General features: G+C 35.6%; 3 protein-coding genes across 3 annotated transcripts; 1 reads left to right on the top strand and 2 right to left on the bottom strand.

Moving 5' to 3' along the window:
• Positions 1-7,216: 7,216 nt before the first annotated feature.
• On the bottom strand, positions 7,217-114,345 carry LOC145688095 (protein DENND6A). Its single transcript, XM_081761829.1, has 9 exons — positions 113,890-114,345; positions 102,828-103,100; positions 81,049-81,234; positions 78,302-78,552; positions 73,575-73,765; positions 57,497-57,768; positions 53,758-53,970; positions 52,686-52,934; positions 7,217-20,753 (listed from the first exon to the last, which is right to left on the bottom strand). Exons 1-8 carry the CDS (start codon positions 114,040-114,042, stop codon positions 52,737-52,739), a joined length of 1,737 nt encoding a protein of 578 aa, XP_081617955.1. The 5' UTR covers positions 114,043-114,345; the 3' UTR covers positions 7,217-20,753; positions 52,686-52,736.
• A 32,218-nt stretch (positions 114,346-146,563) lies between these two features.
• LOC145688093 (uncharacterized) lies at positions 146,564-222,622 on the bottom strand. The gene is made up of 10 exons (XM_081761827.1): positions 221,988-222,622; positions 186,997-187,142; positions 178,218-180,098; positions 176,152-176,340; positions 170,340-170,480; positions 164,973-165,112; positions 163,228-163,367; positions 159,184-159,323; positions 156,656-156,806; positions 146,564-150,416 (listed from the first exon to the last, which is right to left on the bottom strand). The coding sequence occupies exons 1-10, from the start codon at positions 222,517-222,519 to the stop codon at positions 149,362-149,364; spliced, it is 4,515 nt and encodes a 1,504-aa protein (XP_081617953.1). The 5' UTR covers positions 222,520-222,622; the 3' UTR covers positions 146,564-149,361.
• Positions 222,623-222,640: 18 nt separating this feature from the next.
• LOC145688094 (protein SET-like) lies at positions 222,641-270,927 on the top strand. Its single transcript, XM_081761828.1, has 7 exons — positions 222,641-223,041; positions 242,965-243,077; positions 243,556-243,632; positions 252,254-252,423; positions 256,194-256,285; positions 260,050-260,207; positions 268,630-270,927. Exons 1-7 carry the CDS (start codon positions 222,772-222,774, stop codon positions 268,698-268,700), a joined length of 951 nt encoding a protein of 316 aa, XP_081617954.1. The 5' UTR covers positions 222,641-222,771; the 3' UTR covers positions 268,701-270,927.
• Positions 270,928-288,358: the final 17,431 nt, after the last annotated feature.

The following is a 288,358-nucleotide window of genomic DNA, read 5'->3' as shown; positions in this document are numbered from 1 at the left end:
TTTATATCCATCTGTTCCTCTTACGACATATGTGTTAATGAATCCGACTGGACCAAATGCTAAATACCGTGTATTTAAAAGATAATTTCAAGTGCTTCGTCCGTTTTGCTGTGAAGACAAGACACAATCTCGATGTCATCATTCTTAAATATTGAGCAAAAACGATACAAATTGCCCCTCTTCTCCTTTTAGGATCGAAATTTCTAAACACGGTCGAACACGTGCACACTCGTTTTAAATAAGGAATTTATGTATCATATTTCATCTCATAAACGTGAGAGATTCTATTTTTGGCATACATTTTAACCCCCTCTCTTCTGTTTGGATACGCATTTCAATAAAAATGGCGTAACAACCCAGTCCGAGGTAGGTGTTAACTATGTTAATAAAATTCATTTCAAACGGTTCAGCCATTTTTCGTTATGATAAACAACGTGTTTTTAATTTATATACTATGCAAATATAGGTTAATAGTATTGTTCTGTCTTGTTATTTATTTATTTAAGTTATTTATTGATATAAAATTGAGGTGTTACGTTTAATGTTTAACAATACCTAGCATTTACCATGTTATCAACCGTGAAGTAGCGAATTTTGTGTCTAATATTTATATTATATTCAATTTAATGTGTCACGCTAGTAGCAAATTAAGCATAAATACGAAAACATTGTTCATTTTCAGTTCTCAAGAGAATTTCTTTCCTGTCTTTCTATTATTTTGTCAATAGCTTACAAAACACTGGCATCAGACTTTTGCAATTATATTTTTTAACGTTTTTCCCATAAACTCCCCTGAAAATTTAACCTGAATCGACCCTTACCGGGAATCGAACCCGAGACTACAAGAACCAAAAACACTCGCGCTAGCCACTAGACTTTTTTATTTTTATTCCACGTTAATTAGTAAGCCCACGTTTCATATAGCCTCGCTGTTGAAAGTGTTACGTGAATATAGACTAGACCAAAATTAATTATTGGTGTCCATTTCAGGATCACTCAGTATTATGTTTTTAAGTGTTAGAGTGTTACAAAATCCAACACTTTTCAGTGCATTATTAAACAACTTATTTTTTTTAAAAAAGTCTTGAATGTGTATTCACGGATACAATAAGAATAAAAGTCACTATTAGAAACAAACATTTGCAGTAAAAGGAAAAGCAGAAACTATTTGTGTAATAAAAATGTATATCTTTGTCAAAATATTTGTGACTTGGTGTAATCTATATTCACGTAACATTCCTCCACTAAAAACATGCTACCGAGTGATCCTGAAATGAACACCAGTAAAAAATTTTGGTCTAGTCTATATTCACATAACAAAAGGAACAAGAAACTAAAAATCAACTTAACACTACTTTTATACCACCAATAGCAGCAAGGGGCAGACGATACTATCCCGAAAAAATGCATTTATTCCTTTGACCCGCATTGCAAAGCATCGGACAATTTGCAACATCAATTACAAAAGCTTGAAGAGAAAGAATCTTTATGGACAATAAGTTTCTTACATACAATATTCAATTATAAAATGCCTACTACTTATCTTTCTTATTTAATTTATGGGGCGCGATGGTTCACTGGTAGAGCGCTTACCTTTGGTGCATGCGGTCTCTGGTTTTATTCCGTCCAAGTAAGCTTGTGGTGGACAACATTATATCCGTGACTTTTCTCAAAGCATTTCCTTTTCCTTCCACTTTCTCATTCCACCATTTCTTATATCATTTTTCTTACTTTAATTATCTTCTCCCTTAGCCTAAAATAGCAGGATTCTAGAACACTGGTCCGTATACCAATTGAGTGGTGATGAAGAAAGCAATCAACCTGGTTAACCTGCCTTCATTCGCTATCGCTTGCTCGACATTATTATATGAATTGTGTATTGAGATTTGATAAAGAAAAGAAGCAAACTGGTTACTAATCCAAATTCTCCTCTATGTGAGGACCAGCAATCTAGAACCTTCCCGCCTAAAGGGCGTAATAGTGGGATGTTAAATATTTCATTTCATTTTCTAATTTAATTTAGCTCTTCCACATATAATAATATTTTATCTGAAATAATAAGATATTATCAAGTGCTCGCAAAGCTGGGAGCGATCTCGGAATCTACCGTAATGTGCGGTAATCTTATTAAATATGTTTCACTACTAGATCAGTTGTTGAATGTTCCATAATGCTATACTAAATTCCATAAACATTCAAGCGAAATAATTAAAATTGATGAGATTGACAATTTAAACCGCACAGTATTGCAAAGCTGGCAGTGTAAATATTTACTCCATTACGCAAACTCTGTTTCAAATATAACCATTATTATACAGTTCATTTTCATAAACTTGTTCTTATAGCAACTATATCATTTCCTATTTAAATTCAATTTATAGATAATTTTGTGTTACAAATCAGCTGATACTCATGCTATAAACTATACAATAAGTTAACATTCGATGTAAATAAATAAGAAATGTATAATGTTACAGATTCTGGAATTGCAATTTAATTCAATTTTAAACTGTATACATTTTCTATATGATTGTTTCATTTACTTTATAAAAATCCAGATTATGATTTACACTAACTGTTTTAATTAAAAATACAAGCTTATACAGGGTGCGGGGAAAGTCCCGGAACGGTCCAATATCTCGCGAAATATACAGATCAGCAAAACAAAAATAACACGTGTTAAACAGTTTTGAAAAATCTATCCAATGATACCAAACGCAACCCTCCATTCCCACACGGGGGGTAACTTTAAAATTTTAAATGGAAATCCCCATATTTTGTTGCACATTTGGATTCTTCAGAATAAGTAACAGTGATTTGACCCAAAATTGAAAACAGTGCCTTCACGTATAGCACTTGAATCGACACATAAAAAATGGAGGCGGCAAATCTTTATGAAAATGTGGCCTCTCAGTGTCGAGCTCTGGGCCATGCGGTTAGCGTACGGGACTGCGGCATGAAAGGTCATGAGTTCGATTTCCACGCAGAGTAAAATTTTCATGTGATTTTTTTTACCCACATAACGAATTCATACATTTTAACTTCCATAAAATAATGCATTTGTCCATATTTATTAATTTGCAAGAAAATACAAATGGTGACAAAATGGCTTATTTTTGTTGTAAATAACCCTACTACTAAGAACTACTTCATAAAGCTACTTTGCATAACAATTATCGATATTGTATTCCATGTAACTTCATCTTCGCACACACTGTTTTCAATTTTTGATCAAATCACTATCACTTTTTCTGGAGAATCCACATATGAAATAAGAAATAGGGGTTCCCATTTAAAATTTTAAAGTTATCCCCCGTAGTCCCCAAGGAGGTAGGGATAGGTTCTTGGATCATTGGATAGCTTCTTTAAAACTATTTAACATGTGTTATTTTTGTTTTGGTGATATTTATACTTCGCGAGATATTGGACCGTTCCGGGAATTTTTCCGCACCCTGTATACAGTATTTTATCTCTCTCTTTCGCACTCTCACTCTCTATATTACAACTGAGTGTTGCAATAGGTATCAAGAACATGAATAATTTTCATTTTGGACGTATGGTTTAAGGTTGGTATTCAGATCACAAATCTGTTCTCATTATAACGAATGTGGTATTAACGTTAATAAGGATCGTTAACGTTCCACATTTTAGTGTCTTCGTATATAGCCTAATTGATGAACATAGTGAATAAATGTGACTGAGCTTTGAAAAGTGATTGTTCATCTGGTCTTGTGTTTTTAAGCACTTCAAACTAGACATTTATATTTTAAAAAATATTTCACTATATTAAAAAAAAAAAAGCGTTCCGCACTCAGGCTCGGACTGCCACCCTTCGGTTCTAGAATTTCAACAGCATTGCTAAACCCGCTTGGTCACGCAGGCATGTTACGAAATAACGCGTTCTGATATTAGAAATAGACTCGCTCCAAGCGCAGGTTTACACTTGGAGTTTTAAATAGCCATTTTCTGTTGTTTTTTTTTTTCAGTAATTTCAACTGAAGATATTGATTGATTTCCCATATTGGAACTTCACGTGAAGTGTGAATTGTATGTTCATCTCAAAAATACATTATTTTCTGTTCCTTCAATTTTACGTATTTGTGAGTGCTTCTAATGCCTGTGCACTGTATGGAGTGAATTTCCCTCGGGATATTCTTCGCGTAGTTATCTGATAGACTAAAGTTTCATAACAATCACAGGTTTTTGCTTATAATTTTCTTATTTTGCTTTATTTTTTCACAAAAATCATAAATAATTATTCATTACTACACTACTTTGTTAAGGAAAGCACAAAGAAGCGATAATATATTAAGAAAAATGAGTTATTAATGAAAATGTGGAAGTTACAGTATTTGCGAACTCTTTTTTGCGGATGACGATACATACGACCCAGGTCCTATGCTACCACATTAAATTTTTAAATTTGGCAGTTTCCTAGATTTAAGGGATGGTCCTATGCACTCTTCCAAATTTCAGGAGGTGGGCCAAGGTACCCCTTATGAAAATCAAAGAGGGCATTGACATATAGCGTTATACCACGTGACGTCTTTCAGCCAATTAGAGAAAAGTTTCTACGAGTGACCACAGCTCAGTTGCTCAATGTACTGGTCGTCCGATGCTGTTCTTCGCCGTGATCGACCACCATATTTTCTTCGCATCGTTTTGCTTGCGGTTCGGAATGTTCCCTATGCACGTGAAACAATAATGTGGGTAATGTCAAACTCCTGACTGACACTCGTCACAATTCGTCCTTCTTCCAGTTCCCCGATGATTCTTCTCCGTGTGAATTAATCCAAATGTTGTATCCAGGCAATGTTGTCGTAACACCACCACAATGGATCTTAACAGCTCTCTGACTTACACATATCTGTCTGGTGCCATTCATTCAACTGTTGTTGGGGAAGCAGACCCATTCAGTGCTATGGTAACACTGACGTCACTCCTGCAACGTCTTGGTTCCTGTGCACATGTAGGAGACCTATGGCAACATGTTCCCAGGTTTCCATTCATTTCCAACGACTTCGTAGTATTATGTTACTTTATCTATTTCGTACGTAAGTTTCTTCACACCAGTATATGTATTTATAATAATATACAACTAACTGTAATCAGTAAATATATTTCGTATACAGCTGTGTACGCGATAAGAAATATCAAAATCTGGCATATAGTTAGAAATGACATTTTACTATTAACATGTCCTATACAAGCTATGGTAAACATGAATAAATTTTCAGGATACGCCACTGCTCTGGCAAAACAGACAAAGGAATTTGGTCCCATCTCTTCCTACTAGCTTTCAAGAAATCAGCGAGGCTGCGCGGGTAAAGATGTTGTACACGTTCTTCAACCGCAGAAATCCACTGGATTGGCATCAGGGCTCTTCACAGAAATGTCTTTAAACGGAATGACACGAATTTCTAATTGCTAATCCATTTCCTGATAAAATAAAAGAAGAAAAGAAATACATAGATGTTCTCGCGGTATGGCTGGAAACCTTGCCCGTACGGATCCTCACATAATTAGCGTCCACACTGTACAATTGTAGGATGTCAATCCTACAGATACGTATCATAATATATCCCTGAAAGTATATTGCATTCATTTTCACGTTTTTAACAAACTTGCGTATTAGCAACTTCCCACCATAACAACTACAAATCCATGTGGGAAAGTTTCCCACAAGCGGCGAACAATGTTACAGCACCCTTGACGTCACTGTCACGGTATATCAGTGTTTGAATGTGACCAACAGCAGCTTCATTCACTGTTACGACTGTTTGTCATTTGGACTCCATCAGATGATTTTCATTGTTTCCCGTAGCTCGTTCTGCAATGTGTCGCTGGAGTAGATGGAGTACACGAGCCTTACAGCTCACAGCAGTCGGAGTCGCGTACGAATGTTGTGTTCAGACTTGAAGTTCCAAACTGAATCACTGACCCATTACACGCTGAGTCAGAGAATTTCCTTGGTACGTCAATCGGCGGATCCACTGTAGCTGTCTTTTTCCGTAGAGTCCTATTTCTAGTGTTTTTGTGAGCAACAACTTTGCCACAGGCTCCTGGTTTGTGTAACGGGCCACAATAGCTTTCGTAGTGCTCACCCCAAGTGTGAAACCATTTTACCAACAGTTTCACGGCGTTCCTGATTAAGTCCAATATCGCTCAAGTTGCAATAATTTATGTTTGAAATGGAACAAACTGTAAATTTTGCATTTGAATTTATCTTTATGTTGAAAGTACTGTAAATTAACATACTGTATTAGATTGGAAAAAGATTCCTGTTTTGATTGTACTGTGATCAGGAAACCTGTAGCATGCCAAAGGTAATTCACAGAGCGGTGTGATATATACTACTTTTTCCTCCTAATCTCCATACCAATGATAATTTCAGATTCCTCCTCCCCCGCCAGTGAGGGGGGTGAAGAGTAGAAGAGTAGTACTGCGAAAATACTGGTAGCCCATATTGAAAACGATTGATATATGACCAGGCCACCCCTTGAAATCATCACTGCTACGGAGCAGCTAGAGTAAGTGAGCTTAATTGAACACTCATTGATGCTCCAGAAAATTACTTTTAATATCTACGTCACCACAAACTATTCCCTACCTTATTTAAAATTCATATCCTTCGATATAACCAGTGAATCGCGTAATTTTATTTGAAGAAAGAAAAAATGGAACAGTCCTTGAGATTTTGAAAACTCTCTATTTCCACAGTTCAGTCGAATGTTTCTATACATAAATTTGAAAAGATCTTTAAAAGAAAAGTTATTTGAAAATCTTTCTGACCTGACGAATACATTTAGTTCTTAAAACTGAAATAATGTGTAACAGTTTCACAACTTAACATTGTCTTCCTCAGACACTCAATGAAGCACGGTTATCTGAGGAAGAGAACGTTAAGTTGTTGAAACTGTTACACATTATTTCAGTTTTATGAACTAAATGTATTACTTTGATCATAAAGTTTTCTTTTTTTAAAAAAAAAAAAAAAAAAAAAAAAAAAACTGAAAAATTCCAGAGTCGTAATGGATAGTGATATAAAAGAATAAAGCATTAGTTTACTCCAATCCAGAGGTAAAGAATAACGAGATTTTACTTAGATGTCAAACATTATACATAGGTACACTCATGTCCAAAATTATTGTCGAATGTTTATAAATATGTTGTTGTAGAAATATAATTTGATAACGAATTCGCCTGGTATTTATTATAATGTTAGTATGTGGATAATCGGCAAAGATATGTATGTGGCAAATTTCATGTCAAAAGAGCATTAAATAAGAACAATAAAACGAAAATATAACTTTCTTGTCCATTTAGCAACATTTTGTTTTACTCATTCTAATTTTCGTATTTATAATTCTTTTAATATGAAATTTACCACAAGTATACATTTCCCGATTATACACATAGTATCAGTATTAAAAGTAAACTGCAAAATTATTACCAAATTATATCTTCACACGAAAACAGTTCGCACACTTATCTATCACCATATGAGATTCTGCGCTTTCGGTAAGTAATTTCAGCTGCAAATATTTTTAAGTATGGTGCTTAGTAAGCATCTTGGAACAAATTCGAACTACTCAAATTTTATTTTGAGATTAAATGTGAGTTTTAAATCTACACAATATTTGCAAGAAGCTTCTGCATATCTGGTCTGGAACTTCATTCATGGTAGGTGCACATGACGTCTTTGGATCTCACTTTAAACATTAACTTCCACCTCCAATAGCCTTTGCACTGAAAACAGATTTTATACTTCAATCAAACAAACGAACATTTTCAAATAAAATCACAGACTCCAAAATTCCAGGAGCAAACTTACGCAATATTATTAGTAATAGAATTATAAATCGGTACAAGGATCTTTTTAAATGATATATCTCTAAGGAAAAGGATATCCAGCTTTGAAATTCCTAAAGAGTATTATAAAATGATAGAATGTCGTTTATTTAACGTTATATTTAATACAAAATATTATAGTGTCTGCTGTTATCTACAGTTTTATGTACAGGTATGTAGAACCACACCATATTAAAATACCAGTGCTTTGGTAAGTAACACTATCAAACCATAAACTAGTCAGGTACAGGCTTTACTTCATGATTACCTGACACACAATATTCAAAGCGGAACCTCAAAAGAAAAGAAAATATACCTCGCACATGGTCCCATACTATGATTTAAAAAGAAGTCGCCAACATCGAACAAAGATATATTTAAAAAAAATATATATATTCAAAGTAACCAATTCTAGAATGAATTCTTCATTTCATAGTTTCAAAGAGAAACGTGTTACTTCCGACAGTCATAGCTTACAACATGCTTCACTCTTATTTTATTTACCACTATCTAAAGAAAACTAAATGCAACTAGAAGTATTATGTGGATGCTATACTTTAATTGAGCAAACTTACACATTGATATTTAGTAGCAATCAGAAGTTTTCGCCGGTATTGCGTACACTTTGAAATAAATCTTCAATCAAGACATTACTCTTAAGGATTACAAATAATAGCTAATTTTACAATAATATCACATTAATCTTCTGTGTATTATACTACATTGCTTGTTTAATTCTGATAAATCAGATATTCTATTGCTAATGCGCGGGAAAAAAAGAGATAGCTGTAAACTTGGAAGTTAGAAAATGGCGTTGTGTCTCACTTCCCAGTTTTAAAAAATGCGTTGACAGATAAGACATTCATTTCTCACCAACTATGCAACTTGTCTAGAAAGTCGCATGTTGGTGACAGATCCATTTACCAATGGTCGACCATACCATGTTGATTCAATATCCCATATACCTCCCCTTTATATATATAAAAAAGGAAAAAAAAAAAAAAAAAACTACATTAACCTACTTACTTCCGTTTTCACGCGCAGTAACAATATGGAATACGTATCATCAGTGTAACTTTTGATAAATCTAAAATTTAAAAATTGCGTAGGTTTAAGAATTTAATAATAATAATAGGTTATAACACTGAAAACCCACATAAACCCGAAACTGTAGAAATCAACCAAATGAACAAGTGAAAGAAGTGTCTTAGAAGTTCTCAAAAATGACCCCTTTAATTCGTTTTGTTTCTCAGAAAATTGAACTTTTGTAATAAATCAACAACATTCAATCGTTTACAAGACATCTTATAAATATATTCATAATGATTAGTCAAATAATCCTGGCCAAGAAAAAATGTAGGCCTCAAAAATACGTTGTAATCAGTATTTAAACGAAACAATGATTGAATTTTCAGCACGTGCAGAAGTAGGTGTTTCTGCACTACATATTTTGAGTTTCTATATTACGGAGATTATATATTTTATCATTCTTCGTACAAACTTCTATAATTTGGTTCAGAAAAAAAAATCTATGCATTGATGAAATTGTTGCTTTCAATCATTTTTAAATAGTAATCATCATATAGGTCAGACAAATTAGTCGCTCCCATTTTCTTTCCCGTTTCTGAAAACGTAAAACTAAAATATATTGGTAGATGAAAAATGAACACCTGGAAAAAGAAAAGTGGAATAGAAATCTCGTTCGCGTGGGTTATTGGTAGAGGGTTGAACATGCGATGATCAACAACGCTTCACTGTGGACGCAGTAGAAGTAAATAATTGACGTGGGAACTCTTGAGCTCGTAGCAGCAGTTACTGGTGTGTCAGTAGTGGTCGAGCATTTTCAGGACTATACTGAGTGTCAAAATTTGGAAAGAACATTAGAGACAGCCCAGGGAGAGATAGGTAATCTCAATTCGTGCAGTTAAGATTGAGCGAGAGTGCATCGTGGGACTGTGGAAGTTCGGGCAGTCATTTCTTAACTCGTAGAACGTTGCACGGAAATCGCCCACTGTTCATGAATATTAGGACTGTGGGAGGTGCACATGCCTGTCAGTCTGGTTTTCGGACTGTAGTAGCATATGGGTGCACGCCTAGAATTCCGTATAATTGACCTGCTAGTGCGGATCGCACGGAACTAAATTACAGATTAGACCTAACAGTGCACCCGGCGTGTTAGCTACAACCATTTGCAACCAGTCGATGGACAAATAATTACGATCACCAATTCCGCTGTTTCTACTTGACCTCACGCATCGCCACCATGCAGCCCGCCTTCATTGTAGTTGCGAAAGAAGAATTTTGTGGAATGGATGACGCACCATTGTGTTCAAAACCGATTCTGCCCCCGCTAATGATGATCATTTACAGGTGCAGCATTAACCAGTAGGTGGTATATTGGAATGGGAACCGAAAGCCTACAATAACCATTCGTCTCTGCTGTTCAAAAAACAGGGTAGAGTTCATCCATTTTATTGCCGTCCTGCACCATCATGAAGATCGACTCTACCAGTAGAACACTGCCTGCTTACATATTTTTCATGTTACCTATCGCGCTCTCCAAGGCGTGCGTCAACTCTTAGTATGCACGATCGCCAGACATATTCTCCATTGAGAATGTCGTACGCGACTTGTCACCTCTGGTAATACCCTTGACAAACAACACCAGGTGAAAGAAACGTGGAATGTCATTCCCCAGAATTCTCATGCATGAGTGAAGGCTTGCATTGCAGTTGGATGAGAACACATAACATGCTATCATTCTTTGACACATCCTTTGCATTATGTCTAAAGCGAATGATCATAACATACAACCTGTGAAGTGTGCGTATAAAATTTCATTAACATGGAATTATAGTTTCCTGATGCCATTTTTATTTATAATACTATTATTTATTTGAATATCCAATAAATGGTACGTTTTATGCCTTGAGGATCTGACAGTCATTAAACACGAAAATACTAGCTCTCCTACATGTACAATTTTCTTGAACAATGACAACAGAAATATGGCTATATTCAGTAACGGATTTTTTTGAAAAAAAAAAAAATATATTCTCCAGTTTTAATATGTTGAAAATAATTTAACGACCTTCAATTAATATCTACCCTATATATTACCTGAAAGATATAAAAGGGATTTTCAAATTGTTCCCTTAGTTTACATGTTACTTACATAACATAATTTTCATTTTACAGACTGTACAAAGAAACTTTACACGCTACACAGTAGTTTCACTGTGCAAAACACCCATGAAGCTATGCATTGTCTTTTCTTGAATCAAAAGTCATGACTACTCGTAATAAATTTACATTGTGTAATTTTATCCACGTCCCCAAGCCCCGTGTTGTTATCAACACAGAAAAATTCCACATCTTTCCGATAACTGACAGGAGAATGACACCGTATTTGGCTTAACACGCTATGACTAAAGCGTTTAGTTCATTTATTCACAGAAATCTGAAATGATACACTCAGAATATTTTGTTTCTATATATTGTACCTTTCCTACTGAAAAGTAATTTCTTACGTACACTGAAATAGAGTTTGACAGTTTTTTTTCTATTTGTGTTTGTCTGCTTTGTTACTTTTTCCATAGGATAATTTCAACTTGAAACAATCAACAGAAGCAATAACTTTCACAACATGAATAATCAAAAATACCTACTTATTCTTACAAATCTGTCTAACTCAAACTGCGATAGAACTGACATGTTCCAGAAATAACGTACAGTGGCTAAGTAAAGTAAAATAAATTAAATTTTGTAAGTTGCTCGTATTTAAAATTATGCTACCACCAACACACTGAAACAGCTAAATAAAAATTTTCATTACTTGAAATCTTATGACTTAAAATGCAAAGCAAGAACTTTTAACAATAATAATACATAGGATTTTGAAGTTAATAATTCTACACAATTAACTTCGTATGAATTACGAAGGGCTCAACACAAAGGCGCCTCTGAGTTTTGCTTTTCTGAGATCTCTTGGAGCTCCCTTATTATTATTAAGAACCCATATATCATCTTGTTCATTATAACTTTTGTTTTATAGTTCATTTTACCGACATATTCTCAACTAAATTCAAATGACAAATTACTTTTATATAAGACGCTTTCGTAAAAACGTCCTTAAGCGAATTTCGTAAATGACTATGCAGTTCTTTAGTAATTTGTTTCATTTTTACTAACACACACGCTTCCTATAAACCACATACTGAAACTGGTTTCTTTCAGTTACAATCATACCGAAATATTCTTGACAATATTCACACGTCTTCCAACTAAATTTAACGTTTGTAAATTGAAATCAATACCATACTAGTAATAATAATAATAAAAAAAAAGAATCGTTCATTATACTTTATCATCATCATCTTTCAATTCATGTGAACTGTCCTTAATTCATATTGATATCTTTTAAAACTCCCTTCTTTAAGTAATGTAGTAGATTATATAAACAACAAATTTTATAAAGTGGTTGGAAGAGACCTAACAATGAAACGGATGATGCCAAAAATATAAAAGCACCAACTATATAATATTTTAGATTAATACGACTATTTTTGTCTTAGAACCAACTCCTTAAAATGTCTGATAATACCGTTAATAATTATTACAACATTAATCATCTTAAATCACGTGAATCAACATACATGAGTTATTCAAACATATCAATCAGCCGTACCTTCTTCAATGATAACCGCACAAAGACAATTGTTACTTCTTTTGTTTTGTAATATAATAAACTTTAAATTATATAACCAGCAATGCTCATAGGACGTATAAGTCGGGAGATATAAGAGAATGAATAATGGCATAATAATGATAATTTCCACGAAATTCTCTCACATTTTCCTAACTATGCACGTTACGGTGCTGACAAGTAATTCAAAACCTTGGTTACAAATAACTGCTTCACAAGTTATTTTACGATAATTACAGCAAATATTAAAACAAAAAATCATTGTCGTCTTTCCTTTGGTACTAATTGCTTTGAAACTTGCGTGATTTAGTATCAATACTGTAGTTATTTTAAAATTATTTCCGTCAATCTAACTGTGGCAACAAATTCTTTAAAAGAGAAATTTTACAAATACATTCCCGGAAATTCTCTTACAGCTCTTGAACAATACGCTTCTACATATTGGCACTTAGCATTTGAAAGAAAACGTAAACTAAAAAGTAAAATAATAACTCAATGATAACATGGATCAAACTCTGTTTCCAAAGAGAATACATATATACAACAGTTGTTTTCCTTAACTTAGTACTATGGAAATACGGTCGTCTACTGCTTGTGTGTGACGAATGACGATAGAATTGTGTTCTAAAGAATTCTCTGAACGTGTTGGCTGCAGAGCATTACTCTATTTTAGTTACAAGAGTTAAAAATGTGGTTTGTGTGTGTTTTTGATCGCCATGTTTCCAATCTAGGAAAAGCAAATAATCATGAAGAATCCGTTTCAAATTATACACGAAAGAAACTGATTCCAAATTCACAACGAGGCTTATACTAACTCAACCCTACAAAAAGCACCGTGGTGAGGTAGACAGTCATTTCAAGGTGGCCATGAATCACCTACCAAAAAACATAGCGGAAGCAACCTCGTACATTAACAAATTCACATCACGTGGCTGGATGCACTTCGCATGTTGCTGGAAATAACCGCTGATGGACATGTAAGTAATTAGGAGTTGCACTGAACATTTTACCATCTGATGTTAGAAAAGGACCTGGCATGGGTGAAAATAATGTCACATCAGCTTACGAAAGTACAGTAGCGGCAGAGATAGAAATGTGCCTGCAATGTGCATGTGTTTTCTGCGACGTTATGAAAAGGAAGGTGAAATATTCCTATTGGAATTGACGGAACGTGATCTAAGTCCAACGAACCTGAATTGAAACGGCAATAAAGTGAGTGATGTCATCCGTCTTTCACACACGAAAAGAAAATGAAACAAGAACCTTTGATCATCTTGTTTCTTAAGGTTTCAAAAATAATAGACATACATTTAAATTTAGAAGCTAGCAATATCCAAGGTGGAAAACAAAAGGGAAATAGCTTGAATTTTAAAAGGGTGAAAAATTAAATGCGAAGCATCAGAATACAGGGTAGGGAAACAAAATTACGCTTTCAGTATTTTATGAGAAGCAAGCGACCCAAAACGAGCACGATGCTCCTACCCTTTGAATCTACCACTAATTGATGAAGCATGCACTTTACAGCAATTTTGCTTACATCCCACCAATGACCTCAGAACTTGGAGTATCGAATTCCACTAACGCTATCTGTGTCAGTTACACAAATACGAATAATACCTGTATGCGCAACTCCTAACTACTGCAGCACTCTCGTCTACTGCATCACTATTAATTCGCATTACTGAACTTACTACAAATTCGTGTTCTTTCGGAAAGATAGACAAAATATGACCGATTTATTTCATTCTGACAAATTGTTTTTTAAGTCGTGAAATAAAAAGGTAGTCAAATTGTTCAAACTTTCCACATACCATTGTAATATTTTATTTTTTGTTTACTTCTTTATTGTGTTACTTGCATCTTGATTAATTTTTAAATAATAATAATAATAATAATAATAATAATAATAATAATAATAATAATAATAATAATACTTTATTTATCTGCTCGCAAAATGAAAACACATTTAGGAAATCAATTATATTAGTGCCATAACCATATCACAGAGGATACTTAATAAGTAGAGTGCAATGAATATGTAGTTTCCGAAACACTGAAATAAAATCAACGTTTTGATTGGCTTTAAATATAAGACTTACAACAATCTAGGAAAAAGACAACTGTAATCTCTAGTGATGACGTTATCAACACATCAACAGACTGGTGAAATTTAGTGTTAACAATTGGAAACCTGTGAAAATTATCTCATTGAAATTCAAGTTCCATCGTGTTCTTCTGATAGTTACCGATAAGGCCCGGATTTATATGTAAAAACATTTTTTTCCTAACACGTACAAGCCCAAAACAAAGTTTATTGTTCCAATTAAGAGTCTGCAAGTGTAAATTACCAATTTTATTTCACATAAAAATACATGTTTTCTGAAAAAGATATGTAAATAAATATTTTGGACATTTTAGTAATAAATACATATTTTTAATAATTTTCCGTTATTTTATTCTAAATTTCACAACGATTTTTTTTTTACTTTCTTTCGAAAGAAATTAACATCGGGAAAAAAGTAGGCTACATAAATTTATCCATCTAATTTCTAAGCAATTTCCCACCTACAGAAACAGCGTCGTCATAAATTCTGCTTATCAACGCTGGGGTAACTTGTGCCAAACAAAGAGCTTCTGAACGAACGCTTTGTACTAAAGTGAACAAGTTAGTGTCAAATGGGGAAAAAATTTCGAAAAATTGTCAACTAGAATTGAACTTTTCAAAGAAATAAATTCCGATCTTTCACTTCCTCCAACACCCGCAATCATGCGGTGGGATACCTGGCATAATGCAATACTATGTTACGTTGAGAATTTTGAAGCATTTGTATCTGTAGTAACTAAACTAAACCCAGACGATACTTCATCCATTGAAATTGGTCAAAGTTTAGTAAGTGACAGTAACTTGGCTTTCATATCTGCCAATTTCGGTTTCTTGATTCACTCTATAAAGAAACTAGAAATTACGGGAGATTTATTGAGCACTTCAATTGAAAAAGTACGGTACGCTGAAAGAAAGCTGAACGTTCTTTCTGCTTCGAAAGCTGAAGTCGTAAGAAAAAAAATTAAGGATTTGTTTGAGAAAACCATTGACTATAAAACCTTATGTAAAATGTCTGAAGTATTGAAGGCCAAAACATAATGAAGTTGATGATATGAATATTCGTGATATGCCCCTTTTAAAATAGGCAAGGTTAATATCGTGTGATGTACAACGTTCCTTTTATCAATATAAGGCATTATTCCGTGACAATAGGCATGACTTTACGATGGGCAATTTAGAAAAGACGTTAGTTATTCACTGCAATGTCCATAGAATTTCGACATCTGATGAACAGGAGTTATTGGTGAGCACCGGCATTTATTTTTCTTACGTTGGGTGTTTTCTCATACTTTTCCTTGTTATTTTTTGTTAAATACTTTTTTTTTAATTTTTACCAATATTTTTTTCATTTTTAAGCACACAAAAAATAAATATTTTACAGATTTTTAGCACATAAAAATCCGGGCCCTAGTTACCGACTAATTGAATCGTGCTCGGTACAATAATGTTATGTATGTATGTATAAATGAAACAAACACATCACATGGAATAAAACGCACATACAAATTCCAAAATAACGATACTATCCTTAAGTATAATGCCGTAGTGCCATAGACACTACTTTATACACAAGTTTCATTATTTTACTTAATCTTATGGCCTTCTGCTGTTGGTACTTACAACTCTGAAATGTATTATTAAATACATTATCACACAATTACCTCTCACATGATCAAATCCAGTTTATATGTCTGTCAATCACGCCTTGTTTGACAAGAAACTAATATGCAAACGAACACATTATTCTGATTGCGTCAAGAAGAATTACGGTAATATAAATTCAAGAATTTTTGTTACTCACGGTAATACAAAATATTTTAATTATAAAAAATGACTGCATCGCACGACTTTAAGAAAAACAAAAGACGAACAAATATAACAGAAAATAATAATATTAATAAAAGTAACTAACTGGGTACCAGTCAATATTGAAGAGCCACATAATTCATAGTTTTATTAACGTCAAATTTTTAGACAGGTACAGTTTCAAGTACACACACAAGCGAAACTCAGATACCTGATAAATACTGGGCGATAATGTAACAATAACTAATATCATTATGACTGCAATGTATTAAAGCCAATGAAAGTTAGACTTAATATATTACAATACTGATGTTTGTTTGTTTCGCTCGGAAATAACAACAGTAATATACAACTAAATTTGAACCTTAATACGTATCAGTAAGAGTTAAAAAAAAAAAAAAAAATGTACTTCACCAAATTTATTCGATTTGAGACATTTCACGTATCATGGTAGTTAATATCGTGTTCTGAATAACTAGCCCGATCGGCCCCTTTAGTATGCATTGTCCAAAGTCCTACTGTGCATAAAGCAAGTCCCATGAATTTTTATGGAAGAATTATTGAACAATAAATACTTCAATTCTGTTGATAAACTATGTATTCTCAGAGGTAGTTGCATCTAGTTCAATCAAAGTATTATCTCATACGATATGCACGTTCTATATGTTTTCATAGAATGCAGATTATGCTAAAACCTCATGGATATGGCAAAGTACAAAGTACACCATATTTGTTGTTAAACATGGGCTTGTTTAATGCACGCCTTAGAAACAGTTCTGTAAACTTTCGAAAATAGTATATTCAATATTTATGTACAGTACTCATGTACGTTAACTACAGGACTTCAAGTCACCAAACAATCTGCCAACCGGCAATCTGAATATTATTGTTTGTTTCGTCAAGAAAGAAAGAAAAAAAACGACGCTATTAACCTTCTCCACTGTAAGATAATTTATAAGAACACACTGTAAAATCTGTAAACATTTTGTATCCTGTCAAAGTACTTTGGTATACGACAAAGAATATTTCACATTTTGTATACGACCATATTTTCTTAAGAATCCTCTACCATATAATTTCGAAGTCATTATACATTTTGTGCCACTAGTAATTACTCGAGGTGTAGCCTGATTGTATCAGGAATACTCTTTAAACCACCAAAAATATTTTAAGAGACACCGTAAATATCTCTAGAACTCATAACAGAAAAAAAAGGAAGTTAAAAACAACATAATACAAGAATCACCAAACCAGTAACGAAATGAACATGTTGATTGATTATACATTATTTTCCCAACGCTATCTTTCACAAATCAAGGAATACAATTTATATAAATGTTGCAATCTATTTCAAACAATAAAAAAAAAAAAAATTCTGCAGCATAGATTGTACTAAAAGAAAAGTTAGGTCACTCTTCTAAGTATCTACAGTCTGCGACAAATGATCCTTGTTTTGTAACATGAAACACTCATGGAATTGGTGTTTTGCTTGACTTTCTCGTTATATTTCTGGTTCAGTCTCACAAAATAATCATATGAGGATTAGATTACTCAATAATTCAGTTTAAATATATTTCGTTATAAGTATAAACAACATAAAATGCATTATATGATTCTTCCAGAAAAATACATTTAACGCAAATATACATTATGCAACAAGTATAACATAAAACAGAGGAAAATAAAAAAAAATGTACATACACATACATACATACAAAAGAAACTACTTATGTATATAAATCTGATGTACAAGTACCAGCAAAAGTACATACCTAGCCCATATATATTATTTTGTCCACAACTTCCGAGCGATTGATTGATTGGATCTTAATCTCTCTCTTTCTCCCATGGTATTATATGTGACAGAATCTATTGCTTAAAGCGGGATTCAAACAAGTATTCGTATTTCTGTTGGAAACTTTGTCTCCCACTGGAATCAAGCCCGATATCGCACGAACAGAAAGTATGCGCCTTAGTCACTTCCTTTCGCAGAAGCATGTATCTTTATAACACACAGACGAATTAAAATACAATTTTCGGTGAGAGACAGAATATTCAGCCCGTTTTCAATTGATGACTGAAAAACATAAGCTACGTAGATTTCTGCTTTTGCTAGTGAATGTACAACTCTTCAAGTCCCCATTTTATTTCTTCAACAATGATATTATTCACAGAGTTTCGCATATTTCTCTCCTTACAACAAAAATATTTTTATGAACTAATATGAAATCATTTTGTATTCTTTATACATATTTTTGGGCTCCAACTAAAGTGATGAACTCCAACTAAACTTTAGAACAGGATTAGGTTTTGATGGTGTACGGTTAAATATGAACGAAAAGAAAGAAATTTACCCAAGTAGAAATTAAAATTCAAAACAAAATTGAATTTTAAAATAATTTGGCGATCTGCATCAGATGCCAAGTCACTAACCTATACTGAATTTCTAATATGAAAGTTACTACAGGGGTTGTTACAAAAGTTCTAAGCCTAACTAAGACATACTATAACTAGATATGTAAAGCCTTTAGTACATATTTATTGAATTTTCACAAGATGTCATATCAAATTTGGTGTTAACATTTTTTTTTTTTTTTTTTACGTAAAGAATAACAGTAGAGTGAGCGACTTCATCCAACAGAGGAACTGAAGGCAAGAGGTGTTACTGATGCCTCTATAAGAGGGGTTTAACGCCACAGGATATCCATACTAACATGTTACTACATTAGGACATAATACATCAGGTGACCCTTACATCACAGTGAAGAACTGGATAGTTGAATATAGGAGAGGAAGAATCCGCATTGAAGATGACCTTCGACCAGGAAGGTTTGCTGATGCACTAACCCAAGAAAGCACTGATGAAGTCCATGAAACTGCATTCAATGATCGCCGATTGTTCTAATCGATCCTCATTCACCACATTTGCTCAATTTGGCACCTGACTTTCTTCTGTTTAATTTATGACTGCGACTTCGGATTGGTCCCCACCCACCTTATTCTCCTGATTTGATCCCTTCTATTCCCAAACCTCAAAAAGAAGTTGGAAGGTATTCATTCTAACACCAGATATGACGTCACACGTATCGTAGATGACATTCTGGATGTCTTCGACAACACTTTTTTTACAAGCTGCGTTCACGCACTTGAAACATCGATGGGCAAAGTGCTTTCAATTACTATGCTGACAAGCAACACTAGTATATTTGAACCTCAGGGTCCTCCCGCTGTCTAATGACTAGCGCGTGCACCTTAGGTCCATGTGGTCCGGAATTCGAATTATGGTAGAAGATGCAACGTATTTACGGTAGTTCGAATCCACCTCAAACCGCAGCTCCACGTATCACATAATTTCGGTGATGGAAGGATATGCTAAACTTCAATAAAAACAAATCTGAATTCTCAACTGCTCCTTTCATAGTTAGGATTAAACCTTTTGTAACTCCCCTCGTATTTCTGTTTCTCTTTCAAGATCATCCATGATGCTGTATTGCTATTGAACTTGTCTTGATCCTTGTTAAATTATGGATTTCTGAACTTCAGGTTAGTTACATACGTTTTCTTGTCCTTTGTAGTCTACCACTTGTATTCAAAACACTTTTTATTCTAATTTTACATGCGCCATGCTGGGAATCTTTTGTTCTAACTACTAACATAACATAGTGTAATTAAAATACACAGAAGTAAATAATTTGCGTTAAAATTCCTATTAAAATTAAATTATGCACAACACAGTATATGTCTTAAAAAATCACACCGGCAAATCCAAAGAAAGAAAAAAAAAAACAAATTCGTTTCTCTGAACTTTTTAGTTCGTATTCAAAAATGCAATGTTTTAAGAATGAATAATTCTTGATTCGTTGTAGTAAATACCGAGAAATTAATGCTTTTTTTTCTTTTACAAAATTTTAAAATTACAATTTGTTTCTAAAAACTGCGCTTTCAAAGCTGATTTGCCAAATTTGTATGCACACTCAAATTCGTAGATATTTCGGAGCGCTAAATCTATGCATATATAAACATCAGACTCTGATTAATGTACTTGGAATGCCATCAACCCTAATTCTTCTACGTGACTTATTTTTTTAAACTTACGTTAAAATTGTTTACACAGTCTGAAACAGGCGCTATTATTACTATCACTGAATATGCTTCTTATATCACATGTTGTAAGAGATATGTCAAATAATTATTACTCTTTTTCTTTTCTAAAGTCCAAATCTCGTTTGTGAATACTGACTGGTGAAACAGGATTTAGTAAAATCTCGCTGGAATTGTCTAGGATATCTGAAACAAAGGACAGATTCTATTATCCAACAATATAGACTTCAATCATAAGACAATAATATTATGAACTAATGTGTAAATGATCATGATTCATTAAGGCGGTTCAATACTTAGACACAAACATAACACGTAGCAATTTTCTCAGCAACAGAATCATTTTTATATACAGGGCTAGCATAAATCATTCATTCATTTTGAAAAGGCTATATTCTCAAAAATATTACACGTACACACATGAAATATATATGAAAAAGAGCCACGAACTCACCAAGTTTATACACCCTCTACAAATGTTCAATATGTGCCCCTTTGGTGACAAGACACGTCAAGACTCAGTATATTTTGTAGCATACTCAAGCTACATTCTCGACACAATACTCGAGCTCATTCCATACATTTTGTAGCATAGTCCTGTCCTGCCAATTGTATGCACTGCAGCACTGATGCGTTCTTTGAGCTCGACTAAGGATTGCGGTAGTGGGGGTACATAAACAAGGTCCTTAACGTACCCCCACAGGAAGAAGTCGCAGGGCGTTAAATCAGGAGATCTGGGAGGCCAGGGGAAAAATTCTAGGTTATTCTCACCAATACGCCCAATCCATCGATGCGGAAGCTTATCGTTTAGGTAGTCACGGACTGGGATTTGCCAATGAGGGGGTGCAGAACTCTACAAAATACAAACTTAGTGAGTTTATGGTTCTTTTCATATATCTTTCATGTGTGTACTTGTAATACTTTTGAATATATAAATTTTCAAAACGAATGAATCATTTATGCTAACCCTGTATTCTACTCTATGGCTGAAACATGTAATAATTACTTTTTTTTTTTAATTGGTACTGAGCCATAAGACCTTTTGGGAATTTAATACATTATAAGTTACAAAAATTAAGAAAGAAAAAAAAAAACGTGTCATCTTAATAAATATTTCAAAGGAAGTGCTTTAAATTTTCTCAAGTTGTTCTTTATTTAAAGATTTTCATTTAATAATTTCTGTCCACAATTACACCACAAGATAGCAAGAATTAAATTTCTTTTATGAAAAATGTCCTAAATAAATGAGTTTCCACTACTGGATACTTTTCTTAGTTATTATGTTCATTTTCCTGTATTGAACCACATTAATAATTCAGGGACTCACAAATGCATGCAAACTGACATAGCATAACAGTTGAATTTAACTTTTTCTTCTATTTGTAACATATAATTTTTAAGGATTTGAGCGAGATAACAAAGAGAATCTGCTGATTTATCAAAAATGAAGACCTCAAATATTTAGAGCATGACTTTGTAAAGTGGTTTGTATTATGAAACTGCCTTGTAATTAAACATTTCCATCACCGTATTAATTTCTCGAATTTTAATAAATAAAGTTATCACGCAGGTTTAAAATCTTAGTACATCCTGTTCACACGATCCTTGAAAGATTATTAATGTAAGCACGCATTTCAAGGATCGTAAAATTAAATATACATTCATTAAGTTGTGTTTTCATATCTTACAGATACTCTACTCAATGTGTCCACTGTTGGTCATACGACACAAAGTTATCCTATAGTACACCTCAGCCCACATTCGACTCAGTAGAGAAGGGTGTTCGTCATGATGGCAGTTGTGATGCAGGTCGCAGATCCTGGAGGATATGAGGACGATAAGTGAAAATTATGGTAGGACGATATGTAGAAATTGTGATTCACATAACAACATGAATTAAGTGTGGTGATCCTCGTGGCCAGTGTATAAATGATTGGTCATGTGCCGAGATATGTCCAATCCAACGATAACTTAATTCTTATTTTCGGTACACAAATCATCATCGTGGGAATGTGGTGGGACACAGTCTAACTGACGGATATCCCCACTATTATCATATATTGTGACGAAAGCATCAACTCAAACAAGATTAATAAGAGGACCACTGCACTAAACTTGCTCGCTTTTATTTCTTAAATTGAGTCATATCATGCTATAGTTATTACGGAAACATTTGTTTACGAAATGAACAAAATTATAAAATACGCGTTTTCCGACTATACTGAACGAAACTCATCTCACGACCAAACTGTTCCTTGTGATCTTTTAAATAAGATTAGGGTTTATATTATATTCTAGATTTGTTAATGCATTTATTTATGAATGAACACAATTTCCTGAGTCATTTTTGAGAAAATCTCTAGGGGAATATTCACCCTCAAGACTAACTATTCCTTCTTAATCTTAACAAAATATGATTTACCCCATATTTTTAGGTTTGTTAATGGAACATTTGTTTATGAAATGTGAACAGAATTGCCTGTCATTTTTGAGAAAATCGTTCAAGGAAAACTCATACCCAAGAGTAAACTATTCCTTTTAAAATTTTAATGAAAAATGATTTATAGCATATTGTAGATTTATTAATAGAATATTTTATTTATGAAATATGAACAAAATTGCTTGATTCGACTCCTTTCTGAGAAAATTATTCAAGAAAAACTTACCTCAAGGGTAACTACCTCTTCTGGATTTTTCCTAGAAAAACGGCCTTACACTATATTATGGGTTTTTAATTAAATACTGATTTATGAGAAATGAACAAAATTCTTAGCGTCATTTTCAGGAGAATCATATTTCTTGTTTTCACCCTTGAGTAGACCACTTTCATTTTTGGTGATAGGAAGAAAATTAGTAAAACCCCTCCGCAGAAACTAAAAATGAAAAACATTTGGTGGAGATACGCTCAACGATATGGCCTCTAGGGGAGTGTACATCAGGACAGACATCGAAAAATCACTTTTTCGGTATGTAGAGGCAATGAAACGTGTAAAACTGTTGAAATCTCGAGTTCGATTTTTTTACGAGATCACCACAGTTTCTTCTCTTCTATTTCAGCTAGTCTATTATACAAAAGCATACTTGAGTTTTCGTCTCGTAGTATACGAAATAACCACTGAACGAACTGAAATAATACTTACCATCATTATCAACATTTAGTCTCCCCCCCCCCCCCCACACACACACACACATACACAAGGACATTACGATATAAATTTGATTAAAATGCATATCGTGAAGAGAGAACGGAGGATTTTGGTTAATGAGAAAACTTAATATCTCACTAGCTCATCTAGGGACATGAAAACAGAAATAAACGAACCTATGTTCCAGCATTTTTGAAAATTTCCGTTTTAAAGGAAGCATTTATTTACAGGGGAAATATACAAGGTGAAAGGGAACAAGACCGAAAAAATTCGGGAGGTGATTCTATAGCTAAAAGCAAGGGAAAAAGTTCAAATAAACGTAGGTCCTACACGGCAGCGTTTTCGAGCAGCAGCCTTGCGACGTTTCGCCGGCCTCCTTCTTCTAAGTGCAATATCTGCCGAACAAATAGATATATTGACTTCGGGTCAAAAGAATGTAAAGAAAGTCATACCCTACCAAAATGATAGCATAAACAGAAAGGAGCAGAGCGAACTGCACAAGCAAACTCTCCAAAGGGAGAAGGGGAACACCAATAAGATGCAGTAGGGAACGTGAAAATAAATACGAACAAACGTAAAATGACCTGGTTATGATTAGCGTACGTACTGAATGATCCATTGGAACGTGCAAATGGGGATTCCTCACCGCAGCGTCGGTAAGAATGTATACGACAGAATACACTACGAACGAGATGGTTTGTTGGACCGACGGTAACGCAAGGACGGTATCGCTCCCGAAAATTTTGATAGGGTACGACTTCCTTTACATTCTATTGACCCGACGTCAATATCTCTATTTGTTCGGCAGATATTGCACTTAGAAGAAGGAGGTTAGCGAAACGTCGCACGGTTGCTGTTCGAAAACACCGCCGTAATGGAGCTATGTTTATTTGATTTTTTTTCTTGTTTTTACCTGTAGAATTACCTCCCAAAGATTTTCGATCTTGTTCCCTTCCATCCTGTATAAAAATGTGCGTATATATGTGAATGTTACAGCATAACTCTGCAACGTCTACAGGAATTTCAACCAAACTTGGTACATATACGACTTACAATCTGGAAAAAACAAAAAATACTGCAGGGGAAAGACACTCCAAAGGGGCATGAAGTGGATACGTATTAAAATAATCAAAAACGACCGATACTAGGGTCAAATCCAAAGTTTTTGGAATCGCTGAGCTGATTGGAATACTCCCGACTACATTTAGGCACAAATTTAAGGAAGAAGCAGAATGTCAGGCGTTCTGGAAATCAACAGGGGCAACTCCAAAGGCGTTGCTCGTTATTTATTTCACTCATTTCTTTATTTTCAAAGCGACCCTCCCCTCATTTCACTCGGCGTTACCCGGAATGGCAACGCAATATTTATTTTACTCATTCTTCTACTTTCAACGAAAGCATCGCTCTTAATGTTACTCTTTTCATGCATGTTAACTGGCCGGAAATCGACAGAGCGGCAATGCCAAAGGCGTTGTACATAATTATTTATTTCAGACGTTTCTTTACTTTTAAGGAAGGCGTGGGGACGGCAATGTCGAATGTCTTGCTCTTCGTTATTTCATTAACTTCTTTATTAAACTTTTGTCGTTACACTTTCGTTTAAATTCGTATCAAAAAGGGCAAATGGTTCAGACACTTTCCATAAACCTATTCCCACTGCGAAGAGGGGGAATTTCAGCTACTTTTTTATATAAAAGTGGAAAATATATTGTTTGTAACTGCATCACACGAAAACGACTTGAACCGTTTGAAATGAAATTATGATATAGTTATCACCTACTTTGAACTGGGTTTATTATCATGTTACTTTGATTAAACTACGTATTCTAATGACAGCTGCGGTCAACATTTATGCGAAAAATAGACTTTCTCACAATTCTGTTATGAAGATGAAATGTAGTATATGAATTAAAAAATAAATGGACTTGTGCCAGCATTTTTTGAGAATTCCCGCTTTAAGGGGGACATTTTCTATAATTTCCTTCTTGATACTGAAAGCGATGTTACCTGTTGATTGTGATCGCAACACAGGAAAACAGCTGAACAGTTTGAAAGGAACTCTTGTATATAGTTTGTAATCGTTTACTACTTCCCAGTCCTTAGGGAAAGAACGCTGAATAAGCGTAGAACTCAGTTACTTCTGGTTAACCTTAAAATTCTAGCCTGGAAGAGTAGTAAATATTACATACCTTGGTTAAGGTAGTCTCTGTTCGGGAATCTAGTACGTTAAAAAGAAAAAAAAAAAAGTCAACGAATACCCTGAGTGGTCGGATAATTGGATATTTTAATACTCGTAGTACAGAGGAAAAAAAAAAACTGTCGATGTGAATCTTAAATATGGAGAGGTAAGATTATTTTCTCTTCAAACTGGTAAATATCGTAAATGCAACGATTTAGGAAGTACATGAGATGTCAACAACCATATAAAAATACGAATACGTTGCCTGGATACTGAATACTTACTGTATCCAGAAAACTATATATATGAAAATATAGCATGAATACTTGCACGCATTAAATATGACATCAATATTATGGGTGATTAAAACACATAATATTCTATCACTATTATTTTGCCCTTTCGCGGGTATTCTCATACTTCAAATCACTTAAATACACGTATATGTACTTAACAAAGGGGAGTATAATTCAGAGGATCACTGGCTTAGGGACATTGGTGATTATCCAAGACTACGACAAATTCCACTCCTTGCCATAGTGATTTCAGTGACCCTCCAAGCGGCTTGAAAATAAGCGACTGGACTATAACAATTGTCTTAACAGCCTAACAATGATTTCACTCTACGTAGCTGTAGCCAGCGAACCATGTAGGAAACGATACAACTTCTCCGCAATAAAAAGCCACTAATCGCCATTTCAGCGCGTCTTCACTATATTATCTGTATGAAAGACAAACACTGAACATTGTTGTACTATACAGAATAGGCATACATGAAGACTGACTTAAGAGGTGGTTGTTTTGACGAACTATACGGACACATTGTTTCCTAAGAAATACAAAGTATCTTAGTGTTTCTTTTAGGCGTTATCAGTAAAACTGGAAAATCTCAGTGTTGATAGTTGCCTCCTTGAAGAAAAAATCAAGAAGTACTTCTCATGACTCAGAATCTCCATATTTCCAACCAACTTCGATGAAAAATGTAAGGAGTTTATAAATGTTTTAAGCTAACGATACACAGAACACAGTTCGGAAAAAAAAAAATGACAATTCTGAATGTGTTGTCGTTCGTTTGGCCTTTTGCCCAACTTCGCTTTGGAATTTACCTTTTTACATACATTTTTGCATGTCTTATCAACAGGTCGTTAATGATAAAATGTCTGAATAACACTTGACTGGTCTCTTGCATGGAAAGCACGTTGTTGGTTGAAAAAAAAAAAAAAAAAAACGTTTTAGCTTTTGCGTTTCTCACACAAAATGAGAAATGTTATGAACAAATAAATGCTGGTAAAAATGCATCGCAAACTTGGGTTAAGAAAAAAATCATGTAACCGTTGATCGGTTATAATAATTTGCATATTAGCATGGAATAATTTGCTAGTAGCATACTAAAGCAAATCAAGAACTCTGGCCATGAATTGTTTCAAAGTTCACTAAAACAAAGTTTCGAAAATTTTCAGTTTTGCCAAAAATTATATTTAGTAAGACTGTTTGATATGATTAACTTGAATTGTGATGTGAAATAATGAAACGAATGAAAAAAAAAATATATAAGCTCTTTCGCAGACATTTTATCAGATAAAATTGGCATAAATCTTGATAAATCATATCACTGGAGATTATTTCATTAATGAAGTAACATATGAACGAAGTGTGAGTTATTTAGTAAATGTTAAGGGCGCTATTAATTTCACGTGAAACTTGAAAGTTTATTTGTCTTTTAGAGATTCCTGGTTCCAGTTTTCTACGAAAGATTCCATTGAAAATTATCCTTTCTTCAGAAGTTGTTCCCTCGACGGAAGTTCTACGTTGATAAAATGAATCCAGTATCCTTTTGAAATGGGGATAAGGGAAATAAATTCATTGTGTGAACATTTTTTTTTTCCAACGTTGTAGGTATTTAATTCTCGGTCACTTTTGAAATTTTATTTTCGTTAAAGGACTGTGTAAGAATTTTATTAATATATATATATATATATATATATATATATATATAGGGTGTGGAAAAAGTTCCGGAACGGTCCAATATCTTGCGAAGTATAAAGACCAGCAAAACAAAAATAACACATGTTAAATAGTTTTGAAAAAGCTATCCAATGATATCAAACGCACCCCCCTACCCCCACCCACTTCGGGGGTACGGGGTTAATTTTAAAATTTTAAATGGGAACCCCTATTTCTTATTGCACATTTGGATTCTCCATAAAAAAAAGTAACAGTGATCTGACCCAAAATTGAAAACAGTGTCTTCGCAGATGGCGCTTGAATCTACACACAAAAAAAGGGGGGCGGTAAAACATGATGAAAATATGGCTTCTCAGTATCGTACTCTGTGTCCATAAGGTTAGCGTACTGGACTGCGAAATCAGAGGTCGTGTGTTCGATTCCCGCGCAGAGTAATATTTTTGTGTGTGTTTTTTATATCCAAACAATGAATTCGTACATTTTAACTTCGATAAAAATAATGTATTTGTCCATATCTATTAACTTGCAAGAAAATACAAATGGCGCCAAACATGGTTTATTTATGTTGTAAACAACCCTATGAACTCTAACCCTAATAATCCTATTACTAAGGACTACTTCATAAAGCTAGTTTGCAAATCAATTATCGAAATTTGTATTCTATGTAACTTTAAAAAAAAAAGTAATAATTGAAGCTAAAACGTATGAAATTTATTTGTGAAAATAAAAGAAAAAAAAAAGGAGTTCCTTGAACGGGGATCGAACTTAGAACCTTTGACTCCGCAAGCCAATACGCTAACCGCACAAAACCGACAATTAGAATTTTCGTAACGTTTTAGTGCACAGGCTTTTTTCGTGTGTCGATTCAAGCGCCATCTGCGAAGACACTATTTCCAATTTTGGGTCAAATCACTGTCATATTTCTGGAGAATCCAAATGTGCAATAAAAAAAAAGGAGTTCCCATTTAAAATGTTAAAGTTACCCCCGACGGGAGGGGGGATACGGGGTTGCGTTTGGTATCATTGGATAGCTTTTTCAAAACTATTTAACACGTGTTATTTTTGTTTTGCTGATCTTTATACTTCGCGAGATATTTAACCGTTTTGGGACCCCGTATATATATAAGTTTAATAGAGGGTATATTGCTTATTACTTTCAAATATACGGGGTGGCCCAAAAGTAGGTATACAGTGTCGTATTGATCGATTTACGGCATTTTATATAATTTCCTTATTGTTATCCATACAGGTTTAACTTAGGCTAGTTTATTATTTGTTTCTAATTTCTTTTCATTTACACGCTATCTTAATAAACTGTCATACTTAATCAATGCAGGGTTGTATACCTACTTTTGGGCCACCCTGTATTGTATCTTTCATTCAGTATCTTATTATTTATCTCAAATTCATTTTGAAATAATACACTTTGAATAAATGATCATATACATATGATTTTCTATGAGATTATTAAAGTTTTTATGTCCATAATTCGGTCACTTTTATTTGTTTTTTAACACCTCTTTCATTTTTTAAATAAATGTCGATATATACGTGGATATTAGAAAAATACACATAAAATTGTAACTAACTTGTATGAAATAAATATGTATTGAAATTTACGTAAGAAAATCTAAAAATTAAAATATCGACACTTTTGTTCACCCATGCTAATCCATGTTTGAATACGTAAAACAGTTTTATGCATGAATATGTGAGAGAAATACGTGAAACTGTTATGTACACATAGAAATTGCAAATCTGCGTAGTACAATAAAAAAAAGTCTTTCAAAAAAGTTGAATAACTCGAAAATTTTCAAAAAAAAAAAAAAAAATCTCTATCAGGCAAGCATTTATAAGAAGTTTATTTTCCCAATACATGGATGTAAAAATTCCAAACTTCCAATCATTTCATGTATGTAATTTGTATAATTCCTATACTTTTTAAATGTCCAGTAGGTATAAGTTAATGTAAAAGTTACCAAAATAAAATATAAATTAGTTGATACTGAAACATATTACTGAAATACATTTCGACCTGTTGACATTAAAAATGTTTTAATAATAATCATCAGACATACTATAATTCTGAAAGAGATTAAATCAATATTAAATGTATTAGAAGTTATCAAAATATATTTGTAGTAGTTGGCATTATATTACTTCTCGTCTTACAATATTGATAGTCTTGAACATGGATATACAAGGTGGCCCAAAAGTAGGTATACACCCCTGCATTGATTAAGTATAACATTCTACCATATACGTTTATTTGCTTCGACTGTTCAGAGCTTAAGAAATAAGTAAAAAAAAAAAAAAATTAAGAACAAATAATAAAGAAACTAAGTCTACCTGATGGATAACAATAAGAAATGATATAAAACACAATGAGTTGATCAATACCTACTTTTGGGCCACCCTGTATATGTCTGAAAAAATCAATTACCGGTAGTTCATAGGAACATAATGGAAATATATCATTGTCATATCAATTTTGATAATTGCTCAATAAATGAAGTTTCATATAATCGTCGTGTCGAAAATATAAACTTTCATTTGTAACATTTAAAACTGTTAACATGCTAATGCGTGAAAAAATATGCGTTACTTCGTAAAATATTCATCTTCCTGACGTAACCATGTAGGACCTAAAATGTATGCTCTACTTTGCATCAAAAATTGATTATTACACAATATTTATTATAAAAATATCCTTTAATATTCCTAATCTCCTTGGAGTACATACATATATATATATATATATATATATATATATATATATATATATATATATATATATATAGGGTGTCCCAGGAGGAAGGGGCAATATTTTGGGAAATGGTAGTATGTGTGATTCTAAGCAAAAAAGTTCATATGAACATGGGTTCTAATCTCAACGGTTTGAGACCTACAGGTTGTGAACCATTTTTAACTTTATATTGCATATTGCTCACCCTGTAGATACTCTAAAGAGGTGCAACATAGCGGATTTGAAAGGTGGTGGAATGACCTTTCCAACGTTATGCAACACGCGGCAGTGATGTCTTTGGAAAAGATGTTATTGAGGAATATTTGGGAATCAGTGTTGCAATCCAATTTCTTTAAATAACCTTTATGTTCCCAAATTTCACTCAATACCTTTTCTTCCAAAGATAACCCTGCCACATGTTGCATACCGTTAGAAAGGGTATCCATCGTCATTCAAATCTGCTATATTTCACCTCTATAGAATAATAACAGAGTAAACAATACGTAACAAAGTCAAAAATGGTTCACAACCTGTAGCTCTCAAACCGTTGAGGTTAGGACGAATGTTCATATGAACATTTTTGCTTAGAATCACCCATTCCACTACTTCCCAAAATATTGTCCCTTTCTCCTGGGGCATCCTATATACATATGATATATAATCCAACATAACATAAGAATATGTACTAAAATATCTCTTGTATTTCTTCATATAGCACGATATAAGTATTACTTCGGAGTTTCTGAGCAAACTGTACAAAAGAACACTAATGGAATATCCTTCGTGGAACTAAATATTTTTATGTATTCGTAAATATGACATCATGGCTGAAATAAAACATGCTACATGCTATTAAATCTTCAAGAAATCGAAACTACAAATGCTGAGAATATTTAATCGAGTTTCAAGTTTCCTCTGTATGGCTGGGAAATATAATAATATAGATATTAGTTGATAAATTTCAAATTAAGGTCGTAAAAGGAAACAGATTGCACCTATTCTATCTTGTCTAAAAGAGTTCGTTGTCAGAATGTCGTAATATCACTCCTAAGTTAAAATAAAATGGTTAATAAAAACTTAAATGCTGTAATTGTGCTATTCATTTCTGAAATAAATTTTAAGTACACTAAACAGATTCAAAATTCTAAGACATTCTTTCTTCGCCCGAATAAAATAAACCTAATATTTCTCTCTTCGAATGCTACAACAAAACCAATTATGGCTTTAGTTTTATAAAGTAGCATAATATTAAATACAAAATAATATAATAAAAGAAAAGTGATAATATACGAACATTTTAAAATGCATGTAACATCAATATGGTTGAATTCATATAATTTTTCAAATACTTCAAAAATTCACAATGAAATCTAAAAAATCAAAATCATCATTAGTACAATGTAAATTTTTACACAAACATATGAGTAAATGTCTTAAAACTAAACAAATTTGTTACTGATATATATATATATATATATATTTCACTTTACTGGAATAAAAAAAAATCCTTAAAGCTACATATACATTACACAAATATTTTTAGTTTCTGGAAGAAAGAAAAAAAAAAGAAAAAAAAATCCCCAAAAATTACAAATAATGTTAATAGATATGATAAAAAATTCAAAGATACACTATAAAGTGTTCAAGGTACATAGATTCATTATCTTGTTTTATAGTTATACAAAATTAGTTTTCTGTAAGGAAAATGTATTTAAGATTGAGATGATGTGGAACAATGTTGTTGAAATAACTTTTGTGCTTTCCCTTTGAAATTTGTTTCCATCAGAAAGTACAGATACGGATTATTTAAAAGTAAATGGTTGGTGAGCACAAGAAAGATATAATCCGTTTAAACTTATGCAATTCAGCTACGTAGATTGTGCCAAGATCTAACGTCCTTCCACACTGAGACGGCTGAACATGAAATCCATATATCTCCGAGTTTGTCGAATCCGGTTCCACCTCTTGCTGAAATGATAAGGTCACAGGGACGACTGCATTATATATAAAAAAGGAAAATGTCGTTGAAAATATATAAACACTTTAGGAGAATTTGTACGCGATACACAAAAATTGAAGGAAAAATCAATCTAGCTAAAATAAATATATTTACTTAGCACATAAAAATAATAAACTTCCTTCAAAACTCTGTCTGCTTCAAGGCACTGACACTTACGAAAAGTCGATATGAGTATATGATTCCAAAATCATTTCTAAAAAAATGAAGCACTGACGACAAGATAAATATATACATGTAGCCTCGACAAGTCTTAATGGAGAATCTCATTTGTCATGTTTGGTAAACGTATATCCTGAAATAAGAGTAATGTACTCAGTTAGTTCCAACAGCTGGAGTTCAAAATCTTTAAACCACTGAAATAGAAAATTATTGATTTCTGAGAATAAAATATTCAAGTTTTATTAAATTAAATTCAAAAATTTTATTCCAAAGCACATTTCTAACTGGTTATTTAAATCGTACGTAAATAAATAACGTTTAAATTTTATATTAGTCCATGAGAATTATTAAAAACCTTGAAGTCGTACAATTTTAAATTAAATTTCTATTAATGTCACTTTACTTACGAAAATATTGGGAAAAAATTATTAAACTTTACAAGAAGTTATAAAGAATGATTTATATTTATTTATTTCTCGAAGCTGAATTAATTTAAAACAATAATTTAATAATATTACTCGTAAGTTATACAATTAATATTATCAATTCAAAAATTAAATTACTGAAATATTTTCTTAAAAAATTTAGAATAGTGAGTGTAAATTAAAAAAAAAAACTCACTCTGAAGAAAAATATTATTATAAAATTATTACAATTATGATTATTATCCGGTTAAATCTCTCTTCATGGCAGAGAACCTGACACTATGCCACAAGTTTCCTTTTCTTTTATTTATAAGCGCCTACAAGTTTATTAATTATCCTTGTTTACTGACATTTTTAAGTATAAAATATTTTCAATATTTTACGTTTTACTTTTATTTATTCTAACTTTATTCTAGAATTAAGAATTGCCTTATGGCATTATTTACATTATTACTTACTTAACTTCCTACGTGACAAAACTTACATAAATCAGCTGTTTCTCGTCTTTGAACATCTAATGCTCTCAATTTACCAATAATAATAATAATAATAATAATAATAATAATAATAATAATAATAATAATAAGTAGTAGTAGTAGTAGTAGTAGTAGTAGTAGTAGTAGTAATAGTAGTAGTAGTAGTAGTAGTAGTAGTAGTAGTAGCAGCAGCAGTAGTAGTAGAAGCAGCAGCAGCAGCAGCCTAAATATTCATAACTAAAGTATCTTTTTAGAACAAGCTTCAACGTAATATTTGTCCACCTGTTACATTGGGAATAATTAATTTGATAACGTCTGCTTTCCACAAGAAGAAATCGGAATAGAAATGTAGTGTAGGATCATCTAAATAAAAAGATGGGAGATGAACAGACATGAATGAATTATTTTGAACACGATTATAATTACATGGGCGCAAGGGGGGATATTCAAAATTAACAAAAAATTGGCTACTTACCAATCAATCCTCCCTTGAAAAATTTAAAGATTTTGACGTTTCGGAACTCTCAGCTGGTTCCTTCCTCAGTGGCAAGGTAAAAAGGATTTAAACGGAAAGGAGATAAAAGGAGTAAAACCAGGAATACATACCACTATATAAACGTAACGTACAAAAAAAGAGATCCTGAGATGAAAAGAGCAGAGTGAAAAAAGAATGAACTGAATAAAAAAGTACGTGGTGTCTATGTTAGGCCACTATTGCCAGATCCAAAGTATGCATCAAAGGTAGGTACCCAAGCTCGATCAATGTTGCCAGTATCAAGGTTCAATGCAGGTTTGTATTTATGAAAAGAACGATTCTTTAATTTCCCGTTTTTTTTATTTTATTTTATTTTTTTTATTTTGCTGAACCTATTACCCTAACCTGTTTTATATTATGTGAATGTTGTTTTAGATGAAGCGCCAAACCCGACATGCCTTCTTCTTGTGACTTTTTTGATTGTCTAACATGTTCCTTCACACGCGTGTTAATATTACGTTTAGTTTGGCCAATGTATGAGGAATCACATTCGCAATGGACGCGGTAAATACCTGCCTTATTTAATGGATCGACAAAATAGCTTTTAAATCCAGTGAGATATTTTTGTAAACTTTTGGGGGAAATACTTGAAGCAGATATGTTATGCTTTGCAAGAATACGTTGAATTTTTGTTGAAAGTTGTGGGAAATAAAGAATTCCAATCCAAGTTTTTGCTTCTTTGGAAGTTACCGTTTTGGGGACTTGCAGCGATCTACGTGTTTGATTAAACCATTTTTGTAAAATACATAGCTTATAACCGTTTTCTTGTCCTATTTTATATAAAGACTGTATTTCTTCACTGAGATCTTTTATATATACAAATACATTGAGATCTTTTATATATATAAATACAGCTTTTATATAAAATAGGACAAGAAAACGGTTATAAGCTGTGTATTTTACAAAAATGGTTTAATCAAACACAGATCGCTGCAAATCCCCAAAACGGTAACTTCCAAAGAAGCAAAAACTTGGATTGGAATTCCTTATTTTCCACAACTTTCAACAAAAATTCAACGTATTTTTGCAAAGCATAACATATCTGCTTCAAGTATTCCCCCAAAAGTTTACAAAAAAAAAAAAAAAAAAAAAAAAAAAAAAAAACTCCCTGGATTTAAAAGCTATTTTGTCGATCTATTAAATAAGGCAGGTATTTACCGCGTCCATTGCGAATGTGATTCCTCATACATTGGCCAAACTAAACGTAATATTAACACGCGTGTGAAGGAACATGTTAGACAATCAAAAAAGTCACAAGAAGAAGGCATGTCGGGTTTGGCGCTTCATCTAAACCAACATTCACATAATACAAAACAGGTTAGGGTAATAGGTTCAGCAAAATAAAAAAAAAAATAAATTAAAAAAAAAACAACGGGAAATTAAAGAATCGTTCTTTATTCATAAATACAAACCTGCATTGAACCTTGATACTGGCAACATTGATCGAGCTTGGGTACCTACCTTTGATGCATACTTTGGATCTGGCAATAGTGGCCTAACATAGACACCACGTACTTTTTTATTCAGTTCATTCTTTTTTCACTCTGCTCTTTTCATCTCAGGATCTCTTTTTTTCTACGTTACTTTTATATAGTGGTATGTATTCCTGGTTTTACTCCTTTTATCTCCTTTCCGTTTAAATCCTTTTTACCTTGCCACTGAGGAAGGAACCAGCTGAGAGTTCCGAAACGTCAAAATCTTTAAATTTTTCAAGGGAGGATTGATTGGTAAGTAGACAATTTTTTTACAATTTATTTTGAACATGATTCACTTGAAGACTGGTGGGTGTACGTTTATCTTCGTTTCCGTCTAATGGAGGAAGATCTTTATTAGTTAAATGGAGTGAAATTTCCCAGTAGGTAGGAAATGTTCTGGGATTTCTGTTGCTGGGTTAGGAGAGGTTAGATTTAGATTTTGTGAAAGGTCATTAGGGAGTTACCCTTGGGCTAGGGAAATCCAAATTTTACCGATTGTTAGTGTAGGTTTCCAAATTTTAGTTCTATCCATAGAATTCTATATAATTACCTGAAAGAGAATCAATAAATTCAACAACACGGTCATCAAGGACGTTAATACAGAGTAGAGGACCTCGATATATATCGAAGAACTTTGCTATCTATTCTCGTAGTAAGTTACTCACATTTCTCTGTTTTAAGAAGACTAAATCTTCTGGAGTTACTCAACGGATATGCTGCTGGTGATTCCAACATATATATTTCTTTTCTCAATACTAACTTTTCTCCTCGCATCAACCACAAGAAGTTTATTGGACTAACCTATACTATCTTCCTCGTCAAATTCCTCTCAAATTCCGAGACTTTTTGTGATGGGGTACTTGTGAAGCAAAACTGCTTGTGTTACATTTTCGGCCCATTTTTTGTGTGATTGACTACACGAAAGCCTAAGAGTTGAAAGAAGAACTTCGCTTGATCGTTCTGTGGTATTAGCCTGCAGGTGCTACGTAGTGTAATATATTCCTGCATCTTAATCAAAAATTTCTCACTGTGAAAAACAGGAGCATTATTGGTCAACACTGCCTTAAACATTCCTAAATGAACCTTATAAACGTCGACTAAACATTTGATAACTGCGAAGTAGTAGTGGTGATTACTTCAACCATGACAAGCGCGAATCGAGCTTGATTCTTACCAACTAGATACGGTTCTAAAAAATCTAAAGCTAGTACTGCTCTTGGATGAGAATATGCGTTAGTGGACAATAAATGAACTAGTAGGTGAAGATCACTTGAATTGCAAACAATTTACACAGTCTTTATGCATTTTTTAATATCTAAGCTCAACCTTTCTCACCTGCGTGATCGAGCTGAATATGATGTCTTAATGATACGTGCTAAATTTTGGGGGATACAAATTTTCCATGAATCTGAAAAATGAAAATCCCTATGCACAAAATACTATTATTCAATTTATAATATTTAAACCAGTTTCGAGAGTTTCGTGGAAGATTCTCATATTCCTTACTTTGCAATCCAGAAATAATGGCCGCATAATCGAGATCTTCGCGCTAAAGACGACGTAATTCGTCCGATGCAATATTTGCAACATCATTCTGAAGAACTTGTAACTGATGAACACGACATGTGGATAGTTCCTTATAAAGAAATAAATGTAAAAGTGAATCGGTGTAGAATTTTGAGAGTCCTTCTGATACTGAGTTTCATAGTCTAGTTGCTGTATTTCTATGCTTCATCGTAAAAGACGTGTATTCCAAGGTTTTGCCTTAATCTAACCAGCTAAGATGCTTATGGTCCGTAATGAAAATAACATAATGACCAATCAAAAGTAGAAGCCATTTCTCAACTGCGAAAGCTAAACATTCAATCTCAGATACACTGTAGCAAGATTCTGGTGATGTTAACGTCCTAATAATAAACTGAATAACTTTCTTTTCACCATTTACGTGTTGATACAGAATCGCATTAATTCCTACCCATAAAGCATCTGAATCTATATGATAAAGTAAATTTAAATCTGGTAAGCTAAAATAACATCTTAACAAATGTCTGACTTCTTTCTCATGCTGATCTAACCATTGCCATTTTTTACCTTTCTTAAGTAATTCAAGGAGTGGTCTCATTTTTCAGAAAATTAGGTACAAAAGAGCATGATCAATTAAAAAAGACCGATCACCGATTGTAAACTTTCCAGATTGATTGGGTGTGGATGTTTCGTAACTTCTTCTATGGTCTTTGGATCTTTGTTAATACCCTGTGGAGTAATTTGATAACCTAAAAATGGTATAGAGCCTGTACAGAACAAACATTTTATAATATTAAGAGTAAGGCTATTTTCTCGAAATTTGTCTAAGTTTCGTCGAAGCAATTGAAGATATTCTTCGAAAATATCAAAGAAACAGTCGAGTTCATAAATATATCGCAAAACTTGCGCATGTAATTCAGGTGCTAATGTTTTCTGTAACATATTATTCAATACAGAACTACTATTCTTGCAGCCAAAACACTTGACATGATATTGATAATGCTGGCCTTCAAAATTGAATACAGTATATTCTTGTGACTTAGGAGTAAGCAATGCTTGGTTGTACGAACTTACCAGGAATGATTTACCTTGTATTTTTAATAATAGTTCTTTTATACCTTTAGATGGTTTGACTAAGTTCTACATACTTATTAGGTAACCTTAAACCAACACACACTCGTGGATTTCTTTCTTAGGTACAACTAAGATATGAAATATGAAATGAAATCTTTGAGTTTTGCGTCCCGCGGTTATGCCGGTTAGGCTAAAGGAGACGGTGATGATGAGTAATGAATGAAACGGTGGAATAAAGAAAGTGGGAGGAAACGGGAGAACCCCGAGAAAACCCACGCACACGGTGTTTATCCACCACAAAGTTCACGTGGCGGGGGCTGGGATCGAACCCGGGACCCCAAGCACCAGAGGTGAACGCTCTACCACTGAGCCACCGCGGCCCCACAACTAAAATATGGTTGAAATATATAGAATTACTGTGAGTGATTAAGCTTAAATCTAACAGCTTTTGAATTTCTTCCTTACCAACTGGTAAATATTTATGAGGTATAGGGTATTGTTTACGAACTAATGCTTTGTCGATTTTCACTTCCATGTCATAAATAAAATCTCTGTAGAGACCCGGATAATTAGTGAAGATATTTCTATATTGAAATAATAAACGACAAAAATAGTTTTCTAGTTGTATGTTGTAAGTTATGTGTACCGTTGACTCGTCATAAATTTGTTGATCAGTAGCTTCTTGCTTAATAAATTTACTACTCGACACCGAAAACTTTCAGTTACCGGAACCTGTCATCTTCATCGTCTGAAATTTCCTCAAAATCATATTTTTCAGACAAAAGATCTAGAAGTGATTTCAAGTTACTATGTTCTACAGAAATTTTCCCATTACTGAAATCAATATTGCTAGGTTAAGCGGTAAGTGTGTCTCAGTTAAGTGATTTGGTGACACAGACTTTCAGATTGACGGAAATATTGTCAATTTATACATTAATTAACGTATAACCTTCAACTTTTCGTTTCACAGATCCACTGAAATCTATCAAATATAGATTATCAGCTTTAAGCAGCTTAGGCGCTGTACCATCTGCACTGATGAGCTTCCATAAATCTAAACTCACTGAGGATATATCGAACCTGAATCACACAAATATTCTACTTCGATACCGCAGACTTTAATTTTATGAGACACTAGCATATATTATCCGCTTCGCTGGGTTGAAATAAATAATTTAAATGCACACTGATATTGCTCATTTTCGATCATTTTAATGTATGTCACCCCTCCTCATTCCCCAAGTGTCTGGGGCTAAAAATGGATTTAAGCGGCATCAGAAGTGTCACTATTCATCTCGGGGACCGCAAGAACTATAGATTCAACACTAATATAGGTCATTTTTGAGCATTTATATATATATATATATATATATATATATATATATATATATATATATATATATATATATATTCCCCTCCCTCATGTTGCGGGCCATGGCATCGAAAGTGCCACCGTTCATCTTAGCGACCCCAAAAAATGTGGATTCAGCACTAATATCGGTCATTTTCGATGATTTTTAAATATCTCTTCCTTCCCCTCCCCCCAAGTTGCAGGTTTGAATTTGCATTTAAAGGGGATCGAAAGTATCACTGTTCATCTAAGGGATCCAGAAAACTATATATTCGACACTGATAGTGGCCATTTTCGATCGTTTTTACATATCTCTTTCTCCCCCTCCCCCCAGTGGCGGGGCTGATTTTGAATTTAAACCGGATCGGAAATGTCACTGGTCATCTGAATGATCCCGAAAACTACGGATCAGACACTAATATTAGTCATTTTCGATCATTATTATATATAGCTCCCCCTCCTCCGTGCTGCGACACACGACATCAGAATTGTCACTGTTAACCTCAGTTACTCCTAAAACTATGGATTCGACACTAATTTTAGTCATTTTCGATAATTTTTAAATGTTTATCACCCTCTCCTACGTTGTACCCTCCCCCTCCCCAACTATCAGGTCTGAACTTTGAAACAGCATCAGAAGTGTCACTGTTTCTCTCATCGACCCCGAAAACTATGGATTCAACATTAATATCGATCATTTTTGATCATTTTTAAATTTCTCTCCCCCTCCCCTACGTTACTTTGTCAAAGTGAATAGCCTAAAGTATTTCCTGCTCCTAAACTCATGTATTTTGAAAATTTGATTGAGATCGGTCGGGTGTTTCAAAAGTGATGAAGTCACAATGGGACTATTTTTATTTTTATTTTATTTTATTTTTTTACATGTATCTCCCCCCTCCCTTAGGTTGGTTCGTGAAAGTGAAATGATAAAAAAACAACCCAAAGTCCGACCTTCATATATGTTGAAAATTTGATCGAGATTGGTTGGGTGGTTCAAAAGTTATTAGGTTTTATTTGTTTTTATTCATACGTTCCCCTCTCCTCCCCCTCCCCAAGGATCTACCGTTAAAGTGAAATTACAAAATTTTTTCCATATCAGAACCTCATGTATCTTGAAAATTTGATTGAGATCGGTCGGATAATTCAAGATTTATTAAGTTACAAAAATAGTCACTTTCAGTTTTATATAAATTGATTTTTATATATTTCCCCATCCTTTTCCTCCACTACGTTGCTCCATCAAATTTAAATCATAGAAACGATTCCACGCCTGAACCTCATCCATGTTGAAAATTTGATCAAGATCGGTCGAGTGGTTCAGAAGTTATTAAGTTTTATTTATTTTTAATATCCCCTCCCTTCAGTTCTTCCATCAAACTGAATAGTCTAAAACCAACCCAGCCTCGAACCTCATCCATGTTACAAATTTGATCGAGATTGGTCGGGCGGTTCAAGAGATTTAGAGTCACAAACATAGTGATTTTCAATTTTATATATATAGATGGAATGCAAATTTGTATTTACGAAACGATCGACACAATCAGTATCGGATTCAAAATCGCTTCTAGCTAGATCTTCCTGTTTACTTTTGCATATATAAACATGTGTGACATAATAATATTGATTTAGGTCTGTATTGGACTTTTGACATTCGGCTACCCCTTGACCCACAGAGAAGTCAGTTATCTGTTTCCGGAATTACTCTGATTATTAGACCTACGTCTATTGAATATGCTAAAGTTATCATTTCTGTTGTTCTAATGGTTACAATTTTGTGAATTATTTCAATTCTGCCTACTTTTTCTATAATTCGTTCTATTCCGCAATTCTTTATTATTATTTGGTGTTGACTGACCGCTAGTTCTGAGGGTGATTTTCCTGATTATTTATGTTTATATGGTCATGACATTCTGAGTAGGACTGTCTGCTGTTATTGTTGTGTCGGTTTCTATTGTTTGGTCTAGTATGTCCGTTCCGATTATGCTTTGACTGAGTATATTGGTATTCGCCATCTGGTTTTAATGGCAATGGAGCAAATACCAACTTAAAGTAGAAAGGTATAATCTAAGTAATTACCAAAACTTAGGATTCTCTACCTTCCGTAAACGATTATCCCATACAAACCTCCCCTTTTAAATCTTTGCTTTAGTATTTTTTTAATTAAAAAAAAAATGGTCTTTGATGGTTTATATATATATATATATATATTCCACTCTAATATTTCCGCTCTGTTATAAAACGCAATAAGTCATTTCTCACTGTGTTTTTGACTATAATCTTCATAAACTAGCTATTTTTTTAGTATATGTATATATGTATTCTGTCGTATAAATATCTCCCCGACGCTGAAGTGGGGAATACCATTTGCACGTTCCAATCGATCATTCAGTACGTACGCTAAACATAACCAGGTCATTTTAAGTTTGTACGTATTATTCGTTTTCACGTCCCCTACTGCATCTCATTTGGTGACTTCCCTTCTTTTGAGGAGTCCCCTTATGCAGTTCGCTCTGCTCCTTTCTGTTTGCGCCGTCATATTGCACTTAGAAGGAGGAGGCCGGCGAAACGCCCCATAAAATTAGTGCTTGAATCTTGCATCATAACGCTAGTGAAACAACAAAACAGAAAGAAAAGACCAACCCCAAGAGAACTATGTATATGTCTTGCGTAGCATAGTTCAGAGGTGATCGCTATATCACTTGACTACGGTAATTCATAAAATATACAAAAATTTACGAACTTCTACATGGCCTAAAGCGTTAATACACAATAACATAAATTCGGTGTCAAGGTCTTTTCAAGTTATTACTTTATACTCTTACACAACAAACTGTATCTTGGTTATAAAAATATACGCGTTGAAACTTAGTTAACAAGTACCACAACATTACCATATCCTTCATCAATACTAGCAACAAACGTTTTCTCCGCAAAATTTTTACTCTACTTGTTTTTTCCACACTGTCCCGATTAAATATGAGTTATCTGACATGTAAGTATTTTGAAAGGTCTGAACAACTCAGTGACTTCGTAAATAAAGTATGAGATGTTTATATGAAAAACTTAACTTTTCGTACTGCTGTTTCATTAAGATCTTACAGTCTCAAGTTCGAATGTAAAAGTCATGAAAACAAAAGATAATTTTTTAAAAGCGTTTTCTATCTCTGAGATCATGTGTTTTCAAACAGAACAGAATAGACTAATGGATTAATGGAATATCTGCTTCAACGTCATTGTTATGAAGAACGAAATTCTGCTGAAGTGGAATGCGAACCTCTACTCTGTAGCGGAGTTTGATTCTGCAAAACATTCGCACCGAGAGAAATCGCCACAGCTGTGACGCTACAGGGGAAGATTAACAGATTAAGGTTCCTGTGCCCTCCCCCTTGTCCGAGCACTTCGCCTTTTCGCCACCAGATGCTCACTTTTTCATTTAGCAATCACTCCTGGCACCTCTACTGGGAAGAACTGAAAGATCGTACCGCTCAGTTTGAATGTGTCCAGGATATCCACACTTGAAGTGGGCGGGGAGAGGAATCCAACAGTTTTTTTTTTTTTTTTCGTGCACCTGCAGTCAGTCAGAGTCTATTTTTACAAGCCGTGTTGTTCAGCCGCAGGGCAAAACCTCAACCATTGATGAGTAACATAAATCTTTTCTTTTTGCAGGTAGGAATAGAGATTTTGTACAAAAAACGGGAATTAGGTTGCAGAGAACGTCATTCGCATAGCGTTGACAAATTTTCTTTCGTCCGTTTATCACATGAAATTCTTTTCTTTTCTTTCTTTCTTTCTTTCTTTTTTTTCTTTTTTTTATTATTACCAGAATACGAGATAAAAATAACCTAAATGGTTCTTTGTATACAGAAAAACAAACAATACTAATATTTTCTTACATATCAGTATTATATGATTTTTTTTCTGAAGTGTATGATGCATAAAAAATGGACAGAATGAATTTGGACTTTTCTATTTGTCCCTATCCTTCTGAGTAGAGAGAATGCTGTGGCGCAACTAAAGGGCCTGCAGGGCCCGCAATATTGAGAGGCCCAGAACAGAAAGAGGCCCATTTCAGTTTCGAAGTTAAACTTTATAATGTTAAGATGTTAAAAATTATGTGATGTTCCAACTATATCACATTTTTACCTATGAAGACGGTAACACCTGAGCGATTATTTAGTAAATTAAATGCCAACAAAACTTTTCCTGACCAGCGCAAACATTATGACCACTCGCTACTTTTTGAACGAAATCATCGGGCTGAGATAAGAGCTACAAGGCATAACACCACCGCGCGCCAAACACGACAAGAATCTCACTCGATTAGTCAGTGTGGTGCTTGTGCCTTGAATAGGGAAGGACGACGATATATCAGGGTGACTAAATGCTGGGAGCTTCATTTCGGAAACAGTGCGACTTGTAGAGTTTTCGCGATCTGCCGCGATCGCGATGTATTTCAAAGATGGGAAAAGGACAGTGAAACCAGCATCGAACCAAACAACAAAAAGTGGGACGACCACACCTCATTAAAAATGTCGGATGTCGTAGACTCTCGAAGTTGGTACAGCAGAATAGACGAAAACTATAGCACAATATAATAATAATAATAATAATAATAATAATAATAATAATAATAATAATAATAATAATAATAATAATAATAATAATAATAATACTGTGCATATTTTTGCATATGAGCAAGTTGTGACTCACTAGATAGAACATAGAAAGTCAAAACTGTTCTCTGTAAATTTTACGTGACTCATGAATGTGGAAAGAGGGGGTCCGTTTAACATTTTTGCGGGTAGGTCCATTCGTCCCCTTACTTACGCTACTGAGAGAATGTAAGGTAAAATAATAACACTAATATACATATAAACTCCTGGCGCAACAGTCCCTTGTGATCTGAGTCTGCAGCGGGCTTATGTTAGTGGTAAGCACTACTACACCCAACGTTGCCGGCTGTCTAGATTGAAGTCCGCTATCTTTTAGTTTCCCAACTTTTCTCTCGATATTTGTTCAACACAGAAATGTTTGAGTGCCACACCGGGAATTAAACTCTGGACGATGCACACCGTATCACTTTCGCTAATCATTTGGTAAAATTCAGGTTAGGGTGGTACTGAATTATTTTTGGAATATGCCATTTCTCATAAGATAAAGTTTAAAAGTATTGTGACATAATTAAAAAGCTCATTATCAACCACGTATTCTTGCCTCTAATATCTCTAAAAGTTTTCGATTTATGTGTCAAAAATGGTTGAAACACTTGAAGTTAGTTTAGTAACTTGAAGAAGATAGTGCACTTATACATACATGATTAGAATTCCTCCAATTTTTATTTTTATTCTTCTTTCTCGTAAAGAAATACAAAATCATAATTTCAACCATTTTGGTACATTTTTCATAATTTGAAGCGCGAACAGCCGGTTTCTTTCCTTACGTTTTGAACTTGGGATTTATATTCTCCTTGTCACTTATCGTGAAAGTCATATAATGACATGGGTCCCAAGGCTAGAATATATTATGCGACAGAGGTAATGACAATTTTTGTCATTTCATCTCTCAAGATCTATTAAATTTGACATTTATTGAATGATATCGGTTTTATAATACGAATAAATTTTTCGCAATAAGGTGCGTATAGTAGTCGTAAGAAATGACAAAAGCTACCACTGACCTTTATAGTTTGACTTATGCTTTTTCGATCATGATATTACCCTTAAATTTTGTAAAGGACAGTATCATTTTAATTATCTTAACCTAATTTCCTAAAGCATCTCATTCGTACGCTAAAAAAAAAAAAGAAAAAGAAAAAAAGATTTCTATTTTTTATCTATAAGAATTCAGGAAATGCAAATTTATTCAAAATTCCTTTACAATTAAATTCGCCTAAACAGATATTCCTTCGAGATTTCTGTATTTTGAAAACAAATTCACGATTTCAGTTCTTTGTATTTACTTGTTTCCATGTTATATATATATATATATATATATATATATATATATATATATATATATATCAATGTTGTATGATCAGTTCCCAGAATTATTTTAGTTCCCCGGTAAATCAATTTATAACAAGCTTCAAATACTGCTACAATTTTAATGTGGTTTCAGGAGAATCTGCATATCTCATCCTTTTGTTACTCTCTATATATTCATTTACAACGTAAACAAACATCAGTGAAAGAAAGAGGCTGAGAGCTAACATGTGCTCCATGAGGAACGTTGTCATTCCTTTCACTGATATATCTAGAGAGTCTAGTGCTGCCACGAGACGAAACGAGACAAGACGAGACTTCTGGCTGTGTCGTCTCGTCTAGGAAAGATATGCCCGTCTCGTCTCGTATCGAATGGTTCTGTCTCGTCTCGTGGCAACACTAGAAAGGCTGAGGCCCACAAAAAGAGCTGTTATACCAAGTGGTTAAAATTACAACTTTTAACCAAGTATGGTTAACAGAGCACAACACACAACACGACTGCAATCTTCCAGCAACGACTGCTTAGTTTCGACTGAACCCGTAATTACTTCGATAGGAACACTTGTCAATACCGTCAGTACAGTCGAAAGACAAGATTTCCCCATTTATTCTGATATCCTTTTTTCAGAACCCCTGGCGCCACTTCAACAAATACGGAGGCCTATGTAACTTTCCCATTTAAAAAATGGTTTATCTTCGAATAACATCAAAAAAGGATAAAAAAGATAAATTTTATTGTCAAATCAGAATCTTTTCAAAACTCAGTACCGAGAAAGGCTGACACGTTTCTGTCTTGGTTCGAAACGAGAAAGATCATGAAACAATAGTTAGTTACTGATAAAATTGCCACTTCTACGCGTATTTGTACTTCTATAACAAGATTTCTATACGTAAATATCTCCACCAGCCCCCGGAATAAAATCTTCTGAAACACTGATCTCAATGAACGCTTTACATTGTATTTGAATCTGGAGCACTATCACAAAATAATTAAACTTGAATCGATTGAGAAATGGAAGTGAAAGCTGTTTGTAAGAATCATTTTTAAAAAATGCTTTAGATATTCCCTGTTCTTTGTAGGATTCGAAACATTGAATCATTTGGATCATTTGAAATAATAAAAGATGGTATACATTTCGAAGGTAAGCAAATTCAGAAACTGTGTCTGTATTTTACGAGACACGAGACGAGACATTTCACGAAACGTTTTGTATTGTATCGTGTCTCGCTTCAAAGAATCCTGTCTCGTCTCGTTACAACACTAAGAGAGTCTTACGCATTCTCTTTCCAAGAAAATGAGCTAGAAACTTGAAAAGCACATTCAGTCAATTGTTATCAATAGTTATCACAGAATATACTATGGGCATAGCCACTGATGTGTAGAAGGTGACACAGGCGGAATTTGTTTTTGGTGATTTGCAGCCGTGGGGCTCTATTATTTGGATTGGAAGCATTGGTTCAAAAATATTTTACATTTAGCATACATGTATATATATATATATATATATATATATATATATATATATATATATATATATATATATATATATATATATATATATATATATATATATATATATACGTACATACACACACATGTACATGTGTGTTACATATACTTTAATTAATGTGTGGACCTAAGGACAAGATCCCGTTCGCCCGCCCAAAAACCGCCTCTGGGAGGTGGGTTGGAAGCGCACCCCTGAAACATAGAATTATGCTAATCGTAATCTTCTGAGATAGACTACCCCCGAGGAATAAGTAAATAAATAAATAAAAATAGTTTCTTAATGTTTATCTTCCGTATACGAGTAATTGAAAAATTTTAGTGTCTCAACAATGAGAGCCGTATACAGGTGATCCGCGTTCCTGGCGGAACTTCCCTAGTTGCGGACAAAATTTCACACTATACCCTCTTTCGGCTCTCTCCCACACGGTAGTTTTAAGAATTTTTATCTATTATCTACTCCCTTGGAGTAACTGTTGCTCTGTATTTTCACGGGCTTGCAACCGTCAGAATGAATATCTTGGCTGCTTTCCCAGCTACCCATTCAGCATGCAATAGATACATGCAATAATAATTAATAATCAAATCCCACACAAACTACTCTACCCATAAAATATTTTAACATGGAAAGTTCTTTTACGCAACGTATTTCGTTTGTTTAAAATGGAATAGACCTTAAAAAAAAAAAAAAACTTTTTTTTTAAATGTTCTTCTGGAGATTCGATAGCGAGATCGCTCACATCAAAAAATGAGAGAATTAGTGCTTTGACAATCTGGTAGAAATACAACATGCCATATATACATTACTGTGATTACATTGCTATTTATTCAATGATTATTTTGCTTAGAGCTTTCTTACTCTCCAGGGTACTCTTCAAGGGTAGACAATTACTCTTCACTTATGTTGGGAAAAAATATTCAGCTTGCAAATTTATTTCGAGAATTTCTCATTCCCTAATACATGTTTATTATCTCAATTTGTACGTACAGCCGACAAACTTACACAGAATCTCAACAGAGTTCAAATGTGAGGTGTCTGCTGTGAAACACAGGTCAGTTATATGGGAGGGGCTTTTAGAGTGTAATTCTAGGAACGCTGTAGGGGTCCATCCCGCTCACCTGAGACAAAAAAGAAAAGAAAAGAAAAAAATCTGGCGGCACACAACTAATTCAAACTGGTTACAAAGCAGGCACAACAAAGTTCTGAATGAAATATGTTTATTTTTTTGCACTATTCCATTTTCCGAACAATAACATTTACCGATGACTTGTTAGTCCCTCCACCACAGCCACCATGAAAACAAATTCAATCGGAATTTGGCCAGCTCGTTTGATCACGAATAATTGTCGTTTGATCCCAACGCATAATGACGTATTACACACAATTTGGCTAGGGCTTGTGAAAACAACACGTACTATTCCCTAGATATTTAAATCTTAAATAGGTGTGCAAAGTTTGGTTAGTTTGTGGTAGAAAGTATGTAAGATAAAGTTGACTGTTTATTTAACAAAGGAGAAATCCAATGATTGTTTATTTAAAAATGGTGATATTCAACAATGAATCAAAAACAATATGTGAAATCGACACGTACAATTCCATAGATATTTCAATCTTAAATGGAAGTGCAAAGTTTGGCCAGCTTCTGGTAAAAAGTATGGCTGATAAAAATGATTGTTTATTTAACAATGGTGGCCTTCAACAATGAAACTAACAACAATATGCGGAATCCACACGTACCATTCCCTAGATATTTCAATCTTAAATGGGTGTGCAAAGTTTGGTCAGTTTCTGGTAGAAAGTACTTCAGATAAAGTTGATTGTTTACTCAACAATGGTTTCCTCTAACAATAAAACTAATAACAATATGTGAAATCGACACGTACCATTCCATAGACATCTTAATCGTAAATGAATGTGCCAAGTTTGGTTAGTTTGTGGCAGAAAGTATGGCAGGTATGGCAGGTAAGTTGTTAAATAAAAATTGTTTATTTAACAATTTAAAAATCCATCGATTGTGTATTTAACAATGGTGGTCTTCAGCAACGAAACTAACAACAATACATAAAATCGACACGTAGCATTCCCTAGATATTTAAAACTTAAATTTGTTATGCAAAATTTGATCAGTTTCTGGTAGAAGGTATGGCAGACAAAATTGATTATTTAACAATGGTAGCCTATAACAATGAAACAAACAACAATATGTGAAATCGGCAGGTACCATTCCCTAGATATCTCAGTTGTAATCCGTTGGGTGTGCCAAGTTTGGTCAGTTTGTGGTAGAAAGTGTGGCAGATAAAGTTGATTGTATATTTAACGATGGTGGCCTTCAACAATGAAACAAACAACAATAAGTGGAATCCACACGTACCATTCCCTAGATATCTCAATCTTAAATGGGTGTGCAAAGTTTCCTCACTTTCTGGTAGAAAGTACGGCAGATAAAGTTGATTGCTTACTTAACAACGGTGACCTCTAACAACGAAACTAACAACAATATGTGAAATCGGCACGAACCATTCCATTGATATTTCAATCGTAAATGAGTGTGCCAAGTTTGGTTAGTTTGTGGCAGAAAATATCACAGATAAAGTTGACTATATACTTAATAATGGAGAAATCCAACGATTGTGTATTTAACAATGGTGGCCTTCAACAATGAAACTAACAACAATATGCGGAATCCACACTTACCGTTCCCTAGATATTTCAATCTTAAATGGGTGTGCCAAGTTTGGCTAGTTTCTGGTAGAACGTGTGGCAAATAAAGTTGATTGTTAATTTAACAATGGTGGCCTCTAGCAACGAAAGTAACAACAAGTGAAATCAACACGAACCATTCCATAGATATCTCAATCGTAAATGACTGTGCCAAATCTGGTTAGTTTGTGGTAGAAAATTTGGCAGATAAAGTTGCTGTATATTTAATAATGGAGAAATCCAACGATTGTTTATTTAACAATGGTAGCCTTCAATAATGAAACTAACAATAATATGTGAAATCGACACATAGCATTCCCTAGATATTTTAACTTTAAATGGGTGTGCAAAGTTTGGTCAGTTTGTGATAGAACGTATGGCCGTTAAAGTTGATTGTTTATTTAACAATGGTGGCCTCTAACAATGAAACTAACAACAATATGTGAAATTGACAAATGCCGTTTCATAGATATCTTAATCTTAAATGAGTGCAAATTTTGGCTAGGTTGTTGTAGAAAGTGTGGCAAATAAAGTTGATTGTTCATTTAACAATGGTGGCCTCTAGCAATGAAAGTAACAACAAGTGAAATCAACACGAACCATTCTATAGATATCTCAATCGTAAATGACTGTGCCAAGTTTGGTTAGTTTGTGGTAGAAAGAGTGTAAGATAAAGTTGATTGTTTATTTAACAAAGGAGAAATCCAACGATTGTTTATTAAACAATGGTGGTCTTCAACAATGAAAGAACAACAACATGTGAAATCGACACATACCATTCCATAGATATCTCAATCGTTCATGAGTGTGCGAAGTTTAGATAGTTTGTGGTAGAAAGTATGGGAGATAAAGTTGATCGTTTATTTGACAATGTAGAAATCCAAGGATTGTGTATTTAACAATGGTAGTCCTCAACAATGAAACTAACAACAATATGACAAATCGATACATATCTTTCCCTAGATATTTCAATCTTAAATGTGTGTGCAAGGTTTGGCCAGTTTCTAGTCGGAAGTATGGCAGATAAAGTCGATTGTTTATTTAACAATGGTGGCCTCTACAATGAAACTATCAAAATAAGTGAAATCGACACGTACCTTTCCATAGATATCTCAATCGTAAATGAGTGCGCCAAATTTGATTAGTTTGTGGTAGAAAGAGTGTAAGATAAAATTGATTGTTTCTGTAACAATTTAGAAATCCAACGATTATTTAACAATGGTGGTCTTCAACAATGAAAGAACAACAATATGTGAAATCGACACATACCATTCCATGCATATCTCAATCATTCATGAGTGTGCAAGGTTTGCTTAGTTTGTGGTAGAAAGTATGGCAGATAAAGTTGATCGTTTATTTAACAATGGAGAAATACAACGAAGGTTTATATAAAAATGGTGATCTTCAACAATGAAACTAACAACAATATGAGAAAACGACACATATCTTTCCCTAGATATTTCAATCTTAAATATGTGTGCAAGGTTTGGACAGTTTCTGGTAGGAAGTATGGCAGATAAAGTTGATTGTTCATTTAACAATGGCGGCCTCTAACAATGAAAGTAACAATAATAGGTGAAATCAACACGTACCATTCCATAGATATCTCAATTGTAAATGAGTGTGCCAAGCTTGGTTAGTTTGTGATAGAAAGTAGGGCACATAAAGTTGATTGTTTATTTAACAATGGAGAAATCCAACGATTGTTTATTTAACAATGGTGGCCTCGAACAATGAAACTAACAACAATATGTGAAATCGACTGGTATCATTCAGTATATATATCTGTGCTAATCCGATGGGTGTGCCAAGTTTGGTCAGTTTGTGGTAGAAAGTGTGACAGATTAATTTGATTGTTTATTTAACAATGGTGGCCTTCAACAATGAAACTAACAACAATATGCGGAATCCACACGTACCATTCCCTAGATATTTCAATCTTAAATGGGTGTGCAAAGTTTGGTTAGTTTCTGGTAGAAAGTACTTCAGATAAAGTTGATTGTTTACTCAACAATGATGGCCTCTAACAATGAAACTAATAACAATATGTGAAATCGACACGCACCATTCCCTAGATTTTGTAACGTCCATTAACCAGATTATATTCGTTTTTGCTTAATTTCTGAATTGTTTGTTTTATTTTTGATTGTTTTAATTTTATTAGTTGTATATGTTAACATTGGTGATGGTGGCGCCATCTATTGTTTTAGACACAAACTATTTGGACGTTATGAATAACCTTAATGTTTAACTGATTTTCAATAACCGAAACATTTTTAGGCTTTTGTCAGTCTGTGTCACATTTTACGGCTGAGCAAACGGTAACTATTACTAAGAAAAATAAATTCGCAAGGAAACTGCTTAAGGACCTATTTTAAGTATAAAATCTCCATTTCCTCCTTTTCATTTGTCCAACCAGAGTTTATATGAACTATCGAGAATCGAACGTGGGATCACGCACTAATTATTTGGTTAACTACTTTCTTCATTTGCTCACTACTTGACTACTAAGCAGCACTTCTCATTTCCGTGTGCCTGGTGGGACCACAAAAACTCCAAAATCAACAACGAATATCGACCCTAAGATTTCTTACCAGAACTTAGTTGTTCACGTTCAGTAAAGTAAAAAATTTAGAAACCAATCTGAAATGAACGTGGATACTGTCAGAGGCTATACTAGCGCACATTATTAGTCATGATTCTTTAAAACATTCTAATTCGATGAAAATAACCTAGAGAAATCTGACAACTAAATCTTATTTTCGGTAGATACCAGTACTTACTGTTTGTCCCTTTTCTGATTCTTACTCAAACTTAATATTTAATTTGCCACACGAGAACACTGCATGCATACCTTAATTTTGACAAATTTCGCTCAACTTCAAAAGTATACATATATTTACTATCAGCTGGCTCTGAGAACTGTTTTGAGATCCTCTGGAAGCGTGCAAATGATGTCGTCCATGCGATGTTTCAGCTGTCGCCGAATTCCTTCCTTTAGTGGAAGGTCGTCAGCTTCACACTGCTGCAGTTTGTGTCGTATCCTAAGAACCATGTCAACTATTTCCACTTCTTGTCGTCCTTTGACCCAAACTTTCAGATCCTGAAAATCAATACATACTGTCTAACCAGTGTCATTGTAGCTGCTTGAAAGTGTTGCAAGCGTGGATAACGGATGACGGTTGGTACTTAGGAACATCTGCAGGTGAAGGTAATAGTTCCATGGGATGAGGGAAGAGAGGGATTGGAAACAGTTTCGAACATGGTACAGTGTGTGGTCTAAATAATAAATAAAAATATCGTATATACAAAAAAACAAAAAATACATTGTATACGTATCGGTTAAGTTCCAATTTTTTACTTTCTAGGTGCGAAACTTGCTGAATACAAACTGACTATTTCTTTTAAGGTATTTTCTTAACGTCACCGATCAATATTTAACTAATCGTGCTAGTTGTGTAGTTTGAAGTAGAAACATCGTCGATGTGTGGCAATAAATCCCGAAACAACTCGATTTCAAAGTACAGCCATTAACCTACAACTCTCTGTGAGCAATTAAAGAAATTGAACAAAAGGTGGAAATTAAAATAACACAGATCAAAGGGACAAATAAAAAAGAAATTGGCATGAATACATGCTATCATCACTACTCTCAGTAAGAAAATGTACTAATCACCGTATTGATGAAAATGTGAACAAAAGTTTTTGAAATTATAAAAATAGATACTTCTTATCGAGAACCCGTGGTTCAAATTGTTAGTTTAACAAAACTTATTGAGTATTCGACTGAAATGTTACGGCCTCTCAATAAATTAGTCTAATATTGGAATGTCGTAACCCAAATCAAGGATTTTTTTTTTTTTTTTTTTTTAACCTTTGCAAATATCAGCTACAACAAAGTACTTCACACACACAGAAATACTTACCGCGTCTGAGAGAGCTTCTAGTTGCAAAGCTTGTAGCTTTTGACTAACTTCCCGATAGCGCGCATTAAACCAACCACTAAAATTTGCTGAACGGAAAAATCGACGATACAATCCTACCCAATCTCCTTTAGTCCCTGAAGTCAACTGTGGGCCTGACGTTCCTAATGTTGCCAAAAAGTCATCAGGGTTGAAAGGTCGTGGAGTTGGGGCAGCCTATACACAAAAGAAATTCACATATCAGTTCATTGTGCAAAATTGTTCTGTGCACAGAACTATTATCCTCCAGAGAAGTACTTAGTACAAGGAAGAAATCCTTTCATGCAGCTCACTTTCGCCCAAATTCTATTCACGTAGTTTCTGGGAATCCTTATTGTCATGTGCAGAATCCTTTGTACACTCATTCATCACATGTGACCTTGCATTTTCGGATACTACATGCTACGTTTCTTTACATGAGGTGTGACTATCCCATTCACAATCGTTATAAACCTAATCTGGATCAAAGTTCTTTTTTCCATTTTCACATACTCTTAACCTGAACAGGATGCCGTTCATTTATCATCTGTCACCATTAGCCTAGAAGAGATTAGTCATCTCTCTTTCTTCCAAATTCTAAGTGTTCTTCTAACTTGAACGATGTACTATTACTTTTGATTGGTGACATCTTGTAAATTAATTGTTGTTCATTTTTTTCATTTAACTTTTTGATAAAATACTCGAAGGAATACTCCAGTTTCTTTGGGGGTCACCCCTGCGCTACATCCAATTATATATTAATATGTAGAATCTACGACTAAAAATAATGGACATTCCCTTTTACCAGATTTCGATCCGTCATTTTGTTCTCAATTATGGCAACTTTGACATTTTTCCGACAAATTTTCGGGTGGTCATAGCGTCGAAAGGAAGCATTTTTACAACCAGTTTGGTGTATATTTTTCGTTTTATTTTGGTGTCTATAATCACCTCCGGACGTTATTTATATCTTATCTCTCTCTCTCTCTCTTTCTTTCTTTCTTTCTTTCTTTCTTTCTTCCTCTTTCCCTCTCTCTCTCTCCCTATATATATATATATATAAAATACGGAGTGATAAAGTAACGAAATGTAGCAAGAAGATAAGCATATACTGAAGATATTAAATGGGGAGCCGCGGTGGCTCAGTGGTAGAGCGTTCGCCTCTGGTGCATGGGGTCCTTGGTTCGAATTCGATTCGAACTTAATAACGACAAGGCTAGTTTCTTAAGCTTATTTCCAATTTAGATGATTTTTACCAATTGTTAAGAAGGCAGAAATCTTAACTTTAATGGACGGCACCATCTTGACATTTCTCTGATATTACAGGGAAATCCCACTAGGATAACGAGCCTTGCTATGGTTTAACTCCCCACACAGGGTTGAGATCTGTGCGTACTAGTATCTAGAAAGACATGCATTACGCACTGCAAAGTATAACAATAACGGTCCTATCTTAGTTCTTTACAGATTTATATGATGCAATTCGACTCAAAAAAAAAAAAAAAAACACATTTATCCAATAATTTTTGTTGATATCCTTGCTGTCTCCAGCACAAGAATATAGCTAGTCTGTTCTTTTGCTACCAGGTATAACGTAACTATCCTGTTATTTTCTTTTGGTATTATGCTATCATTATGAATAAATTATAAGCCTCCATATGTTGGACATTCTTCAGCAAATTTTGAATAGCGATTGGGGCACAAATGGATCAATATACAAATCCATTTTTACACTCTTAATTCAAGCTAAGTGGGTATTTCCAGTAAGACGGCATGCGTAGTCGTTGTTTAATTATTATTATTATTAATATTAAACTATCACCGAAAATTGGCATAATAGCATGAAAAATATAGTTTAAGTATGTGAGAGAGCGGTTAACGAACACCATGATTTCTACTTTACGATTTGGTTACTGGTATGGCTATGAAACCACCGGAAAGCACACCCTCTCTGCATTTTTACACTTCAACTCAAGATAATTTTTATTATTTGGTCTAGGAATTAATTCGTGCGGGTGGACAAGAGATGGCGCAACGAACGGAGCGTCCCACAGTTCCGTGTATCCACACATGTGTTGCAAACCCCTGTCATCGCGTATCGTTCGTAGTATAGGGCAGTGGATTAAAGCGTCAACAACACCAGTTTGTAGTTAAGTGAACATGGCGCTATTTGTGCCTGATAAAGTGTTTTTGCGGGGTGTCCTGCTGCATTACTTTAACATGCAGAAAAGTGCGACTGAAAGTCATCGTATTTTGGTGGAAGTGTATGGTGACCATGCTCTAGCTGAGCGAACGTGTCATAAGTGGTTTGCACGGTTTAGAAGTGGTGATTTCGGCTTGGCAGACCAAGAGCGAGATGGACAGCCAAAAAAATTTCAAGACGAAGAATTGACAGCATTGCTCGAGCAGGATTCGTGTCAAACGCAGGAACAACTTGCAGCAGCATTAGGCGTTGATCAAACAACAGTCTCCAAACGCTTGAAAGCCATGGGAATGATTCGAAAGATGTCATATTGGGTTCCACATGAATTGAAAGACAGGGACGTTGAAAGACGAAAAACCATTTGCGAATTGCTGCTTCAACGACAGAGCAGAAAGGGGTTTCTGCATCGAATTATTACGGGTGATGAGAAGTGGATCCATTACGAGAACCCTAAACGAAAAAAGGCCTGGGTGAAACCAAGTGAACCAGGTCCATCACCACCAAAACGAGATATTCACTGTGCAAAGGTTATGCTGTGCATATGGTGGGATATGAAAGGTGTGGTGTACTATGAGCTGCTGCAACCGGGTGCAACTATGAATGGAGAACGTTATCGACGACAATTAATGCGTTTGAAGCAAGCTCTGGCCAGAACACGACCAGAATGGGAGAACAGACATGATAAACTTATTGTTCAACATGATAACGCTCGCCCACATGTCGCAAAACCGGTCAAAACCTATTTAGAAAATGTCGGATGGGAAGTTTTACCCCACCCGCCGTATTCACCAGACGTTGCTCCTTCGGACTACTACTTGTTCGATTGCATGAACAACGATTTGATTGGACAGCGGTTTACTTCTTCAGAAGATATCGAAACATGGGTCTCTGACTGGATCGCTTCCAAGGATGAGGACTTCTTTCGCCACGGAATCCGTACATTGCCTGACAGATGGGCGAAAGTGGTGGCTAGCGATGGACAATATTTTTCTTAAGGTATTTATGTATTTTGTGTTTGTACTACAGCTTCAATGTGTGCGTACCAACCGCACGAATTAATTCCTGGACCAAATATTATTATTTTTTTAAATACTAGTGTTACTATGTGAACAACTAATACGTACAGAAAATCCTAAAAGACTAAAAAACGAACAAAGCAATGGAAAGAAAGATATAAAAGAAAACTTATAGAAAAAAAACGGCTATACTGGTATAACTTTTGTAGACGATTTTTATAAATCCTACACAAATACTAGAATTTATACTTAAAAAAAAAAGTTTGACTTTGTAAAGCTCTGTATTCTTACCCATAGACGGAATTAAGTCATATAAATATGATTTTCTTTGGCCAAATTAGAACTTTATTTCAAAACAAAATATTAAAATATCTTTCTACGGGTTGCGAAAATATGACCTTCAAAACAGAGTTGGTTGACTAAGGTTCTGAACAAGATTTTTCTTAAAGCCTTAATAATTTAAAGACAGAAATAAGTGGAGTAAGGAAATTATTATGCTACTTACCTTATAGGGAGAGATATTTTTCTGTAGAGGCATTAGACTTGCCATGTACCTCTCCAGGGGTATCATGAAGCTTTGTGTTAATTCTAACAAGTGCCTTCTAAGTAATGCCGTTTGTACTTCACTAGGCCTTTTTGTTTGGATTCCCTTCAAAAGTTTCTTGAGAATTGCCTTGTCTTTATGCAGAAACGGTCTATAATATGTATAAACACCTGGCTTTGAGTCTAACATTTTAAGGTTGCCTGCCTTTTTCAATTTATGCTTTTGCGTAGACGCTAAAATAGGGACAAAAAATATTATTAGACTTTTTTTTTCTTTTACAAGATTCATAAATGACGTCAATAAGTGAAGCTCTTATATATACTGGTACACTTCAGAAAAGTTTCTTCCACACTTATTTCTCGAAGATAGTTTGAGTTGATCTAACCAATTATGAACGATGGTAGTCATTTCAGTTTGGACGGTTTTGGAGTAAAATGACTATGATCAAATCTTTGAAGAATCGTGGCCTAAAAGCTGTCCCAGACATGGCCGGACTTTGTACGTTGGTAGTGGTTATGGTGTAAATGAGTTTCGAAGAAAATGGTTATGATCAGTCACGTCTTTCATAAATGGCCCATAAACCGTCCAATATAATAAATACGATTAGCATTAGCAGATATTTTTTTCGTGATCGGATTAGTCTCAGACAGTTTAAGCTACATTGTTCAGACTTCACATATTGATACTGTTCATAGTGCAGACGAGTTTAAACCAAGATGATTATAATTAGAGACTTGACGTTAGTCAAGAGGCCAATTTCTTAATGTTACAGATATAATAAAAAAATGATTATTCTAAAATTCGTTTGGAGATTTTTGCTTAATTTGTTTTCTCTATTTTACTATGATATTGTTTAAATGTTATCTATTCTTTGCATATTATATAAAATGAGTACTTCACTGAGATAAATACTTAGATCTCTTCTTTGGAGAAAAGTTTCTGTCAGTTAAAAGGAATTTGAAAATAACAAAGAAGTAACTAGTCCAGGTCAAGATCTACCCCAATAAATAGAAACTATGCCGCCACGAGACATGTGAGCGGCTTAAATATACTCCTATTATAAGGTTTAATAGAATTCTTTTAGAATAATCGAAAACATAATTTACAAACATATCTGACAACTTAAAAAAAGGTTATGTAAAACCGCAATAAATAACTTCTGAAAGATAGTCAAAATATATAAAATTAAACGTATGTTTAAAACTTAATATATTCATAATTTCTTTCTTCTGACTGTATATAAAGTAATGAAAAACTTTGGACTGCCGTATAAAGCTGCAAGATGCAGAAGTAAAGTCGGGGCCATGGATAAGCGACTATTTTTCCTGGAAGAAGGAAGACTTTCTTCTACCCCCTGTGGCTTAGCAACCGCAAACTGCACTGGAGGTCGCGAAGGACTCAATGATGCCAGATTTCTAAACTGAATGAACTGGTTTCTTTCTGTTTTGAAGGTTTCCATTCCAGATTGTCATATGGGAACAGCAGAAGAAAAAACTTATTTTTTAGTTCAACCTAGACCCAACTTGCATTATGTTAGTATTCGAAAGTTTTCGATAAAGTGATATGTTTATTTATTGCCCATAAAAGATCTGTAGGGAAAATGAACTAACGAAGTATCTCAGTTTTTTTAAAACGGATTCTATTTTCTTCAGGATGACATTTTTTTAAAGGAAAAAAAAGTATGGAAAGGGAAAAATTTACGCACTTAAAAGGTAAATATTTGTTCTCAATTTCTGCAAGAGCCTAACTTTTGGCGCTATAGTTTACAACTAAAGGCAGGTAGTAGGGTGATTTTCCTTTCTTCCCTTTATAGTTTTCCGATTTTTGCAAGGCATAATAAAATGAATCATATGTTTGTAAATTTTGCATAATTTTTTGAAGTTTATATATATATATATATATATATATATATATATATATATATATATATATATATATATATATATATATATATATAAAGAAAAGAAAGACAGTATGTCTTACGACGTCTTCATCCACGATTGAGTAACAACACAAAAAGAAGTTTAAAAGTTAAAACTTTTTTTTGGTATTGTTCTGAAAATTAAAGAAACGAAGAGAAGGAAGTGAAAATCTTAGCTTGGAATGTTTTCTCAAAAAAATTCATTCCTTATAGAACGCTTCAATTTATTGTTGATGACCATCAATGTTTTTCACAGTTGTCAGTTGGTAAGTTTTGGTTTTCTACTTTCCCTTGAGATTTTGTTCGAAGAGATTGTACTATGCTGGTGGTGTCTACGTATTTTTTCGCTGTTTGGAAATATCTAATTTCTTTCGGCGGTACCAGATGATAAGCAACCTGGTCCTTCTGGCCAGAAAAGTCTAAGTAACAAATAAAAGAATCGTGTACTTGGAAGTGAAGCAAAGCAGAGGAAGCAAAACATGAAAGTTTCAGGGGGCTGAAGGTAGTCGAAAGGGGCTCAAACACTAGCTACTTCTAGCTAGGATCTGGTTTCGATATAAATATTGGTTAAGAAATCCGGGCGATATGTATCTTTTTTAATTAATGCTAATTATTCAACACTTATCCCCACAAAGCATTTAATTTTCTTATTACTAAGTGCAAAAATTGACGTACATTACTCTCAAAAGTCAAGGATATAAAATTACTTAAAAAAAAAAAAAAAAAAAAAAAACGAGAACATTTTCGAAAGAGAGGACAAAGATTATTTGAGAATCGAGACAAAACGAGACTTTTTCAACCTTAACAAGACGTCTCCTCTCGTGGACAACACTAGTCAAGGCTGAGTTAAATCGTTTTTCCGCGTTCCAAAACCAGTGACCTTACTTTAATCAAAGGAGATCACATATCGGAATAATATAAAATAATTCTAAACAACATTTATTTAATATCACCAGTTTATTGGCTTCAATGATGAAACCATACAGCCAGCCCACGTCACTAACCTTAGGATACGTTTTCATGTAAGATACTTGCACTCAATTGAATTACATTGATTTCAATACAAAAATAAAGTATTTACAGATATAATTCTCAACAGCTTGTTTTCAATTTTATTTTAAGTTTCGGTACTGACAGATTTATCAACCGAGTGCTAATCAAATTTGCAATTTTACTGACATTTTTCACTAATCTTTGTTTCTAATTACCTGAGGATATTTCTTTAGTAAAACTAAAATTATAATATTATAGAAATTGACCCCATTTCCCCTTCTCAGGAACAGAATTAAAAAAAAAAAAAAAAAAAGAAAATCCGAAGGTCGCGGTCTGTAATTTTTTTTAATGAGAAGTGTATGTGCTGAATTTTACGCCTTCTTAAGCGAATTCTCACATTCGGCATTTTCTAAACAAATAATCGGTAATTTGATTATTAATACAAACCCCCTCTTTTCTCCTATAGGAGCGAAGTTTTCGCAATCATTGAAACGTGTTTTCTGTTCATTTTAATGAAGAATTTATCCCTTAGTTCCATCTTCTTAACCTCAAGAATTTATGATATATTCTATTTTTGTTTTAAAAAAAAATGAACTCTCTTTGTCTCCTATAGGACATATATTTTTAAAATTGTTTTATTAGCCCTTGCCTTTTGACAAAGGAATATTCTGTACAAATCCATGTTTCTATCTATAATAGTTTGAGTAAGGTATTGATGAGTAAGTCACTTTGATATAATCTTTTTTTAATTTTTTTAAATATAATAGTGTATATATCTTTTTAAAAACTCATAAATAATTCGTGTTCAGTTTTGGTATTTTCGCCCTATTTGAATTTTGTTGGCACTCGATCATAACATTTTTCTTAGATCACTTTTTATTACACAATTCACGAGTCAATACGTTTCTACTACGGTTTTCTCAATGGCTCTCTCTAGAAGAAAGAACATATGGTGTCCAGACATTTTCAAGAAAAAAATGTGACAACCTTGTCCCTCAGCACGTGCAGAAAACACTTTTGTGGTCACTTGTGGTCATGCTTGTGGAAGGAGCTGTTTCTTACGAAGGGTATGGGTAAGGGTCGCTTAACGGTGGCCGCGACTTTACTAGGCAGGTTCTTATAGGTAAATCGCTCTTATTGACTTGAAAAGAAGTCATTGATTCCGGTCACGTGGTATGAATCTTAAATTTAGCAATTTTGGGGAACTACATTTTTTGGATGGGTTTATGGGTACTAAATATGTTCCTCGTAAAATGTGGGGGTCCTAGCTCGTTCCTTTAGATGGGTAAAAAAGATGCCAAATTTTAAACATTTCGTGTTTTTTTTTTTTTTTTTTTTTTTCATTGGTCAACTATCATAGACGTTTCTGATCCTATAAAGGGGTATCTTACTCTCATAGTTACTGAGTATCAGATACTTACCCCTGAGGTGGTCAACGTTGCTCTTTTCATGGGTGGGGTGGGCCAACCATGTAGCCTTTATGTTCTAAGATGGGGTTTATGGTCTTACAGTAAACTAATGTATGGGCTTATGGTCCTATAGAGGGGTACCTTACTCTGTTTCATAGGTATTTAGGATTAGTTACGTACCCCTGTATTTCCTATGAATGGGTAGGGTGGGCCAACTATGTACTCCTTATGTTCTAAGATGGGTGCTTATGGTCCTATGCTTATGTATGGGTGTTTATGGTCCTATGGAGAAGTGAGCCATCACTCTCTTTAGTGGGTGTCAAGGACCAGTTACGTACCACGATAGTTCCTTTGTATGGGTAGGATGGACCAATCATGTGCCTTTCATGCTCATAGTCTTATACTGATGTATGGGTGCTTATGATCCCATGGAGGGTTACCTCACTCTTTTTCATAAGTATTTAGGACCAGTTACGTATCCCTGTGGTTCCTTTGAATGGGTGAAGGTGAGCCAACTCTGTACCTCTCATGCTCTAAGATGGGTGTTTAGGGTTCTATTGGTGTTAGGCTCTATGGATTAGCATCTTACTCTCTTATGAATAATTTCCATAGAAGTATACACACACACGCATAGGAAAATAGCTCTGATTGACTTGTGACACATGACCCAGGTCACGTGACATAACGCAAATCGTTCATATTGGTTGTTATGAATTACATGACGTAGGTCATAATTATGTTGTGCAGTCTGGAGGAGGGGATCATGTGTTGAAAAGCAGCGAATGAAAAGTGATGATTCTGTGGTTCCACCGTGGGTTTCATCGTGTGACGTCATGTTTCATCAGCGTTACTGTAATTGAAGTACAACTTTAATAGGTCAAAATGGCAATTATTCCGACGGAGATCATGCTTTATCATAGCTCACGCACCTTAACGGTGTCTAGAACCCTTCTTAAATTTGAATATATGGCCTATGGAAATGACTACTTGATTCTTTTTATGAGTGGAAAGGTGCAACTGTACTAAAAATTGAGATACACCCCTCTACTTTTGGTCCTCCGTTATGCACTAGTTATCTTCTTCACACACCTTGACAGCAATTAACGAAACTCTATTCATTTTTAGACATATTATGTCACACTTATCACGTGACATCACTTCTCATTCGCTACTTTTCATTACATGTCCCCTCTTACCCTCCTTATCACGTGATATGTTGTCCTATGGCTGAATATCTTATGGGGAATAGAATGTTCTCTTTACACAGGAATCTATCACATTACATCTTTAGTACGTAAGTACAATCGTATCACAAGCTTGAACAAGTAATTATCTATCTTGAATTTTTGCATGATTTATGTTAAATTTTGTTTGATAAAAGAATTATTTGCAGTAACCTGTCGGGACATAAGCTTAAATCTTTTACATTTGGTGTTGTTTAAAAATCTACGTGACAAATCACCAAATCAAGCATATTAATCAAATCATGCCGTGACCCATTATCTTTGCACGAAAGTAACAAAAATGCAACGAAAAACCCACACATAGTTACTTGTTGATTGATCTGAAACAAGACATATCCGACAAAATACCCGATTCCGTACGAATATTTTCCCCAATGACATTAATCATTACATCTACAATCTTACAAAACATTTAAATTAGTGTGCACATTGAATTATGATTTAGTCTATCACGATGTCTCCTGGGGACGTGGTGGCTCAGTGGTAGAGCGTTCATTTCTGGTGCGTGGGTTCCCTGGTTCGATCCCCGCTCACGCCAAGTGAACTTTGTGGAGGACAAACACTGTGTAAGTGGGTTTTCTCGGGGTTTTCCCGTTTCCTCCCATTTCTTCATTCCACCATTTCATTATCACAGTCTCCTTTAGCCTAGCCGGCATAACCGTGGGACGTTAAACTTAACGATTTCATTTCATTTCATTTCACGATGTCTCCTAGAGTGAAATACGCTTATCTACGTGTCTTGCAAACGTTAAGCCACACTTACATAAAGTTATAATTTCCAATGCAGGTGCTTCACTAATACAAAATACTTGTACATATCTATCTATTAAAATGCTACAATAGCAATTAAAAGCGCCTGAGCTCCAACCTACAACTCTGGCTTTCAAATCTTTCATTTACGGTTATGTGTCATTTCACGTTTAACAGAGACAAACATTTTGAGTATTTGTACTTTAAATAGCCTAAATTAGTTAACTATATCTTTTTCATAAAGTTTATGATATAAAATTATTGTTCAAAGCCTTTGTATTTTAATAAGCCTTCTCTAAAATCAATGCATGTGAATTGTGCTTCCATCTTCCGAGTTCTTTTAAACTATGTTTATATGTTTGTGGTCAATCCTTTCGTCAATGATATCTCGGAAACTACAGGCTCTATTTAGAAAGATGACGTTTTCACTGATCGATTCGAAATTTTGTGTAGATTGTCCAGTTCTAATTGAATATTTAAAATGGCCATTATTTCTTTATTACATTTTTTAGGGTACACTGGAAGCGTTGAAATTAAAAAAAAAAAAAAACAAACTAAAGCATCATATCATATGCGTTATACATTCCAACACCACAGTGTTGTATATTGGGGTTGTATATATCTCAGGCGTTTGTTTCATGGCCAAATAATAGTGAAAAAGGAAGGATAGCCATTTCTCGAGTCTAAGATAAATCTTTATTTTTTGAGTGTTTTGCCCAATGAACACCATATATAACTGACATTATAATTAATTGGATATGTAATCTATTTGCTTATTACATACTGCATGCAAGAAGAAAGAAAACACTGGTCATACATGAATTAGAAACTCCAACCGGAAGTAAGCTCAAATCTTGCAAACGGTGCGATATATTGAGAAAAAATAATCGAAAAAATCTCCCCTTTATGATACCCCTTGCCAATTTTTCTTTTTTTTTAAATCAAGACGTCTTTCACTTGTGTCTGTAAAGGGACATATACATATGTTGTGAGGAACGAGGAGATTTATGCTCATATGTGAATGATGCGCTGTGTAGAGAGCGCAGGTTCAGCTAGTTGTTATGCCTTAAAAGGCTATGTACCGTTGACAATACTCAGAAATCAAGATTGACGCGTCGCAAGTACACGCTTCGCTACCACGTGACAGCATGAAGTCATTCGACAAGAAGAAGCAGCATGTCTGCACAACAAGGAGAATATTTACCAGAATGATTTGCACCTATTGCAGGAGGAGTGTTGTTCAGTCTACTCTTTAAACAATAATTAGCATGGAACACAATAAGAAAAGTTCACCTCAGCAACTGATTAGATGAATACATGCATTAACTAATGTGACAGAAAGGCGTGAATCCAATTGTGATCAAGAAATGCAGTTTTACTAAACAATGTAAAGGAGTGACGATGAAACGTGACACCAATTCAATAAAATAATACATAAATATCTTTATGTTATATGTAAACAAGAAGAAAAAATGAAATGAAATATTTGAGTTTTACGTCCCACTTTTATGCCGGCTAGGCTAAAAGAGACGGTGATGATGAGAAATGAATTAAATGGTGGAATGAAGAAAGTAAGAGGAAACGAGAGAACCCCGAGAAAACCCACGCACACGGTGTTTGTCCACCAAAAGTTCGCTTGGCGCGAGCTGGGATCGAACCAGGGACCCCATGGACCAGAGGTGAACGCTCTACCACTGACCCACCGCGGCCCCGTAAACAAGAAGAACCAATACCTATTTCAATTATTTCGATGAAACCTGATCAAGATATTCTGAAGGATGATTGTTTTGAGCAAGAAAAATTAGCAGCCATACCACATCGTAAGAAACAGAACTACTATTTCAACTATTAACGCAAGATGGTGCAATTACATGTGATAATAAACACACAATCTACATCAATGACCATAAACTGGAAGCGTCCAACATTTTAGAATTAATTTGTGATGTAACTCGGTTGAGAAGGCATAAAGTCCTTAAGACTGGGAATTGTTTTGTAATTAACTCGCAACATCAAACATACTTCAAGAATTAATTAGTAATCCACGAAGACTTACGTATATTTTAAATCATAGTACATAAATCTATGAACCAGTAGCGCCACTACCTCTAGAATTGTTTCCTTGAGGGGATGAAGATGATAATGCTTTAGAGGCGCGACAGACAAGAAAACGTGTCATTCCTCAATAGTGGGGTAGCATAATGATAGAATCATGCATATTGTGATAACATAAAATTTTGCACAGAGATTACTAACATAGTAACAAATAAATTTTGACGTAGACCCCAAAAATTTGACGACAATTTCCTGAATTCCAGGCGCTGGAACATCTGGAGCACTGGGGAACGGTATGTTACAGCTGGAATAGCCATTACGTGAAAACGGCTTGATCTACAGAGCCAAAGTGTCACAAATATGATTTAGTGACATTTCTTATTATTTAATTTGCATTTGCTAAATTACCTCATATTATTTCAGTTCATTCTCATATATTCAAGTATTCAACGTTATTTTGTCAGTTGGTTGAATGTGTATTTGTATGTGTGTCAATGATCAATAGTATTGTAACGATGTAGTTACAAATAGCGGCAGGGTACAAAGCTCAACTTGTATGCAAGCGGTGCTCAAATTTCAACAATACACTCACACAGACAGGTTCATGCGCACCGAAAGACCTTCGTTGCTAGGCAACGGCAGAAAAATTCTGATTGGCTGAATCCAGTCACCTTATTCTTTTAGCAGCAAGAAAAGGAAAAGAATAAGAGCAGTGTTTGTCGCTTTGTGTGTAACTTCGTGAACGTGTTCCAAAGGAAGTGGCTGTTTGTAATCTTAGCTTTTAATGAGACTTTTAAAGAAAGTTACAGTGTAAAGGTCCGTCTAAAAGGGATGTTCCAGATGTTGAGTCAACGTAGTTTTCGTCGCTGGATTTGAATGGGCAGTTTCTTGCTCTAGAAAAGGTAAAGGAAGGCTAGACATAAGTATACGAACTTAGATGCGCGGCTGTTATGGAAAACAAGGACATACGATTAATATACTCAGAATCTTTAAACATTCGGAACTATGTTAAACTCAACTGTATTATCATTATTTGTTTGTAATTACTTCAATTCAACTAGTACCATTAAAGTTTGTATTATTACTGGAACTTGACAATCTTCCTAGATTTCAACAACCTCTTCAAATTGTTGACGCAACCCTTTCCGAAGTGTACGGAGACCACTCAGTACGGAGGGAAGGAGAACTTACCAGGGAAACAAGTGTTTTGAGCTATTACTCCATAAACTATAATAATTTGTCAAATGTCTATCACACCTGAGGGAACGGTTCTCAATAGTTAAAGTGGACTAGGTGGCCCCACAAAAGGCCATTTTCCCCTTTAGGTCGGTGATAAAAGTAAGACTCAAATGCAAGAGAAATAACAAACCTTTAATTTAAATTCTATATTGTCTTAATTGCATATCATGCAGGGCCGCACGAGGGGCCCAAAATTCATTAAAAAACAAAAAAACTTATGGCGTACTTTTTCTTTGTGCTTTTTATTTGGTCACTTCATGAAGAAAATGTTACATAAAATAGTAATAAAATCAAAATTTAAATTAAGTAAACCACAGTTTCTTGCTGTAGTAATTGCATCAGTTTATAGCAGCGTTTCCCAACCTTTTTCAACTTGCGGCACATCACAGGTGTAACTTGAATTCTCGCGGCACACTCATATATTATTATTATTATTATTATTATTATTATTATTATTATTATTATTATTATTATTTGCAAATATAAAATACCATGGTATTTTTTCTGTGATTACTGATCTTCTCACAGAGATGAAAGCTCGATCATTGGTTTTCTCCTATGCTAATTCATTATGCTTATTTTTTATTCTAATTTTAAAATAGAAAACAATTGCAATGAAATATAGGACTTAGGTTTTTAAAAATACGCTTTTTTTTTTCGAAAACTTTATCCAATCTTTCACTAGGAACGAAGATCACTAAATAACGAACGAACAAACAAATGTCTTGTACTTTTAACTTTGCTGTTTTAATCAAAACCGGTGCATATTATTGCAATCACACAGCTTGCGATGCGTCGAAGTCAAAACACAGCTGCTGAACAAAGTGTTGTTCTGTCATTCACGTGCAAATGAGTGTTCTACGAACGTTCACTTGAAGCGTACGGTACAAGTGCTTCCATTTCTCGGTGTTAGTATGACTCTCAATTAAAACGTAACATAGCAGCTAACCATGGAAATGTGTACGAGCTGAAATACTGTCTGCTACACAGTAATAGATGTAGAATAATACGTATATTACAATTACAGTAACTTCTTCCATGGTAGAAATTCATAGTAATGTGAAATACAAAAATATACATTTTTTCCTATGTCTTGCAATTTGGTTGCTATAGAATTAATAATTTTGTTTCGATTTCCTCGCGGCACACCAGCGGTCCATTCGCGGCACACCGGTTGGGAAACGCTGGTTTATAGTCATATACACATACCATCGCAGGCACACAAGGCTGTGCATGGAAGGAATAGGCCAGCACATTTACACATATTAGTGCACAGAGATTTGCATCCGCAACGAACAAGTTCTTGGCAGTGCCTGGAAAGTTCTGGTAGCACAGACCATAAAGGTGTATACCCTGAATCTCTTCTTTTCCAGTCCCACTGTTCAGGATCTGGCAAATCAGGTTGTAGCGCAGACCACTGTGACCAAATATATCCTCCTTGCAAAATGACTCTTTTCACATGTTGAAGAAGTGCAGCCTCAGTGGGACGTACATTTTCTAAATGATGACATTTTTTTAGTTACAAGCATTCGACGACAGTCGTTTACATTTTTCAGGTTGCTGGTTCGATCATATAGGTACACGGTGAAACCTTGCATATCGTCTAATTTTAAAGGTGCATGTGAAAGTTCTACAAATGCAGCAGTAATTTCTATATTTGTCCGCCACGCTTCCCAAGCTGTTTTCTTTCCCCGACCTGCAAAGGCAGATACAGTATCGCATCCGGTGAATGCGTGCCAAAACAGGATGCCGTCACAGATTTCTGTCCCTAGTTTCTCTGCGTACTGGCGAATAGGAAGAAAGCGTTTATGCTTACCAACACCATACTCAACCCACAGGTGGGACAGTAGTAGTTTGGGGAAAGCATGCAAAGCCAGGACGACTACATCTGAATCTACCGTTTTGATGATAATGGATTTATGGCCTGCTTTACTGGCATGTTTGGCATGCAGAAGCAACCTCGTATTGGCCTCTTCATGCGTGCACGGTGCTAGTGGACCGTGTATATTTACGTCAAATGTACTTCATATGTCAATACCATTAGTGCAAATAACAGTTTTCTCATTGGGTATTTTAGCCTCGTTCATAGATTCTGCAATTAAGTGAAAAAGACTTTTTTGTTCTTTTCATTCTGCAAAAACAGATTCCAATTTTTTGGGATGGGAGTAGAGTTTGTAATACGAACTCGTGATGCTGACCCTCGTTTCTGTCTCTCTTCACTTTTTAAGCTATCTTGCAAGTAACGATCAAACACCAGATCTACTCTGCTCTTCTCTGAAAGAATGGATGAAATATAAGGATATACTTTCACCTGCAAGTACTCATGAAATGTTTGTGATGGTGACGGCTTCAACATATGGATGAAAGCAGAGCCGTCCAATATCATACATGTAGCAGGTGGAGGGGTAAATTGGGTATCGCCGTATTTTTAAACATGTAACTACATCCGATTTAGTTCCTTTGCGTATGAATCCATCTTCAGAAATTGACGGAGGATATCCCAGATTTTCATGAGCAAAAAAGTCGGATAGATCTCCCTGTCGACTCTGACATGCTATGAAGAGACGAGTGAAGAGAACACAGTCATTTTTTAATATGAATAGCTTACGGTGTTCAGGATTAAGTTTTTTCATTGTCTTGTGACAAAGAGCAAGGTTGTTTTGTTTAAACTGGTTGGTTCAAACAGTGATATACTGCACAGCTGCAACCGTTCCTGTTTAAAACTGTTGTTCTGATCTCTTTCAAGAGTTTCAACAATGTATACCGACTTAACTGAATCATTAAAATTTCACATTAAAATTCGCCTGTTTTCTGTGATATTTAGTCCAATCTGTTTTTATATTTTATAATCTCAAAAAAATCTAGTCAGACATTTTAACAAAAAAAGTGTAGCAGTAATTTGATACAAAATAACCTCAGAATAGTTTTCATTCCACGAAAAAAGAATTTTTTTTATATGTTATAACCAAACCTAACCAGATATATATCCACAAAATAGAACTCTAGAAGTAAATAGCCGAATGCATTCCGCAGATGTCAGGATTCACCTTTTTATTTTCAGAAAAAAAAAATCTATTCAAAAAATGACCGTAATCCAAAAAATTTAACAGCTAAGTTTTCTTTTATTCAGTATCTCACATCACGAACGCTGTTTTACCTCTAGTCGCTTAACCTCCACTTTCTAAAATCTAATCCAACCTAATGTTATCGCTTGTTAGGATCACGCCAGTAACAATGTAAATAAACCACATTTTTAGACCTTCTCATACAGATTGCAAGAAAGTTATTCAGTAGTTGAGTAGGAATTTTTATATATTCTGGTAGCTTAAGCAACGAAGATTCTTGTGATATATAAATCTTCTCTCAACTCTGTTTCTGTTAAACAAAAACTTTATCAACATTTCCTGAATATCAGCATACATCCCAATGAACAGCAGAAAGAAAGGCTGGATATTTAGTTCCACCTTTAAGCTTCTTTCACACATATGTAATACTAAAATACTTTCTTGATGATAAAATATAATTTGATTTTTCAAGACAACAACTCGTTTGTCAGATATAAATAGATTTCGTCACTGCTGCCTAAACATTTGAAACTGTACACTGGGAGGAAACACTTACATGCCTTTGTTATGCTATAATCGGTGTCAGATACAACCATTGGGTGGGTCACGTTTGCATTCCTTTTTTGCTTACAAAATGATAAAGTAAAGTGTGATGGCTGCAGCCGTTTATTCAATACTAACATGAACGGAAACCAGTAGTGTAGCGCATAACTTTAAATGCACATAGCTCCGAGACTATTGATCTCATATACACTAAAAGGATATCAGTAAAGCTGAAGGTTTTGCTAAACGATTTACAATAGCGTTATTGCGATATCTGTTAAACCAAAGCTTCCAGATGGATAAAACCATAAACAAACGCCATAGATTTTTTGTTTTTTAATAAATTTTGGGCCCCTCGTGCGGCCCTGGATGATGTTCAATTAAGACAATATAGAATTTAAATTAAAGGCTTGTTATTTCTCTTGCATTTGAGACTTACTTTGGCTCTGTAGGTCAAGCCGTTTTCACGTAATGGCTATTCCAGCGATAACATACCGTTCTCCAGTGCTCCAGATGTTCCAGCGCCTGGAATTCCAGGAAATTGGCGTCGGATTTTTGGGGTCTACGTCAGAATTTATTTGTTACTATATTAGTAGACTCTGTGCAAAATCTTATGTTCTTATCATAATATGCATGATTGTTATGAATTTTTCCTCTAATCCACTCCACTACAACGGTTAGCGTACAAGAAATTAAAAAAAAAAATCTTTAAAACATTAACTACAATTCAACACATCCAGTTGTGGACGGCAGACAATCTCTTCGCGTGTCGATAGTCAATTGGGACAATTGATGAAGCGGCCACCAGGTGGCAGCACGAACAACCAGTGCAGTCCCCACGCATCTCAGCAAGGACACTTCCTCATACTTGCGGTTCCAGTACTAGGAAGCAGCAGAGCTCCAGCAGCCGGTGCCAAGATAGAGGAGCAGTTGAAACAAGAGGCCACATGCACTCGAAGTGAATCCAAGGCAGGGGAGACCAAAGAAGATGGCCTACCAGCATACGCATTGGACAAACGTATTGTAACATTTCTTTTATCATTTAACCTGTAATCGGAGCCCTCAACTCAAAACTTTCTTTTGTAATCTCAACTCCAATAGTTTTTGTTCATATAAACTTTCTCTCATCAAAAATATTTGTTTCTTTTGCCCTAAATGATTCTTGCGATGTGTTTGACAATGCCTTTTTGCGCAATTACCTATGTGTACTGCTGAGGTAAGTGCACCCTCGTATTCATTAGAATACGACGGTCACACAGTTTCATTTTCTACTGCGAAAAAATTATGGTTAGCAACTGGAAAATCTGTACCGTTAGGAAAAATTTTACTCTGGTTAAACAGCCTACGCAACCGACCAATGCAACGCAGTCACTAGTGATTTTTTTTTTTTTTTTTTTTTATTTTGATGGAGGAAATTTAATTCTTCTTTCTTTAAAAGATTTCTACAAAAAAAAAAAAAAAGTCAATTGTTTCTAGGTATGAACACTATTCATAACTTAATCATGTCATTGAATGTTTCTGTTCATTACTTCGAGTTAGATTTTAGATTATAAGCGTCTATTTACCTGTCTATTTTCCATGTTTTCGTACCTGAATATTCGGTCTCTATGATCGACCTGTTTTGGGAAATTAGCGACTAGAAAATTGTCTAATGTATTACATGATTTCCCAAAGACTACTTGAGGTAAAATAACGAAATTTTCCGTTTTGGTAATGGTAGCATAGATAGTATAGAGGTTCTTTCCTCAAAATAGTTTACGGTACTTCAAAACATAGTGGTCGAAAAATTGTGCCATACAGTCAGTAATAGATTAAAGTAATTTTCATTTTTTCGAGACGAAATTTGTCCGAGACTGCTTTAGCCAAATTAAATAAACTTTTCACAATGGTAGCAGCAAAGCTGCATTCGCTTACCAGTTCAATTTTTAATTCCAAATGTGTACGTAAAATCTCCGATATTAATTTTATTCTTCACATTTAAAGTATTCTTCCGGAAGAAAACAGATTAAAACTTTTAATGACACAAAATATTTTCACCTTATTCAGAATTCTGAAGATATTACTGAACATATTACTATTTTTAACTCTACATGTTGGTTGCACTAAAGTATGGAACAAATGAATGAATTGATGTACAACATACTACCCTTCATGCACAACGTGCTCCACTGCTCGCTACACTTTCTTAAATGTTTCCCCGTGTTTTTATGTGTTTTATCTTGAAAATCTTTGAGTTTTACGTCCCACGGTTATGCCAGTTAGGCTAAAGGAGACGGTGATAATGCGTAATGAATGAAATGGTGGAATGAAGAAAGTGGGAGGAAACGGGAGAACCCCGAGAAAACCCACACACACGGTGTTTGTCCACCACAAAGTTCACATGGCGGGGGCTGGGATCGAATCCAGGACCCCAAGCACCAGAGGTGAACGCTCTACCACTGAGCCACCGCACCAGAGGTGAACGCTCTACCACTATTTTATCTTGAACACGAGACGATACAGAGTGGCAGTTTCAGTAGGTTTCTCTCTGAAGGTGATCTAGATTCCGGACTTTCAGAGCTTATATCTCAGTTTTCATATTCCTTCGTACATGAAAGAGATGCAAGGGCTAAAGTCAGATCAAAGTGATATTCATTTTACATATCTTTCTCCGTCAATTCAACGTGCAGAAACATGTGGAGCACGTTTCCTGTGCTGTTAGTCAGCTCTGTAGTTGTTCCAAACTTTTAAGCTACCATGTATAATGCACACACAATACATAATAGTAATACAGTGGAACATATATGCAAATTTAAGAAAAAATCATATAAGAAACCTTACCAAGGTTTGGTGAATCGCATATCTTTATAATATGAGGCCAATGTTGAAGTGTCTTTGCAAAAAATGGATTTGTAACACCTAGTATCACAGGAGGTGGTGCATGGGACTTCGTTGTGTATTCTTTGAATTCACTGTCATGGATGGTAAAAAAGGGCCGGTAGTCTGCACAATACTGAAGTGGGGCAATCATGCTGAAAAAAGAAAAAAGTATGAATCAACTGAAGCTACATTATTTACAGTTACACCGAAGTTTTCAAAATAAAAACATGGAATATGAAAAACAAAAACAAAAAAAAAAAAAAAAAAAAAACCTGCCGAAGATGTTACATTACAAGATACAAAACAAACATGGGACCAAATGCCGGCTTTCTTTATAAGAAAAAAAAAATGTTCGAAAATGTGAGGAGCTTTCGAGGAAGAACTCGTTGAATAGGTGCTGGTTATTGGCAAAATAAAATTGGAAATCTGTCACCAATTCTTTAATTCGTAAAAGGTAGCTCAGATTAATGAAATACCAATTTCTTCGCAATTGAGAAACTCTGAGGTGTAATTTATTTACTTTTATTATTTATAGACAAATGAACTTAATCAAATATCACTTTACTAATGAATCTTAAGCCACAATACACATAACCGTATCATTAACATTTAAAACTACCCCCTTCTTTAAAAGGAAGTCCTAAACAGGTAGGTCAATTTTCGTAGCCCCAACTGTCTAGTGTCTCCTAATGCGCGAGACTCCCAACACTACCATTAAGACCAGATTGCTCCATTTACCTATCTCTAGTTCAAAAGTGTCTCTGATGCTGCTTGTTGGCGCCTTTCTTCTACAGACTTTTCTTATTTTGCTTGCCATTTTCTAAGTCTCTGACTGTTGTGCTTGTGTTTGGCCTTCTTCTTTAATGCAAATATTCTTTATCATTTTCTTGTGAACCATTTCCCTTATGTTCAACTGTTTCTTTACTGTGTAAGTGTGGTTCCAACTATTATCAAATCTCTCCTATTACCGCAGACGCTGTCATTTTCTGTAGAACTATGCTTAAACCATTTGTTGCCTGTGCATCACCTTCTACTCTCACTGCAACATTACCAGGAACAGAAACTGTCCCATCCTTCTTAAAAACTTATAATAAACCCATCAAAGTATCTTTACTATTTCTAACTCAGACTGTTTGACCTTCAGTTACCAAAGGAATATTATCCTTTTCTTTACATGTAGATTATACCTTATTAGCCTTGTCTGGCAATAGTATACAAATACACGAATGTGATTTAAATGTTAAAGTAAGATGCACTGGAGTACTAGACCCACTAGACAACGGAATATGGAATAAAGTATAATTGATTTCAGATATCCATCCCCTCATCAAAGATTTGTTCACCCGATTAACTTCTTGCAGATACTTATAACAACCTTTTAACGGTTTGAACGACCCTCTCTGCCATACCGTTGCTTTGCGAATGATATAGCGGCGCAAAGAGTTATTTATTTTTTCTAATATCACAATACTAAAGCCGGTTTTGAGGAAATCGCATATTTATTAATTTTCACCCTTATCTTTAGGGGTTGGAAGAAAATTCGAACGCCCCTGGAAGATCATATAAAACTCTTAAGTTTAAAATTTAGTTGAGATACGTTGAACGGTATGTCCTCTAGGTGAGTGTAGATCAGGACGAATAGACTAACAAACATCGAAAAATCACTTTTACGGTATCTATGGGTCATGGAACGTTTAAATCTGTCGAAATTTCAAATTGGATTTTTTTTTCACCATCACCATGCTTTCTTCTCCAATCCAGTGTTCACCTTTAGAACATCTGTGATGGTTGTATTACCATTATATCAAGGAATGGAGAAACTGGTGTGTTACGAATATATAATGGTAATAAAACCGTCACACGTGTTCTAACGGTGGACACTGGATTGTCCAGGCACAACAGAAAGTTCTAGTACAATCCAAATGGTCTTGAGTGAAAGAACACTAATCAAGAGCGAGAGAGTGTATGGCTGTTCAGGGAGCGAACTGGGTAGCGTTGTGGACAATGCATCATTACGGCAAGTCGAAAGTCCCGGGTTCGAATTCCGGTCCAGTCATGCACTTTTTCACTCTGTGTATCATTGGATATGCACCTATAGAGGAATTTTCTTAATATAAAAGACTGTTGTTTTACGATTGTATAAAGCCAATCTTTTGTCACTATGCATACTCAATCCACTGCATCAAATCAATATGCATTTGCTATTTATTTCCTTTTTGAACACAGCCATTGTGTGTGTGTTTAGTCTCGGCATTTAAACATTGTTAAATTTCTAAGCTAAGAAATGAAAAATGATGAACTAAAACACGTAAACAATGAAACAGGATCGCGCTCTTAATACACGATAACAAAACGTACATACTTATTTTCAGATTGCTATTTATTCATTTGAAATTTGTCATAATAATGTTTTTATTACTTTGTATTAACTATTATTTTCTCACATTTGGGTATTTACAAAATTCTATTTTCCAGTAACGAATAATACACCGAAAGTAAACTGAATTCCCACGCCAAACAGCGAGCAGAGAACAGCTTATTCATGAGGAAAATAAAATCGTGCCCCGGAACATTATTTGACGGGTAAAAGAAGTCAATCACTACAAATTGCTAGTTTCACAATAACCGAATGCGCCTTACTGTTATTGATATACAAAAAGCTCGTTGCTTAACATTATACTTTACATTAAATTATTAGTTTAACGTAGCACAAACGAGATAGTAATTACTGAATTAATGATGTAAGAACAAAAGGAATGCGAATAGGGGAATAAATGGGAAAATCCCGAGAACCCCCCCCCCACACACACACATACACGGTGTTTATTTATTACAAAACCAATATCGCACACGTATGGTTTAAACGCAAGAACTTTGGCGCCAGAAGTGAACGCTCTACAGACTACGCTACCGAATTTATGTTTTAGTATCAACATACAAAATATTTCAAACCTGTATAACATTCGAAACATGCTCGATCATTTGGTTTAGTTTCCTTCATTCACTGTAACACGTGATAATGAACCGTCAGCAAGAAAGAACCTGTTTGCTTTCCTAGTTCCAAAATCCAAAAATTTTGGCGAAAAACTTGATAAATAACAACATATGAACATGATGCAGATTTCATTTACGATATTTCTCCCACATTAAACGTATGAAGATGTCAACATTAAAACAGGAGTTGCACAAAATGAAATTTCGTTACTTCCACAGCGTACTGGAAAAAAAATATTATTAATTTACGATAATTTGAACCACAAATTCTAACCGTCCCCTTTTCTTTCATTTCACTCCGAATTCCTAAAGAGACAGGGTTTTGGCAACTTCCAGAACAGTTTTTGTGTCCCTTCTCAAAAGCTGCATTCTAGTTAAATATTTGTATATGTTTTATAAGAAAGAATCTTGCTTTACATCACTGAACATTTCGTATTGGCATTGAAAGAGCATATAAAAATTTAGTTCAAAAAATCACTGAAGAGAGAGAAAATAAAACTTCATTTGAACTCATGTACAGTACCATAAATATTGTTCGCAAATTGTTGCATCACTTTTAATGTCAGAATAATTTTAAAATGAGAATAAAGACAAACAATATATATATATATAAATTTATGAGAGGCATCATCATTAATATATCTTTACAAATGAATAACTATTGATGGAAAATTATTATATATGTAGTTGCAAATTGCATTATAAGCACAAAGTAGAAAACACACTTTGGTATACAGCTATCCCATATTTAAAGATCAAGAGTCCGATGAAATTAGTCCAGCTATTTGCTGAATATTGCATACGCTGATGTGCAACTTTGTGTAGCCATTTTCGTAAACTCACAAGCATTTCTGACATAAAGCTCTTTGGAAATCAAAATACATTACAATGGAAACACAAAAGCTAAAATACAAGTAACCGTATTCCAAAATCCTTTCATTTGCATGGTTAGCTACCTCCGCTTAAAGCAAGACAGGAAACTCCAATAAAACTGAAACTAGTAGGAACGAAAAGGTTGAAATTATGCGAGCGTCAAAAGGGAATTTACCATTGGATCGTTGATCCAACTGTATTTTGTACATGATTCATCAATATGATAATCCCCTACACAAGCAAAAGTAAAATATAATGTGCACAACTACAGAACCTAAGTTTGTTACATATCATTAGTGGAAAACACAGAGAACTTTCTAAGTTCTAAGTTGGCAGTTAAATGCAAGCACACAATCACTTCTGAAATCATCCTAGAATTTTTATTTTAAATGTTTATAATATCTCATTCTTAGCAAATAGAAATTCCTTGACTTTTCCCGGTCATCTCAAATATCTTCACTTTTTCCGGTCATTTCAAATAGTCTGACTTTTCCCGGTTCTCATATATTCCCTGACTTTTCTCGGTTTTCCAGGTTTGTCACCGCCCTATCAGTGTATACATAACCCAAAGAAACCTCGCTAAATGGAACACACTGTACCTCTTTAACCGCGTTATGAAGTACAATCCGTCTCAAAAGTTCTCTAAGCTCCTCGTATCCCACATAAACGCTGCAAAAATCTAATTACGTTTTTTCTTTCTTTTTTTTCCAGTTTTTGTTATATTATAGAAAAATTTACATAGAGGTCACTGGATAGCCTTTATATGGATTATATTTTCAACTGTCAACGTATAAATTAAACATAACAATTTTAAAATTTACCTGACAAGAGCTTGAACCATTTCTGAACACGTTGTAGGTGATGCAGCCATTACGACGATCGGCTCAGCCGTTAGCACAAGCTCCCATAACAAATGAACGTGCGAAAGAACAGGTGCAAAGCAGCGGAAAATATTTACTTCATAGACAGAAGCTAGTACAGTTGGGATTGGAAGTACGGACTGAGTAGTTCGAGATGGCGATCCTGAGGATGGCACTGCTCCTACTTTGTTACTCTGGCTGGGAATTTGAGCCTGAAACGTCAGGAGAAACAACTATTATCAATAGTTTTCATAAGTTTTTGATTAAAAAAAAGGAAAAGAAAAGAAAAAGATAGTAATAATAATTATATTTTTTTGTTATCAGAGGTTATAAGAACTATTACTTCAACTTTCTTAATCTCTAAATCTATAAACCTGAGTTTCCTTGTCTGAGCAAAACTTTTCCATGCCATTTACTATGTTATTTATATTAATTAGTAAGAAAAAAGTCATGTAAAAAAGATGTTTTATAAGATATTTCGATCTTTCATGCATTAAAAGAACTCCTAATTCAGTATCTACCTGACTATTTTAAGTTTTGTACATTTTCAACTTACACTTTAAAACAACACTTTTATCGGCTTACGTCCATTTTCGTTAGCAAAGAAGCAGTTCACTCGCACTGCAATCTAAAGTAAGAATGGATTGATTTAACGTCCCTTTTCAGCACCAAGGCTATGTACGAATATGCCTACTGTCCAAAGTGGTATCAGAATTACCACCCGGGTTTTTATAAGGTAAGTGTCCCCACTGGGGATAGAACCAGAGACCACATGCACAGAAAGCACGCAAGTTAGCTTGTATTATTTTATGTTTCTTATTAAACAAGTGGACACTCTAGAGTAAAGCAAATCAATATTTTTAGAAAGCACCGTAAGTTCAGTTTCAGTTCTTAAACAATTTTCAAAATATCGAGTAATACAAATAACTGGAAAAGAACAGCAACGTTGTATTTACAAATTGCAAATGTAAGGAACTCACACAACCTGCGGCTATAAAGGATGAGCCATAATTGAGGAGTTTGATGCAATAAGGGCGTAAGTCTGAAACATGCAGTTGGAGAAAAACTATGTTGAAAATTTAACTAGTGTTTTTTTCTTTCATAAAACAATGTAATATGCAGCATTTTATTCCGATATTGAACTGAAATGTTACCAGGAGGCTAAACAAGCATGACAAAAGCTACAAATACGTTTGATGCAAAAAGGGTGTAAACTCGCTTACGCCCTTATTACATCAAACTCCTCAATTCAGGATGGGATTGCAAAGGTAATATTTTCCATGAGAATAAAATTAATGTGATTGTTTCTTGTGATTGCCGTGGTAGAAGTATGAGGGAAATGTTCTAATAACCACTTTCCTCTTACTTTGCAGATTGTATGAAGTAGACCTCCAACAAATGTGAGATGGAAAAATTTTTAATAGTTACGCACTGAACGAAAATTATTGAACTATGTTTTGAAAACCAGAGATCAGTTGTCTTAACGTAAAGAGCGTATCGCCCCCAGTTTCGTGTCAGGGATGCACCATCTGAATCAATGACTCATTGTTTGCTTGGATGTTTCAGAGAGCATGCTTCGGTAGTTGAATTGCCACGATTGGGGAGATCACGCTCGGTAATGCATCAATTGAGGAGCGAGTTAATCAGTCAGGGCTTCTTTTATACAGATACATTACAGCACCATAAAAGTGCCACCAAAATTTCGACAGTGACAACAGCAAAACGTATGTAAATTGCTGTTTCCAACTTAGTTTGAGAACTTTTCCTAAACACATAAGAATAATAGTCAATTTACTAACACCTATGCTAATATTTTCTTCCTCCATAGATACTGATTTAAAAACAGAAAGAAAGAAACATATAACATAAACCAGTTCTTGAGAGAGATTATTCAGAAACTTACATAAATAGTACATGACAATGTTACACGAATAAGTATTTAGAGTTTCCTTCTAGTTCCAATCAGGTGAGTGTTGAAAGGCTCGTACAGATTTATTAGATCTCCTTCCCCTTTAAAGTGTATGTTGTCTAAGAAGGTGTATTATAATCCATTAAGTGTAACGATAATAGTGGTTGACCTCCATCATCGCAAAACTTTAGCGAAATCATTATAACGAGATTCATACTTGAATTACTAAAATCACTACATATCTGGTGGGAGCGTGGAGGCTTAAAGGTAATGTGCTCACTGGTGTGAAGAGTACCTAGTTGGATTCCAAACCATGTAAATTTGGCCCGAATAACATCCATAGGCATTTCGGGGATCTCCTGTATTTTGATAGTAGCAACTCTTTCACCGTCGTTTACTTTCATCCTCACTTCTTTGGGTATAATCGTGAAATATTAAACTGGAACAAGATTTAATATCACTACCATTTTAAATATGCTACCTTATACTGTAATACAGTACAGCTACTATCCAAAGCAAAGACTCTCCGTATTAGCTTTCCGAGCAAAACACGTCGCTACACGACCATCCTCAATAAAAAACAAAAATCAGACAATACACTGTAGGAAGCGACTATGTTTCCTTTTAATGGCTCTAATTATACGCTTTATAGTTTCTGTACTCGCCAAAATGATTTGTTACCCGAAACATATCGTCGTCTTTTGTTCGGGAAAGCTACAGGTGCACTTATGTTAAGTCACACCTATGCACGTAAAAATACCTATTTCTCAATTACATATTTGAATATCCGATTTCTTACCTGAAGTACATTACCAAGAAGTGGTAAAGTTACAGTTTCCCCTGGAAATGGTGTAGGCCACTGATCAATATCATGACACGCAGCTTCAATACTAGGTTCTCCATTATCGAAATACTCTGGGGCTATGAGGGCGGTCACCTCGGTAAATAAATTTACAAATGGTAGACGAGAGATCACAACTACACTCTGAAAAAAAAAGCAATGATTAGAAAACAAATAACTTTCTAACGTTAATTAAGTAATTTCGATTATTTATCTCACAGAAAAACCGACAGTTAGAAAGTAAATCTTATACGTCAGGCAGACAAGTGCTAAAAAAAAATATATCCCTCGGTTAGATATAAGAGTTAGTCCATTTGAAGTAACCTAATTTCAGATTAAAATGTTGCTGACAAAATTTATTATTTAAAAAAAAAAAAAATGCACACAAAGTTCTAAACAAGCATTCAGTCTGAAGAATTGAATTTTTCCTGGTGACGTGATTTTAGTAACTCTTCTCGGGTTATCAATCAGGCGAAGTTACTGACATCCGACGTTTCGAATGCAAATATCGCATTCATCGTCAGGGATCGTAATGAAGAGACCGGAGACGTGAGCATGTATATATAGTGACTACTTAGGGGCAGAGCTATGAATGGGGATTTGTGACTGGCTGAGGGAAATGCTGGCTTCTGATTGGCAGTTGTTGTGACTACGTGAAATGGCTTTGTTGAATATGGGTTTTTGTTCCTGAAAAGGGTCGACCAGATAAGGATAGGGCTGAGTTGAAAAACATTGTCTCTATTGAGACTGTTCCTTTCCCGTAAGATGGTAATGGCTTCCTTTATGGTCTGTTCTCTCCCTTTATTGAGATGGACCATAACATTATTATCCCTTTTAGGATTTATGGTAACTTTTTTTTTACCATAGCGTAGTGTTGTCTTTCACAGCTTATTTGGGTCCTATAGCAGGTATTTAAGCCGGGAATTTTTATTAGTTAAGTCAAGGGTGGACCAAAGAACGCCCCAGATGCATTTTGAAACAGGATGGTCAACTTGGCGGCGCCAAGTGGGGGCGGAGAGTCGTGACTTTCTTTTTCTTCTTGAGGCAAATTAAAAAAAAAAAAAAAAAAAAAAAAATTTCATGCCCTTAGTTTCCAAAATATCAGATTGAAACTTTGGGTACGGTTTGTGTTCACCTTTGAGTTTTGAGATTCCTACGTGAAACCCGGCCCGAGCCCGAGGGACGAAATATTCAGAAAAATTTCCAGTTTTTCCCAAATTTCCGGGTTTAGTTGTATGATACGAACATGCGAGTGGTAACGTTGGAAAGGGAGCGTTATACTGAAGAAAATGGCGTTTGAACCATGACTCTAGGCCAAATAGTAATGACGCAGTAACTTTTTAGAATCTCTCTCTCTCTCTCTCTCTCTCTATATATATATATATATATATATATATATATATATATATATATATATATACAAAGTTTGAAATTTTGTACACGCATTGTGTACATAACTACGTAAAAAATTTTCAGATCCCTACGTTAACACAGACTCGGGCCAGAGGGGCGCAAAAATTAAAAAAAAATCGGAAGAACTCCCGGTTTTCCCGTTTCTGGTGTATAATACGGACAAGCGAGTAGTACAGTCCACAGAAAAAAAAACTGCAACGTGAGCATGTAAATTTATTGTGAAACTATGCCTAACAGCACAAGGAATCAACATAACGCTAGGTGGCACAAATCACGTCAGGAGAAACCTCGGCGTCCTCAACTGGACACTTATTTTGGAGCAAAAGACTTCGTCGTTTCACAATAAACTTACAAGCTCATGTTGCAGATTTTTTGTTGCGGACTGTACCTTGGAAAAAATGCTCCATTCTGAAAAGAGGTACGAACCATGATCCTACGATAAATTGTAAGCAAGCAGTAGCTGATTCTCTGAAAATCTAAAATTTACTTCAAAAAGTGGAAATCCTAGAAGGATTATACAAAAATGAAAGTGACCTTGTTTGTGACGGAATCACGGGAAAACGGCTGAACCGACTGAAATGATTTCTTACATATACTTATCACCTACCCCAATTTTTTTTTCTTTTTTTTTTAACGTTACTTTGATTAAAATGCGTATTGTAAGGGGAAATGTGACCACAATTCATGTGAAAAAAATTAATTTATCACTAATCTCTCAATCTGGGAACATTAAAACTTGGTATATAAGCTCCTCATTAAAAGTAAATGGAAACATGCCCAACTGTTTCTGAAAATTTTCGTTTTAAAGGGGGCCAAGCTTTTATATCTATAAAATGTATGTATGTTTCAGCGTAATTCTAACCATTTCCCAAACCGGATACACATATGACTTAAATATCGAAACAGATCTGTTGGGGGTAAGATCTCCAGCATCCATGGGTGAAATTGGAGGGAGTGACATCTAAAAATACTTGAAAATTACCGATGTTAGTGTGGAATCCATAGATTTTACTGTCGCTGAGATAAATATTTTCACTTTCAATGTCACAACGTTTGGGGATATCCTCATACCTCTCAACCTTAATTTATTTCCCGACCTCAAACAAAGATGAAATTTTATACAGGTAGAGAAGTCGGGTGTAAACATTATTCCATGTTATTTTCATATATTTCTATATATTTTTAACTAAGAATAATTTTTGACCATACGGGTAGTGTCTCAACTAGGGATGGCCGGATCCGGATCTCGAATCTCGGATCTGGGTCCGGATATCGGATCTGGATCCGGATCTCGAAACTCGGATCTGGATCTGAAATCAGGATCTCAGATCTTGATTCTTATCCAAACCCACATCCCACCCAAATTGTGATAAACTTTAATATCTAAAATTCGCCGAAAGTAATTTCACGAAGTCCTGACAGTGAAGAACAAAACAGAAAATTAAGAAGAATATTGATAAGTCTTTGTCTCCTTCATTCTACACTGAAGATCAAATGCTTGCCTTACCTAAAGAAAGAAAAAAAAAACTGATTTGATCCGGATGAGAGTTCGAATGTCGAATCTAGGTCCGCCCGGTTCCAGGACCGAGATGCACACCTGGGACTTGGAACATCTGAAACTAGTATACATTTGAATCCGGAATACAAAACTCGAATATTTAAAATTCCTCAAGAGACCTATTTCATTGACAGTTAAGAAAACAAACAGTTAAAACAAGTATTGACTAGTTTTTACATATACGTATTTTATCTTGCTCAGTCTGCTCAAAATATAAAATGTATACCTTACAATTAGATTTAATAATTATTTAGTAAATCACAATATGAGCACCGAGAATAAACTGTGAATTTTGGTGTCTGTTATCTAGATTTGAAATTTCGGATTCATACATAGAATCAGGCTGAAAGATAAATATTTGAGATCTGGAAACCGAAACATGTGGTAGTACCACGATCGTAGTCGTTGTAATGCGAGCGGAAGACACTTGCCCTAATTCCGCATGTACTTTGGGGAACACGAGAAACTAAAAAAAGATAAATATTCTTTTTCAGGGGCAAGTCGCGCTTTAACATGGCTTTTCATGAGTGTTGTGTTCAAATATGAAAACTGTAATGGCGACTTGTTTGAAATAAAGGCCTTTTCATTTTTAACAATCAAGTTAGGTACTTTCACATTGGGGAAAAATTAGCAAGGCGCATTCCACTGATTAGAGTGCTGGTTCTTATAAAAGCTTTCACATTGAATCGGAAGATTTCCTCATGTGGGTATCGGATTGCCACAATTCAGCTTGCTGAATGACGTAGTTTATCAGGTCGGCCAAGATTCTTTTGGACTTAGCCTGCAGACTGCTTCTGGTCTCAATTATTCCCATATAACAAGACTAGCCATATATATAGTTGGTTCGAAATTAGTTAAAATATCACTAATTGACCTTAAGGGGATAATCGCGATTTAAATATTCGTCAATCAGAAGAGATGTGAAAGTTAAGCATTAAAATAAATCCGATAATTTCGGAATGAAGAGATTTATATGCAAGCTAGCAATAAAACTCCTTATGTAACATTTTCAAAGCTAAGATTAACAGTTATTTTCTTGAAGAGGGTTTATGGCAACACAGAATATTATAAATCCCAATTATCATAAGTAGTACCTCTGACAGCCCCGCATTTCACATCACCATCGCCCTTCATCCTGACAAGTGGACAATTCACTTACCCACAGTTAGTGTTGTAAATAGAAAAAAAAAAAAACGGTTCGTATTTTTTCAGAAATGTACGTTTTTTTAGAAAAAAAAACATTGCCTCTCGTTTTTTTTCTAAATTTCGTTTTTTTTTTCAAATAGTCATTTGTAATGCATCTTACGTCTATTTAAGTATGAAATATTTTTATGTAGGTGTAATCACCGTAAAATGCAACATAAATTAAACGCTAGATACTGATACGCTACAAATATTTTACAATTTACATGAATACCATACCTATTAACAATTCGGGTTTCAGCAGTTTTCATCAATATCAACTAAGAAATAAAAGTAGAAATGGAATTTTGTTTTTTCGTGAATGCAGGCCTTTAATAAGTACGAAAATAATGTCACGAACAGTATAAAATTCCAATAATTTGACTAAAGATAAAAACTAATACTAATTTGCCTAATAGTATTTTTCTAAATGTCATATATAAATAATTTGTCGACTAGATATATATGATATGCAGAGCCGGCTCTACCACATATGCAGTGGCGTATTTACGATTTTGTTTCGGGAGAGGCTTTGCTAACTTTCGGGGGCATTTGCCTGAAAATGTGAAAATTCTGCAAGATATTTCATATACTTTACTATAGTAAGATTTCGGGGCGCTTAAGCCCGGAAGCCCCCCTAAATACGCCACTGTATATATGCAACACGTGCATTTGCGTGGAACGGCAAGCTTGGATGGTCCGACAAAGTCTGTTATAAGTATATTATTTAAATTAAATATTTCTTGTTGGAAACAGACTTCATGATGATGATAGTTACATTTACTAAGCTGACCTTTTATTTGAATACAATATTCATAAATTATGTTTAGGTTGCATTAGTTTAAGGCCACATGGACAATGCTAAAGCAAATGGTCGAATAAATCCGAGCACAAATTGCTTGATTGTTGTCAAATGCAAGAATTCAATTCTCGAATATTAGTGAATATCTGTTCCATTTAGTAAGTTATCACAGTTTTGATATGAAAGTAATCTTGTTTTTGTCAAAAGCAAGTTCCTTATCATTGAAGATAGAAACAAGTTTTAAAAAAAAAATGTTAGAAGATGTAGAAGAAAAATCAAGAAATAAATATAAAAGAGCTAGTTGCACTGGAATTGCAAACTGATACATCGAGATTGAAGCTCGATAGTGAATTCTATAAAAAGGATTACCATCTTTCCTCTGCAGGTGTGTTTGCTTTATCTTTCACTATCATAATAGATTAACATTTAAAGAAAAAAAACAGACACAACGAAATTGCATTTTTAGTAAGTATTTAAGCCTTTCTGAGCGCGACTGCACTTACCCTCACCTTTGTTGTTCATGCTGGAGTAGCATACTTAAAATGACTTCTAAGATTTGTTCTTTCTGGAGAAAGGGGGAGGCGACAAATTATGCCATTGCACGAGACGACAAATTGACTAGGACCTGAATATAGGATGACTCAATTTGAAGTAATGCAGGGTGTTTCAAAATTAATACTAGAGTTTTGAAACTTTGTAGTATCTATTACAATTAACTTACAATTATAAATATTATATCAAATGAAAGAGCAACTCAAACAGTTTTGTACGCACGCATGTACATGCGTTGTTTCTTCTGTCTGCTGTTAGAAAGAGCAAATAGCAAAGATGGAGACTAGAGAGCAGAAAGCTTTTTGTTTTAATAAAGACAGGACCTGTACAGTGCAACCGCCTGTGTGAAGAATATTAAGGAGACGCTTGCAACTACGTCTTTATTGTTTGCAGTTGCTACAGGTCTAAAGCCTACAGACTACGGTTTACGTGCCAATTTTGGAAAAAATGAAATGAAATCTTTGAGTTTTACGTCCCACGGTTATGCCGGTTAGGCTAAAGGAGACGGTGATTATGAGAAATGAATGAAATGGTGGAATGAAGAAAGTGGGAGGAAACGGGAGAACCCCGGGAAAACCCACGCACACGGTGTTTGTCCACCACAAAGTTCACTTGGTGGGGGCTGGGATCGAACCCGGGACCCCAAGCATGCCAATTTTGGAAGTGAAATATTATTGCATAACAATGAAGATTTTCTGGATCGTGTCGTCTTCAGTGATAAATCGACTTTTCACCTAAGAGCTAATGTGAACACTCATAATGTTTGCATCTGACCGTCAGCAAATCCTCAGGAGATGGTACAATTGAAACGAAACTCCCCTAAATTGAATGTGTTTTGTGCCATATGGCGGAAAGTTTATGGGCCTTTCTCGCCTATCGACTAGATGTGTGCCGTGTGACGAATGAATCTCACATTGAACACTTGTAGCAAAAACTGTTTGAGGTGCTTTTTTACTTGATGCATTGCTTATAATTGTACGTAAAATGTAATAAGTACTACGAAGACTTAAAACCCCAAAATTTATTTTGAAACACCCTACATTTCTCACCAACAGTGTTGAAACTAAGATGTAAAAAGGAGAGAAAATTTTCCTTATAAAGTTATTGTTTACAACGATATTATTATTAGTCGAGACTATAACTACAACAACAACACGAGTTAGTAGTCAAAAAATGTAATCAAATGTATACTCGGTGGCCCAGGTGGCCAAAGTGGCACACACAGGTGTGTCACTTGTTTAATCCGCTCAAGTGTGGACACTAATTAAGATATCGGGATATTATTCTTGCAAAATGTGGTTGGTTTATAGTTTATCATATTAATTTCTTTTTCTTCTGGTGTCGAATTTCTTTCTCAAATTTCACCCCAGTCAAAAATTCGAGAATTTTCTAATTTCGAATTTCTTTTACTTTTTTTTCCTGTGGCTTCCTTCGTTGTAGAAAGACATCCTTAAGACTTGCCAGGTAGATACCTCGGGTGGATACCTAACTGTTGACATAAATTGGACGGGCCTGCGCGGTGTTGTCATTTAGGAAAATTAAAATTCTCCTATATTTTGGCAAAAAATTAGAAATTTTTGTTTATAAATCCGTACCTGTACGTCCGAGTGCAAGTCAACTTACGCCAATCGAACATTTGTCCTTATTTAACAAACGAAAGTACAGATCGTTACAATGGGGTAATTAGTGGGCGCACGTAAAATTCGTATTTAGGTTCTAGCCCTTGATTTTTCTAGTTTTCCCTTACTTTTCTGTTTACCGTAATATATTTTTGGTAATTAGAAGCTTTGTTCCTTAAATATCGCCATAATACTTGTAGGATATATTAGTGATATACCAATGTTTGATTTAAGATAGTTTGCGTCTGTTTGGTAGCAGTGTTGCCAGCTACAGAATATTTTAATTCCAGATTTTAGGGGGAAATTTTGGAAAAATTATATGTTTTGTCTTTATTATTTCCCTCTTGTTGGCTATATCGGAACAAACGTACCAGTGTCTGGAAGTTTCGTCTTTGCTCTACACAATGCACTATAGAATGTTTCAATAGAAAATTAGGGGAGGTACGGTTGAGGTTTACAGTGGACCTTGTCCTCTAATTGGAAAGATAACTGTGATTTTTTTAAAGGTAGAATGAGATATTTTTAATTGACATGCTTACTTTATTAGATATCGTCACAATACTTGTAGGATATATTAGAGGGATACCAAAGCTTATTTTAAGATAGTTTGTGTGTGTCTGATAATAGTGTTGCTAACTACAACAAATTTTAATTCCAGATTTTAGGGGCGAATTTTGGGAAAAATTCCCTTTTTTATTTCTATTATTTCCTTCTTGTTGGCTACATTCGAACAAATGTACCAGTGTGTAACAGCCTCATTCTTAGCCTACACAGCATACCATAAAAAGTTTTACTAGAATAATTAGGGGAAGTACAGTTGAGGTTTATAATAAAACATGTTCTGGAAATGGTAAGAAAATGGTGAATTTCTGAGGTAGAATGAGATTTTTTTTTTTAATTTCATGCTTACTTTGTTATATATTGCCATGATACTTGTAGGATATATTCTTGGAGCACTACGGTTTATTTTCAGATATTTTTCGTCTGTCTGATGGCAGCGTTTACAGCCAAAACAATTAATTCCCGCTATTAGGTGAAAAATTCGGAAAATTTCCCTTTTCCCCTCTATTATTACCCTCTTACTGGCTACATTGAAACAAACGTACCACTACCTGAAAGCTTCCTCTTTGCCCTATAGAACGCACCATAAAAAGTTTCAATAGGATAATTAGAGAAGCTGTACCCCGGCATATTTGATTTTTGCTTCTGAAGCGTAAAAAGTGTCAACATTTCATGTGTATGACAGAATTTTTTCTTTCCCTCTTTGAATGGAAGCCAGCGACTTCAGGATTTCACTGTACCTTGTCAACACACCAAAGATTTGTTTAGGTGACTTGAACCCATATAGCAGCAGTGGTACTAGATACAAAAAAAAAAAAAAAAAAATGAAATTCGGTTAGGGATTTTTTGTAAATTTTCACCCCTACATTTCCCTCAATAATTTCCCACCCGTTGGCAACACTGTAATACAACTTACACCAAAAAATAGCCACATCCATTTTCTTAAAACAAGGCCTTAACCATGTCAATGGAATGAATAGTTTTTGAGCAATAAGTGACTAACTGGAAATGTAGGAAAACGCCAAAAATGACCTGGGGCCGAAAGGAATAATCACACAATTTTGCTCGTATAGGTTCAAAGAAACAAACGATTTGTAAGTTACGAGGGCTTCGACTCAAGTTCTGTTGATTATTTCAATAATCTGCAACATAAATCAATAAATAATAGTTGCCAGAAAAAAAAACAGACTTTTGAAAAAAAACATGAAAAAGAACGATGTTTTTTATTGAAAAAAAACTTCACAGAAAAAAAAAACCGTTTTTTTACAACACTACCCACAATGACTTTTCAGGCGTTCGAGTAACATCAATATCTCAGTTTGGGTTTGGGGATCATGCTTCGGTGAACCTTGACTATCACCATCAGCAGCTATTAGAGAATCAGAACTTATTTCTGTACTAAATAATGTGAGCAACTATAGCTTTTCGTCTATAGAAGACAGAGAGTGTATGGTATTATCGCAGGAAATATTTGATACATAAGACTTAGATTGTTAGTGTTTAAGAGCAACTTTTAAAATAATTAGTTACCTTAAAAGTGCTACCGCTTAGCCGAGAAAACCTGACTGCTATAGTCGAGTAGTCTGCGGCATTAGGCTGTGGATCGTTTGCTTTGAATGTCTTGGATTCGAATCCCGCTTCAGGCATAGGTATTTTTAACTGTCCTCGTTTACTTCTATGTCTGTGTGGTGTCATAATGGTTACAGTGTAATCCGTGCAAAGCTTTCAGTAGGTTAAATAATTTGATAAAAAGCTGTTACCTTTATATATATATATATATATATATATATACAGGCGCCTACCTTCAGTGCCCATGGTCATGGGTTCAATTTCCGGAGAGGCACTCAAAAATTTCGGTTTTGACCCAGCATCGTGAGGACAATTGAGGAGTTATCTGAAGTAAGAGGTAGCGGACTCCAGTCTAGAAAGCTGGCATTAGGGCAGGGATGCAAATAACCACTCGCGGGCGAGTATTTAATATCACACCGAAGGTAAGTAAATGATTTCTATTTTGGAATATGGGCTAGTAGCTTTTTTCCTTGGACTAGTAAAATTCTGTTGCTTATTTGCATCCCTGCGTTAGGGACTTCGGGTGTCGATGCGTTGACTAGAAATCCCCACTTTGAACGTAAGCCCGCTGGTAGGAAACAAAGGATTGTAGTGCCAAGAGTTGAGTTTGTTTTAATTAAATGCCTTCTTTATTATTAAATTTTATCCAATATTTTCATTTCATCTGGTTTGCGAAACTCAGGGCTAGCCATTTATTTTCTTTCTAATTCATGTTCATAGTTAGCATAACTAATCACTAAGGAAAAACAATCTTTTCAATAAAATTCGTCTCGCGTCTTTCGTAGCTCTAAGTTTAGTTATTTTTAGCTTTTTTTTTTTTTAAGTTGAAGGGCGTTTTATCATTTTCCCTCGTTTTCCCTATTTTTTTCTAGTTTTATCTATGTTTCTTTGCACGAACATTGCGCCTACAGACATGTGCTTAGTGTGTTCTTTTACAAAAGTGGGCCTTTTTCCTGCCACTATAGAAAGTAAGAGTGCCCTGTATCAGAGAAATATTAGTTGACATATGTAAATCAATATATCTGTGATGAAGTCATAATTACTCAGTTTTTGCATCGTACATAGTTTCCTCATCCTCATTAATCTCTTCACCCCCATTTCCTGAATTCCAGTTCTAGTATTCTTTCTTGAGCAAGGCCCATTTAATGGGAGACTGATGTCTCATGTAGGCTTCTTAACTATAACATCAGCAATAAAGAAAGTAGGATTTAATTTGCACTAATTTTCGAACATTACGTTAATTATTAGCTAAATAATAATAATACGGAGCGAACTTAGGCTAGTTGTTAGGATTCTTGCTTCGCAATTGGGTAATACCGGGTTCGAATTCGGAGACCAGCCATCCTGACTGATGATTTGCCAGGGTTGTTCCTCAGTTATACTGGACAAATGCTAGGTTAGTACCTTAATCTAAGGCTCTGGAGACCTTCCTTCCATTCTTTTTCCAATGTTGTTTTCATCTGTTGATTACTACAGTGTAAAGTGACCTCTGAGGATGTATCTGGTAGCTTCTAGTAAATAAACAATAATGACATAATATATCTTCATGAAAGGTGTGGTTAATGTAACTACAGCCTTACAGTCTCAACAGATAGATTAAGTTTTAATATCAATTTCCTGACTTTTAAATACTATTTTCATATTGTTTTAGCTTTCAATTAGTCTCATGTATGTTCCCACCGAAAATTTATCCTGAGATCACATGAACAAATGCGAATATCTTAAATATTTTTGAACACTTTAATATCAAAAACACAAAACGCTTCAATGATACGATGAATGAATATGTTTTGGTTACGTTCTGCAATGTATGATTAAAGAAACCTGGAGGGTGAAGAAAAAATAACAGAAATCTCTTTTATATTTACTCCTTCAACAAACTCCCGACCTCAGAAGGGTAATAAAGTCATACTCCCGACCATAAGTTAGGTAATAAAGTCATACAACGAACACTTATTAATAACAAATAATGTACATACACTACACAACCATATCGCTCTCCTGAAATTCTCCTGTGTATGATTAAAAATCTGCTGTTGTGCCACGCCAATCAGTCTATATTTTTTGTTGTACCTTCGAAGTGAAAGAAATTCATTATTACATTTGTTGATGGTTGGACTCTAGTGTCAGAAATACAATTAATAAAGAGTTTGTTTTGTCTAGCATTCCTGCGATTAGAAGGGCCTTATTTAAAAGATATTTCATTTGTATATGAGAAAATAGTAAAGTTTATTTTCTAAGAATAAAATAAATATTTTCAATGTGAAGCTAACATTAAGTTTTTAAGAGGAGCTAAACAGAAGAATTTGTTGCCATTTACATCAGTTTTCAGACAGTTCACTATACTCTGAAATGGGAAGAAGTCAAACTTGGAAACATTTTACTAAAGAGACTTCGACAGAAAGTGCAACATGTAAATATTGCAATCTATATTATAAAATTGAAAGTGACTCTTAATCTCTATGTTTGTGACTCTTAATCTCTATGTTTGTGACTCTTAATCTCTTGAACCGCCCGACAGATCTCGCTCAAATTTTCAACGTAGATGTGGTTCTGGCCTGGGAGTGGTTTTAGCTATTTACTTTGACGGTAGAACGGAGGGGAAGCAGGGGGACATAGAAAAAAATAAATAAAACTTAATAACTCGTGAACCACCCGACCGATCTTGATCAAATTTTCAATGTAGGTGAGCTTTGGGACTGGGATGATTCTTATCATTTGACTTTGACGGAGCAACGTCAGGGAGGGGGGAGGGGGAAATATACAAAAATCAATAAATATAAAATTAAAAGTGACTATGTTTGTGAATTAATAACTCTTGAAGCACCCGATCAATCTTAATCATATTTTCAACATATATGAAGTTCAAACCTGGGAAGATTTTTATCATTTCATTTTGACAGTATATCTTAGTGGAGGGGGAAGGGAGGAGGGGAAATATGTCAAAATGAATAAAACTTAATAACTCTTGAACCACCCGACCGATCTCGAACAAACTTTCAACATAGATAAGGTTCGGGCCGGGGATGTTTTCTCCATTTCACTTTTACAGTGCAATGAAGGGGAGGGGAAGGGGGGAGATATATATGTCAAAAAAGTAAAAATAAAAGTGTCTGTCTTTGTGACTTCATCACGCTTAAACCACCAGACCGATCTTAACCAAATTTTCAGCATAGATGAGGTTCAGATATGAGGTGGTTTTTAACTGTATAACTTAGGGGAGGGGAGGGGTAAATCTATAAAAATAAATAAAACTTAACAACTCTTGAACATCCGACCGATCTCGCTCAAACTTTCAACATAGATAAGGTTCGGGCCTGCGATGTTTTTCATCATTTCACTTTCAAGGCACAACCTAGGGGAGGGAGAGGGGAAGATATGTAAAAAAGAATAAAAATAAAAGTTCTGTCTTTGTGACTTCATCACACTTTAACCACTTGACCGATCTTAATCAGATTTTCAATATGGATCATGTTCGGGCCTGGGGTGGGTTTTATCATATCACTTTAACTGTAGAACTTAGGGGAAGGGGAGAGGATAAATCTATAAAAATAAGTGAAACTTAATAATTCTTGAGACACGATACCTATCTTGATCAATCTTTAATTATAGATAAGATTCGGGCCTGGGATGTTTTCGTTATTTCACTTTTACATTGCAACCTGGGGGAGGGGAGGGATATATATATATGTAAAAAGAATAAAAACAAAAGTGTAGGTCTTTGTGACTGCATCACGCTTAAACCGCCAAACCGATCTTTAAAAAAATTTCAATATGGATGAAGTTCGGACCTGGGGTGGTTTTTACCATATCACTTTGACGGTAGACCTTAGGGGTAGAGGAGGAGAGGGGACAGATACATAAAAAATATATAAAACCTAGTAACTCTTGAACCACCCAACCGATCTCAATCAAATTTTCAACATAGATGAGGGTCGGGCCTTGGGTGTCTTTTATCATTTCACTTTGACAAGCTAACGTAGAGGAGGGGGAGGGGTGAGATATATGAAAAAAATGACTGTCTTTGTGACTTCATCACTCTTGAACCACCCGACCGATCTCAATCAAATTTTCAACATACATGAGTTTAGGGGCAGGGATTACTTTAGGCTATTCACTTTGACGATGCAACGTAGGGGAGGGGGAGGGGAAGAAATTTTTAAAAATGATGAAAAATGACCGATTTTAGTGTTGAATCCAGTTTTCGGGGTCGATGAGAGAAACAGTGACACTTCTGATGCTGTTTCAAAGTTCAGCCCTGATGGTTGGGGAGGTGGAGGGTACAACGTAGGGGAGGGGGATAAACATTTAAAAATGATCGAAAATGACAAAAATTAGTGTCGAATCCATAGTTTTAGGAGTAACTGAGATTAACAGTGACGATTCTAATGCCGTGTGCCGCAGCACGGAGGTGGAGGAGGGGGACCTATATATAATAATGATCGAAAATGACCAATATTAGTATCTAATCCATAGTATTCGGGATCATTCAGATAAACAGTGACATTTCCGATCCAGTTTAAATACAAAATCAGCTCCGCCACTTGGGGGAGGGGGATATATATATATATATATATATATATATATATATATATATATGATCGAAAATGGCTACTATCAGTGTCGAATTTATAGTTTTCTGGGTCCCTTAGATGAACAGTGATACTTTCGACCCCGTTTAAATTCAAATTCAAACCCGCAATTTGGGGGAGGGGAGGAAGAGATATTTAAAAATCATAGGAAATGACCGTCATTAGTGCTGAATCCAGATTTTTTGGGGGTCGCTGAGATGAACGGTGATACTTCCGATGCCATGGCCCGCAACATGGGGGAGGGGGAACTATATGGTCAAAACTGACCGATTCGTGTTGAATCTATAGTTCTTGCGGATGAGGAAGGGTGACATACATTAAAATGATCGAAAATTAGCAATATCAATGTGCATTTAAATTATTTATTTCAACCTAGCGAAGCGGGTAATATATGCTAGTGTTAAAATAAAATAAAGAACAAAGGTAGAATAAACGTGTTATGGAAACATTTAAAAGCACAGCAACCTACTATATTAGTGAATCCGAAAAAAGTTTTGACGAATTTTAGATATTCAATTTTATCATCACAATTTCAGATGTAGGTTTGGGTAAGAATAAAGATCTGAGATTCGGATTTCGGATCCAGATCCAAGATTCGGAGATGCGAAATCCGAAATCCGGACCCAGGTCCGAAATCCGAATTTCGGATCCAGATCAGAGATCGGGACCCAGGTTCGAGATCCGAATTTCGGATCCGAGATCCGGATCTCATTGGGTCCGGAATATCCGGATCCGAAAATTTTTGGCCATTCCTAGTCTCAACTTTAAAATAATAAAATTAATCCTTTTTCTAAATCCACAAAACGGAAATTCTTTTGTGGGGAAAATGAAGAAATTGGTCTAAGACTATAAAAGCATAGAGCGCAATTCATTATAATGGATTATAGTGAACCACTTAGAGCACCTAAAGCTTTCTGTCTTAACCTCAAACTTTAATTTTACAGTATCAAAAAAAAAAAAAAAAAAAAAAAAATGTAATTTTTAAATCTCTTCTTCAGGTAGAGTACAGTGTGAAAAGACACCGAATCTCAGCAAGCATGTGGGAAAGAAAACAAACAAGATTCTGCAACAACCGAATACGTATTTAATTATGATTAAAAAGTTGAAAATAAAATAAAATAGAGAAGAACTTTTAAAAATATGCTGTTCTTAAAAATAAAACAAATGGTCCTACGCAGTAAAAGAAGGAATACAAATCGTAATAAAAAGTGAAAAAAAATCTGTTGTCAAGAGAATTACTTTAAAAAATCTACTTATGTATGACTAAAAAGAAAAGCATGGGGAGTGCTCCCATATATAAACAATTTATAGAATTTTCAAGACCCAAGTAATATATGCAAGTATACCTAAATTTATGTCAATAATAAAAAAGAATATTATATTACAATGATATTATGCAGTAATAAGAACGTATCTATAAACTATTTTATGTATAAAAAATAAAATGAAATTTATTAAAAAAACACTTTCCTTAAAAATAAAATATATCGTACTAAAAAGTAAAATAAATCGTACTAAAATGTACAAAATAATTATTTTGACGAAAATTACTTTTTTAAAAGTAAATTCTATTTATGCATGACTAAAAAGAACATGGTGAGCACTCTCATGTGCTTATATATTGTAAGGATTCCCATCTTTAGCGCAAGCACATGCTACCACAACCCGTGTTACTATTTACCAACACCACAAGCAGATGAGAAACTACAACCAGGAAGACACGAAACCAAAACGATGGAGCCCGAGAAGGAACGAATCACCAGGAGACGATGTATAAAAGCGGAGCCCGAAGAGGAACCAACTATGAGTTGACCGCTGATCAAATAGCCCACACCAGCTCCCGAGGTCGCCTTGGACTAGGGAATCCTAACCACACCTAAACCTCGCGAAACTGCATTGGGCTGAGGTTTCCTACAAGTATTCACCTCTCCGCAGATATTCTGGAGACTGCAATGAGCTGAAGGGGCACCGTGCAAAACACCTTTCTCCTTCATCTTGGCCGATTATAAGGAAATACACTATTAGATTATTCTTTATAAATTCAGAGTTATTTGTATTTGGATTTTGTAATAAAACTGGTGAAGGGGAAAACACCCGGACCGTTATTGACTCTACCTCAAAAGACATTACAATATAAAATATTGTGTGTTGCATAGAAAACAATCACCTAGAACTTTTTATTTATTTATTTTTACATAGCTCGAAATCTAACCTTGTACGAAGCTGTTGTTTTGATTTTCGACTTGTGGGAGGATTGTGGGTGTTCGATATATATGCATATTTCTGGTTGTTTCTAAGAACACCTTGCATGTATGCAACCAACAATGCTGGTTTGTTATGCAGACTTACACAACAGGATAGGATGAATATACGAGAATAGAATGGTTGTGGGGACATCCCTTCAAGGACATTCTTCCTCCTCTCTCTTTATATCCAGGTTTTGAATTACAACATTACAACCCGGCAACGACGAATGGTTACAGCTAGTATATTATACATTTATCGTATATGAGAACGCTTCCCATGCTTTTCTTTCTTGTTGTGCATAAATAGAATTTTTAAAGTAATTTTCTTGACAAAAGATTTTTTTAAACTTTTTATTACGATTTGTATTACCCTTTTTACTGTTTAGTGCGATTTCTCTCATTTTTACGGAAAGTATGTTTTTAAAAATGTCTTATTTATTTCATTATTTTTTTTATCAACATAGCTGGTTAACTTATGTTTGTTTAATATATCTATTTATTCTCTACTTATTTTAACAAAATTAAAATTTTGGTACATTACAGTTGTTACGTAAAAGAAGTAAATATATTCAATTGTTAACGCTAAGAATTGTATGTTGGCCTCACTTGACATTCTTGATATGTACACATTACTCAGTTAGATTTACCTCTGAAAAGTCTTTGTCAAGAAAAAAAAAAAAATTAAGAAAAAAGGAGAAGTCTTTGTTAAGAAAAAAAATAAAAAAAATAGTCTAATAATTATTTAGACTACTTATGGATCATTACTCCCTGTTTGAGGACAAAATATATCACAAATTGACGGATCACCATGCGCAACCCTTTATTTCCCATCCTTGAATCAATATGATGGCAAATTTTAAAACATGAATTGTGTACGCTGGTATCGTTGCGTCGACGATGAGCTATCAATTAATAAACATTAACATAAATCACAACTTTTGCATGATGTAACTAACTTCACAATTCTAGAATTAAGGTAAAGTTAGAACATGAACACAATATACTTAATTTTCTCCGATGTATTTATTTTACACAAAAATAATTAATTCAATACAGAATTTCAAAGGATACCTCATGCCTCAGTTTACAATATGCACATATTGTTGCTGGAATAACCAATAGATATATCTCAAAGTTTGCAGTATTTCTCAAAATCTGTAAGAATCATAGGCGACGGAAGCTCCATTCCTGAGATACTGAATTGATGAGAAGGCAGAGCGATCGGTAAATCTCGTAAAATCATGCAAGATACCGGTGTTAATTGCAACTTTTGAGATACATCTATTGGTTATTCCAACGACAATATGAGTATCATGTAGATGTAGTACTGGAAAGCATGCTAAAACTTGCTCTTGACCAAGTCGTCGTTGGAATAACCAACAGACGTATCTCAAAATTTCCGTTTTTACGTTAACACCGGAACATTATCTGATTTTACGAAATGTACTGATCTCTCCGAGAATCTATAAGACTCATAGACGAGGGAGGCTTCATTCCTGAGATATCGTGTGTTAACGAAGCTCATAATGGGCATCTTTCATTTAACAAAAATAACTAAATAAATAAATAAATAAATAAATAAATAAAATAAATAAATAATAAGTCATATACCGATATTATAAACTAAATTCCATAGCACTGAAGCCCACGAAGGTTAAAGCCAATTAGAATAAGCACGAACAATCAGATGGTACAGTTTAAGCTGTAAAGTCTCCCGCACCATTATTTCTGACTTTGTAGTTCAGAGTTCTTTGTATCTTAATGTGTCACGATGTTATATTGATACTAAAATTTCCGTGTCCCACCAAAGCGAATCGAGACACTTGAAGATACGCGTAATCCCACTTACATGGGAGCACATACTGATACTACATGCACTTACACAATGCTTTCCATTTCACGACAGAGATCAGAAACACAATAAATTCAAACCTTTAATAATTCATATACGAGAAATTGAAGAGAGAAAATTACATAGCATAATGCAATTAAGTAATGATGCAAGAATACGCAAGGCACAAACAGAAAGGAAAAACTGAAAATTTTATCCTCTCCTAGTGCGCGTGTGTATTTGCAGTGTTCGCGTAGGGCAGTAGGTGGGCAAAAATGGCGAATGACCACAGTAGAAATATTGTATGTTGAAGTCAGCGAAGACTCCTCCGATTACCTCACCTCACACGTCATCATTTCTTTTTGGGGATAACAAAAATATGTGTATGAAATGAAATGAAATCTTTAAGTTTTAAGTCCCACAGTTATGCCGGTTAGGCTAAAGGAGACGCTGATGATGAGATATGAGTGAAATGGTGGAATGAAGAAAGTGGGAGGAAACGGAAGAACCCCGAGAAAACCCACGAGCTCGGAGAAAAATGTGTGTATGTTCCATTCCTACCAAACGCCAACCAGAATTACAGCATTGTACTATTACTTCCTTTGAAATCATGGATGTCAATATGCTGTTGCATGTATAGCACCAATTATCACAAATTATCATCTGGACATCTCTAGAAGAACAAGTAGCTCCTACACTGCATGTGTATCTGTGATGTGAGATAAGCATGAACAGAGGTTTGCTATTCCTATTTTTTTTTCCGTTATAAACAGAGCATAAGTTGAGTTATTAGTATGTAAAGTTTTGTAAACCTTTTTGACCTTGCTTGTGGTTTATTTAAATATTTTATTGAGAGCTATTGGTAAGTGTATGGACGATCCTTTGAGGAGGAATTTTGTCGTTCTATCCCTATCATAATGTAGCTCAGGAGTTCACGTCTGTAAAATGGATACCTGGGAAGTAAAGGCAGATGAAGTATAATGGACTTTTAGATCCATCTTGCCCTGAATGGCGAACGCCCTTCACTTACTTTTTTTACTATATGTAAAGAAAGACACATCTATTCTTGATTTTTCTCTCATTTAGAATTCCACCCAAAAGCAAACCCTGAGAAGAATACAAAACAAAAAACACAGACGCGCTGTTACAAACGTAAGGTTAGGACATGTCTACTTATAAATTATGTAAATGTTTACTATGCATCTTTTTACTTATGTTACTTGTATGTGTTATTGATTCGTTTCTCCTTTCTCGTCTCCCTTAGCTTAATGGGTATAATCGTGGGATGTTAAAGATTTCATTTCATTTTTTTTTTCTTTTCGTTTCTCCTTTCCCCAAACCATTTTCGTAACTTGTAAACATTCTTCGAACCAGAACTAAAATCTGCATTTAAAAGTTAAGTTCGGGAAGCAAACATCGGAAGTCCTTTTACATCAGTTCAAAGTACTTCCTGGGTATAAACAATAACTAGTTACATTAACAACTCTTGATATACTGGTGCCATCATTGCTAGTCTAGTGGCTACTGTGCGTACTTTCGTGCATGAGACTGGGTTTTAATTCCCGGGGAGAGCATCGAACGCACTAGTTAGTCATATTCCACTTCAAAATGTAGCCTCCGTCTTATATAGCCTCGTTACTGATAAAAGATCTATCAACTTGAGTATACTATAGAGGAACGGGGAGGGGGTGACTTACACTCGTACGATTTTCTCAAAACCAACTACAATGACCGCTTATATTTCATCAATGAGTGTTTGATTTATAAACTTCACAAAATGAAATAATTATTTGTTTTCTATAAAATGGAACACCAAAGTGTAAATCTTTCCATTTAACGTCCCACGATTATGCCCTTTAGGTTAAGTGAGAAGGATGATTAAAGCGTATGAATGATGATGGAAGAATCAATGAAATGTGAATATGAGAAGAAACGAGAGTACATTCGAGAAAACCCACGAACACGATATTGTCTACCACAAACTTACTTGGACAGGGATCGAACCAAGGACCTCACGTACCACAGGTAAGCGCTCTACCACTGAGCTACCATGGCCTCGGGACGCCGAAGTGTTTCTTTATTGACATGACTGTATAATCAGATGTAAAAGTTCGAACTCGCTTTTTGTGTTTGTAGACACGGGCAGAGGGTGAGAGTGTGTACTAATAACCACGAAATGATCTGCTAATTTGCTAGTTAAGTTCTCAGTAATTCGACTGTATTATTTCTAGTTGTATTTCAAATTCGACAGAAGTATTTATTCAAAATTACTGGAAACGTTACCATTGCTTTATACACACCAAAAAACTAGACATAAAATTTAAAACAACAGTATTTTACGTGCAAAATAGTGGACAATTTCATACGTCCGCGAAACTTTATTTTCCTTTTTTAATAGAATATTAATCAAACTTGCATGAAACTTTGAAGTTAATTAAATTTTCTTTTTTATTACAGAGTTCTTTCAGGCTTTTGGCACATCTTTCTGAAAGAACACTAGAAACGCTATAATATCAAACTTCTAACTCGTGACATGAGGACTAAATTATTTTTTCTCCTCAGTTATTAATGTATAACCATTCTATCTTACCGACTGCAGGAAACTGTCCCTTTTACGTCTTCTTTTAACAATGTAGGACAAAATCAACACACCACAAATATTAGAAAGCAACCCGTGCAAATAAGTCACGCTGTATTGCTTTTAGCCTTTCTTCCTTAAGAATCGGAGAAAACAAATAGCTGTGACAAGTATTTCCCTGAACTGTGAAAGAAAAATATCTCTACAATAAACGAGCAAATAAAGAGAACAGAATACGATACCTAGTTTAATGATCTTACTCTCTAAAAGTAAGCGTAAAAAATAAGGAAAATTGAACCAATTCAATACATCTACACTTTACAATGGCAACTAATTTACTTTATAGAAACTAACATCTGAATCTGAACGCTTTACTGTTTAAGCCGGGCACAAATTTGAGACCTTTAATGGCATATATATACACATTACAATTAGCATTACATGCGGGTCTAAATGCCTTTGATACTGTATTGTCCAATTAGTAACGATTAATCGTGCTATCTTACCTTATTGCTCTTTGTACCATACATTTAAAGATGTTTTTCCATCGTATATATATATATATATATATATATATATATATATATATATATATATATATCATACAGGCTGTTTCGAAAGAACACCGACAACGTTTGGGAGGTGATTCCTGACACCAAGGTAAGACAAAAAGTATACTGGGTGCACAAATGCTTCCTTTCGGAGTTATAGGCTGCCGAAAACATGAAAAAATTAATTTTAAAGGTTCATAGCTCCAAAACTATGGGACCTACCGTAGTCGGGTCAATACTTCACTTAGGAACTAATATGTGCCCTATACAAATATCCAAGATTCAGTATCCTGCGGTACTTCAGCAACAATTTTTATAGAGGTAGTGGGTGAGTACTTCAAATTATATGCCCGTAGCCAAACTCCCTCTATAAAAATTGCTTCGTGAGTACCTTAGGATTCTGAGACATGTATTTTTCCATAGGGCACATATCAGTTCCTAAGTGAAGTCTTGACCCGGCTGCGGTAGGTCTCATAATTTTGGAGCTATGAACCTTTCAAGTTTATTTTTTCATGTTTTCGGCAGCCTATAACTCCAAAAGGAAGCATTTGTGCACCCAGGATGGTCTATGCTTGTAGTCTTATCTTGGTGTCAGGAATCACTTCCCAAACGTTGTCGGTGTTGTTTTGAAACCCCCTATAGCTACTCATAATAATCAGTACTTTGAATGCGTAAGAACTTACTTTCTGAAAATAACCACGTGGCAGACTTTTATCCTTTACTTGACGAAAGTACACATATCCGTAAAAATAAGCAGCATCAGCTTGCAAGTAAACAGGGCATTTCTGATTATAAAGTCGATGTTCCGCAAGCAAACCATTCGCTCCGGAAGTTTGTCTGATTCTGACGTGAAATTGAGTATCTCCCATACATCCTGAATTGGAATCTGGAAAAGCTAAGTAGCAAATATTTGATTTCTCCTGTTCTGATAGTTTCACATGGCCAGGATAAATAATCTGTAAAGTAAGAATGAATACGAAGTTTAAAAACGTGAAATTTCTAGTTATAAATATCAAAGAGAGCTAGTAAATACGTAAGTCATGAAAAGAATAACAGCGACTTAAATAGCTAACTGCTGTTCATTCTAGCTTTGGAGCTACGTATAATTTAAATAAATATTAAATCTAACCAAAACGAACACTTATATCTACTAATCCGTGTTACAGTTACGGCAGTATGTCATTGCGACCACCAAATAAAGTATCTTCTATCATTGATGAAGGCAATGAAATATTGCAGAAAATGTAACGAAGATTAGTAGGTATAAGTGTTTGTTTTGGTTAGTTTATTTTTATGTAAGTTAAATAGACACTATCTAACACAACATGTGTCTTCCAAAACTGAAGATCAAAGAGTTATATTGTTTTCACTCAACAGGAGTGCAGTTCGACAAAGTCTTTGAATTTCCCATGCTCAATTTTACAATATCCCTTCCTCCCTCCGTCTCTCTTTTGACCGCATTTGCAGGGTTGCAACGTCGTAACATCCACTATGTCTTTTCTTTCTACCCAGTACTGTGGCTAATATGAAGCAGATGTCAGACAATGTAAGAACAAGGAACTTGGTGTTGGAAACAGAAATGGAGCACTGACTTAAAAAACAGCATTAGGAACTGTTGGAAGTAAGAGTCCACGTGGATTTGACAAGCGACTGTCAATTGTTTGAAATGAGGGTTCTGGTTGGCCATTTAGTTATCGGGGGGTGCTTTCCGCAAGATCCCTCCGACGACGACTTATATAAGGCACGAGCCAACATACATAGAAGACGGCATTTTTTTATATACGAACTGCACTCCGATTGAAGAAACAAACTATACACACTACATTTATTTGGAAAATCATTTTTAAAAAATCGGCGAATGATGCTTACTTTTGAAGTAGGGCAGTCTACTTCAATTGTGCTATTAGCACGAAACTCTTAAAATATTAACCAAGTGGAGGACAGTTTTCAAGATTGTTTCTAGTATTTTCAAAATTTGAATATATACGTCATATACATTAAAATTTATGTAGACACCATTTTAGTGTATCGAAAAGATTGGAGGCTGCACCTTTTCAAATTTCGATATCTCCTACATGGTGTAATGGCTACCGCGCACATCTTCTATGCACATAGTTCCGAATTTGACTTCCAGTGGGTCAACGTTGAATGTATTAACATTTAAAAAATACGTTATGTGTCTTGATATTAAATAAAATTTAAAGACGTAAGAAATTTATGTTTCTTAAACATTACAATGGTATCATTATAAAACTAAATATGACCAGAATAAGTGTGTAAAAACTTCATAATTGTTTATATACTTTCAACTAAATAATTAATTCGGGTACATCAAATTAAGTTTGTGAAAAAGACAAGTGTATTTGGCTGACACTTATTTCACAGTAAAAACTTACTCAATCTCTTCTTCATTAATATACTTTCTTTTTTTGTTTTAAGTCCTGGCCTACTAAAACCTCTTGGAAAGCTTTCTAACAGCTGAGGAAGCAATACTTTATGAATTAGGCTTGCAAGGAAGGTATATAAGATATAGAAAATAAGATTTAGTTTGGAAAAGTCCTTCTAGAAATTTGAGTTTACAGGTTTTCAAAGTGATACGGCTGATTTTCTTTTAATGAGGTTGTACACCTATAAATAACACAAAAATTCGATCATTTTAACCGACTTCAAAGGAGATGGTTCTCAATTAATTTGCCCCATTCATATATATATTGTGGGTATGTTCACGCATAACTTTTGACATATGTTTACAGATTTTGACGTGATCACGTATAGACCGATTCCCTCATGTTTCGAAGACTGATCTGTATTATAGGAAGTTAGTGTCCTATAATCAACCTAAAATATTGGAGTAACGAAAAAATGGAAAAATTAAACGAAATAAAAAAAAACTAACCGACATTTTAAAAGATACTGAAAAACAGAAAACAATTCATTACTATTATCTATAGAAAAAAAATGTTGAAGTCTATACAAAACCAAACAAACCTCATAAAATTACCATAGACTATAGTGAGACTATAATGTAATATTATACTTTTTTTTTTTTTTTTACTTGGTACAGACTTGAATTTTTGTAATGATAATAGTAATGAATTATTTTCTAATTTTTTGCTATTTTTAAGTCTATTAACATTTTTTTTTTTTAAAGTATTTAATTAAACACTTTTGTTGTGTAAATTTCGAGTAGAAAATCTAATGTCAATTCAGTTTCGTTTATAGTTACTTACACTGTTTAACTGTGGAACATCGATGAAATTCTCTTTGAAAACCGCTACGATTTGATGAAACAAAAAATAAACATGTGCTGATAGATGCGAAAGTAGATCTTTTCTCAGTAATTATTTCAGTCATTATATGAATATTTGGCCTGTTCGAAAGTACGCCGTATGATTTTAGAACAATTGCTCTTCTTGGATCGCTTATTTAGAACTTATGAGACGCTTACCGTTAAGCCACTTCACACATTCGCATGCACTAAAAGCTAAGAAATACTATCCTTCAACTCAAGATGAAACAGAAATGTAGCGTATGTACGATTATAGTTTAGCTTCAAGCAGGCAACTCTAAGATGCAAGCAAAGAAGGCACATGTTACTCGAGAAACATCTGATACCTGCAAGCAATAACATTTCAGTTCGCCAGCCATGTTCTAGACCAGTGATCTCCAAACCGTCGATCGCAAGCTGCTAGTAGCTCGCGGAGACATTTTCGGTAGATTACGTTAACGCTCTGATTCCTCCTCTGGCTAACCTTGATTCCTCCACTGAGCTGACGCTAACGACAGGGGGTGCTGAAGACAACAACTGCTTGTTTCTCCCGCGCAAATGCCATTGTCAGTCTCTTCTCACAGTTGATTGTATACGCGTGGGGTTGTGCACGTTATGCTTTTCGTGTGTATATTGGACATTTGATAACTTGGATAGTTTGATTCCATATTTACTAGGAATGTAAGTTTATAGGAAATAAACAAATGTAACATCATTATTATTATTATTATTATTAAGTTGGTAGTTCTTTTGGTTGGTAGCTCACAGGAGGATTTAAAAACGGTACAGTAGCTCAGAAGCTTCATACATTTAGCGACCACTGTTCTAGAAGAACGAAACAAGCGTTCCTTGTGTTTGTTGATACAGAAAAGACTTCCTTCGTTGGATCGGATATTAGCGTACCTTTTCAGAATTGAGGCTGTAAGAGACGTGGCGGTATAGTTTAAGGTAAAACCTGAACGACTGTAATGCGTTTAGATTGTCAATGTTCTTGAACCGGAACCCTGTGCATCAAACGCACTCGCACTAGCCGCTAGACCAGCTGAGAGGGCAGAAAAGTCTCCATGAAAGTGCCAAAGAAAATTTGGATAGAATGGAAAGACTCAAGACGAATAAGGAACTTGTATATGAACCAACAAATAAGAATCAGAATAGAAGAAATGTCGGGGAAGGTGAAATGGGTAGGGGAGTGTTTTTTTTTTTTTTTTTTTTTTCAACTAACAGAAAAGATCATTATTGAGGAATGGTACTAAAGCGGATAACTCCTACATCAAGAAAGAAAAAAAAAAAAAAAAAAGAGATTAAGTGAGAGCCGCGGTGTAAGGAAACATCATAATTATCAGTAGGTGACCACACAACAATAACAGAATAATAATGATGATAATCCCTTTTAACGGAAATAAAATATGGAAATTATAAACTGAATGAATCAAGTCACCAAGAAAGAGAATGAAGCGCCTTTCCTATAACACAGCAAATAACAATATATACAAATATAATTGGTGATATTTATATGTACTACTTGCATACTGGCGCGTCAAGCTCCAATTAAATAATTCATAAACAATAGCGCTAGTATGCTTGTAATCAGGGGCGTCATTTCGGGAGGGCAGGAGGGGACAAATGCCCCCCCCCAAGAGTTTAAGGAATACATATACTTTAATCGATTGTCTACTAATATACTAGTACAAAACGTAAAAGTCTTATGTCGGTGGTGCTCTTGCCCCCCTCAAGCGGAGTGTGAAATGACGCCCCTGCTTGTAATACTTAGCTGTTTAGATGAAGCCTGATCAAGTTTAGTTCAGACGACGACTGCCCTATCAAACTATAAAGACGAATACTGAGAATTTCCTAATCTAACCTTAAGTAGGTGTGAGATAAGGACTTAGTGTTCAGCCAAACCGTTAGTTGTAATTTACTTGTAATATGGCTTCTTCATACAGATCATCGTGTTGCAAGAACAGAACAAATATGAAACCCAAGACGCTCGATCTATCACTCTAGAAAGAACTGCCTATGTATATGGGATATTAGACGCTAATAGAGATATATACAATAGAAAATATCCAAACTTTTGAATGAACAATGAGCTTTCTTGGAACAATGAGCTAACATACTTCTATTGCCATTGGCTTACGATGTTTCATTTAATATCCAAATTACACTTTTACCTGTTTCTTTTCTGTAAGTATCGTAACTGAATACATTAAATTTGTCCTTCTTTGTTCTCAGCACTTGACCACTTCTGCACCTCCTAAAAATCAAAAGAAATGTTTCGGTTTTACGTCCCACTCCTATGCCCTGGAAGCTTAAGGAGACGGATGGTTAATAAAAATTAATGTTTATGAAAGTGGTGGAATGAGAATGTGGGACGAAACGGAAGGACCTACAAAAAACCCACGGACATGATGTTGTTCTCCACAAACTCGCCTGACCTGGGATCAGTTGTACCAAAGGTGAATGCTCTACTGTTTTACCACTGTTCCCTCCTTCCGCCATTCTGCACTTTATGGATGAATCATCTGTATATATGCAATGTTTATACAATAAACTATTGGCCTCCAACGAAAACTATGAAACTTGAACATCACACAATAAGAAGGAAGAAAGCACCAAACGTGCTACAAAGGATGGCAGCATACTATTTGTTTCTAAGAACATATTTTCTTTACATATATATAGAAATAGATGTATGCGTGTGTGTGTATGTTCCACCATAACTCTGGAACGCCTGGCGTAATTTTAACCAAGCTTGATACACATATTACTTACAGTCTGGAAAAGAGTACTGTGGGAGTAAGACCCCCTTAGTACACCTTGGGGAGGGGGGGGGAGTGAGAGACATATAAAAATGATCGAAAATGACCGACATTAGTGTCGAATCAATAGTTTTCGGAGTCCACGAGCTGATTGGTGACAGTTTCGATGCACTTTAAGTCCAAGTTCAGTCCCAGTGAAGGTAAGACTCCCTTGTACACCTAAGTGGAGGCAGAGAGAGATACGTATCAGAATGATCGACATTTTAATGCGCCCATATTAATGTCGAATTCGTAGTTTTCGGAGTCGCTGAGATGAATAGTGACACTTCCGATGCCATTTAACCCTCGGATACCCATGATATTTTTAACTCCGGATTCCAAACAGGGGTACAGGTGTACCCAAATACAAATTTTTGCAATTAGAAACATCCTTACTTGTGGCATCGATAATATTGGTATGTTAATTTACGTTGGGTTGTGCTTTGTTAGGTTATGTTTTTTTTTTTTTTTTTTTTTTTTTGTGTGTGTGTAAGTTAGGATAAGTTTAGGTTAGGTTAGCGAAACGGAAACTTGTTTATACGCTATAGAACTGTATAAATTTCGTAATGTTTTTGCGGCAGGAAAGGTAATAATATTGCAATATGAATGCAATATTGCAACGATATATTGCAATAGGCTCTAATATTACATTAATATTCTTTATTTTGCTCTTTACAATAATAAAATACTTGAAACAAATATGGTAACACACACCCAAGGGGGTACAAATGTACCCCCCGTATAGTTTTAGCCACACAGGTAAGCAGATCACCTTAGAATACAGGGTGGTCCAAAAGTAGGTATACAGTGCCGTACTGATCGGCCCATGGCATTTTATATAATTTACTTATTATCCACACAGATATTAACTTAGTTTCTTTATTGTTTGTTCTTAATTTCTTTTCACTTATACCTGAAACTTCGAACAAACCGAAGCAAATAAATGCATGGTCTTAATAAATTAAAATGTCATACTTGATCGATGCTGATCGGTATACCTACTTTTGGGCTACTCTGTATAATTGTTATTGAGGAAATAATTTTCCTTACAGTCCGGCCTACAATGTAAAGAACGCTAGTCAACCTCGAGTGTCTGTGACATAAAATATACAGTAAAACATATGCATGGGGTACATTTGTACCCCCTTGGGTATCCAAAGGTTAAATACAAACTTCACCCCAATCAGTACTCTTGAAGGGGGTATTGGTGACAAAAATAATTGAAAATGACAGATATTAGCGTCGAATCCATAGTTTTCGGTGTCACTAAGTTGACTGGTGACAGTTTTGGTGCCCTTTAAATCCAAGGTCAGCTCTAAGTTAGTGTGAACCCTCCTAGCACTCCTAGGGGGAGGGAAGGGGAAGACATAAAAATTATCGAAGACGACCAATATTACCGTTGAATCCACAGTTTTTAGGATCGCTTTGATAAAGAGTGACACTCCAGACGCCATTTAAGTTCAACTTCATCCCCTACTAGCACCAGGAATGGAAATGGTGACATGTAAAAATAACTGAAGACGACTGGTATTAGTGTAGAATTCAGCTTTCGGAATTCGTAAGTTGACTGGTAGGAGTTCCGATGATCTTTAAGTTTAAGTTCAACCTCCAGTACGAGTAAGATTCCCTAGCACACGAAGGAAAAGTGCAAGGGATAACATGTATAATGGCAGAAAACGATGACATTAGTACCTATTTAGAGTCCTAGTATTCGGGGTCGCTGAGATGAAAAGCAGTACTTCCGATGCTGTTTAAATCCAAGTTCAGCCTTTGTATTTAAGCTAACCCCCATTAGCACCCCCTAGGGTGGTGGAAAGGGGTTGAAATGTAAAAATAATTTAAAACGACCGATATTAATGTCGAATTGATAGTTTTCGATGTCGCTGAGATTAATAATTACACTCCAGATAGCAATGACGTCCAAGTTCAGCCCCCATCGGCATGGAGTGAAAAATAAAATTTCTCAAATGACTGACATTAGTGTGGAATCTATAGTTTGGGTTCGTTAAGCTTTCAGGTTATAACCGCGATGACACTTAACCCAAAATTTAGGCGTGAACAAACATGTCAGTTAGATTCAGAATATACACCGGAAACTCCACAGGTGTTGTTTGCACATCTGTATATATTTGGATGTATGCGTATGAATGTATATTCCAGCGTATATATTTCAGAAATTAACAATGACGCCCCTAATGTCATCACCAAGTAAGTCCAAGTTCATCACCATCGGCAGAGGGGGAGGGGGTTATGTGACAAATAAAATATCAAAAAGGTCTGAGATTTGTATCGAAATCACAGTCTTCGGGACGGGAAACCGTCTAACCGGTTTCAAACGAATTTCAAATTTCAAAGCTTTTTTTTTTTTTAAGTCATATCAACTTGATTAAGGGTATATCCTGTGGGGTTAGGGTATTTCAATATTTATGCCAAAAGTAGAGTATCTTCTGTATTTTTATCATTACACTTTTATTGAAATAAATATTCTAAAGGAAAGGGGATTCAATATTTCCCATAAACCTATTCTCCACGTGCGAAGAACGGGCACTTGACCTAGTAAATTATAAAAAAGAAAAACTGGAAAAACAATTTTGCCTTCTTTTTATGATCAAAACACAATACGATGACTACTCAGACACTCCTTTTATCCTGTCTATAACGTTAGAACTCTAATTGGAGAGGGTACTTCACTTCAAGCAGTGAGTTTCTGTTCAACGAAATCGTTGCATTTGTATAATCTTGTTCCTGGTATTTAGAAAACTCAAGCAAGGAAACTTAACAGAATTATAAGCCAACCAAAGAAGGAAGAAAAAAAAAGATATGAAACATTCCATTTAAAAAAAATAGCTTAAGGGAATCACTGTTTTTACGCCTCGTAGTTTTGAATAAATCAGAAAACTATGTAGTTATGATGTATGCGGGGTCATTGTACTGATTTGATTTTTAGTTTAGCGTCCCTTTCAGCAGCGAGGCTATAAGAGACTTTAACCTACAGCTTAACGTGTAAAAAACTGAAATGAAATCTGTCAGTTTTTACGTCCCACGTTTATGTCGGCTAGGCTAAAGGAGACGGTGATGATGAGAAATGAATGAAATGGTGGAATGAAAGAAGTGGGAGGAAACGGGAGAACTCCGAAAAAACCCACGCACACGGTAGCTTAACGTGGAATCCGAACCACATGAGCTCCAGCCGGGAATCGAACAAGGGTCTCCCACACCAAAGTCCCTGTACTGAGTAGAGAAAAGAAGCACTGACAGCTTTGCGCTGTAAGAAGAAAGCTTGTTCTCTCAATTCAAACTCAATCAGCATTGAACGAGATAATACGTTATTAGAAATATAAGTATCCTAGGTTTAATATTGCCAATACGCACATTGCATCTTAATAGCGGAATTAGAAATAAACACTATTACGTAAATTCGAAACGAAACAAAAACATTTCAAATAAGAGCCCCTAAGTTTCCTTAGAATTTTCTGAAGTCTGGTCAAACAGCAGATGCATCACGAAATCAGCACAGCAGGGGCATGATTGCCAGCTTTTCTTCATTACTAAACAAAAATTGTACAATATATATAACTTATCAAAGTATCATACACTCTAGTTGTGTCTTAGAACGAATGTAACCTTCTGCCCCATGTAAGATTGTCTTGGGAACTAGTCCCACCTAAATTAAGCCTCGTGGGTGAGTAAACTTAACTTTTTAGAACATAAATGATTAACTTCTTATTACGAACGTACGCAGGAAGTGGATCCCGGGGGTCCGGAGTCCCCGAAATCCCGAATTTCTGCAAAGTCTGTTGAATTTTAAGAGTGATTTTACAAATTTTAATATACTTTATCATCATATTGAATTCGGACCCCCTTTCGAAATATATTGTTGTGTACAAGTCTGCTTCTAGTTGTTCATTGTTAATAACTTTGTGTAATAATTGAGAAATATGAAGAACTGTAAAATGAAGTGAAATCGATGGAAGTTACCAAGGTACTAGGAGATACTACGATGATGGCATAAGTTATTAAGAATGGGAAGGGGTCAGTAAGAGAAGTGAAATCTCAGGAAGATTGAAAGCATGTCAAGAATCTCTAAGAGAGTAGGAAAAGACTGTGTGTACTGATAATAAAGAGCACAATACAATTCGGGACAAGTTTGAAAGGGCTGATCCAAAATGAAGAACGAAATCACAATGGGGATGTTAATATACCACTCGAATTAATTAAGAATATGGGGACAATATCAAGGAAGAATTGTTCCGGATGGACATTAAGCAAAAGTGAAAAAAAAAAAAAAAAAAAAAGACTAGGAGCTTTCCAAATGTGAGAATGAAGAAGGGACAATGAATTGGATCGAACGGAAAACGAATGAACAGTATTAGATATAGTAAGGAGAAAAAATCAATGGGTTAACTTTACAATGCCCGCTCCAGCTGGTAAACTCACTCAGAAACGAAAAATTACACTCTATTAATTTTATGCAACACATCTGGTGCTTGGGGTTCCGGGTTCGATCCCAGCCCCGATAAGTGAACTTTGTGGTGGACGAACACCGTGTGCGTGGGTTTCCTCGGGGTTCTCCCGTTTCCTTCCACTTGCTTTATTCCACCATTTCATTCATTACTCATCATCATCGTCTCCTTTAGCCTAACGGCATAACCATGAGACGTAAAACTCAAAGATTTCATTTTTTTTTTCAATTTTATGAAAATGGGTCAAAACTTACCTAAACCTAAGCTAACCCATTCCTACCCCTACGATACTTATCCCTATCTTACTCTACTCTACCCTACCCTACTTTACTATACCCATTTAAGGCGGTTCTATTTATCGATGTCCAGCTCGAGCGTGTATTGTAAAGTACTCAAAATGAATATTCGATGTAATTTAAAAAAAAAAAAAAAAAACTGCTTGGGCGTCAGCTGAGAAAGAAACTGTATCATAAGGAACGATGGGTGAAAAAAAGAGGCTACAGCTGACGAACAGTGCTAAAACGGAAAATTCCAGACGAACAGCGAAGCTGAAGGTACATGTAATTTACTACATTTGTGGCAAGTGAGCTGCCAATGTTGGCATAAGTGATGATAAGTATTTGGATGTTTTCAAAAGCTCATTTTCCTTTCTAATTACTAAAATATTTCCTTGCACCTACCATGTTCTTTTCATTTTAAATTATCAGCTTATAAATGTAGAAAAATAATCTGAAAATCAACATCTTTAAAGGATTAGAGCCTGAACCAACAGAAATTTTAGTGGGACAAACCTTACTTTTCAATACGTCTGTACAAGGGTTTAAAGTAATCCCTATCAAAGACTGTTATTCACTAAGATATGTACTTGCTAGGTAGTATATAACTGAATCGGGCTACATGATAAAAATCATCGGTAATTCTGCAGGGTAAACACTTATGTAGGTTAAAATATTCCATTAATAAGAAATTCACACAAAACTAGGTTAGCATACTTGCAGTGCAAGCACAAATAAGCACCTTACTTAGAACTACTTACGCAATGAACTCTTTAAATCTAACACTATTATCTAAAACACAATTCATATGTCACTTTTAGAACTCAAAAAAAGTATTTTTAACTTGATTTGTAAATTATCACACAAATATAAGAGCACTTGTCAATTAATGTGGACAACAATGATACTCTTTCCCATCACTTAAAATCACGTAAGTTTACCTCTATTGCTTGTCCTAATTCCAAGTCAAAAGTCACTATGCATATACAATGCACCCAACTAGAAAATCTGTCCCAAGGTAGTACTGTTCCAACTTGAGCATTTTCTTTTTCATCACTATCTACATCTTCACCTCCTCCACGCTCAGCTGCCATCTTCTTCGGGATGTTTATAAACAGAAGAGATTTACTGTACTTCCTACTTCCTAATTATGCGTATGCTACTACTAATATATGGAGCTAATAAATAATCTATCGAAGACTTGTGCGTTATCATTTTCTGTAAAAATACTTGCATATATGGATTATGTTAATAAACAATTATTTGTTCCCATTATATTTTTCTAAGGATGAGTTTATATTGTGTTCCTCGGAAAGTAGAGCACCCTTTACCGTTACTTTCATTCTCTCGCATGGAACAGAACTGTCGGCACAGTCAACAGACGACCAACGACAACACGATTATCATGTGGCACATTCTACTTAACCAACAACTTGACCAAGTACCTCATTCCGTAATGATAAGTGTCATGGTTATTATTCTGTACGTCTTCACATAATTCTGCGTACACGAAGCAACGAAAAAAAAAAAAAAAAGAGTAATTATAACAGCTATTTCGATTCTCGTAATTTTTTCGTTATATTGACGCAATCTTATACGGAATGTGCCTGTTGGCACAACAGTAATGATTAGTTGGTGCATTATTTACGCTGCCTGGCGATCTGTAAATTTTCCGAAAGTCTTTTCGGGAAAGACCGAGTCAAATATGACGATTTTTTGTTACGGTCAATAAGATCATTCCCTAATAGTTTTAGTCAATAGCCGAAAATTTATCGGCAAAACACAAAAACAGCTATCACTCGAGAATAAAGTGCCGGATCGAAGTCGGGCAAAAGGGGATGTTCACTAGATTTCATCAATGAAAATTGGAAGTGGTACAGGGCCGGTACGAAGATGACTCCTGCGGAAACTGGAAAATTTCTGGAATATTTTATCCAAAGTTGAATGACGAGATTAAACAACAATTAAATACAATATTTCAAACAATAAAAATCATAGTACATAGTTCAAGTTAGAAGAACACTGTTACAAATCGAAATGAGAGAAACACGTGTTTGATTGTTCTGGTTTGTCTTAGTACACTGAATCACAAAAGTACCTCCCCCTTAAGCAGGGTTTGAAAAACCCCGGCCTTTTTTAAAAAAGCCCAACCCACCTGGGCTCATATGGGTTTTTTGGGTATTTTCGGGTTTAATTGTTTTTTTTCGGGTTTAATCGGTTTTTTTTTCGAAATATTTTAATGTCTTTGGGGTAAAAGTGTTAAAATGTGATTTATATTTCATGATTGTCATTGTCACAACTTGCAAAAAATTTCTACTTACTGCTGTTTTGAAAAAAATGGCCACCATTTTGAAATTTTACATTCGATCGCCGAGATAATCTATACAGCAAATTTAGCATATCTCGTGCTTTCACCGTCAAAATTTCAACTTAAAAAACTGAAAATGCTCTTCGTAGCGTGGATACTCGCTGTTTTGAAAAAATGGCCGCCATTTTGATATTTTACGTTGGTATGCCGCCAAAATCTATACAGGAAATTTAGAGTGTCTCGTGCTTGTATTCTGAAAATTTTAACTTAAAAGGCTGAAAGTTGTACCCTGCAGTGTGTGTGGTAGAGGCAGACAAACGAGTTAAGTTGATTTTGTGTTTAACGCCCCTTTCAGCAGCGAGGCTACATGACACGGGACCTACTGATTAACGTGGAATCCGAACCGCATGAGCTACCTTGGGGAAGCAAACCCGGGTTCCACACCAAAGACGCTTACACTAACCGCATAGCCATGAAGGAGCTCGGCAGACAAACGAACAAATGTAGATCAAGTCATCCAGAAGCCTGACTGATGTTCGCCAAATATGAATACCAAAAGGGGTCTATTAATTTAAAACAAAGATACAATTCATGTTGTATGAAATAAATAAATGCTTTAAAATGTCTTGTATGAAATTAACATCTTCCAGCGTAAGTAAACTTGCCATATTTTCTCCATGAGAATACGGGACACCTCAGATCCCCCCCCCTCCTCAACTTTCCAACATAATGCAATGAAGTGTAGTTTGGTTATGAACAAAAGTATAATAAGCCGCGATGGCTCGGTGGTAGAGCGTTCACCTCTAGTGAATGGGGTTCTTAGTTCGATCCCAGCTCGCGCCAAGTGAGCTTTGTGGTGGACAAACCCCTCGTGCGTGGGTTTTCTCGGGATTTTCACGATTCCTCCTACTTTCTTCATTCCGTCATTTCATTCATTTCTCATCATCGTCACCTTGAGCATAGTAGGCATAACCGTGAGACTAAAAGATTTCATTTTATTTATTTTTTTTTCAAGAATATAATAGGCGAAAGTACACTAAGCAGCAGCTACTTTTCTCTCTTCGTACCCTGCAATTAATTGTATACACTGAAGATGCCTAAAAACTTAAGATGTGCTATAAAAATGCTTTACTTTCAATATTTTTTCGCGCGTTTAGCAATATTTATTTACATGGCTGTATCTGACAAAATTACGTTCGTCAGTTTAATCTGATGAAAAGCTTATTTTTCTCCTTGTGTCGTGTGTAATTGTCAGGACCAGATTTACATTTTTCTAAGACCTGGACCAAAGCACACTACTGTGCCCCTAGCCTCTGAAAAAGATTATAATTCTTGTTAACTTATCTAATGTGTTGCTGAAGAAAAGGTTAGTAATCTTCCCTGTGTTTGTAAACGTAGAAACACTCAGTCATCTATTTTTCTTTTTCTTTTTCTTTTTTTATGTTCCGGAGAGTATTCGAGTTTCCATCAATTACAATAGAAAAAAGTAGCATTGCAGATTTCGCTCGCTATCAAGTCGAACAGGGTGGTGTTATAACTTTCTCGAAACTGACATGCAACAGCGTACTGTTCATTCACTAATTACAGGATTCTCAGCCAATGTCAGAATTTTTTGTTTTTCACTTTTCGAATAAGCTGATATTGATAGCAGAAATGGAACGAAGTTAAAATACGGGACATTTCCCTGTCCCGACTAAATTTACGGGGACGCGGGACACTCGGGCCCAAGAACGGGACATTCCCGTTTTTTACGGGACGTATGGCAGGCTTAAGCGTAAAATAAATAGTTTGGGACAGGAGGATAAAAGAAGCCGTTGTAATCACACAAGAAAAAACGAACCTTAACAGAGACACAGGATTCCAACTGAGTAAAACATGGACACCAAACATATCCCGCCATTTCAAGCACCAATCAGAAGCCGCCATTTCAACCACCAATCAGAAGAGTCCAATCATACATACATGAGTAGGGGTCTATATATATTCCATACAATCCATTGCATCATCATATTCACCTGAAGATGAGGAGGATGTCAGCCCACGAAACGTCGCAAGATATAACAGTATTTACCTGACTGCTAGCCCGAGAAGACCTGTTCTCAAAAGAGTTTTATTGTTGAAGTATTCATTTCCGATCCTTCTGCGTTTAATTCGGGAATTTTCCGAGAACTTCTTTCACGACGTGTACATCAAAACTTCCACTAGTACGGAAATTTGAACTCAGCACTTGAAATAGTAAGCGTTACATAGTCTTCGGAACCCCGAGCATTAAGCTTCTTAAATTTGACAAGAATTTTTACGCTATTGCTGCTGTTGATTCTACAGAATGCTTATTTGAAGAGTAGCAACAAATCACTAAACTAAACTGTTGTTGTTGGAAAAGCAAATTTTAGTTGAAGAACCTTTTGTTTTACATCAAAGGTAAGAGATAATACTAATAGTTTTACTAATGTATTTACATATGTACTATTAGTACTGGCACCTACGACTTTAAATCCGTCAAACGTATGAGTGTTAATGTCCCTCGGTGTCGCCAAGTCGACGAGCATACTATTCATGGAAAATATTTTCTAAAGTACAAAATTCTTTATTTTGCTTCAAATAGGCTATAAGCATAATCCATACATTAATTTGTTCTATAACTATCTCAAGCTAAGGTAAGTTTTTTAAAAAATTCATTTAGTGCATTCAGAACTTTATAAAGATCTTAATGTTGAATATTGTTGTATACCTTAACGTGGAAGCTTCTAATTCGCCCAAGAAAAGTCTAAAATTTGATAAAAATCACATACAATGTGATCACCTTAGTTGTATCAATAGTATACTAACAAATAGGTCAAAAACCCAGGTGGGTTTTAAAGTGGGTTTTTTAATGTGGGTCCAACCCGAAAAAACCCACTCGTTTTTTTTGGACTGGGCCCACTTGGGCAAACCCTGCCCCTAAATGCTCTAATTCCATTACTTGGGGTACAGGTAATTTGCAACTGTGAGAACGCCTTGACAGATGCAACTCAACTTGCACGTAACTTTCTCGGCACTGACAGCAGTTGGTAGCACTGAGTCAGGTCTTTACTCAAGGAAAATTGTGAGTAGCAGCCATGTGCAACAACGAAGTTTAAACGAGCGTTCACTCAAACGCCTTCAACATTAATCTTTCAAGTTTAAACGCGGTTCCAGGAATTTTGTTACATAATTGAATGTCGAAGTCCAGTACATCTCGTTTAAGTAAACTTCGGTCAATTTGTAAAATCGACTTTGATTGGTTGTCGTCTTTTGTCTCAAATCTTCGTTTAACAAAGTAACAAATGAAGAAAGCATACCGTGTGCCTGTCGCATTTTTGCCGATCCCAAACGTTTAGTATTCGCGCGCTATCCTGTATTTTTTTCGCATGCTATCCTAGCCAGTTTTAAATCGATCATGTTAAGTGTACAGAAAAATTTGGGCAAGTATTTAATTTCCCATTTGATATCGAGAACAGAACTCAACCAACCCCTGCTGGGCTTCTAACCCGTTCCTACTACTACTACTACTATTACTATTATTACTATTACTACTACTACTACCACTACTACTATTAATATTACTACTACTACTTTTACTATGGATCCGTATAGTAAAACTTTAAGCTTAGTTTAATAATTTAAAAAGTGTTATGAAAATTAAGAAAAATAATCGGTAAATCACTTTTTTGAGTATTATTTTCAATCTCATTTTAATGGAAAAAGTGTTATGAAAATTAAAAAAAAAAATAAAAGTAAAGCTCTCTTTGTGCCGGGTTTGAACACATGCTAAAATCAATTTTCAGCAGTAGCATAGTGCGCTAGCACTCTCGACTACGAGGAGCGACAATAAGTTATGATTACTTTCTGCTATATGTAGGTCATGACTCTTGATGTCCTATCTATATCGGCTAATAAGATCAGAGGATGCCTGAAACATTTGGGATCTGCAAATATGCGTCCGGTCTTTAGGACTTTCGAGATTGTGTGCATGAGTAGTCTAATTTCAATGATAGTAATTGTGATGGAAAAAATAATGAAACCAGGAGCAAAAAAAATTTCCGAACACAAGAAATGTACTGTCATTTCATTAGTGGAACAAATTCCAATAATACTACAGACTGACTAGGGTCAACGAAGTTTAAACCCCCAAAATCGGCCGTTCAAGCTAAAACTAAGTTTATACACCATTTGACCGAACCTTAACTTAAATTGTTGTTGGTGCAACAGACATTTTCACCGAGCTTGGTTATGACCTTCGTTCAACAGTTGAACTTCATTTGTGCACATGGCCATATATGACGCACGAAACATTTCTCCATTCTGAGATAAATCTCTGTGGTTCAGAGCGTGTTGTCCAATGAACATCATATGTTAATCTCAATATTGCTGTGTATGTAATGTATTATTTCATTATATACTGTATATTCAAAGAGATAAAAACACTGATCACACATGAATCAGAAAATGCTTGAAAGTAGACGAAAATATCAAATTTAGAACAACTGCTGGAAATAAGTATGTATATGATTGTCTCCGTTAACAGACCTTCTCCAATTCTCCTTATTCCAACATATTTTTTTCTTTCTAGGGAAGAAAAGACCTCAGGAGTGTCATTTCAGATTTTGCTTCGGGGAGCAAAATCCCCTGATATAAGTAGAATTTCGCGTTTTTCACTCATTTACTACTACTCTATTGATAAAATCTATATAAATTTCAAACTCAGGGAGGGGGGGCAAATGCCCCTCCCTGCCCCCCATAAATGACGCCCCTGGAAGACCTTGCTTGTCACACTGAGTATGCAATGAAATTGAAATTGAAACAGAAATACTTGAAAAAGTTTCAGTTTGGCCGGGGTTCGAACCCGGGTCTACAAAATAGAAGTTCAATGCGCTAAACAATCACCTACCGCACCCCTTTAACTTCCACGCAAACTAATACTAAGTTACAATCGTTTCATGGAAAAATATAAACAAGATACTAATGCTTGTGTGAGTGTCTTAATGGCTTACTCGAGATTTCTTTGTTTAACTCAAAAGCAAGTTATATAGACATTCTCAGTTAGGAAAATATAATGAAACGTTCTTCAAGTTGAGGCTACGACAAGGGTTTCAGGGATGGTCCCGATTTACCTTACATTTCTTTTTTACCATAATTTTTAATTTCCAAAGAAGAAAAGACGACAGGTATTGTATTGACATTCTTTGAATTCTATCAACACGTGTAGAAGTAGACAGTTCTATGTTTATGTTCCATAACTACTAGTTTATTTTCTTATATTCATATGAGGAATTTCTGGCAAAATAAGCCGGTGGCACTAGCCGAGTGATCTCGTGCGTTCGGTTTCTGATCATGGGACGCAATTCACTAGGGGTTCGAATTCCTCTGAAGAGCAAGGTCGGAATTTTAACTGTCCTCAGTATTTCTGTGTTCGTGTCCCTGTAGTGCTTCGAATACGTCGAAATGACATGAGGTGCCAGTGGCGAACAATACTCCGGTTGGTGCGATTTGTTTAAAAAATGTGAAAGCATGAAAATCACATTGCAGGTACCTGGGTTCAAATCCCATGGTGTCAATTATTTTTTCTGTATGGGAAGGTAACGTTTATGTAATTGGTATTGTAATTACGTTATTCCATTATTATTTTATTATTATTATTATTATTATTATTATTATTATTATTATTATTATTATTATTATTATTATTATTATTATTATTATTACCATAGAAGGAAAGAAAAATAACATAGTCGAAGGTATTCATAGGAACAGAAAAGATAAACAGTATGTCAGATGTTTCTTAGGTTTACTCATGAACGTAATAATATCATTACGTTTATGGATTTACAAATAGAATTATCATTTTATGACAAGAAGAATCGGAATAGAAATATTTTTTAGCTGATGACATTCATGCATTTTGTTTCGCCCTTCTTCTAGGTAGAAAGGTGAGATGACATCTTAAGTAGGATCATTCTCGTGACTAGAATTCGATCACTATTTGCGATTTGTGCAAAGCTAGGAACAATTCATTAGAACTCATTTATGGCCCACACTACAGCAGTAAGGACGCGTTTAGAAATTATGTATTCATCAATTCTCCAAACACGTTACGTTCCCAGACAGTTATGAATGAAGATTGATACGGATGACGTAATTTTGTGTTGTTGGAATTTCACCTGTGAAGGAAGTCATCTCAACTTTTAGACTCAAAGACATTGAATATGTTTCATGTTAGTATACATCAGAAGCATCAATATTGCAAATTATAAAAATTTTATTGATTGCCACAGCCGGAATCGAACCCGCGACCCCAACATTATGAAACTAACGCTTAAGCCACTACTCTAAGACATCACTGTTTTGGGAGAAGGAAAAAACTGAACGTGCAGTGAATTCAGTAATTACACACCTTTACGATTCCAGTGTAATAATGCTGAAACTTTTTGATTTCAGTCATGATAAAATAAAGTATTATGCAGAAAGAATAGTTCAGAGAATTCAACTTTAAATTAACAACTCATATATACGGAGGCGCTGCCGTATGCTCTCGCCTCGGACTCTGATTTTTCACGGCACGGCATTGGACAGATACTCGTATTGATTGGAATCTGGTGTTTCAGGGCACTGGATTATATTTTAAAAGCTAACTAATTTAACCCATTACCCGCCAAAACTCTTCTATCGTTGTTAATGTCATAAAATGTGTTTATTCATAACTTTTTGAGATATAAAGACGCAAAATTAGTGTTAAAATAGAAATAGCCGATATAGTTCAGGAAATACAACCCGTCCTAAATTTGGGACAATGGCAGAATACGTAAGCATTTTATATTTGCATTTCACAAACGTCCTTGAAATTGGGAAATTTATGAAATTGTTCCGAATGAATACACATTTGCACACATATTTGTTTTACATACATGTAATTCTAAATTACTTTATTGATATCCTAAAGGAGTTTGTACACTTATATTGCACTTATCTTTATGCATTTGTTAGTTCATCTCTCTGTTATGATTCCGTTTCACAATGAGAATTTCATTTTTTTATCAAATCTATGGTCCATGACACCACGTTTTGTTTCTTTCTCCATCTGATTGCTGTTCATCAAAGGGCAGGGGTCGATCTCACCACTATCTTACTTTTCTAAAAAATTTACAATTTCACCCACTGTGAGGGCAGGTTTATACAATGTCATAGTGTTCTACGAAATGCATGCTCCGTTATTTACCACCAGCATCTAATTATATCTTTAGAATTACCAATATTGGATAAGACTGAACTATAACTCACATAGGAAATAATACTAACGTAACCAGCTAATGTCCCAATTTAGGGACGCTTAAAATAAATATATGAGAAATTTAACTAAATGCATTTATGTGCATAGCAGACGATCATATTACTTTGAGATACATGTTGTCATAGAACAAACGTTATTTTATTGAAAATGCGGTACAAATATTACGCTAAAACGGAAAAAAAAGTTTGCACAGCTGAAAAATGCAAATTCGACATAACGTGGTGCCATATCTTGACCATCGTATTATTAAAAGTTTGCAAGTAACTTCTGTATCATGCAGAAGAGACTGTAAACAAATGAAAGGAAATGAAATATTTGAAGAATATCTTTCCAAACACTTTCAAAAAAATAGTAAAAAAAACGTCCCAAAAAAGGGACCATGGCTGAGAATGGGTTAACGAACCTTGCTCAATACCTTGTTTCCTATTTTTAAGTGTTTTACTCACTTTTACAGTTTTTTTCCAGTAACTCTATAAGAACAGGGACAAAAACACAGAAACATTGAGGAAAGTAAAAATCACAACCATTATTCGCGCGTTCTTCCCTTGCCTGAAGTAAAACAATAAAATATGGTTAGCATGCAATTTTTCGTCTTTCATCTTCTAAGTGTTGTCAAATCCTGAGTTGGAGTAGGATAGTGGGTCAAATAGATCGATATTCTGAGTGGGTCAGTTGGTCGTGGATCAACAGCAAGTGACCCACTGCGATCCATCACCCACCGTGACCCACTGCGACTCACCACACACCGTGACCCAACACCCACTCTGACCCAGCGACCCACTTTACTCACTCCATTCTGGACAGCCTCTTCTGAACACCATAATTTTTTCACCCTCAATCCTAACCGTAGAGACTACGAGTAAAAACACGTTTCTTTTGGGTTGCAGCTTGAGATTGTCCAAACCTTCTGGTGTATGTATTATAATAGAAGAAAATTGTCACTTTCTTGGAATTGTAGAAACAGTTGAGGTTAGGTTTATATCATGACAGTCAAGGTGGAACAAAACGAGCCCTGTGGGGCTTATAACCCGCTTCTCCTCCTCCTCCTCCTCCTCCTCCTACTACTACTACTACTACTACTACTACAACTACTACTACTACCACTTATAGTTTGGATACGTATAGAAAACTCACACGTAACCTAATAACTGTTTTGAGTATCATTTTCATCTTATTTAATGAAAAAAGTGTTTTGAACATTTAAAAAATAAAATATAAAAATAAAAACGTTTCCTCGGCCAGGGCTTGAACCCACACCAACAAGAATTATTATTACTAGCCCATTGCGCTAGTACACTCGGCCACGAAGACCGCCAGTAACAAACACTTGATGTTTGCTATATTTATGGTACGTGGCGAGAAACAGATAAATCCAACTTACTAGAACCGAGTATATAGCTCCTGTGCGTTGGGTCGAGGGTGAATTAAAAATATGTTTCTGAACACAGGTCAATTTGTCTACGTTTTACTTTCAAGGTCTCCATTTCCCTTTTTAAATTTTCTTCTGTTTACTTACCTGAGATGAGTATCTCTAAGTGAAAAAAGAACTTGAGACATTTTTGGATATTGATATTTGAACTTGTAATAATAGCTATAGGACGTATATTACTACTTGGCTTTTGAGAGACACAGCTTGTGAGTTTTAGATGAGCTAACTACTGGAAAAATGAATTTTTGAATCATTGTAATATATAAATTATTATATAAAAAAAACTGAATGTAACTATGTGTGCGTAATCATCACAGCCAAATTGCAGTCAAATGAAATGACTGTTGGTATATAGTTAGGCCTTAATCCAAATTGGGATGTTACCATACTGCTTTCATTATAATAATATTCTAAGGGATATTGAGGATCCGAATTTATGCGAAAAAATTCAATATCTCACAAGCCGTTAGACTTAGGGAGCTGAAATTCAGTATACTAAACCTTTATTGATAATGAACAGAACGTCTCTTAGCATTTTTAAAATTCTCCTTTATGTGGAGGAGCGGCACTTTCTATATATGGTGAATACTCTATAGTGGGTTAGTTTGTAAAAATAATCGAAACCGGATCGTTATTAGTTGAGGAACAAGTTAAGAAAAAATAGAGTGCCTCGCATGACATATCCGTATATGCTCACCATGCGCTTTCTCCTACTGTATAATAATTGATGATGCTTGTTTATTATATGGAGTGCTTAGAGCACAGGGCAATCAACCCTTAAAGTTGTGAGAAAAATAGATATAAAATTTGTAATGTAAGCTTCTGTACGTTGGTCTACTTACCTTGATTTCTGACTTCCAAATGTCATCTGTTTTTCCACTGAAAAGTATCGATAGTTCAACAAGGAAATAATTAGACCATGATAATTTAATTCAAATTCATCGTAAAATGCCCATGACAAACACTTTACCATTTTATATCGTAAAGGCCAGATACACCGTTATTGTAACAGAGCGGTTCTTCAGCGATTGACCGTAGAAATTCAAACTCCGATTAGTTACCTGGTTTTATTACTCTATAGTCGGTAGAGAAGAGGCCGTGAATCATCTGTCAGAGTTGATGACGATGTGATTTGATGGGTCAGTGGTTTATAGTGGGTGGTGGTTCGAAGTAGGTCATGGTGGGTCAGAGTGGGTCACGATGGGTGGTGGGTCAGTGGGTCGTGCGTCGAGTTTCATTGACCCACGCCATCTCTGGTCAAATCTGTAAAACCAAACCAAACAAAGAACAATATTAATACACAAAAGGTTTAACATCTTAGGTATACATGACATAACTATTGCATGATCCGAATAACTCTAGTATATGCACAAATCATCATTTGTCATATTTTGCCGAAATATAACATAACTTTTCCGTCAACTTGATACTTTAAATGTTATTAATATGCAAAATTCATTTATCTCATCACTTATTCACTTACCGCCTTATGCAGAGTCGTTTTGACGTATTTTTAGCTTCATACTAAAGGCATGACTACTGCAGGAAACATATGTTAGTAGAACACTTTAGTATGACACTAATCACTCATCAGAACGACTCTGAATAAGGCCCTTACTCTCTTATGATAATATAAACCTTTAGAGTACTTCCCGTAGATATAGAAAGGTGAAATGTAGTATCCAAGCTTGGTGTATCGTGCAAACAAACAAACAAAAAAAAAAACTCAGGATGATATTTCTCTTCTCCAACCCCCCTACAATTGAATGTGTTGATTTTATTCAACAAAAAGTCTTGAAATCCAATTTAAAAATTCATAAAATATAAAATATGTAGCCAAATCTCGACTTTGCATTAATATAAATAATAATAATAATAATAATAATAATAATAATAATAATAATAATAATAATAATAATAATAATAATAATAATAATAATAATAATAATAATAATAAAGGAATAACAGAATTACAATATTAATTACGTGAACAATGTCTTTCAATAAAGAAAAAATAATTGCCATGACGAGATTCCAACCCGCGTCGCTGTAATGGCAGTTTTCCATTTTAAAAAACGAAAATAACTCAGTTTCCTGACCAACCCGAGTTTCCTCGTATACAAGGCCTCTTCGACCTTTACCATATTCGGCAGGGACACGAACAAATACATATCCAGGATAGTCAAAAATTCCAAAGGCTCCCCCACCGGGAAAATAAACTAGTAGTTATGTTAGATAAACATAGCACACTATTTTTACACATGTTGATAAAATTCAAAGAATGTGAAATTAAATTATACCCTCTTTTCTTCTTTGGAAACTAGAAGGTAAAGAAGAATTGTACTGTAAATCGCGATCATCGCCGAAAACGATGACGTAGCCTTAACTTAAACAACGTTTCGTGATATGTTAAAGAAAAAAAAATCTCGAGTGTCACTGTGAAACTCATAAGGAAGGTCTAATTATACGACCATTACTATTTTGTAGTCTTACATGCTCGATTTCAACTAGCTAATAGTTTAGATGAAAGGTGAAGTGACGCAATAGCTAAGTGGTTAGCGTATTGAACTTCCATTCGGCGCACCCGGTTTCGAATCCCGGCCAGATTGAAAGTTTTCAAATGTTTCAATTTCAATGTCAGTGTGACAAGCAAGATCTTCTCTCCACCAGAAAGAAAACGATGTTGGAATGAGGAAAATTGGAGGTCTCTCAATGGAGGCAATCATTTACAAACTTATTTTCTGCAGTTCTAGATTTGATATTTTCAAGCTACTTTCAAGCATTTACTGATTCATGCGTGGTCACTATTTTAATTTCTCTAAACATACAGTATATAAAGAAATAATACATTACATACACAGCAATATCGAGATTAATATATGGTGTTCTTTTGCAAACACGATCCGAACCATAGAGATTCATCTTAGAGTGGAGATCTGTTTTCTTAGACACTTACTTTACAATTTTCCTGCATCGACACCTGCATCAGGGCTACCAACTGCAGTCAGTTTCGAGAAAAGTTACGTGTAAGTTGGGTTGCATCTGTCTAGGCGTTCTTCCCAAGTAATGGAATTAGAGCACTTTGGGGGGGGGGAGATACTTTTGTGGTTCAGTGTACGCAATAAATTATTTGAGAAAGAACTGAAATGAAGTATCCAAACAGGGGCGCCGACTCCAGATATTCTCCAGTACTAACACCCATACAAAAAAATAATTAAAAAGAAAAGAAAGAGGAACAAAAATAAAAAGGGATTTTTTTAATATTTCACTGAGTTTCTTAAATCACACCAGGGCTCGATATTTTCATAGACCGGGGAAGGAAGGATATAAATTTTGCTCTGATTTTACCAGAGATAAAAAAAATGTGAAATTTCGGCTTTGCAAAGCTGTAGAGTTTTTTTAAGTGACAAATTGAGTGAGCGTTTCCCCGTGATACTTTCTTTTTTTACACTTCTTATATCACAAAGGGTCGGCGTTCAGAATTGCGTGCTTTTAAATCCGGACCTAGAACCTTAGAAGCCTAGAACGTTCCTGATTACGCTACCATACTCCCATTCAAAAATACGTGTTTTCCACTGTGAAAAAATGAAATGAATGAAATGAAATCTGTGAGTTTTACGTCCCACGGTTATGCTAAAGGAGACGGTGATTATGAGAAATGAATGAAATGGTGGAATGATGAAAGTGGGAGGAAACGGGAGAACCCCGAGAAAACCCACGCACACGGTGTTTGTCCACCACAAAGTTCACTTGGCGGGGGCTGGGATCGAACCCGGGACCCCAAGCGCCAGAGGTGAACGCTCTACCACTGAGCCACCGCGGCCCCCACTGTGAAAAAAAAATAAGAAAACAAATCTTACAAAAAATTTTATTTTCATTCAAAAATACCTAAAACTACACTTCAGGAGGGCCAATTTCAAAATTTTCGGTGAAAGGACTCTGAACCCCCGGTAAGTCTGAATGGTATTCCATACTTAGAGATCGCCCGGTGGTGAACAGTGAGAGCACCTTTTGTGATTTTCAAAAGCCGATACCCTTGATTTAAAGTCTCACAATTATGCGTTTTAGGCTAATGGAGACGGATGATAGATGAAAGCTAATTATTGCGAAAAAACTCATAAAATGAAAGTCCAGGAGAAAACTGGAAAGCTCCGAGAAATAGTCATGGATACGATGTTTTCTACCAACTTTCATGCTCTGGGATCGAACGAGGGGGCCATCGCACCAGAAGTGTCTAATCTATCGCTCAGCCAGAGTTGGCGTGGGTCAATGAAAACTTGACCCACGACCCACTGACCCACAACCCACCATGAAATACTCTGACCCACCACCCGCTGTGACCCACTCTAACCCACCACCCACCATGAATCACTGTCATCCACTGAGACCTATTCTGACCTAATCCATCGTCATCAACTCTGACACATGAACCATGTCCTCTTCTCTACTGACTAAAGAGTTTACATTTGTAATAAAACAAGACTGTGAAATTGTCACTAATCGGAGTTTGAATTTCTACGGTCAATCGCTAAAGCACCACTGTTACAATAACGGTGGATCTGACCTTTACGATATCAAATGGTAATGTGTTTGTCAGTGAGGAAATTGAAGCACTTCGAGGTGGGGGAAATTAGTGTGTGCCTAAAATATACCTGTACTAAGAGAGTATTCTTGCAAGTGTTAATTTCTCAACGCATTCCAAAACAAACTTCTATTCGCAGGAAAATACTCCTGTACAATATGGAAAAGGTTATGATTTCTCAGTTCACGGTATTTTTTCCAAAAGGCTTGAAAGATCAGTTTTTCATAGCGTATAAAAGTGCTCGGGTACCCTCTGTGAGAGCATCTCCATAAAGTACGCTCACAATTGTAATTTCTCTAATAACTAAAGCACCACGTTAAATTTATGTTACAAATATGCATAATTGCAATTATTATGAATATTTATTCAAAGTAGTTTACCTTTTAGTTTATAAAAAGGAAAGAAGAGACTTATTAAAAAATCAGTACAAAGTTGAATAACGCAAATAAGCTATTAGTAATACAAGTATACATTTTCCATAACTCGTAATTTACCACCTTAAAACAAATCTGAAGTCAGGTTTATTTCTCTTGGCCTACATAACTTTTTCGTGGTAAATCATCCGCAGCGGAATAATGTCCATCCTTTAGCCAAGAAATAACTAGCTCGTCTACTTTGAGCTTGTCTACCGGTGGGCCATTAACATTGATGAAAAACAAGTTAGACAATGTTTGAGCACTTAGTCTATTAAAAATATCAGTTATCTGTAAATTCATAAGGGGAAATCCCCGATCGCACTCTGTCGTGGAAATTGATAATACTTCAACCCGACGTAGAAATTTCTGCATCTCCTCATCGACAATCTGCTTGTTAGACTTACGTCTGATAACGATTTTTCTCGGTCAGTTTTGAAATACTCAGCAAGAAGTATCACCTCTCTATCGCCATATAACATCTTTTAAATATCGACCATGTGAGTTGGCAATGTCGACTCATGAAGAACAGAAACTTCATCTACCACGCCTTTGATACGAAATCTTGTGCATAAATTATCAATTAAATCCTGATAAACTGATGATTTTTTTATATTTTTATAAATTTAACTTTTGTAATTGCACATGAAGGTTTGATGTCATTACCAAGTTCCCTCCCCCTAGAAGACAAAAGGAAACGAGGTTCCAGAGAAATGTTCAGTGGTGAATGGAAATTTCCCCCTTCTTCCTCTTCAATTACCAGACTGCTGTTTGTCATGGGCCAAATTACGATGAATTTAAACTAAATTATCATAGTATAATTATTTCCTTGTTGAATTATCGATACTTTTCAGTGGAAAAAGGGATGAAATTTGAAAGTCCCAAATCAAGGTAAGTAGGCCAACGTAAAGGGAAAAAAGTGTAAAATTTTCCATATAATTATGCATACAATCCAAACTTAAAATTTCCGTGTAATTAAGCTTACAGTACAAATTTTATGTCTATTTTTCTCACAACTTTATGAGTTGATTGGCCTCTGCTCTGAGCGCTCCATATAATAAACATAAGCTTGGGCAATTATTATAGTAGAAAGCAATGGATACATGAAGCAAAGCACTGTATTTTTTGTTTCTGAATTTTTCTTAACTAATATCGATCGTTTTTGATCATTTTTACAAACCAACTCACTACCAATTTTCCATATATAGAAAGTGTTTCCCCCCCTAAAGGAGAATTTTACAAAATGCTATTACACATTCTGTTTATTTTCAATAAAGAGAAAATTCACTGAATTTCAGCTCCTTAAATCTAACGGCTTCCGAGATACTCATTTTTTTTTCGCGAAAATTCGGATCCTCACTACCTCCTTAGGATATGTATTATAATGAAAGCTATATAACATCCCAGTTTGAATTAAGACCTAACTATATACCAAAAGTAATTTCATTTGACTTTGCAATTTGGCCGTGATGATGAGGCACACATCCCAGACAACACGTACGTGTACGACACATGTGACCTATCCATGCATAAGCCGTACATGTGCACATGTGCATTTGTGTGGATGATGAACACACACATAACCAGTGCATAAGCCGTACACGTGAATTTACGTCGATGAAGCACACATACATAACTCGTGTATGTACACATGTGCATTTGCGTGGGTTATGCACACGTACATAACCAGTGACTAAGTCGTGCATGTGCACATGTGCATTTGCACGGATAAAGCACACATTTATATAACCCGTGCCTAAGCCGTTACGTGCACATGTGCATTTGCGTGGATGAAGTACACGTAAAGAACCTGTGCTTAGGCCGTTATGTGCACATGTGCATTTGCATGGATGAAGCACACATTTATATAACGAGTGCTTAAGCCGTTATGTACACATGTGCATTTGCATGGATGCAGCGCACGTACGTAACCCGGGCTTAAGCCGTTATGTGCACATGTGCATTTGCATGGATGTAGCACACATTTATATAACTCGTGCTGTAGGCGTTATGTACACATGTGCATTTGCGTGGATGCAGCGCACGTACATAATCCATGCTTGAGCCGTGCATGTGCATAAGCGTCCGTTACTGCACTCGCCTTGATTTACAACAACTTATCAAAACACAGAATGGCATTATCCTCAAAACTGCAAACCCGAATCTATATCAACATATCATCTACAAAGTCGGACCAGCCATGTTCGGCACCAATGCAAAAGTCCAGTTACTACAATCTCCTGGTTTGAAAACACCACCTCCACAAACCCCTTTACTGTCTGCAGTGATTCGTGGCGTTGACCCTAGCTTCACCGAACAAGAACTGTTAGATGAACTCAAGGCTGATGATATCCATCCCAGTCGTGCTCTTCGCATCAAAAATGCAACGGGTCCTAGTTACATGGTCAGACTGCTTACTGACAACCAAACACTCATAGATGATCTTCTCCAACATGGTGTTTTTATTTGCCGTTGTCACCCTCGAGTTGAGGCATCTCGCACGCCACAACCTCTCTCTCGACGATGCGAAAACTGTCTAACCTACAACTCACATCCGACCAATCAATGCACTCTTCCATCCATATGTGCACACTGCAAAGGCCAACACAAAATCAAAAACTGCACCCTCCTTCAACAACCTCCTGTGTGCAACACCTGTAATGGCGACCATCCCACTTACTCTTATCAGTGCAAAAATAAACCGAAACCGCTGCCAGATAAACCAGAGACAGTGGTGCCGCTCCGACTACATGCAAGTGTTTCGACCGGTACTCAAACCTCTTTACTTCCACCTCCCACAGTCGAAAATGTCTTGCAGTTCATCACTCTAGTTTTACAAAATGCCTTCCCGTTTCAACGCGAAGCCATTCTGTCATATGCAACAAAAGCTGCTTATGACATCTTCCATATCCATATGGCAGCCACTTATTCCGGCCTATATTCCCATTTTCATTTCCATTCTGAATCTACACCTCATGATCACGATGGCGGGGAACAGAAATAGGATAGTAAAATTGCTCTTCTCCAATATCCTCTCGCTCAAGACTAATCGGGTATTGCTTGAAACCATGATGACCTCACTGAACGTTGATTGTCTTGCACTCAATGAAACTTTTTTGAAACCAACTGACCGGTACTACTTTCCACAATACCATTTGTTACGTAGTGATCTCCTTAATAACATTGCTCGAGGTGGAGCCGTCATTGCCATCCGACAATCCTTGCCTCGTCGTCACGTCATACCACCGTATCCTGACCAGTACTCCGAACAAGTCATCAGCACCGTCTACTTTCCAGCCCTTACTCTGACCCTGGCAACCATATACATCCGATCTACTCAACCTTTGCCATACCGCTTTCTCACTTACCTGGATGTCAACTTCAAAACATACGTAGCTCTTGCAGATCTTAATTACCACTCACGCACTTCGGCGCAGAAACAGCGTTTCCAGGACTTCCTCCATACCACGCATAGTTCTAATATTCCTCTGCCCCACCACACTCGGCCTGAGAGTGACACCACACCTGATGTGGTTATAGTCAGTAACAATCTGCTCCCCAACTCTTTTGTGGATGTCCTTAGCTCGGTTGGCAGCGATCATCTCCCAGTTCTGCTTACAATAACTCCTTCTGGCACCAAACCCAAGGAACCACCAGCATCCTCTGTGACCTACAATTTCGCCAAAGCCGACTGGGAGAAATATCGAACCTATATCTCTGAGCACCTGGCTGTTACTCGCACCGATGTCTCATCTTTAGACGACATTGACCATGTCTCCATGTCTCTTAGTGCACTCATTGTCGGCGCTACCGAACATGCAGCACCGAAACGTTCGACCCACTCACATCGCCCGAGTTTACCACCTCATGCAGTCACTCTCCTTCACCGGTCACATGCCCTTTTGACTGAATACAGGCGGACTCAAGATCCACACTTTCTCACACTGCATCGACAGTTCCAACGCATGGTCAAACAGTACCTCATAGCCCGGAAAAAACTCGACTGGCGAACCTCATGCAACGAGTTGCGCAACGAAACCAATGCCACTAAATTCTGGCACTTATTTAAGCGTCTTACTTACCAACGCCGGGGCTCCCAATATCCTATTCTTGTTGATGGCAACGTCTCTACAACGGATTCTGACAAAGCGGTCGCCTTCGCTAATCACTTTGAGGCTGTCTTCACACCTCACAGTGCTCCATTGTTTTCCCATCCATCACACCGTCATATTACCACTTTGGGTAATCCTGAGCGACCATTATTTACACCTGACATGGCCCATCAACCTGATCCGACTGATTCCTTGACAGCTCCAATCACTAGTCCTGAAATAGTCGCTATGCTTCGTAGACGCCGCAATATAGCACCTGGGGCCGACACTATCACATATAACCAAGTTCGGCAAGCCCCAACAGAATTCCATATTGTCCTCGCTGAGTTGTATACTACTATTCTCACGACTGGCCATTTTCCTACTCTCTGGAAGCTCGCAAAAATTGTAGTGTTTCTGAAACCGGACAAAGATCCAACCAACATCGGATCTTACCGCCCAATTAGTCTCACTAACGTCTTCAGCAAAACTATGGAGCGTATTGTGGTCACACACCTTCATTCTTATCTACAAACTCATCATCATCTACCCCCAACACAAGCTGGCTTCAGACCATCATTCAGCACTACGGATCAACTGCTCGAACTCTCCAGCCTCCTGGTTAACCACTTCAATAAACGACTGTCTTCTGTTCTCATCTCATTTGACGTCGAACGAGCATTCGATACTGTGTGGCATCAAGGCCTTATTTTCAAACTACTACGTACTCTTCCTTTACCGTACGTTCGCCTCATAGCAAATTTTCTCCATCAACGTTCAGCTTATATCCAAATTAACCAGGCTCAATCCCACCACTTTGTTCTTCGCGCTGGTGTACCACAAGGCTCAGTGCTCTCCCCCTTACTATACATTTTATATGTAGCAGATATGCCCCAAACTCGGCCGCCGATCCACGCACTCCAATTTGCTGACGACACCGCCTATATCGCCTTGTGTTCCTCTGTTGATCGTATTAACATCACTCTCCAACCAGCACTCGATAAGCTCGTCAGCTGGTGTCTGAAGTGGAAGCTGAAATTAAACCCCTCCAAGACCCGAATCGCATTATTCGTCCTCAACCGCAACAAATTTTGTCTAACAAGAAATCCCGAGCGTCTACATCTTACGCTTCTCGACTCACCGTTGCCCTTGTCAAACAGTGTCAAATATCTAGGCGTCATTTTTGACAATCACCTGGACTTCTACAAGCTAAGATTAGACGTCGTATAAATTTGTTGCGAAGTCTCTGCGGCACCAACTGGGGTCTCAACACCAGACTTATTCTTCATACGTACAAGGTTTTTGTCCGCCCTGCCCTTACACATGGTCATATTGCCTGGTTGTCAGCTCCACAGCACTTTTACGACAAATTACAAGTCCTGGAACGTCATGCTCTGCGGCTTGCATTCTCATTACTGCCACACACTCCTACTCAAGAGGTCTATCGCCGCACCACCATACCCACGCTCTTACCGCATCTGTATCTCCTCCGCACTCATTATATTCATCGCCGTATAGCGGAAGCACATCCTATCCTTGGTGAATTAGTAGATCAGACTCCTGCACGACCACGGCATGCCTATCCTCCAGTTGACCATCTACTCGCCTTACATGAACTTCAAGAGGCCCCTGCTACCTATAACCCACGTCGTCGAATATATCATTGCCATCCGCATATCTATAATCCGTAACCTCTGTCCTCCACATTTGGGTTTTCATCCACGCTCATGCACTTCTTCTACCGCATCTACAGATATAATAATGACTATACAACTATACTTTTAATAGCTTCCTGAACCCATCTATAAACAAAAGATTCCAACAACTCCGTTTTCACTGGCCCCAGAGAAGGCGTTACCTTCTGTGGCCCGCCGTTTCGACTGGGAATGAAATTGCAGGTTAAAAAAAAAAAACGTAAGGCTCCAAATATATAAACTCCTTTTTTCGTTGCATCTCGAATATGTTTTGACATCACCTCTGCACTACGAGGTAATTACCTGTGTCCTACATGTAAAGAAACTGAGTACTACATGTAAATCACCTCTGTCCTACATGTAAATCGAATACGAGCTACGTGTCAATCACTTGTGCAGGACGGTACATGCACATTGCACATGTACTGCGCACGTGAAGATGTTGAATAGGATCTGTAACGCATAAGTGCATAACATGTACAGGCGTGCATTTATACAGGTGAGGCACATGTTGCATCCGTGCAGTTGTACATGTACTGTACGTGCATTGTGCTGTCTGGGTTGCTGCTCCTGATTGTTGTTCTCGGCCGTTTTTCTTTCTCCCTTGGAGCAGCAGATGATGCATCTATTTCCTGAATTGACATGGTTGCCAAGAAAAGAATTACCCAGGAAATGCTACCGTTGGCCGCATTATTCTTTCTAGAACCTTTCTTAGGCATAGCGATCACACCACTGGTTGTCAGTCCATGAGTGTTTCTTGCTGTTTTCTAGCTGCTGTTCGATTGAGTAAGTTCTTGAAAGTAGATCAAATGCTTGTTTTCCCAGTTTGGATCATTAATATATCGTCGCTACGCCTCGAAGAACCGCTATGTGACATTTTGTTGAAAATGAGTTATTAGGTGCAAATAAACCTGAAAGCTGTCAGGTAAGGTCCCATAAAATGTGATAAGCGAATATTCAATTCTTTCGCCACAAAAATCAAAAAATAATAGATTAAAATTAATGGCTTCAAGTTCTCGCCGCGTACATATTGATTAACGTATACAAATCCTCTATGTGCTTATAAAAGCGCAATAGACACAAAAATATTAATATAATGTTGTTGAAGCAAGCTACAATGTCCAGTGCATAATATACGCAGAACAAATTTTATTGTATTTTTCAAGTGTCTCCGTGTATTTAGCAACATTTTAAGGGTTTGGAATCTTTTTTGCTTCTCCTGAAAAGTTGTGGTTTTAGGCATTTGCGCAGCGAGATCTATATATATACGTATATATAGTGACGGATCCAGGGGGCTACAGCCCTCACCTTGACGCTCAGGTATACACTGGATAAAACGGCAAACTATAGTTTCGCACCTCCTTTGATCATATCCTGGATCCGCCACTATCTATCATATATATATATATACAGTGAAACCTCTATAAAGCGGACACGGACAGTCTTTCTTGTCTATTATAGGTATTATTTACTAGAGATGCAAAAAAGCCGGCTTTTTTGAATCGATGGTTTTTTTCACATAAAAAGCCGGCTTTTTGGGAAAAAAAACGAGAATTTTGGAAATTTTGGCTTTTTTCAACTTCATGATTTTTCTATCTAAATAGCTTTCTTATAGTATATTCTATAGTTAGATAAAAATTCCATGACCTGAATGTGATATTTCGCTCTGAAATTCACCATCAAGATGGATGGAGCACATGTTTTACGAATTAAAGCTAACATGAAGAATGTAGTATTTGAGGGTAATTTTAGAGGCTATTTAACTTTATTTTAACTTTTGAGTTATTGACATCTTTTTTCTTCTCTAGTTTGTCATCCGTGTTTCATTTCTAAGAGCTTTTAGTACTCTAGCTTCTAGCGCAAAAGTTAAACTTGCCCGTTTTTCTATTTATCCGTCAAAGCGTACGTTTTTCAATATATCCGTCAAACCGTACTTCCACATTTCTGTTATACTGTAGCTGTGAAGTGATTTAGCAAAATTTTCCGGACACAACCTTGAATACCAATTTATACAAATATTCAGTAGCGGATTTAGAAAAGTACTTTAGGAGGGCTTTTTCTGATTGTTTCGTTTCCTAAAAAGTCCTAATTTTATTTGGGAAGTGCTTGAAGTTTATGAGTACAGGCATAACTAATATTTCGTTTCGTTTATATGTTTAGCAATAATCTTCCGGATACAACTTTAAAAATAATTTTATACTGAGAGTCAGTGGCGGATTTAGAAAAGTATTTTGGGAAGGGTTTCTTACTAATGTTTAGTTTTTTTTAAACATTCGTAATTTTTATTTGACGGGAGCTTAAAGTTTATGAGTAAAGGCATAAATAATAGATATTTCGTTTGTTGCAGACATTCCGTAACTTTGGGGAACGGGCTTCAGTCCGAAAGACCGCCCCCCTAACCTTCGCAAAACCGTCACTGCTGGTAATTAGTAATAATAACGATTTAAAAACAATAAAAAAGGAAGTCGCCCAACTCACAGTACACGCACTATTTCTACATTCACAGATGGAATGAAGAAAAGCTTTGTCAGAATGGTCGAATGCTGGTTGAATCCCGGACTTCCCGATAGAAGCGCAAAAGCTAATCACTCAGTCATGTTTGTTGTGCAGTTGTATTTAGCTTAACTTAAATATATTCCGTAGTCTTTTTTTTGTGTGTAGGGGGGGGGAGTTCCGTAATGATATGTTGAATCCCTCTTGTTAAAAATTCAGAGAACTTGAGGATTGGGTAAACTGTGATGGTGGTTCTATAAAACTTAACTGTAGAATTTCAAGAATATACAGAACCAAAAGCTCTAGATGTGCAGCCTTTAAGTGTATCATATAAATCTAAGTATTTCTCTTATGTTTTATTTTAATTTTATTTTGTTTCAAAAAGAGGGTATGGAATATTTTGAAGTAAAAATATTACATACTATTTTGCTAGTTATTTGTGTATTCTTTAAAAAAAAGTGTTTACTTTTAGGGTTGGCTGATTTACACCAACTTTTTTTTTTTAATAACTGGTTTAAACCACAAAAATAAAAAGAATGAAAAATGCGAATCGTGTGGACTTCATGGTAACGTTTCCAGATATCAAACTACCTGCAATAGTTTTATTTCCCTTTCACCTTTTAATCAAGGTGTCCCATGTTCAATTCTCGGTCGAACCACAATCCTTCTTTCATGCGTAACCCAAGTAGCGGTTCGGATGTCAGTTTAAGCGAAAGTCTTCTCCTTGATAACCTCGGTATTTCGTAAGGATGTTAAGCCTAAATATACGAAACAAACCAAATTGTATATTTCTACATGCCTAAATGCGTGTTGTTTTATAAAGAAGCCAATATTGCTTAAATATATTGATAGAAATTGGCAAAATTTATCGATTGCCTACGTAGCTTCCAACATTAGCTTGAATTGGACTTTCAATGATATCTACGTACCAGTACTAAATTTGTAATTTAATACCTCAGTTTTAGCGTACTGATTATGGTAAGTTGACCTTTAAATTTTACATGCAAAGCAATAACAGGATTTTCCCGTTATTGTCTTACATTTCAAGTAATGACGGGATTTTCCCAATGGCTAGGGCGGGAGATTCTCAACTTAAGAAATTTACTGACCGCACTTCTTTAAGCTTATGGGTTCTTCCGGCATAACCCCGCTGTTGCATAATAACATCAAGGCGAAACAAACTTAGGCTATTTCTGTGAATATGTAATATAAATACATAAAGCAAAAAATCTAAGTCAAAAAAGCCTGGTTTAAACATCCCCCAAAAAACGGGTTTTTGGCATTTTCAAAAACAACCACGGTTCTTGCCAACTCTGCTTACTTTTGTATATAGGAGGTTAAAAAATTCTTATTATATACATTGGTTAATCCTGTGGAATTCATAATGTAAATATGTTGAAGAAAAATTGTTTGAAATATTTTTTCGAAATTCATAGTTTATTTTCGATGTTTTATATTATTATCAGCATCAACCACTAATTAAATGATTTTTTGTGTTATAGAGAAGCGATACAAAGTCTGTTTTATCAATTTAAAGCAGTATTTTGAAAAAAGCCCAAAATTTCCGAAGCAAAAAAGCAAAGCAGAAAAAAACGAGTTTTTTTCCAAAAAAGCCGGTTTTTTTCCGAGCCCTTGCATCTCTATTATTTACCTCCGTATTACGGACACTTTCTCTAGAAACAAGTTGGAAAGTACAGTAAAAATACACTTTTAGTAATTTATACGTATGTCACCAAGGAAGAACATGTGGGTGTAACAACATTTTGCCTCCTCAACTGTCTGTTCAGCAACCCAGAGGAAGGGTTTCTGTTTCACAACACCCTTATATCCTTTGCTTGCATTCCACTCCCACCCAACCTGCTTCAGAAACAAGTGATTGACAGTTGCCCACTGTTTGGAATGACACACATCATTCTACTGTCCCGCTGGAATCTCTAACCAAACAGAAGACAAGTTTAGTATTTTTGACCACGGGTACGCATATTGTTTTTTTAAAAAAGTCATTGCTGGACTGCAATTAGCTCACAAATTAAAGCAACACACCGAAAACGTAGTAAGTAGCGATAAGTGTAAAGCGCAGAGAACTATAACATTTTATTCCCATGTTGTGCCTCGAATTGGATGGCGCAAGATAATGCAGGTACAGTAACATTTTGGTAATATTCATAAATACGTGATTCATGCAAAAGTATTTTTTTCTAATTGCATATTATCTTGTTTATTAATTTATATAAGAAAATATTGAAACCTCTCTAAGGTGGACACCTCTCTATAGCGGATAATTTTTGATTCCCCACGGGTGTCCGCTTTAGAGAGGTTTCACTATATATATATATATATATATATATATATATATATATGAGTTCCGCTACATCTAAGAAAGTGAAAACACGGATAATGGCCATCATCTTGTACTTTCCTCATTATCTGATCGACTGCCTCTTTTGTTTGATTATAGAATACGTTTCTGCGATACTTGTTCTTTATTCTTTCATCATAATCAACTGCAGCACTCTCGTGTTGTGTAGATAAGAATTTTCTTGGACCTCTCACGAGTTACATAAACAGATCGTTTTCTTCAATGTGGATTGGTAAACGCAAATATGTTTGAGTAAACTTCACGAACCTTTGAAGCCTTCAATTCCTCGGGAATATGTTTCCGATTCACTTGCAAAGTGCCAACAAGGGTAAGTCCGAAATAAGTATAGAGTTCTTCAGCAAATCAATGGATGAGTAGTACTTATCCGTTGTCATGTTGTGTCCAGAATTTCTTAAAAGGTTCTGCAAGTCTCTTCACGATTTCTTTAGGACCTCTAGATTCTGGGGTAGTCATCAGATTTGTCAGCGTATACTTTTATCCTCAAAACATACCTTTTGTACAGTAAGCCAACATTTTTACGAGATACTCTAAACGGGTAGCGTCGTCAGAGTATCATTTCAAATACTTATCTAAGAGCAGCGAATTTGTTTGCCTTCATATGATCATCTCTATCTTCTTTGCCATCGAATCGTATAATTGTCACCAGTACGCGGAAGCTATTTCGGCTTACTGTTGCTATATAAACACACAGTTCATCCAAAGACGACGTCTCTACTTCGTTAACTGCATATATGCCTCTCCGTTGTGGCTTTTTGTTGGTATACTATACGATGCTTTTGACGATATCTGGAGTAAAAAAAAAATTCACAAACGAATCCGAGCCATTCTCATACAATGTTCTATGTAGAGCGTAGTCTGCCTCCAGGAGGTTCAGATACATACGTCTTCCCGACTTGGCAACATATATTCTTGGAGATTTATTACTTGCAAGAACGACAATCATTATCCTCTTAATCACTTTCGTTAATTTTCACTTTCAGAAACCGAGTCATATTATTCCATGACATGATCATCCACTTCATTTACATCAGCGTCAAAAATAAGGGTCTCCTGGTGCCATAAATGTTCAATTTCCTGCTCCATCTTGTTTCTAGTCAGGATTATGTTATACACTCATTTTCTGTTTTCTGAATTCTCGTATGAAGCACTTACTTACCTTTAAAAACAGTAGCTGACTGATCACAACAATAGTAAGACTTCAATAAAAGAAGTGTTTACTGATAAAGCTATCAGTAGTGCCAACTGTGATAAATGAAAATGAACAAATAATTAGAAATAGATGGGTATCATATTGGACCAAGAGCTGCACTCTGAGCCATCCAAGGAAAAATACCGAAAAGAGCTTGAATAATTTAGCAGTATCTACATAATGAGAATTACAATTTTCCAATTAATAATTATAATTACTTTCGATATCCTTAATCAAAAGGTTTTCGAGTGTCAGGATAATACCTTCATTTGTGGCATTTTGTGCTACACTTGGTCCAGGAAGGGTTAAGGGACTTAGAAAAATTCACTCGCCCAATTATATTCCGGAAGAGTGTACGTAAGAAATCCCTTGGCCGGTAACCGCTCGCAAATATTTCGTTCTTTAATAGAGAATTAAAAGCATGTATTAAATTTTTGTATCACCATGTATGACCAAGAATATTACCTTTTCCACATTTTCAATGGAAAAAGAGGCTAGAAAGAAGTAACGAAACGGTAGAAGATTTATAGAAACATCTACACTTACACTCAAAATTCAAAGTAATTACAACATTTATTAACAAAATAAAACTACACTTTTCGTAAATCTAATAGTTTATTCTTCCAAAACAGTTTGATACGAAATTTTAAATACTCTACATGTTCTTACTGCTCAGTTACAATGGCAGTATGGTGCTGAGTGATCACTGGAAACTCAGTTTAAGTTTTACTACTGTAAACTCTCATGTTGGGTTTTGTTTTAGCCAATTAAGGAAACAAAGGTATGAAGATCTAACAACGAATGCCTGCTAGAAGGTGTAAATATGCACAATTTAGGAGTAAAATAATAGTATGAAGATTACAACGCAAATATATATAATATATATATTTATATAAATATTTTCATTCCTTAACTAATCTAAAAAGAAAATTCTTCCTTATTCCAACTTCTCTGCAGGAATGAATTTTTTTTTTTTTTTTTTTGCTTTTAGTGTCCTTTAAGAAAATATAATAAACTCTGTTTCCTTAAAGGATAATGAATTACACTCACTTTTAAAGTATTCTTAGTTGATTCCTGAACACGAAAATACGGCACTCCTAGAAACCTTGCAGTGCACGTGAGTAACACACTTCACTATCTTATCCTACACTACAAAGGACGATCGAGTAACCTGGAAATAAAAACAGCTCCAATGACCTCTTGAGAGTGTCAAGGTTATTTCAACTAATCCAAACACAAAAGGAAATGAACTATTTGCACTACGGTAAATATTACGGAAGTTTGTACCAATGCTTCTTTTTTAATAAGTAATAAGAATTATAATTGGGAACTGTATTAGAAGAATACAGAACCTACAAAACTATTTAATAACTGGGTAACCTTTGTCCAATCAATAACAATCTTTGCACTTTTGGCTTCTTTCAACACTCCTCTTGTAAAGCCAGGTCAAAGCAATTATATTCAATTTCCTAAGCACATCTCAATTATATGAGGTATTTTGTACACAATATGCATCTCATAATTTCGGTGAAACAAGTAAAAACTCATAGCCAGCCACAGAATCAACAGAACGGTATAACCCCTTCTTAGCTGGCGATTACTTAGCAAAGCAAATTTTCTGCATATCTGCCAATATTCAATGTGCATAATCTTATAAAACGTACCTCTTCTTGGAGGTTTGAAACAGTTTCTGTATATTCCAATGTATGAAATGCAGTTATTTCAACTTTTTCTCCCCAAGGACTGCCGTAACTAAATTTTTGACAAGCATTCATTCATCTGCTATAAAAACTAAGAAGTCTGAATTACCAAAACAGCAATATATCTTTAAAACACTACCAATTTAACGCACAATATATATATATATATATATATATATATATATATATATATATATTCACACACACACACACACATACACAAACAAATACACACAGAGACTTGTACTTAAAATGAAAACAAAAATTTTTTGTTGAAAGTTAATTGACGATAACTAAGAGAAAGTTATTTCTGAATATGTACTGTTTTGCATCATATTGGTTTTTGACTTATTCCATGAAATCAGTTTTGTCAGAATGAAGAAGTTCCACACAATCTCGCTCAAGAAAGCTTCGGTTTTCTTCGTGTCTTACTACACAAAAGTTGATAATGTTACTTAGCTTCTACTGAAATTCGAGGTATTATGATATTAAGTACACTTTCATCCCATAAGTAACAGCTATATACATATTATATGTTCAGGAGAAGTACTGCTGAATTTATCAGCAAGTTGTTCCGACTTCTAGATTTTCTGGGTGCTACAATGAAGTACACGATTCAACTGCCAATTGATCCTATTGTCAGTTAAGTACGCGAGTAAACATTTATTATAAGAGACATTATCTCCTTCCAAAATACAATGACTGAAAGAATAGTGTACGTTATAAACTCATATTCAGCTCTTCTGATATCAACGAAAACAGTCGAGATTTTCTAATTCTCACTTTCCTTTAAATGGTCATTTGAATAAACTGCAAGCAATAAATTACGCATTTTTTCCCGCAAATAGTTTCTAGCTTTCTCGGTGTTAAAATAACGTATATGAGGAGCTTCAGATAGGTGCAAATTAATTGTTTTAATGTGAAAATCAGTTTATGGTAGTAGATTCTCTGACAAACTTTAAACAGAATTACAAATAAATCAAAGAAATACAGTTTCAATTAAGACAAAACAGACATTCACATATCGGGTAACAATCAAATCTATGCTCAAGTATGGTTTCATATAAAGAAACAAAGTGTCGGGGAAAAATGGATAAGAAGTTAATTAATAAAAATCGACGTTCAATTTGCTCAATGGTATATTAGTCGTATCGTATTCAACCCAAGGAAAGAATGAATTTCCACATTTACCGATCCCCGTTTTTGAAGTACACTTTGTTTTATTACGCTAACGCACAGAAGCGGTTCTTTTATACAAATTTAAGTACGAACATTACTAATAAACTGTCGTTTCTATTTCTTTCTTAAAAGAAAAACTAAATACTGCCTGAAAATGCGAAGCACGGGAACCTGACCAAATTTGTTTTCCTTTCTTCTCCCCCTCAAGTCACACAAGTCACATACATCAACTATATACATACGTGCAATCACGCACACGCATTAGAACCTGACTGTCGTGTGCCGTAAGGTTTGATATTCAGACCAACAAAACTGCTTTCTTCGCATCTGAAATCGCGTACATGCTAAAATTTCATAAGGTAATTGTTTCGACATTTTTATAATTTCTTACAATGATAAATAATAAAACATCTACTTTTACAGTAGCAATAATAATAGTTTCTTTCTATAAACTTAATAAGTTTTCACTACAAATCTAACAACCACCCTTGTAAAAATATTTGGAACACTACTAATGGCTACGAGAATCAAGGCCATCCAGGTAATGTCTGATAAACTAATACAGTAAATAAATTCCATACTCAACAATGCTTTAGAACTCTTGATAGTATGATGTGCGAAGTTACACGAAGAGCAAAATCACTGAATACACATTAATAGTTCGTAATTTGGTACACGCTGACATATAGTCAATTTTGCTCTAAATCATTACTACATTATGAGATATATTAAACTAATTGTGCTCCGTCTGAGGAAATGCACTAAAGCAGATGAGAAGTGTACAATAAATAACACAATAAAACTATTTATTATAAGACTTAAAAAATATGAAAAGAAATAAACTTGATGTGATGTGATGCTTGCTAGAAGGTTAGAGCTACTTACTTTTAAACAAAGAAAATATCTATCAATTGCATTTCAAATATGATAGCAGAGGCGCACCAATTCCTTTGCTGATTGAACTAAAGCCATAATTGGTTTTCGAAATTCTAAATTGGTAATCATATAAGTAAGTAAATTTTAGAAGTAAAATAAATATATATCTTACCATCACACTGCTTGCAATGTTAATATACTATTTCCTCGTTTTGAAAGAAGAAACAAAAACAAAATTTTAATTATTTTTTAAAGGTGTCAAGCACAACAGTTCTTTCATTAAACACATTGCATGTGGAAAACCTTTATTATTTACCAAAACATGCGGGTGACGTCACACTTCTCACAAATCATTACACATTAACACAATTAATTTAATTTTTCATTGAGTCACAAAATACAAGAACAAGTCCAGATTTCAGTGTGATACAAAGAAATAACCATGTTAACCATTCATAGATTTCTAAGTCAGCGCACCCTGCAAACACTGAGCAAATAAAATGTTAAATAAATGTGAATGTGTGTACACTGTAACGTGGTCCACGAGTTATAAAGTGATTAAGAAGGCGTCTAAAGCAATAAATAAAAAAGAATTACTTGATACATATTGTGATTTTAGGTATTTTTTCAAAAAATATATTTACAAATTCGTATTACTATCACCATTACTTGTTTCCAGGATCCAAAACTTGATGCCTTCTTTTGATCTACATTAAAAACACAGTTTATTCTTAAATCAAAATAACACAAGTATAAAAACCAAACACCTGATGAATACAAAAAAACTGGGAGGGATCTCTACCAAGCTAACGAATGAAGATTGGAAGTGAATCTCGCGATCTACGTCCCTTTCCCTTCCCCCTAGTTCCAATTCAATCGCTCGAAAAATTGAAAACCGTAATGATTCACGTTACACAGGGTGGCTCACCTGAGAAGTACAAGTCTCAGTCCCAGTGCTAGACCCACAATCACACAATGTATACTTTGTGGTAGATAAATACTGTATGTAGTAGAGTACTGTGCTCCTGGGACATTTCTACATCATTTAATCAATTCTGTCATTATCATCGTTGATTTCATTACCCATTGTCTTTACACGGAAGAAAATAATATGCGATGTGAATCTGAAGATTGAATTTCAAAGTTGAGGAAAGGATAACAAATAGTTATTTACAAACTTGAGTTCCTTCCCGGGTTCGAATCCCACCTTGAACTGTAGGTCTACGTTTCACATAGCATCGGTGCTGAAACGGGATACTAAACTTCAAACAATAACAAAAATCCAGGTTCCACATCCACTGTTACTGCAACTAAACATTTTAAGATAAAGTAACACAGTTAAGATTAATCACGTAGAGGAATTTACAGTATTTTTCTTTCTTTTACCGCATCCTTTGTTGAATAATACCTTGTGCATGTTGGAGTGCACAGATAAAATATTGATTATAGATCTTAAATTTTCAGGCATTTACGTAAGAACCACTAGTAAACCATGCACTTCTAGTATGAAATTAACTGCTATGCTTGGAACTAGGGGCGATTAATCACTTTCTTGCTAAAATCCTAAGTTTCTTTTTTCTAAATTATATATATAAAATTCACTTTTCATATAAGCTATACGAAATGAAGACTGTACCAATCTGCAATGTGGTGTACAGTCCTTCATTTATTTTCCATAATCACTAGCTTCATGTTTTAAAGTTGGCTAAATTTCGCATCCTATCTGTAACTATTGCAACATTTTATTGGCGTAACTATTTCACAACCTAATGAACAAAATCAAAAAAGACAAAGAATTTCACCAATACACGAATATGGAACTAAAATGAACATACAAAATAAAATTATATACATTTTACAGGAAAATAACACACTCTCTCGCTCTCTCTCTATAATATAAATAAACTCCTTTTTAAAAATGTACAAAACTTCACTATAAAACATTTGTACAGGGGACACAACAACGCTGTTCTGATAAAAAAAAAAAAAAAAAGAAAGGTATCCTATTTCAGAATAAACATAAATATACCTTAAAATATAAACTGAAACAGAAAATATGATGTTCTAAGGATTATTATTAATGAACACTAAGAAAGAAAGTCGATGGAAGAATTGTAATTTTAATTTACAAGAATGCTGAGCACACACACATGCATATACAAAAAGGCAATAGAACTCTCAAGGAGAAATTAATTAGATTTCCAACTTGTTACATACATTGAAAACAAGAGGGGAAAGTGAAGGCTGAATACGAATATAAATAATTACAGAGACAAGAATGATACATTTACAAAGTGCCAAGTACATAAAAGAAATAAATAAAAGAACATGGCATGTCTTGACATACAGGAAACTGATTTATCTGTAATACAGACTTTAGCAGCATACTATACCAAACTTCTCTCGCAAAAATTAAATGATGTTCGTAAGCAATGTATTTACAATGATAGAGAATTTGTTTTGAAGCAAATCTGGAAATAACACGTTGTTAACTCTTCAGTGTACGTACTTTGTTGCTTTGTACATCTCTCTTACAAATTACTTTACCGTACTGAAATATGTTAACGTCCTACAACTGTATTACGCAAGAATTTGTCCAATACTTCAACCTTGTTAATCACATCAACGAACCATTATCGACTGGAGCATTAGCATTTTATATTATGGTTCAACGTGAAACAGCTCAATCCAATCGGAATTTATAGACTCCATCAGAAGGGAAGTTTAAATCCGGAAATATTCAATTTAAAGATGTCTACCAGACAAGGTTTTACACGCCTGTATATCTAAAGTGATTGAGAAGGCACTGCATTATCACCTACTGCTTCAATAAGTCTCGAAACATAGTCGAATTTGAAAATGTTAACTTCCCGTGCAGAAATCTATACTAACCGTATTTTCATTACTTCCAATTACATTTTATAGACCTATCTTCTGCATTTCAATGTACAAAAAATAATTACGACAGAAACACACAATATTGATGCAAACCTTTGATCCAAAATTTATAGAAAGGAAGGAACTATTCCACGATGAAATATTTAACAATAAACGAATTTAACACAGATTTTACTTTCTTGAAACGCAATATTGACACAGACACTAAAACACAGAACGAAACAACTTGTGTAAACAAATAGAGATGACAATAAATAAACAAACGTACTACTCTTAACATGAATCGTTAAGAATGAGTGATCTCAAATACTGTTACAACCATCACTGGAGGTAATAAAAGTAACTCAAAATGATTTTTTTTTGTTTCTTTTTCTTTTAAGTTTTACGTATAGCAAAACTGCGGGATCTTATACAAGCACATATTAGTCTATTAACTGTTCACGTCAAAATTTTGTCTTTGGCGTTGATTCAACGGAAACCGGTTAATACAACTGCAAATCAGTTTATCAGCCAATACTCTCCTTTCACCAGTAACGAAGCTATGATAAAAATTACGCCAAACCAGCTGACTAGCAATGAATATAACACACACCTACAAAAATAGTAAACTAACGGTTTTATATATATATATATATATATATATATATATATATATATATATATATTTAGAATACAGTTGATAAAGACTTAGCATAAAAATCATGATATTGATAATTCTATGTAGATCCAAATTGGTATACTAATGTCAATATCTGGTTTATTTTTAACCAGCTCCACAAACACATTTTTTACTAGTGACCTTACAAATATCAGTTAAAATTTTTAGTTTTTTGAGAAGAGAAGAATAACATCATTTTTGTTTCTAAAGCCACATTTTACTAGGATAAATACGAATTTGTTCTACCGATTCTCTCTTTCTCTCTTTTTTTTTTTTAAACCTACTTTTACTTTTCGTAATGACAAAACCCCATACGCTTTCAATATTTAGAGAAAAGTAAAAAATAATAATAATAATAAAATTACGCATACTTTCTCAATGTATGTACTTGTAAACAATAAAAAGAGCACAACTACTAAGTGAACTGTTATGTTTTGACACCTGTAAATCTCCTTGTCTGGAAAATGAAATAACAGTAAAACCAAAATTTCAGACTACACAGGCTACAACTTAGGATAACGGTGAATGAAGGACTGGTGCGCAGCTAGATAAAACAACATTCCCAACATATACCATTACTACAATTACTTGTGTACATATTTAATTCTTTTAGGAAAAAAAGCAATAATTTATCAACAAAAGTAAAATAATATTAATATCTGAGAAGAAATTGTTTAGATATAACTCAAAACAATATATACATATGTGCTATAGTATTTCTCAAAATATATATATGTAGGTATGTACTGAATGTATGTACAAAAAAATTAATTTAACTGTGCTTGTTTCGTTTTTTACGTTGCAACATTGTTATAAACAATAGGTAAAATGACGTTACATGCACAGTATTTTCCGCAATCAACTAATACTTTCGAAAGTTTTGAAGTCCTGGTAATATGGTCCCACTCACTTGGTTCTTGTATCAATTTCACGCAACAATGCAAAAAAATAAAAATGATCCACGCAAAAACTTAAATATTCCATTTTTTCTCCATGAAAAAATACGTTAAAACGAATTATCTTACAAAAAGAAACTAACTTCAATGGTTGTAGATCTTAAAACTAGAGTATCTTCGTGTCACGGACGATAGGATGTATAGTAATTGCAGTTCACCTACAGGACGATAATAGTTATAAACAGTCTTTTGGATGTTGATTCGAGAACACCACTAAGACCTAACGACTTACCAAAATCAATCTCACTTTAAGGAAATTGTTCACAGGGAATCTTCACGCTCTTCTTTCAGCCTCGTTACTGGTGTCATACTCGACATGATCTGACCCAGTATATCAACTGTAGCGGGCGGTGTTTGAATTCTTGATTGAACAGAGACTTTTGATGAATCCGATTTACTCGGACTTTCTTTCTTAATTTCAGCCACTGATGATTTCTCACTGTCTTCCTTCTCACTACTACACCATTCCTTCTTCACAATCGCTGCTGTTACCTTAGTTGCTGAATCAATTGAAGTTTCCTTTTTCACAGATATCGGTATTTTACTTGCCTCTGATGATGAACACGGTTCCACTTTAACTGGAGACTGTGTGACAATTTTGTTACTTGCATCATTGAAACTGATATGACCTTTTGTGGGGGTAGTAAAATGAGTACTCTGTTGCCTTGAATTTGCATCTCCAGTGTTTTCTCTTTTCACAGGCGAGAACTTGGAACTGTCACTTGTGCTAGATCCACCCTCTCGTTTCGGGGTTTTTTCGTGTTTCTTTTCTTTGTCATGCTTGTGTTCTTTCTTGATTCCAGCGTCTGCTGAGTCGTGGCTCTCCTTCTTTTCTTTAGCTTCACCTTCCGCTTCATCGATTTTCACCTTTTTCTCATCCTTTTTCCTATCAGGTTCGTCTCTTTCTCTTCTTTTATGACTTCCATCTTCACTCTTCTTAGAATCATTGTCTCGACTGCTTTCGGATTTGCTCATTTTCATTTTCTTTCTTTCTTTCTCCTTATCTTTTGTATCACTCTCGGATTCGTCTCTTTCTCGCTTTCGTGGTTTCTGGTCGTTCTTTGATTTTGACTCTTTATGCTCTTTCCTGTGACGGTTCTCATCTTTTGAAGCTCTCCTATCATCTTGTCTTTTCCTATCTTTGTCCTTCTTGTGTTTACCACTACGAGCTTCATCTTTGCGCTCTTTCGACAGCGAATCTTCTACTGTTTTCTCTACTGCTTTCTCCTCCTTGGGTTGCTTGGAAATTGCAGCTTCTTTCTCTTCTAAAGCGCTCAAGAGTTCTGGGTAATACTGCTTCAGACGAACATGCCAGGCTGCAAATACAAAAGGAGAAACAATTGAATGCAACCAATTTTACCTATCAAAATCCGACTATTTAGAAATACAGTTAAGTTGGTTTCTGTTCTACAGAATATACTCAACTTACAGATAAATATTTAAGTTACGTAGCAGTAATTAACATGTGGCCAACACAATGATTCCACAGACATGCACACAATTCTCCACGGAGGAAAGGGGATTAAAATGTACTCATTTTTTTTACGATTCAGTGACTGGTTGAACTGGAAGTTATAGTATCACTTTCAGCAGCAAGGATATATGAGACGGACCTACAGGTTAACTTACGATCCGAACCGTATGTACTTCCAAGGAATCGAGTTAGATTTCTAGGTAACTGAATTGGTCCATACCCGTACCAAATCAAACTAGTACACCCACTGAACAAGAGTTGGGCAAAGATGTATTTTTCTTTGTTGCTCTCACATCGAAGTAATTTAAATTACTATTCTCTCTGAAACTAAAACGCCTTAGGTGAAAATAGACCTTACACACTATTGTTCAAGGTAATGAGAAAATGTTGCAAAGATGACGATAATAAAGAAGTGTAGTGCACGCAAAATGCATTTACAGTGTATATGAAATAAATAAAATGTTGGGCGATTATCGACAATCTTGTTGCTGCTACTTCTGAGATGTAATTAAACCATAAGGGTATTTGGAAAGATATTTTTGCGTAACATAACAAATAACGAAATTAGTACCGTTTACATACTATATTACGAGGGGTGATCAGAAAATAAGGTTACAAATCCTGCAGTGAAACGTGTATATATTATTTCATACAACCAATACAGCCAACAGACAATAAATACATTAGGTTATTTTTCGGCATAGCCTCCATATCGGCTGAGGCACCTGTCGCATCGTGGGATGAATTTGAAGATTCCCTCCTGGTGAAAATTCTGTCCTTATGTGTTCACTCACGTTCTCACGAAGTGTTTCATCTCCTCGTTTGAAGCGAAGCGACGGCCTCCTAGGTGTTCAGATGCCGTAACATGATCCTTCTGTTGTAGTGAATCAGCTCTTCCACACGAGCTATGTTCATATCTTTTGATGCCGTACTGGGTCGGCTACTGCGCTCCTCGTCGGTGACGTTTTCTCTATCAGCCACAAACTTTCGACACTATTCTGCGACCTGCTGACGAGACATTACAGTCTCTTCGTAAACCTCTACCAGCTGCGGTTACATGTTTCGCCTACAGAAATCAAATACAAGTGGACTTCCAAACCAGTCGCCATTTCGACGGTACTTTGCAGCTACCTCGTTATCTCGAGAACAAAACACAATTTTACAGAAGAAAAAAAAAAGTTGAAAAAGTTGAAGATTAGTTGAAAGTCAGCGACTTTTAACTAATCTTCAACTTTTTCAGACTTTTTTTCTTTTTATGTAAAGTTTTTTTTTTCTTTTAAACATACGAGGTAGTTGTAAAGTACTGTCGATTTGTGTTTACCTACAAATAGCGCTGTAGGTAACGGGTAGCTGAAACTCTGCACAGTTGCTAACTCCACGTATGAAACTTTAGAAATATCGGACTTGTAACATTAGTTTCTGATTTTCCCTCGTACATAGTACTTTGGATTTAATTTTTACATATTCTTCAGTTAAAATACTATAAAACTCGCTTGACAGAGACGCGATCAATTCTGATCATTCAACGTTTTATTTTTGGATCATCTATACCTACTAAAACTTATTTTAACTACTATGCGGGAGCACGTTTATTGTCCTTTATTTGGAAACGCACCTACAATTGCGATAATTCCTTATCTGGATGAAGTTTACGTCGGTCTACGCTGCTTACGTGAGGCATGTTATGACTTGTGTATATTACATCGGTCGAGTGGTAGCCGTTTGTTTGTTCATTTTCATTTAATTATTTTTTTATTCTGTTCTTTGCCGCTTCTCTTGACATATCCGGCCAATTATAAGTACGAAAGACTTCTGTCCAGTTTCATACATGCAAGTGAAGAGTGTACATTAATTGTTTCTTGCATAAAAACAGTTGTTGTAAAATGTACTTCGTGTAATGCACAATCAGAGTAGAAAAGTGTCGTTTTTCTTGCTTTTCAGTATTATACACAGACATTGTACTTATTTTACCAACCAACAAACGTACATCTTTTTAGAACCCTTTGAATAACTCGAAATGTAAAAATTACAATATGTTTTGCTGCAAAATTCATTGAAATTTTGATGGACCATAATTGATTGTATGTTGAACACGAGTGTTACGGTAAGTATCAATGCCAAACAAATGTTACGTTAAAGTATTAAAAGATCTGTTCTGTTTACTTGAAGTTATGAGTCCTTTTCAGGACTGACGATGCATATACGACCACCTCGAGTTTTACGTGGGACCCGAACTACTGCAGCCCCAATGTACACTTACGAGATAGTAAAAACTACCTGCAAATTTGTGCTTGTCTTTTCTACCAAGGAAAAAGTCTACCTTTCGATCCTTTATAACATTTATCACTGCCTGTTTTAAGTAACATATTAGATCTACAAATAAGATATAAACATAGTCTGATCAAAACTCTCGGAGTTCTATCATTATACATTTAAACGTTGTTCTTTAACATAACTTTAAACTTCACACGCACAATCCCTTTACCTCAAACCTGTTAAACAACTTTAACCAGTTTTGTGTAAAGATATCTATGATACTAGTTCTTTATAAAATTAAGTTAGAAATAAGAACATTAATTTTATGATTAATTACTAAAAAAAAAAAAAAAAAAAAAAAAAAAAAAAAAAAAAAAAAAAAAAAAAAAACTTTATGTCCAAAATTTTGTTACCAGAATTAACAACGAAATAATGTCTACTAAACTTTAGCGTAAATCAATGTCAAGAAGCACTTATCAGTATTCGAAGGTTTTATGACAGGGAGGCTCAAATGAAAACCTTAAAGAGTACGATAAGAATTCCAAAAAGTTGTGCGACTGATCTGCACAGATAATCGTTTTTGTTAGAAGAATGACCAGCAGATGGCCGTCTCTGATGGTATGCACCGTGTTAGAACAGTGATCTGTGATTTTTCTTTTTTTTTAAGTGTAAGTGTTAAACAAACTGGAATTCACTGCAGGATGAAAGTACACTCCAGCGATTTTTGCGTAACCACATACCATGCCTACAAGTGAGTGTACAAGGTAACCAATAATGTTCTTGCCGTTCTAGAGCAATTATAAACAAACAGCAATGCAGTGGATACCTTTAGGTTTCGAAGCAATCTCTATCAGAATCCAACACCCTTCGTCAATGTTCCTGCAGCTGCACAATACTCTGATCACAGAACTCGGCGGTCGTAAATGAAAAGAAGTCCGTGAGTGCGTTCCGCAACTCTTCCTCATTTGCGAAGGATCTCCCACGGAGGTGTTCTCGGGGGAATGAAACAAGTGGTAATCTGTTGGCACAAGGTTCGGTGAATATGGTGCATATCAATGTCTTCCAGCCAAGCCGAAGGGTCTCCCGGGGCCTCTTTGTCACATGTGGCTTGGTATTGTTTTGTAAGGACAGTACTCCCTTACGAATCACTAATTGGTTCCTTCAGCCGCAATGCACGGTGCACCTTTGCAACTACTGAGAGTAGAGGTCAACAGTGATTGTCTGACCAGGTGAAAGCAGCTCGTAATGCACCACTTGCTGACAGTTCCACCATACGGAGAGCATAACCTTTCGTGGGTGCAGAGGTGGTCTTGAGGTGTGATGAACAGGGTCGCGTGGAGACAATCAATGTCTGATACGCATGGGAGTGTCATAGAGAACTCACCTTTCGTCATCAGCGATCAAAAATGGGTTTGTTCAGTGAACAAGGACAAACACGCTGTTACTTGTTGGTTGCCTACAATGTGTAGGGTACATACTTGCTTAACTTCTGTGACTTCTCTATACCAGGCAGGTGCAATCTGACTGTTTCAGCGGAAACGTGGAACCTTTCAGCAAGTTCATTACACGTTTGACCCTGTCCTCCTCGATGGCTGCTTTCAGGGCCTCGTATCCAACACATGTGGTCGTCCACAGCGAGATTCATCCGAAAGGCTAACATCTTCTGAACAGAATTTCTGGAACCAATGCCTGGTGGTGCGTTCGTTCACGATGTTTTCACCAAATGCCTGGTATATGCAGCGACTGGATGTGGCAGCTTACAAGCCCACTTCAACGTCATACAATAAACACATGTGAATTAGCTGCTTCGATACTTCCATTTCTCTTCGACACAGGACGAGCTATAACTGCTGTGTATGCGCAACGTGCCTGTATTACTGAAGGTCGGTGGTCAAACTAACTCCCGATCGCTTGGCAGGCACATGCGTAATTTCATTTCCTCTCTGTCAACGCATGATTAATGGCACGTCGAAACGGCAAGAACTTTTGAGTTACCGTATAGAAAGTTAAAAGTGACGTAACTTCTGTAAGCGTCCTGCGATCGTGCCATGCACACAGAATGGTAACAAATGAAGAAACTGCCACAATGGAATCTGAATTATTGCAAGAGATGAATTTTGGTTCGACTATCTACAATCTGAAACAAAGGGTGAGCAAGAAATGCCGTCACTGCTCTTCGACGAACTCCCAAAAATTCCGCACATAATCATGAACAGGAAAAATCATGCTAAACTCTCTTCTAATGTGAAAATAGGTTGATTTTGCAACATTACACGGAAAAGGGGAAACAGTGATTAGTGCTTTGTATCTAGATCTGTTTCAAGACCATCTTCACCCTTCCATCAGGAATAAACACCGAGGACTTCTGACTGGATAGGTTTTGTTGTTTCATGAGAACGTGGGACCTTATATTGCCCGTTTAACCGTATCCAGAATCTACGATATTAATTTTGAATATCTCACACACCCGCCCTACTTTCCAGATTCAGCCCCCAGTAGTTTTCATGTTTTCGGACCGCTCAAAACGGCAAGCATTTTCGAAGCGATGAAAACATGAAAACCGCGGAGTGACTACAATCCAGGGTTAGCAAAAACCATGGTTTTTATTAAAAAAAACAAAAAAAAACGTTTTTTTTTTTGGTTTAAACCAGGTTTTTTTGGTTTAAACCTGGTTTTTATGGTTTAAATAATTTGTTCTATATATTCATATCATATATGGACAGAAATAAGTTTGTTTTGCCTTGATGTTATTATGCAACAACCGGGTTATGCTGGAAGGGGTCACATAAGCTTAAAGCGGAATAAAAACCGCTCCTCGAGTTACATCCGACAGAAATTGTCCTCCATTTGAACTCGGAACCAGGACTAATTGGCCACAAATGCGATACGTCTCCCGACTCACTCACGAAGGAATCCTGATAAAAAATACGTTGCACTGATCTTTACATGCTTCTTAATATAACTGTCACGAGTCATTTCAGAAGGACAAAAAGATAAACAGTTGCACAAGTGAAACCATTACACAGAATTACATATGAACAATTTCAAAGTACTACGGAGTACGGAAGAACTAATTTAGTTCAAGTTAGTTAACAACGACTTTTATTGGTCCAAATTAAAGAAATATACCGACTTAATCTACATATCAATAAGAAAAGTGAATAAAGATACGAATTATTTGAGTCCACTTTGGCTCCGACTAATTTATACATAAATAGATACCAAAGATACTTATTTCACTAAATGTTTCTCGTGGGGTCTGTATGACCCCCCCCCCCACACACAAAAAAAGTACGCCATTATCGATGTATTTTATCAATAGTAAACACTGAAACGAAACAATATTTAGAATTTTTCTTCGATTGCAATTACATAACAATAATAACAACTACAAAAAAATCACAAAATAAACATTTATATACTTTTTTAAAAAAAGTTGCTTTTGTAGTATAACCTTTTTGAGTAATGAATGGGGAATTTAGGTCTGAATATAATACGAATAATATACGGGAGTGAAACGTGATAACTCACAAATGTGTGTTCATCAAGATTTTACAAACACTTACACTTTTGCGAACATTTTTTGATTTTTTGGTTTAAACCAGCCAACCCTGCTACAATCACAACTAAAACACAATTTTTCTCACGAGGTGTTCACGAATTTGCTAAACGCTGGAATACATGCATTGCACGTCAATCTTGACCATGTTGAAAAATGAGGTATGTTCAATTTTTCAGTAAGGTTTCCATCTGAATCATCCTTGTACATTTAAGTTGAGTAAAGCAAACGAAAGTAAAATAAAAAGATTGAGAAGTTATACCTACCGATACTTGTAACTGCAGTAACTGTGCGGAACTGGTGAATGATATTTCGTGGTAAGAAGTAAATGTCATTGTCACAGAGCTGAATTCGGGCATACCTAATACCCTCTCTACGAAGCTGGTTTAACTTTGCATCTTCCACCCATTGGACACACTACAAATAAAATAGAAAATAAAGTTAAACAATTCGCACTTTACACAAATAAACAAGCGATTGACAAAAAACATACATCCCGCTACCTCACCTTCAGGAAACTTCAATGTATTCGTAACGGTACAACCGAATTGAGTGCAACGTTAAGCATATAAATGGGGTAGTGATGTACTGAACGGAGGTAGTACTATGAACAAGATTTAAATTGTGTTCTCCACCACGATGTATTTTCAAGAGAGTATAAGATTATGAATTTAAACAATAAAGAAAGAAAAATATATATATAAAAAAATTAAACAGAAAACGTTACTCGACTTTTGCGTAAGTATTAAATATTTCTACGGCTTTAGCCTAATACCTACATTATGTATTACACGAGTCCTCTTAACTTTTATCGATCGCAACACGGAAATCTGATACCTACTAACAGGGAATAAATGAAAAAAAAAAAGGAAAAAAAAAACCCTCACTACAGTCATTGACAAACGAAAATTCGCATATTTTATATACAAACTAGCAAAAATGGCAATTCTTCACACAAGAAGAATGACACATCAAAAACATTTTAAAGATATATTATGGATCTTGTAAATATTGGATGCTTGCCGACGGAAGTTCGACACTGGGTTAAACGAAAACTCTTTACACAATCGATCTTAAATAACTTCTCAGAACATCAAGACCAAATCAGCTAGTTTTCTCGCACCGTGGAGCAATGGATTTGCCCAAATAAATACAATCGTTAGATAAAATCTTTGGCCCATTTTCATCTCCCAAGCTGCTTTTCTTCCATATGTACCCTGAAATAAGTTTTGTCAAAGTTGTGACCAAGTTAAATCGCGTTCCTTGCATCCGATATTGCAATATCCCCATTTAGTGGAAATTGTCACTGAAAATTCTCAACTACAAAAATGAATTTTCCAAAAGTCGCTTCTCCCTTTTCCTAGTCTCAAAACCTAGCCAAATAGTGTTTCCACCCCCACCCATATACATACATATATATATATATATATATATATATATATATATATATATATATATATATATATATATATATGCCTCCTTTCTATTCTCTCAGGTGATAAATGTTACAAAAAAAAATCCCGTAGCCAAAAGCCTGAGAACATTTATATAAAACTAGTTGTTCCCCCAATCCTTCGGCTCGTTTGCGAATGCCTGAGCGGTAGCGATAACTATTAATTTGACTGTGAAATATTGGAAATTAGCATGCCTGAGGCGTCCTGCGCTTCTTAAATGTTTTGGAGTTTGCATACTAGCACTCTTCACAGACTGATATGTTTTCACTTTATAGTGAGGATTGCATTTCTTATGACTGATTTTTTTTTTATTTTTTTAAAGACGAAATCAAAGGTGGCAAAACGTTCTCACTCTTTTCTTCTGCAGGGTCGAATTGTGTGCAAGCTCGTCTTATGCATACCCAGCAGCTCATGAAGCAAATCTCTGCAGTATTGTAAGTTCCTAGTCCCAAACTTTCGGTGAACGAAGGAAAAAGTGTTTTATGTTTACTTCTTTCCCCTTTAGAGAGCGAAAAGTTTCCTAAACCTCAACCTTCACAACTAAAGTCTAAGAAGAACATTTTTTTCAAATTCTTACACCTAGCAGTATCGTATGTCTAGTGAAAAAGAAGGAAGGGTTCAAGGTCCTATTACGGGCCGAAATTCGAGAAAACTCTGTCTTAGCAACAGCCTAGAGTCTAAGGGACATTTGTACAAAGTTTCAAGTTCTCAGATCCAGCTGTTTTGAATCTGTTGATGAATAAACAAGTAATTCAGTAAGTGGATTTATAGAGAGAGGGAGACGGGAAATATCTTTTTAATGTTGTCGACGACGATGTTTTGCACTCTTGAGTTTTGTCGGAAACTGATTTATGATATTGAACTCATTCTTCGGAATGGTGGAACAAAATCTGCATATTAACTAATTACCTATTTAAGGTACGAATAGGTTCTTATTAGCCAATGATAAAAATAGAGGGCATTCACTCAGCGGTTAAGGTTGTATTCGAAATCATTCCTACAAATATTACTAAATTGCTTTAATAAAACATAAAGTAAATTTATACGAGTCCACAAACAGGTTAGCAATACTGAAATCGTTTACCACATAGAAAAGAGAAGTACAAAACAGAGTGTTGTGTAAGTTACTGTATTGTACAAAGTGTTTCTGAACTCATCGAATCTAGTACGGGTGGTAAGCAATTACGGTCAATATCTTGGCGGTGTACGCATATTTACGAAACGCCTTCAACATTTCCATAAATTAAGGTAATCTATAATTATGTTTGATTACGTATTAACTTCCCATCCGTCATGGAACTCCCAAAGATTTATGCTATAATAGAAAACTAAGAACGTACCTGTGAAATAGGCGGCTCATGAAGATCTAATTGCAGCTTCTCTACTAATTCTGGAAAATCTGCAGCATAGAATGCGACGACATCTTTAGTTATTCTATTGAATTCATATGGTTGTCCTCCATGAACAGCCTTCAAAATACCTATGAATAATCCGAAGATTAAAAAAAAAAAAAAAAAAAAAAAAAAAAGTAAACGTAACTATATACACAAAAACTAAATATATAAATAACTACATTCAGAACAGTTGAAACTCTTTAATTATCATGTTTCTAAAAGTAATGTATCCAAAACCTTATAGTGACGGGAACACACAGTCACGTCGCTGAGGTCCCCATCGAACCCCATTCAATCAAACTTCCAAAGAGGCATGATCGTTGGTGCCCGTCTGGTTGGAGCTTCAGTGGTAACAGTGGGGGTATCGAAAGACACTGTCCAATGCCACGAGGGCATACACAATTCATGGGCAAACGACGTCTGCAAAGACCAACAGTGGTCAAAAGACAATCCTGTCAGATAGGGACCGGAGGGCATTAAAACGGATTGTAGCAGCTAAAAAGAAGACCACTGCAATGAAAATTACGTCTGAACTCAAATCCGGCCTACAGAACCCGGTTTCATCGAAAACAGCACGACGGGAACTTCATAAAATGAAAATTCATGGCAGGGCCGCTTTCGCCAAACCCCTGGTCACAGCAGTAAATGCGAAGAGGCGTATCCAGTGGTGCAAGGACCACAAGGCGTGGACTCATGAGCAGTGGAAACACGTAATGTGGTCCGATGAATCCACCTTCACCTTGTTTCCAACAACCGGTCATGTTTACGTATGGAGAACACCGTCGCAGATATATGATACGGACTGTCTGCTCCCAACTGTAAAGCATGGGGGTGGTTTTGTTACAGTATGGGCAGTGATATCGTAGTTTTCCGCAGGTCCCGTCATAGCCCTGCATGGAATGATGAATGCTAAGGCGTATGAGGCCATTTTGGGGGACCAGGTTCTACCCATGGCCCAAATATTGTTCCCTGATGGTGATGGCATCTACCAAGATGATTTGGCACCCTGTCACGCTGCAAAAACGGCGAAATCATGGTTTGAGGAGCATGACCAGGAGCTATCACACCTCCCCTGGGTTCCACAATCACCAGATCTGAACGCCATTGTGGTCTGGGTTAGAAAGGCGTGTTCGGTCTCATTACCCTCCACCAGCATTCCTTAAGGAACTGGAGCATGTTTTGGAGGAACAATGGTGCAAAATGCCACACACCACGATTCAGGAGCTGTATATGTCCATTCCCCGTCGGATTCAAGCTGTTTTGGACGCAAAAGGAGGCCCCATACCATAACAGGTATGAGTTTCATACTTTTGCAAACGTTTTAGATTTTTTGTCCAACCCCTATCTCTCTCTCTCTCTATCTATCTATCTATATATATGTATATATACCAAAAAAGTTAAGCCAGAAACTGACTGATTTGTATTCACGACCTTTGTCAAAAGACAGATGTGAGATATTTAGTTTAAAGTAGTAACCGGACAATTGTAGTGCATTCGATGCGCTCCCATCAGAAACAGAACCCGCAACCTGGTGCAAAAATCGCACTATTTTCTCTCTCAAAAATTCGCTCCAACCGGGACACTGGTTTTCATGGTCGTCCAATTAACCCTATTGAATACTGGACTTAATCCATTACGAGGGACACAAACACAGTAACTTCAAGAATATTTGAAAAACTGCTGATCCACTTTGTCTTTTTGTTCATTTATCATTTTCGGTCATTTTGTCTACATACGGCGTTAACTATACTACAAAAACTTCGGGGATCTTGTAGCAGGTTGGTGATAGTGACAATCCTCGTTAATATGTTTTATTGTCTCTGTTGCGGATTCTTTCTTTAGAACGAAAGAGAAATAAAAACTTGTAAACATGCGTGTGTCTCTTTTGAGTACAGAATCTCTTTTCTAATATAAAATTAAAATTCAACAACATATATATTCAGGGTATTTCATCCACAGGGGTATTAATGTAGCCAGAAAACCATCAAGGGAATGGACTAAAAATTACTATGTCAATACGAATACTCACACACTCATCTATTATATAAAAGAGAACGCACAAATCCTTTGTTAGCTCATCACGCTAATACGGCTGAACCAATTTCTTTCATTTTTGGGGGGTTATTAGGATTTGGACCCTAGATGGTTTTTATCATATCACTTTAATTTTTAATTACCAGTGTCTTGAGATAATTGACCATTCAAGTGTCCATAACGTACAAATCCTTTGTTAGTTCATCATAGGTATAAAAATAAACGTATTTATATGCAACCCGCATGACCGTGTCACTCGGCGGGTTAACATAAATGACAGGCGATATAATGTTAACATTTACTGGAATCTACTATGGTTTTTATCATATCACTTGAAAACGAAAAAGTAAAAATTATCTAAGTAACAAAGTTTATTGCGTTCCGGGGTGACCGCAGCGAAGCGGGGCGGGTTAACATAAATGACAGGCGATATAATGTTAACATTTACTGCAATCTTCTATGGTTTTTATCATATCACTTGAAAGCGAAAAAGTAAAAATTATCTAAGTAACAAAGTTTATTGCGTTCCGGGGTGACCGCAGCGAAGCGGGGTGAACGCTGCTAGTTTTGTATATATATATATGCTGAAATGTGAGTCACATGGTTGGCTACAGTGGTTAATGGGCTCTTAGGACACGAAGTTAAGTATTTTTTATTTCAGAACTCAGAAATGAGAATAGCTGGACAGAACATAATAAAAAAAAAGTCACATTCCTTTCAGTTTTCTTTTTTGTTATAAGATGTTGACATACTAATAAAATTAGTTGGCAAATAGAAGTACTACACAACTAAACTTTGGCACTACAGCTGAAGATGGTCTATGGTCGTCCAGAAAGCGCAGGTTCAACTGAATGATGCATCATCAGTGCACCGACTGATAGGCACTATTATTTTTATCTTTTTGAAACGGAGTTTACTTCCTCTTAATTTATGTAGCTTGCATTGCCTCTTAAGGTGCTGGATGTGGCTGGGTGAACTGGAAAGCTTTAGTGCTTCCACAAGGAGTAGAAACAGCGACAACACATCAAAGTCGTGTACGCTAATGCACCAGTTAACGAGAACTCAGTAATATATATGTTAAAAATAATTGAACATTAGTTATTTATTTTTAATGATCTGTACTCGCACCCACAGAAGGTAAATTTTGATACATATGCCAACCAGAAAGTTAAAAAGTATGAATAATTTAGAACCGCTATAAAACTATTTTTCTGAAATCTTGTGTAGGTTAAAAATAGAGCCAAGATTTTCGAACATGGCTGTACGTTTGTTGTTTTGTGTGTGAGGGAGAATAATGAATTACAAAAATCGACATAACACTGGGGATCACAAATAGAACACTGCATGTAAGGACCATTTATTTTCGATACTGCTAATATTAAGAAAGGAGCCAGAGCTGGGTTAGTCTGCGTACGTCACTGCAAGGAGGGTTGTCGAGTCCGGATAAATTTGGTAAAAGAGAGAGAGAGAGAGAAATGATGAATTTAGAAAAAAATCTGGTGTAAGGAAAAATTGGTGCAGGAAAATGTGATGCACTGAAAGTTTGGTGTACGAAAAATTCGCTGTACGGTAGGTTTGGCGTATATAAAACATATGCTACAAAACATTAAATTATTATGTAATACAACAGTGAATACATATACATTGCAAAATACTAAATATATTGTATGATATTGATTGCTTAGTAATGCATTATCAATACTGTCATAAAAATGAATACATCGCTTACCGTATTATCCAGTCATCATTTTTTAAAAATCACTATTTGTTTATAGTTGAATTTGCACCTAAAGAGGATTTGGTGTTATTTAAAATCGATTTATTTCCTCCAATCATCATTATAATTCAACAGTGAGAGCTGTTCTGTAACGTAGACACTGGGTTGTCCATCACTGGAAACAATTTCATTATACTGCAGTAATTTACCAAAATACAGAGAAAAAGAAATTTACTAACCTACAGCAGCAGTAGTCATACGATCCAATCCATGTCCCACGTGGTCCGCATGAGCTTTTGTTCTGTCTTCGAACATAATCTCGCGGGCTTCTGAAAGCCTTGGGAGATATTGCAGATTTCGAAGTTCGTTAATACCAGTCCTAAAATAAATAAAATATCTCTCATTAAAGACTACTGATCCACATGTAGATGCAATACGTTATTAAATCGTCTGGATACACAAATATATATATATATGCAGTATATACAATCGGCAGTCAAAAGTTCTCGGAATGCCGTTATAATCATCTATTACAATATAGGTACACATTCACTTAATCGCCTTCAAAAAAGAGTCTCCTTGAGAACACCCACACTTGTTCCACCGCTCCTGGAATTGTTGAAAACAACGCTGAAAGTCCTGCTTTGGTATGCTCCAAAGTTGAGCCGTCGCGTAGATTTGGATGTCTTTTGCGGTAGCAAAACGGCTCGCAGAAACGAACATTCGCCTCATTTACCAACCTCCCTACTCACTGGATTTAGTACCAACACATTTCTGGCCCTTACCCAACATCAAAAAGGGCACCAAAGGTAACAAGTTTGCCACGACAGAAGACATCCAAACCTACGTGACGTTTGTACTTCGCAACATATCAAAACAGGACTTTTCAACGTTGTTTCCAGCAATGGCAGGAGTGATGAAATAAGTGCGTGTGTGTGTTCTCGAGGAGGCTATTTTGAAGGCATACGAATAATGTAGTAATAAAGAGTTACAACGAAATTCCGGGAACATTTTGGCTGCCTTTCATATTATATATATATATATATAGATATGTATTAGTCTTTATAAACGGTTTCTTGAATACTACGTTTCGTCTTCATATAGACGATACTATCTAGAAGATAAGCTGTAAATAAAAGTGAATAGACATATAACTGTTTTAACATTGATTTAACACTGTTTTAACATGTGATTTAACTGTACTACCTTGAATTGCATAGTTATGGTTTGATTTATTAATCTTTAATTTCTGTTTTAGAAGTTTATCAATTAGGTAACTATTTATCCTGACATGTAGTAAGAAGCTTGGTTGTTCTATCAAGAATACAGTAATGCATTTTATCCTACATTTTACACATTTTCTTCTGTGAAACATACGGCTAAAGAGAAGAAAACATCAAGGATTCATAAGTCAACTGCAATTATCATACTGGACATGAAATCTTTAACTTAAAATAGTTGAAAGGAACAGAAACTGAACTGAAGTTCAATGCTCGTTATGAGCTATAATAGCTCAACGTTTTATGTCTCGCGCACTCTCTACAAATGAGTACATAACAGAAGTAGCAATTAAACACGTACATATGCCCTATGGTAAAAATCTCTGCTCTATAGGCTAAAAGAAAAAGCAAGCTCATAAGCGAAAACAAACGGTGATAAAACAATTAGTGGAAAACGTACTGGGAACTAAAGGGAAAACTTGCAAATGAACACAGAATTAGTTTGTATTATATATGACGTCAAGGTTATAGTACGGGCGCCATTTCATTGTCTTCACTAAGTCAAACAAGAGCGGTCCTAGTACTACTCATAAAACCAGAAAGAACAAAATGCATCACTGAGAAGTGATGAAGTCAATCTTGTACTACACACATGAGATACTACATTAGCAAGCTCTATCATGTATTGCATTCTTAATGTGTACATGAAGATACATATTACATATGAAGGCACACAAAAGAAATATTATGTGGTGTATTCTTACCGTTTTCTTTTATATGGAGATTTTGACATGTCGGCTGTAGGTATAAGCTGTTCTCCTGGACGTATCCAAAGTATGGGTCCATCATTTGATTCCTGTGGCGTTTCCATCCTGACAATTGATAACGGTCCCCACGGCATTGTCTGTAATTACATGCAACATTAACTCTCAATAAACCATTAAAATATTTTTCATAATTTTTAACTTGCATCGTAGTCTCCTACACAAACATTAATATTAATCTTCTTAAACAGAATAGGGTACATTTTAACATGGTGGGTTACTGGAATTTTGCGTATGCCAGATAAAACAGACTATAAAATTATATTATATATATAGCTTCATTTACGTATAGTATTAGTAATAATGTTTTATAACTATTCTATCAGGCCTTGTTTCCATATTTTCAAACTAAATACAACACACTGAACAAGGCTATGTGACAATATATATAAAACACCCACTCACGTAACAGTTTCAACACAGTAACTGTGTCTTCATCAGACTTCCACTCCTTCTAGGTATTTGGGAGTTGGTCGCCTCTTATATGCTTCCCGGAGATGAACTTTTAATTAGGCTCCGCCCCTTCATTGAAAAGTAACTCAAGTGTAAATTTTAGTCACATCATGAAAGTTTCGTAATATATGAAAGAAAAAAGTCACAGTAAGACACTCACCGAAAAGTGGTGGATGTATGTACACTCACGCTCATTAAATCTTGCGCGTATACTGTAGTTTACGATTTTTCGCATTTACGTAACTCCCGTTTATGGCTCAAATTGAGTGATTAGTAAGTTGAGATTATGGAAAGCATTCCTTGTGTGAAGATTTTCCCTAAAAGTATTAAAAAATTAAAGCAAAAACACAATTAAGCTCGATTGAGTAAATCCTGGCAAATCGTGCTTTGGAGAGATTTTTGTAGTAGCGAAGGGAAATTCAGAATTTCCATTAGAGATGAGTAAGGGACGGAAAGGAAGGAGAGAATTTCTCACAAACATATATTAGCTTCTGTAATTAACATTCGTAAATTAGAAAAAAAAAAAAACTGTTCTTTTGAGGCTCGAAGTGACGCGCTACTGCTAGTAAATCTGAATATATGGTAAAAACTACAAGCTCGTACTGTAAAAGTCCCTCTGGGTGAATGAGTAGAGTGAAAGACTACAAATTCTCCTAGTGTTCTGACACCGGATCGAATCGCATTTTTTCCCTTTTCTTTCTTTTTCTTTTTTTTAATTTCTCAGAATAGTAGGATACTTGTAAGATTTTCATATTAATAAGGATTGAAACAATATAATACAAAAGTGACTTTTATTAAGTTCCTAATTTAGCCTACGTATCTACTCAGAAGCACAATACTGCGGGTAACGGTATTTGTATGCTTGCTCCTTCCGCCACCTCGTTGCAACTTCGAACTCAACCAGAGAAGGAGGAAGAGTGAGTCAGAAGCGACTCACTATACAGGATCATTTACAATCTTACTATCAAAGGTGTTATACAATCAATAAGACAGAAAAGGTTGTCATTTTCAGACCAGCCGATGGCAAATTAGTGTAGTTGAGCTTTATAAATTGTCAGTATGTTAAAAAAACATACTACGCAAGGAGTGCGATCATAACCACAAGTTTAGCTACGGAGAGGATGGTGATTTTTTATTTTTTTAAATACATAAATTTTATAGGTTTAGGTGTATGAAACAAGCACTTCAAAAGTATAGCGTAAGTATGAACCAAAATTATACTATTTTAAGAGAGCCTGTAGCGTGAAATACTGACATTAACAGGCTACTACAAAATGTCGTAAGCAACATTCTTTTTCTAGCGTGAGGACATATTAACAATATTAAATTAAACTTCTTGGGTTATGGATTACAAACTCAGTCGGTGCGTATTCTTAAATATATATTTTTAAAGGTTAAGAGTATTCGCAATATGACTAATTAAATCGAAAGGAAAATACCATGTGCCTTTTTGTGGCCAAGAGGCTGAAGTGTGTTTTCACTGTTCAGATTCCCAGCAGGAGTTAATGTACTTTGATCCCAGTGTTAAGGTGTGGATATCACGACGGTGAAAATAAAGTGCTCAATGAACCCGACCAAACTAATCAGTGAAGCTAAAGATACAATGTTATCAAGGTATCGAAGATACGTTATTAATATTGGATTTGGGCGACTGAAATGTTCAACTAACATGTATCACTTCAAAAGTGAGGAAAATAAAAACCAATACCCGGTTAGGTCAGTAGTCTCAGGTTAAACAATTTAAACCTCGTCAAACTAACCATTAGACTCCTGATGGAAGAAGTATGCAAACTTCGATGCAAAGAAGTCGTTAACCGCACGTTGCACCGGTTGGATATATCAGAGTTCTTCCCTCCCAAGTAATCGAGATACCAGAAGAGGTGTGACGCCCCCATCATATGATCACATTCTATCACTTTTTTTTTCTTTTTTTTGTTAATGGACTACATGGTTCTAAGTGTTTTCAATAACAAAATTGAAGTGCTCCGGACTTGTACCAGTACTTTTTTTTAACTGGCAAGGATTAGTTCGCAAACGAATACATATTTAGTGAAACATACATTTTATATATATATATATATATATATATATATATATATATATATATATATATATATATATATATATATATATATATATATATATGCGAAAATCAAAATACAAGGTCACGTAATACTTATACGCATTAATTATAAAAAGGTCATAGATATGTCACAAACATCGACCACAGACGTACATACTTTGTGATATAGTGTGTACGTAAGTACTTCAGTTTATACTTCAATAGTCCACCTGAATGCAGCCTTGCAAACCGGACCGGGCCTTGTTTTTTTTTTTTTTTTTTTTATTTTCTTTTTCTTTCTTGAAAGAGACCTACAACTAAAATTTGTTTTCAGACAGGAATATTACTTACAAAATAAGACCATTATCATATAGTAACTAACGTAGAAAGAAATGGCGGGAACACTCTTTGGAAATGCTTTTAGCCTCACATACAATCCACCCCACCCCCCGGTTCCCCAACAGAGCAGAAATTAAAACTTTATTATTATTATTATTATTGTTAAGTTTAACGTCTCACGATCATGCAGAGGGCGATAACGGTGGAATGAAGTAATTGTGATGAAACGGGAGAGCCCAGAGAAAAGCTACGAGGGTAAATGGACACGGTATTTATCCATCACAGAGGTCACTTGGCACGGGCTGGGATGAAACCAGGGAACCCACCACCACCCCACGCTCTACCACTAAGCCACTGCGACCCATATTAAAATGTGTTGTTTTTGAATACGTTATACGTGTATGTAATTGATGGCGGGTATAATGTTTTTGCTCCTTTTTACTTGATCCAGTAAGCTACAATAATGCACTCTAAATCATGATCTTCCCACCCCGCTGTGGGCATCTGTGCTAAGGTATGTTGCAAAATGATACGAACGATCCAAACACATGACATAACTTAAGTAAGTGCACGTCACGGATGGAATACGTGATATGTAGAGATGTATAAGGAGGATATGTATACAGACCATGGATGGTTCACTCATTCCCACGGCTAGCCAAATTGAAAACAAAAAACTATCAAAACAACACGATCATGACTGTTGCAAAATGATAAGAACGCAACATAGAAGTCAGTTCTAATAGCCAATAAATGAGCCACTGCATAACACCAGCTTGAACACTCGATTAAGCATGATGTTTACCAGGCGTTTGCAGCAGAGTCACACCAATTTGATTCCATTCAGCGATGATGGCATCCTGCAACTCACGAACATTGTTGTACTCGGTACCGATGGAGATCACTGGGCGACACAATATTTCCCATAGATTTTCCATCGGGTTTTTGTCTGGGAAATTGAAAGGCCACTCAAGGACAATTACGTCTTTCTCCCGAAACCAATCCGTGATAGTTCCATCAACGTGGATAGTGACATTATCCTGTTGGAAGATCCACTCGGGAACAGCAACTTGTGAGGCAAATGGCAACAAATTGTCTGCAAGTACTGTTTGGTACGTGGCTGATGTCATACGAGATGTAGGAAATTCGAGACTTGTTGTACCATGACAACCAAAGCCCCCACACACCATTACCGACTATCCTCCTTGCTGTCGCTTAGAGAATATCTGGTCCTATTTCCCCAGATCGTGTCAATAGTATTATCAGCCACCGGGACCATCCAAATTAAAATTTCTTTTCATTTCTGAAGATGACACAACGCAAATTCTGCTTCCAGGTCACATGTATTTTGGTCCAGATCACCTGTCGTTCTTTGTGCTTCGCGGTGAGTTGTGGCTGAAGCTTGCGCCTCTTTTATCAGAGATGATTACAGCCTTTCATAGCTCTTGATAGGGTAGATTTATGTACATGAATGTTATGGTCTCGTACCAACTCTGTAAGGGATATTCCAGCACAACTTAGCTTTCGAACAACCTGCCTTTGCTATTGTGGTGTTAGTTAACGCTGCCTTCCTAATGATATCCTTACTCCATACCGCATCCCAAGTTTAAGAAAATTGTTCAGGACACAAGCACTCTGCCCAATTCGATGTGCGATTTCATTAACAGATATACCTTCTTCTTTATATGCCACTATTTGCCCCTTTTCTCACCCAGGCAATACTTTGCCACGGCCCATTATGCTTCTCTTACTCGCCACCTTACACAGACGTCCTCGCCGTAGTACATTACCTTATACGTCTATCTCTGGTCTGCTATACATTTCACCTTCTCGTCTAGCGCTCTCTATGTTCCGTAGCAGCGACCGAGCTACATGTTATTACACTAAACATGCCATCGTTCGTATCATTTTGCAACACTTCTCTTGGGATGATTTTTCATTTTTGTTTCCCTCTGTCCTCTATATGTGTCTATTTCTACAGCACCTGTTTTCGTGTAACATAAGTACAACACTGTGTCATTCACTCTCCCTTCAATTTCCCGCTTCCTTTCCTATCACATAATATGGCGATATCTGGTATCGTTCGTATCATTTTGCAACGCACCTTATATGCTATGAATCACAGTGATGGTCATGGAAGCAACTCTCGCAAAAGCTTCATAGAGTTCAGGAAGATGGTAGGAATAATCCACCTCGTTCTGGAAAACTTGTTTCATAAGCGTGGAAACAATGACTATCAGCACAAATGATACCCTTTAAGTATACATAAGTAGTAAGACTCATAAATGTGCGACACAGGAAAAAGATAAGCAAGTCATAAAACTACACATGCTCAAGTTCCATTTACTCTATAATGGATTTATAATGCATGAACTCTGTGAAACAAACTACTTAGATTGCGCTGTAGCCAAGTAATTTTGAAACTATGCGTGCATAGGAATTGTAATACTTACCAATCTTAGGAACGGGTTTTCCTCAAGTTTCGCTAAGAAATCAGGAAAATATCCTCCAACTTCTTCATGCACCGTACCCACTAAACTGATCTGATGTAAAGGTCCATACCGGACAGTTCCCTTGGCATAATTTCTACAAACCTATAGAAACAAAAGGTAAACGTGTCAGAGAAAACATTAAATAAAATTAAGAGATTACCTCTGCTAAGGTCGATCTACAAATTTTACAAAACAATTAGGCTAAAGCCAAAGAATGAGAATGAGACGTTAATAGTTACTACCGTCCAATCATTATTAATAATAATTTGGAACATAAGCAACGAGCCAGATTAAAATATATCAAACGGTATATTTATGTTGACGTGGCTAGCTTAGCTATATCAAAAACAATCAAGTTCTGACACTAAACACTTACAACCCATTATACTACATACTTCTACCAACAGACTATCAGGGTAAGACTACCAACAGACATTTTTGTTATGAAATAATAAAAGTTTGAGACATCTCTAGAGACCAATAATTTTATGACTGAAGACAAAGGATATATACGTATACATAAAACTATTAGTTTAACGTCCCACAATTTTGCCCTTTAGACTAAGGGAGACGGACGATTAAGGCAAGTGAATGATGATGGAAGAATTGGTGGAATGAGAATGTGGGTGGAAATGCGAATACCCTGAGAAAACCCACGGTCACGATGTTGTCCACCACAAACTTACTTGGACGGGGATTGAACCAAGGACCCACGTACTAAAGAAGTATCTCAACAGGTAGAAGGATTATGCATGGGTAGCCCCCTCTCCCCGTTATTGGCCAACAGAGTTACGATCCATTTGGAATGTAATATTTTGAAAGAAAGAAAGAAAAAAATTCAAACTTATTGAACATATTACAGATACGTTGGTGATTCCATTTTAGTCTACAAAACATAAAGAATCGAAGTTATCTTCAAAAACATGAAATACAATAGCCAAGTTAAGAATTCACAGACTGGTATCAACAGTTAACAAAAACGATCAATTAGGAGTTATTTCCGAATAATAATAATAATAAAAATAATAATAATTCAGAAAATTATTAAAAGTTTGGGAAAAAATCCACGATTGGACCTAGAATCGAACCTGGCCTCCAACTACCGTGCCGATGAGCTGGTCACCTCATTACTCAATCTGTTCCCTGAACAGCCATACACTCTTTCCTACTCCTGAGGTCGGTGCTCAGACACTCGGACCACATGGACAGTAAATGTGTATATAGACGAGTTGTTAAAGACATTGAGCTGTACAAGCGCAACAGGGCTTCTGGTACAGTCCATGTTGTCTGAGTGAGTGAGCACCGATCTCAGGAGTGGAAGAGTGCATTGCTCCACATTTCTAAATATTTAATATAGGTGCCTTCCATTTCAACTCAGGCAAAAATATACAAAATTGTACCATCACCATCTCAGATATTGTTGAAACTTTTTTTTATAGCAACTAGACATGTTTTTAAGAGACCCATATTTTTTTGTTTTGTCGAAAAAAAAATTCCCGCCAAGTAATGGGCCACCAAAGACTGGGAGTACAATTTATGAATTGTAGAAGACATGGAAAATTGTCAACTTCGGAGCCTCACCATTCGGCTATGGAGACAGGTAGAGTTATAATTCTTGTTGTGGTATGTACATAGGGATATAAATAATCCATATTTTATCATAGTTTGGTTTGCGCATGCGTATCTTTTTGTACATAAATTAACAAATGAACGTCAATTTATCTGAAAAGTCGAAGTTTGCGAATTTTCTTCGAGCACTTACGGTTCGAATTTTAAAATTCTGTTTTCACGGTTGGTAAGACCTCGTTACCCGCTTTCCGAAAAAAAAAATTGTATCGCTTGTGTGTGCAACCGTTTTGTCGCAAAAAATTCGAGAAATTGTAAAATTTTCAAAAACCGCCATTTTCTCGAAAACACCATCTTTTAAAATTCTGAAATTTTGTCAGATGGTTCAACTTTACATGAATAATAAACACACCAAATACCATTCTCGACCAATGCTTCATGAATTAACTGCAGCCTTTTAAAGTTAGCGAAGTTTCGTTAACTGTAATGTCACAGTGGCACTGGGAACAATAAAAGTGCAATGATTTGATGATGTTTGTGGTTCACACTCATTAAATGAAGAGTAAAAGGTTTTCTTGACTGTTTTTTTTTTTTTTTTTTTATTATTTTGATCAAGAAGGCTCTCTGAAATAGTAAAATGAGCTTCCCCCTACTCCTCCGTTTTCTTAAACCGAAATAATCTGAGGTGGAAATTACGATTACGAAACGCACAAATTTCAAGTTCACTTACTTAAAATGGTCTTCGGAAACAAAATTTCACTGATTTTTATTATTATTATTATTATTATTATTATTATTATTTTACATGGACCAATCATTTGCTTGGTTGGTGTCTTCTACGCTAATAGCATGTAACCGTGTAGGTTCTCCAATAGGTGTTGGCTCACTCACAACTCGTCCAGGAGTGGATCTAGGGGGAAGAAACTTTTTATTTATTTTATATATAAATAAAACCGATTTCAGAGTTTGGAGCTCTTAAAAGTACCTCTAAGTAGCAGTATTACCCCCCCCCTTCCAGAAGTCCGTCCTGGAACCGCCCCTGCGTAGCACATTGTCGATAGTCACAAATGCTGAAGGTCCATGTAGAATCATAAACAGCACTTCAACTTCACGTAATTCATGATTTATTCATAATATTTCTGCTACGCACCACTGGTTATCATACATATATGTATGTGACAAAAGTTCCGTTTTGCAGATTTCTTAAATCTACACTTTGAATTGCAGAAGTTCGATTTTGGGGAAAGCATGAAGTTAGTTCATGGTGGCCCGTTACTGCCATAAAAACTTCGCCATTTACCGAAAGCCAAAGATGACTTCGTTGAATACCAGTTACCGGTCGCATACTTTCCTATTTTTTTTTATTCCGAAAGTCGTCGAATTCAGTTCCAGGCAACAAAACGAGAGTAATACCCGGAGTTTGTACTTGCACTATACTCACGAATTCTTCTGCGGTTTTAGTGGGGGCGCGGTGACGCACTGGTAGAGCGTTCACCTCCAGTGCTTGGGGTCCCTGGTTCGATCCTAGCTCGCGCCGTGTGGGCTTTGTGGTGGACAAACACCGTGCTCGTAGGTTTTCTCAGGGTTATCCCGTTTCTTCCCACTGTCTGCATTCCACCATTTCATTCATTTCTCATAATCACAGTCTTCTTTAACCTAACCGGCATAACCGTGCGACGTAAAACTTAAAGATTTCATTTCATTTCTTTCTTCTGCGGTTTTAATACAGTGTATCTGTTTTTGCTTAAGGTTATGCCGCGTTGTCACATTCTTTACACCTCCCCCCTCAATACCGTCGCAGAAACCCTTGCATGGTCGGTTTCACTGCAAAACCACTGCTTTATCGGACCTGTCTGCATCTCGAAATTCTGAAAGCGATTTTTAAAGTGGGATGCAGCACCATCAGAAATCACTGACATGGTTTGGAAAATTGTAGACACTAATTTTCACGTATTCAAACGTTTTTCTATAAAATATATTTTCGCTTTTCCTCGAGTATTTTTAGAATCTTGTCTATGGCTATGAGTACATGAGCGGAATCGTGTGTTTTATCGTCGTTTATTACAACAAAACTGTCAGTTGTTTCATATTCCGGTGATAACTGAATTTCACTTTGAAGAAAAACAGTCCAGTTTTCAGCGAAGTCCACATGAAGTAAAATAGAATTTGTATCTTGAAATTTTATACGGTGCTTTTCGGTAGCAATTAATTCTCTTTGGATTTTCTTGATGTAGTCATGAATTATAATTCTTACAGTTAAACCAGCAGTGTACGATACGAAAACAGAAAGTGGCACAGTTTTTTAACGATATTCTTGTTTTCCCATATGGCATACGTAACACTTTCATTTTTTAATCAGGATCAATAATTAAAGACTCCACACTTATTCCTTCCACTCCAGGACATTCACCACACTCTTGAAGAAGACAGTTGTCATTTTCTACGGATCATACTACTAAAGGAAATAGGTCACTCATGACAGCTTCAATACAGGCTGCACCTTTGATTTGTAGCAACGCAGCAGCAGCTAACTTAAAATTTGCACAACACACACATACACACTTCCCTCGCAGGTTGCGGACTGACCCACTTTAGTCGAATACTGTAAAATTCCGAGTGACCCATTCTTATGTTCGGATTGTTCTGTTTAAAAAGTCAGTAAATTTTTTTGGAACGCGTAAGAAAACGTTTCGATTTTTTTAAAAACTTTTTGTCCTTTTTCGATCACTGTAATGACATCGCACTTAATTGAGACTTTGTCTGGAGCATTCCAAATCATCACTGAGGTAATAGTTCAGGCTTTTTGTAGATCATCAGAATTTATTGGATGGCCATTTCAAGTAAACTTGAAATTTGTGTTGGGGGCCGCAGTGGCTCAGTGGTAGAGCGTTCACCTCTGGTCTTGGGGTCCCGGGTTCAAACCCTGCTCCCCCAAGTGAACTTTGTGGTGGACAAACACCGTGTGCGTGGGTTTTCTCGGGGTTCTCCCGTTTCCTCCCACTTTCTTCATTCCACCATTTCATTCATCTCTCATCATCATCGCCTCTTTTAGCCTAACCGGCATAACCGTGGAACGTGAAACTCAAAAATTTCATTTAAAATTTGTGTTTTTCGTAATCGTAATTTCCACCTCAGATTATTTCGGTTTAAGAAAACGGAGGAGTAGGGGAGGCTCATTTTACTATTTCAGAGAGCCTTCTTGATCAAAATAATGAAAAAACAGTCAAGAAAACCTTTTATTCTTCATTTAATGAATGTGAACCACAAACATCATCAAATCATTGCACTTTTATTGTTCCCAGTGTTGCTAACTGTGACATCAAAGTTAACGAAACTTCGCTAACTTTAAAAGGCTGCAGTTAATTCATGAAGCATTGGTCGAGAATGGTATTTGGTGTGTTTATTATTCATGTAAAGTTGAACCATCTGACAAAATTTCAGAATTTTAAAAAATGGGTGTTTTCGAGAAAATGGCGCCCAAAAATGGCGGTTTTTGAAAATTTTACAATTTCTCGAATTTTTTTGCGACAAAACGGCTGCACACACAAGCGATACAATTTTTTTTTCGGAAAGCGGGCAACGAGGTCTTACCAACCGCGAAAACAGAATTTTAAAATTCGAACCGGAAGTGCTCGAAGAAAATTCGCAAACTTCGACTTTTCAGATAAATTGACGTTCATTTGTTAATGTATGTACAAAAAGATACGCATGCGCAAACCAAACTATAATAAAATATAGTTTATTTATATCCCTATGTACATACCACAACAAGAATTATAACTCTACCTGTCTCCATAGCCGAATGGTGAGGCTCCGAAGTTGACCATTTTCCATGTCTTCTACAATTCATAAATTGTACTCGCCGTGTTTGATGGCCCATTACTTGGCGGGAAATTTTTTTCGACAAAACAAAAAAATATGGGTCTCTTAAAAACATGTCTAGTTGCTATAAAAAATGTTTCAACAATATCTGAGATGGTGATGGTACATGCTCTGCCTGAATTGAAATGGAAGGCACCTATAAGTACTTTGGGGCATTACGTACAATATTTCAATTCACTTTGTTGTGAACATCCATAATAAATAAATAAATAAAAAAAAAATCGAGGAACTGACGGGATACCTAGTAAATGACTACGGTTGTTAATGACAGCAAATGTGAGAACAAATAAACGATATAGTCGTAAGGTCTATAACAGACACCTACCTGTTCCCTATACTTTGCCATGGTAGTAGTTTCGATGTCGGAATTTCTTCCAAGAACTCCATTCTTCACTGTCAATGACGGGTAAGTATCAGCCATATGATCCAGCAAGTCTGGAAGGTAACGAGCTGCATCATGTACTATTCCCATTACATGATGCGCATAGCCCCTCTCGTCTTCACCGAACACAACCTGTAATGAGTACATAGTAGTTTCTGCACATATAACAATTTACTTTCGTTCAATATTTTCAGCAATGGATATGAATTGTACACTTTGTTTTGGACTGCTTGCAGTTAAGGACTCCTTTTCATAAGCTACGTGAATCTACAGTCTAATGTACGACCCGAATTAAAAGCAAAATTTAATTTATTCAATATGATTCCACAAATAGCTCACCTTCTTCAAATTTTAATTCCTGAATAACCCTTGTACTTTTTAAGTTTCCAGCTCTCCCCGTCACTCTCTGTAGAGTGATACGATCAGGCAGTGTATTGTTAAGTTGGTGTTTTATTGTGTCAGTATTCATTTTCTAATTACATTCTCATATGTTATTTTAGCAATCAATATGAATAATACGTACTTTTTTAAAAGCATGAAAAAATTTTCAAAAAGGAGTTTCTGATCTTCAGTCGAAGTAACATTGTTGAATCTATATTATCGTCTTGTGTTTCTTGTAAGTTTCACAAAAAAGCTCGAACTTGGTTGTTCCAACCTGTTCTTTAACATATTATTACTTCATTTTTTTTATTTATCATTATCTATATGGCTCTTCAGACCACTGTACAACTGTAACATTAAGTAATATTCTTGTGCAAATGTTTGGAAGGTTTTAATGCTATACTTTATACTATACAAATTAACTATTCAATGTAAAGAATGATACAATGTATGTGTGGACTGTGAATCAAACCCGAGTCTGTGGGTTACGATGCCGATGCGCTAACCACTACGTACCAGTCCGTTTCCTACACAGCCAAACATTCTACCTTCAATTACCACTTACAGAGGAACTGATGTGATATAAAATTGGTTTCTCCATTTATCATAAATAATTTAACAGTTTGAGGTGATCTCTAGTGTAGACACTGGATACTCCAAGAATAACACTTCTGGTACATGTATAATAATAATAATAATAATAATAATAATAATAATAATAATAATAATTGTAAAAAGTATGCTTTAGCATTTTAATAACTTGAGTATCTCATTCATTTTAGTAGTGCTCGATAGAATAGAAGTTACGCAGATGCAAACGAGTTAGAAATAAAAGTGAGGGTTACATATTAATCACTTACATTGAGTATAATTAAATATGGCTTGCACTAATTTACCAATCTCTTGTTTCGTTTCAAAGAAAGTGATTATTGAGTACTGGTATCCATTTTATTAAATTAGTATAATCATAAACATTAAATTTTGAATTAACCTGAAACACAGACAATTGTGAACAAATGAGCTAGTCCTCTCATATCTCCCATGTTGGCGACAACATCGTTATGGAGTATGAATCACGCGCAACAATAAAACCTCTAAAACTTTGGACAAATGTATTACTTAGTTAAAGATCTATTATATGAATCTGAATAAAAATGGAATAATCTATGATACAAATACTTAAAAAGAAAAAAGAAAACCCGCAATACTATAAATTAAGATTTTTTAAACAACGACTTAGCACAGATGAAGGTTGAGTTATGCAAGTAATGGAAGACGTTGATTAAAAAATATAATGAATACTTGCACAACAAAAGCAACACCATGAGTTTGTATATTGTTCATGTTAGATTTGCACCTATCTATAATTCAAGAATATATAAAATCTGACCAAAGCTCAACTACCAGTATCTATTAATGTTATAATTTTATCTATTTATCATTGCTTTCATTGGGTGTATTATATGTCTGATGAAGACAATAAATTATCGAAACTACAACACACGTTATTAATATGTAGGAAGACTCTGATCGAATTTTATTTATTCTTACTGGAAAACTTTTAATGTCATTACCTGTACAAAACACTTTCAATGTATAATATATATTACTTATGTAATCCTACTCACCTTGAAAAATTCGTGAGCCAATTCGTCCATCTGTTCATTATTGAGGCAATTGATCTCGTCTTGATACATGTGTACTACAGTAGCACCGCCGTTTGGATGAGTTTCAATACGAATAAATCTACCGTACTTTAGCTGTTCAGTACCAGCCTGAACATAAGGCAACGGTCTTGGCAGTGAGTAGTGTTTAGTTTGATAGTCTATCTTCGGTCCGTGATTCAGGCATGAGGAGAGTGACGAAACATTTGAAATGTATTTATCAAGCGATTTGTCTCTCCTGCACTGAACACCTATACTTGCCTTCTTAATTTTTGATCGCCTATAACATCTCGAACAAGATCTTTTGTCTGAACTGTGGGACTGACTTCTTCTATCTTTTGACTCTGTGCTGGATTTCTTATCCTTTGAGTAAGTGTCCTCCTTCTTGTCGTCAACGCTACTGTCCTTTCTGTGTCTGTCACTATGTTCTGATGGCTTATCGCGTCTTGATTTATGATCAGAACTGCTACTTCGTGGTTTTGTACTACTGCTCGATCTCTTAGACGATCTGCTGTCACTGTGATACTTTTTGGTCTCGCATGTTGACTCTTTCACCGTGTCCTTTTTCGGTGAAGAGGACTGTCTGTTTTCCTCCTGAGATTCAGAATGACCAATTTCTTTTCTCGAAAGTAAAGCTCTTTCTCTCTCTTCAGTGGAATCACTACGGGAATGTTCCACTGAAGCACTACTAATACAGAGAGAACTGTTCTGCTTTTCATCCTTGTTATTTAACGATACAGAATCACTTGGAGTGGGGAGCTCTATATCACTAGTCTTAGGAGCACCATTCTTTTGAGAATCTACCTCATGTGTCGGAGATGACTCAAGAGTTTGTAAACTCTCTGGTTCAGGAGAGCCACTATGTTCATCTATATGGTTTAAACTTTGGGATAAATGGTCTGACAACAACAAAGGGTTGTTATCCGCATCTTTCTTTGCCACAATACTGGAGGAATCATTATCAGAAACAATTTCACAAACAATGTTCTTATCTAGATGATCACGCGCTTCAATAGAGTCTGAGCTTTGCAACGAAGTACACTTTGTTTCGTTCTTTGGTTCATCTGCAACTTGTGTCAACACGTCATTAACAGTTTTACCGTTATTTTCTACAGTATATAACGTAGTTTTCGAACTGCTGTCACTTTGATTTGGGGAGGAAGGTTTTTCATCTTCCAAAGAAGTTTCTGACTTCACATTGGATTGCTCACATCTTGCAGTTGCACTGGTTTCGAAAGAAATTGCATTTTCTCTCACTGAACTTTGTACTTCGTCCGTCTGATGACTAGTACATTCAAATGAGATGTCGCTGCTTTCACTACACATTAATTGTGAGGCTTCAATTTCAGAACGAACTTCCTCACTACCAGTTTCACATTTACTTGAGACGAGGACAGACTCTGAGGTATTTGGTTCAAGTTCTATCACCACATCCCTGTCAGAGAAAGATCTAGGGGAGGTTACACTCACTACACTTGGGTCTATATCACTATTTTCACAACTAATGCAGGTACTTTTCACTGAATGGCTGGCGTCCTCTATGCAATCGTCTGATGTAGTAAAGTTTGTGTTCACAGTATGTGTTTCGGCACACGAAAGGTCATACGACTCTGTTCTGCTATTCTGGCCAGTTCGCGAAATGTCATCGTTATCACTTACACCACCAGTTAGAACGTTTAAGTCTGATTGTTCACCTGATTCACAGGACGACACTTCATTCTTTGAATCGGCAGTAAAGTGATTATCACTGTGTACCTCCATGTCAGTAGGACAGTTCTGTGACACATCGCAGGCGATGTTATTTGCTACACACAATGGAACTTGAGTTCTTGTGTTACACGAATCCTGTTAAGGAAAAAAAAAATCATTAGTACACAGCATAAAAAAATGAATAATGAAAACTGAATAATGAATATGCATCAAAAATGTCAATGTGTGATACTATTGAAATAGTTTCACGTGCAATTATTTAATCTATATCTAAACCTGTGACTCTGTAGTTCTGGGAGACTATATGTCTTCGGAAATACCGAGGTGGGGAAAGGGATAGGAAACAGAAGAGCTGGGACCTATATGCGTGGTATTATTCGCACAATTGCTGTAATCACAAAAACAGAAAAGCTTGTCAGAAGTTGGAGCACCCAACCCTAAAGATCGAAATTATGATACCTTCACTGTAGTGCTATTGTATTTTGTTCAGTCTTGTCTTCGAGTTTTCAAATAACACTTCAATGTAAATTATCAAAAGAAATGATGGAAAACACTTACAAGTACATATCCATTTCAATGAATTGAGTTGATAGTCACATAATACATTTTTGGAAAGAGGGGTGAGAGAGAAGCAAACAGAAGCTCCATTTGTGGATATCATTTATACCACATCATACTTCCGCTTAACAAACACCATGACATTGCTATTTACCGCAAACCATATGTCGCTAGCGTTTCTAGTTTCCTCGGTACTTCAGGTGATAAAGTTACCTCATCCTCTATATTCATTTTTAGAATACTTATGTTTTTAAATAAAAGCAGGATATGTACTATACGGCTGTATAATTGAAATATTTGTGTTATTAGTGTAAGTTATTACTTTTTCCTGCTTATAAAGTTCGTCACGAAAATCCTTTCCGAAAAAGAAAATATATAAAATAATGATAAAATATCGCAAACTCTGCGTTATAATGTTACCAACGCTGATTAACCTCGATCATACTTATGCATTCTTCATTCAGGACTATTTTGATGTGGCTGTCCTAAAACATGTTAAAATTAAGCAATTTAGATCAAACTTACGTGCCGCGATGTCACACACAATATCCGAAAACGTTTGGATTCGAGTGAAGTTTATCGCCTGTTTCAGTCACAAGGCTATTATGAGACACTGAACTACAGCGTAAGAGCTTGCTTTACTAAAAATAATACAAATTTTACTATTTTTCTTTTGCTTGTTTATTCATAAGTGAAAGGAGATAATGAAATGCAACTTATACAATCATAGATAATGTTATTTTACAACATAAAATACGAACCTGAAGAATTTTCAGTGTTGCCATCCATAGAAATTACAGTGTTGCAAAAATAACAACTTCCCCAAAATCTAAGTTAAAGCAGTGACTAAAGGAACGCTGTATTTGGTTTCTATCATGCTGTTTTGGTATCCTGCGAACTACTTTTTAAATAACATTATTATTTAGTTTTAATAACTGTATGTTAAAACTATTTTGTTTATTACAAACTAAATACAACTATTATTTAAAAAGTAGTTCACAGGAAACCAAAATAACATGATACGCAATCAAATGCAGTTGAATTCGTTCCTCTAGTCGCTGCCTTAACTTAGATTTTGAGGGAATTGTTATTTTGGCAACACTGTAATTTCTATGGATGGCAACACTTAAAATTCTTCAGGTTTATATTTTCTTTAATAGAATAATATTATCTATGATTGTGGTAAGTTGCATTTCATTATCTCCTTTCCTTTATATGAATAAACAAATAAAAGAAAAATGGTAAATATTATTATTATTTTTAGTAAGGCAGGTTCTTAATGTGATCTGAACTACATGAGCTGCAATCGGGAATCAAACTCGACTCTCCCGCGCCAAAGGCACATAAGTTAACTAACCATACGGCCACAAAGGAGCCATGGAAAACGTTTCTTTTGCACATTTGGAATGATTATACCGAAATGAACTTTCTAAACAGAACTTTCCTATGAAAAGGGAACAAAGATATACCAGTATATAAAAATATCCGTGCTATAATTTGTCCAAAATTTCGAAAAATGGGCGTAACTGTAAAACCACCTCCTAAAATATTCGAAAACTAAGAAAATAGCAAAACAACTATTTGATATGTGGAAAAGATAATTTTTTAGTATTAACACGAATATTATAATCACACAATCATAAGCATATGTCCTCAACTTATTAAAAATGTAACAAAATTATTCTGACGCGAATATGTCGCTGCATGAGAAACAGAGGAACTTAACTCCATTTTCGTAGGTTTGCTGGCGAGAGGACAAAAATATTATTTTCTTAGAAAAGATGTGTTTTTAATAAGATGATAATTGAGCTATTACAACAGATGATTGACAAGAAGAACAGATGGCGTTACGTTCCATTTACATCAAGTGGGGCTTTCAAAATTATGTCCAAACATGAAGACAAAGAAAACCGCATTTTTGGAGTTACGTTCGTCTGGTTCTCATGCGACGATATAAAGAGTGGGCCATACTGATGGGACACATTTAAAATGCATTTGTGGAGCATGTTGAACACAACATTTATAACTAAATCCCGGATTTTTATGTATTCTAAAGTAGCGATATAGTACATAAATGTGTAAAAAAGTCAATGAAATATATAACAAATTTGAATATACTCGTATATTTTTCATGTTTATTGTACTTCTGTGTTGTTTTCTTATAGAAACAAATACTGTTGCATTTACTTATGTTCCAGTTACTTATTCTCGGTTGCTCTGAACAAATTTATGCAATTCTGAAAAAATATTTTAACTAACTTGCCACAGATAGTTCAAATTTTCACAAGAAACAAATTAAATTTGCTTGCAGGAAAAATGAAAATCATATTATAATAAAAAAAATCTTATGAGAAAAAGTTCTTACTTTTGTGATGCACAGTGAACTAATAAATATTTTTCCAGATGTTCAGCGGTTACGGAGAGTCGTCTGTCAATCAGGATTCTTTTATAGGCGGAAAAAGATACGTCACGGAAGATGACAGCCGCGAACTTCAACAGATGGCATTTGCCAGGGCTGTTGTTCTGAGCGACTTCTGTCTCTTCTTCCTCCAGTATCCTACATAGTCCTGAAGGTCAGGTATCCTGGATTCTTCTTCAAAACTGACTGGAACTTACGCAATCTTCATGTCTTTTTCTCCATGTACCATGTCTAGTCTCTTTTCTGCATCATCCACTATTGTCCCGGCTTCTTTCGAAGTAAGACCAGAAGTTTCCAGTTTGTGGATAGTGTTTGCAATCCACCCAAAGTTACTCGCGATGTACACTAGGGATCATTCAACACTAGGGCTGGGGAACGCATTTTGAGACTCACGCACTGCGAACTGGACTCTGCAGGATATGTGACGGCAACTGATTTTGCAGCATCAAAACTATCATTGTAAAAGTTAACAGCCTCTATCCAGGTGCCTCACCGTATAAGAACAGGTTGCGGTGATAAAGTCATATTTGGCAGCATATTTCTGTAGCACTGTACACGACCAGGGGCTTTCAGAAAAAAACCTTTCTTAATGGAAGACACAAGCTCAATTGACTACAGGGAAATTTAACCGCATCTCTTCTATCACATGATGTAATCCAAGGGCCAAACAACACCTGTGAATAAAGTTTGGGTAGAATACTTTCAAAGCATCGGCAGCTCTTAACATGTAAGCTGTAGCGTCTGAACACATCACAAGCACATTTTCTGCAGGAACAGTTTTTGGCCACAACCACTCTTCAGTCCATTACTGACGAAATGTGCAACTGTGACATGATTTGTTTTGTCCTAAACTCTTGAACAGATTAGAAATGGTCGTGACGGCGAATCAGGGTTAAGCTTTCCTACCACCTGATTGGCAATGAAACGTCCCAATAAGTCTGCAGTTTAATCCACTGCAAGTCATATGTGTGAAGTACAAATTTCAGGCCGAATATTTCTGACAGTGTCTTCATAGCGTACATCCAAATAGTTCTTGTAGATAGTAGACTCGTCAGAAATTTTTCTCTTACTGTTTTTTTTTTCTTTTTTTCCAAGAAGGATGGAAACTCTGGAACTTGCAATTTGTATAACGGTATGTTACAGCTATGAATGCACTGGGTAGATCTTTGTAAAATTCATTGCCGTATTTAGCTGTTCGTTTCATCTGGGTTAAAAGTATTTGCTTGTGGTTCGTTGTAGCTCCTTGTTTTTCCGGTGAATAGCAGTGTTCATGTGCTGTTCCAATTGCGACCTCATTGAACAGCTTATTTTCTTGTCGCATTGACGTACAACAATTTGTCGTCTGTGGTATAAGCGTCACCCATAATTATCCACGATTTCAATTTTGATATTAAAGAAGGAGCCATCGTTGAAAGCAAGAAACTGAGGACTCGATTACAAATGTACACACTAACAATACGGTCGAGAAACTGAAGTGTTTTTTCCCTTTGGTTAAGGAAAGAAGTAACGGGGTAGTAATGGTCTGTTCCTTCCCTTTATAACAAATAAACACGGTAGTACAGTGCAACGTCATCTCGTGGGCGATTGTTGCGGATTTGAAACAATGAGATAAAAATGACAGATTGTTAAATTACATTGGAATTATTGTTCCACAGATATTTTAATTGATGCATTATTTAACGAAAATTAGCGAAAAGGAGCAAAGCAACTGACTTTGTGTAAAAATATGTACAAGTAGAAGGAAAATACAGACCTTAATCCTTTGACTACCAACAGGATACATGTGTCCCACGCGAATAATTCAAACATCGTTGGTAATTTGTTTTTAGAAAATTAAAAAACATGTTGTTCTCCAATCGGGTCAGATGTAACCAGGAGAATGTGTTTAGTTTCCAAAACTGTGTACCGTGGTCAGGAATATCCCACATTAAAGGAGTCATGTATATAAAAGAATGTTCATATTTAAAAAAAAAGTCAAAGGGTTAACATATGTAAAAATATATAACGTGATTTTGATTTACGTGGCTCCTCACATCGTAATTTTCCAACATATCTGTTTTTCATCAATGTACATACAAAGGAAAAAAAAAATGTAAAAATATAAAAATCCGGGGCTTATTTATAACTATGTGAAACACTGCCAAAGGATGGGACTTTTGAATTGTGTTCAGTATTTGAAGATTACATCCCTTAGATGGGTATCACCTTGACAAGAACATCCATCCTTCAGCCCTAACAATCATGTTTAGCATAGTTTGGTGCAGCGTTTCTGCAGGGGTGGCTGCTCTCTCCCTTCGGATGCTGTCGAGTTCACTGATGGTAGTGGGCTTTGTGAAGTCCTTGTTAAGGGTTCGCCGCACACTTGTACGTAGAATATGTAGTTGACGACACATCATCCGAGCTGACTTCTTTGTACGTTAGTCCATGGCACTGGACACACGTTCAACGTTTACTGCACTACCTGAGGATCGTGGTGTCCCAAGGAACCGATTCTGTTTGTTTTACGACCTCACGAAAGCTGTGAACAGCATGCATTATATTTCGGGATGGTGCTACCCGATTCTTGAAATGTTGTTTGAAACGGTGTTGTGCTGTGATGGAGGTACCACTACTGAAACGCCTCTATGACGTACGAAATTTCAACGGCAGCCCACATCACGACGGTGGTAACACTAAAAGAAACAGGTATCAGTAACTCCCATCCTCATATTTCCTGTTAAGCCACATGAGAAACATGCATGACTTATTGCTCGCAGTATTAAAAATATAAATATATATCCTATCAATATGGCCCACCCTGTATATATACAGAGTACGTATATCGTAGGCCATAAGCGAATATTATATACTTTCGTCCTTTAACGATTTTATTCAAAGTGGCTTTTTTCCAGAGGCTTAAACATTAATATGTTAATGTATTCTAGGTTTCGTAAAAACTTTCACTATATGATTCTCCAGCCAATGATCCTTTATTCTTATACAGGTTTAAAAATTTCAACTTACACAGATATATAGTAGCTAGTAAAATTCGTAACACAGGGTAATATATATACACGGGATGTCTCAAAAGTTTCCTGACATAGGGTGATTCTGTTATTATCAGAATTAATACAAAATGTAAGGGGAAAAAACATCTCCAAATATGACATTTTCAGTCTAAAGTGAAGGAATTTTTAAAATCGGACGAGCCGTTTGGGCTGTACACTCTTTACGCGCCCAATATTAAATAAAAGTGCAACGTTGCCGTTTACCTGGATCCAGACATAAGTGAATGAAGTTACTGTCTTTTACATTAACGTGTCGATGGCCAGCCCCAATTTCAAACATGCCCCCATTCACTTCATGTTGTGGATCCACATAAATGGCAACGTCACATTTTCATTTAACATTGGGCGCATAAAGAGTGTGCAGCTCAAACGGCTGGTTCGATTTTAAAAATTCCTTCACTTTAGATTGAAAACATCATATTTGGAGACGGTTTTCCCTCTTACATTTTGTTGCAACTCTGATAATAACGAAGTTATCCTATGTCAGGGGACTTTTGAGACACCTTATATATTGCTGGCACTGTGTACACCTCACGAACAGACCATGCAGTTACTAAACTTGCTATACTGACTGATATATTTTAAAAGAAAGGTCAGTGATAAGGTAGTGAGGGCTTGGATTTCAACCGAGAATTGAAGTTAAGAAATACAAACATTATTGAGAGACGTAATTCACTCAATTCTACTGATTTTTTTAAAACAAAGAAACCATGTAAAAATTTATTAATACGGGGCATTTTAGCATGTGTCCTATCCAAGATGGAATCGTCAGTGCTTGGTTGAAGTGTAGCCTTCGTTTCCACCATTGAGGCTATATGAGACACAAAGCCGCGCCATAATACGTTCTAACTTTTCAAAGCTCCCTACTGGGAATCGAATCAGGATCATTGTACTAAAACGCGCGCGCGCTAGCCACTGGACTTGTGAGAAGGTACGTGGTTCGTGATGCTCGGTTTAATATTTGTTTACTCTCTTAGAAAGAATTTATGTTTTTCACGAAATGACTTACCTCTTCTGATGGTACGTAAGTACCTTTACTCGAAGAATCGTCACTTAGAGCACCACTTTTTGATAACTCATCTTTAGAACGATCTTTGTGCTTTTTCTTTTTATGATGTTTCTTGTGGTGATCGCCATTCAAATGTTTTGTTGGACCTAAAAATAATAAAAAGTAAGTAAATAATAAAAAATATACAATCAAACTGAAGTTTTTAATTACTTATTAACATGCTGAGCAAAGTACTCAATAGCTTAAATCCTTTATTAAGATTCGCGAACTCACATATATAAAATTTAAAAGAACGTTAAGGTTTAAAAAGCTATTAACTTAGTAACACAAGCTGGTTTGCGGAATATTCAATTAATTTGGAAGCTACGTTCTTTGCATCATAAGTAAACGAAAGTTTATTACACATTATTATAGACGTACTGACATGGAAAAACACATTCCAAACTGAACATACACTTACACTACGAAACAAGTAACTTGAAATCACTCAAGAACACATTTATAATAGTTTTATTTTACATGGTTTTGAACATTATTTTATTTTAATGAAACTGATTAGGATTTTGTGTGTGCGCGCGCACATTGGAATAATTTTGTGAAGTGAAAGAGTTTTCATATATATATTCATGTATTATAATAGAGCATTGTTGAGACCGTGAGAAACCATTCCAACAGCATATCTTAGGCTGATCTCTGCAGGTGAACGAATAGCCTGGTCAATATTAACGCATCTGCAGACGATGCCCGAATAAAAAGTGCATAATTTGAGGTAGTGATAATTACAGTTTTGAGTGAAAATGCTCTGAGTTTGAGACTACGTGCCGGGCAACAAGCTTGCGTGCACACGCACAACCGCAAATTGCCAGTTGTGCAGCCGAATTTTGTTGAGTTGATTTTAGTTTAGCGTTCAGCAGCGAGGCTATATAAAATGTGGACCTACTGAGTAACATGGAATCCGAACCACATGAGCGCCCGCCGGGAATCGAACCCGGGTCTCCCATGCCAAAGGCGCGTATGCTAACCGCTTAGCCACGAGGGAGCCCTGCAGCCGACTTTTGTATAACCACAGGTTTTCACTCATGTCTTCAACGTTCTGAACTGCACAAGAGTATGTTTTAAATTACTGTTGTTTTTTTTTCATTATAAGATTAAAGCATGTAGCTACTATAGAGAACGGAGTAATATTAAATTTACTTTGTATCAAGTATACTTTATCTGAATTTCTAAGCATATGAATTTGTTCGTGTGAAAAATTGCATTTATATGCATACGTTTCTCGTTACTTAGCATTTTTCCATTGGCGTTTGAATTGGTGTAGCCTTCCTGGCACCCGTTTATGATATCACTGTAAAAGCAGCTTGACTTTCACCCGGAATCTATTCGCCTGCGAAGAATTTCTATATATTAGGAAAGTATTATAACTTGAATTTACATGATCGAGAAGAAACTGACTATCTTTCACAAAGAGGAAAACTACTGAATGTTTGAACTTCCAGAACTTAGATATAGCGATGCTGTATTTGGAAACTCCACTATTAATACTGTATTATACTAGTCTCACTAGTTCTTCGTACCTTATTAGCAGACTGTATTAAATAGTTTATATATATATCTGATAAATCTGGTAGGTCCTCACAATTCAGTGTTCGCTAAGAGAGCTAAATTCGTTCAATGAAATGTAAACGATAACAAACGCTGATAGAATTTAATATTTCCAGATGAAAATGTTGACTTCCGACGTTTCGAATACAGACATTGCATTCATCTTCAGGGGAGATATGTGGGTATACATATAGTGACTATACAGAGGCGGTGCTATAAACGGGAGCTTGTAATTGGCTGAGGGAAACGACGGCTCGCGACTGTTTTTGTGGTTACGAGAAGTGTTTTTGTTGAACATGTTTTTTTGTTCCTGAAAAGAGCCAACAAGGTAGCATTGACTTGAAACCCATTGTCTCTATTGAGACTGTTTCTTTCACGTGAGATGGCTATCGCTTTCTTCATTATTGTATTAAAAAAAAAAAACTGTATTTCGCTACTATGGTAGTATTTGTAAAACTGACTATGTTTCAAATCTAAGTTGAACTCTGTTAGTCTGATATAGCTATTGTGTTCTTTGCATCCTTGTTCGATGGTACGTTCAGTTTCCAGCCATGATCTATCACATTCACAGAGTACGATATATTCCAGGAGTGCGCAGGTTCAAGTTGTCCTTAACTGGTTTGAGAATAATTCTTACCCATGCCTGGGAAGTATTTTGCTGAGCTTACTAGAGGTGTGGCCGATGAAAGGTAATACGGTAGTGCAGAGATAATTCTCACTGCTGACTTTTTCAGTCACTTTGTATTGGGAAGTAACAGTCTTTTTATTGCTATGTCGATATCTGCAAGACTCTAACCATTCTCTTGTAGTGTCGAACAAAGATGAGCAATCTTCCTGGTCAGTTATTGAGACTGCTGTGAGGGGCAAGGTGTTTAGAAATGCAAGATGATGTGACCTGTGATGACAGCTGCTTGCACTGAGACAAAAGTCCGTGATGTCTGTTTCCTATATACGTTGTGTTCTAATGTTCCACCAGGTCTACGTTGAATAAAATTATCAAGAAAAGGGAAGCATCCATTCTGCTTGAATTCCATGGGGGCGTATCTAAAGAAACAAGAAAGTTTAAGAACTACCGCTTCAAGAGTTTCATGTTCAAAGCATTCCATGTAGAAGTTGGTAATGGTTGTAGAGAGATAAAGACTCTACTACTCCATCTGTTTGTTCATAGTAACATCCATCATACAAAAAGGACGTGAAGATCAGGGTATGGTGAAAGGTCAATTAGTTCCAAGCTTAAGTGATTTCCTATCAGTTGCATAGTATCCATGACAGGAACTTTTGTGAATAAAGTAACTACGACGAAACTGACTAAGAAGTCGTTGGATTCACTTTGAGGTTCTTCAGGATCTTAACAAAATCAGATAATTTTTAATGTGATGTTCACAATTTTCAACTAATAGATTTGAAGTTGACGTGAGATACTTTGCAAGGCGATACGCTGGGCTCCCTATGGCGCTGACAATAGGCCTCGAAGCATACAATTCTTGTGAACTTATGGTAAATTACAGAGTCGAGGTGATTGGTTCCCCTTTGAAGACAGGCTCTTGCGCAGATCTTCAAGAAGCCCAGACTTATTCAGCAACAGGCTGGTCTTCCTCTCAACGGTTGATGTTGGATCTTCGGTTAGCTTTTTGTAGGCCGGGTTGTCTCGCAGGTCAACTATCTTTTCCTTGTAAGTTTGCGTGTCAGGTGACAGCATTGCTGTGTTTGTGTTATTACGAAGCGATTTAATATTTGTGAGTTCTGCTTTGGTTATGATGGATTTTGTAGAACGGCCCTAGAAAGGACCTGTTTGGCTTCAACTCGTATCTCGTCACTCACATTCGGTGGACGTGTCTGATGGTTTGTTTAATCGTGGATATGATCTCCTCGGTAGGATGAACTTGAGTGTTGGTGCGAAGTTGAGTCCTTTCTTAAACACAGTGGTGCTATCGTCGTTCAACTGTTTATCTGTTAATGTTACGTTAAACTATGCAATCATTTTTTCTAGACTGAAATCTCTCGGATTTACGAAGAAAATCTCTCGTAAGAAACCTATGCTGACGAAGTAAAAATAAGGCAAAACCACCGAATTTGTGCAGTTGCCTGGTGCGTGGAAAGATTATTGGAATCATTTTCGAGTGAAAAATATTTGTTCTCGTCGGAAACGACACAAATGTAAAACTGTAGAAAGAAATAGTGGGAAATTGAAAGATCTCTATGTTTTCACTACCGAAACGTTCTCATGAAGTATTATGCTATGGGAATGTTTTACGTTGCAGGATATTGGTAAAATTGATATCTGCAATGGTTCACTGAATACCGAAAACATATTGAAGTGAAAATTTGTTTCTACTATTCGAGACTACTTCTCAAGACCTAATATGGACTATTTATTTTACCAAGATGATAATGCATCTTGTAAAGCTGATAACTGGCTAGCAGAAATGAATATTTCGAGAGTGTGGTGTCCTAACTAGAAGACCTCAATTCGATAGACAATTTGCGGCATATATTGAACAGGAAACTCGAGGAAGAGATTTACAACAGAACACAGTTGATAGAAGGAATTGTGTTCACTTGGATACCACGACAATGACAAAGAGATTTGCCAATCTCTTGTTCACAGCACACCAGGATGACTTAGAGCAGTTAAGAAGAAACGAATGGGTCAAACAAAAATTGTATATAGTGTGTTGCGAACATTGTTAAATACATGTCGACAATGGTACTGATCAAATATTTCTTGTACCGGTTGCTAATTTGTTGTACGGTACCTTTGTTAATACATGCTCATTCAATGTAATCATATTCGTGACTTTTGCTGTACTAGATAATGTGAATTGTACATATAATGTCAGTTTGGAAGCTGACAAAACCTTCACAATCAGGGAAATACACCTGGTACCTATTAATTGGAAAACATCAAACAGTAAGTGGAACACCAATATACGTCCTACTATTACGTAGAAATATATACAGACAGAATGAAAATAAAAATGCTCTTACAGAAGACAATGATGTTTATTTCTTTACGGATTTTATATATACAAGTTTCCCTGTCATTATTTGAGGAAATTTTACAGCGAAAAAGAATTGTAGTTGTAAGGTAATTTAATTTGAACCAGGGTTGGCTGGTTTAAACCAAGGTGGTTTAAACCAAATAACGATAAATGTTCGTAAAAGTGGAAGGTTTGTAAAATCTTGATGAACACACATTTGTGGGTTATCACGTTTCACTCCCGTATATTATTCGTATTATATTAAGACCTAAATTCTCCATTCATTACTCAAAAAGATTATACTACAAAAGCATTTTTTTTTAAATATAAGTTTATAAATGTTTGTTTTGTGATTTTTTTGTAGTTGTTATTATTGTTATGTAATTGCAATCAAAGAAAAATTATAAATATTGTTTCGTTTCAATGTTTACAATTGATAAAATACATCGAAATGCCGTACTTTTTTTGGGGGGGGGTCATACAGACCCCACGAGAGGCATTTAGTGAAATGAGAAGCATCTTGGGTATCTATTTATGTATAAATGAGTGAGTCAAAGTGGACTCAAATAATTCGTATCTTTATTCACTTTTCTTACTGATACGCAAATTAAGTCATTGTATTTCTTTAATTTGGACCAATAAAAGTCGTTGTCAACTAACTTGAACTAAATGAGTTCTTCTGTACTCCGTAGTACTTTGAAATTGTCCATATGCAATTCTGTATAATGGTTTCACTTGTGTAACTGTTTATCTTTTTGTCCTTCTGAAATGACTCTTGACAGTTATATTAAGAAGCATGTAAAGATCATTACAACGTATTTTTATCAGGATTCCTTCGTGAGTGAGTCGGCAGACGTATCGCATTTGTGGCCAATTAGTCCTGGTTCCGAGTTCAAATGGAGGACAATTTCTCTCGGATGTAACGCGAGAAGCAGTTTTTATTCCGCTTTAAGCTTATGTGACCCCTTCCAGCATAACCCGGTTTTTGCATAATAACATCAAGGCGAGACAAACTTATTTCTGTTCATATATGATATGAATATATAGAGCAAATTATTTAAACCAAAAATCCTGGTTTAAACAAAAAAAGTTTTTTTTTGTTTTTTTTTTTTTCAATAAAAAACATGGTTTTTGCCAACCCTGATTTGAACACTGACTAGAGAAAGTTTTATGTATAGCCCTAACGATTAAGGCCTGCATACAATAAACCTGCACCAAAGAATATAACGTCGCTAATAAACCTGCACCAAGGCATATAACGTCGCTTATAAACTTCCACTGAGGACCATAAATTGCTTGTAAACTATAATTTTTATCGTATTGACAGTTTAATTTGGTGGCAGTAGTAGTAGTAAAAAAGGTAGAGCCACTATTGGATGAACATATATATGTCCAACCACCAGATAATCACTTTAATGAAGACAGCGTAGAAGACTAAATCCACATACAAATAACCTTTATAACAGTCAGTCACAAGCACCAGCCATACTACGTACAAATATACTGGTATTACAGATCTAGTACCAGAAAAAAGATGAAGACATTGAGGATGTTCTTGGTTTTACAAGATACATCGTTAACACCTACCTCAAGAAGTACAGTAGGATGACGGCCCCTAAATGCATCACCGAAACCCAAGAAGAAACGAATTCCATTCTTACTGTATAAAAAATTAATGTGTACAATAAAAATATTGCAGAACACAGAGGACACTCTAGGATAGGTAACGTTTCAGAACAACAATGGAAGCTGTATTCTCGTACTGTATTAACGAAATACAACTATACCTGTTCAATCGTTCCCACTGCCCATCTCATCATAGTAATTTATCTATTGTTTCGTGAATGTTGAGTCAAAACCCTACTCACCTGCTCCCACTGCCCCAGTGGTGGGGCATTACTTGAAAGAAAACCTCTACCAGTTCATTTTCACCCCCCTCCCATCTTTGGGTGGATCCGCCATATTGATACAAATTACCGGAAACATAATATACCTACAAAATTGTTCATGTGAAGGGTACCTGACTGTATGACATCAACATAATCGAAATTCAATCAAATTTTCAGTTCTGGGAAGTAACGGATTAAACCATTCTGTGTGAAATGCATCATTCAGTTCCACGAGAGAAGATTGGAGGCGGAAATCTGCGCTGGATTCTCGTGACTCCAAAACGGAAATGAAATCTTTGAGTTTTACGTCCCACGATTATGCCGGTTAGGCTAAGGGAGACGGTGATTATGAGAAATGAATGAAATGGTGGAATGAAGAAAGTGGGAGGAAACGGGAGAACCCCGAGAAAACCCACGCACATGGTGTTTGTCCACCACAAAGTTCACTTGGCGGAAGCAGAGTTTGAACCCGCGACCCCAAGCACCAGAGGTGAACGCTCTACCACCGAGCCACCGCGGCCCTAGACTCCAAAACGGACCACAGGTGTTCCTCAAACCACGTCTCAACAGTGTGTATAGGCTATTATCATCATGGAACATGGCGTCATTGTTTTGAAACTCTGGCCCATAGGATGCACATTGCTCCTAAAATGGCGATATAATTACGCGCAGTGATGCGGCCAGTAAGCGCTTGTACAAGAGAGAATGAAAATCAGGAAACTGTAGCCCACAGCATTACAGAGCCACCACCACATATCAAGATTGGGCGGAGACACTGAGATCATAAGCTACTTTGGGCGTCCGCTACATACTAGCACAGCCTTTTCTTCTTGCTCGTTCGACGCTCTTTTGCTATCAGCACCCGGGGCAACGGCCCTGCTCGCCCCTAGCAGCTACGGCTCAGCACTACAGTGATTACACTCTAGCATGGTCAAACACTAATGCAAGTGTAAATAGATAAACTAGTTACATATTTCCCCGAAAATACACGAAGAAACGCGATATCAATGATGAAAGGAGAAAATTTTACTGTTAGCATTCTAACAAAATGCAAATAGATCCGAAACTGTAAACCAATTAAAGAAAAAGAGAAAATAAGTTAAGAGTGGGATGGAAGAAGCAATAGCGATAAAGGTAACTTTAAATATGGACTAAATGAACCTTATGCAGTGCATTGCATAGTCGTTTCGACACATGATTAGCGTCATACTAAAGGCCTGACTACTGCAGGAAACATATGTTAGTCGAACTCTTTAGTATGGCATTAATCACGCGTCAGAACGACTCTGCATAAGGCCCAATATAATTTGAAACTGACTTTTTGTTCTATCTCAAAAACAATAATTTCGTGCACAAGCAACTATATAGTTTTTCTAATTATTTGACGTATGCTCTATGGTACATTTTTGTAAACTTCTCTGCTTTCATCACTCAATTCTTTGCCACAAATTTCCCACAATATTCTTTTCAAGTTCCTCCTTTCCCATGCTTGTTCCATGAGTACGTTGCACTACTTTTGGTGAGTAATGACGGGATGTTTCGTACATAGTTTAAAGCATCCTCTACTAATGACTTTCAATACAGAAATAATTTAAACTTAGTAATATGTACTTTTAACTTAACCTTGTCCATACAAATTGAAATGGAAATGACAGGATGGTGTTATTACCCAATATTTACTGTCCCTCGCAAATTTATCAACTGAATATTTGGTCGAACTTTGGTTACAGTCTTTTACACTGACGTCTATGACGAGGGATGTATTCCCCCAAGTATCTTCTGTAAGAGATGAAATAGATAAAGAAGAAAGTGTTACACAGAATAAGTAGAAAGGACAAACAAGTATTACACCTGTTGTTTAGTCGTAGTATATGTTGCATTGGGTACGCATACATAACCATTTTCGAGATAAAAGAGGTCATCTTCCTACTCACAATTCTATTCAATTTTAGTTCTTTAAGGTTATTATACTTTTATTCTTACTGCTTTTAAAACACGTATTTTTACGGAAGTTACAATGTATTACATACCCTAAAAGTTGAAACACATTCCCGCCATCTTTTAGTTTTCAGGTGCAAAAGAGAAAAGTAATATGTTAGTAAGAGTTTCTCCTGTAACATACTCTTGATCGCTACTACAGTTGAACAAGAATGTCAGTGGAAACAGGTTCGACATAGAAACTCCAAACAACAAAATATGGGCCTACATGATTTAGAAGTTTCAAAACGGAAACAAACATTACTGAAGTGGGGAATAAAATAACGGCATCTAATAAAGGAGCGGGCAGCATAACGGTGGTTTAACAAAAACAAGAACAGTGATTAATTTTTACAGGACGCACCACATAGATACGTTCAGAAACTATACAAAACGAAACTTAAGACCGCTACCGAAGCCGACAATGAAACAAAAAATTGGGAGCAAGATTCCACTGCAATGCAGAAATCGTTCTCCAACACTTCATCCAGCTTGGGAAACAGTATATATTCACTCGATTTACAACTTCATTTCACAGTCCATGTTTGTTATAACTGAATCAAATATATCATGATGGGCACAAATATCCTGGCCGCTGACGTCCCCATTAAACCTCGAATGAATCAAGAAACGAATGATATAAATATAACATAATTTTTTCTATATGCGTATAGTGTAATTCCAGTACAGTGCACAGGAATTTTGTGCTGAACGGGTTAAGGGACTTTCTAGAAATTTTATTCCACATTAACTTTTATCAAGTAACCGGGATCATTTCCCGCTTTCCTGTACAGAGCCTTGTGTAATTCAGTAGAACAAATACCCATCTTGACTGTATGATCTAAGATTACACTATTCAACAATTGTTCCATTTCAAACTAAATATAGAAGGCTTATCTTCTATTTGGAAGAGGAAAATACAGAAAACAAAAATTTACTGCTACTCTGTTTAAAAATTTCTGTGAATTCCAGGATATCAGGGGGATATCGCAGGATCTTTGTCTTTTCTTTCGCAACTAGGATGGTAGTAACCCAGTGAAGGAAATAGTAGCGGCTATGTATACTCCATTGGGAGCGGGGTTCTTCGACTGGTGCAGTAGACAATGCTCGTAAAATTTGGAATGTGTTCTGATTGTCAGTTGATTCGATGATACTGTTGTCAGACCCAGTGTTGGGTAAGTTGCTTCTAAAAATGAGACGCATTACAAGTTACTTTATTTTCCCTTGAAATGAAACGCGTTACTTGCCCCGGAAAAGTAACTGTTAATCTACTTCGAAAGTAATATGAATATATGAAAAAAATCTTAGGTCAATTACTTCAATTTTCCGTACTAGGTACTATTACTACCACTATTATTATTAATAATAATAATAATTATTATTATTGCACGTTCTGAATCGCTTTATGTAGATGCAAGAACAAATTCTTACTTGACAGCTATATGAACATTTTCATATAATGTAACGCTGACTAAAATACCATACTGCGTTACTTGTAGGGATGGGCCCGAACGAGTTCGAACGAATTTTCTGTGAAACGCAACTCGACTCGAAACAGACATCTTTAAGCTCGACTCGACAACTTTCCTCCAACTCGGACTCGAATTCGGGTCAAGTTTCCGGTCGAGACGAGCCAAATCCTGTGTGTAGTTTCAAGTACTCTTTTCAAGTATCCTACATAGGCAATATAAATATTATCAATAATACTACTACTACAACTTATTATTGTTATTTATTATAATAACACTGTGTATAAACATGAAAGATAGGCGGTTTGTATCTGAATACTAAGAAACTAGTTGATTGTCAACCTCGGTGGTCGTGAAGTTTAGGAGCCAAAGACATTGTTCATGAGCTTCTGAATTTGGGTTGAGGGTCTAGGTTGAGTATTCCGGCTGGAGCCAAACATTGCTAAAAGTTCTAGGGCGCTGCCCAAATATGTTCAAAACTGCTTGGCCCGAGTTTAGATTTGTCAACGACTGGAGCAGCTTGGCTCATAGCTCACTCGCTATTGAGCTGATGGTTCACCCAAGCTAGCCTGCTCGAGCCATCGGCTTAGTTGAGCCGAGCCGGATTGAGCTCAATATAAAAATATCTTCTGGTCTCGTTATCGAGACAAGACGAGATCCGAGTAGTGTCCCCTCTCGTGAGCAACACTAAAAGTATTCCATATTACTGCTTACATTTCTCATGGCTTTTGCTTTCCAGTGTAAACAGGCCATGATTTCAAAACGAGTTAAAACAAGCTGAACGAGAGAGCGAAACTCGACGTCAAGAACAGTGAATCGGCTCTGAACTCGATTCGAGAAAATTACGTTTGACTCGCTCGAAACTCGACTTGAATTTCGAGTCGAGTTTTAGCTTGACTCGTGCCCATCCCTATTCGTTAGAAAAACTGGCTATTTATTATTATTCTGCTAAACTAATTATATATAATAATAACAATGTTGTTATGTAATATTAAAAATACAGAATATAGAGAAGCATTACACTACAACTTATAAAAAGAGAACACATGAACTGGGGGTGAATCAAAACTTGACAGTAACTCTACAATCGATACATGCTTTTTAAAGCTAGTTGTTCCAAACTCTACAATCAACAGGACTCTAGGATACGCATACTGATCTGAAAGAACTCCAATATCACATACCATCAACAAACTATTTTCTAGTAATAAAGTAGGCCTGCTCATCAGAACAGAGCTTATTCATATTAACCCCTTACTGTATGTGCTTAATTATGGCACCCTAATTGTTGATATTAAATATTTCCCGCCGGGGCACTTCAGATACTTTACCTTTAAATTCTGTCCACCATCATTCTCATCTTTTAAGGGAAAGTATTGTTCCAAATGTTCGAACGGTAAAATATTTTCGTTCTTCATATACAAAAACAACACCAATCAAAGTAAAACAGACTACCGGTACAATTGTATTCGTAGTCCACTCACTGAATGTATTGATTTGGAGCTGTCAAAATCTATGATAAAATCTTCCAGGTGCTTGCAATCAGTACACGTGATTTCCCTGAGGCAATCCTCATCTTCCAAAAACAGCAAGTGGCACTATGATCTTACCTGTTTCTATGTGTGTCGGTGACTGTCGGTCACTGACATACATAGTTCATGCTTTATTGTTCCATTCTGAGAAATTCAGTTACAGGCAAGAAACATTTGTTTCCGAAAAAATATACATATATTGTAGTTAATCATCCGAAATATAACACGAAAAAAGTAACGCAAACTAGGCACGTTACTTAAAAATTTGTAACGCGTTACGGTTACTTGAAAAAAATGTAACGCGTTACTAGGAAACGTTACTTAAAAAGTAACGCGTTACTTCCGTTACGTTACTTCCCAAGACTGGTCAGACCAGATTCTGGTATAGAACAGATACACTTTCTAACAAGGAAAATTTAGGTACCTGCGAAAGTAACTGCCAAAGAACGTCTCGTTCTGATCCAAGTTTACGTTTTACGCAATAAGTGTTTGGCCCGCTGTGCACTATAGGTTAAATATTGCTTAATTAGAAGCTATAACTGCTTAAATTGAACTTTTTGTGTGTTTGTTAGTGTTTTCCCGCAAACAACATGCGGTTACAGAAATATTAATACTCCGATTTAAATACGGCTAGGTCTCTGTTCTAATAATAAACAGCAAAGTATGTACACTCATGTCCAAAATGATTGTCACGTATCTATAACTGTCTTCTTGCAAGAATATGATCTGATAATGATTTTGCAAGGTACTTTTAATACTGATACTATGTGTATAATCTGGAAATGTATATTTGTGGTAAATTTCATAGGAAAAGAATTATACATACGAAAATTAGAATGAGTAAAACAAAATCTTGTTAAAGGGACAAGAAAGTTTTATTTTCGTTTTATTGTTCTTATTTACTGCTCTTTTCACATGAAATTTGCCACATACATGTCTTTGCCGATTATACAAAAACTACCATTATAAGAAATACCGGGCGAATTAGATATCAAATTATATTCCTACAACAACATATTTATAGACATGCGACAATAATTTTGGACATGAGTGTACGTTCACGTTGGAATTAAATCCTCAGAAGTTTTAAATCGGTAAATCGCCTGCACGATAGTGACATCTATTAGCATGAATGTTTTCTGTTATTAGGAATTAGCGTAATACACTGAGACGTTTGCTTTTATAAGTCGGATATTTATAATCTTTCAACATGGGCGCTATTGTTAAATTTATAAGATTTACTCAGTACTCTGCAGACTGAATACAAATTATTGAACGCATTCAACCACGCAGGCGCCTTCATCAGTTGGGTATAAACTTACGAAGAAATGGAATTTTTCGTTTTTGAAAATACTGTTAAGATGGACATGACAATATTCACTTGAATTTCTCCCTTGTGATCTGCTCGTAGGTGTTACGGTAAGAAGATAATGTACTCGAATATATTCAGTGGTGCAATCTGTTTTCCGCTAGAACTTCTTAGTTCTGTGATGATTTACCGCCAGTTCCGAAATTTGTTCAACGCCTGTCTACCATACATACACAGTCTTCAAACACATACACACCACAATACTGTTACTTGGGCAACATCGTGTTCGTGGGTTTTCTCGGGGTATTCTTGTTTCCTTCCACTTTCTCATTCTACAGATTCTTTAATCATCATTCACTTAGTTTAATCGTAGTCCCCCTAAGGGCATAATCGTGAAACTTAAACTGAAAGATTTCGTTTCAAATTTAAATCAGGGTTCCTACTGATGCGGAAAAATCTATTTCCCTGACTACTCCCTGACCTTTCTCAGGAAATTCCCTGACTTTCATGACAAGTGTCGGATGACGTTGACACATAATTAAGGATTAAATAACGGTAAATATTTATATATGAGAACATTTATTCTGTAGAGACAAATAGTAATCAATTGCTGACAGGGTTGGGAAAACCATGAATTTTATTGAAAAAAAAAACGCTTTTTTTTTGTTTAAACCAGGTTTTTTTTTGGTTTAAATAATTTGCTCTATGTATTCATATCATATATGGACAGAAATAAGTTTGTTTCGCCTTGATGTTATTATGCAACAACCGGGTTATGCTGGAAGGGGTCACATAAGATTAAAGCAGAATAAAAATTGTCCCCCATTTGAACTCGGAACCAGGGCTAATTGGCCACAAATGCGATACGTCTGATGACTCACTCACGAAGGAATCCTAATAAAAATACGTTGTACTGATCTTTACATGCTTCTTAATATAACTGTCAAGTCATTAAAGTCCACTTTGGCTCAGACTCATTTATACATAAATAGATACCAAAGATACGTCTCATTTCACTAAATGCCTGTCGTGGAGTTTGTATGACCTCCCCCCCCCCCGCACATACACAAAAAGTACGACATTTCGATGTATTTTATCAATAGTAAACATTATTAAAATGAAACAATATTTAGAATTTTCCTTTGATTGCAGTTACATAACAATAATAATAACTACAAAAAATAAATAAAAATAAATTTTTAAAAAATCACAAAACAAACATTTATAAACTTCTCAAAAAAAAAAAATGCTTTTGTAGTATAATCTTTTTGAGTAATGAATCGGGAATTCAGGTCTGAATATAATACGAATAATATACGTGAGTGAAACGTGATAACCCACAAATGTGTGTTCATCAAGATTTTACACTTACACTTTTACGAACATTTTTCGTTTTTTTGGTTTAAACCACCTTGGTTTCAACCAGCCAACCCTGATTGCTGATACGTCCATTCCACTTACCTCCCATAAAAATCTGAGCAACGTCCTATACTGTGATAATTAGTGTACAATTAACGTTGAAATATATATATATATATATATATATATATATATATATATATATATATATATATATATAATAAAATTTCCCTGATTTCCAGTCTTTTTCCCTGACCATTAGGAACCCTGTAAATATACGTTTGGGTCAATTCATGTCAAATAGAACTTTCTGAGAAAATTTTGTTCCTTATATTTCCGATTTTTACTTAAAAATTATATATGAAAGTTTATCACAATAGAAGCACACATGTGGAACTTCTTCCACCAGTTCAGTTGCAACAACGGACACATATGGAGGGGGGGGGGGTTATAAGATGGCTGACCGGAATATTCTGATATATATATATTCAACATATTACAACATCAGAACTAATGATTCTATTGAAGTGTTCGAGATATCGTTAAAAAATACTTAAACAGGAGATTTTACTGGGCTCAAAATACTGTAAAAACACCGCCGTATTCATACCGAAAAAATAGTGAAAAACAAAAAGAGTGCCATCTTCAAAATTTTTATAATTCTGATACAGAGACATGTGTTCATAATCTATGCAAATCACACTTAATATGTGATTACTATATGTATTAATTGGCACTCTTTTCAAAAGCGAGACTTAGCACCACAAAAACTGAAACATGTTAAGATACCAAGGATGAAACAACATCCAAAAGTTAATTCAATGTAAACTTAGTTCAGGGCAAAAGGAATCAGCTTGTGCAAATTATATACGCACAAATGAGTCAACAGAAATATAAACTATGTAAATATCAGTGCCACCAATCGGTTTAGATATCCAACTGTAGTGTTTTTTCAACATATCCGGCAAGCTATCGAATTGAATAATTCACGCATATATGTATAGATCAAGCAAAATACTGCCGTTTCTCTCTTCATAGTTAGCCATATCTGTAAATTATAAATCATCGGAACTAAAAGGAAAACCCAGATGTGGATGCCTATAAGTTTGATCACATCGAACAAATAGTACTAAAAAGCAGACAATTTGATCCATGTTGAGCAACCACTTCGGTGATGAAGATCAAGGTTACGAGCTAAAGTGTTAGATTTTATATATATAACTTTTTTTTTTTTTTTTTTTTTTTAAGTACCGCATCTCAGTTTGCTACACAAAATTACGTAACTGTGATGCAAACGAAAAGTTGCATCATTAAATGCGATGCATGTATGATCATATAATAACAGAAATGAAGCTAGTTTGGAAGAAAACAGGAATATATAGGTTTTTCAGCATTTTTTCTTTTTTTTTCCCCTTATATTTTAATCTCACAATATAGATGTGATAAACCCTCCCTCAAAAACCCAACGTATGTCCTTAGACGCCTCTTTTGTCTTTAATAATAATAATAATAATAATAATAATAATAATAATAATAATAATAATAATAATAATAATACGGACTAGAATGCACACTTTTGAACACTGACGGTTGAATTGATGTTGACAAACAAACAATTAGTAACTGAACATTTTATAGCATATTGAAATAAAGCGCCTCAACAGACTTTCGAAATGAAAGCCCTCAACTTTTTCGGAAGTTATATAAGTATAGAAAACATAGGACCTTAACAGTACTCCCTTTTCTGCTCTTCTGCCGTTTAAAACTCTCGAGCTTGAAGTCCATAACTGACATATCTGCATAGTTATTTCATAGGATTGACTCAAAAATGTTATTTTTTCTTCTTCTTCTTTTTCTTTTTTTGAAATGCGAAATAAAATTATTATTCCGTTTACATATTATAACAAAATACTTTGGCTTGTGTAATATTTACCTGTACCTTGGGCAGAAAGTACTCATACATATGCACTATACTTAGTAGAATGTTCATTTCATATTAACAAAAGAAGAATGTTTTTAGTATATGTAAAATATATATTATGGGATAGTTGTTGATATGGACATGTTTTATGGTTACCTAGTCAGTGAGTTTGTGTACTTAACAGTTTAAAGAAAAGGATATTTAAGTTATATCAAATAATAAACCAGTTTAACACCATTTATAGACGTTGTCATATTTATTAAAAAGGTGAGATTAATGGTATTTACATATCGAAGCTAATTTTTACATGAAGAAGAAATACTACCACTTCGAATTTTTATTTTAGCAAACGAACCAGGTTTACGACTATCTTTTGATAAGTCGTTGTAAAAATTTTGGTTTACCTCACCCGGGACTTTGTAAATTCAGTTCCCGAAGAAGAAGAGTAAGGTTGAATTTACTTTTATACTACAGTTAATGAATACGAACTTAACCATATTGCGAAGTGGTAAAGTAATCATAAGGAAAATGGACAACGAAACAATGCAGCAGGAATCAAATATTAGTGACAGTGATGAGACTAGTGTAACACCAGGATTGACATCGGAAGATATCTTGTTAGCTTTACAGCGACAATTAATGCAGATGTCTACCGAGGTAAAGAAGCAAAATGAAGAATTAAAGCAGACCATAGAGCAAAAGTCTGACGAAGCTAACAAGCGAAATGAAGAATTAAGTAGACGAATGGAACAGAAGTTTGACGAAGCTAACAAACAAAATGAAGAATTAAGTAGACGAATGGAACAGAAGTTTGACGAAGCTAACAAACAAAATGAAGAATTAAGTAGACGAATGGAACAGAAGTTTGACGAAGCTAACCAGATCATGGAACAGAAGTTCAACGAATCTAACAAGACCATGGAACAGAAGATAGAACTGAAGTTTGACGAAGCTAACAAGCAATATGAAGAATTAAGTAGACGGATAGAACGGATAGAACAGAAATCAGATGAAACGAAACAAACAATTGTCCAGGTGGTGAACGACATATCCTCACAGTTCGAGGAAAAGTTAAAAAGGATATCCGATGAGTGTCAAGAAAAGCACAATCACCAAAATCAAGAAATTAGTGCTGTAAAAAAAGATTTAGAAGTAATAGAATCTTCCATTAAACAGCAAAAGATCCAGGTCAGCAACAACTCTAATAACATACGTGTAAATACACAGTTGTTAGCTACTATTCAAGAAGAGATTAGAACGTTACAGGCTAAAGACAACATTTACCGTAATAACTTGGGTAGTGATCGCTTTGAGTTTCCCCACTCACCAGAGATGAACTCGCCTTCGCCGGGGTCTGATCAGGATATTATACTAGAAGAAAGTTGTCCGAAGAGTACTGATGAGCGAAACATAGATGGTGTGACGACACAGCACGTCACGGATAGGAACTATCACTCAACAAGAACAAGGAATGAGAAAAAGAAGGTAAAATTAAGTGTTAAGATGAGTGAAATCCGAGCTATGAGCAAATTCAGTGGTAAGTGTAATGAGAATGCTACTTCTTTCTTAGAGAAATTCCAAGACGAATGCAATATAATGTGTATCGATCGATCACAATATATGAAATTAATACCCCATGTATTACTCCCACCTTGTTCCTTATGGTTTAAAGCGATACGTGATCACATTAGTACATATGAGGAATTCAAAGCGGCATTGATCGCAAATTATGAAAATGACTTTTTGCTGGCAAATAGAGATGCCACCCTTAGAAATCAACACTTCAATCCTCGATTGCACAAATCTGTTGTAGAGTTTGTTGTAAATGTCTACAACGAATTAAAGGTCGTTAATCCTTTGCAATCGGAATCGAGAATAATAGCATCGATTCGAAATTTGCTTCCATTTAAATTGCAACAGATCTTATTTTCCACACAGTGTATGAGTTTCAGCCATTTATTGATGCTTGTCCAATGCTACGAAACTCAATACCATGCCATGAATCCACAATCAGGAATAGGTAAAAATAAGAATAATTCAGATCATTTGGTGCCTGTTCGGAATTTAAATATTCGGAGTGTGAATAATACAGAACCTAACCTAAGCCGAGTATACTCTAGCAATCAAAATGCGCAAAATAGACAAGGTTATGTAGAGAATCCGCCTAACCTAATTAATCGTAACAATTCATATGTTAGACCATATAGTCAAAATAGATTTAAAAATCGACGTAATGTATGGCGAAATTCCAGAAATACAGCGAACTACGCGGATAGACGTAATGGAAGGACAAGAGATGGCACTTCGCATCAAGATCCAGGCATTGAAGTAATTTCTGTACAGAACAATAATACGGGACATAATCACGATTGTGCTGTACAGTGTACCTTATTGGAACCATACACGAGTATGAATTTAAACTAATCGCGGCTGATGTGGTAGGGGTTAAACCCATGTCAGCTGTAGATTCTCATGAACATTTATCTAAAAATTTAAGCGATAATTCTTACGAACATTTATCTTCCAATTTACATGTTCATGCTAATTATGAAAATGATTTTTCACATGACGTCACTGTAAATAATTATTCTGAAATAGCAATTAATAGGTGTCAGTACCAATTTATACCGGTTGTAAATCGTTGTTGGTTTGAAGATGATACTGTCAATGATGGTTTTAATATTGAAGAAAATTTTGTATTTTTAAAGTCATATAGTACAGCTAAAATACCTATTAAAGTCAATGGGTTAAGTACCGAAGCTCTACTTGATACAGGAGCAAATGCCTCTCTATTATCGTATTCATTGTGGAAAGCAATTACTAGTAATTATTCAAATCCTAAGTTACAAAAGGCTGAGAATCTTATTATAGTTGATTTTACCGGTAAACATAAAAAGAGAGTAGCAGGAATTACTCGTGTGACCATATCTATTCAAGATTTTGAAATATCAATCCCTATTCTGGTGATAAAGGATCTTAACGAGAAATTAATTATGGGTTTAGATTTATTATCCCAATTACGTGTCATGCTTGATTTTAAAAACCAAACGTTGACGATACCGGGTATACCTCAGGAAATCGTTCAGAAACTGCTTCCAAAATTAGATAATCTTGCTTGTCAATATAATGATATGTCTCCTATAGTGAATAATGTTTCTATTAGTGCAGGAAGTGATAAATTAAATGATCCACGATTGGAAGACAAACAAAATTTGGGGAATATAAAGGACGATGTATTATTTTCTGAACATGTTAAATCTCTCGAAAGCAGCCTTGATTTTGCTGATAATACAGTAATAGCCGACTTTAAGAACATCTTATATAAACATAGAAATGTCTTTTCAGAACGTCCTGGACGTTGCAAGGATTTTGTTTATTCTTTTAAAGTTAAAACAGACAAACCCATAGTAACCAAGCCCTATATAATTCCATATAGATACAGGGAGAATGTACGGCAGCAAATTGCAAATATGTTAAGAGATGGGATCATTAGGCCTTCAAGAAGCGTCCACCTTAATCCATTACATGTTGTTCCCAAGAAAAATGGTTCTCTGCGTGTGGTATTAGATTTGAGACGCACTAACAGTCACATTGATCTGGAACAAGTGAGGTATCCTCCAGTAGAAGAAATACTAGCTTCTTTACAAGGGAACACTGTATTCGGAAATCTAGATCTAGTGATGGCGTATAATCAGGTCGAGTTACATGAAGATTCAAAACCATACACAGCATTTAGTTTTGAAGGTCACTTGTACGAATACAATCGTGTAGTCTTTGGGCTTATCAATGGTAGTGCAGCATTAGCATCCTGCTTGAACAAAGTTCTAGGTCAAGACTTACGCAGCAACGTGATAACTTATGCTGATGACATCTTAATCATGGGGAAAAATCCACATGAATACCTGAAGTACTTAGATATAGTTTTAGACAGATTGGAAAGTTCGGGCCTTACTATCAATCTACAGAAATCCAAATTTCTGCAGAATTCTATAGAATTTCTTGGGTATCAAATTGATGCCTCTGGTTTACAATTCAGTCAATCTAAAGTTCAAGCCATAGAAGATCTACCTGCGCCAGTAAATGTGAAACAGACACGACAAATATTAGGACTCTTCAATTGGTTTCGCAAAGCCATCCCGCGATTCGCTGAGATAGCCCAGCCTTTATTTATGATCATAAAGAAAGGGGTACCATGGCAATGGGGTCCTATTCAAGAACACAGTTTTAATAAGTTGAAGGAGTGCGTAAAACGAAACATCCATTTGAACCACCCCAGATACGACGTTCCTTTCTATGTACAGTGTGACGGTTCTCAACTTGGAATCTCTGCAGTACTATGGCAACCTAACCCAACTATTCAGGAACCAGCTGTTATACATTGCGCTAGCCGTACTCTAAAGAAAGCTGAAAAGGGATACACCACGACAGAAATTGAACTTTTGGCTATACGTTTTGCAATACAAAAATTCGCTCCATATCTTAGCGGATGTCATTTCATAGTGCTTACCGACCATAATTCATTGCGATATCTTAATAGCGTACAAGGATATAATAACAGATTACTTCGCTGGTCGTTAGATCTTCAAGCTTATGATTTCGAAGTACAACACATTAAAGGGGTAGATAATGGACCCGTAGATACCTTATCACGTCTGTTTCCTGGAGAAGAGCAACATATTTTGTCCATTAACGAATTTAAGATCTTACAGGATGAAATAGCTACCATTTCGATAGAAGATTTAAGAGAACATCAAATGAAGTATCATGAATATAAACAAATCATGGAACATTTATCTTCATGTGGCGAGGGATGTAGTTGTCCCAAACACTGGAATTCCAGATTTAAATTAAATAACGGAATTTTACTTATTAAGGATTTTAAATTCAAATCTAGGAACAAAATTTGCATTCCACCTACGTTAACAGCACGCATATTAAAGGCCTACCATGATGATTTCGGACATTTTGGGTATGTGAAGGTATGTGCCTTGGTTAATAAATCTTTTTACTGGAAGGGAATGAGAGCTCAGGTCAAAAATTATATCAATGACTGCATTGAGTGTATGCAAATTAAGCATAATTATCAGGCTATACAAAAACCAATGCTCTCAATAACACCTGAGAGACCACATTCATTTCTATCGATTGATTTATATGGACCGTTACCCAGAGCAGCTACTGGAGAAGTTTATTTGTTAACAACTATGGATATCTTTTCACGATATGTGGTAGCCTATCCCTTGCCTAAAGCAACCTCCGCTGCTATCGTGAATAAAATTCTGAATGTATATATTCCACATTGTGGCCCTATCGAGCATATATTATGCGATAACGGTTCACAATTCAAAAGTGATGTGTTTCTCAAAGCCAACATTAAAATTCATTTTGTGACTCCGTACCATCCAAGTAGCTCCGTGGTAGAAAATGTACATCGCAATTTTGGTATGTTGTTTCGGCACTTTTGTAAGGATAAACATGCTGAATGGATTAAGCATGTCAACCAAATTACATACCTTTTGAACCATTCTATATCAGACACTTTAGGTGTGTCTCCTGCTAATGTGCATAATGGCTCTGATTTGATTTTCCCTGTGGAACAACATTTTGATGTCAAATTGGAAGATTCGACAATTATAGATTCATCCAATTTAGTGAATATGGTAAAGATCCGAAGACATAACAAGTTTTTGAAACGTAATTCGCAAGTAGAGTCTTTGCAAGAAGGAAAATATCGGATCAAGGTCAACGACTTAGTTTTTGTTAAACAACATCCGCAAAGTAATATGTTGTTAAAGAGGATTTATAAATTTTGTGACATTTTCTCAGGTCCTTATTTATGTTTTAAGGAAATCAATCCTAAAGTTTTCGAATTGTTGAACGCTAAAACGGGGATGTCAATTGGACTTCGCAATATAGATGAGTTAAAGGTTTGGAAACCTACTCCGTATACAAAGGAAAAATGGATGCATCTAGTGAAAGAGTTAGTAGCACCTGACATTCTTGCTCAAATAAATAGGAATGAAAAATAATCATAATAATAAAAATGTATTTATATAATAACAAAAGGGTGTCTTTTGTTTCTGTAAAAATAGATTTATTTACTTGCATGTGCTTATTCAAACGTAGATTGTGTTTAATTTTTGATTTTTGTTCAATTATATTTTCTTTGATTTTCATTCATCAACGATAAGTTTTCAATAACTTGAATCCTTTCTTATTAACGTGAAGGATTATAATTTAATGCATGATTAATCAAGCGCAAAATTGTTTTCATTATATTAGTTTGTGTTAAAACTTTATTGTTAAAGATAAATATTGATGAAATGAAAGATTTGTTATAAATGTATTTATATATATATGTAATTGTAAAATGTAATGAATAGATATACAAGGTGCGATCAAAATATGATGGACATATACAATGTAAAAACACTAATGTAAACGGACCAGTGGTTCTTGAAGATAAAAGCCAAGCCTACTCATGACTTTTATATTCAGTCCCTTTGTCGAGCGACATTTTTATATAACAAAATACTTTGGCTTGTGTAATATTTACCTGTACCTTGGGCAGAAAGTACTCATACATATGCACTATACTTAGTAGAATGTTCATTTCATATTAGCAAAAGAAGAATGTTTTTAGTATATGTAAAATATATATTATGGGATAGTTGTTGATATGGACATGTTTTATGGTTACCTAGTCAGTGAGTTTGTGTACTTAACAGTTTAAAGAAAAGGATATTTAAGTTATATCAAATAATAAACCAGTTTAACACCATTTATAGACGTTGTCATATTTATTAAAAAGGTGAGATTAATGGTATTTACATATCGAAGCTAATTTTTACATGAAGAAGAAATACTACCACTTCGAATTTTTATTTTAGCAAACGAACCAGGTTTACGACTATCTTTTGATAAGTCGTTGTAATATATTTAAAATGAAAAAAACTTGATCCGGACCTCAGTTTGCTACAATATGAATTTGGAAATTTAACACTTCTATGATTTTAAGATATTGTGTTTTTGTCATAAGAATATAGGTTCACACCGTGGGCAGAGTAATGTCAATTTCCCGTTTCTTGACGGCATTATGGATTCAGCACTTGGTACGACACATTCAAAACTAGTTACCATCTGTGGCAATCTAGATTAACAATCTACAAAATAATTAAATAAATAAATTGTCGTTATACTTCCTCTTTTTTACTTTTCAATAAATAAGTAATTTCCATTGCTGTGTAAAATACTATACAAAAATTGAAAGTTGTGACTTTAAATTTAAACTTATTTCGAAAATTCCTACGAAAAAAAGCCCTGATATTTATTGCAAATTTGGAAATTACTACCCTTCTTCAACTTCTTTTATATATATATATCTAGCGAAATCTAAGGCACTGATTGATTAAAGTAAAAATGAACGCACTGCTCTCTACAGTGGTAGTTAATATGGGTAAAAATAAAGAAAACATGCACTGAAGTGTAGTTTAGTGAAACAAGGAACCAAACTATGGAGCATGAAACATTACATTTACACATTAATATTGGAAAACAAATCTTCGCGAACTTCGCCGATCATTTCAGCAACATGGAAGTAATTTTTCACTCGCAGGGGACATAGTTTTTAGTTTTTACGAAACTTATGAGAATAGATGGTAGTATTGTCGTATCAAAGTTGGAAGATTAGAGATCTTTCATTTAGACTATATTCCTTCCTTCCTTTCTTTTTTCCTCGCAAAGGATGTGACGGACGGTATTGGGGTGTCGCTCGTCTCCAACCTATGAAGGAATTTTCTTTGTCGATATTTCCATCCCTCTAAGTAACCTGACACCGCTGATCACTGCCGAGTAGTATGTAGCGTGTGCGTTTGTTTTTAAAATGAGGAGTGCCTGTATCCAATAGTGCCATTTTTTGCATAGAAGAACGCTGTATCAGCGAAAAAGCCGATTACTGAGCGCACCTTTACTTTTTTAATTATTTGTTTGCAATATATTGTATGTCTTTTACAACGAGATACTTTGTATAAATTGATAATTACTTGTATTTTTGGGCAGAAAGTGCTTCTACATAAGCACTATACCAGATATAATGTTAATTTAAAAATAACAAAAGAAGAATGTTTTCAAAATATATAAGATATATACATTATTGTATAATTAGTTGCTATGTTGTTGTTGATAGATACCTAAAAAACATGTACGATTGCAATACAGTCTATGTACATATTCGTTCAAAGAGAATCAACGAATAAAATTGTTTAAAACGTATCATCGTTTTGTAATTTCAATATAAAAGGTGAGAATACTAGTAAATGTAATCACGGAAGATATTTTAATGTGTAAACAAATACTACCACTCAAGATCTACTTATATTATTAGCCGAACCAGGTTGATGACTACCTTTGGTGAGTCGTTGTAAAAATTTTGGTTTACCTCACCCGGGATTCTTGTAAATTCATATCCCGAAGTAAAGTAAGGGTGAATTTACTTCTGTAATAAGGTTAATGACTACAAACTTGACAAGACTTAGAAGTGGTAGAATAATCACAAGAAAAATGAACGGTGAGGCAATGGAGAAAGGAACCAGTGATAGTGATAACGGTGAACGAAGTGTAGCACCAGAAATGACATTAGAAGACAGAATCATACTAGCTTTACAGCGGCATGAACAAAGCCTAAAAGACGATATGGAAGCCATGAAGCAGGAATTAAAGCAGATGATACAGCAGAAATCCAAGGAATCCAGCCGACAGTATGAAGAAATTAAGACGTTGCTGATTAAAGATTATGCATGTCATAACAACATGGTTAATGATTGTGTGGAAGTTCCTTGTTCACAAGAGATGACCTCGCCTTCACCCGTATCTGATGAGGACATTATTTTGGAAGAAATCCATCCGAAGAATACAATTGAGCGGAAAAGAGACGGTGGATCTACACATCATGCCGTAGATAGGAATGGTCACTCAACAAGAACACGGAATGATAAAAGGAAGGTAAAGTTAAGCGTAAATATGAGTGAAATACGTGTTATGAGTAAATGCATTGGTAAATGTAACGAAAATGCTACTTCTTTCCTAGAAAAATTTCAGGACGAGTGCAATATAATGTGTATAGATAGATCGCAATATATGAAACTAATCCCTCATTTATTACTCCCACCGAATCATCAAGCGGGAGTAGATAAAATTAAAAACAATTCAGATTATTTTGTACCTGTTCGAAATCTAAATATCCGTAGTGTGAACGATACGGAACAAAACTTAAATCGAGTAAATTCAAGCAATCAGAACGAGCAAAATAGGCAAAGCTATGTTGGGAATCAACCTAACCTAACCAATCATGACAATAATTATGTCAGATCACTCAACCGAAGTAGACACAAAAACAATCGAAATACATGGCGAAACTCTAGAAATGCTACAAATCCTATGTATAGACATAATCGTTGTTCAAGAGATGGCACTTCGTATCAAAATCAGAATCACGACGCAATACATGTACAAAATAGTACGGAACCTAATCATGATTGTGCAGTACAATGTACTTTATTAGAATCATATGCTAGTACAAATTTAAACTGACTCTAGTTAATGAAGTAAGGGTTAAACCCATACCAGCTATAGATTCTTGTGAACATTTATTTTTAAGTTTATGTGTTAATATCAATAATGAAAACAATTCTTATGACTTCGATATACAAGCACTATACTTGATAGGATTAGTTAATGGACTCATAAATATTTTATCACATTTGTTTCAACAAATGATAATTTTCAAATGATTTTAATTCTTTCTCGTTAATATGAAGAATTATAGTTCGATTCATTAAAAGCAAAGGTTATTTATAGTATATTTGATTTGTGTTGAAACTTAATTGTCAAAGATTATGTTATTCTATTAAGCTAATTATTCGACGACTGTCTTCATGCACCATCTTATATGTTACTTGAATAAGATTCTTCTATATTCTGACGCTTAATTGATACAATGCATACTGTAGAATATCATCTAAAGTAGTTACTATATAATGCGCCCTTGATCATGGTGACTCATGTTTTAAAATGTAATTGCTTCTTACTATTTTGAATTCGTACCCTTCGTTAATTATATAAATAAGCGACGACGTTTTAATAATAAAATATATATATTAATGTAATAAAGGATAAATGATAATGAAATGAAAGATTTATTATAAATATATTTATATGAATGAAAATAAATAATGTTATATATATGCGAGGGTCGATCAAAATGTATAGGACATAATTAATGGAATATTGTTATTATAAACGGACCAGTGGTTCTTAAATATAAAAACCAAGCTCCCTTGTAACTTTTATATTCAGTCCCATCGTCGGGCGACATTTTATACAACGAGATACTTTGTATAAATTGATAATTACTTGTATTTTTGGGCAGAAAGTGCTTCTACATAAGCACTATACCAGATATAATGTTAATTTAAAAATAACAAAAGAAGAATGTTTTCAAAATATATAAGATATATACATTATTGTATAATTAGTTGCTATGTTGTTGTTGATAGATACCTAAAAAACATGTACGATTGCAATACAGTCTATGTACATATTCGTTCAAAGAGAATCAACGAATAAAATTGTTTAAAACGTATCATCGTTTTGTAATTTCAATATAAAAGGTGAGAATACTAGTAAATGTAATCACGGAAGATATTTTAATGTGTAAACAAATACTACCACTCAAGATCTACTTATATTATTAACCGAACCAGGTTGATGACTACCTTTGGTGAGTCGTTGTACTTTGTTCACGTGATATTGGAATTGCAATAAAATACACATTTTGCACAGCACGGATTTAATCAAAGATGTCATAAACGGCAACTCAAATTGAACACAAGGACGCGCTTTGGCGCACACATAATGTTATAAAGATTAAGTTCACGCACCCAAGTTCATATGGTACGCCACTGATCTGTACAGTAGAGTGAAGAGTGCAGAATACCAAATATTGAACTCTTTAGCCAGTGTAGAAGTTTCTGAAACAAGTTGGTCATTTAAAATCTCATATGTTGTTGGTGTGGAGTCATAATGCTGTTTCGCGACAACGACACAGAAGAAAATAGTTTTAACAACGGGATTAGCAGAGAGAGTAGTGTATTTACGAAGACACAATAGTAATGACACAATACTTGGAATTAATGAAAGAAGTGGCTAAATTGATAGTCCATTGTAGAGTGGTACCTTATTCGCAAATCTGCAAAAATATCAATGTATACATTGTAACAAATCAATTCCTAACTGAATACTTCATTAACTTCCCCATGTGTTACATAAATTATTTCTCATGGAAAGAAGCAGTGTCTACTTCGGGTAAGTTTTCTTCTAACTTAGTTTTCGAAAACACCTATTATAATTTTGCCTATATTTCATTAATAAATGTTACACCGTAGTAATAACTGCAAATGGTCCGATTTAATTCTTTTTAAAAATGACTTTAAGGTTTGAAGTTTTGCGCTTTTCGTTCTTATGCAGCAACCAGAACCAGCTATTAACGTGAACTCCAAACCACGACCAGGACTTGAGTGCTGCGTGATTGGTGAGTGCATAAAGATCAATCCTCACAGTATATTCCGTTCCCACCACAATTTCACGCCCAGGAAATATAAGAAGGGGGAACGAGATCCATACCTTTTATTTATTATTTTCTTTCTAGCTTGCTAAGTTTACTGTTGTATATAAAATCTGTACTCTTAGAGAGTGTATTTTTGTGTGTGAACTCTATATGCCTTATGAGATGCACAACAAGATGAAAGGTTTGGCCATAATTAAACACTGTTAAACAAAAAATTAATCAGTCAGGAATGCGAAAGGAGCAGTAAGATTTTACCATGCGAATTCGATTTTTAGCTAAAATAATATGTAACGTAGTTCCTATACTTTCAAGTAAATTAATACATGCAATGAAGTAATTAACATACAAATGGCGCGGGGGGTCGTCAGTGTTGCATTTACGTGGAAAAATGCTGTCACAGTGTATCCGACGTTTTTTTCTTTAAAGCAGTAACTTAGATGTTATAAACCCAAGCCATCCCTACACAAAATAGTGTATAATCTCTCTCATGGCTATATGCTTAAGAGTAAGCGTCTTTCGCCGGGTCTGATTCCCGATGACAGCTCGTATGATTTGGATCCCACGTTAAGTGACACATCCATGTCTCCTGTTCAACCAACTGAAAAAGAGCTTGTATAGAAGCATGTAAACTGAAGAGTGAAGCATCGGTATACATCTAAGTTACTTCTTCCTAGCTTCCTGCCTTCTACAGTTCACCTAGCTGTGTAAAATGCGAGTAATTTTTCATTTTAATTTTTATTACCAAGGAGCATATATGTGTGAACAGAACGATAAAAATAAGGCTGTTGTACGAACGTATTAAAAATTATATTAATGCATCAACAACAATACATTGGCATCTGATAAGGGTGTGAAGTTGTCCCTCCCTCCGCTTTCAAATTTTGATTTAAAACCAACATCAAAAACAGTTTGTTACTATCTACAAGTCTTGAAATAAATACCCCTCTATTTCTGGTTCAATAGCATGTGTAGTCATAACTATTTCCCATGTATGTTTGGTGTTCTGTGACATAGTAACATAAGTGGCATTGAAATGTCATCAAATTCAGTGTGGGAGCTTATATATATATATGGCCGGATGCATGGCAGTCGATGAAGATGACATGTTATGAAGGCATTATTGCTGCGGGTCCATGGGATTTGGGCGCAGCCGTTTCGGCGCAGACATTTGGATGCAGCTGTTTGGGCGCAAAACCTTTTCTTCAAATAGGTTCACCTACTATATTATAGGTTATACCTACCTACATATGTTGTAATGCATTTCATAACTAGAGCCTGGATGCAGGACTCATAGTGGTCTGGCCTCTTGTAAATAGTTGAGAAGTGACCAAAACCACACGAAAAAGTGACGAAAAAGTGACCAAGATCTCATCATGACCCTTTTAACTTTTGTCAACTTCATCATTACCTCTCTCTCTGTTTGTTGTTCTGTTTTATCTTTTCTTCTTTTTGAGCTTCCTTCTTTCTTAGGTTTTCTAATTAGGCTTTGTAGTTACGATAAGCAGACTTAGCAGATAAAAGAAGCTTCTGAGTAAGTGGAACCAGTTCTGACCTATCTCTGAATTTCTTCATCCCAGACATTATATTTAACTTATTATTGAGACTTCTCAAAGCGATGAAATATTCCAATTTATCACCTACTCTTAATAAGTACATACAAGAAGCATAACACAAGACGAACATGATGAACCACACAAACACACACACACACAACGTTGAGCGGAGCGTTAACTATTACGAGAGAAAACTAAAAGACTATTATGACAGAAGAAAGAATAGACACAGAAGGGTTCTCATCAACCCCACCTTGGGAGCTTAAGCATCCACCAACCATCCACTGCGCTTTAGAAACAATAAAAGCTGAACTGAGAATAAAGCTGACTGTTTCGCATGTGGCAGCAAGTACTGAAGATTTCAGAAGAGTAATGAGTAACAAGTTTCTGCCTTTTTACATTTATTTTTATATTTTTCTTAGGAAACTGCCAATGCAAAACATAAATCACACGAAAGAGTCACTTTACCTCCCACAAAAAGTAACTTTTAGTTAAAAAAGTGACTCGCTATAAGCCCTGCTGGATGTTTAAACACTGGAAATTTCGAAAAACGACCGCAAATAATTTTGCAAACAGGAAAGTTTCTGCATATCATGCACAACTTGTCTCTACCAGTTAAATAGAAATGGGAAGAAACCATAGCAAACTAGTGACTTTTCTTTTCCTTTTAATAAAATGAGACATATGTAACAAAGACACGTAATTTGTGTAAAAAAAGATGTACGTTTTTGTTAATGTTTAGTTATTTTAAAGATGTGACTATATATTCATACTGCACTGTGTACTTGATTTTTTGAGTCAGACATTTTAAAATTCATCTTTAAGTCTGTACAATATTGTACATATTTTCATTTTCTATAATAAATTATTACAATGCGTGGTACAAAACATAAGAAATGTTTATTAAGTAGTGGCCTGTACCAACAGATGAAGATGAACGAATACGAGCTGTTTTTGGAATAAAAATGGCATTTTTAATGTTATGGGTGATTCAGGAAGTATTTATTGAATGCTTTTTTGTTATTTGATCTGCGCCGCGGTGGCTCAGTGGTAGAGCGTTCACCTCTGGTGCTTGGGGTCCCGGGTTTGATTCCAGCCCCCGCCAAGTGAACTTTGTGGTGGACAAACACCGTGTGCGTGGGTTTTCTCGGGGTTGTCCTGTTTCCTTCCACTTTCTTCATTCCACCATTTCATTCATTACTCATCATCACCGTCTCCTTTAGCTTAACCGGCATAAGCGTGGGACGTAAAACTCAAAGATTTCATTTCATTTCATTTTATTTGATCTGCCCATTAGGCCGAATAGTTGACACTCTATTGTATTAATAAAAAGTTATTTCAGATTTCATAAAAAATAGGCACTTACAGGCACTAGCTATACATTGAAATAGGAAGAATAAGCCAAATATCATTTACTGTAGGCAGTCTGTGACACTCCAAAACAACTTTTTGTCCTTTATAATATATCTAACGTAAAGGAACGATATGATTGGGCGGCAAAAGAAGAACAGCATCATTTCCAATGATATGGAATCTGTATGGCAGTATGACAGAGTTCTGAATGACCAGTTAAGAACGAACAACCATGCCGAAGCAGTTCATCGTGGACTGCTTTGCGCCCAAACGGCCGCACCTAAACGTCCTGCTCTGTATTGCTGCTGCGTCTGTGTGTGAACTTTTGTTCAGTCATTTTTGTTTAGGCTGTGAAAATTAAACAAGTGCACAGAAGAAGAGGAAAATATGTTCTTAGCTTTACAACTTAGAAAATTTAACAAGATACAAGAAGGTCATGCCCTCATCCGTATTAGATCGAAGTGAGCTTTGAAAAATCTTGCGACTTTTTGTATTTATGGGTCTGGTTCGTTAGTTGGTATTCTGAGGTAGATTCTTATGAAAGTAGTTCGGTGACGTAAATGTTTCGTAGCACGTTTGGCTGGTTTAAACCAGCTGGTTAAAAAACATGTTTAAACCAAAAACAAAAAATGTTCGTAAAAGTGTTCGCAAAATATTGATGAACACACATTTGTGGGTTACCACGTTTCATTCCCTATATTATTCGTTTTATATTCAGACCTAAATTCCCCAAAGAGATTATACTACAAAAGCAACTTTTTTTTTTCTAATTTTATGAATGATTCTTTTGTGATTTTTTTAATAGTTTGTTATTGTTATGCAATTGCAATCAAATAAACATTCTAAATATTGATTCATTTTAATAATGTTTACTATTGATAAAATACATCGAAATGGAGTACTTTTTTGGGGGGTCGTACAAACCCAACGAGAGGCATTTATTGAAATCAGAAGTATCTTTGGTAACTATTTATGTGTAAATGGGTCAGAGCCAAAGTGGACTCAAATAATTCTTATCTTTATTCATTTTTCTTAGTGATATGCAAATTAAGTCGGTGTATTTCTTTAACTTGGATTAATAAAAGTCGTAATGTTCTAACTTGGACTAAATTAGTTCTTCTGTCTCTGCAGTATTTTGAATTTGTCCATATGTAATTATGTATAATGGTTTCACTTGTGCACCTGTTTATCTTTTGTCCTTCTGAAATGACTCTTGATAATTATATTAACAAGTATGTAAGGATGAATACAACGTATTTTTATCAGTCCTTCGTGTGTGAGTCGGCAGACGTATCGCATTAATGGCCAATTAGTCCCGGTTTCTAGTTCAAATGGAGAACAATTTCTCTCGTATGTAAGCCGAGAAGCAGTTTGGATTTCGCTTTAAGCTTATGTGAGCCCTTCCATCATAACCCAGTTGTTGCATAATAATATCAAGGCGAAACAAACTTATTTCTGTCCATATGTGATATAAATATATAGAGCAAATTATTTAAACAAAAAGGAAACATGTTTTTTTTTTTTTTTTTCAATAAAAACCATGGTTTTTGCCAACCCTGTTTCGTAGTTATTTTAAAATAGTTAAACGTAGTTAAATACTTAGTATAATAGTAATACTACTGTCATTTAGTATGTGATGGGGAAAAATGGGCTTGACTCACTTCAATATCTAAATTACTTACTCTATCAAATCTTCTCTTTATCCTATTGGGGGACAGGGGGCTTGCCTCCCCCTTCAATATCTAAACTATAGTGTTTTCAAAATTAGTAACAAATTGACGTTTGGAGAAGCACGTGGTACGATGTTGCCTCTTCGTGTGCATCCTTGTGAGTCATCAGCTGGAACTGTCCTGTGAGTTTTAACGAAACGGAAAATCTCTAAATATTGGTTTGTATGGATGGATGAAAATATATGTTTGTCGTCCCAGTTTGTGCATGTTAGGAAGGAGGGGGTTTGTGTGTGTGTGCGTGTGTTTTAGTCACTCCACGCATAAAGAAACGAAAGACTAAAATAGCTTCTTTCCTTGTGAAAACACTTGTTTACCAGCGGCAGAAAACCTTCCACTCACTGTTGTTCAAGTGACGTTTATGATTCGACCGTCGCTGAGTGACCGCAATAAAAATGTGAAGTAGATTCCTTTCTTCAAAACAAATCTGCACGTGTTTTTGAGCTGTCAATTTGCTTCTAGTTTTGAAAGCGCTTTACTTACTTTATGCCAAGTCTTGTTTATACTGTCATCAAGGTCTAGTGTTTCACTTGCTCCTCGCATTTCGTGGGGATGTTTTGTTGTTCTGTGAATTCACACTTCACGAGAGTAACATTTTACTAGTTTGCCTTTAGTCAACCTGTACACATTAAAAGAAATTCAATATAAAGGTTAGTTTTGTGTTTATTCATTGATTTGTATTATTTCCGTCAGTCTACATATATTGTTTTGATCTCAAGACAACACGTACTTCGAGATGGCGTGTTTTGTCTTAGTTGAAAATGTGCTGTTAGCACAATTCTGTGATAATTCATGGCTTGAAGCAATGCGATTGCTTGGTGCTGTAATGCTGTTGTATGGTGGTGTATGACGTGTTGTGTCTGTTGTAGTTGTGTGAGCTACTCGGTCACGGAATACAATTAGCACGTGATTTTTCTTAATGTGTATGTTACAATACCGTGTTATTTTTTTGATGTAGGTTATGTGTAGTTTCATTCGTAATGTGCATGCGTTGCAGTAGGTAATTGCATTTTTGGAAGGAGACAAATGGAAGTAGAAAGGATTACTTCCTTACCGTTTTACAACTTTTAACATTGTACTTGGAAATAGTTAGTTCCTTTTTTTATTATTATTATTATTTCGTTCCTTTCTACTTTTAACTTTGAAGATTTTCTTTCAGAAATATATTTAAATCATCAGTGTCTCAATATTCAGATAAACGGCTGAAATTTTATTTATTTTACAGGGATACGAACTTCATCTGTTTTTATTTATTTACCTTTTAAAGTAGCTTCAGAAAGTTTTGGGGGTAAACTTTACAAGACACGCTCCAGCTGCGCATCGATAAGTAGGGCCCTTTTAAAAAAGTATAGTAGAGTAGAGTAAGATATAAATAAGTAGGGTAGGGGTTAGGAACGAGTTAGATTAAGGTTAAGTAAGTTTTGATCCATTTTCATAAAATTATTAGTGTGTAATTTCTCGTTTGTGAGTGAGTATACCTGCTGGAGCGGGCGTTGTAAAGTTAACCCAGGTTTGGATGTAAAAAGACATTAAAGAACACGACACATTGACGAAAAGGTTGTCCCGATGGGTTGATTGTTTGCATCATTTAAGTAAGGTGTTGTGATTTACGAGGAAAGGAGACGAAGCTTTTAAGGTTCCAAAACTCTAACGGTAATGAGGAAAACGTCTTTATATACCATATTCAATTAAAAACGACAAAATGAAGTAAAATGCATGGTCGTTTCTTCGTAAAGCAAGTTATAACTTGCAACATTGACACTTTGCACTGGAATAAGATACTGCATAATTGTGGTTCATTTAAGCTTTATCTCAAGTTTTGGTCTGTGCAGAATAATAGGTTCAACATCTTAAGGCTTAGGGTAAGGTAGGTTAGTTTAGTTTCGATTAGTTTTCGTATCCGTGGATCTACTCTGGAGCACTTAATTCCAAGTTTTCAGTGCAATACTGTTATTTGTAAATAGCGTAAGATGCTTTTATATTACTCTATAAATTTTAAAGTGTTACTTGGTGACTATGCACAACACATAGGGAAGTAGTGAATACTGAATCGTATTTAAACATTCCAAGTAATCTTGCTATGGCAAAACTAGCATGCAAATCACCGTTCTTAAGCTTTCTGTACCTTAAAACTTATTTACAGAAAAAGCATATTTGACACTTCCCACTGCTATGTATACACGTTGATAATTGGTTTCTATGTCGTACTAGCATTTAAATAAGAAAACGGACATAGACCTTTGTTCGTTTCCTAATAATTACAGGTTTTAGAGCAAACGGAAGCATAAACATGTTACCATTGTTTACAGGTTGAGTCATGGAACTTAATTATGAATGTTATCACACAGTAATAACATTCCATAATGTACGAAAAAAAAAAAATCAAGTAGATTTGTACATATTTCCTTCCTAGTAACTTGTACAGTTGTGAATGCTAATGTAATCAATCTCATCACTACATTGGTATGGCACTCTTGATGTCACAACATATTCCAAGACACTTGTTTGTAAATTACAACTCATACAAAACAATCCACTAACTATAATTAATTTAAAGGGAAAACATTAACCATTACTATACTTATCAATACATTCTCAGCAGGGGTATCAAATGCAATTACGCATTACAATTCAGCGCCAATTTGTTCAATGTGTACTAATTCTAATTAACACTAAAATAACACGGACAGACTTACCAACACACTTGCCCTCACTTTCATTAAGAGCAGAAGTCTTGGTACAACAATTATCACAAGACGATTCATTGAACTGTTGATTGTTATTGCCAATTTTTGCTGTTGTAAACGAATCACTTTCGTTCGAACTGCTCGACGAGTATGTTCTACCCATCGTGTCATCTAAGTACCCTGAACTTGAAAGTTTCCGGTAATCATGAAGAAGTCTCTTTCTTTTTCCACTGTCTGCTGTTTGTTGATCATCCGGCACAGCACTATCTACACAATCCATATTTAATTCATTATTTTCAATCTGGCTGGCACGATTTCCTACGAAGGTAGAAGTAGACGAAGACGCGGTCGCTAGTAAACCTGGAAAATTTCGGTAACTATTCAAATCACGCTTTTCTAAAACCTTTTTAGAAATGCCTAACATCGATGGTGTCTTTGAAACTTTCCATCCTTCCGTAAAATCTTCGCTATCATTCAAATTATCGGCATTTACATCATGCTGTTCACTTGACGCAGAACTCTTCATATTCTCGGATGCCATGTTGAATTTTGTTTGCAATACCCGGATGAAGAACTGCGGAAGAACGTCGTGAAACAAGCGTTGTTGTTGGTTGAAAGTAAGCCGCGTTCTTCCGTGATTCGTCACTCTCAGATTGCGGTGACAAATAACAGAGCACGTAAGTTGTTGTCATGTAACCCGACTGGAAATAGAGAGAGTCTCTCAGCTAGGTTCGGTTTGAAAAGTGTAGTGTGTACAACATATTAGTAGTGTGAATTTTTTTATAATTTCGCAATGTCGTCCAGTGGCGTAACTCCGAAAAAGGTAAAGAAAGCAGAAGGACCCTCTGGTTCTGGAGAAAATGAAGACGGACGAGATTACGATGCAGAAACTCAAAAAGCTCTTGAAGAAATTGACGCATGTCAAAACGAAATCGATGCGTTGAATGAAAAGGCAAGTGAAGAAATATTGAAAGTGGAACAGAAATACAACAAACTCAGAAAACCATATTTCGAAAAGCGAAATAACATTATCAAAAGGATACCGAATTTTTGGATCACTGCCGTATCCTTTTATTGTTAACTATACTCTAAAGTATAACATCTAAGTTAGTGAGATTGTCACAGGTAGTCCGCCATGTTCTCTTTTTGTGTATTTTGATGCTTTATCTGTTTATTTGACATGACAGTGTGTTCTTAGTCGAATAAAGTGCAGAAATTGAAAAACATTTAATGTAATGTTGCATGCTTGCTGATAATTGAGTAGGATATAATGCTCTACGAAAGGGAAGTAGCAACTAAACAAATGACAATCGTTCATGTAGCTTTCCCGCCACCGCTACATGTGCGTGTGAGTGTTGTAAACTAAAGTGGTTTTGGTAGTGATACTTTTAATAGTGTTGATATCCTTCAAAGAATTATAAATGAATTACATTCTGGGGAATATTCTAATTACTTTGTGTTGTCCTGATTGCTGTTTGTTAGACGTAGCTAAATTGTTTTATTTTTTTCTGAATTTCAAATTTCCCTTGCACACAGATAATATTCCGTGCACACTTCGTCATCCCATTTGTAACTGTTCGGTATGTGTTTGGGTGGAGGGGATTCTTCAGATATACATACGTTGAAAAGTGTCTTCTAGCCTTTGTACTGCAGAGTAGGTCTAACATGTTCAAACTTAACAATGTTAAAATTTTGTCATTCATCAGAAAGTTCACTGTCACCATCTTAGAAAGCGTGTCTCAAGAAAGGAGTTTCATTCCTCGGCGCATATTCACTTTAAGTAAGATTTTACTGTTTTACGAATAAATACTGCGCCCGGACTATTCCTTAAAAGGTATAGTGTAAAAGAAATACAAGCCAATCGGTGAATTTTTATTTAGGCAGTTCATTTTCAATTCGTTCAGTGATTCCGTTTCCAAGGAACTAATTTCTCGCAGCCGTTTCTTTAATGTTTCGAGGGAACTAAATTGGGTTAGGAATCATGGTGGTTCTGCAGTTAGTCTTTCACTAATTATTTTAAACATGGTTTTTTGAAGTAACGAAGAATGTTACTGTTCTAATTTCCAGTCTTAAATTAATTAATATTTGAAATGTTCAGTGTTTAAAATAAATAAAAATACTGCCCCATGTACCACCGAACTCTCTGACTCTAGCAAGTTCTAGAACAAGATTCACAGAAACAGACTAACATTATATTGGAATTCTTGTACAGAAGCAAGTGAAATAATACGTGAGAGTTTATTCACTTTAGGGAAACCCCATCACTAGCTATTACTCTATGTAAGAATTAAAAGTGTATTGAAAACTTAACTGCATACCTAAAAAGGATAAAATGCAGCTACATGTCTCGTAAATATTACATACTCCTAACTAATGCTGGCCTGGTTACATTTATTATTATTATTTTTTTTTTTTTTTCATGCGTAATAAGGAAACTGCAAAATTATGCTTTCGGAGCTATGCATCTAAACTTAAACATTCCTAAGAAAATAGCTCAACAAATATAACTACTCATTAAAAATATTTTTCAAATCTCAAAACACGGGATTGAACTGCTTGCCACATTTCCCTCTCATCACACACCGCCGGACCAACGACTACAGTTAATTTCAGTATCACAAAATCGAATAAAACAGTAGCCATTAAAAGTATTCTTCAAATCTCAAGTACGACATTGAACTGCGTGCCACATATCACTCTGATCACACACTGCCTGACTAACTTTTACTGCAAGATAACAAGCTGACAGAAAAAAAAATGTATCCTCTCTAGTCCCTGGTAGAAAATCACACTGACGTAGCGAATGGAACAGCATCGTTCAAAAGACAGGAACGAACTGAACTGAAAGAATCAAATCACTGAATTGAAGTAGATGTATTGCGTAAAGGAAAGACTTGCCAACCAACCTGTGGTAAGTGGCCACTGCAAAGCGTTTATCCTATCTAACCGAGTCAGGGTAAGGCGAAGCTGGTGATAACGGGAGTGGGCGATGGTGGGTGTATATGTAAACGAGGATGTTGCTAAAATAAAAACATTAGTTGTTTTTAGAATATATTCACACAATCACAACGATATTCACATTTAAATATGTAACTGTTTATCCATTTCGTTATTTATAAGGTGTTCCTACGTTTACCTCTTTTTCTGCTCAATTTTTATAGTCCGTGCCACTCTACAAAAGGTACGGCCTAATAACTCTTACTTCTCACAAACGTACGTTGTTACGAAATTTATTATCAAAATATCCTATCCGTCACATGGAAAAGCCATCTTTCAATACAGGGAACTAATTATTTCATTTCAAAATAACACATTAAGCTTGTTTAGTTTGTGTGAACTTTACGAAACATAGCAAATTCACCACGTCTATCCTTTATATTTTACGTATTTCTGGACATATTCTTCGGCATTTAACCACACCTGGAAAATGTTCAGAACCAACGGATTTTACAGTGGCTTTAGTTGTTTAAATTTTCTTTAATAGGTGCTAACTAGGGTGGCAAAACCTCCAGGTTCAAAATACATTGTGCATTCATAAATCTCAATTGCTTATGCGTTATATGTTGTACTTATTTGGGTTCAGGATGCGTAGCAATTTCTTGTTATATGCGAACGTACATTTATGTGACAAAAGAAGTATAAAACTTTCTATTTGTCACTATCTTCTTTTACGTCTACACCCACCGTCGTTGGCGCGGCTGCTGCCTATGGTAGCGTTGTCTCGCTGGGTAACTTACTTCCCTCTGCCCTTACCTGGGTTAGGTACGCTTCCTGGTTTCAGTGGCTGCCTTGCACAGGTTGGTTGGTTTGTTTTTGTTTTGTCGTTTTCGTGGGCTGTGTTCGCATGCAGACTCGCAAGTGCATCTGCTTCCAGGAATGTAACTCCTCTCATAAGGAATAGTTGAAAAGGAGTGTTATCTTTCATAATAAGAGATGTGTGTTTTTCGAGGGATAGTATCTTTTGCCACTTATAGCAATGGAAAGTATGAGAAAATAAGCTCACTTAATCATTTAATTGACTTTACTAAAATTTTTGGACTGAATCTTGGTAAAGCAACAACATATATTCCTTTTGCAAATGCAGTTTACGCAACACGTAAAACAAATAGTGTAACAAACAGGGAAAACAGAGAATTTGGTATATGTTAAATTTCACAGAATACAAATATAAACTTATCGCTGGAGTGCAGCACATGAATGTTCACGAATTGGGCATCCTTCTTAGCCACCAGTCAGTGTATCCATGTTCGAATCTTCATTAAATACACGGTTTTTCTTCGTCGAAGGAATAACTATCAGATGCAGCTAGTATTACAGTTTTAGATCTCGTTTAAATTCTGTTATTTTTATTTTATTTATTTATTTATTTATTTTAGTATTTTGCTAACATAAAGCAACCAGTATGATTGTAGGCCAAAAGGAAGGGTGTTTTAGATTATTCTTTCATTCATAAAAATATAGAATATAGAAATATTATAACTCAGTATAAAGATAATTGAAACGATCGAAGCGTGGTTCTACCATTTGACTCAACCAACGTTTGTCTCTCTGTCCGTTCATCTGAACTGACTCGATTTTAATGATACGTGGTATAAGCTTCCCTGCCGTCTTCTAAAATAACCTTTCCCGGCGGGAGCTCATGGGGTTCGGATTCCACGTTAATCAATAGGTCCACGTCTCAAATAGCCTCGCTGCTGAAAGGGGCGCTAAACTAAAATCAACTCAACTCAACTCTAAAATAGCTTTATTGGTTGATGTTGCAAGGGTTCATCAAGAATAAGAGAATAAAATCCCAGCCTCATATTGTAAATGTTTACATGTAGAAAACCATTCTCTAGTAGGAACTACATAAAAATTATTTGAGTTCCATAAAACGTAGTGCGTATTTTCTTTCGGGTATCCCAGTCATCCCCAATAAATGCGGTTAAACCAGTCAAGGATAAGTTGGTAAAAGGGGCTAAGTTCCCCTATATGACTATTATATTTATCACTACAGTTTGAATTGTTGAAATCTTAAATCTTGTACCCCATAAATACTTAAAGGATTATACGCTTAATTCACAGACGTGGAATACTATATTTCAGATAATAATTGTTCAGTTTCAAATGGGTACAATACACGTCTATACTAATGGATACCCTCTTCTATTACATATTGATTTCTCATAAACAAAAACCTGGTAACGAAGGACTATCGCCTTAGCAACCAGAGCACTGTCTTGACAAACAATAAACAAACATTCTTACATCTAACGACCGAAAAAGAACATTTTCAAAACAAGATTATTCATGACATATATCATTTTTTCTTCATTTATGTTGCTAGTGCCAGTTGAAATGACGTTTTGTCCCTGAATATTAAATAAAATATACAGTACAAATACGCATGTTATCGTTGTATGATAGCTCCCGAACTACGGGACTTAGTAAGTTATCCACAATCTAGGGAAGAATCCTGGACCGTAACATGACTTACATAACTTATACATTGATTATCTTTTTTTCTGAACTGCCCTCATGCAGTAAAATTACAATTTATTAATATGTTATATTATATTCTTTTCTTATTTCCATATCGTATTTCATTTAATAATTAATTAATTTTATTTATCGTCGAAGAATAGGCAAATTCAAAATTTTACATTTCATTTTTTTTTTTTAAATGAAATCTTGTATGTCCCACCGTTACGCCGGCTAGGATAAAGGAGACGGTGATGAAAAATGAATAGAATCGTGGAATGAAGACACTGGGAGGAAATGGAAGAACCCCGAGAAAGCCCACGCACACGGTGTTTGTCCACCACAAAGGTCACTTGGCGCGAACTCGGATCACACCAGGGCCCTCACGGACCAGAGATGAACACTACCATTGAGCCACCACTGCTCATTTCGTTATTTAATTATGTTCTTGATTGAATTTTCTCCTTTTTTTAAATAATGTAGCTTCAGGGTTGATTAATTTAAATCATTTGATTTTTTAAATAAGAATCGTTGATTTAAATCAAATACCGATATGAATTAACTACGGTAAGTGGAGATAAGTAAAATCCCGTTTCTGTTCTGTCATTTCGATCATGGAAGATAATAATTATAATACAATGAGACTCAAATGTATGTACAGCACAGTATGAAAACGAGTGTCATGCAGAAGATGATTAGGGAAAATCACGTTTTGAACGAGTAACAGGGGAATCTTGCTTTTTTTCTCTTCGTAACACGGTTTTTAAATCGTTAACTATTCCAACGGCGAAACCACCGTGGATAGTTAAGACAAAAATTCTTTTGTGTACGTTTGTGTGTACATAGGGACGTATTTAGAAGAGCCTGATCCCCCCTGCGAAAGTTATTTTTTTTTTTTTTTTTTTTTTTTTAGATTTTATAATTTTAGGCGAAATTGATGTATTTTTTTCGTGTCTTAAGCTAGCTCCGATTTTTTTTTTTTTTAAATATGCCCCTCCCAAATATCAGTAACTTTTGTGAGAAAGGAAGTGTTATGTTAATAAACGTTGCTGTGCTTTTTCTAAATCCTCAAGGAACATTCTTTGAGATTGAAATAGGTTAACGATTGGGGATTAATTTAAAATTGAACTCCAATACTTTCATTTGAATGGCATAATTAGCATTTAATACTAATTAGTAATGTTTTTTCTTCAGTTCGCGACTTGTATTGTACGACGAGAAAGATTTGATTTAAATAAAAAATGTCGATTTAAATTTTAAAAATCAACAAAAATAATTTTTTTTAACGAATCACGATTTTTTCCACCTGGTTCTTTTGTTGGGGCGCAACTAACAAAAAGTTGGGAAATAAGCTTCGTATTATCATGTCACAAATTAAGAATCACAATAAATTATAACGATAATTGAAAGAAACAAATAATATTTAATATCATATTAAAATGACATAAAAAGAAAATTATTGTACTAAATTAATCAGCAGTCAACATTCGTAATTTCATAACTTTGAATTTCAGCTGCTGATGCGGTTTCAATTTATCCCGCGCCAGCAGACGTTAGTTCATGTCACATTAATTAATTACATTGAACTGAACACTTTTTGTGGAACTATGAGAAGAATTGAATTCATTTCTTGTCTGTCTCTTATTGGAAAAATTTCTACTACCTATCTGGTTAGAACTACTACGAAATCTACTAGCACTGTTTTAAGTGATTTTGGTTGTATGTATTGCTTTTGAAAACAGCACTGACTTGAGAGTTAGGTTCAGCTACGTTACCGGTAAACCTAGAATTCCCTTTTTTATTATAATTATCTCGTCTTATATTTAGGTTATTTTCAGGCATTTGAATGTATGCTTTACTGTTTACATTATTGCGTACAATTCTTTTTTGCATTATGTTGCATAGCTACCTGCTTTTCAAAGTTCTGTACTATTAATAATAAATGGCTAAAATTCTAATTGAAGCTATTATTCTTGAATCTTGTTGATGCGGTTTCAGTAACTTTGTCATTATACATAGTAATAACAAAGTTCATAATGTTTTTGTTAACCTTAGTATCATGTCTCTTATTTCGGATTTGTGCATCTCTATTGGTTAACATAGTCATTCTCAAAATTAGTAAGCATAATATTAAAATTCTCATAGCTACGCAAACTATTTTTAATGGCGTTAAACTAGACTGAGCAAGCTGGTAACAAGACAGGAGGTAAGATTTTAAGATAGTTAGACTTACTAATCCCTATTAGGTCACATACCTTTTCAAATTTTTCTATAAATGTTTTTGCCGGTATGTTATCTATTTTACCACTAAATTTAGTTAAGGATCTAATATCCCTAAATTTCACCGATACAATTGCGTATTTAGTATTGTTAAATATTATTATTATTAATTTTACGTATGTAGAACTGTGCTTTGTCCTTTCTTCATCCTTTTCACTTCCAGTATCTGAGCTGGTATCTTCTCTGACTGTAACTTTGAATGGAGTTCTGTCTTCAAATCCACATCTTGGGACTGCCCGTTGAGATTCGGAAAGGATTACAATACGTTGCGACTCCTGAATAACTTTTCTAACTGTAGAATCCATGTCTGACTCATTGGAAGATCTTAGTTTACTTTTGATGTTCGATACTGCTCTTTTTAGTTCCGAAATTTGTACAGAATTGGCATCTATTTGTGCTTCAATACCATCGAACTTGCATTTCAAATTTTGTGATAACTGTTCTTGCTTAGTACTATGAGATTGTTCAAATTGTTCAGTTTCAGTAATGTGCAATCGCTTTAATTGCTCATATTTGGCATTAATATCTTCCACTTATTGAGTTTGCGATTGTTCTAATTCTAATATGTGATCCAATAATTCTCTCATCTGATGAATAAAGTTCTAAAAGTCAGCATTGGCAGTTGAATTACTTTCAGGTAATTGTTTGTCACAACGAATATCCGGGACAGATTCCGAATGCCTCATCCTTGGTTTATAATATATTCTACGTTGACTCAGTAATAATATGTAATCCGTTGTTGATAGTCTTACTTTTCTTTAGTACTGCCAAAAGGATTTCTGGGCGGAACCACCGTTGTTCATCGATTTCACCTAAGTATGCACTGATAATCTTCAATTTCATCTCCGTATGGATTCATTCTTGCTAAGCGAAATGCTCGATGCCTCGCCGATGCATCGATGTAGTAACTATCGATGCTAATCCTCGATAGTTACTACAATCAATTTTTTTGATTGTCTTGTGAATCGAAACAATGACTTTTTTTTTTTTTCACTGTTGTGGCAATTCCTCCTTGTTCCAGATGAGGAAAATGAGTTTGTGTATATTCCACAATTTTTTCCCTGCAGCTATAAAATTAACTCAACTGGAATTTCTTCCACACCTGGATTTTTTATTTTTTTTATGTGGTGCTATAGGAGCTCAGGATTGTCCACTGTTTACAACGATACTTATATTTTAACATCTTTATTTGTGGGCAAAATGTACTTTTAAATTATGCACAAGCTGTTCAAGAAAGGAAGAAGAACACCATGAAAAGAGACATAGATGTAATTTCTTTTCTGGTTGTTATGCTATTATATTTTATTATAGTGATTCGACGATGTGAGTTTAGTTATCATAGCAACGAAAAAATAAATAATACATAACTGAAGATCCATCTCGTGAAATTTATATGTAAGATTTTTAAAGAGTGTACTCGTTTAACTTCTTTGGTACTACAATAAAAAGTAATATCTTGATGCAATGTGTAAAATGGATATTGATATATCTGTAGCCTTAGTTATATAAATATACAAACTGAGGACCTTTGAGTTATATAAATATATATATGAACTGTGGTCGTCATATATTGATGCTTGAATATTCATGTGTTTGGTTCCCAGTGTGAGATTTTTTAATCAACCATGTCTTGACTATCTGATGTATAATTTCATGTTTATTCGTCGTCTTATACTAAAAAATAATGTAATGGTTTCGAACACCGATCACACAAAAAGATCCAACAAAATACTGTTTGGGCTTAGCAGTATCTCTTGTATTCTACACAAAATGCCTTCCATTTCAATTCAGGCAGAGCATGTACCATCACCATCTCAGATATTGTTGAAACTTTTTTCATAGCAACTAGATACGTTTTTCAGAGACCCATATTTTTTTGTTTTGTCGAAAAAAAATTTCCCGCCAAGTAGTGAGCCATGAAAGACGGGGAGTACAATTAATGAGTTGTAGAAGACATGGAAAATGGTCAACTTCGGAGCCCCACCATTCACCTATGGAGACAGATAGTTATAATTCTTGTTGTGGTATGTACATAGGGATATAAATAAACTATATTTTATTATAGCTAATTTGGTTTGCGCATGCGTATCTTTTTCTACATAAATTAATAAATGAACGTCAGTTTATCTCAAATGTCGAAGTTTGCGAATTTTTTCGAGCACTTCCGGTTCAAATTTTAAAATTTTGTTTTCACGGTTGGTAAGATCTAGTTACCCGCTTTCAAAAAAAAAAAAAAAAAAAAAAAAAAAGATTGTTTCTGAGTGCAACCGTTTTGTCGCAAAAAATTCCAGAAATTGTAAAATTTTCAAAAATCGCCAAAAGTGTGTGTGTTTCGTAATCGTAATTTCCATCTCAGGTTACATAGGAATAAAAAAAACGGAGGAGAAGGGGGGAGGCTCATTTTACTATTTCAGAGAGCCTTTTTGATCAAAATAATATTAAAAAAAAATAGTCAGGAAAACCTTTTATGCTTCATTTAATTAATGTGAACCACAAACATCATCAAATCATTGCACTTTTATTGTTTCCAGTGTTGCTAACTGTGACATCAAAGTTAACGAAACTTCGGTAACTTTAAAAGGCTGCAGTTAATTCATGAAGCATTGGTCGAGAATGGTATTTGGTGTGTTTATTATTCATGTAAAGTTGAACCATTTGAGAAAATTTCAGAATTTTAAGAGAGGGTGTTTTCGACAAAATGGCGAGTTTTGAAAATTTTACAATTTCTGGAATTTTTTGCGACAAAACGGTTGCACACAGAAGCAATACAATTTCTTTTTTTTTTTTTTTTTTTCGGAAAGCGGGTAACTAGGTCTTACCAACCGTGAAAACAAAATTTTAAAATTTGAACCGGAAGTGCTCGAAAAAATTCGCAAACTTCGACATTTGAGATAAACTGACGTTCATTTATTAATTTATGTAGAAAAAGATACGCATGCGCAAACTAAACTAGCTATAATAAAGTATAGTTTATTTATATCCCTACGTACATACCACAACAAGAATTGTAACTCTACCTGTCTCCATAGCTGAATGGTGGGGTTCCGAAGTTGACCATTTTCCATGTCTTCTACAATTCATAAATTGTACTTCCCGTCTTTGATGGCCCATTACTTGGCGGGCATTTTTTTTTTCGACAAAACAAAACAAAACAAAAATGGTTCTCTGAAAAACACACCTTGTTGCTATAAAAAAAGTTAAACAATATCTGAAATGGTGATGGTACAAGTTTATTTATTTATTTACTTATTTATTTTATTTATTTTTTTGCCTGAGCTGAAATGGAAGGCACCACAAGTTTTACTAGCTTGTTTGATTAAATTTTGACGATCCCTTAGAAGATCATGTAACAGCAGGCTAAAGAGTGATTGATAAATGGAAGTAAAAATTTAGTGGTCTCCCACCACAAATCGAACGCGAGCCTACAATCACCTGAGGTGCACGGGCTATCCACTAAACCAGGAAAACGAGCCATAATCACGTTAACAGCCCCAAAGAAATTCACCATCTTTATGACGATGTTTGTAGTCTTCGGGTATGTTCCAGTCATACCAGGTCATGGGATCTAATGCTTCCAGGTCACGAGATTCGTAACCAGTTCCATCACTGCTTCTCAATACCATGTATGGTATAACGTTGATTCCAACCCCAACGTGCAAAAACTGACTGCGGTCAGATAACTTTTTATAAAAACGGGGTTCAGTTCCCGGCGGCAGGTCATGTGGTTCGGATCCCACGTTAAGCTGTAGGTTTACGTCTCACAGGGCCTCAGTGGTGAACGTGGAACTAAACTCAACTACAACAACAAATTGAAACTGATATTCTAAAAGGATTTTGCAGACAGTTTTCTTAGTGATATTTTGTTTGGATCGAAGAGAACATACGCCTATGTATAGCTACTAAAAATTATGTAAAAGCTTCAAAAATGTTCAGAATTTTTAAGAATTTTGTTGTAGAGGTTTCTACTCCCCACCCCCCAAAAAAAGCCTTTAGCAAGCAGAACAATTTGTTTTAGGCATTACTAGCATCGGTTGACCGCTTCGCTGGGTTAAAATGAAAATTTAAATGCACAACTCCGTATCCTATGTGAAATATGCTGTTTTCGTTTTTAGTGGCATCGATTTAAACAACACTAGAAAGATCACTGTTCATCTCAGCGACCCCAAAAATTATGGATTAGACACTAATATGGAATATTTTTGATAGTTTTGTGTATTTTCCTTTTCCCCTCCCCTAAGATATGGGGCAGAATTTGGATTTAATCAGCACCAGAAGTATCATATGCATCTCAGCGACCCCGAAAATTATAGATTCGACACTAATAACTGTCGTTTGTAAATGTTCCTCCCCAGTTGCACCGTCCAAGTGATACAACAAAATCATCTCAGGTCTGAGCTTCATCGAAATCGGTCGGGGTGGTTGAAATGTAATGAAGTCAGAAAGACTGTTTCTTTCATTTTCAAAAAAACTTTCTATTCCTGAATCTCATTTTTGTTGAAAATTTGATCGAGATCGGTTGGGAGGTTCAAGAGTTATCAAGTTTTATTTATTTATCTCCCGCTCCCCTCCTCCTCCCTTAAGTTCTATCGTCAAATGATATGATAAAAGCCACCCCAGATGCGAACCTCATCTACGTTGAAAATTTGATTGAGATAGGTCGGGTGGTTCAAGAATGATGAAGTCCAAAGGCAATCACTTTTATTTTTATATATATATCTTTCCCCCTCTCCTACGTTGTATCGTTAAAGTAAAATGCCCAAATCGTTACAGGACTTCATCTATGCTGAAAATTTGATCGAGATCGGTTGTGTGGTTTAAGAGTTATTAAGTTTTATTTATTTTATTCTATCACCCCTCCTCTCCCTCCCATAAGTTTTATCGTCAAAGTGAATAGCGAAAAACACTCCCAGGCCAGAACTGCATCTGCGTCAAAAATTTGATCGAGATCAGTCGGGCGGGTCCAGAGATTGAGTCACAAATATAGTCACTTTCAATTTTATAATATAGATTAAATTTGATCAGCTACTACATTTGCTAATGAAACGACGTTCATTGGTCTTTCTGAAACATGAGCAAAGGACTTTTTTTTTTTTTTAATCAAAATGCGACATGTAGTAATAATGTATAATTAGTTACGTTACATTATAAACAAATCGGGAAAAAGGCGGTGGTTCAGTGAACCACTCTCTGGATTTTTCGCTACTTCAGACGCTTTGTAACAGCAGTATTATATTATAGCAATTGGGTGTCAAACTTGTGTTGAGTTCCTCAATGCTTGAGATTCTTAACTTATTTCAGATTCTGTCGAAAATCGACTTCAGGATGTATATATCAAGCATCACGCATCTATTCAAGAAATTTCTGATTCAGTACATAAGGATGGATATTTTGCTAGCTTTCAATACCTTACACTTCATTGCAGTGCATTTTAGTACATACCGTAACATAATTTAGCACAGATTTGTTCATTTTATTTGGTACATTATCTTCTTCATCTTCAAGTATAAATGTGTTCTTCTTTTCATTTATTTATATAATGAAGCGTAATGGCATAGTGACATTTTGAACTATGCTGTCTTGTTTTGTTTATAACTAGTAAAGTATTTTATTTATAAAGAAATATAATTTTAATTGTGTTTAATTCCTGAAATAAAAGAAAAATGAGGAACCCGTGTGCTAACCACAAAGCAAATAACTGAAATTCATCTCGTCGATCGTAGCTGTTTATGGACAACATTACGTAGAAGAGACCTTAAATTTAGTTTCCAGTTTTAATCATGTTCCTAGTTTTTAGCCCCATAGCAGAGCATGCCGCGATCTGCGATGGGATCGCAGAAAAATTGCCAGTGGAAAAAGAAAATAGCCAAGGGAAAAGTATAAAAATATGCCTACTATGTGTAGATGTCTAACAGATTTCCGAGACAAATACTCGGTGACAGTAAAGCTAATGATGTTTTGTTTGAGTATACCATTGTCTGAGGCCATATGTGAAAGCTGGGGTTCAGTGGTTACTAATGTGATGGAGAAAAGGCCAGCAGCAAAGAATGGATTTAGTGTTGATATTGGAACGACCGACCAGCTTTTTTTTACTTACAAAAGCTCACTGCAGAAAGACAGTTTTGCTATCGGGGATTTTAGTAATGGAAAAATTAGGACTGTCTTTATGCTTTTAAACTAACTTCATCGCCTTCACTTGACGTTAAAAACAAGTCGAATCACACCTCAGGTTGTGATCAAATTTTTATTTTTGCTGTTTTGCTACTTAATCAATTAAAAAACTAAAGGAAGATTCGAACACTGGTCTTGTGGGTGTGAGGCCTGTACGGATGCAATGAGCCACGGGAGAACATGTAGCATAGTTCGTGTACTCTATAAATATGTTACTAACAGCCATACGTTTCAAGTTGTGAAAGAATGTAGTTTTGTTTTCTTCTTTCATGATATTTCTGTAGTATCTTGTGTATACTGCAAAGAGAAATGTAATGATATTTATCGGTTTTGTTAGAGATTGGGCCTTTAAAAGATCTAATTAAATCGTAAGGTGGTAGAAAGCCGGTACGTGACGTTTGGGCGCGAAGCCATTTCCGCGCCAGACGTTTGGGCGCGAATTAAATTAAAAAGTCATTATATTAGGCGCTAAGTACTAAGTTCGAATCAAGATATCACAAGTTATCTACTGTAGTGGAAGTCCTTGAATTATAATGGATTTTGTTTTACATACTAGAAATACTGGAATTTCAAAATTCTAAAAACTGAATTAACAATTAAATTTTGTAAGTTTCAACCAAAGTTAAGTGTGCTTTTTATTTGATAACTTTTCAAGCCAAAGGTAAGTAGACCAGACTAGATATGATTGATTGCATTACATACATAGTGAGCCTATTCCATTAAAAAACTTAAAGCAGGCCTTCTACTGTAGTTATGCAATAAGTGTGAATGTCAAACACATTTCTAGTGGTTAAATGACCAATATATGCACACTTAACTATTATTTTTCACCTTGAAATCGTTTTTTTTTCTTTTGCCACTTTCTTTAATGCAGATTAAATGCTTACAATGGAACGAAAAAAAAAATGTGTTAAGTTTTGATTTTTATATTGGAATGTTAATAAAAAAAAGTGATACCAGAAATACGGCATACTGTAGTTCCTAAAATCAATGTCTTAGACACCCTGTATGCGAAATATCTTTCGCTCAACTCGATTAGGTTATAGGATTTTTAGATTTCTGGGGTCTCGGCATCTAAGGCCATTTAGCCCGTCGCGTTTGAGGGAGCACACTATCCGGGGAAAGGGAAGAAAGCGGCCTGGACCTATAAAGTAGGTACCACCCCGGCATTTGCCAGGTGTGAATGAGGAAAACCCAGGAAAGCCTCATTCAGGGTGGCTGGCCTGAAAGAGCGTGTTACACTTTTTCGACCGAGTGCTCCCACCGGGAGTCGAACAAGGGACCGCTCACACCGAAGGCGAGTGCGTTAGCGACTACGCTACACGGGGCCACTTCCCTCAACTCGAGTGCGCAGAAATCTTTTACTGGTAGTTCTTTATTAGACTTAAGGAAGAGAAGAGTTTGGCAAACGTAATACGAAAGAAAATTTTTAATATTCATAAATATGTAATTATTAACTTTTTTAAAACATACAAAAATTAAGTCAATATGTTTTAATTAACATTAAGAAAATTATTAACAGTTCGTCTGATTCCTTCATTTCCTAGCTTTCTTATATAATACAAAAATTGAATCAACATTAGATCAGAAGTAGAAGAATCGTGAACAAGCGAAAACTCAATCCATGACGAGGTTAGGCAACAAACTCATTAAATTATTTAATTTAGATGAATAAATAAGATAGAGAAAAAGTATACAGATAAATGAATTGAGATAAAGATAGAAGTGTAGGAAATGTGTATATATATATATATCATGATTCGCGCTTAGTTTTCAGTGCCTAGCATACTTTATATGTCGTAAATTGTGACTTTTACTATGTACCTCGCGCCCATATGTCTGGCGCCTAAACGGCCTTGCGCCCAAACGTCCGGTTCCCAAACGGCAGCGCCGAAATGTCCGCGCCCAAATGGTGGCGCCCAAACGTCCTGTCCCGTAGAAAGCGTACGATTTAGTTCTCATGGTAAGATACAAAATATTCTATTCCACAGAAAACATGCGTTTCTTATTGTGAAAGACAAAACATTTCCTGAAGAAATAAGTAAATATATCACAATGTATGATCCCAGATATTGTACGTGCACGGTTATTTGTTATATAGAAGAATTGTGCATTTATTATAGCAAAAGAATTACTTTATTTGTTTTTTTCATTGGTGCACCTATTGTAGATTGAGTGCGCTTTTTTATAAGGTAGACTTCTCTAAAATATAATTGCGCGTGATTTTTGTTATTCCTTTAAGATAGTGAGTTTGGGAACAGCGCACTCGAAGTAATAAGAGGTCAAAAGAAAAGAAAAAGATCAGTTAAATCTTGGGGGAAGTAATTGTATGTTTGCCCGTCTGATGGCATATAAATATATATATATATATATATATATATATATATATATATATATATATATATATATATATATATATATATACGCATAGCCATCAAAGCAACTACGAAGCTTTTTTCAAGTTACTGGATAGGTAACTAACTCCTTCACAACCTTCCTTAATATTGTAGTGATTTATGTGGTTGAAATGCGTGTGTTTTTCCTTACAACAAAGTTTTCTCCATTTGCTAAGGTACTATTTTGTTTTACAAGTATCATTACATTAAGTAACGAAAGAGAAGCTGATTATTTCAAACAGCGAAATGTGAGCCGTTTCGAAAGTCACTTTACTTTTTCTTATGACCTTATCTCCTATTACTTCGAATGCGTTGTTGCTAAACTAATAAAAAAAAAAAAAAAAAAAAAAAAAAAAAAAAAAAAGTTGAAAAATTCAGGCGCGCTATTATCTTGGAGAAGTGTATATGCACTAAACCTGTCCAAAAGAATACAGTACCTTCTCGCCGTACAAGTCAGTAATTCACTTGTAGAACGTGTGTTTAGTGTAATGCAATCTATAGGAAAAGTAGGACTCTCCCTGACGCAATTAGGAACTCGTAAGAAAATAGTAATAATAAAATTGGTATCCATATTCACTAATGTTGTGTGTACTTTCCATTTGGTTTGGTACGTTAGACGTTTGGTTAGTGGTAACGGTAATGATAGTAATAGCGGTTGTGTTAGAAGTAACGGTGGTAATAACATGCAAAAACCTTTAGTTTTACATTTGTAAACAGTTACTAATGGTGTGCAGCCATTGCCTTCAGTTCAGTCTGACAACTGTAGTTCGGACTCCGTGTTAGGAAGCTGTGCAAATCCTGTGTCATGGTTCCGCAGGTGACACAAAAATGAAGAGTAATAAATTCACAGATTTCCACTTTATATTCTTTATAACATCGATTATATAAGTATAGTTTGGCAAGAAACCCATGCTTCAGTTTCCCTTAGTGTCAAGTTTTCATTTTTCCAAACATTTATTATTTTCCGTTAAATACGTGTGTCTCCGTATTTGTTACTGTGTGGACGTAGTACCTGTTACTCGTTCCCATCTTTCTACGATTTAAAAGCAACATCAGTAATCTAAAAGATATTTAGTCTTCTGCGCACGAAGTAGTGTTAGTGTCCCAAATCTGAAGGTATATTAGTCGCAGCAAGTGTGTGACCTAACGTCATTTGACATTTGAAAGTAGTTGATGTGCAAAAGGCAGTGGAATACTTACAATCAGACGTAAGATATTGCCCCGGGAAGATAAGTGAACATTTGGCAAAAGTGCTCTTCAGCTACCTGATAAAGACGCAAATGCTGCGCAGATCTGTGGTTAAATTTGTAGTTTATGGGCAAGATAGGTTAACAAAAGCAACAGATTAAAGATGATTTAGTCGTTTTCGTTCTGGAAATTTCGATGTCCAAGATGCTTCTGGTAGTCGGCGACCAATCACAGTAAAAGTGGATGATATTCTGACAAAAGTGGAGCCAAATCGGCTTGTAAGCAGTCATGGCATCGCTACTGACCTAAACATTCATCATCAAACAGTTTTAAACAATCTAGAGAAAGCTCGCTACAAAAAGAAGCTCAACGTTTGGATGCCACACGATCTGACTAAATAAATTTTATAAAAAATATACGAAAAAAAAATCTATTTTCTGGCAATGAATCTGTCGAAATTGAACCGTTTCTGATCACGATTAGTGAAAAGTGAGTAATGTACAACAGTGTACGAAAAATATGGTCAATACGAGGAGAACACACGCTGACACCCAGGGAGTTTATGCTGTGCATAGGGTGGGATTGGAAGGGCATCGTGCATCACAAGCTGCTGCCACCAGGCAAAACGATAAGACTAGAAGCTCTACTATCGACTGTTATTGTAGATGCAGCTAGCAGTTCAAGAGAAATCCCGTCTCTAGTCAATAGAAAGGGTGTTGTATACCTATCTGACAAAACCAAACCGCTCACATTTTTAACAACTCGTCAGAATTCGAGAGAAATTGCCTTGGATATTTTAATGCATCCACTATACAACCAGGACCTGGCACCATTAGATTATCATTTCTTAGTCCCTTCAGAACTATCTGAATAGCGTTAAGTTAGTTTCTAAATGGCTTGTTGAAATCACGTGTCAAAGAACTCAATTGCGACAGGATTATAGTGTTGCTGAAAACTGTCAAGTCATCTTACAAAATGATGCAATGTGGTTTCATAATGTTTACAAATCACAATAAATGTCGTCTCGAGTTTTACCTCCAGAAGCTCAATATTTTTAGGCAACCTGATGTGTTTAGATGATTTATAAACTTATTTCCTTATCTCTGTATTTCTTATTTTGATTTGAGTAATTTAGCGTCCATTTTACCAGCGATGCTATGAGACATGGACCTACAGCTTAACGTGGTGGTTTCCGATTCACAAATGCTCCCTCTTGGAATCTACCCGTGCCTCGAGCGCCAAAGGCGTGTAAGCTATCCACATAACCACAATGGTGCTTTATATACACCTTACAATTGAATTCCTTAATTGAGACTATATTTAAATCGGAGGTGGTAGAAATCAACCACTTCTGGTTCTTATATTGATCAGTATCTAGTAAAAACGGTAATGAGTGGTGTCCTGCAATCGGTTAACGTCCCAAGAATACATTTCATCACCATCTTTAACTCTCAGTCAAAACTAGAAGTGATAGGTATCCACTGTAACTTCTTGTTTGTGTTGATCTACACACAGGAAAGCAATAAGATATAGCGACAAGTTTTTTTTTTTTTTTTTAAATCTGTTAGTGTTTTAATAATAGGTACTATATTCTCTCTCAATCCTTTATTCCAAATCACTTGTGGTTTTAACGCTGATCCTTGGTAAAATGGTAATATATAGCGAAAACTAATTTTCTGCGACAATTTAATCGTCCCCAAAATATATTCCATCGCCACTCTAACCTCTGAATTATTAGAAATCCATCACCACTTCCGGTTTCAGTATTAATTGGAGAAAAATGTCAGGCAATACACACCAAACCACTTCACATGGTGTACACGTGACACTGCTACTTGTATAGAATCACCCACCTCCTTTGTTACTGTACAAAATTATCTGCTTCCTTGTTTGTAGAAATCGAAATATAAGCAAGTGCCAGTGGTGCATGGTATGTCCCACGAAACGCGAATTGGGCTTCACGAATTCCCTTTGTGTGATAAAGCAATTACATAGTATCATGTGTACAATAAAACGTGATGCTTAAATGGTATGAGTTAGAATACGGCTTTAAATGTATGTACAAAACTTAATAAAACTCAATTTTGTCAAAAAAAAAAAAAAAAAAAAAAAAAAAAATGAACTGTTTTTCTTTAAGGTTTTTTTCAACCCTGGATCCAAATCATACGAGCTCCCTGCATTCGAAGAACACCTCAAGAATTGTTTCCCAGCTTGCCCATGTAAAACAAAAAAAGTTGATTCTATAAATAAATAAGCTTTAGGGTATTAACATGTTTATATTGATTTCTCTTTTTAATATCGCGTATTGAAATTTTGCAACAATCTAGAATTTGCGTGTGCCTTCTGCTGCATCCGTTATATGTACTTAAGTCATTATTGATACCTTTTATTTTGCGAGCCTATTATGTTTCGTTATATGAACAAGAAACTTCATAACAATTTGTTGGAAAATCAGTGATAAACTAATAGCAAGAGGGCAAATTTCTGCTTTATTGATAGCTGTACTGGATTGATGTGCATTGTGCGCAATATATTAAATATATGGTATTGCATGAAGTTGATTCACAGTAATATCGACCCTATTAACGATTTTTTTCCCCTTGGGTACACTTCATATGATATGGGAGAGTTAAATTGGTGGCAAAGACTTTTAGAGTATAATTTTTAAAAAGTTATATTTACCTAATCGTCGTATTTATATTGAGAGAAATAAGTGAGCTCCATCTTTCTTAATTTAAAAACATAAGTCAATTTTGTACCCTTACTTCTTATTACAATATAGTTCATTGAATTGAATTCTTGTATTCATGAATGTTAGGTTGCATAATATTCACTATTCGTCATTTCCAGTTCGATATTTTGTAATTCACCGAAGAGTTCTCTTTGTAGCTTGACCCTATTTCTTGAGAAGTGGCACACAACGGCGACATTTCGTGAAATGCCTTAGGGCAATGAACCGTAGAGTGGATAACAAAATGACGCAGTGATTGGTTTTCACATCAGTCCATATGTTTAGAGCGTTTTGAATGCTATCCGAAGTAGACGACAGGAGCAGGATTTTTCGTGGTTAAGTTTCCTCATATTTCTCCATTTACTAATTTGCTGGTACATAATGTGCATATTACATAGTTTGCTTTGGTTTTAGTAATGTGTACACAAATTCTCTGTATTTGCAGTCACATAATCTTGTTTCTTGTTGCTGTATTTATGAGCTAGGCGACATCGTCTGTAAAGAGTTTTGCGTAGTGTTGTTAATTGTCTCCCAACCCTTAAATTATTTATCTCATGTGGATCATTGCTTTAATACTATAGTGGTAATTGTACTATTCACGGTTTTATTTGTGCCCCGTTTTTGAATAATTAGTATGTTTTGTACATAATCCTTTTGGTTTGCTGTTTGTAATATATTCATATTTACTGGTAATATTTGTTAAATTGTTACAGTTGTTAAATGTTGCTTGGATTGCCACTTGTTTATTTTCCTTAGTTAGTAGTTCATCAACCACCCACAGCTGTCAACTCTCATAGACGAAGATGAGGAGGAGTGCCTTCATTATCTTAGCAAAATGGAAGTCGAAGAGTTCGAGGATATAAAGTCCGGGTACAGGTCAGTATATATATATATATATATATATATATATATATGGATAGAGATATGTATATAACGAAGGATTCACTATGAATAGAGAGTAAGTTTTTAATCTATGACATTATTTTACATTTATTTAACGGTATCATAAGGTGTACGGTGAAAATTGTAGAAAGGAAATGTGGCCATATGTTGTTGTATGCTATTTTGCGTTTTGAGTGATTAATTTTAACTATGTTTACGCGTGCTTTTGGCAAATTGAACAGTGGTCTGGATTGTGTATTCTTGGGGAAATATATGAAAGTGAACTTTTCTGTTTTAATTCATAGAAAAAAAGTTGAGATTTTCATTAACAGCAAGCGAATGCGCATTAATATATATGTATACTAAATTAGAATCTAGCAATTTGAACCACAGTGCAATAGTATAAATTTGCAGATTAACTTCTTGGTTGAGAAAACAGACTACGTTTGACAAAGTGACTTATTATTTTCAGGATCAAGTTCTTTTTCGAGAAGAATCCTTATTTCGATAACGATGTCATCACCAAAGAATTCCATCTTGGCTCTACGGGCAAGTAGTTTTTGTGTTGTTCTATTGTGATTTTTGTCAGTCTTGTTGTAGACGGAAGTATTCATTTTGAGTATTTTTGAATATATATATATATATATATATATATAAACGTCTCAGGATTATCTGCCAAAGCTAAGCGAATCGTTGGAAGATTATAATGAACGAAACAGTGAAAAGTAGAGAATGGGAAGGAGAATCCCGAGAAACCCACGTACATGGAGTTTGTTCACCGTGAAGCTCACTTGGCGTGAGCTGGGATGGACCCCACGCACCAGACGCGAGCACTCTACCACTAAGCCGCTTGTAACGGATGTGCTGTGAAAGATGTCATATGTTGTGCAGTTTTACACGATGGCTCAGTTGATAGAGCGTTAACCTCTGGTGCATGGGGTTCTTGGTTCGATCCCAGATCGCGCCAAGTGAACATTGTGATGGACAAAGACCGTGTGCCTGGGTTTTCTCGGGGTTCTCCCGTTCCACTTTCTTCATGCCACCATTTCCTTCATTTCTTATCATTACCGTCTCCTTTAACCTAGCCAGCATAATCGTGGGACGTAACATTTCAAGATTCCATTTCATTGTTGTTGATTTAAAACAGTATTTAATATTGATGGTTTAAATGAAATCGATTTTTAGTTTAACGTCCCTCGGCGCCTTTTACGCACTATAAAGTAAAGTCGGGTGAATGATTAGATGGAGATATGCCTCTTTGGCTGAAAGAAAAAAATGACCAATGAAAGTGAACGATCGTGAAACTAAAATTTGGTTTCTCACTGGGAATCAAACCCGGGGCCACGTGCACCAAGAGTACACGTGCTAGCCACTATGCCAGCACGGAGAGCATTGATGGTTTCAATTAACAGTTGAAAGAGTAGTTATTTTATTGCTAGGAACTGTTTAATGTTATTGCAGAGTATGCTTAACTTGTAAGGACTGCTACAGTTACTCCACCTACATTTTTTTTAATTATTTAAACGTGTTTGTGAAGTATTCTGCCCTCACTGACAGGTCGCTTTCCCGAAAATTAGTGTAATACGATCCTTTACTAACCTCTTCGTTTGACGTGACAATGACTGTCAGTAATATTATTCATTAATTACAATAATCTCTCTTATCTTTTGCCAATACCCTTTATTATGTTTAATAAGACACTGTTATATCAGATAATGTTGTAACTAGTTCCATTTAATCTTTAACTATCCCTAATAACGCTCTTATTCGCCAAATTTTGCTAACAATATCGGACGATACCCTATTTCAATTGAAGTGTGTTCGTCTCATACGAGGAGCCCTTGGTTCGATCCGAGTGATAAGTGTTAGTGATGGACTACACCATGTCCGTGTTTTTTTTTTTTTTTTTTTTTTCTGGGTTCTCCCCCTTTCTCGTTCCACTTTCTGTTCCTCAGTCATTCACTTTTAAATCATACCTTCTGTTTTAATTTACAGTGCATAACGTGAACGTAAAACTGAAAGATTATACAAACACTCATTGAATTTTCATTTTACCAGCTAGTTTTTTACCTCAGTATTTATTGATCATGTCCACTTTTCTAGCCCGCGCAGTAATACTCCTTTACGAACATTTGTTGAGTCTTTTTCGTAAATTTTCATTGGATTACTCTCCAATTAAGATATTGTTTTCCATCTTTCTAAAAGCTTCCATTGCCATTCTTATCTTTGCTTTTATTTCTCGTTTACTTTTCACATCTTCAGTAATAATAATATGTGGGTACTTAAAGCAAGTCATGCCTAACTTTCACACTTAACAATTCCTTTTGTTCCAATCAACATTACTTTCATCTTGTTGATCTTTTTAACGCTCCTGTTAATTTAGTGAGATCGTGCTATGAGAGCCATATGTAATGTGCAGTGCGGATACACCGTAGACTAGTGAAGTCTATAGTGCCCCCTCATTTTTTCCCCTTCTAAACCTATTATTAAATCTCAGTTCTCAATTGTTTAACATTATGTTCTCTTAAATTTTTACAGTACAACTGCTACCAATGCCAGTTATAGAATAATTCTTGATCGTGATGGGGACAAATGGCCTCGCTTCCGACATACCCATTAAACCATAATAATTCATTCTACATTCCTTGCACATTCTGTTTTGCATTCGTTTTCTTTTCGAACGGAGTTATCACAGTTTGAAAACAAGAAAAATAAAACATATTTTCCCGTTTCATGTACAAATACTGTTCAATTTAATGGAAACACCTGAAAAATGCAACTTACCAGATTAATATGGCGTTGGATCACCTTTCACCCTCAGAGCAGTTCTTACGCCTGGAATGGAGTCATGAATGGTAGTAAGAGAAATATTACACCATTCTGCGTCCAGTGCATCACTGTTTTGTGAGAGAGGATGGAGGTGCGAATCTTCGCCGGATTCGTCTGCAAAGCTGACTGTGTATATTCAATTATGATCCGGTCCGAGGATTGGGCGGACGAGAGAGGTATTCAACTTCACCCTGATGTTTCCCAAAATATCTGCGTGAATGGGCGCATTATCATTCTCGAATATATGAATTCATTGTCTGAAAACGTCTGGACAATAGGATAAGCATAGTTTCCTAAAATGGCTACATAATCACGGGCAGTGATGCGACCAGTAAGCGTCAACATAGAACCTACAGAAAGTTATGATATTGTGAGTCACGACATCACAAAGTCGCTGCCATGTTTCAAGATTGGGCGGAGATACTGCGAATCATATGTTTCGTTGAACGTCTGCCACACACAAACGGCCCATGGTTTGAAAATAAGATAACCGATCACTCATTCGACCATATTACACGTTCCCAGTCATCGTTCCATGTTACATGTTCGTGGCACCATTGGTGTCGTGCTAGAGCGTTATGATTTTTTATCTGAGGTTTCGCCCGTTCAACTCTAGCTCGTATGTCCATGTCATGTAACTATTGGCGAACTGTGATCTTGCACTGCAGTTGCACGGCGGTTCTGATTGGAATTAGCTTTAATGCTTGGCTGAACCTGTCACTGACAATCCTTACGAATTTGTTCCTCTTTGCCGATGTGTTTTTATCGTGACTTGCATGCCATCATTACTTTTGAGAGTGTCCCTCGCGACACACCTATCACATAGCCGAGCGTTAACAATGTCCCCTCTTCGAAAATTAAAGGTATCGTCCATTTCACGGTATCACTGCCTGTTCAGTTCGTTGTACACTGCCTTTCTAGTTGTTCACACATAGTACAGAGTTTGCCCAAGGACAGCACCAGTGAACAGGCGCTGCAGTCGCGCCTGAGCGTTGCTAACCCAGACATTGACATGTTTCCATTTTATGTATTTGTATTTTATAGTGTATACGATTTTTTTTTTTTTCGTTCTTATTCCCTTCGATTTTTACTACTTTATAAGTTCTCAGTGTATATCTTCCAGCTAACTAACAGGTCTTTTCCTTCAGTATGTTTCCGTTCATATTTCCTATCATATTTGTACTTTTCTCATATCTCCATTGATTTAACTTCCTGATATGTGTGTTCTTACTGCTTTCTTTTCAAAACCATACATTTTTTCACTTCTGTAATATATTTTCCCTACCATGTTGACTGCTCTTCATTTATTATTTAACTTCGTATGTAATCTTTTTTCTGTTGTTTGTTTCCTTTCCATTCCATCCTTTCATCCATTTTGAACATTCCTTCAATAACCAGTGACATCTTAGCCCTTCTCCACCGAATGGTTTCTTCTGCGGTTTGGTGCACATAAGTTAACCCCGTTTTTAATTCATCCCTGTGCACATTTCTGAATTTGCTTTTGCTTATGGAAGTCACTTCGAATATCTAAGCTATTTTTCGTTTCATCGTTTTTCAACTTTTTATTAACTACTTAAATTGTACTTAACTGATAATTTACTTCAGTCAGCGTAAAATTGAGCTGAGTTCATACTTCCAACCATTCTTTTGGGGATTGGTGTACTTTCTCGTGTACTGGTTGAACGTTGTAATACGTAAGTGTGTAAATTCTTCTTTACAGAAACTTCTCACTTTCTCATTTTCACCTAAACTATATGAGGGTCACGGTGGCTCAGTAGTAGAGTGTTCATCTCTGGTGTGTGGGGTCCGTGGTTCGATCCGAATCTGTGCCAAGTAGGTTTTGTGATGGAGAAGCACTATTTCCGTCTATTATGAACATTTTTGAAGAAACATGCAATGTTTTGTACATGGAAATGCCTGTAAAAGCCTGTCCGATTTTGACAGGCATTATACAGGCGCCTGTAATGTGTAAAACATGTAAAGGAAATATTACAGGCACATTGTCTTCAGGTGATATGCATGTCGAAAGAGTATTAAACTTCTGTTGGAAATTTTGCACGGAAACACGCATTGTACAGAACCTGTACATTAAAATGAGAACATGCAATGTACACGTAGTCACTCACATGCAAGTAAATGGAGGGAATATATACATGTAAAGTACCTTGAATGGATTGTTAACATTCGCAATACAGTAAGAATGAAAAGTACAAGGAAAGTGGCTGTTTATCAACATGTAATATACATGAGTGACATTCGCATTACATGTAAATACCATGTATTAGCGTACAGCATGGAAAACGCATGATGTAGAATATGTTATTTTACATTTATTATTTTCGTGTACATGCGAAGTGTATAACTCCAGTACGTGCAGTGTACAGGCAATGTACAGGTGAACGGGAATATGCAATGATCATGATTGCTAATAAATGAATTAAACAAATACGTGTGGTGAACAAGGTGGATTGGAGCTAAACATTCACGTTATAGGCATAGGAGACATGCAATATTCAGGCACAAGTCTCCAATTCGACATTCACTATGCAAGGTCCCGAAACATGTATAATATATGGGATTACAACTGAATACATTGCCTGTATTATTTCCGTGTACATGCGAAGTGTGAACCCACCTATATGCAATGTACAGGTAAACGGAAAATGCAATGATCATGATTGCCAATAAATGGGTTAAACAGGTGCATGCAGTGAACAAGGTTGATTGGAGTGAATTATTATTGTTACAGGTGTAGGAAACATGTAATATTCAGGCACCAAGTCTCCACTTTGTCATGCACATATGCAAGGTCCTGACACATGTATAAGTACATTGGAATAGAATTTAATACATTGCCTGTAACATGCAAAGTGTTAACTCACTTATATGCAGTATACAGGCAATGCACAGATGAATGGGAACATGCAATGATCATGACTGCCAATAAATGGATTAAACAGATACGTGTAGTGAGTAAATAGCTTAAATAGGTAAATGCGATGGACAAGGTTGATTAGAGTGAAACATTCACGTTACAGGCGTAGGGAACATGCAATATCAAGACATAAAGTCTCCCTTTTGATATGCACATATGCAAGGTGCTGACACACATATATACAGAGGCGTGCGCAGACCCTTGGATTAGATGGATCAAATAGTAGTATTACTCCTTAAAGTATGCAGACTACATTCTAGTAATCCACCTGTAACATACATTTCCCACGTATGTCACAGGTAGAAGTAATTCACCTGTAACACGCAAGTCGCATGTATATTACATGTACATGTGATCAACGTTTAAAATGCATGTGATGTATACAATACATACCCAATTCATGAACAGGCAAACTGCATGTTACATGTGGCCCTCATGTACATGTTACCTACGCGTTTCTTCTTCCGTATATATACATGGAACGTACAGGTCTTATACGTGTCCAGCACCTGTGACACGCAAATTTTATGTACACTTAATGCGATGAACTTTACATGTATATTCCGCTCACACACCCACTAATTCATGTCAATTACATTTTTATCAAATGAAAAGCAGCTGTCGTCAGATCCTCATGAGGTAACGTACATGTCTTTCCACTCTCTACATGTTGTTTACACGCTTTTTTCACGTTGCAAGGTTGCAATCCTCTCAACATGAAAACTACCTGTTTTCGTGAAATGAACATGCAATGATCTTGAAAGAAATCGATACCTGTCTCATGCGTTTAAAAGTGTTCCATTTTCAGGCGCCTGTAAACCACCTGCATTTCTGTCTGGGATTTCTGTTGGTTCACCCGTTTCTTCCCATTTTTACCATGCCACCATGTCATTCATTTTCTTTATCACCGTCTTCTAGTCCACATGGCATAACCCTGGGGCGTAAAACTGAGATTTTATTTTTATTTCCTAAAGTGTATTTACCTAATATATTCTGTTGTCTTTCGACAACAGCACTAAACTCCCACATAAATGCAGCACATTTCTACATTTTCTTTAATTTTCCGTAATATTCTTCTTCTTCCATTTTTATTATACGCGGTGGTTGGTGTGTTTGCATTATTACGAGATATTTCTACTTTGTCCTAAGTCTGATTATCATAACCGTTTCACTTTCGTTACCTTTTCCTGTGTAGTTGCTTTTTGAGAATCACTCCTACGACAGTGTCTTTTGCCAGCATAGAACATGTTATTGTTTCCGCTTAGAACTTCCCATGTAACTTCACTTATTTCTGCCCGATCTACGATTGTCGCAAAGGATACTTCGAAAATGTACTGTTGGGTCCTCTCTCATCGAAGGAATAAGTCATTCTTTTCCCGCGACAAACAAATCTTACCTCCTATCTTCATCGAGTGAAGCGCGTAAAACTAGCACAGAGCTGTGAGACTCCACACTCTCACCCGTCTCCTCGCCTCTCCCCTCCCGCCGACCGTAAGGAGGTCGGTAGAAAACACTTTTTTGTGTGTGTCTGTAAGAAAATTCTCTCGTGGACATCAATCAGGGTTGCAGACTCCGTATTAAAACAACCAAAAGTTTTGTTCGGTCATTCCTCATTCCTATACATGAATAAATATCCCATTTTTTTTATTAATTACGATTTGTCGTATTAATTAGGAAGAGACGTAACTTTGTGACTACAGAACCGCTTTTGGTAGCACTACATTCTTTCCATGTTCTCTGGTGCTTGGGGTCCCGGGTTCGATCCCAGCCCCCGCCAAGTGAACTTTGTGGTGGACAAACACCCTGTGCGTGGGTTTTCTCGGGGTTCTCCCGTTTCCTCCCACTTTATTCATTCCACCATTTCATTCATTACTCATCATCACCGTCTCCTTTAGCATAATCGGCATAACCGTGGGACGTAAAACTCACAGATTTCATTTCATTTTTTTTTCTTTCCATGTTTCTACTCGCCCATTTGCTCTTATGTATTAGCGTTTATCTCTTTTTCCTCTGAGTCTTACCCAGTAATTTTTCCCTTCCCGAAAAGGTGGGAAAATTTCTGTATATTACTTGTTCTGTTTGCGACAAACTGCGGAAATTAATGTTATACAGTCTTTCAACTGTTAAGTCTGGAATTGGTGAAGTTGTTTTGCAATTTCTATGATTTCCATCAACTTTGCCAGAAAAAGAACTTTTGCCTTCTCCGAGAACTTTTTCATCTAGCGACTTCATTTAGTTCAATCTGTTATCATAAATGACCTTGCTGATTGGAAGCAATCTCCGACTTAGATGTAAATTTCATTGTGACACACAATCCTCCGTACCCGGCAAATAAAAATATCTTCGCTAGTATAGTGTTTATATGTAGATATTTACTTAGAGATAAAGCAAGAAAGAGAATCAGTATCGTATTGACTCGTGTAAGCCAGGACTCTGGTTTTGATAAGGAAAGATACGAAGTATATAACGTGCTACGGCGCTGTGCAATTTAAGAAAGAAAAAGAAAGTTTGTGGCATGTATAACACGTGATTGATATATATATATATATATATATATATATATATATTGTACATAGCGATATAACATACATTTTCTTGTAACTTTAGCATTACTCCGTGTATAACGCGCAATATTTTCCCTTTTATAAAAAAGAAAAATAATGGAGTATTTTGTAGATGCTTGATTTGTTGTGTTTATGGTTTCACGTTTCTTTTACAGCAAAGTAGAAAAATGAACATTACAATATGAATTAGTTCGAAAAATAAAGAATACACCTATTAATATGTAACTTACAAATAGAAGTACTCTCCACAGTGGTAAAACGCTTACTTATGGTACGTGGGTTCCTGGTTTGATCCCCGGTCAAGTAAGTTTGTGGTGAACAAAATCTTGTCCGTGGGTTTTCTCTGGTACTTTCGTTTCCTCCCGCATCCTCATTCCACTAACTTCCATCATTCGCTTGCCTTACTCATCCGTCTCCCTTAACCTAAAGGGCATAAAGGTGGGACGTTAAACTGAAAGATATAAATACTCTCTTTTTAATCTGTTCGCTTATAATTGCTAGGATGTACTGCTGAAATTATATAAGTAATAATATTTCAAAGAATACTTGAATTGGTGGGTTATTTACATATTAAAACGTCATCTTCAAGCGTTTGAGAGTTAAGGGAGCAAAGTAACCATGAAATTGGCCGTGAGAGCTTAATGTTAGTGTATATTTCATTATTTGCGAAATTCTCAACCCTGCACAAAGTACAACTATTTGTATCTTCATATTATAACCTTTGTGAAAATTTGTGTTAAAGCGCCGGTGTGTATTTCTTTTAACTTACATGCGCATAAACCTAAGAGAGTTTTGTGAGAGTTGAATGTAACCTTCGAGAGTTATTTTGTTGTACATTTTAGGAGATCCAGCATCTCAAAGCACTCCTATAAAGTGGAAAGAAGGTCAGAATCTCACTCAAAAGGCAAAAGAAAAGGCGTCTGGGAAAGGAAGAAAGCGACCTGCCGAGCAGAAAACCTTCTTCTTGTGGTTTACAGATCATGGGGACCCGTCAGCAGATGATATAGCGGAAGTAAGTATTGTGATTTTTCGTAGAATAATATTTTAATTCCAACTTTTAAGTTTGAATACATTCGCAGGATGAATTGCTGTTAGCCTTCTGTTTTAACAGTGCTTTATCTCATGACCTCCAACTTTTTTTTTGCCAGAATTTGAAATTCGTCGTTACGCTTCATCAATAATGTGCTGAGTTTTCTCAGTACTGCTAGTTAGTAATACAGTATAGAGGTAAATCTAGATGTAAGGTTATCTGTACTGTAAACATGTGAAGTATTATCGTTATATAGAGAGCAGTGGAAACAGACACGAGAACAGTACAAAAGATCTTTCGTCAAATGCTTTATCAGATTGGTAGGGGAAGAAGCATGGAGGTAATAAAATAAATATTACTACAGAGACTTAATTGTGAAGCGTTCAGGTGGGCTTCATGTGAGAACGAGATAAATACAATCTTAAACACCAATGTATATTTCCTGAAATGTATAAGGAATTTGTTAAATAAAAAAGACAAGTGTTTGTTTTTTTTAAAAAAAAAATAGTTTGGTAGAGTAAACATGGGTACAAAAGCAGTATAGTAAAAATTTTGGAGATAACCAAAGTGTCAGATTTCACCAGAAATTGGTTTATGTCAATCAAGCAGGTACAAACTGTTTCTGCTTCTTTTCCAACATTTTTCTTCCATTTACCCAGAGTACACGAGCTTGAACTCTCTTTTAATCCTTTGGTTCGATCCCAGCTTGCACCAAGTGAGCCCTGTGCTGGACAAACACCGTGTGCGTAGGTTTTCTCGGGGTTCTCCCGTTTCCTCCCAGTTTCTTCATTCCACCATTTTCATTCATTTCTCGTCATCACAGACTTTTAGCCTAGCCGCCATAATCGTGGGACGTAAAACTTAAATTTCATTTCGCTTTTAATTCTGCTATCTCAGTTCGTAATCGTTCTGCTTGCCTGTTACAAAATCCGTTCAACTAAATTTCTGGACGCCAATACGTTTTTTTTTTTTTTTTTTTTTTTTTCTATTCTTTATTTCTTTCAAATACCACTGTTAGCAATACTATAGCATTAAAACGCTGGTTTGTTCTTTAGTTAATGCACATAACGTAAATCAGTTTCTATAGAAGGTGAGAAGGTTTACATATTCCGCATTACACATTTCTTAATAAATCTAAATTTGAACTTATCAACTACGCAGAGCTGCCTTTATATTGGAGGCAGTCTCGATATTCACTCGCTTTATCAGCCCTGATTAGATGCAAAATATTTTACGTGTCTTGTTAACCTTAAAAGATTCAGCGGTAATAGTGAAACATTTAGTTGAAAGTCACATATAGTTAAATCTTGATTCTTGTAGTTACTTTGATACCAGTGAAGATCTATATGTACCTTTAACTTCTATTTCAGATATAATATTTAGTGACAAATCCACGTCTTAATCGATAATTTAACGGGTCTCCGAAGAAAAAGTACTCGTAATTACTACAAACGAGATATAAACGTAATTAGAGAATCTGTTAAAATATATAGTATGTAATTTGCACCTAACCACGTCTGGTGAAAATATTAGTTATCGAATTTATTTCCAGTATAAAAGAAACTCTCCGTATTGGTAAATTCAGCTTTACAATTATTCTGTACACGTTGTTGATATATACACGTCCATACAATTAGAATTGGCCATAACATGCAAGCGAAAGTCGTTGAAACAGAATAGCAGCTCCACCTTATTAATTTGAGTGATTATTACGTTGTTAAATACGTGTTCCCATACTCATTATTTCAAGTTTGAAGGACGCTGTTATCTTCAAAAAGGTTTGTTCATGGACATCTGCCTGTCTCACCTTACTTCGAATCAGTAGGTCTAAAGTGTGTCAAATTACAGTACATGAATTGTTTCGATGTGTAGGTCACTAGCTTCCTTTACAGAGAAAACTTAAATGAAATTCTTAAACAAGAAATAAAATCCTATTCATCCTGAGTTTTCATTCATGATTATCTCACAATTTCCGTTCCATTACTTTTCCTCCACTGAACTTAATCTCCGTGTAACCTGGCAACACTATTATATAATCTTACAATCCAGCGTGATGTCCACCTGAGTGCTGCATAATTCTCACACTGTAATTTTACATTGTCACTTTCCCTTCATCCTTCCTTTCGTATTAATGTTGCCTTTTAGCGGAATTGCATATAGTGTAATAATAAAACTATTATGCCTGTATATTTATCCTATGGAAAGTTTCAAGATCCTTTGTTTCCTTCGTCAGTCACACTTAAGTAAAGAAAACTACAATTTTATGTGTGTTTTACAACAGGTAATTGTGGATTTTGTATATATAAATTAACCCGGGATGTACTTGAACCCACAAAGTGGGGTTGATGTATATATTTCCTGAAAGCTTAGGTCAAGGTAAGATCAAAACTGGTTACCAAAATTGGGCATGGGCAAGGGGAGGTCTCATGCATTCCCCTTGGGGTAGCACTTTACTCATTGTTATTAAAAATCTTTAAGCGTGTCCATAAAGTCCAGGCTTATCCTAGAGATTCTAAACTTGATTTATTTTTTTTCATTTAACGCCAACTTTCATACGATATTCAAGGTGACCCCCTTTTCCATTTAAAAAAATTGAGTTTGACCCCGCCTGGGACCCTGGGACAATTTATACGCCCATTCTCTTGTAGCGTCGAACGAAAATGATTGAATTCCTTTTGTAAACTTTCCTGACCTCTTGCGGAGACTGCTCTGTGGGTCAAACTGTTTAGCACTGTAAGACGTTGTGACTTGTGATCTGCTTGCATTGAGATAAATATCCGTTTGTGCCGGTTTTCTATATACGCTGTGTCTTACCTCAAGTTTACGACGAACATCAAGAAAGCGAGACAATCATTCCGCTCTAATTCCATGGTGAATTTGATTTGAGGGTGACGACTGTTGAGAACTTGGAGAAAATACTGTACTGTCTTAGGTCCATGTGAGTAAATAGCAAAAGTACCATCAACGTATCTAAAGAAACAGAACTGCTTTCCCGCATTAAGAGCTCATGTTCAAAACACTTCATGTAGAAGTTGAGAGTGACACAGTTTCTGACCAACGGATTTAAAGTTGACGTGAAGTACTTCGAGAGGCGATATATTGCACTCCCTATGGCGTTGTCAATAGTTCTCAGTGGTACACCATTCTTGTGCACTTCTGGTAAACCATAGTGTCGAAATAGTTGGCTTCCGTATGCGGGTAGGCTCTTGAGCAGTTCTTCGGAAAGTTCAGGCTTATTTAGCAAATGTTTGTGTATATGCAGTAGATCGGTGTCATTACCCTTGTCAGCTGGCAGAAGCGACTCAAGAGGAGCAAGTTTTGCTTTGGTTATGTTGACTCTTGGTGTAAAGGCCCAAGAAAAGACCTGTTTGGCTTCCACTCGTATCTCGTCACTCACATCCGGTGGCAGCTGTCTGACGGCTCGTTCAGTTCCGTCGATATGATCCGTGAAGATGAATGCAATGTCTGCATTCGAAACGTCGGATGTCACTATCTTCACATGGCTGATAACTCGAGAACACTTACTAAAATACAAATAATAGTATATAATGGAAGTTCATAAAGTGTTGTATCGAGATATGAATTCTATTTTCAGTAATATTTTTATCATATGCGAAAACTTTAGTATATCCGATTCATTGTTTGTACTTACTAAGAACATTATGTACAATTATAGGAAGTTTGTACATTTCTGCTGGTTAAGGTGTCGAAGTAACTAGACCATTTTAATGTTAATTCATTCCTATTTATAGGTAATAAAGGATGATATGTGGCCAAACCCATTGCAGTATTACTTAGTTCCGGACATAGAAATTGAAAATGGTTTCGAGGGTGAAGACGGCAGGTAAGACATTAGAGTGTAGTTAAATTTACATTGAAGTTGCACTATCCGATCGTGACGTTGTTAATTAGTCCACTTTGCACACACAACCTTATTGATTTAAAAAAAAAAAAAAAAAAAAAAAAAAGTGATTTACGTACGTTATGAAACAGCTGAGCGATCGAAGGAGGTTAGAAGCCCGCCAGGGCTCGTTTCGTTCCACCTTGACCCCCATGATAATACCACGTGACATCATGTCAAGCTCGGGTGGTGCAACTTCAATGTAAATCTGACCTCACTCAAGGTATTAATCCTGTTTATTGCGCAGTGAAGCTGAATCCCATCATACAGTGATCTGGTTAATAAGTTCGACGGATTGGAATCAGTTACCATCTTTTTTCACATTGAAATGGATCAAGCATATAGGAATGGATTTTCTTCTATTCTTTAAAATAACAGATATCTCGATATAAATGATTTTCCAGTTTTTATGGAACATAACGTTATTGCTGTGCGATATCTGTATTTGGATCGGTGTCGACAAAATATCAGCTACACAATCAATACAGTGCCAATACAAAATGTATAACTGAGGCAAGATATCAAAAATCGGAAGATTTCGGTACTGGAAGCTTTAAAACTGCTGATATAAGCAAAGAGCATCTTCTGACCTTACGCGTATTTTTCTTGTAAATGTTATGAAACAAAATAAATATACAGTAAGATATTAATATGCTAATAATTGAAAATTACTTGTACATTTTGTCATTGACAAATCAAAAATAGCATATTTCGTTTGTGTATGAAGTATGCTCTTTATTTTTTCGATAATAGCGTACCTCATGATACGGTAAGACGGTGCTTTGCGCATCCATAGCCAGGTTGTTAGCGCTTTTTCTTTCCCTGTGATTCCGGGTTCGATCTTCGGCTCGGTATTTGCTTCAGGTAAAAATAACAACACACAAAGTAATGATTGAGACTTTATTGTAGGCAGTAGATCTAATTTCTATAGCCTTGGTGCTGGGAAGGAGTGTTCAACTCCAGTCAGTAAATGAATAAAACTGAAGTAATTCAGTAGTGAAATAGAACTAAAGGAACTTAGCATTGTATTTTCTATAAATTTCAAAGAACAAAGTTATAATGAACATTATGGTGATATATACTGCCAAACATACTCGTCGGTGGGGGCATTCGGTCGAAAAAGTGAAAAAAGCTCTTTCAGGCCATCCATCCTGAAAGGTTTTCCTCATTCACACCAGGCAAAAGCCGGGGTGGAACCTAACTTATAGGTCTCAGGCCGCTTCCTTCCCTCCCCAATCTTTTCTCCTTTCCCTCTCCCCGGATAGTGTGCTCGCCGAGGGACATCATCCCTCAAACGTGAAGAGCTAACATGGCCATAAATGCCGAAAGCCCAGAAATCTAAATCCTAACATACTCGTAGGGAACAAATACAAATTGACACTTTCGGGAACGTGATTCGAGTATGTCAAGTGACTAATATATGAGCACACACATTAGTCCAGCTTCGTTGTCTCAAGATGGCGATTGGGATTCCCCGACATAGAAAGAAGCAGTGTGATAAATAAACCAAAAAAAAAAAATAAATAAATAAATAATAAAATTAAAAGGAAAAGCAGTATGAAGAGAGGACGTGAAATGCATGTTGTCCTTCATTATATAACAGTTTCTGTTGCAACAAATATGGTTTAAAAGAAATGTTTTTATTTATTTATTATTATGAGATTCTCGAAATACGATTTATTTTTTTTCCGATTCTAAACTTCAGTATACACATTCACAGTAATAATATTGGAAATATATATCTTCATGTGACAGTTGCACTGGCCTGACGATCGTTGCAAATTTGTCCTATATCGGGTTGGATGTAGAACAAGTTTACACGCAATTCCTCACCATAAAATTTTCAAACTTATATGTTTAACTGCCTTTGCATTACTCATAATAGAAAAAGCACTACCACGTAAGAGCTAAACATAGTTTTCACTATAAGACAGCCATCTGGAATGATGCCTTTCCCTCCAACTACGTGAGATAGCGTATATTTTGCAATAATTTCAGTAGTAGTAAATTTGAGCCAGTTCCGGTTTTGATAGTGTTGCTGATTGTGAAGATACGCTCTTTTGAGACACTGAATCGATTGCAGAAAACAGTTTATCGCTATCTGTTACCATATTTGTTTTATGGCGATAATTGTTCAAATCGAAAGTGCCGAATTGAAGCACTACCGGTTTGAATAGACTATTAATGGAAAAGACGTAACATTTTCTTGGGATAATGAATCGATTGCAGAAAAACGACATCTCGATATCATCTAGTTTTTGCTCTGTGGAAATTAGTATTGTAACCTGTAGTAAGAAGGAAACCACACTTCTGGTTTTGGTGGTAGTGGTGCGGATTTTGACGATATACTCTTGTGATACACTGAATCATTTGCGAAAAACTACTTCTCGGTACCTGTCACAGTTTTCGTTCAATGACGATAAACATTCAAACCGGAAATGACTAGTTTGAACCAATTCCGGTTTGAATAGAAAGTTAACACGGGAGATGAAACCTACCCTTGAGGTGGTAAATCAATTGCACTCGATATATATCTTACCTTTTTTGTTGCTCTGCTACTTGTCGACAGAGTCTGACGGAGAAAGCTGTTCTGTACGACTTCCGACACATACATAGCATAATTCGGAAGTCTAAAAGTGCACGACTGGATCGAAATTTACCGGATCACTCCTCAGCATGAATTGATGTGATAAAAAAAAAAATCGGTCATTTTCTCCACTTATCATATACTAACTTCAATCCGTTTCGCTGGGTTAAAATAAGAAAAAATGTTCCGTTAGTCACTTTTTGCTATGACTGAAGCGCTCTGATATCGACCATTTTTATATAGGCCTGCCTCCCTCTCCTCCTCCCCTTCCCCATGTTGCGGGCCTGAATTTGGATTTAAACGTCACCGGAAGTGTCACTGTTCGTTTCAGCGACCCCGAAAACTATATATATTCGATAATAATATCGATCGTTTTCGATCATTTTTTAAATATCTCTCCCTATGCCCCTCCCGTAAGTTGCACAGTCAAAGTAAAATGATAAAAATCATCCTTAACGCGAATCTCATCTATGTTGAAAATTTGATCGAGATCGGTCTGGTGGTTCAAGAGATTAAGTCACAAACCTAGTCACTTTCAATTTCATAATGTACAATATAGATACGTTATTTGCCGTGAAACACTGACCTGAAAATTGTGTGCTGTATAAATAATAAAGTACTCAATGATTTATTTACTTCGATGAATGATCCCTTTAGTATTTCTAGTAACGTCAACTTTCAAATTCAACTAATTTGATTTTGGTGGACGAAAGTTGTAGGGAGTTCTTTGTGCTAGCTTTTATGATGGTAGTACTATTTCGCATTAAAGGTTGTTTGAGATGTTTCCCAAGTGGATAGGTCTGTGTAAAGTTTAGAATTCAGGGATTTGTGGGCTTATCTTTCCAACATCGTGGTTATATAAAAGTTATACTTTAACATAAGGTCCGAATAACATGCGTTTCAGTCGAGGTTTGAACCAGAATCTTTCATCAAAGGTGATAATCGAAACGTGTGGCCACCAGGAATTGAAATTAATTATAGTGTTTACATTCCTATGTAGATGCTTCTTCGGAGCAATTTTGTAGTGTAATTGTTTTATTTGTACGCTCTTAGTGTCAGAGTTTCAGATGTATTATAGTAGTACCGATATCCAGTGACAGTTGCCCTTTCGTTTATGTAGTGATGAGGAAGAAGCGGATGACACAGTTGTAGTTGTCGAGGAGGAAGAGGAAGATGAAGACGTGGAGGGAGATGGAGAAGAAGGGGAGGACGACGATGAAGTTCTTGTAGAAGAAAGTGAAGATGAGGAAGGCGAGGAAATGGGAGAAGAGGATGAAGGTAAGCAACAAATTTACACACGAACGAGATATTTTTATCTACTGGTTTTAACTATAACATTGAGTTGCTCTGTTCAACTTAATTTTATCTGTATTATAATATTTTGTCGCACTCCTAACTCTTCTTTCAATCTGGATCAATCATTACCGATGCCACTACAGCGCTCAAATTCCTCATCGATCTGCCCAAAACACACAATGAATCGTAAATAGTACGTTCGATCCCATCTTCCCAATATTATTATTATTATTATTATTATTATTATTATTATACTTTTCTTTTTTGACTTCGTATTTTCCTGCATACTTTTCATTTTTTTTAAAAAAAAAGTACTCTTCACATTTAAAAATAATTTCTCCATTATTTTGGGTCATAGTCCAGATTAATTCAAATAGGCAAAGTAAAAATCTAATCTTGATAGTCTCAGATCGAATTTCACAGATGTTAAATTTGGGGACAAAATAAGAAACCCGTATATTTTCGATATATAAAAAAGAAACAAAATTGGTCCGAGATACAAGTCGCCAGAGATGGCGTCTGCGGTGCCACTTCTTATGTGCAGATTCCAGCAAACCATTAAAATGTTCTGTCTCTGGAACGGTTCAAGATATTCTGTTGCTTTTTGTTTTATTTGAAAGATAATAAATTATTGATCAAAGTAGTATCCTCTGCTTGAAAATGTGTCCAAATGCCTGTACTTTCTGAAATCTTTCGAAAAAAAAAAATAAATAAATAAATAAATAAAAATAAAATATAATAAAAATGCCAATTTTTAATAATAATAATAATAATTTGTTGTTTAGTCCCATACAGTACTATATTCCCTGAAAGGACAATTTCCACTTTTGAGTTAAAGGATTTATATTTTTAAAAAAATGTATGAGGAAATGAAAATCTAGTCTGATTTGACATGGCATTGTAATTCTGTAAACAGATAAGTAATGGAAATGACTTTTAAGTACATTAAAGCTTTCAAAATATATGTGCAACTTACAAATCATATTACAGGTTCCCGAGCCTACTACTTGTATTATTTATGACAGAAATTAGCAGTTCAGTGAACTAAGATTGTGTTCATTTGCATCAGTATCTTTTATATTGAGTGGTGCCTTCTTGTAGAACCAATAGGGACTGGGTCACCCACAATCTCTAAACCATCGCGAATTAGAAAGTTAATACTTATGGTGGTGTTTGTCTTATAGGTGGAAATCTATATCCACTATCCAGTCTATAGGGTAGCATAAAGTTCACATTTTCATTTAACTCACATCTATAACCTCTGCAAGCCACCAATCACAGTCAGTCATACATACGCATGCCAGAAATAGCCTCTTTGTAGGTTGTGAATCTGACTATTCTTTTGCAGTTTCTGAGACCTTGGTTGAACAAATGAAATTTCTTCTTTTTTAAAGTTCGTGCAATAAGTTCGCCTTTTATTGTGAGTCCAGACATATGACTTCTGAATTGGTTTTACAGAAGTAGTTTGGATGGACCATTCTTTTATTTATTGCTGGCAGAATTCTTCAACTTTCCCTTTGGGCAGTAGGATGAGAGCTGTTGATGTGTATCCTGATTTTCCACAATCTGTAGGTCATTTTTTAATGTTTTTAAGGGCATTTTATAGGTCGTATAGCTATATTTTTTTGAGTACGAACTTCCACCCCTAATTGTGAAGATAAATACGCACACTCGTTCCACGTAATCTCCTACATGTATCTTTAGCGTCTGAAACTGTACTAATTGAATATTTAATTCGTACATAAATAAGCTATAATTTTCCACAAAATTACTTTTTTAATTATTTCTAACACTTATTAAACTTTTTGGCAAAATATTTTTTCGTTGAATATTAGTGTAATAGCTCTACAAATAATTCATTGGAATTATTTCCACTGATTTGATTTTCCTATCGAGTGAAATATTTTCGTTGATTGAGGCGATTTTCTCGAAAACTACTCGAACAATTTTGTTTATATTTCATAAATCAATATACCATTAACCATCCTACAATACGGTGTAAGGCTTAAAAAAGGATAGTTTACTGTTGGAGTAATTTGTTTTCAGATTTTCTAGAATATTGACTTTGAATATTTTGTTCCTATTTCATAGATAAATATTTCATTAACAGCCCTACGATATGGCGTAAGTTATTTCTCCGGAGACAATTCACAAGGATTAATTTCTTCTTTGAGTGTAAGTTTTCTGTTGATTTTATCAGAAACAGCTCAGGGGATTTTGTTCATATTTTATTATTTTATATACAAGGTGACCCAGAAGTAGGTATACCCCCTGCGTTGATCAAATATAACATTCTTGTTGATGGGTTTATTTGCTTTGGCTCTTCCGAGCTTAAGATATAAGTAAAAATACATTAAGAACAAATAACAAAGAAACTAAGTCTAACTGATGGATAACAATAAAAAATGATATAAAATGCAATGGACTGATCAGCAGGGTTGGCTGGTTTAAACCAAGGTGGTTTAAACCATGGTTTAAACCAAGGTGGTTTAAACCATGGTTTAAACCAAGGTTTAAACCAGCTGGTTTTTTCAAAAAAACCAACTGGTTTAAACCAAAAAAACAAAAAAATGTTCGTAAAAGTGTAAGTGTTTGTAAAATCTTGATGAACACACATTTGTGGGTTATCACGTTTCACTCCCGTATATTATTCGTATTATATTCAGACCTAAATTCCCCATTCATTATTACTCAAAAAGATTATACTACAAAAGCAATTTTTTTTTTTTTTTACAAGTTTATAAATGTTTATTTTGTGATTTTTTTGTAGTTGTTATTATTGTTATGTAATTGCAATCGAAGAAAAATTCTAAATATTGTTTCGTTTCAATGTTTACTATTGATAAAATACATCGAAAATGCCGTACTTTTTTTGTGTGTGGAAGGGGGGGGGGGTCATACAGACCCCACGAGAGGCATTTAGTGAAATAAGTATCTTTGGTATCTTTTTATGTATAAATGAGTCTGAGCGTGGACTCAAATAATTCGTATCTTTATTCACTTTTCTTATTAATATGCAGATTAAGTCGGTGTATTTCTTTAATTTGGACCAATAAAAGTCGTTGTTAACTAACTTGAACTAAATTTGTTCTTCTGTACTCCGTAGTACTTTGAAATTGTTCATATGTAATTCTGTGTAATGGTTTCACTTGTGCAACTGTTTATCTTTTTGTCCTTCTGAAATGACTCTTGACAGTTATATTAAGAAGCATGTAAAAATCAGTACAACGTATTTTTTTAAATCAGGATTCCTTCATGAGTGAGTCGGCAGACGTATCGCATTTATGGCCAATTAGTCCTGGTTCCGAGTTCAAATGGAGGACAATTTCTCTCGGATGTAACTCGAGAAACGGTTTTTATTCCGCTTTAAGCTTATGTGACCCCTTCCAGCATAAACCGGTTGTTGCATAATAACATCAAGGCGAAACAAACTTATTTCTGTCCATATATGATATGAATATATAGAGCAAATCATTTAAACCATAAAAACCAGGTTTAAACCAAAAAAACCTGGTTTAAACCAAAAAAACCGGTTTTTTTGGTTTTTTTAATAAAAACCATGGTTTTTGCCAACCCTGCTGATCAGTACGTTACTGTATACCTACTTTTTGGCCACCCTATATATCTACACTAGGAAAACAAGAATGTGACGTAAATGGTTTCTCAATTTGCAGTGATTGACTTCTTTCACCCTAGTAAATAATGTTGCGGGACACGGATTTTATTTTTCTTAGAAATAAAGTGTTCTCAGCTCGCTGTTGGGCATTGGAATCTGGTTTACTTTCGCGATCGTACTTATTGTTGGAAAATAGAATCTTGTAAATATCCAAACCCGCGAACATAACAGTTAATATAAAATAAAGAAAACATTACAAGACGTTCCAATTGAATAAATAGCAACCTGAGAAGAAGTGTATACGCTTTATTATTTGTGTATTAAACGCGCAGTTGTGTTCATTGTGTATGTGCATTAGTTTATCATTTTGATTTCTTATCTTAGGAACTTAACAATACTTAACGGACAAAATCTAGCTGTGTCCAAGTAGCAAGTACAAGTTGATTTGATGCAATGGATCGAGGCGACGTAAATCATCGTAGAAAAATATTTTATACGATTGTCAACAACAGGCTTTCATTTACGAGAGCATATTGTTTTATAGAAAGTCTGTCGAGAAGGAAACTGCATAATAACAACTTTCTGCTGGTTTAGCGTGGTTGCTTAAGTTGTAGAGGCAGAATCGAAAGTGAAGAGGGGTGTTGTATTTGTAGTGTTCAGTATTCGTTATATCTAGTGTTCTTGTGCAGATGACGAGCATGTCATTTTCCAAATATTCCAAGACTCCGTCCAATCCTTCCTCGTGGTTACATAATTCTTTAACGTGGATTCAGGAAGTACTAGGTGACAAATTTCTACTCATTGCAACGTTTGTCAACACATCTTTTCGTTGCACAACATGAGAGGGCAAGCGGTAGCAAGTAAAAGGTATGCAGATGACCACGTCTGTTTCAATATTAGAAACATTTATGCCTTGTGAATCATGAAAGCAAACCATACTCTTACTTTTAGTGTCATCCTATTTGTATATAACTTAAAAGGTTTCTAATGATGCGTGCTCAAATGTAGATTCTACAGTGCAAGTAGGTATGAATTCGAGGATGATCAAACTAATTTACACGGTTTCTTAGTAAAAAATGGCATTACAAATGCAGAATGACTATGGTTTATTCAAAGTATAATGACATACATCAATGCGTGCTTCTGCTAAAGATGTCAAAGTATTACTTACATTGCCAGAAAGTGAAATTCCCGGGAAAATTAGCTTTAACGTGATAAAATAGCATACTTTTGGTTTTTAAGTTACCTTTGTAAGTGAACTAATTCAGTTAAAGGAGACAAAAATGTGCAATTCTCAGGTACCGTAGAAGGGCAAGTGTGCACGCATTACTTGACATTGACGGTTTTAGAAAACTCTTCAACTGCTGATCTTTAAATTCATTTCAATGAGACTTTACTTCACCCTTGAATTTACACACCGTGACGCGTACACTCCTGTAGGGGTTCAGAAAACGTTTCATTGGAGTTTTGTTGTGTTGGCTTGAAAATAGTAGTGTTGCTCAGGGAGCCATTGACATTTATCCATATCTTGTATTATGTATTCAGCGTGCCAGAAGGGATAGAAAGTTCTAACACTTCGAACTATCAGATCATGTCAGGTCTGTTGGAAGAAGTTAAAATGCTTATTCCTAAGCTTACATTTTTAAAGCACTTTCTTCAGAAGGATTTTTTTTTCTCACTGAATTTGACTGATTCTCTTAGTCCATTTCTTCAGAGCATTATTGGAAGTGACAAAACAATATGCAAAATAAGTTCGTAAAATCAGGAGCTTTTAGTATTTCGAGTTCATGTATACGAATTGATGTTGAGAATGAAGAAAATATCCTTCCTGTGAAAAACGTTGATTTTGGTTTTGTGAAGAAAATATCCTTCCTGTGAAAAACGTTGATTTTGGTTTTGCTACACGTACTGTTTCTAAGAAATATCAACCAGTAACGGATTTGGACAGTTTGTATTTTGGAATTTTGGATTGCAAAAAGTATCTACAGAAATTTGTTCTTAAACTTTTGGAGAAGTCTCCTTTAAATTACACATTTACTAGAGCTCGGTCTTGTTTAAATCTTCTCTAGGATATGATGTTGGAGTTAATCGCATGAAGTCTCTCTTAGTTGAACTACTTGAAAATAATTTGTTGGATGACAATAAGGTTATGTCGCTGTTCAAAGAGTTTTGTTCAAATCCAAATTTTAAAACAATTATGAACCAGTATTCTAGAACTGGTCACTGTTTGGATGACTTCTGACTAAAGAATTTGAATACTTCAGAGCAAAATGAATGTTGTTGAAATGGTCTCAATTTGTTTCATGAAAATTTACATCTAGAGAGAGGAGTTTTAATCAATGCACAATGTGTACCGTTCTCACTTAACTTTCTAGGGGTATTACTAAAGGTACACTCGTGTCCAAAATTATTGTCGCATGTCTATAAATATGTTGTTGTAGGAATATAACTTGATAACGAATTCGCCCGGTATTTCTTATAATGTTAGTATGTGTACAACCAGCAAAGACATGTATGTGGCAAATTTCATGTCAAAAGAGCAGTAAATAAGAACAATAAAACGAATATAAAACTCTCTTGTCCATTTAGCAACATTTTGTTTTACTCATTGTAATTTTCGTATTTATAATTCTTTTCCTATGAAATTTACCACAAATATACAGTTCCCGATTATACACATAATATCAGTATTAAAAGTACCCTGCAAAATCATTATCAAATTATATTCTTACAAGAAGACAGTTATAGATTTGCGACAACCATTTTGGACATGAGTCTACATATATTTGTTGAAATAAAATACATTGTTTTTTTCTCTCTTTTTTAATGAAAAAATAATAAAGTTTAATACATACAAAAAAATATAGAAAAGGTAGGTTATATATATAATTTCATGTCCCTCTTTATTTGAATTTCATAGATTACCCAAGTGATCGTGAACCCGGGATCTTTACTTCTTTATTGTGTTGCATTTCCAGCTTACAGCACTGGAAAAGTACCTCACTACTCCCGCCAGCGCACTGAAACGGGCCTTTCTACTTCCTCTTGCTGCCAGCTTATAGTGCCAAAAGCAAGAAACTTAATACTGCGGCCAACGCATTCAATTGAGCAAGAATAGCTACATCTAAATCTCGGTGAAACCAATCTCAGTTAAGCAGGATCACCTACTTGATCCTTGTGTTTTACTGTCCAGCTTGTAATATTGGAGAGACAAGAACGAACACGCGTTCAATAAGACGCCTCTGCTAGGGATAGCTCTCTTTACCATGTTTCACGAAAGAGCAACTTAGACTCTCATCCGACCACTTTTATACCCTCGTGAAGCAAGGGGTGAGACATTTTTCTGGTTGTAAGAGTGAAACAGGTCGCTTTCTGTCTGCAGACAAAAATAAGAGAATGGAATCACAAGGCAATGCATGTTTACACAGAAATATACAAAAATATACATAAAGCCATTCTCAACTTTGTAACGACTATTCGTTATAAATGTGTAGCAGGTAATTTAAAAGAACAAACTTTAGTAGCACTCATACTTATGTATGATTTCTTATGCACGACGTACTCGTACTCTTTTGCATAAGCGATAAATCAGCTTAGAAACAAAAAGAAGCTGAAAACCGTAAAGAAATCATTCTGAACAAGCTTGAAGCAAAGAAGACTAAAATAATGGAAGATGTGCGTTTGGAGAAGTGAAGTGAATAACGTAATACTATTGACTTTTTTCCTTAAAAAATACGTTAATATACCGCAATCAGTTTCATGTGCATACATCTACTTTCTTTCTTAATGAGTGTCTCATTGAGTTTTTCTTTCTATATTTGGGGAGACTTTGATCACGTGACTGAAGTTACAGATTTAAGTTCTAGGAAACATGTCTAATTTCTTGCTTGTGCAGAATTTTTTATTAGGTAAGGATTCTGTAATTTCATAATAAAGTACTGTGTATGTTTTTGTCAAATTCAGTTTTCTACTTGAGTAGGGAAAAATATATTAAATATCATTGTTGTCATGCTTTAGCGGTCTCTTGTTTTCTCCATCAACATGGGGAAAGTCAGTTTGCTAATTATATATTAGGGAAAAAGTTTTAAAAAATGTTATGAAAAGTCGGGAAAAGCAATGGAATTTGTTCTCTTAATGTTTGCCACCCCTGTTGTAGCAGGCCACATAACATGTTTTAAAATAAATAAATAAAAGCCCGTTGTCCAATTGTATTGTAAGAAACAAGTTTATCATAACATATCTGAAACATTGTCTTCTACAGGCACCGTTTCCCTGATATGAGTTGAAAATATTAGTGTGAGCAGATTCCATGTTTTTTTAGTTCGTTCTGTGCCTCCTGAAAGAAAAGTAGCTGGAATTGATAACCTATGGGCAAACAATAAATATTATGGAACCACATAACATTTAATAATAATAATAATAGTAATAAATCCAGGTGTATAAACGTATGTAGAAAGAATGTGAACTAGTGATCCTTCTTAGTACTACTTTTTGACCTTAAAAATATTAAAGGTTGGTTGAATCTGTAATAAACACCTCGAAAAATTATTGGAAACTGAAATATGTTATCTGTAAAATAGCTTTAGTGCTTAACATTAAAATTCTTCAGCATAGACTTCATACATTATAAGATGGTATAATTCCTGGTGACGTACATGATGCTATGATAAATCTTAAGACAGACAAAACTATTACATCCATTGTGTACATTCGTTATCTCCAACAAAATCAACTCTATACCAACGAACATGATTATTTATTTCATTTTTTTTTTTCTTTCTTTGGTAGACGAAGAAGCTGAAGAAGGTGCAGCCGCATGTGAAAAGGCAGCAGAGGGTGGTACCGGGGGAGACGAATGAAAAATCGAAGTGTGTGACTTGTGTTCGGGACCTGTATTGTGGTGTAATGAAAAAGCGATCTACGTAGCTTAAAAAATACATCTGCGATGGAATTATTAGACAGTTTTAACAAGAAAGTAAGTTCATCAGCTCGTGTGTAAATTGACAGATACTTTCGAGAAGGACAAAACGTATAATTCAAAAAATGTAATTGAATTGTACTACCGTATAGTATTTGTCAGTTGTTTGCTGAAAAAAGTTTATATATATATGTATCGGCGTATTGTACGCCGTCTCTTCCTTTCTGTTTTGTTGTACTTTTTCTTTATGTACAGAGTACAGATTGCAAACGGAGTTATTCCAGGGTAAATATTCAGGTATTAAGGAGTTGCATACAATTGCTGTAGTGGTTTTTAATTTTTCGTTAGCCTTCAATTTGTGTATGTAGTTCTATGCAGGTTAAGTATGCACCAACGTGATATGTAAATGTTGCTTATACGAAAGATTCCAATTCTCTCTTTTTTTTTTTCTTTTCTTTTGTGAAATGGAATTTCATGATGATAAAAGAATGAAATGTGTACATGGAAGTGGGTCCATTCTGATTCATTGCTGAATCAAATACTTTGATTCTTAATCTGGCGTTTACTCTCATTTTTTCCAGTAAGAAAGTTTTAACTAAAGAACTGTGACTGATTCTTCCTATAAACATGAATTTTGAAAGGTAATGCACAATATGGTATTTTTTTACAGGTAAATTTCATTTTTTTTTTAAAAAAAAAAAAGAATGTTGTGTGTTTAGCGGTTAATTTTTAACATTGAAATTCAGTGTGGATTCACTATTCAATTTAAACTAATTAAATTAACATTACGTATGTAACATTTATGATCCAGTGAAGCTTGTTTGTTGTTTAACTCTGCAATAAGAACTAAGCTGTTTGTACAGAGCTAACTTGTAAACAGTTAAAATTTCGTCTGTAATTCTGTAAAATAGTTTCGTGGAGATAATCGAAAGGGTACAGCTTCGATGACGTTTTATCGAAATTTGGGGTTTTGGTACACAGGGCTTAGCATTTATATTCTGTACAGAATCGTTTACGTTATTATAGTCTCTTGGATAACGTCTTGACAGCATAGAAGGAACAAGTGAATATTTTTTTTTCACTCGTTTCACTGTGCTAGATTTTTCTTTGAACTATTTATTTTGACACTAGAAATGTAAAAGAGGGGTATCCATATATGAGCGGTTTAAAGTTCAGTGGCAAAGTCTCTTTTCCAAAAAGATAGATAGATAGACACACAGAAACCAGATCTAAATCAGTCAGTCTGTTAACAGATAACGTAAGTCAGAGCTTCATTCAACAGCCAACAGATAGCAGTGGAAGTAGTAATAAAGGAAACAGCTGTCTTGTTCTTGAATTTATTACATTATATTTTGGGTCAATTTCTGAAGAAGAGTGACTTACACTGCTGTAACTTTAACCCGTCCATATATATAATTGACATAATAAGTAAAAGGAGTTGGTTCGTCGAGTAGCAACTTTGTGTGCATTTCATGTACTATGATTGAGTGATTTGGGTAGTCATTCATTACAAAATCTACATAAATTTGTTCGCAGTTTGAGTGTTTCTGCATAATTGATGATTTTATTAACTTTTTATATGCTTATGATCAATATTGGTGTGACTTTTTTTAATAATGATATGGCATACATCCTTTTAACTTACGGAACTCTAGAAAACTGAAGTACAGGAAATTGCAGTATTTCTGACGATTGGTATAGTCCAGTGGTAAATTTGTGTTGTAAATGTTAGTGTAGAAAGCACAACATGAATTGTTACAATGCTTAATTAATTTTTACAATACCGACAACCAATACTAGTATTCTGTTTTGAGTTTTCCGTTTGGCACTTGAACAAGTCCTGTCATTGATCACACAGTAGATGTCGAAATTTTTTAAAGTTTATGTGAGATGCACCTAATACTGCGCTACTGTCATGACTAAAGAAGGGAAGAAAAAATGTTCCATGCGTTAGGAACACTTGGATTCCTACTACATTTTGTAAGAAGAGTTTCGACGTGGGTCCAGCAACTGCCTTGCTTTTTTTTTTCGGGAAGATATTTTCTTACATTTTGTGCAGCAAGTTGCATCGGATTGTAAGAACGTTAATGTGTGCTAAAGGCAGTTTTGTTAGCTAAGTCATACGCTGTAAATTTAGCGGATTCATTCCTAGTAAACAGTCTTTTGTATCTTGAGTTTTTATTTCAGCTTCTTTGTGTACTTTAATCTGTTGTTAATATAAAACAAATATGTGTACTTTCATGGTGGTGGGGTGGTGGAGGCTGCAACACACACGTTGCAAAAAAAAAAAAAAAAAAAAAAAAAAAATCGCCAGAAGAGCATCGTTTTTATGGTAGAAGCGAATCAGAGAATTTAATAGGAAACTGGAAACAAAAGAATATGAAAGCTAATGCATTAAGTGAGTATTAGAGTTAATAGAATAAATATCAGTTTGTTTTACATTTAATAGTTGCCGATTTGAGATTACATTAAATTTTGGATTTTTGCAAACAAATGAATTCCAGAATAATGGAAACATCTCAGGGAAGTACTACCTTACATGAGTAATACCTCGTTGGGACTACTATTAGCCTACAGAAGAATTTTAACTTGTCATGAAATCGAGTCATATAAGATTATGAATGCTTTCCAGATGAATATTGTTCTATTACTTGCCCAGTACAGTACTCAATTCTGTCAGTGAGGATGGAGGAGGACGGTCTAACCTCCAAAACTGACCACAGATGTTCAGTAAACTTGAGATCTGGGAATTGGGCGGGCCAGGAGAGATGCTTATCCGGATGTTCATGAAACCATGCTTGAACACCTCCTACAGTGTGACTTAGTACATTGTTATCTTGGGGAAAAAACTAGATCATTGGCTGCACATGGTCATCAAAAATGTCCACATACTACTGGCAGTAATGTATCCTGTGCGCGTAATCACAGAACCCACGGAATACTAGAAAATTATAGTCCACAGGATCACGGAGCCGCCGCCATGTTTCTCGGCAGGGAGGAGACAGTTCGGAGTATAAGCTTCTTTCGGTGTTGGCTGTACATCAACACAACTTTTTGTTGGAAATCAGATGAAAGAGGATTCGTCGGATCATACAGGGTGTCCCAAAACTAGGTTATTTCAAAAGCCAATAACTTTTGTAAGAAATTCTACAAAAAGGGGTGGCATAGAAATATGGCATTATCTATGGAGTTTGTTCATTATTTCTTAGAGATAACATTCAGGTGCCTACTTTTCAGTCTCGCACATCTTTGCTTTTTCGAAAATGTTTTCCATTACAGATGTTAAAGTCTCTTCATTTAAAAACCTGATTTGTATTCGCGTGTTCAGTTTCAACTGTTCATGGATTGATGTAAAATGTCTCCTTGAGGTAACATCATATAAAAAAAAGCTGGAGGCATTCAGATAGGAAGAACATGACATATGGGGTTGTCGAATTTTTCGAGATGATTCTATCACCAGAGAGCTCTGTTGAAAGCTCCATTGTTGGTCTGGCCGTGAGAGTTTCGACTCCATCTGTTTGGAACCACATACCTGCCATATCTTGTAACACAGTTCTTCAAGAGTTTCGAAGCATGATGACTATATGTTTATCAGTAACAGTTACAGGATGTCCATCTTCTCTTTCGATAAAAAGAAAAGTCCGATAACATTTTGTGGGATCAAGTTGTCTTTTGTGGACAACTACTGAATCTTCCGTGGCCCAAACCCTATAGTTTTATTTAATCACGAACCCATTCAAATGGAAGTGATTAATCTTTGAGAAAATTTTCTTCTTTACACAGTTACTTGGTTCGAGCGATAGCGGGTTCGTTTCTCGACTGTCGAAAAACTATCAGCTTTTTCAGGCTAGCCATCAATACCTTTGGAGTAAATTTACCCATTTCAATTTCTTCTTACATAAAAGGAATACAGTTTTCCGTAAGTTACTGAATAATGTACTTAAATTGATCCTCTTTGTGAAGTTATTGATAAAAGGGGGGAAAATGTCATATATATAATATAGTTTGTCTAATAGTTTTGCTGCCGACTTTACAATACAAAAGAATATTAAGAAATCTACATGTTGAAGTTTGTACCTAAAAAAAAAAAAAAAGAAAAAAAGAAAAGTATCAGACAATTTGTACAGTTTGCAGCAAAAAACCTGCAACATAAGCATGTAAGTTTATTGTGAAACAACGAAGTCTTTTGTTCCAAAATAAATGTGCAGGGGAGGACGCCGAGGTTTCTCCTGGCGTGATTCGTGCCACTTAGACGTTATGTTGATTCCCTGCGCTGTTGGGCGTAGTTTCACAATAAACTTACATGTTCATGTTGCAGGTTTTTTGCTGTGGACTGTACCTTAAGCCAGAGCTCCAGTAATTTGGAAGGAGGAACATATAAAAGAGATTCAGTTCAATATGTTAAAACTTTGAATAGACTTCTTGAATTACTTAGAGAAATGTCATAAGGATTGTCGTTTGTATATTATTATTATTATTAATAATAGTAGTAGTAGCAGTTGCAGCAGCAGTAGTCGTCATTGTCATCAAACCATCATTGACTTTTGTACTGAGTGGTATTTCGTAGCTTGAATCATTACGCAAGGTCGAAAGCAAGGAGTGATAACGTTAGTACGGCAAAACCAATGATTACGTTTATTCAGGATCCACAGTTGAATATTCTGTTCTTGGGAGTATCTATTTTGGCGGTTACATCCTTTTGTCATAGAAGCAACTATGTAAGAGAAGTGTATATTGTTCACACAAAGATACTTTAGAAGTATTTATAGATTCCATAATCAAAGCTGATAAGATGACCTTTTGTACTAACATTGGTAGGCTTGAATCTTTGTTTACAATATTGTATAGAATCTGTCCGATTGCAAATTTTTCTGTTTCAAAACAATTTTTGTTCATCATATATGTGATCATATCTGACGAAATAAATATTAATCTTTTTGTTTTTCAAATATTCTATTAAAAGTAATAAGGGTGAAAGATTAATCTTGGTCATCCTGTTTACTTTTGAAGATTTTTCAGTTTTTGGAAAAATGCATATTTTGGAGGATAAATATTGAGATCAGTCGACTCAGGCCATTAATAAAACTTATTTGGGGAAATGATCTGAGGGACTTAACCTAAATTGACAAGCATTGTTTGAGACTAATTGTAATTCTTTTTCAATATACTTAGTTGATTAGTGAGATTTCATGATCTAATGTTTCGAAAAATTTGTTCCACAGGGAACAAGAAAAGCTAATTATCTTCCGAATGAATCCAGTTATATATATATATATATATATATATATATATATATATATAGTTCGTGATTTATTGTGAACCGAAATAATGGAAAAATAAACTTTAAAGGTTCTGGACCTGTCGTAATCGGGTCAAGACTTCACTTAAGAAATAATATGTGCACTATCCAAAAATGCATGTTTCAGAATGTTAAGGATCTCTCACAATTTTTATAGAGGGAGTTTGGCTACAGGACCTACTATCGGTCCTCACCAACTACTTCTATAAAAATTGTTGCGGAAGTACCACAGGGTTTTGAAACTTGGATATTTGGATAGTGCACATACTTGTTCCTAAGTGGTCTTGACCCGACTACGGTAGGTCCCATAGTTTTGGACCTATGAACCTTTAAAGTTCATTTTTTATTATTATTTTTTCATGTTTTGGGCAGTCTGTAACTCCGGAAGGAAGCATTTGTGCATCCAGATTGGTCTATACTGTTTGTCTTATATTAATGTCAGGAATCACCTTCCAAAAGTTGTCGGTGTTACTTTGAAATACCCTATGTATAATATTTCGCGTGATCCTCTCTACTGTCTTTACCTAAGAATATTTGCTGTATTCTTGATGTGCGGTTTGATAGACGCACCAATAAGGTTATTGAAACCTGATTACGTATTTGAACAACGTATATTTGGAATATGCTAATATAACCTCTGTCCAAAAAGTTCGATGAATGTGTGCATGTTTCGAATGGATTGTTGTCTTACCTGAAACAGCAGTTACCTTTGAATTAATCCCCGTTGATGTTATTGCACTTCTGGAAACGGTTGTGCAACTCCTGGCGTATTTGTCTTAATTGATGACCTACATCTGTGTCGTAAACTTCTGGCCCTTCAGGGTTTATTTCAATTTGGGAAACAAGAAAATGTCTGGGATGTAGGGTTGGTGATTTAGTGAAAACTTTCCTGTTGGTCAAGAACTGCTGCACCAGAAAGGCAGTGTGTGGCCGGACAGTGTCGTGGAGCAGAGTTCACTCTCTTTTCTTGGCATACATACTTAATCCGTTGCAGCAGACGTTTCAGCATTTCCACATACATAGCAACATTTAACGTGGAGCCCTTAGAGGAAAATTCTTTATGGATGACACCCTCAGTCGAAAAATATTACAAGCATTGTCTTGATGCGAGGTGCCTCAATTCGTACTTTCTTGCTTTTCGGTGACCGTGGATCCCGCCACTCCATACTTTGACGCTTGCCTTCAGGATCGTACCTCAGGCACCAGGCCTCGTCACCCTGTTCTTAAGAGTCTTCATCCCGGCGAAATTAAAATACCGCTAATTTTACACTAATTATGTGATATCTTCAAATAGATAAAAGATAATCGACATGTGGAACAAGAGCGCCCTAGACAATATTATTTTACATGAGAAACCGTTATCACGACTCACTTATCTGCATTCGATTTCGAGCCATTTTGAAAATCGGCATTTATTTTCGCGTTTCTAAACAGCTGAAAACGGAAAGCCACTAGGTGACTTGTGATAACGGTACCTCACGCAAAACAATATTGTCTAGGGCGCTCTTGTTCCATATTTCAATTATCTTTTATCTATTTGAAGATATCACATAATTACTGTAAAATTAGTGGTATTTTAATTTCGCCGGGATTAAGACTCTTAAGGAAATTTGGGTCTCGATCCGCCATGTCAATGAGGTCTCCACAGGCGTCAAGCCGAAATTGCATTTGTTCCGGCGTCAAAATGTGGGGCACGAGTTGGAAGCAAAGCTTGCATTTACCCAAATCCTGGGGCACTGAGGTGGGCGGTCTCATGACCAATTCCCACTTCCTTCGCTATCATTAGCACTGTTACACAATTCTGGGCCAAATTTTCCTTCACTTTGTTTACGTTTCCTGGGTGCGTACAGTTGCAGGTTGGCCAGTTACGGAGGCGTCTTCCACGGTGTCCCGTCCTTTTCGGAAACGTGTAAACCACTCACACGCACACACTTCAAGGTGACACCACGTTCTTCGCAAACTGTTGTCACCATTTCATGAATCTGTTTTGCTGATTTCCTAAGTTTGGAACAGAACAGCACATTCGTTCGCTGCTCCATTTTGGTATCAATTTTTGTTTCGACCGCTCGCACTACACCACACTACAATATGTTGTTTACACACGATAAGCACACTCGCAGCATCACCGCTCCGGAATTTGTTCAAACGTGTCATCTGTTCGGCGCGGGAAGCGATGGTGGCGCACTCTTACGAACGTGAGCAGTATGACATCATTCATCGAATTTTCTGGACAGAAGTTGTATATTAACTTCACAGTATTTAAAGACTTGAAATAAATAGCTGAAACGCATTTAAAAACACCCCACATACATCGGTCCATTTCGAACAGAATACGTCTGTGGTGGAAAGATTGATCATAGAAGATATGCTGCTAGTCGTTTGAAAATCGTCGAACAACACTATGAATATAGTTGTGTGTTGAAATCGGTTATGTATGGAACATAATCGGTGTGTCTAATGCGAGAATAACGCTAGCGAATGTCTTATTGTGCAGTTACGGGTCTTCGGGAGGTTCGTGACATGCCAGTGGTTCATCGGTGGTTACACAATAGATGGCAGTGAGTTTCCTAAAAAGACTTGCCCGTGTTAAGCATAGGGAATATTTAGACATAACAGCTACTGCCACATTCTCCCCGGTGGGGCCACTCGGTCGAAAAAGTGTACAACGCTTTTTCAGGCCAGCCTCCCTGAATGAGGTTTTCCTCATTCACACCAGGCAAATGTCGGGGTGGTACCTAACTTATAGGTCCCACACCGCTTCCTTTTTTTCCCCCGGATAGTGTACTCGCCGAGGGACGTCATCCCTCAAATCGTGACGGGCTAAATGGCCTTAGATGCCGAAAGCCCAGAAATCTAAAATCCTAATCCACATTCTCTCCCTACATGTGTATCCAGCAGCAAGAAGCTCGGTACTGATATAAAGAGGCAACTGAAGACTGAATTCCATCTTCAAAATAACTTTCGAAGTTTTATTTCTTTAGTTTCTAAAGTTGTGATATTGAATTATTAATATTAACGTGTTGCAAGAAAAAATGCAGTTGACCAATGTTTTAATATTATTCTTCCAGGAAGATAAATTATGACATTTCTAACTTAATTCACTCACTTATTTACATTAAGATTCAGGGTAAACTCCTGAGGAATTTCCGCGCGGGGAGGACAATATCCCGGACTAAATTTTAAAGACTGGAATAAGGGAGAAATATCGTATTTACGCGATTCCAAGACGCTTTTTTTTTTTTTTTTTGTGTGTGTGTGTGTGTGTGTGTCTTGTCTTGTTGATTTTTGCCTCCAAAATCAATGTGCACCGTAGTTTTGAGTTATGCAAATTTACGCCAGATTAGATGGAGTTTTGCCAAAAATTGCTAATCCCGTTAGTCACGATTCTGTAAAGAATATGTATTTTGTGTGTACGAACAGAATACAGAAATGAAATCGTGCGTTTCGTGAATAAAAAGCTTTGAAAATTAGCCCGAAAACCAGTGGCAAATGAGAGATGAATCATTCTTGTGAATTTACGGCAGCCGAGATTGTTCCTTCCCCTCCCACATACCGTGGATGGTGTCTTGATCCGGTTAAAGAGAACAAACAAGTGAATATCACACATTGAGGCACGACAATTGATTTGCTTGTGTGTCTGTGTGCATACTGGTATAATATGATACCGATAATAAATTGCTATGAAACTGACGCAAGCAAGAATTTTACCGTAATTACATTAGAAAAAAAAATACCAACAGATGCATATGAATATACCGTAAATTCCAGGAGTAAGTTCGATGTTTGTTTTCCCATGTTTATCGATCTTTTCTTTCTTTCTTTTTTTTTCATTCATTAAAGGCAATGCAGTGGTTTCTTTCATTTTCGCTAAGGATGCGTCTTACATTTGAGGGCATCTTAGATTCGCGTAAATACGGTAATAGATTAAATACTCAGTCTTCCTCGTCGGAAAATTTTTAAGTGGTTTTAACAATGGTTTTAGACAATTCGATGGTTATCGTGTGCGACAAGTGGCATACATAGGATTTCGTAAACCGCACCGAAATTTAGTTTCAAGGAGCCGTATGTAGAGTCTTTCTGACTCATGATTCTGACTAACATATGTTTCCTATAGTAGTCAGGCCTTTAGCATGATGCTACTCATACATGAAAACGACTCTGCATAAGGCAGCAGATATGCGCGTTTTTGTATGACTAGATATATACCTTAACATGGTAAATATGCATTTTTCCATATCTTGTTGCAGTGTGCGTTAAAACCAGTGGTGCTATTCTAATTTTTTAACAACCGGTTCTCTCATATATATATATATATATATATATATATATATATATATATATATATATATATATATATATATATATATATATATATAAAATATTATCATCATAGAGGCAGAGGGCGAAGGAGAGTATAATTAACGGACGATATTAAAACAGAAAAATCGTACGTGAAGACGAAGAGGTTAGCGGAGCACCGTGGAGCATGGAAGCTTCTCAGCTGCTGCAAGTGACCTGCCAGTAAGGGCAGAATACATGATGATGATCTTAAAACTCGGAAACTGTGAAATATGTGTCAAAACGAGAAAACACGTATTTCATCATTTCAAAAGTACCACGTATTGTGGGAAACAAAGTTGTCCCAGACGGGGTCGAACTCAAAATTTTCAAATGGAAAGGGGATTAAGTAGTATATCGTTTGAAAGCTATTTACAAAAGAAAGACGATGGAATAAGTTTCGATGCCCTATAGTAAACCTGTACAAAAGGGCGGCAGGTCAAACTGTTACTACAGTTTACATTGAAAAGTCTTTGGTTGGCCACTCCTAGAAATCTGAAATGGCTCAACATATCAAAACTGAAAAACACTTATTTCATTTCAAAAGTACCACCTATTGAGGGAAACAAAGTTGCCCCAGGGTGCCTTATAGGGTCCCAGACGGGGATCAACGCAAAAGTTGTAAATTGCCGTTTGAAAGCAATTATTAAAAGAAGGAAGATGGAACAAGTCTTGAGAGTATACTAATACTTTGTGAAAAGGCGGGGTACTGAAAATGAAAAATCTTACGTCCCACGGTTATGCCAGTGAGGTTAAAGGAGACTGTGATGATGAATAATGAATGAAATGGTGGGAGGAAACGGGAGAACCCCGAGAAAACCACGCACACGGTGTTTGTCCACCACAAAGTTCATTTGGCGGGGGCTTGGATCGAACCAGGGACCCCAAGCACCGGAGGTGAACGCTCTACCACTGAGCCACCGCGCCCCCTAAAGCAAATTGTAGTAATACTAATAATAGTACTAATACTTGTAATAGGAATATAAGTAATAACGTCAGAAGTAGTATTAGGCGCACTTTTACCTGAAATAGTATTGTCTCAATTAGTAATCCAGACATTGCATCCAGTTAATTAAGCATTTCAATAAATGTGACTGTTTACATATCTCTCAATTCACCCAATCCCTGTTCTTTCGGACACGGTGTGCATAGGCTTTCCGAACTTGTATCTTCATTCTTTTACCGATAACTTTCAAACAATATGGTACTTGACCCATTTCCTATTCGCAAATTTTAAGTTGGACCCCACTTGGGAACTTGCAATGATTCCTGGACAAATATTTGTACATCGAAAAGCTGTACTTTACAAATAAGGAAACACTCCTTTTAGCGTTTTGACATCGTGGGCCTTATGCAGAGTCGTTCTGACACGTGATTAGTGTCATACTAAAGAGTTAGACTAACATGTTTCCTGCAGTAGCCAGGCCTTTAGTATGACGCTAATCATACGTCGAAACGACTCTGCATAAGGCGGCTTATGTTTTACCATTTCGGATCATTGGAAGTGAGATGGATTTTTTGATGAAGGCTGTGTTAACATTTTAAACCCCCCCCCCCCGCCATTGCAAGCAGGGTTTGTATTAAAACATACGACCTGTTCCGTCTTCCTTCTTTTAACAATAGCTTTCAAACGATACTTGGTCCCCCTTGTCATTTGAAAATTTTGAGTTGGAACCCGTCTGGGACTCTCGGAGGGACCCTGGGGCAAATTTGTTTCCCTCAATACATGGTACTTTTGAAATGATGAAATACGTGTTTTTCAATTTTGATAATGTGTTGAGCCATTTCAGATTTCTAGGAGTGGCCAACCAAAGACTTTTCAATGCAAAATGTAATAACATTTTGACCTGCCGCCATTTTGTACAGGTTTACTATAGAGCATCGAAACTTATTCCATCGTCTTTCTTTTGTAAATAGGTTTCAAACGATATACTAGTTTACCCCCTTAGTATTTGAAAATTTTTGAGTTCGACCCCTTTTGGGACCCTCCGAAGGACCCTGGGGCAACTTTGTTTCCCTCAATACGTGGTACTCTTGAAATGATGAAATACGTGTTTTTTTCGTTTTGACATATATTTCACCGTTTCCGAGTTTTAGGGGTGGCAAAGGACTTTATGGACACCCTATATATATATATATATATAATATGTGTGTAATATATATATATGAGAGAGAGAGAGAGGCGTATTCCAACAGTAAGGGCCGTTGACGTATAGTGAAATGGGATAGGCCGGAACAATTTCATGCATGAAATGCCAACAACGGACTATTGATGAAGCCACTGCAGTGGTTGTCTTGTCAGTAGGAGTTTGGCAGCCTGGAAGGCAGATCCCAATGGCCTCGAGAATTGTTTCTTCCGCTAGTTCTGAAGTGTGCGGTGTGACATGTTTTTTTGCTTGCAAAAGTAACTTCTGCTGATATCCATCGGGAATTGTGCTAGTGTATTAACCTACAGTAATGAGTGCACGAAAAGTTCGCAAATAGTGTCGTGAGTTTCAAAATTGTCGCACCAACGTGCACGATGAAGGCCGAAGTGGCAGGCCTAGTGTTCAGACGAATGACCTCGTAGAGCAAGTGTACCAAAAACTGCGAAGTGATCGGCAATTGACGATCAGTGCTCTGGTGCATGACTTTCCCCGCGTTGCACGAACTACTATCTACAGGATTGTCACAGGAACGCTTGGATATCAACACGTCGAGTGAAAGGTGGGTGCCGAAAATACTAACAGACCAGCACAAAGAGCAACGAACGTGCAGTGCCCGACAGTTTTTGGATCGCTATCGAGAAGAGGAAAACGATTTGTTTTCCCACATTGTGACGGGCGACAAGACGTGGATCTCGTACAGCAACACCGAATCCAAGCAACAGTCCATGGAGTGGCGCCATTCAAGTTCTCCCCAAAATTAAAAAGGTTTAAGCAATCCCCGCGTTCGAGTCACAAACTAATAGCTACTGTCTTTTGGGATGACAAGGGCGTCCTGTTGGTTGATTTCGGAACGTGAGACAACAGTTACAGCTGACATGTACTGCGTCACGCTTACCAAAGTGCGACGTGCGATTCAAAATCCACGCGGTGGGAAACTGTCGACCGGAATCATCATCGTTCACGACAACGCGTGTCCTCATACCGCTGTCGCCGTCGAGATGATGATTCAAGATTTTCGTTAGGACCTGTTTGACCACCCTCCATACAGTCCTGACCTTGCCCCCAAGGATTACTTCCTCTTCTTGCGTTTGAAACGGTGGCTTGGTGGACAACGGTTTGAAAACGACTAGGATCTCAAGAGACCGTTGCCAACTGGTTCCAATCGCAGGCGGCAAACTTCTATTCAGAGGGTTTACGGAAGATGATGCAGCGTTACGAATATTGTTTGGAGCGAAATGATGATTATGTGGAAAAGTGAAGTAGCTCAGTAGGCACCTATTTCTGGCAATAAATCCCGTTCCACGAGAGCGTCTGTTCTTTTAATCATCAAACGGCCCTTACTTTTGGAATACGCCTTGTACGGTGGTCTACCACTAGGAAAGGGCCATGTTTTGAGAAATGGCAGTATGGGTCATGACAAGCAATCGTCCAAGATATCTATGAAAAGACCAATATTTCGTACACATTGCTTCGAAGAGACATATCTCCGGAACCGATGAAGATATCGGAATCATACAAAAACAAATAAGTAGCACACGTAATAGGCATTATATATGCATCACATTGATTACACTCACAGGTCCCTGTATTCCGGAATTCGTATTCAAATTTCTGTCTGCTCATTGAATTGAAATAATTCAAAGTTGCATGCTTTCACAATAATACAAGCAAGCGGGAAAATAGAGGTGTTTTCACAAATTTGGCGTTTTTCTTTCACTCTTGCGAGGTCTTGCGTGTGTGTGTTTATGTCTGCGTATAGCAAACGGTTCTGAAAGCTCGAGATACTTTAACAACCGGTTCTCGCGAACCGGCTGAATAGCACCACTGGTTAAAACCCGACAACTTTTTTGCGCCACTGTGTGCAACTGAGCAAGGACATTGAAAATCACTTGTAAAATTGATCTGGATTTCAAATCAGGATTTTCGTAAGAATATTGAACATTAATAGCACGATCTTCTGTCCTCTCCAACCATTAATATATATATATATATATATATATATATATATATATATATATATATATATATACCTGTTTACTACAAAGATGAAAATATGAACAGGAAATTAAATCATACCTTACTTGATATTCCCTCGGTAAAGGACTGATGCCTGACTTGTCACATACTTCTCATTCATCTTCCGTGGAACTCGTAGGGGTCTACCCACTTCTGAATCAGCACGAAGTTCCATCAGAAATTTTTTGACGGCTTAAATTAGCCTATCTCGTTCCCAGCATTCGTCTTTCTCTTCACATGGTTGCATTGTTTTTTCCACTCATCCGGTATAATAGACCTGAGCACACTTTATTATATCTTAAATATTTGCAGATCATTATTCTACGTTTCTTTTCGCTACTTGTGTTTTTACCAAACTCCAAATTATTCTATAAGCGACAAATCACAGTTTTACGGTGACAATCGAAGGACCGTATGACCGTGCTCTTTAAGATATTGTCAAGAGCATGTTTTGGTTCTTGGCGGTAACACTTCATTAAGTTTAATATTTCACTGTTTCGAAAATCATTTCCAAAAGTAATGTTATTTGCGCTTAGCTAATTTTGAATATCACTTCAAGAGCAGATGATGATGGTTTGTTTGTTCGATGCATTGTCAAAGCAGAGTATACTGGAGGTGGTAAGCCTGGAATTTACCACTCATGAACTCTTCTAACAAAATTCTGTCCGTTGATTTATCATGGTAGTCGCCGGATTTTGTTCTTGCTTTGAACATGTGCCTGGCACAAATTCGCTTTCTCCAGCATGTATAATAATCCACCTCTGACCAACACGTTGAATGATGTAAATGTCTACATCATCTGATCGCTCACACTTGTTAGCTGTGAAGTTTGGATGAATGCATGTCTCATACAAATATAGAACTGCCTCTCCAATTGCTCTATTAGCCCTTATTTACCTAAGAAAGTATACTCTTGGCAACTATGTCCTTTTCTAGAAGTGCCTGTCCTTTTTGCATTTAGCGAAGCGAAATGCGACCTCTTGGAGAAGCCTTCGTAAGGTTCCTTTGCTTCCAGTAACTTCTCGAACAACAAGAAGCAATGACCGTAAGGTCAGCACAGTTTTACGGAAAGGATAAAATCTGTGCACTTTCCCCCTTGATACATTTGCCCATACCATCTAATTTAATTTTCTCAGTGTCACTTCTGCTTGATTTTCCCAAGTTGTTGACTTTTTCACCGTTTCGGCTTTCCGATCTTACTCTTTTGAATTGTTGCTTCGGTTTTTTAGTCGCTGCTACATCACTTTCGTAGCCTTATCTATAATAATAACAATAAAAAAAAACAGCGACTCGCTTTTCTCTCCTCGTCACAAAATTTAAGTCTTAATTATATGTCTTCCTTCGGAGTGAATTACAGGCTTTTTCTTTCTTCCCATTACGGGAGAAGTGACAGGAGGGCCGCTTTATCCAGTGTAAAGCAGGATTGAAGCTCATTTTATCCAGTGTATACCTGACCGTGAAGGGGGGTTTAGCCCCCCTTGGATCCGCGCCTGTATATGTATATATAAACTGCGTTCTAAGTTGAACTACTATGAGGATATTGATCTTTTTATATACACTACCCTACCCAAATTGTCCCATTCCTGCTGACACCAGGGAGGAGTGGGACGATCAAAAGGAGGACTAGGACAGCCAGAAATGATATTCGTAAGTAACACATAATGGAAAGAAATACATTATATTGCTATATTAAAAGTGATTAAACAACATTGTATATTAAACTAATCACTCTACTTAATGTCTCAGTTTGAGAATAATAATAAAAATAAAAAAAAAAAAACAATAGTTCTGTCAATAAACGTAAATAGGCATCTAACTACTTTCCTGTGGATAATAGTTTCGCTTCTTTGATTAAATCCAAAAAAAGAAGGTTAAAGCAGGAAACTAGAATTGAAAAGAAAATAAACCAACAAAGCTACGTTACTGTAGTCTAGTTCGGCTCTTCTGGGACAGCTTACAGCGAATATGAAAATAAATTGAGTTAGAGTACGCTTCCAGAAAATAGCCAATTTTCTCCTCGAAGGTCAAGATCTAAGGTCTTAACTTGCCCCTACCACAAATCCTTTGTAACTAGATTCCGGTTTTGCTGCTCCAACTCAGGTAGAACTATTCAACTCTCAGTATGGCTAACCCCGTTACAGTTATCATTAGGACCCCGGAAGTTGACAAAAAATCCTCTATTTTAGAAGTGTCCGAAGACGAGGCTTAACATAATATACGCTCATTTTGGATTACTGTAGCCCAGAAAAGGGTGGATTTTATTTGCCTTTTTCGGCGGTTTTTTTTTGTTTATTGGTCTTTTTTAAAGCTTTTCATAGGTCTTAACGTCTTTTTGTTTTGTTTTTTGAACTTCATCTTTTGACAACAAATTTACTGGCCATTAACTCGAATCACCACCACCTCTTAAACATTTTTTCTTTAGTAAAGAAAATTCAACAGATAAGACATTCTTCATCAATTGGACTGATAAGACCAGATCTGCAACAAAAACAAGTCAGATAAGGAGGTGTAACAATGTTCTTCAGGAAGGGGGGAAAGTTTTCTAGTTACTATTTGGTACCAAAATATTTACCATCCTCTTAGATATTGATTACCAATATAATCTCTCTAAGACTTACGGTTCCCGAGATATGCCTCCTTCAATCTCTGGTAGTCGGCCATTTTTGGGCCAATATTTTAGGAACGGTAAGAGTGACGCGAAAAATTTAATCACTTTCTCTGATAGTTTTTGATGCACTATCGAATACAGCGTTCAAAATTAAAAAGATCACAAATAACAGACAGACGGACATACAGACAGACACACAGACATAGAGAATTCAATAATGTACTTTTTAACTTCGTTGAAAATTGTAGTTACAAACAGGCATTTTTTGTAACTAGTATTGTCTGTCAAATAAGTTTATGCGTGTTTTCCGCGGGATAGTATCTTTTGCCCCTTGAAGTGATGAAAGATATGAGAAAATCATTTGGCTTAATGTAATTGACCTTAAGAACTTTTAATGCTGTGGATCCTAGTAAAACGACAAAATAGATTAAGTTTGCAAATGCAATTTACACAACAAATAACACGAATAGTGTGACAAGCAGGGAAAGCAGAGAAACTGCTATACGGTAAGACCACAGAAAAAATCACAAGCTGAATATTTAAAGTGTATACCAAGAAAACGATCCTGTGAGTGTGATGTAATGGGTAACGTTCTATCCTACTAATCAGCTGATCCATATTGGAATCTTCGTCCAGTGCCTTTTTTCTTTTCGTCTAAGGAACAGCCATTACTTGTAGTATTTACTTTTTTTATTTTTCGTCAAAGTAACAGCCATTAGTTGTAGTATTTACTTTTTTTTTACTTTTCATCAAAACAACAGCCATTACTTGTAGTATTTTTTTCTTTTCGTCGAAGAAACAGCCATTACTTGTAGTATTAGAATTTTATATATGGAGTCATTCTGTTAGATTTTTCTTATTCTTGTCTAAGGTAATAATATAAGGCTACAAGTATGATTCTACCTAGGTAGATCAAAAGTAACGATGTTCTAGATATCTTTCCATTAATAAAATATAAAAATAAGCTTACATCGAAACTAAATATACATGTAATTGAAAGGAAAGTAGCAGGTTAGTGCAATGTAACCTGAGGGCAGAAGAGCAAAGCAATATAACCTGACGCGCGTTCAAGTGCCTGTCTTTTCTCTATCTTAACTGTGAACTGAACACACCCTTTTTTTTTTTAAAAAAAAAAAAAGAACACAGTTATCAATGAAATATTGTTCTGTATGAAAACATAAAAAGAAGAGAAAAGAAAATTTGTTTTTATTATTAGATGTTTCACAAGTAGAAAGCAGACTTTAGTAAGTAAACTTCGGAGCCACTTTTTGCAAGGTGATAGTGCACATTTAGTGTTCATATTACAAACTGGGAGAACGCAATGACCTAATACAGCAGAGTCAAAAGATGTAGAGACGAACTGTCAACAACATTTTTATACAATGACTGTGGTAACCATAATATATCTTGTGATATCAATATATTTACGAAATAGATTACATTTCGTTGCTAGTTAACGTGAAACATTGAAAGATTTTACAACTTCGATTATTTCTATTGTTTTAGTTCATTAGAAACATATGGTGAAATAACATTTTACTTGTAGCTAAAAGTGGCCACTTTTTTGGTTGTAGCAAGAAACAAAAAAGTTAGCTCTAGCGAGACCCGAACCCGAGACCCTTCGCACGTGAGTCCCAGATGCTACTGATTCTGACACGTCCTCACTTGACAAATTTGCGCAACGTACGATATATGTGGCGAGTCGAAAACTTTAAGACACTTTTTCTCTGCTATATTAGGCCATTGCGCTCTCCCATTTTGTAATAGGAACACTTTAAATCTGCACTATCACCTTGCAAAAATGGTCCCAAAGTTCATTTTCCAAAGTCTGCTTTCTCGTCAGTATGTTGAAAAAAGAAATTTCATCACTGCTTCCCAATACTAATATAATAATAGGGTCTGTTCCAACCCCAACCGGTAAGAACTGACTGTGGTAAGATACTTTTTTTTTTAAAAAAAAAAACGGAGTTCAATTCTCGGTGGGAGCTCATGTATTTCGAATCGCTTGTTAAGCTGTAAGTCCGTGTCTCATAAAGCCTTGCTGCTGAATGGGACGCTAAAACCAAATCAACTACTACAACTAGTAACAGACACTCTAGAAAGAACTCTGCAGACCATTTTCTTCATACTAAAGGTTGTTTTCGTACCAAACAGAACAAACACATATGTATAAGAACAAGTATTCTGTAAAACCTTGCGAAGTATTCAAACACTTGAAACAATGATGTAGGAACTTCCAGAAAAAATAGGTTCTAGCAAGCAAAGTTGGCTATTTTTGACATTATTCTATTTAATCAGTTGCTTTGTTTGCTAATGAAATGTTGACGTTACATGTTCTCCCTGAAATATATGGAAAGAAAATAATATCTTTTGACCAAAAATCCCTCGTTAGACGCGTTAATTTATATAGAAAACCGGAAAACAGGAGCTGGTTCATGAGCTGCTTCCTATATTTATCGCTAATTTAGTTATTTTTAACGACAATATTATAACCACGGGACGTCAAACTTGTGTTGAGTTCTTCAAGGTTTAAAATTCTTAAAATATTTCAGATTCTCTCGAGAGTTAAATTCATGGTGTATATTTCAAGGTGAAGTTTGCCTATCTATTCAAGAAATTTGTATTTCAGCATACAAGGGCAAATATTTTTTCTAACTTCAAATACCCTGCATTTCATTGCAGCTTATTTTATTATAAGCCATTGCTTAATTCTATTATAGAATTGTTCAAAATATTTGTCATATTATCTTCGACATTTTCAAGTATAAATGTATCATTTTCATTTCTTTACATAACGAAATGCAATGCCATAGTGACATTTTGCACTATGATCTCTGTTTCGTTAGGAACTAAAGGTGGGTATTTTATATCTAAATGAAGAAAAATATATTTATTTCCAGAAATAAAGATGATGGAAGCCAATGTGCTACTACAGATAAAAAACTGAAATCACCTCCTTGACCATAGCTAATTATGGAATACAATTGAAGAGAATTCCATTTATTTTTGAGCTATAAACTTACTCATAACTTTTATTAATAGTCAAATCTAGAACAGTTTTACGATTGTAAAATTCTACTTCATCTTGTTCGCTTTACATAAAAATACATAAATACTTGCAGAATATCTAATCACACCTTAAACTGTAACCATATGTTTCTTTTTACTGGATTTCTACCTGATCAATGAAA

Source organism: Thermobia domestica, chromosome 6 (genome assembly GCF_964235325.1).
Source record: "Thermobia domestica chromosome 6, izTheDome1.hap1.1, whole genome shotgun sequence".
NCBI lineage: Eukaryota > Metazoa > Arthropoda > Insecta > Zygentoma > Lepismatidae > Thermobia > Thermobia domestica.
This window is presented reverse-complemented; position numbering and strand designations above follow the sequence as displayed.

Coding starts and splice junctions, on each gene's coding strand:
- LOC145688095 (XM_081761829.1), bottom strand. CDS start 114,042: ATGGCAGCTGAGCGTGGAGGAGGTGAAGATGTAGATAGTGATGAAAAA. Junction 81,235..102,827: donor CACGTGGTTATTTTCAGAAA/GTAAGTTCTTAC, acceptor TTTTTTTTTCAG/AGTGTAGTTGTGATCTCTCG. Junction 52,935..53,757: donor TAGAAGCTCTCTCAGACGCG/GTAAGTATTTCT, acceptor ATTGATTTTCAG/GATCTGAAAGTTTGGGTCAA.
- LOC145688093 (XM_081761827.1), bottom strand. CDS start 222,519: ATGGCATCCGAGAATATGAAGAGTTCTGCGTCAAGTGAACAGCATGAT. Junction 180,099..186,996: donor CTTACGTACCATCAGAAGAG/GTAAGTCATTTC, acceptor TTTCCTTAACAG/GATTCGTGTAACACAAGAAC. Junction 156,807..159,183: donor ATGAGCCGCCTATTTCACAG/GTACGTTCTTAG, acceptor TTTTATTTGTAG/TGTGTCCAATGGGTGGAAGA.
- LOC145688094 (XM_081761828.1), top strand. CDS start 222,772: ATGTCGTCCAGTGGCGTAACTCCGAAAAAGGTAAAGAAAGCAGAAGGA. Junction 252,424..256,193: donor CAGCAGATGATATAGCGGAA/GTAAGTATTGTG, acceptor TCCTATTTATAG/GTAATAAAGGATGATATGTG. Junction 256,286..260,049: donor TTCGAGGGTGAAGACGGCAG/GTAAGACATTAG, acceptor TCGTTTATGTAG/TGATGAGGAAGAAGCGGATG.